This window comes from Vipera ursinii (assembly GCF_947247035.1).
Source record: "Vipera ursinii genome assembly, chromosome: 11".
NCBI classification, from domain to species: domain Eukaryota; kingdom Metazoa; phylum Chordata; class Lepidosauria; order Squamata; family Viperidae; genus Vipera; species Vipera ursinii.
Window position 1 is genome coordinate 7030803 of NC_139524.1, and position 288358 is coordinate 7319160.

Genomic DNA, 288358 nt, shown 5'->3' on the forward strand with positions numbered 1-288358 from the left:
CACGTAACAGAGTGAGTGCCTGTTACTCATCCCAGCTTCTGCCAAAGTACAAGTTCGAAAACACGTAAAAATGCAAGTAGAAAAATGGGGACCACTCCGGTGGGAAGGTAACAGCGTTCCGTTCGCCTTTGGCGTCTAGTCATGCCGGCCACATGGCCACGGAGACGTCCTCGGACAAGCGCTGGCTCTTCGGCTTTGAAACGGAGATGAGCACTGGCCCCTAGAGTTGGAAATGACTAGCACGCATGTGTGGGGGAACCTTTACCTTTACCTTAATGCTGCTATGGAGGAAAAACAAGGAATGAGACAAAAGTTTTCAGGATCCAGAACAGAATAGCCCAAAGCATAGATTTTGCTAGACAGACGTTCCCTGAGAATGGGCCCCAGCACGAGTCCAAAAGCTGGGAGGTCTAATCTCTGGTCCTGGTGATGGATCCAGATTGGATCCTGCAATATTATCCTGGGACATGTAGATTCACTTACAAAAGTTTGCATCTGTGATGAAAGCATTCCATAAATTGTCTTTCCAACTTCCTATCCAGTCGTTCTAGTATAGTCAATTCTCACATTTCTCTCTCTTGCTACCTGAACTTGGAAAGACTGACAATTGAAAACCAGGATTGTTCATGAGCAGGAACTCTTCTTTATGACGGTGTAATACAGCAATGCAGAATAAGGGAGGTGGTCTGTAAATTCTGCAGAAGCCTTATTTTGTTCTACGACTTGGAAAGTCAGCCCACAGGAAAGGTTTGCCTGGTATAAAGTAAGAAGTTCATAGCTGAGCCCTGTCCCTTATGATGCCAACAGCAACAGGGGGCAAGGGATTTAGCAGACAAGCCAACATGGTTATTGGCCATGTTTGATCTAGTGGTTAAGCCCCCCAGACTAAAAACCAGTGAATGTTTGTCCCGCCTTAGGGATGAAAGCTGCATAGATGAGTTTGGGCCAATCACCAGGAGATGGTGAATTCTAGTCCTGCCTTAGGCATAAAAACCACCTGGCTGACTTTGGCCCACTCTCCAGGAGATGGTGAGTTCTACTGCTTTAGGCATGAAAAATGGCTGGGTGACTTTGGGTCCATCCCCTGGAGATGTTAAGTTCTAGTCCTACCTTAGCTATGAAAGTCAGCTGGTTGACTTTGGGTCAATCACTGTCTTCAGCCCAACTTACCTCATACAGCTGTTGTTGTGGGGGGGGAAAATAGGTGGAGGAAGGATATGTCTGGGTTATTGATCTGAATTGAAGGAAAAACCAAAATAAATAAATAGCATCAGGCTAGTGGGGACATATCAGAACAAAGGCGGCACAAGGTGCAGAAAACCATCAGTTCCCACAATTCCCACCCAGACTTGGCACTGGTAGAACGCTCTCCAGAGGGTGAGGCCTGTTCTCTCATGGTAACAAAGACCACAATAATCTTGAGATGTTAGATTGGTTGGATGAGAGTCTCCCTGCCTTGTGTGTCTCATCTCTTTCCCCAAAGAAATGTACAAATGAAGAATGAAGCACTGGAGGAGGAGAAGAACCCATAATTATGGCAAGTTTATGATTCTCTCAGATCTTAATTCCAAACAATGAGCAGCGTGGGTGGCCTAGTGGTAAAGACTCTTGCCTTCCCCTTGAAAGGTTGGGAGTTCAATCCTAGGTAGCAGATGTTTATCTCCTAGGGGGCAAAGAAGGAATATTTGCTGCAAACTCTGTGTGGCATCAGGAAGGGCATCTGTCCAGTAAATGCTCAGCTGCATCCTGTCATCACAACTCCACCCTGAATTAAGAGATTATAGGGTCATAAAAAGGGAGTTTTTAATTTCCAAACAATGAGCATTTTTCCAATATAACCTGGTCTGGAGGATTGGGCATACCCCAGTGGCTTTTCTTTTTAAAAATGGAATGGGGAAAAAAATCCAATAAAATTAGAATTACAAGAAGACACAAAAAAAGAAAAGAAAAACAGTCTGTACAACCATAAACGTATGACCTCCATTGCACACACAAATCTAACAGGCTCGCTCCCTTGCTTTGCAGATCTACAAAGAGTTACACATTATTCAACTGGGCTTACTAAATCATTATTTTACATGACATATAAAGGATATCTCAAATATACAGATCTCAGATAGACAGATCTATTTTCCACCAGTCACATCAGTGGCTTTCCCTATTTAGCTGGCCCACTGCAATAACAGCCACAACAAACCTCTACGTAGGCCGACTCCTGGAAATGTTCCTGCCGTCAGAGATGTTATTTCTTACCTCTGCCACTTACCCACCACCCTGCTTACAGATTTCGATATCCTATCTACGGAGAGGACTGCAACAGATGCAAATGACAAAATTTGCAGGAGTCAATTAGCCCAAAGAATATAATTTGTCTCATTTGCACAGTGACACCGCGAGGCACCTGACATCATCAAAATTGTCTCCTCAAGGTTTAGCTGCGACGCACGTGGCTTCCCAATGCTAAGCCACAGCCCCCTGCTCCACCCGTTTCAAAAAGGGACATCACGATCTGTCCAAAAACTGTTCATGTGGTAAGAAATTACTAAAAGGGGCAGCGAGACGTGCTGGCTGGCATTTAGCAAATTAGCTTGCATGATAAACAGTCATGTTGGTGTGTTCAATGGAAAAGAAAAAAAAGACGTTGAGTAGAGCCGGCCTTTGGGCATAAAAAAAAAAGAAGATTTCAGAAGAGAACACTGTCAGCAGACAAATTGGGCTGATGTTTTTGTTTTTTTCTTCTTCCCTGAGATGTTACAGAAACATTAAAAAAAATAAAAATAAAAATCCGCCTCTGAGTGAAGTTACATTTCTAAAACTGCGTATTGATTATAGATTGAATTGTGCTTTGCAAAAGACAGATGCCTCTGTGCTGGCGTATTGAGCGAGCCGTGCAGTTAGGGTATGTATATCCATCTCTCAAGGACTGTGGTAAAATTCCCATCGTGTTCCCTGTATGACACTGATGTGTGAAAATTGACATGAAGATCTGAAAATTGGGACGGAGAGAGCCCAAGCATAAAATAACTTCAATTTTGAGCTCTCTTCAACTCTCCAAGGAACTGACCAACACAACACAAATGAGTAAGAGAGAGAGAGAGAGAGAGAGAGAGAGAGAGAGAGAGAGAGAGAGAGAGAGAGGGAGGGAGGGAGGGAGGGAAGGAGGGAGGGAGGGAGAGAGAGAGAGAGAGAGAGAGAGAGAGAGAGAGAGAGAGAGAGAGGGAGGGAGGGAGGGAGGGAGGGAGGGAGGGAGGGAGGGAGGGAGAGAGAGAGAGAGAGAGAGAGAGAGAGAGAGGAGGGAGGGAGGGAGGGAGGGAGGGAGGGAGGACAAAAAGAGGGGTGGGAAACCCACCAAGAAAGATAGGAGTTATTAAACAGGAAAAAAAACCTCTCTCCTCATTCACAGAGAGAAAGGATGATCAATGGATTTAGTCAGTGAGAAATTCAAGCAGAAAATTGCTCCTCTTTTTTTTTATCGGAGAGGCAGTAAGTTTAACGGGGGGAAAAAAAAAGAATTTTCTTTCTGGGTTTTCTTGAAAGCCTTAATAAATAAACAAGCGCTGGAAGGTAAGGGGTAGCAGGAGAAGGCAACCTTTTGGGACACCGATTTGAGGGCTCCCAACAGATACAAGATACATTTTAGATCATCGGGGGGAAAGCTTCCTTGCGCAGAATGATTGAGGCTCGAGAGGGGTCCTTGTTGGTTTTTTTTTGTTTGTTTTTTAAGACGAAAACCAGAAAAACCCGGGCATCAGAAAGCGTGTTGCAACACTCGTTTCAAGAGCAACTAGTTGCACTGAAGGTTATTCTGCAAAGATGGTGGGAAGTCGAATGGGATTTCATGGAGGAAGAAAAAGAGATGAGAAACCGGCAGCAGACTTCAGTGCAGTTTCAGTCAATCAGATTAGAGCTGGAAGGGACCTTGGAGGTCTTCTAGTCCAACCCCCCCCCCCAGCTCAAACAGGAAACCCTACACAATATGAAACAAGTGGCAGTCCAGTCTCTTCTTAAAAGCCTCCAGTGATGAAGCACCCATAACGTCTGAAGGCAAACCATTCCACTGGTGAATTGTTCTCACTGTTAGGAAGAGCCTTGGTGGAGCAGAGGGCTAATGCCTCCTTAAGTAACACCAGCTGCCTGCAATTAGTGCAGGTTCGAGTCCCACCAGGCTCAAGGTTGACTCAGCCTTCCATCCTTCCGAGGTAGGTAAAATGAGGACCCAGATTGTTGGGGGCAATAAGCTGACTTTGTAATAAATGCCGCTTGGGGGGTGTATGAAAGCCCTAATAAGCAGGCATATACATAGAATGAAGGCTACTGCTAAGCACATTGTGCTTTAGATTGTAAGCCGCCCTGAGTCTTCGGAGAAGGGCGGGATATAAATGGAATTAAAATAAAAAATAAAAATAAAAATAAGTTTCTCCTTAATTCCAAGTTGCTTCTCTCTTTGATTAGTTTCCATCTGTTGCTTCTTGTCCTGCCCTTCAGGGGCTTTGGAAAATAGGTTGACCCTTCTTCTTTGTGGCAGCCCCTCAAATATTGGAACACGGCTATCTTGTCACCCCTCGTCCTTCTCTTTGCTAGACTGGACATACCCAGTTCCTGCAACTGTTCTTCATATGTTTCAGTCTCCAGGCCCTTAACCATCTTAGTTGTTCTTCTCTACACGTTTTTTTCCCCAAAGTCTCAACATCTTTTTTGTAATGCAGTGACCGAAACTGGATGCAGTATTCCAGGTGTGACCTTACTAGGGTTATTAAAACATGAATTGTGTGCGTAAAAAAAATGGGGGTTGTGGCGAGTTCAGGATATAAGGGAAATTGTGCATAAGAAAATGAAAGAGTTTATAAAGCAGTACTAATACTTCATGTGATTTTGATTCTATGCCTATGTTTATCCGAGAATAAACCTATTTCTGAGGAATAGGGACAATCCTATTCCTGAGAAACCCAGGCATGTAAGATCTTCCCTTTCCTGATTTGTTATCCAGATAGATCTTCCAGATAGATACTAAAATTTCCATTGCTAAGCAAGTGAGTCACACAGCCACATCTTCTCTGATGTCCCAAATGTGACTCCCAAATGTAGAGGTTTTAGTAGAGAAATCTCAGTACTCCAGCCATGCCATCAGGGGGGAAAAAATAGTATTGCCATCTCTGAATGTATCTGGTTGTCTTCTCTTCCCATTTTTGGATTTTCAATTCAACGGTCCTTGCATTGGAGTAAGTTGAGGACAACCCTTGCTTTGTTGGAACGAGAAATAACAGTAAAACTGCCTTCCTCTTTCATTTTCTTATGTAGAGTTTCCCTTGAATCCTGAACTCACCACAACCCCCCTGTTTTTTTTTTAGAGACACAATTCATGTTTTATTGTTTCCCACATCTGCTTTTCTTCTGGGTGACTGCCTGGACCACTCACCAAGTCCATGTGGTCACCGAGAGCTCTTTGATTCCTTTTGTTGTTACATTTTCTTTTCCCTACCCCTTTTAATCTCAAACCTGGGTGAGATAAATTGAGCAATGACAATGATGAAGCTTTCAGGATGTTTGAAAGTAAACAGCTGGAAGAGGTCAGCCACAGTAGAAGTCAATAAAAGAAAAGGGAGACGTTTGAGATGGAGGAACACGGCAATTTGTAATGATGTGGAATAATCAGGTCAAATGAGGACAAGATGCCAATAGGAAGGCTTACCTCCAAAACCATTCCACTCACGGGGAAGGGGCATAGTTTTTCTCTCGTCAAGAATGTGCACCAGCAACTTTTTCATTCTTCTTCATTTCCTTATGTGGTATCAATAGAAGAGAATATTTGTAGCTCATGGTTGAACTGTGGGGTCCTTGGTGCTCTCTGAGCTTTGTGGTTTTCTTGCAGACATTCAATTTTCAAACTAGGTAACATCATCAGTGCTAGAAGGGAGTAGATAGGATAGGATAGGATAGGATAGGATAGGATAGGATAGGATAGGATAGGATAGGATAGGATAAGATAAGATAAGATAAGATAAGATAAGATAAGATAAGATAAGATAAGATAAGATAAGATAAGATAAGATAAGATAGGATAGGATAGGATAGGATAGGATAGGATAGGATAGGATAGGATAGGATAGGATAGGATAGGATAAGATAAATCTTTATTGTCATTTTTTTTACTGTGGGCACAACAGCACACATCAAAAATGAAATTTAGTTGCCCGCTCTTAAAGTGAAACACATACATGACACACACCTAAAACATACTATATAGAACATATGTATAGACCCACACCCCTACTAGTGACTTGCCCTATCAGAGTCAGTGGGAGCGTTCTTGGTGGTTCCCCGATTAGGCTGTTAAACAGGACTCCCATCAACATTGACAGGGCAAGCCGCTACTATATAAAATTAGGGCAAACTTCACTCCCTCCTAGCACTGATGATGTTACCTAGTTTGGTCATGAAACGTCTGCAAGAAAACCACCAAGGCCAGAGACCACTAAGGACCCACATTTTCCGATGGGCGAACAGTAGGAGCTGGCAGTCAATTTGAGCCTTATTGCTTTGCTCATAAGAGTAGCCAGTTGGGTTGTGCAAATATTCCAGATTCAAGGTCAAGCTGCCGACGGTTCTGTTTCATTCTCTGAAGAGGAATAAGCCATTTCTTCACTTTTCCACTGTTGGCAGAGTGGAACAGCCAGTCAAGTGGATCATACAACATAGAACCTTATTGCCCTGTACACCGCCCTGAGTCCTTTGGGAGAAGGGCGGTATACAAATTTAATAAATAAATAAATAAATAAATAAATAAAACCTTAGGACTAGAAGGGGCATTTGAGATCTTCTAGTCCAGCTCTTAAGCAAAGCAGGAGATGTTATATACAGTAGTACTGTCCTGGTCAAATGATTGTCCAGTTTATTTTTAGTCTATGTCATTTTTAGGAGTGGGGGGGGCTCTCATGGAGTCAGAATGCTGGGTTGACAATCAGTATGCCAACATTCGAAACCCATGTGCTGCTGTGTGATGTGATGAGGTTGTGAAATGGGGCAAAATTCACCCAACAAATGTCTCACTTAGCGACAGAAAATTTTGGCTCCATTATGGTTGTAAGTCGAGGACTGCCTGTATTTTCTTTCCTTTTTCTATTGCCATTTTTTCCTCACATTCCATCCTGACGCTATCAAATCATATGTCCCGCTCAGAGTCATCCTTGTTTCTTTCACTAATTCTCTTAACCTTTTAACGTAATCAAATCAGTCCTGCTTTTGTGTCTCAAAGGTGCTTTTTCAAAAGGCAACTTGGCTGTTTTTTTCCCTTGGGGAAGACGTTTCGCTTCTCATCCAAGTAGTTTCACCAGTTCAGAACTGAGGAAGCTTCTTGGATGAGAAGCAAAATGTCTTCCTGAATTAAAAAAAAAACCAAAAACAATCCAGTTGCCTTTAAAAAATGCACCTTTGAGACAGCTATGACCTGGATGACTGGGAATCTCCACAGACTATCGTGTTTTTCCATTCATTCCTTCTCCACATTTAAGGCACAAATAGGCTTAAACTACCTTTTTGGGAGTGGGGAATACACCGTTTTCTTAGCTGATACTCACCACTCACTATTCACATTCATCCTTGCACATCCAAATCTCTAAATCACATTCTTGTGTACACTGTTGTATTGTTCCCGCCCATCTGTTCACTCTATGTTTCCCCTGCATCCCATTCATTCAGATTGTTGCACATATTTTTCCCCAAACTCATTCCTGGTTCTGCCATTATCAGTATTCACTGGAGCACAATAACATGCAACTATCACCAACTAAGAATTTCTCTTTTCATAGAGATTGCATGATAAAATGGGCTCAGAATATTCAAGAAGTTATTACAATGGATACTTGGGAAAAGATCTGGGTGAGAAACGTAAAATTTACGCAAGCTCAAAATTTAAGAGAGAACTTTTATAAAATGTTTTATAGGTGGCATTTAGATCCCAAAAAGCTTGCAAGTATGTATCCGAACTACCAGCCTAAATGTTGGAGGTGTGGTGGCGAAGACGCAACGTATTTTCATATATGGTGGACCTGTAAAAAGGTTAAAGCATTTTGGATTAAAATCTGGTGGAATATGCAGAAGATATTTAAGAAAAGGATAAAGTTTTGTCCGCAATTGTTCCTATTGGGCATAATTACAGATACTACTGTTGTGGACACCAAGTTGATGCTGAACTTAATTATGGCAGCAAGACTTTTAGTAGGTCAATATTGGAAGAAGGAGGAACTGCCGACTATAGAAGAATGGACTTTAAAAGTTTCTAACCTGGCGGAAATGGCAAAGATTTCGGCGTATTTGAAAGACCAGTCGCAACCGAGATATATTGTGGAGTGGAGAAGATGGATTGATTACATCTAGAATAAATATGGGACTAAAAAGTTTCATTTAGCATTTGAATAAGTATTGATGTGATATTTATATCGCTTGTAATCATTTTATAAGAGCTAAAGTGCGATAGACCTAATAGCTTATTGTTGTTAGCATATGGTAGTTTATGATTGTTTTTTTTTACGTTTATACCTTGTATTTAGCTCTGGGAAGTCGGGGAGGGGGGGAAGGGGAGGGGGGAGGGTTGGGCTGGGTTGGGAAGGGGGGGAGGGGGTGGGGAGGGGTTGGTTTGTTAAAGATAAAATGTATTGAAAAACTTTTCAATTAAAAAAAGTTTCTGTCTTAGGCCCAGTACTCTTCAATATCTTCATAAGTGACAGGGGGGCAGAGATCTACCCCGAGGTCCCTCACTTGTGGGGTGCCTCAGGGGTTGGTTCTCTCCCCCCTCCTGTTTAACATTTATATGAAGCCGCTGGGTGAGATCATTCGTGGCTTTGGGGTGAGGTATCACCAATATGCAGATGATACCCAGTTGTTTATCTCCACCCCGAACCAACCCAGTGATGCCCTTGAGGTGATATCCCGGTGCCTGGAGGTGGTGCAGGTCTGGATGGGAAGGAACGGGCTCAGGCTGAACCCCTCCAAGACCGAGTGGCTGTGGATACCGGCATCTCGTATTGTCCAACATGTTCCATCTCTTTTGATGGGAGGGGAGGTATTGCCCCCCTCTGAAAGGGCTCACAACTTGGGTGTCCTCCTAGATTCACGGCTTAACTTCGAGGATCATCTAACTGCTGTGACCAGGGGGGCCTTCGCACAGGTTCGCCTGGTGCGCCAGTTGCGCCCCTTTTTGGACCGAGATGCCCTATGCACGGTCACCCATGCCCTTGTCACTTCTTGCCTGGATTACTGCAACACTCTCTACATGGGGCTGCCCTTGAAGTGCACTCAGAGGTTTCAGCTGGTGCAAAATGCGGCCGCGCGGGTGCTTATGGGAGTTTCTCGCTACTTCCATGTTACACCACTCCTGCACGAGCTGCACTGGCTTCTGGTTGTCCTCAGGGTACGATTCAAAGTGCTGGTAATCACTTTTAAAGCCCTACATGGCTTTAGGCCCGGGGTACTTGCGAGACCACCTGCTGCCATTATCAACCTCCCATCGCCCGGTTCGCTCCCACAGAGTTGGCCTCCTCAGGGTGCCGTCAGGTAAGCAATGCCAGCTGGCGACTCCCAGGGGGAGAGCCTTCTCTGTGGGGGCACCGACCCTCTGGAACGAACTGCCCTCGGAGCTGCGGATGGCCCCTGACCTTCGGTCCTTCCGCCGTGACCTGAAGACATGGATGTTTCAACAACATCTATATGAATCCGCTGGGTGAGATCATTCGTGGTTTTGGAGTTGGGTATCATCAATATGCTGATGATACCCAACTTTTTATTTCGACCCCAAACCACCCCAGTGATGCCCTCGCTGTGATGTCCCGTTGCCTGGAGGCGGTTCGGGTCTGGATGGGGAGGAACAGACTTCAGCTCAACCCTGACAAGACTGAGTGGCTGTACATTCCGTCTCCCCGGGACACTTGGGATGTTCCATCTCTTTCTATGGGGGGTGAGCTTTTACCCCCTGTGGATAGGGCTCGCAACTTGGGAGTCCTCCTAGATTCACGACTCACTTTGGAGGATCACATAGTGGCCGTGACTAGGGGGGCTTTTGCCCAGGTTCGCCTGGTGCGCCAGTTGCGGCCCTATCTGGACCGGGAGGCCTTATGTACGGTTACTCATGCGCTCGTGACCTCTCGCCTAGACTACTGTAATGCTCTCTACATGGGACTTCCCTTGAAGACTACTCGGAGGCTCCAACTGGTACAGAATGCGGCCGCGAGAGTTGTCTTGGGAGTTTCCCGGTACTCCCATGTTACACCTTTGCTCCGTGAGCTACATTGGTTACCGGTTGTCTTCCGGGTAAGGTTCAAGGTTTTGGTTATGATCTTTAAGTCCCTACATGGCATGGGTCCGCGATACCTCGAGGACCACCTGCTGCCGGCGTCGACTCCCCTCCGCCCTGTGCACGCCCACAGAGAGGGCCTCCTCAGGGTGCCTCCTGTCAAGGAGTGTCGACTGGTGGCCCCCAGGGGGAGGGCCTTCTCTGTGGGTGCCCCGGCTTTGTGGAACCAACTGCCGGTGGAGCTCCGGACGACATCAGACCTCCGATCCTTCCGTCGCGGGTTGAAGACCCATTTATTTGAACTAGCGGGTCTAGCCTGATGGGGGTACATGGGTTTTTATTGGCTTGTTTTATTTTTGTTTTAACTTGGGCATTGATTTAATTGTTTTTTAATGTTTGTAATGTTTATATTGTTATTTATATTTATGCCCTGTAAACCGCCCTGAGTCCCTTTGGGAGAAGGGCGGTATATAAATCTCAATAAATTAAATTAAATTAATTAAATTAAATTGGGTCTGGACTGACTGTAGTTTTAAATTTGGTTTTATTGGGTCTATTGTTATGCATTTACTTCATTGTTTAATTCTTTTTTAAATTTTGTATTTTATGTTTTTAACTTTTATTGTTGTGAGCCACCCTGAGTCCTCAGGGAGAAGGGCGGCGTATAAATTTAATTTAAAAAAAAAAAGAAAAAAGATGAGGGAGTTGAAGGGGAACTCATCAAATTTGCAGATGACACCAAAATGACAGGAGTAGCCAACACTGCAGAAGACAAACTCAGGATCTTGACAAACTTGAACAATGGGCCCTATCCAAAAAAAATGAGTTTCAATGTAGAGAAAAGCAAAGTTTACATTTAGGCAGGGGGGAAAACAAAGGTGTAAGTACAGATTGGGCAAGACCTGGCTTAAAACAGTAACTCTGACAGTGACCTTGGAGTCCTAGTGAATGATCACTTGACTATGAGCCAGCAGTGTGCAGCAGCAACCAAAAAAGTTAATACAATCCTGGGTTGTATAAACAGAGGCATAGAATCAAGATCATGCGAAGTATTAGTACCGCTTATAAAACCCTAGTAAGACCACACCTGGAATACTGCAAACAATTTTGGTCACTGTACTACAAAAAAGATGTTGAGACCTTGGAAAAAGTTCAGAGAAGAGCAACTAAGATGATCCAAGGCCTGGAGACTAAAACATTTGAAGAGCGGCTGCAGGACTTGAGTTTGGCTAGTTTAAAGAAAATAAGAAATAGGGGAGACATGATAGCAGTATTCCAGTATTTGAGGGGCTGCCAGAAAGAAGAGGGGGGTCACGTTATTCACTAAAGCACCAGAGGGAAGGACAAGAAACAATGGATGCAAACTAATCAAAGAGAGAAGCAACCTGGAATTAAGGAGAAACTTCCTGACAGTGAAGACAATCAACCAGTGGAACAGCTTGCCTCCAGAAATCGTGGGTGCTCCATCACTGGAGGTTTTTAAGAAGAAACTAGACAGGCACTCGTCTGAGATGGTATAGATTCTCCTGCTTGAGCAGGGTGTGTGTGGACTATATGACCTCCAAGGTACCTTCCAACATCATCATCATCATCACCATATTATTACTTTGGACTGCCCCTGACCTTCGCTCGTTTCGCCGGGACTTAAAAACCTGGTTGTTTGAACTGTCTGGCCTGGACTGAGGGATTTTAAATTAAATTAATTTTAAATTTAAATTTTAACTTTATCTTAATCTTGTGGGCTTGTATTAATTTAATTCTATTTTATTCTTCCTTTTTTGTATTGTTTTAACTTGCCCTGTGAACTGCCCTGAACTGCCATAAATTCAACTAATAAAAATTATTATTATTATTATTATTATTATTATTATTATTATTATTATTATTATTATTATTATTTGCAAGAAACATATGTTAGAACAATTAAGAATCCTATGTGATCTTGGACAGTCTCCAGTATCAGGAAAGGCGAACCCTTTACAGGGAAACATTCTGAATGTGGAACTAAGGTAGAACATAGAGTAATGGGATTGGAAGGGAATTTGGAGGTCTTCTCGTTGAACCCCCTGCTTGAGCAGAAAACCTATACCATTCTGAACAAATGGCTGTCCAGTCTGTCCTTGCTATGATATGACAATAGGCTAGATGTGACAACGTTCTTCCAATAGTACTAAATGTCTCGGAAGTCCTATTCTGTCTCCATTAGTAACCAGTGCCCTATCCCAAGGAAAGAGCCACATGGGGGGGATATGAAGAATAGGCCTCATAAACAAGTTCCGTCCATTTCCTACATCCTGTTATAAATTGTAATCTGCAGTGCGAGTGTACTATATACATGTCATTAATCTTTCCTGCAACATTTCAGGCATTTGATCTGATTGCATTTAAATGCCTTTGAAAGTAATTACTGGATCCCGCCTAGCAGGTTTTTAAAAGAAATAATCATAATGAATGAACGTCCAGAATATATGATTGCCTCCCTCGCTTAGGACTTGTACAAGAGAGAAAGGGGATCTCCTTTGTGCTGAGAACATGTTGGCTTGGCACGGCCAGATATGCAGCTGAGTTTCCATTCTTCCAGGTTTTTTCCCATCACACACAGACACTCAAAGGTATCTTTCTTTGGTACATACAAAACTTTGGGTTGATGGGAAGGTGTGGGACAGCTTACCAGGATATTAATTCACTCTTTGCCTTCTTTGGGAAGAAAATCAGCTCAAAAACAGATATGAAAAATCTGGGAAAAGGTTCTTGAGCACCCTGAGAATAAAGAAGAAAAGATGACATACTGGAGAGAGAGAGAGAGAGAGAGAGAGAGAGAGAGAGAGAGAGAGAGAGAGAGAGAGAGAGAGAGAGAGAGAGAGAGAGAGAGAGAGAGAGAGAGAGAGAGAGAGAGAGAGAGAGAGAGAGAGAAGATATCTATCTATCTGGAGAGGGAGGGAGGGAGAGATGACAGAGTAGATAGCAAATAGCTGATATATGTGATAGAAATAGATGATTGGTGGATAAATAGACAGATAGAATGAAGGAAGGAAGGAAGGAAGGAAGGAAGGAAGAAAGAAAGAAAGAAAGAAAGAAAGAAAGAAAGAAAGAAAGAAAGAAAGAAAGAAAGAAAGAAAGAAAGAAAGAAAGAAAGAAAAAGGACAGATGAGAGATGATAGGATAGATGGATAGATAGATAGATAGATAGATAGAGAGAGAGAGAGAGAGAGAGAGAGAGATAGGTAGATAGATAGATAGATAGATAGATAGATAGATAGATAGATAGACAGACAGACAGACAGACAGACAGACAGACAGACAGACAGACAGACAGACAGACAGACAGAACACAGAGACAGGGAGGAGAGGGGAGAATGGAGAGGGGAGAGAGAGAGAGAGAACGAGAGATATTTTCAGGGGAATAAAATGACTGTCCTTAAGGAAGTTATTTATTGGAACTTGATATGACAGTGCAAGAAAATTTACTTCTGGATATTATATTACCTTTCTGAAGCTGAATTTTCAGTTTACCTCAATGCCTTGCATTATAAAACACACACAATCAAACACCATTCAAATGAACTAGAGAACCCATTTTCACAATCTCATCAGAACTCACTAGTTAGCTTCTGATTGGCATGTAGTCTGATGAAAAGGTACCCACAGTTTTAATTCCATTATTGTTATTAATAATAACTTGATTATAATTATAATCACTTCCCCAAGAAAGCACCCAGGACAGTGTACAAAAAAGCAATAAACCAGTTAAATAATCAACAATAAAGCCAAGCATTCTAAAACAAATCAATAAAAGAATACTGCTAGATTTTTAAAGATAATGATAAACAAAACTTTGAAAATTTTAAAATGGTATGATTGAGCAAAAAAAAGAAAAAGGAAGAAAAACTAGAGAGGCATAACAACCACACAGTTTGGGAATATATCTAAATGCATTTGTAATTATCCATTTTGTCATCGTGCAGTTGTACAGTTCAGAATTGTAACTGTAATTTACAATATTTCTGTCCACAAAGATAGTCTAGACAGAGGCATTTGATTCAGAATTACCTAGTTAATTTAACATGGAGACAAGATGCAAGCAAAACAGTCTTTAACTAAAACATTCTTTGCAATACCTTGCTGCTCCACTAATTATTCAGCCAACATTATCTTACATTTTTGTATATCATTGATTTAAGGAAAGAGAGGGATTTCCCCCCCCCCTTTGCTACAGCATCTAAATCCTAATCTTAAAAACTCAGCTAATGTCCTGCACTGGACCATTTTAAGTCCTGCAGAAAATGCACAATAAACTCTACTCGGAAGCAAGAATTAATCAATTAAACAATTTGGATCAGCTTGCCATGAAATATGGAAAACTCAATTTTTTCCATTAAAATGGGGTAGGGAAATGTTTTTGCTAGCATCTTATCAAGTAGTAGGCAACCCATTAATCCTTCCTGGTGCAAGGGAGGTGCCGATCTGCAAATTACAGGTAGTTCTTGCCTTAACAACCATTTGTTTAGCGACTGTTCAAAGTTACAACAGCACGGAAAAAAGGAACATGTCCATTTTTTTTCACACTTACAACCGTGGCAGCATCCCCATAGTCACATGATCAAAATTCAGATGCTTGGGAACTGACTCGTATTTATGACAGTTGCAGTTTCTTGGGATCATGTGATCCCCTTTTGTGACCCTCTGACAAGCAAAGTCAATGGGGGAAAGCCAGATTCACTTCATAACCATGTCACTAAACGTAACAACTTCATTGATTCACTTAACAACTGTGGCAGGAAGGGTCATAAATTGGGACAAAACTCACTTCACAAGTGTCTTGCTTGGCAACATAAAATTTGGAGCTGAATTGTGGTCCCAAACTGAGGGCTCTGTATATCTTCCTGCATGTCTTCTCAGTCCTTGCAAACCATTTTTTCCCAATGCATGATTCTAGCACGTTATTATTTATGCGCAGGTTCGCTTAACAACGGTGGCAGAAAAGGTGGCAAAATGGGGCAAAATTCACTTAAGAAATGACTGACTTAGCAACAGAAATGTTGGGCTCGATTGTGTGGTCGCAAAGTCAAGGACTACCTGCATTTTGTATGACCTAGGAGAATACCTTCCACTAAAAATGGAGCTGGGAAGATCTTGCCAAAGTCCGTGCATCCCCTTCTGCCACCATTGAAAACGTGAGGGGTCCGAGAGATTTTCAAAGTTCTTTGGCCCAGAAGACGGTAGCAACCTTTGTAGACTTATTCTTCCCTTTCTCCAGAAATGGTCAGCTTCCATCTTCCTTGAAACAGGAAACCAACTTGGGAGAAAGGGAACGAGGCAGCTTTAATAAAAGTGAGGGAGGGGGAATGAAAGAAAGGAGAGGGGGGGGAAAGGTGTCTCGGTTGTCTCAGCAGCTGATCAACAAAGGAGCAGTCGCAAGCTGTAACCTCTGGAAGCTGCAGCCTGGAACATGACACACGTCAGGCTATGATAAATGGTGCGGTACGCGTGCAATTTCAAGCGCAATGCCCTTGAGATGTGCGGGACCCCAATTGCAAATGTTATTGTTAAATTAAACCTTAAAGGAAGAATTGGAAAGAGGAGGCTTGGCATAGATATATAAAGAAATGGACGGAGGTGGGAGGGAGGAGAGAGAGAGACAGAGACAGAGACAGAGAAAAGGCCGAGAAGGAAGACAGAATATAAAATATAGGGAGGGAAAGTAAATATTTTTCGAAGGTTTCTCTTCTCGTCAGTCACTTCGCTAATTAAATTGAAAATCTTTGGAGCACCTGAAGAACTGGCACCAAGGTTTTATGTACTGGCATGCAGATATACTTTGAGATAGATAAATAGATGATGGTAGGCAGGCAGGCAGGTAGGTAGGTAGGTAGACAGATAGATACTGTAGGTAGGTAGGTAGGTAGGTGGGTGGGTGGGTGGATGGATAGATAGATAGATAGATAGATAGATAGATAGATAGATAGATAGATAGATAGATAGATAGATAGATAGATAGATAGATGATGGATGGAGAAAGAGAGATGATATAGATCAGACATGTCAAACACAAGGCCCGGGGGCCAGATCCGGCCCGCGAAGTGGTTTCATGCGGCCCGTGAAGCCATCCTGGAAACAGTGAGGGAATGGCCCCCAATGCCTTGGCCCTGGCCCAGAGACCCTCCTCCTGCCAGAGACCCTCAGATCTGTCCCACTCCTGCCCAGGCCCCCATAGGCACCCTTGATGCCAACGATGTAGAGCTGGCCACGCCCACCCAGTAGGCCATACGCACTCTAGCCACGCCCACCCAGTAGGCCACGCCCACCCAGACCATACCCACCCAGTAGGCCACGCCCACCCTGACCACACCCACCCGCCCCCCTGAGGGCAACTGCGATGCTGATGTGGCCCTCAATGAAATTGAGTTTGACACCCCTGCTCTAGATGGCTAATTCTAGATTGACAAGGTTCTTCCCAGTTTTATTTTAAGAAGAGTCTTCTAGAGGAAGAAATAAAAAAGTAGTATGTTGCTTTGCTTTGCTTCGTTTTGTTTTGTTGTTGTTGTTGTTTTTTACTGTGTTTTCCTTCCAGGCAACCAAAATCAGAGGCAGGAGAGAAAGAGAGAAATAACTTATTACTTACGTGGAAGAGGTGCAACATGCACATCTCAACTTTTTCAAGGAGACAGAGGAATCTCTGTAAGCACGATTTACCCCCCCCCCCAAAAAAAAAAAACCATTCTGTTTTACTGTTGAAGCTGTGTATTTCCTTTTTTGGCTTTCCACAAAAGCATTTTTTTTTAAAAAAAAGATTTTAAAGTTGATAAAAATGGAATACCTTTAGAAGCTATGATGGTTTGTTTGCCTGTTTGTTGATTGCCATTTCTTGAAATCTTGAGGAAATTTCCATTTATCTTCTTAATGCATTCAAGCGAACGAAAATGGAAGCTAAATACCTTTTTTTTTCTTTTTTCTTGTCATGTAACCTAACTGCCCTCTACTGGAAAATGGCAAAAGTAGCTGTAAGGTTGCAGATCAATAAAACAAGGATGCAAGGAGATATTTTGCTGCTTTTTTTAAAAAAATCTACTGGGGTCAGCGTGCTTGCAGTAAAAGGTAAGTCATAATGGCACGCAAGCACCACTGTCTACAATCAACATGACATGTTATCCTTTGGCAAAGCAGCCACCGTTCTCTCATTCATTCTTCAGACTGTAACTTGCCCCCCCCCCCAAGTCTATTTTTAACTATGCTTAGGAAAGCAGGACTATCTCCAGCCAAAAGAGAAATATATTACTCTGGAAGTAATCAGTTTTATGGTGGCATTTAAGGACTAAAAGCAGCTGAGCTCCATTCGCAAACAAACTGGCTAATCAACAGCAGCCATTAATGCACAGTTTTGGGGAATTTTAACAGCAGAAAGTAGTTGCATTCTTGTGCTTATTTTTAAAGAAGGGACTAAAATAGTCTTAGTTGATGAAGTCCAACAAATAATGGGAAATAGTACTTTAGGGAGTCAGCAGTTGGAGGCCTTGGGCCAAACCCTGCAAACTAAGAACGCCTCTTTCCACTGGTTACCTCTTTTATAAGTCTAGTCCAGTATTTCCCAACCTCAGTGACGTGCAGATGTCTGGACTTCAACTCCCAGAATTCCTCAGCGGGCATGCTGGCTGGGGAATTCTGGGAGTTGGAGTTCACACATCTTCCAGTTGCCGAGCTTGAGAAGCCACTAGACTAGAAGGCAAGAATGGGGATCAGGTGCTGCCCTATTGTTGTTTTAGTGCAGGAGTCTCCAAACTTGGCCCTTTTAGAAGAGCCTTGGTGGAGCAGTGGGCTAATGCCTCCTTAAGTAACACCGGCTGCCTGCAATTAGTGCAGGTTCGCATCCCACCAGGCTCAAGGTTGACTCAGCCTTCCATCCTTCCGAGGTAGGTAAAATGAGGACCCAGATTGTTGGGGGCAATTAAGCTGACTTTGTAATAATGCCGCTTGGGGTGTGTGTGAAAGCCCTAATAAGCAGGCATATACATAGAATGAAGGCTACTGATAAGCTTGTAAGCTGCCCTGAGTCTTCGGAGAAGGGCGGGATATAAATGGAATTAAAATAAAAAAATAAAAATAAATTATGATAAGTCATAAAAGGGCCATGTTTGAAGACCCCTGCTTTAGTGTGACTCTTCTGCAAAAGTTGACCTGTGTAGAATGCACCTTTGTCATCCAAAAATACTGAATGATCCTAGTATGAACTCCAGCTATCAATTGCAACCTGTCTGGAATTTGGTAGTAATCTTAATTTTGCAAAGCAGGAACTGATCGGTGGGTAGCTTTCCACTCAGTGATGTCACAAACTGTGACAAACGAATTGCATTCGTGGTCAACCTTCCTTCTTAACTTTTGTTCTTCTGTAAGCGAATTGCCTCTATTGAGTTGCTGGAAATATCCTTGCTGAATGTAATTCTAAACTCTCAAGAGGAACCAGTGGGCATTTCTGAATTAGGGATTTCATGAATGAGCCCAACAAAACACTGTAAACCTGGTTGACCCAACTGATGGCTGTGTCTCACAAAATGCACTGAATGACAGGGTAACTAATTAGATAGGGGTTGACACAACATGCAAAGTTCCTAAAAATTAATTCGCATTAACCCAAACTTAAGCAGCATGTCATTTGATTGTGTTTTGGGGCATTTACCTGATCTTGGTTAAGCTTGCTGTATGAACACAAGCATAGGGTTACTCTTCAACCTATCTTGATGGCAAGATGATTTTTCCACATTAGTAATATACATCTGCATACAGCTAATTGAGAACAGCAAAATTGGATACCATAAAATGAGTCAAGATAACAACAACAACAACAACAACAACAACAACAACAACAACAACAATAATAATAATAATAATAATAATAATAATAATAATAATAATAATAATAAAAAGTTGAAGGTACTTTAGAGGTCATCTAGTCCAACCCACTGCTCAGGCAGGAAACCCTATACCATTTCGGACAAATGGCTGTCCAGTCTCTTCTTAAAAACTTCCAGTGTTGGAGCATTCACCACCTCTGGAGGCAGGTTGTTCCACTGGTTAATTGTTCTAGCTGTCAGGAAGTTTCTCCTTAGTTCTAGGTTGCTTCTCTCCTTGACTAGTTTCCATCTGTTGCTTCTTGTCCTGCTTTCAGGTGCTTTGGAGAATAGGTTGACCCCATCTTCTTGGGGGCAGCACCTGAGATATTGGAACGCTGCTATCATGTCCCCCCTCGTCCTTCTCTTCACTAAACTAGACATACCCAATTCCAGCAGCCGTTCCTTATATGTTTTAGTCTCCAGTCCCCTAATCATCTTTGTTGCTCTTCTCTGTACTCTTTCAAGAGACTCAACATCTTTTTTACATCGTGGTGACCAAAACTGGATGCAGTATTCCAAGTGTGGCCTTACCAAGGCATTGTAAAATGGTATTAATACTTCATGTGATATTGATCATCAAAACATCAAAACTCTGGGCAGCTCACCTTTGGGATAACCATGACCTGGATGACTGAGAATCTCCATAATCATCAAAACAAATGGATCTTGTTTTGGAGCCATGGTGGCATAGTGGTTAGAATGCAGTATTGCAGGCTACTTCTGCCGGCTGCCAGCAGTTTGGCAGTTCGATTCTCACAGGCTCAAGGTTGGCTCAGCCTTCCATCCTTCTGAGGCTGGTAAAATGAGGACCCAGATTGTTGGGAGCAAAAGGCTAACTCTGTAAACCGCTTAGAGAGGGCTATAGATCACTGTGAAGCGGTATATAAGTCTAAGTGCTATTGCTATTGCTACTGCTAACTTCCACAAGAGTCAGTTCCATTTTCTTCCATACATAGCAGTAGCAATTTAAAAAAAAACAGTAATGAACTTAGGGCACATTTGGTTTGGATGTAAGGAACATGGCAATCTTTTAAAAAAAAACAGGCAAAGGAATCTGGTTCAGCTAAGTGATTGCATGAATGCTACCTGAAAATTCTATTCAGAGTAAGCAAAGTATGACAGGAAGGTCTAAATCTATGTTGCACGTAGGCAGGACTGTTCAATATAAATGGGATGATTAGGTGTTGTTTTTTTTATTTGGTTGGGGTCTCGTGGAATGTGAATTCAGACCAATTTGGGCAGCTTTTGGTTCAGTGCATTGTGCAAACCCACGCTTGTTGGTTAAACACGTTGTACGAAGAAAGCTTTGGGCCAGTCATTACCTCGCAACCTGATCATCCCTATAGAATTATTTTTGCATGGATAAACGTGGAGGAAGGAGTTTCTGCGTGTGCCGCCTTGTTAAAAACAAGTTGTTGAAACCGGCGCGCTCTTTTGGTTTCTTGTTAAATTCCCGTTGACACAAATCTCCTTAATACCCGTTCACACAAAATTACCTTCCCGTTGGAGTATTCTGCTTAAAATATATAAATGGACCTGACAGATGAGCAAGCAATGAAAACAGAATGCAGCACCATGACAATAGCAGCCACAAGGCAATATGCATTCGGAAACAATAATAGATACGATGCATAGGTCCTCACATTAATTGCAAAGGACAAAAATTGAACGTAATTTATTAATGGAGGCTGAAGGCACATTAATAAACTCACTCGGCTCAAACAGCTCACAGAAGAAGAAAAAAAAGAATAAGTCAGATTCATTGGTAGCATTTAGCGTTTTTTGTGTAATTTATGAAGCCTTAGATAAGACTGGCTTACAATGCCCACTGATGTAATGAAGAATAAATCTGGAATAAGCAAATATCTGTCCTCTACATGTCTCTTGATGGGACGCTCCGAATCATAAATGGAAGAAATTGTTTTTATCCTGGTTTTATCACTTGTTGTGTGCCTCCTAGAATCAGGATATGAGACAGATGGGAAGGAAGGAAAGCTGAAAAAATAAACTTTAATAATTTCTAAAACATGCCGAAGCTAGGTAGATATGGCAGTGTTGGTGAATACTGTACGTTGATCTAAAGATACAACAGTTAGATTATATGACACTGGGAGGCAGTGCATGTACATTTCAGTGATATGCCATACAATTGAAGAATCCTCAATAGTAAGTAACTACAGTAATGATGTCAACGCTGCTAACATCGGACGTTTTTGCATTGACAACAGATGGAAATGTGGTCATTTTCTTCTTTTCACTTTTAAGAGTTAGATGATGCTGGGGAATGGGTGTGTGTGTGTGAATGAGAGTCCAGCTAGACATAGCAACACTGAACCTAGCGTGAGAATCAAGGTTGTTGAAATCAGAGATGATGAAGAATTGGTGGGCTGGAGAGCTGGAGAGGAAGCCTGCGCTTCAAGCTAATTGGGGAATGTGATTTATGACTGTAAATTGGAGGAGGGAATTGTCTTTGGATACTATGTGCCCCAGGGGAGGGGAATTCAGTTTTGGGCTTTGATTATGTTAGTGCCGATGCTATGATGCTACTCAGATAAAGATTCTTTAAGGTAAACAATGCCTCCATGAAGGGGATCCTTAAATTGATACAAACAGTGTAATAACCTCCCACACATTGCTGTCTGCCACATATATTGGTTAAGGTGGGAATTATAGGAACTGAAGCCCAAAACATGTGGACAAGCTTGAAGTTGAGAACGCTTAGTTTATTGGTGTTCGTCCAACATGGTTTACATATTTACTGATTTGACCCTAAGCCTCTAAGACGGGGTGTCAAACTCAATTTCATTGAGGGCCGCATCAGCATTGTGGTTGCCCTCAGGGGGCTGGGTGGGTATGGCCTGGGTGGGCGTGGCCTACTGGGTGGGCGTGGCTAGAGTGCGTATGGCCTACTGGGTGGGCATGGCCAGCTCTACATTGTTCGCATCAAGGGTGCCTATGGGGGCCTGGGCAGGAGTGGGACAGATCTGAGGGTCTCTGGCAGGAGGAGGGTCTCTGGGCCAGGGCCAAGGCAGTGGGGGCCATTCCCTCACTCTTTCCAGGATGGCTTCGCGGGCCGCATGAAACCACTTCGCGGGCTGGATCCGGCCCCCGGGCCTTGTGTTTGACATGTCTGCTCTAAGATTTACAGCACAAAACAAAGACTAAACCAATAAACAAGCAGGGATCACAAAGCAATTGACTAGGGTTATATATTTAATTCTGTTTAGCTATTTTGCGTAGCTTGCATGAATGTGTTTGGGATAAAAAGGTGGTTTTATTATGCTTGCAGAGGGCAAGTCAAAGTGTCCAAAACGGATTGATGCTGTCTTTACCATTATCTACCTGTAGTGAGAGTGCAACTAAGATTGGCAGATGGATCTACCGTCTATGTGTTCTCTATTTTACTAAATATTGATTGATTGATTGATTGATTGATTGATTGATTGATCGATCGATTGATCGATCGATTGATCTATCGATCAAAGTTAGGGTGCATGGCAGGGAGCAATACCTATAAACTTATCTGGTGATACTAATAGTATAAGGAGTGTTACACTGTAAAAGTGAGAAAAGGAAATAGTAAACAGTGTGAATTAACAAAGAAAATGAAAGCAATAAAGACAGATGTATGTCTTTGAAACTAAGAAAAGGGGAAGAACATACTTCAGTATGAATGAAAGAAACTTGATCTTAAGGATGAAAGTTGATGGATGCATGTAGGAAATGAATGAATGAATGAATGAATGAATGAATGAATGAATGAATGAATGAATGAATGAAAGGGCTAAAGTGTCTTAAAGTATGCATTGGTATCATCTAAGTTAAGGGTCCTTGGTCCTCTCTGAGCTTGGTTGTTCTCTTGCAGACATTTCACTACCAAACTAGGTAACATCAACATGAGCACTGATGGAATGAAACTCTGAAAGGTTGAAGAGTTGGAGCATGATGGCTCAGTGGTTAAAGACATTGGAGAGCTTACAACCTGAGTTCAAGACCTGAGTGCCATGTGATGGGGTGAGCTCCCGTCCTTGTCCACCTATTATAGCAGTTCAAAAGCATGCAAATGAGAATAGAATGGAATATGGAATATGGAATATAGAAATAGAATAGAATAAAGTTATGAAAGAATAGAATAGAATAGAATAGAATAGAATAGAATAGAATAGAATAGAATAGAATAGAATAGAATAGAATAGAATAGAATAGAATAGGAATAGAATAGAATAGAATAGAATAGGAATAGAATAGAGTAGAATAGAATAGAATAGAATAGAATAGAATAGAATAGAATAGAATAGAATAGAATAGAATAGAATTAGAATAGAATAGAATAGAATAGAATAGAATAGAATAGAATAGAATAGAATAGAATAGAATAGAATAGAATAGAATAGAATAGAACAGAACAGAATAGAATAGAATAGAATAGAATAGAATAGAATAGAATAACAGAGTTGGAAGGGACCTTGGAGGTCATCTAGTCCAACCCCCTGCTCAAGCAGGAAACCTATCCCATTTTAGACAAATGGGTTGTCCAGTCTCTTCTTAAAAACTTCCAGTGTTGGAGCATTCACAACTTCTGGAAGCAAGTTGTTCCACTGGTTAATTGTTCTAACTAACTAAGAGTAGATAAATAGGTACCACTTTGATGGGAAGATAGCAGCGTTCCTTGCACCTTTGGTGTATAGCCATGCTGGCCTCTTGACCACATAAAATGTCTTTGGACAACCCTGGCTCTCTCGGCCAAGAAATGGAGATGAGCACCGTGCCCTAGAGTTGGACATGGTTGACAGGGAAACCTTTTCTTTTTCCTTTTTACACCAAAAAGTAGAACTGGGAAAATAAAAAAAAAACATCTATACTGTATATTACACAGGATGTGTAGACCAGATTTTTGCTGTTCAGCAGGTCATTTTGAAATGAGTGAATGTGAAAAATAAAGTTTATATTGTGTGTGGGTATGTATGTTTTTGTTTGGCTTTGTTTTGGAGAGAAAATAATAGCGACTATATGATAAAGTGAGTTCAATTATAAAATGTTTTTGGTAACAATTTATCAGTTGCAAATGCTTTTTATGTTGCTTTGGTTAAAAAAAATGAATCAATGAAGTTCAGGTTTGGTTGCTGAATTCAGTAACATCATGGGAAACATAAATGAAAATAAATGCAGTGCCTAGTAAATGGTTCAACTTTGACCTAGGAACAAGAGAAGGATGGGTGAGATGCCCTTGGTTATTTAATATAGTTATTGGCAAATGTACAAGGAATGCTTTGGCTGATTGTATAGAAGTGTTTGTTCAAGGCATGAATACACAGGCATGTTTCCTTCCTCACAATATCTTATTTTTGATGTCTGTGAATCTATGAAATGATATTACCTGATGTGGACATCCCTTGAACATTATTTTCTGATAGTGTTAAAAGTTCTGGCTTGGTTCCACTTATAATGGAAATTCTGTGGCTTTTTGAGAACTTCAAGCACTTATATATATTTGGAAATTATTGGGACATGAATTGAAATTCTGTTGTGGTTTCCTTGAGACATTGATACTTTGGAATAATCCTCATTTTAAATAGGAGGAAAATTCCTTCCTTCCTTCGAGGCAGAACTGAAGAAGCTTCGTGGATGAGAAGCAAAATGTCTTCAAGGAAAAACAAAGAAAGCCCATTTGCCTCTTGAAAAAGCACCTTTGGGATTTCCTGTTAGAAATGAGACACTAACACTAATAAATAATGACACAATAAAAACCTACAACAGAAGTATAATTTACCAAAGTTATGTGAATACATTTAAAACACTTAAGATCTTTGCTTGACTGGATGCTTTAGAGGTCTCTGGAATCCCAGACATTTAATATATTTGCTTTTTTTTAATAGTGGTAAACTTATATAATTCAATATTATTAATAGTTTAAAATAAATTTGGATGATAGGAGACATTAGAAAATCCTATTAAAATTCAGTGGGCTCAGGTTTTTTAGAAATATCAAGTAATTTATGTTGTCTTGCTTTTTCTTTCCTTGTATTTAATTCCTTTGTCTTAATATTTCTTATACCTCTTCTGGGATCTGCATAACATTGCTTAGCATGATGTATTTGTAGGTACATAAAGATTAAAACTAAGTAAGATTGGCATTTTGTTGAAGGTAGCAATTAGGTCTTTAAGTGTTCTGGCTAGTCAAAGAGTCATTTTTACAAACATAGTTTTACTATGATTTTACTGAACTCCTTTTCTGACTTCAGTTAAGAGTACCAAATATTTACCTACCATGTCATCTATAAAGATATAATACCAAAAACTTTCCTCCAGATTTGTCCTCTGAAAATAGGAACGGGTAAATCTGAAACAGGAAATTTTTGAGGTTTGGGTGGTTCCTTACGTAGTCTTACAGTCTCCAGTTCTCCTTGGTCAGTGGAAGATCTTGACTCCTGTAGCCCATTTGTCAACAGGTGTCATGGTCTCTGGCACATGATGCAATCTTGGTTATCGCGGGCAAAAAATAATTTAATATGGCATTTGATTTGCTTGTTCTCTCTCTTGCTTGTTGTTAGTGTGAATAAACACTTTTGGTCTGGCTCCACCTTAGTGGCCTGTCTGACTGGGGATGACTGTCTAATTCTTTGAGGTATGCAGACCCTCAATTTCAAGATGGTCCTCATGGGAAACTACTACTACTACTACTACTACTACTACTACTTCTCCTCCTCCTCCTCCTCCTCCACCACCTCGTCCTCCTCCTCGTCCTCGTCCTCCTCCTCCTCCTCCTCCTCCTCTTCTTCTTCTTCTTCTTCTTCTTCTTCTTCTTCTTCTTCTTCTTCTTCTTCTTCTTCTTCTTCTTCTTCTTCTTCTTCTTCTTCTTCTTCTTCTCCTCCTCCTCCTCCTCCTCCTCCTCCTCCTCCTCTTCTTCTCCTCTTCCTCTTCTTCTTCTTCTTCTCCTCCTCTTCCCTTCTTCTTCTTCTTCTCCTCCTCCTCCTTTTCTTCTCTTCTCCTCCTCCTCCTCTTCCCCATGAAGATATTTTTTATCAGCTTCCAACCCACCATGGGAAACGATCTGGCTCACAATTTCAAATGGATCAGTCAGTGTGTCACGGGTGAACCAACCACACCCCCCCTCTCTTTGCTTGCTTATCCAGGTTTTCAGCTTCACCTGGGACTTGTAAGCCAGTTCATTCTCTGCATCGCTGCCTCTCACGACCATGCAGGGCTTCAAAGTAGGACAGAGGGTTTCAAGGGGACGGCACAAAAAACTGTTCCAAACACAGTGCCTACGAAGGAAAGGAGTGCCTTTGATTTACTGAGCACGCCTGAGAAGCTGCCCCAGGTTTGATGCCTGGGTCTCCTGGAGAGAACGGTCTGGCCTGCTACAGCAGCCTCCAACCTCCTGGTCAAAGGCCAAGCACACGTAGACCGAAAGAATGCCTTTTTCCCTGTTTTTGCCAGAGCAAATCTACCGAGTTGTGACAGCTGGAAGCAAAGAAATCAATAACATGTAAAGGTGGTTTTTCTTTCTTGCCCTTCATTTTTTTTAAAACAACTGTAACCATCATTTCTGGGGTTCCCCCCCCCGAAATAACATCAGGACTCCTATGTTCTCCCCACCACCACCATCACATCTGATCCCACTCCCCCCACCACCACACAATTCATCTTAGTCTAACTCTGTCTTCAAAATGTATGGATGGTTATCATATACCGGTGCCCTTCCTCCAAACTGAAAAGCAAATAAAACCGAAAGATTTGCAATTGCAATTGCTCACATCTACTCCTTCTACCCATTATTTGTCTTTCCCTCCATATCTTCTTCTTTCTTTCTTTTTTCTTTCTCCCCAAATTGGCCCTGGGCGATGATAACACCTCCTAGCCTAGTTAAGACCTGCCTTGACTTGCTTGCAGCTCTTTTCATGGATGATGCAGATTATTATAAACATCACAGCTAAGGAGTGATGCAACAACCATAGCATATTTAGACACAAAATCATCACATTCATGCTACATGACCTTCCTAATGGGCCAGGGTCTCACTTATTTTGGCAGTGTCACACGGGGGGCGGGGGGGGACTCACTGAAGGTAGCAGTTATGTTTGGAAGAGTTAGCGATAAAAGGAAACCCGGCCGTTAAAGAATATGTGGCTGGATACCATCAAAGCTGACACCAACCAGAGTATAGAACAACTTACAAAAGTAGCGCAAAATCAGAAGATGTGGACCCATAGAATCACCAAGTGTCAGACATACCTGAATGTATAACATCGTCAAATAATGAGGGCCAAGGTATCACCAGACAGCCCAAGAGATTCAAGAGTTGAGACATACATCAACAGTTTCCCCAAGGCCAAGAAAGTAGCCCAATTTCAGTAGACTATAATAATAATAATAATAATAATAATAATAATAATAATAATAATAATAATAATAATAATAATAATAATAATAATAATAATAATAAGTTGGAAGGGACCTTGGAGGTCATCTAGTCCAACCCCCTGCTCAGGCAGGAAACCCTATACCATTTCAGACAAATGGCTGGCCAGTCTCTTCTTAAAAACTTCCAGTGTTGGAGCATTCAACACTTCTGGAGGCAGGTTGTTCCACTAGTTAGTTGTTCTAACTGTCAGGAAGTTTCTCCTTAGTTCTAGGTTGCTTCTCTCCTTGACTAGTTTCCATCCATTGCTTCTTGTCCTGCTTTCAGGTGCTCTGGAGAATAGCTTGACTCCCTCTTCTTTGTGGCAGCCCCTGAGATATTGGAACACTGCTATCATGTAACCCCTCACCCTTCTCTTCGTTAAACTACACATACCCAATTCCAGCAACCGTTCCCTATATGTTTTAGCCTCCAGTCCCCCAATCATCTTTGTTGCTCTTCTCTGTACTCTTTCTAGAGTCTCGACATCTTTTTTACATTGTGGTGACCAAAGCTGGATGCAGTATTCCAGGTGTGGCCTTACCAAGGCATTGTAAAGTGGTATTAGTACTTCACGTGATCTTGATTCTATCCCTCTGTTAATGTAGCCTAGCACTGTGTTGGCTTTTTTGGCAATCTAAAAATAGGATCTCACTGACTTCTGAGGTCTCCTTGGGATAACTATCGTGGAAGATTGAACCAAAGCTCCCAGATCATTTGGACTCTAAATTCTGGCAATGTTAGGCCTCCTTTCCTTCTCAACTTTTCTACTACCTTCTCCTATTGCTGCTTTATGATCATACTACTTCATTGTTTGTAGTGAGAGCTTATGCACGGAGTCAAATTCCTTGTGTGTCTAATCATACTTGGCCAATAAAGTATCCTATCCTATCCTATCCTATCCTATCCTATCCTATCCTATCCTATCCTATCCTATCCTATCCTATCCTATCCTATCCTATCCTCCTATTCTATTATCCTATTCTATTATCCTATCCTATCCTATCCTATTGTCCTATCCTGTCCTATTATATCCTATCCTCCTATTCTATTATCCTAACCTATCCTATCCTATTGTCCTATCCTATCCTATCCTATCCTGTCCTATCCCTATGATTAATTAATTTAATTTTAATTTTATTATATTTATATACCGCCCTTTCCCGAAGGACTCAGGGCGGTTTACAGGGTATTTAAAATGAAGCAATACAAAATACAAAAGCTAAAAAACAATTTAAAAAGATTAAATTATCCCTTAAAATAAAAACCCCAGTTAAAAATTCTCAGCCTGGGCCGGAGAGCTCAAAGAGCCAGGTCTTCAGGTCCCGGCGGAATGACCGAAGGTCAGGGGCAGTCCTAAGCTCCACGGGCAGCTGGTTCCAGAGGGCAGGCGCACCCACAGAGAAGGCCCTCCCCCTGGGTGTTATCCGCCGGCAGTCTTTTACCGGCGGCACCCTGAGAAGACCCTCCCTGTGTGAGCGCACTGGACGAAGGGAACATGATGCCAGCAGCAGGTATTCCCTCAAATATCCCGGACCCAAGCCAGGATGATATTAAATGTTTTCAATTTGTGACCTTGTGTCCGCGGGAGGCCACCGTTCCCCAGACAGTCGGGTGTGAGTCTCTCTTTTTGAGATGCGGCCCTGGTGCGCAGTTGGGCTTGCTGCTGGTGTACCTTTCGCCTAGTCACGCAGCAGCAGCCCTGCCTGAGCTGCTTGATGTCCTCTCGGGGCTGGTGGTTGAGTTCCCGAAACTTATAGTTTTGGGGGACTTTAACCTACCATCGCTGGGAGGATCATCTGAGTTAGCTCGGGAGTTCATGGCCTCCATGACGGCCATGGACCTGACGCAAGTAATTACGGGACCGACTCATGAAGGAGGCCACACCCTTGACCTTGTTTTCTTGTCTGGACGGTGGTTAGATGATCTTGGTGGGGGCTCTCCAATTATTATGCCCCTGTCATGGACCGATCATCATCTCCTGCGGCTGGTCTTCCGTTTTGCCACCCCCCGCCGTGGGGGTTTGGAACCACTCAAATGGTACCGCCCCAGACGCTTAATGGATCCCCAAAGGTTCCAGGCGGCGCTGGGGTCCCCACCTGCCTCCCTCACTCACAGCTCGGCCGAGGCCCTAGTGGAGGCCTGGGAAAGGACGGCCACTGAGGCTCTTGACCGAGTTGTACCCTTGCGGCCCCTGACCCGGCGCAGATCCCGTCGGGCTCCATGGTTCTCTGCGGAGCTCCGGGAGATGAAGCGTCGGAGACGGGGCCTAGAGAGCGGTTGGAGGTCCAGCCAATCCGAACCCGACCGATTGCGACTAAGAGCCTATATTAGGTCTTATCTCGCTGCAATTAGGGAGGCGAGGTCTAACCACTTCGCCACCCTTATTGCGTCCGCAGATAATCGCCCGGCCGCCCTGTTTAGGGTGACTCACTCCCTCCTAAATCAGGAGGTGAGGGAGGATCCCTTGCAGGGACGTGCCGAGGAGTTTAACCAACATCTGTCGGACAAAATCGCTCGGATTCGGACCGGTTTGGACTCTGACTGGGCAGAGTCTGACGATCAGGACACGGGTGGTCTTGTCGATATCATCTGGGAGGAGTTTGATTCTGTAACTCCGGAGGAAGTGGACAGGATCATGGGGAGGCTGAGCACCACCACATGTTTACTGGACCCGTGCCCTTCCTGGCTGGTTTATGCAGCCCGGGAGAGGACACGCAGCTGGTTCCAGGCAGTTATATCGGCCTCTTTGAGTGAGGGTATCTTCCCCGCCGTCTTGAAGGAGGCGGTGGTGAGGCCTCTCCTCAAGAAGCCTGCCCTGGACCCGGCTGTATTGAACAACTTTCGTCCTGTCTCCAACCTTCGCTTTCTTGCGAAGGTTGTTGAGAGTGTGGTGGCGCATCAGCTCCCTTTGGTCCTGGATGAAGCGGATTATCTAGACCCGTACCAATCGGGTTTCAGGCCCAGGTACAGCACGGAGACGGCATTGGTCGCGCTGGTGAATGATCTCTGGAGGGCTCGGGACAGGGGGCATTCCTCTGTCCTAGTCCTATTAGACCTCTCGGCGGCTTTCGATACCATCGACCATGGTATCTTGCTGCGGCGTCTCAGGGGATTGGGAGTGGGAGGCACAGTTTTACAGTGGTTCTCCTCCTATCTCTTGGGACGTTCGCAGTCGGTGTTGGCAGGGGGGCAGAGGTCGACCGCGAGGTCTCTCATTTGTGGAGTTCCTCAGGGGTCGGTCCTCTCGCCTCTCCTGTTCAACATCTACATGAAGCCGCTGGGTGAGATCATTCGTGGCTTTGGAGTTGGGTACCATCAGTACGCTGATGATACCCAACTTTTCTTTTCGACCCCAAACCACCCCAGTGATGCCCTCAACGTGATGTCCCGTTGCCTGGAGGCGGTTCGGGTCTGGATGGGGAGGAACAGACTCCAGCTCAACCCCGACAAGACTGAGTGGCTTTGCATACCTTCGTCCCGGGTTTATTCGGACATTCCACCTCTAGTTATGGGGGGTGAACTATTACCCCCCGTAGATAGGGCTCGCAACTTGGGGGTCCTCCTAGATTCACGGCTCACTTTGGAAGACCATATAGGAGCCGTGACTAGGGGGGCCTTCGCACAGGTTCGCCTGGTGCGTCAGTTGCGGCCCTATCTTAGCCGGGACGATTTATGCACGGTCACTCATGCGCTCGTGTCCTCTCGTCTGGACTATTGCAACGCTCTCTACATGGGGCTGCCCTTGAGGACTACTCGGAAGCTCCAACTGGTACAGAATGCGGCCGCGAGAGTGGTGTTGGGAGTCTCCCGATACTCCCACGTTACGCCTCTGCTCCGTGAGCTGCATTGGTTGCCAGTTGTCTTCCGGGTGAGATTCAAGGTACTGGTAACGGTATTTAAAGCACTCCATGGCATGGGGCCGGAGTACCTCAGGGAACATCTGCTGCCGGCATCAAGCTCCCTGCGCCCTGTGCGTTCCCACAGAGAGGGCCTCCTCAGGGTGCCACCGATCAGAGAATGTCGATTGGTGGCCCCCAGGGGGAGATCCTTCTCTGTGGGCGCTCCGGAGCTGTGGAATCAGCTACCGGTTGAGCTCCGGATGGCGCCCGATCTTCGCTCCTTTCGTCGCGATCTTAAGACATTTCTGTTTGTACAAGCCGGCCTAGCCTGAGGGGGAGTGTTGGGGTTATTTTATTTTTGTTTTTTTAACTTTTCTGGGGGTTTTTAGTGTTGTATTTATACTGTTTTAATTAGGGCAATTTGTTTAATCTTTTTTAATGTTTGTATTCACTATTTTATTCTGCCCTGTGAACCGCCCTGAGTCCTCAGGGAGAAGGGCGGTATATAAATGTTATTAAATTAAATTAAATTAAATTGTCAGAGCTTCCACTGGGACGATTTTGGCATTCTGCTCCTAAGATACCCATGAAACATAGCCATGAACAAAGTCTGGCCAATGTTTTATACTTCCTGAAAATATGTTAAAAAGTAATTGGGGTGGTTGCACACTCACGTAGGCAGTCCAAGAAATACTGACGTTGGGGTGCCATGTTTCTGAAGAGCCTGACAGCACTGTGCACACACGTGGAGCATTTTAAAAGTATGAAGAAGATAAATTGGTCACACTTTCCTCCTAAATCACATCCCTAAGTAGCAGTAAAATTGGAAAATATTGTTAAAGTCAGGAAATAATAGGTTTTACTTCCGTTTAGTGCCACACATTTTAAACTCAGATATCCATCCATCCATCCTTGTTTGTAGATCTAACTTAAAAGAAAGCAGTGCTGGCTTACTCCCCATCCCCTTTGATTTTATTTTTATTTTTTATTTTTTTGTGGACGGGTAGCCTGTTATCTTTGCTCCTGAGTTATCTTCTTGACCAGCATAGCAGTCATGAGATGAGTAAATTACCCAAGTGTTATTGCTTATTTTCTTATATATGATAGGTTGGACAGACCCCCTTGAGAATCACCTGGGTTTCACAAGACACAATCCCTAAGAAGTCATTCCTGGGTGAGTTATACTTCCTATTTTATTTTGCCTCTTCAGTGCCTTATATCTCCCTGATTTCTCATTTATTTCATAGACATTCCTGGCTCCACTCGCCGCTTACTTAAAAAATCTGTCTCACACGGCTTTTGTTATATCCCTGGGATTCAGCTCGCAGCTGAGGTTTTCAGCACCGAGTGAAACTTTCATGGAATAAAACCTTGCAGGAAACATCTTCTACTGTAGACCTTAATTTGAACAGCACTGGCTTTCGTTCTGCTGAAGTACCTGCTTGAATGTCGGCACCGAGTTCGGAGACATTTAGAAAAGGATACGAGTGCCTTTTCCACGTGGCATTTTCTGTCCGTGACATTTTTACATGCTGCTATTCCTGTGGCAGGCACAGAAAAGATCTAGTTGTCAACAGGGGACACCGTAATCCAACCATCCCATTCTTGATTTCTGCCAAGTGTCTCTGCAGTCCCAGGTGCAATATTTGAAAAGGACTCTGTGGCCAATGTCATCACTGATGAGAAAGGCACGCCCATATCTTGCAGACAATGGGTGAGAAAACCCATAGCTCTGCTATTCCTACAACAACAGGGAGGCATAACATTTTGGCGAGGGACAAATCCACACTTCACTTTCAAGTGTCCTGGTTTTAGCCAAAGAAATAGGAGGGGACCCTACAAAAACAAGGTATGATTTAATGTACTGCATATTTACATCTGGGGCAGTGTGGTGGCTTCAGCAGTTAAGACAGTGGACTTGTTGGCTGGAAAGCTAACAGCCTGGCTTTGAGACCCAAGCACCACACGATGGTGTGAGCTCCCGCCCTCGCCCCAGCTCCTGCAACCTAGCAGTTCAAAACCATGCAAATACAAGTAGATAAATAGGTACCACTTTGGTGGGAAGGGAACAGTGCTCTGTGATTTCACTGACCCAAAGCCTCCCATTAGCTTGCAAACATTTTGCGCATAGAGACTAGAAGCTTCTGGGCACAGTGATCTTGTGTGGCAGAGAGATTGGAGAGGAGACAGCTGAAGAGGAAATAGCTTGCTAGATCTTTGCAAGGTAAGTGACCCGGTGTGGCAGAATGGGGGGGGGAGCAATTGCATGAATTATCTCAGTGGGTCGGGGGAGGCCTTGGGAGGTCTTAAGCAGGTGTCCTGTTCCATCACTAGACCCCCCACCCCACCCTGAGATACCCCATATGCACTTAACGACCTATGCATCCAATTAGCAAACACGTGGGTGAAAGCAGGGAGTGATGGCATTCAAGGTACGCCATTCACTCCTACAAATCCTCAAATTATGAATGGAATGGGCAGACTCCATTACATTCATACCTCCGGGACTACCTGTAACAACATTTAGAGCACTCAAGGATTTTGAGCTAAGGTTAGATAACCCACCATTAGAACCGTCATGAAAAGGGCACAACAAAGAATATTCTTCCTGTGCCAACTCAGAGACCACCCAAGGAGCTGCTGATATAGTCCTACAGAGGAATTATTGCGTCTGTCATTTATACTTCTATAACTGTCTCGTTTGGTACAGCAACTGAACAGGACAGGTACAGACTTCAACAGATAGTTAGGACTGCAGAAAAAAAACAATAGCAACCAGCCTGCCTTCCATTGAGGACCTGTATACTGCGTGGGTCAGAAAGAGGGCTGAGAAAATATCTACAAACCCCTCACATCCTGAACATAAACTTCTCCTGAATTTCTCCTCACAGAACACTGCTACTGTATATAGCATTACATGCCAAAACAACTAGACACAGAGACATTTTTTTCCCATGCCACCACTCTGAATTCTTATCTAACCATGTAGTAGGAGATTATTATTATTATTATTATTATTATTATTATTATTATTATTATTATTATTATTATTATTATTATTATTCTCATCTTTCCTATTACCTTCTCCAGTTGGTATCTTATGGCTATCACTTTGTTGGTTGCATCTTATGATTTATTATTGTATCTTATGATTTATAATTTGTCTCTTTGTTGCTTGTAAGTATATGGAAAGCTTATGCACTGGAGACAAATTCCTTGTGTGTCACTTGGCCAGTAAAGAATATTCTATTCTATTCTTTAAATTCTGCCTGAGAACTTGAAAGAGAGAGAGAGAGAGAAAAAAACAGCCTTCTTCCCCAATGGAAATGAATGAACGTTGAATTTTGAACACTTGATGAGTGGGTCAAACAATGTGTGCTGAATGGCTTCATATAATAGATACTTCTTCTTCAAAGGCTGCCCAACTGTTTGCCCATTGTTCCAACAACTGAACATTTTTGCTTTCTCTCATTAAACAATCAATAATGTAGCTGACAGCAAGAGGCATGTAGCCATAGAAATTGGCTTGCTTTAGCACTGTATTACTTAACACTGAATAAATAGAAGCACTTTGTCTGAGTTGCAATCTTGAACCACTGAGGGAGAAGGGAAGGCAACAGGAAGAAGAATGAGATATTCATGTAGCCATTTCCTACCCAGCGCGGTGTTATATAGCTTCACACATTTATCCAAACATACAGACATATCGGCTCTTCTGCAACACGATGTGATTGCTAAATCAGAGCAAGTTTTCTTTGGGTTACCTAATGATCTGCTGAAACTCAACTTGCAGTTTCAATAGATTTTCTTCCCCTGAGAAATAGGATCCAGTTTTAATACAAAGAACATAGAATCACAAAGCTGGAAGGGACCTCTAAGTTCTAGTAGTCCAACCTCCTGCAGGTGTGAGAAGTCCTTGGTGCTCTCTGAGCTTGGTTGCAAGCTTTTGAACTGCTAGGTGGATAGATGCTGGGGCAAGTCATGCGACCTTCCTCTGTTACTAAGAGCTTGGGTTTTGAATCTGGGCTGTCAGCATTTCAGCTAACGATAACCTAAAATGCTAATGCTATTGTATTACCAGTAGATTCTCTATATAAGTAGATTCTATATGGCCATCCTGCTCCTAAAGTTAACACACGAGGGGGACATGATAGCAGTGTTCCAATATCTCAGGGGCTGCCACAAGGAAGAGGCAGTCAAGCTATTCTCCAAAGTGCCCAAAGGCAGGACAAGAAGCAACAGATGGAAACTCATCAAGGAGAGAAGCAACCTAGAACTAAGGGGAAATTTTCTGACACTTAGAACAATTAACCAGTGGAACAACCTGCCTCCAGAAGCTGTGAATGCTCCAACACTGGAAGTTTTTAAGAAGAGACTGGCCAACCATTTGTCTGAAATGGTATAGGGTTTCCTGCCTTAGCAGGGGGTTGGACAAGATGACCTCCAAGGTCCCTTCCAACTACTACTTCTTCTTCTTCTTCTTCTTCTTCTTCTTCTTCTTCTTCTTCTTCTTCTTCTTCTTCTTCTTCTTCTTCTTCTTCTTCTTCTTCTTCTTCTTCTTCTTTTTCTTCTTCTTCTTCTTCTTCTTGGTATTATTATTATTATTATTATTATTATTATTATTATTATTATTATTATTATTATTATTATTATTATTATTATTATTAATGTCTGTGATGGACCACTGACAACCTCAGGAAGTAAGCTACCCCATTGATTAATTGCTCTCACTGTCAGAAAATTCCTCCTTACTTACTGTCCTTCCAATTCTGATAGACTAGACATACGTAGCTCCCTCAACATACAATTTAGCCTCCAGGCCCTTTATCATCTTTGTTGCTCCTCTCTGCACATTTTCCAGGTCTCAACATCTTTTTTTTTCATATTATGGTTACCAGAACTAGATGCGTTATTCCAAGTGTGGTTTCACTAGTGTGGTAGTGTGAGGGAGATGGGCAGATAAGGAGTATGCAAAATAAATAAATAAAGCAGTAATATCATTTATCTGTATGCTATTCCTTCGTTGATGCAGCCCAGGACTGCATTGGCACTGAAAAGGTGACTTATGACCTATGAACTTTGCAGTCATGTGGTCAAAATTTGGTTACGTGGCAAACTGGCTCATACTTATGACGGCGATGCAGTGTCCCGGGGTCACGCGATTCCCCTTTTGCGACCTTCTGACGAGCAAAGTCAATGGGGAAGCCAGATTCACTCAACAACTGTGTTGCTAACTTAACAGCTGCAGTGGTTTGCTTAACACGTGTGGCAAGAAAGGTCACAAAATGGGACAAAATTAACAACTATCTCATTTAGCAACAGAAATTTTGGGCTCAGCTGTGGTTGTTAAGTCGAGGACCACCTGTGATCCAAATCAAAATTGTCCCTTTGCTTACTGTGAGAACTAGACCTTGGATAGATTGAGCTTAAGGAAGGCATAATAACTTTGTACCTTCAAAGAGTCTAATGACACTTCAGCCCACACAGACAGCTTTAATAATATCCCTGCTAATGGAAATGTAAAATATTCAAGGTTTTTCCTGCGCAGACGTCAACCCTGCCGAAGGTTTAATTATATAATTGAATATATTCCCACGTTAGATCAGTGATGTTTGGTGCATGCAAAAGGGGGGAGGGGGAGCGCAAGAAGGAAGGAACATCACCTAGCAACCATTTCTAACAAATGGCAAGAGGGGGGGGAAATAAAGAGATTATATGCTACATCACTCCACAGAGTCAAAATTGATAGCAAATTGTGTTTGCCCTTTCATCTGGGGTGGAAAATCCATTGTGTGGAGGCAGAAAGTAAGTGGGGGAAAAAATTCAGCTCAGAAAGGAATGTCTTTGTGATCTTCTTCTTCTTTTTTTTACCCTTCCCCAAAGAGAATATGAAAGAGACGGGCAATTGCGGTCGGCAAAAATGACATCTTACCCTCCAGAGAAAAGCAGGAAGGCAAAAATTGGAGGTAGTGTTCATTTAATAGCCTTTGGCATTTGCTCAGGAACAGGAGAAAGGACTGCAGAAGGACATTAATGGAAGGGCCAGGAAGGTCTGCAGTGAGCAGGTCAGAAAAGTCAAGATGGCGACCAAAAGCAGACAACTCAGACATAAAAAGGAGCAGGGCTTTGATGTCCCGGTTGCGGCCTCCACCTTGATTTTAATTTTGATACATAGAAACCTAGCAGCCAGCCCTGGGGAGAAGCTCAACTTGGCTTCAGATCCAGTCTGAAAGACCATCTTCAGAATAATGAAATCAGCACTCTGGGGCAGGTACAAGATGCCCTATAAAATAGGGGGCAGGCTCAGTCACCATGCCAGAAAAGTATCATGCTTGCATCCTCTGCTGTGATGGAATGTTGCCCAGATTCCCAGGAGGGAGGGGCTGCATTCCAGAGGAGCAAGAGACAAAGCAGTTTAGAGAGTTTGTGTGAGAGAAAGAGGGTGAAGACAGCTCCGCCTTAATAGCTCCCAGAGTATAGGTTTTATGGTGTAAGTTATCTACTTCAGTTCGGCAAGATTCTGTCTGTAGGTCAGGAGCAATAAAAGAATCTGCTTGGAAGAATCTCAATGTGTCTTTCTAGGGCAGGGCTTTTCAACCAGTGGTACAGGTACCACCTGTGGTACATTGGCACCTGGCAGGTGGCATGCGACCATCCTAGAAAAGTTATAGCGGGGGAGGGGAATGAGCTGAACCGGGGGCAGCACCGCACAAGCCTGAGCGAGAGATGGCTGGAGCTGTAGGGCTGTCAGGGCTGAGCGGAAGCACCAGGATCAGCGCTTCTTCGGGGCTGTCAGGGCTCAGTGGAGCTCAGCGCTGATCCTGGTGCTTCTGCTGAGCCCAGAAGAGGCGCCAATCAGCTGGAATGTTGCAGCATCTCCAGGGTCTTGTGATTTACATTCAGATGCTTGGCAACTGATTCATATTTATGAGGGTCATGTGAAGTGACCAGAACCTGCTGCAACCACCCAGCAGATGGGGGGAATAAAAACCAAACACCCACCCCACCCCCGCTGCCAATCCTCAACAGAAATGCTCACAACAATGGAAACCTCAGACAGGAGGTAGAGTGCCGCCAGCTGGGCAGGCAGGTGTCTTGCTCAACTGTGGCACTTTTTTCAGTGCCATTGTAACTTCGAACAGTCAGTAAGCAACCTGTTGTAAGTTGAGGACTACCTGTACTTCATCACTTTTGTCCTTTTTTTTTGGTCATCAAGTTTTTGACACCTTGCTAGGCGACTGATGGTACTTGGATGTTGCCATATTCTAAAAGTGGTAGAATGGGTGAAAAGGTTGAAAAGCTCTGTTCTAGGGTTTCAGAACCTCACATCTGCATGCTGGCATCACAGCTCTTTTTGTCAACATCCTTGTTATGACTACCAATATCCATTATGGGAACCATTTTGCAAATAGGGAGGCCTCTCAGGGCTGCCACGCCAGGGAAAAGTCCTGCGTGTTGTCAAATTTCCAAAAAGTAAGTATACTATTGGAACCCATTGCTAGTTTTGTACAGATTCCCTATTTTACTTCTGAATGTATTACGAAGTAGTGTTGTGATTCAGGGTCAGCCTGTGGGTTCGGCAGTTGGGTTGGACAATTCAGAGGAGGAGGAGGAGGAGGGTTTTGGAGAGCCTGCAGAGGACAGTTCTGAGGCTTCACAGAGCTCTCAGCCAGGCCCCTCTCATCTGGTTACTACGCAGACCCAGCTGTGTGAGCCTGACAGCGTGGATGAAGATGACCCACAGCTGGCCCTGTTCAAGGACGCCCAACGCAGGAGGCAGTCAATCAGGAGTAAACAGAGGAAGGCAATGGGGCACCTCAGAAGGAGACAGAGAGAAGCCATGCCTTGAACTGTTTAAAAGGGGAATGTGTGGGAGGGCTGGTTTGCTGAAGGCAACTGTTTGAATAGCTCCTGTTTTGTGGTTCGTGTTTTGTTCAGTTTGCTCTGTTTTGTGTCAATAAATTTGGCAGGCTTAGTTCCAGCCTTTTGCCTTTGTAAAGAGGTTGTCCCTGCCTTTTCTGCAGGGCCGGTAGTAGGCTGGAACAGAACAAGTAGCTCACTTGATGATGCCAGTGGTGGAAGATGCAAGAGCGTCTGCACTTAGTTTAAACTCGTTTGCCCTCAATTTCCAATCTCATCAAGGGAAACACTCATTTAAGCTCAAATGGTCAAAATGAGGCAAAATTGAACCACAGTTTGATGTTTAAGAAACTGTCCAGATAGTCCTCAACCTACCACTGCAACTGAGCCCAAAGTTTCTGTTGTTAAGGGAGACGCTTGTTAAGAGAGTTTGCCCCACTTTACAGCCTTTCTTGCCACAGTTGTTAAGTGAATCCCTGCAGTTTTCAAGTAAGAAACCCGGTTGTTAAGTGAATCGGGCTTCCCCATTGACTTTGCTTGTCAGAAGGCTGCAAAAAAAAAGGTTACATGACCCCGGGACTAGGTGCCAAGCGTTTGAATTTTGATCACATGACCATGGGGATGCTGTGACGGTCCTAATTGTAAAAAAAATGGTCATAAGTCACATTTTTCTGTGCTCTTGCAACTTTGAATGGTCACCAAATGAACTGTCGCAAGTCAAGGACTACCTGTTTTTGAAACTAACTCTGGAGTTAATACCGCAGTGAGCTAAAACCAGGAAATGGATGCTTTTAATCTTTACTTTGCTGGACCAGAGAAAAACAAGGAGAGAAAAGTGAAGACCGTCATCCTTTTCCAGGCAGCATTAAACGACAATTTTGATATTACATACAAAGCCAAGCCATTCCTAAGGAACCTCCTGCAGGCTCTCCAACTTACTTGACGCTTCGGATGTCCCCTGTCAAATGCAGACCAGAGATAAAGGGGCACATCGGCTGAAATTCCCAATTCTTGCATTAAATGTAGCGGCAGCCGGGATTTTCAATCTGCAAAAGGCAAATATTTGTCACATAAGCTGTAAGGTTAGGGTTTTATCTCGTTATGCATTTAAAAAGCGATTCTTCCTCTTCCCTGTCAAAAATTATCTCCTCTCCACACTGCCCACATGTTCATAATAATCAATGCAGCAGGCTGCTGTACCTTCATCATTTTGGAAAGCTTGTGTTTATCACCAGTTTCCACTCCACCAAATAGTTTTGACCTGAGGTTACAATGTGGGCCTTGAGAGATGCAAGACAGGTTAAGTGCGAGACAGGCAAACATATCATTACGGGCACCTCACCTTGCTTTGAAGATACTCAAATCTTCCAGAAGGATTTTCAGCACATTCCTTTTATGGCCCAGCACTAAGGCTGGGCTTCAGCTGCTCCTTCATTTAAGCTAAGATCTTCAACTTATTTTGATCCAGCTGGGGGAAGATTAGCATCTTGTGTGAATGCAACCACCGATAACTTCTTGAGATGCTTGACTACTCCCTCTTCACAGAGTGTCTGATACTGGAGTATGAACTCCCTACCTGGATGAAACCAAATTTCATCGTGTACACCTGATGTGAAAACAGCCACAAGGGAATATGTTAAAAAAACCCGAATCCTTTCTGCGTATGCCCTGGCAATCACTTTCACTTTCATTCATTTTTTCTAATGAATGAAAGTGAAACTTGCTTAAGAAACATGTTTCACAGGAGAAGAGAATGTTGGTGTAGTCTTCTTGCACTTATTAACAAGGTTAGCAAGTGGTGCTTGTGTAAACGTGCAAATGGGCTGTCTTGCTTTCAACAATTGCTTTTAGAATGTAGAATCATAGTGTTAGATGTTTTTGTGCCAGCCATGGCAGTTCCCCAAATAGGTCATCAGATGAGAGCAAAGAGGCTTCTTTGCTCCCACTGGTGGGTCAGGGGCCCCCGCCCCTGCAGCCCCATTGGCGAGAGTGTTTTATGGTTAGGGAGGGGCTGAGACCCCCCCATAAATACCTCTGCTCAGGGGCTGCTCTTGGTTCTTTCTTTCTCTCTTGCATGCTTTCTCTCTCTATCATACAGGCATGGATGCCTCCATGCCATATAGCTCTTTCTATATAATCTATCAATGAATAAAGCTTCATAATGATTGCATCTCTGCATCCTGCCTCTTTTACTTGGAAGCACCTTAACGATCCATCGATCTCTCGTGAGGTCATCTATCACATAGGGCTGGAAGGGACCTTGGAGGTCTTCTAGTCTTCAAGTCAAACCCCCTGCTCATCCCAGTCAAATGGTTCTTCAATCTGTTTTGAAAGCCTCCAGTGATGGAGCACCCAACTCTGGGAGGCAAGTTAATCCGTGGATTAATTGTTCTCACAGTCATGAAATTTCCCCTTACTTCTAGACTGGATCTCTCTTTAACAAGCTTCCACTCATTACTTCTTCTCCTGCCTTCTTCTGGTGCAGTCAATAAGTCAACCCCCCCCTTCTCTGAGAGCCCCTCAAAGTACTGGAAGACACCTATCTTGTCCCCACTAGTCTTTCTCTTTGATGGGCCAGACATACCTAGTTCCCTCAACCGTTCATCATCTAATTTATCCTCCAGACCCCTTATCTTCATCATTGCTCTTTCCCAGGAATCTCCAGCCTCTGTGGTTTCCCACATTTCTACTAATTCCGAGGGAATATATCAGGAAGAGTATTTTTGGACTGGAAACACGTCTCAAGGAGAACAACACCTACGATGGCTTCCTCCTCCAGTTCTAATCACAAAAGAAACTTAGACATTTATAAAATAGGAGTACTTATAATTTTTATTGCTTTACTTGCTGTATTTATTATCTATCGTTTCCCTAGGAGCTCTAGGAGACTTCAGGGTTTTCTCACTGCCTAGCACTCTGTGAAGAAGAATTAACTGAGAATGGATGACTGGCTCAAAGCCATCCAGGAAATCTCCATATTTGAAGGCAGTCATTGAACCTGGGTTTCCTCACACCTAGTCTAACTCTGCTTTGGAAGTTAGCTGTAGATTTGCACCCAAAACTATTTTTTCTTCTTCTTTTTATGACCCTTTAATCCTTTGTTTTGGGATGGTGTCAGGGCAACTGAGTGGAGCTGAGATTTACTGGCCGGATGCCCTTCCTGATGCCTACATGGAGTTCACAGCAGATATTTTCTCTTTGCGCGCTGATGTAGAAAGATCTGCCTTTGCCTAGGATTGAACTCTCAACCTTCCAAGTGGTAGGGGAGCATCTGCACCTCTAGGCGATCGCACCGCTCCACACCCAAAACTAAACTTTAATTGAAATTTAAAAAAAAAAATCAGGAGATCCACAGTAGCTTAAGTCCAGCAGATGAGTTTAAGTCACTCTGTTTGTCAATAGAAATACATATAAATGCTTTAAAAGAAAAATCCATAAAGCTGACGGGTGAAAAATAAATGGACTTGGAGGAACGGGTGGAAGCTCCCTCGGTGGATTTAATCCAAAACTACGCTGGATGTTGCATTTGTGGAATAAGTGTGTTTTGGCAAGAGACACCTGGAACGGCCCTTCTTCTTGCTTCGTCTGTGTGATTCCAGAGAGCAGAAATGGAATTACTTTCTGCTGGCAGGACATTCTGATCTTAAATGGTTCTGAAGTCGATTTTGCTCAACGCCGCCGTATCCCCTGTTAAAAATAGAACCATCAGCACCTAATGGTTTCTTTTCTTCTTTCTGATCTCTCCCGCTTCACACTGTCTCTTAGTTCATCGGCAGAACCAATGAACGGTGCTCCTTCCATTAGAATGAGCAAGAAGAATTTGTCTCTTAATTTGATTGTTGCCTGCAATTTTCAGAGCCACGGGAAGGGAGATTTTTATGGATGGAGATGTACCTTGCAGCATGAAGGGAAAAAAGGAGAGGTTAGCCCCGAATAGGATGGGTTACAGTGGGCTAAATTAAAGCAGGTATCATCTTTGCAATCAGAAGTGAAAAAGCCAAGACTTTGGCTTTTTAAACATTTCTGCAGGACTTGGAGTCAACTGTATATCAGAAAGATGCCTGACGGGGTTTGATATTATCCATGTTTAGAGGCAGTTGAATTAAGAATGCTGCCTAAGAGGAGACCCTGGTTATTTCAGTCTCTGACATTCCTGCCTGTTGTACATTGCATTAACACCTTCATGTCGGAGGGGGGCTTGTAGATTAATATCAGATGCCACCTCCCTCCCTGCTCATCCTACTCCCTCTCTCCCTTCCCACCTTTTAGCTATCGTATTTTGGTTTTTTTATCTTTTGTATTTCATAGACTTTTAGCGTTCTATTTCAATTTCATTTTGATGTATGCCGATTGGTGTACATTCGAAGTGACGATAAAGTTGTTGCTGTTGTTGTTTGTTGTTGTCGTTTGTTGTTGTTGTTGTTGTTGTTGTTGTTGTTATTTGAGCTCTCGGGCCCAGGCTGAGGAGACATTCATTTTAATTGGGGTTTTTAATAGTACAGGGTTGATTTAATATTTTTTAAATTGGGTTTTAACTTTTGTATGGTTATTTTTAACTCCCTGTAAACCGCCCTGAGTCCTCAGGGAAAGGGCAGTATATAAATGCAATAAAATAAATAAATAAATAAATAAATAAATATTAGTAGTAGTATGCCGATTGGTGTACATTCAAAGTGACAATAAAGTTATCATCATTATTATTTAGTTTTATTTTTAATATTGTAAGCCGCCCAGAGTTACCCTGTGGTAAGGTGGACAGCCAATACACTTCATAAATAAATAAATAAAATTAATTAAATAATAGAAGAAACCTACGCCCCAAGAACATTGCAAGCAATATCCAAATGAGTATTGCACGTTATAAATAAAAAAGAAGAAAAAAGGACTTGTCTTCATCAGTACAACATGAGCTCTGTGGAATCATGCTTAAATCTCTCTCTCTCTCTCTCTCTCTCCCATATGTGTGTGTGTGTGTGTGTGTGTGTGTGTGTACACACGCACACACACACACACACACACAAAGGTTTTCATGGCTCAGCTTATTTGATAAGACTTTAAGACAGCACTTTTCCCATCATTCCTGCACTGGGTAGGGGGTTGGAGGGTCCCTTTTAGCTATATGATTCCACCAAGAAGCCACCAAGAACCAACATATTAAGAACGTGCAACCTTCTTTAAAGCCCCATTTCCACTCTTCTCAAACCTCAAGTTCTCTCTCTCTCTCTCTCTCTCTCTCTCTCTCTCTCTCTCTCTCTCTCTCTCTCTCTCTCTCTCCTTCCCTCCCTCTCCCTCCCCTCTCTCTCTAGGAAATCATTTATTTGGGGAGCACAATTTTGTATTTTAGGCAGCAGTGTCCACAGGGAGGAGGTTGGAAAACATCCAGGTGATAGCCACAATCATGGGATTAAAGCCCCACCAGTGTTTTTGGTATGCATCATTGTAAAATATGTATGGATTGCATAGTGGTGGCTTTTACCTGGACTTTTTTTGAGCATCTGTCCTGCAGACACCTCTGATTTGGGGTGAAAGAGATAAAATGAGTATATTAAACACAGGGCCACAGTCACTGCAAGTAGTTCTTAACTTACGACCGGCTTAGCAGCCCTTTGAAGTCATGATAACCCCCCCCTGTCCCCCCCAAAAGGTCCTTACAACCGAATGCTGAAGTTCTAATGGCTGTCATCCCACAGACCTGTGACTGCATTTAGGGCATTCAGCAACTGGCTGGCATTTATGGCTATTTGAAGTGTTCCATGTGATTTATGACATTTTTACCAAAAACTGGCATTTATTTCCAGTTTTCAGGCAAATCCCTTCCCCCCCCTTGCCCCATAGCAGTCAGTGGGATCACTTAGAGACTATTGCATTTTCTTAATGAGTGCAGATTAACAGCCACATGGTGATTTGCTTAATGACTGCTGTAAGAAAAGAAATGATTCACAAGAAATGATTTAAAATTGATGAATCTAAAGAAAGAGGGGAAATATTTCAATGTTTTCCTCTGTGTGGGAACCAATGGCAAATTGGCAGAATTTAAAGATCATTAATGCTAAGATTCATCTGCACATATCCAGACCAGTGGTACACATATTTTCCCCAAAATAAGACCAGGTCTTATATTACTTTTTGCTCCAAAAGACACATTAGGGCTTATTTTTCAGTTAGGTCTTATTTTCGGGGAAATACGGGTACTAAATGTGTCCATCTGGCTGACGATCTTTGTTGTTGTTAGCTGCGAAGTCGTGTCCAACCCATCACAACCCTATGGACAACGTTCCTCCAGGCCTTCCTGTCCTCTACCATCTTCTGGAGTCCCTTTAAGCTCACGCCTACTGCTTCAGTGACTCCATCCAGCCACCTCATTCTCTGTCGTCCCCTTCTTCTATCTTTCCCAGCATTAGGCTCTTCTCCAGTGAGTCCTTCCTTCTCATTAGGTGGCCAAAGTATTTGAGTTTCCACTTCAGGATCTGGCCTTCTAAAGAGCAGCCAGGGTTGATCTCCTCTAGGACTGACCGGTTTGATCACCTTGCAGTCCAAGGGACTCACAGGAGTCTTCTCCAGCACCATAGTTCAAAGGCCTCAATTCTTTGGCGCTCAGCCTTTCTTATGGTCCAACTTTCACTACCATACATTGCAACTGGGAAGACCATAGCCTTGACTATACGCACTTTTGTTGACAGGGTGTGACGATCTTAAGTGGGGTTTATTTTGGGGGTGGGGCTTACATCACAAGCATCCTGAAAAATCATGCTAGGGCTTATTTTCCATTTCTTATTTTGGGGGAAACTGGGTAGATAGCAGGAATAAGTTGGGGCCATTTTCTAATCATCTGGATTTTTGCATCCCAGAGCTAGATGAAAGTTTCTTCCAATCTCCAACAAGCCCTTATGGTTAAGGTGATGAGTCTATCTTCACAATCACAGTAATAAATTATGGGCCAATCGAAAGAGAATATTTGTAGTCAGAGTTGAAATGAGGGGGTCTCTGGTGCTCTCTGAGCTTGGTGGTTTTCTTGCAGACGTTTCATCACCCAACTAGGTGACATCATGAGTGCTAGGACACAGCCAAGCTCATGGAGCACCAAGGACCGCTCAAATCAGGGGCGTTCTTGGGTTGCGTTGCTGATGCAGATGACCAGGTAATTCCGTTCCTGAAACGTCCACTTAATTTACTTATTTTTAAAAGATCACAAATATTTTTTAAAAAAAAAACATCACAAGGTCACAGCCCCATCTAACATTTTGAACACCCCAGTGCACATTTGTGCCTGCAGTTGCACATCCTGTGGAAAGCCATGGCACAGCTCAGTCAAAAGAGACAGCCAATCTTGCTAGAAAACTAACCAACTCCTAAAAGGCAAAAAAACAAAACACAACACCCCCCCCAAAAACCCCAGTATATTACATGGGTCATTCTTTGTCATAAACATAAATCAATTTCTGGTCCTTTAGTCATGCTACACAAAATAGTAAGAAAAGCAAAAAGCCCAGAGCTGTCAGTTCACACAATTTTCTATTTTTTTTTTTTTGCTTCAGCTATGCAAAATCTGTTGTGTCAGGAGAATTTTCCTAAAACAGCTCCCTGCTCCAGCTCTTAAAATTAATCTCTGGCTTTGGGTATGCGTGTGGATGTGTGTGGATGTCTGCGCACTTTTTGTTTGTTTGTGTGTGTCACTTCTGTTCTTGGCTTTAAAAGGGATCTAGGATTCTCCTTTGACTGCCAGAGACAGATGCTGTTAGCTTCTCTATCTGTGTGTCTGCTGCTTTAAAATTAGTATCCCTGTTTCTGCTTTAAGACCGAAATGATAGATTGTGACGTGAGTTTTGCCTCATTTTACGACTTTTCTTGCCAGAGTTGCTAAGTGAATCACTCCAGCTCTTCAGTTAATAACACACTTCTGATGTGAATCCAGCTTCCCAATTGACTTTCTTTGTCAGAAGATCACAAATATGATCCCATGACGGTGGGACACTGCAACCATCATTAATATGAGCCAGTCGCCAAACATCTAAATTTTGATCATGTGACCATCGGGATGCTGCAATGGCCACTTTTTTCAGTGCTGTTGTAACTTTGAACCGTCACTAAAGGAAGTGTCATATGTCAAGGAGTACCTGTAGGAGCAACAAAATCTTCCCACACATTTCAATTTAACATGAAGTATCTGGATTACTTCTAGGTAAAGGTAAAGGTTCCCACGCACATATGTGCTAGTCGTTTCCGACTCTAGGGGCCGGTGCTCATCTCCGTTTCAAAGCCGAAGAGCCAGCACTTGTCCGAGGACGTCTCCGTGGTCATGTGGCCGGCATGACTAGACGCCAAAGGCGCACGGAACGCTGTTACCTTCCCACTGTAGTGGTCCCTGTTTTTCTACTTGCAATTTACGTGCTTTCGAACTGCTAGGTTGGCAGAAGCTGGGACGAGTAACAGGCTCTCACTCTGTTATGCGGCACTTGGGATTCGACCCGCCAAACTGCCGACCTTCTGATCGACAACCTCAACGTCCTAACCCACTGAGCCACCACGTCCCTTGGATTACTTCTACATGACCCCAAAATACATACCTGGATACCAATATTGATGCTAATAAAATATCTCCATTAAGGGGTTTTTCCCTAGCTGCTTTTCACTGCAAATCTGAAGAGAGGCATGGCTGCTCCTTCTACTTTTGTTTTTCTTTGTTTTGTTTTGCCATGAAGTTATTGTGAAGCGCTTCATGCAGGTTACAAGTACTGGGCGATGGCAGAACATAACACTCTTCCCTTATCTGTGCTGCTTTCCAGATGTAAGTTACTGAATGAAAAACTGGGGTGTGAAATTTGGAGCAGTCGTCCGTATGAAACGTGCCTATGACTTGAAGCAGGGTAAAGAGTCTCTTAGGGTGACTTGGGTTTGGCTAGTCCAGGGGTGGGCAACTTTGGCTCTTTTATGACTCATGGACTCCCAGAATTCCTCATCCAGCCATGCTGAGGAGAAAGGGAGAGGTTTCCATGCTGAGCCATGCTGGCTCAGGAATTCTGGGAATTGAAGTCTATGATTCATAAAAGAGCCAAGGTTGCCTACTCCTGGGCTAGTCTAAAGAAAAGAAGAAATAGGGAAGACATGATAGCAGTGTTCCAGTATCCAAGGGGCTGCCACAAGGCAGAGGGGGCCAGGTTGTTCACCAAAGCACCAGAAGACAGGACGAGAAGCAATGGTTGGAAACTGATCAAAGAGAGAAGCAACCTGGAATTAAGGAGAAACTTCCTGACAGTGAGGACAATTAGCCAGTGGAACAGTTTGGCACCAGAAATCGTGGGTGCTCCATCACTGGAGATTTTTAAGAAGAGACTAGACAGTCACTTGTCTGAGATGGTGTAGGTTCTCCTGCTTGAGCAGGGAGCTTGAATAGAAGATCTCCAAGGTCCCTTCCAGCTTCTATTTTATTCTATTCTATTGTAGTCTAGTCTAGTCTAGTCTATGTAGTTTTTTTTAGCAATAAGAATAAACCAGTTTGACTTCCTCCAAGATGTTTTTTTAACCTCCCCAATCTAGCATGGAGCTCTGAGATTTTTTTATCCCATCCAAGCAGTCAACTGACCAAGCCAGTTACTGAGTTCATTGTGTGATGTGATGATGATGATGATGATGATGATAGATGATGATGATATTTCAAATTGGCAAGAAGCTTAATAAAAGCCAAAATAGGAGGGCCATGTGATAACATCATCTGAACATCAAGAACTTCAGGAAGTGTTAGGCTAGCCATCCCTTGAAAGGGCACTATGTTATTAGAGAACTAAGTGATCCTCAACTTATTACCACACATTTCTGTTGCTAAGTGAGACATTTGTTCAGTGAGCTTTTCCACATTCTACGACTTTTCTTGCCACAGTTGTTAAGGGAGTCACTGCAGTTGTTCATGAGTCACAGGTTGTTAAGTGAATCTGGCTTCCCCATTGACTTTGCCTGTCAGAAGGTCACAAAAGGGGGATCACATGACCCCGGGACATGTCATAAATATGAGTCAGTTGCCAAGCATCTGAATTTTGATCATGTGACCCTGGGGAGGCTGCCACAATCTTGTTGTTTTTGTTAGCTGTGAAGTCGTGTCCGACCCATCGCGACCCCACGGACAACGTTCCTCCAGGCCTTCCTGTCCTCTGCCATCTTCTGGAGTCCATTGAAGCTCATGCCTACTGCTTCAGGGACTCCATCCAGCCACCTCATTCTCTGTCGTCCCTTTCTTCTCTTGCCCTCAACCTTTCCCAGCATGAGGCTCTTCTCTAGCGAGTCCTTCCTTCTCATTAGGTGGCCAAAATATTTGAGTTTCAGCTTCAGGATCTGGCCTTCTAAAGAGCAGTCAGGGTTGATCTCCTCTAGGACTGACCGGTTTGATCGCCTTGCAGTCCAAGGGACCCGCAGGAGTCACAATCTTAAGTGTGAAAAATGGTCATGTCTCTTTTTTTCAGTGCCATTGTAACTTTGAACGGTCCCTAAATGAACTGTTGTAAGTCAAGGACTCCATGTATCTTGACTTTATGGATGATTCTCAATCATCCAGATCACGGTTGTCCCAATGGTGCTTTTCTGAAAGGCAACTGGACTTTCCTGGTTAGAAACTAAGAAAGTCCAGTTGCCTTTTGGAAAAAAAAGCACCTTTAGGATATCTTGACTTTCCTTAATGCAATTACAGATCCCTTCCAACTCTGGAAGAAGCAACCCATTGCAGAACATTTATTCTCAGATGCAGCTGAAGAGAGAAATAGTTGAGAGATATGTCTATTTTTTTTAAAGGAAAGTGATAAAGGAGCAAAGAACTATTACCTCATGTCTGGTATTGTCAACAAATTCACAGCAGCTTTCAAAATTCTTTGGGAAATTGCATCCTTGCTGAGGGATCTGTAAAATGCAAGGAGATTAAAAAAAAAATGTGGACAGCTGCCCGGATCAGTTCTGAAATTATTCTGTCTCCGTTAATTGCATTCTTCTAAGTGGTTTGTTTCAACTGACATTATACAGCCAATTGGTCTGAGAGCTTCTCTAAAGCTATTAGATGCATTTTGATGGTGCTGCAGGTTATTTACTAACATTTTAACTGCTCAGGGTGAAGGCTTCATCAACGCAAGAAGCCATAAACAAAGCATTGCTTGCTGCTTTTATTAATTTGCACTTTGGAACCAAGAGATAAACTGAAACTATTGTAGTTCAGTACATGCCTTTCCCCAGCTGTTCCTAATGCAGTTCTTTAATCAATTAATTTGAAAAAGTCCACAGCAAAATCTGTCTATTAGGGAAAAAAATGGCTTTCATGCTAGGCACGCACGGACAGCAAGCTATGCAAAATTCCAAATATTGCAAGAAATCTGCATGGAAACATAGATATTTTTTTAAGTATAAACCTTCAAGCTAACTGGAACAGAATAAATCTAAGGCATGAAAAATGACCGATTCATCCTGCTATGGTTTGGCCATGGAGCCAAGCAGCTCCACAAAGTATATGGGAAAAGGTTTGAATTAACTGGTTAAACTTTGGCTACTTTATTTAGATTGCATTTTAAGGATGCAACAGTTGTGTTAGGGTTATACATATGTAGATATTCTATATATACCCGCACATATTTGTAAAAGCCTGATGATGCAATAATAATAATAATAATAATAATAATAATAATAATAATAATAATAATAATAATAATAACAACAACAACATCAACAACAACAACAACATAGAATCAAAGGAAGGAGGTTTGCATTTCCCCCCCCCCCACTGAGTACTGTAGCACCAGCAATTACGGTAATTGCAAAAGCTAAAAGCAGTCGGGCAGATATTTACAGTTGCAGCCAGGAACATATATATGGGAAACATCTGGGAATCTGTTCCAGAAACAGAATAATCATTCAGGATGGAATGAAGTGAGGGTACAAGGCAGACAGCTTGGTCTCCCGCCCTGTCTTAAGCCAACTTACATTAAACAACTGAGAGATGAAAAGTAATCATGTTGGGAAACTCTTCTGTTCCATAAGGAATGGACATCTGAAAGTTTACTTTTATTAAAGGAGAGAGGAAGAAATGGTGGTGGGGGGGCGGGAAGAGATATTAACCAGCTGCTGAAAGTTCCTACTATCAGTAGTCAGGCAGCTTCTTCCAAAGTAGCCCTTGACTTACAACTGTTTGTTCAGTGACCATTCAAAGTTACAACGGAACTGAAAAATGTGGCTTATGGCCAGTTTTCACGTTTATGGCCATTGCTACATCCCCAGGGCCACAGGATCAAAATTCAGAAGCTTGACAACTGTCATGTGTTTATGACAGTTATATTACTCACAGGTCATGTGATCACCATTTGTAAGCTTCCCATCTGGATTCCCACAAGTAAAATTAATGGGGTGGGGGGCAGAGTCACCAAATGACCACATGATTCACTTAACAACAGTGGCAAAAAAGGTTGTTATATATATATATATACACACATACATACATACATACATACATACATACATACATACATCCGGTTGCCCTCCGGGTGAAATTCAAGGTGCTGGTTATTACCTATAAAGCCCTACATGGCCTGGGTCCAGGCTATTTGAGGGAACACCTGCTGCCGGCATCAAACGCCCTTCGCCCAGTGCGCTTCCACAGGGAGGGTCTGCTCAGGGTTCCGCCGGTGAGAGATTGCCGGCGGGTGACACCCAGGGATAGGGCCTTCTCAGTGGGAGCGCCTGCCCTCTGGAACCAGCTGCCGGTAGAGCTGAGAACTGCCCCCGACCTCCGATCATTCCGCCGGGGCCTGAAGACCTGGCTCTTTGAGCTCTCGGGCCCAGGCTGAGGAGAAATTTTTAATTGGGGTTTTAAGTGTACAGGGTCAATTTAATATTTTTTAATTTGGTTTTTAACTTTTGTATGGTGGATTTTTTAATTCCCTGTAAACCGCCCTGAGTCCTCAGGGAATAGGGCGGTATATAAATGTAAATAAATAAATAAATAAATAAATAAATAAATAAATAAATAAATAAATAAATACATATATATATATACATGAGAAAGCAAGAACCTAATGCTCTGCTAAAAATACCATTGCAATTTCTCAGATGCTTTACTTCTCCCACCAAAGAAGCTCCTGTTCTTCTATCTTATTCTTGAGGTATTTATCTCTGGAAGAAACAGAGGCTGCAGAGATTAATCCAGGGATTAATACCGAATCAAATCAAGCAATAAACAATACCCCGATCAAGGAACTGTCAACTCAGACAAACAATCAAATAATAAACAACAGCTTAATCGAGGAACTACCAAGAAGAAAATAATGCTTCCATCAACACTGACAGGACAAGTATCAAAAAGTGGAGCTAACCCCAGTCCCTTCTAGCACTGAAGATGTTACCTAGTTGGGTAATGAAACGTCTGAAAGAAAACAACCAAGCTCAGAGAGTACCAAGGACATCACAGTCCCCCTCCCCCCTCCTCCTCCCCTTCTCTTTCTCCTTCTTTTCCTCCTTATCTCTGCAAACATCACCGCCTTCCAGGACTAATGATGTTACCTAGTTGGGTAATGAAACGTCTGAAAGAAAACAACCAAGCTCAGAGAGTACCAAGGACTCCACAGAGGGTATCTTTTCTTTGATCCACCAACGTCCTGTTTCTTTTCCTGCTATAACCCTACTTTTAGAATAATCTTCATAGAGAAGAGCATATTCGGACTTCAGGGCACCAAGGAACTCTCCCCCCCCCCAATGCTTCATTTATACAATTCTAGAACATTCTTTCCAATCTTTCGAACAGCCCTCTTAAGACTTGCGATCAACTCTTCCAGCATGGACCTTGGTCTCCCAACTGGCCTTCTAACTCAGAAGGGTTTACATACTTCTGCTTCATCTGCAGAAAATCATTGTCGATAGGAGCCAGGCCAGGAAGAGATTAGAGATCCTGATGCATTAGTAATCGTTTCATTTGTTTTGTTTTTTTTTTTGGTCCAATTCCGAGCCTCTTTGAACTCTTCCATTCCAAAACTCAGTGCATGAAGTAAAAGCCTGAGACGCCTACAGGCCCGTGTTCTTGCGGGAGGAATTCAGAAAGACTACAAGCCGGAGAAGAGGGAGAAGAGAAAAGCAGAAGAATCCAGGAAGAAAAAAATTAGTCAATAGGGAGAGAAAGCTTCGGAGGGTTATTTTTAAAAGGAATGTCCATCAACGACACAAACCCTAAGCGGGCATTGATGGGCCTGGCTGTAATGTGTGCAGCCACCACCTCTGCTCGGCCAGGCGAACGTGTCATGTCCTTTTAACATCACCAGCCTCTGGCCGAATTTCGACCCTGTAAAATACATCCTTCCTAATAGGATCATCCATAAGAACTGGCAAAGGGGGTAGGTGGGGGGGGGGAGGCACGGGTGGGGGGACCTGCAGGAGAGAGGCAACATTGCTCTTAAAAACCCAGAAGGAGTTGAGGGAGGGAAAATATTTATCTGGGCTCTTCCATTTGTTTTAATTCTGGACTCTCTCTCTCTTTACATTTGTGTGGGTGTGAGTGTGAGGAGGGAGGAAATATGCACAGAGGTACAGAGAGAGAGAGAGAGAGAGAGAGGGAGAGAGAGAGAGAGAGAGAGAGAGAGAGAGAGAGAGAGAGAGAGAGAGAGAAAGAGAGAGAGAGAGAAAGAGAGAGAGAGAGAGAGAGAAAGAGAGAGAGAGAGAGAGAGAGAGAGAGAGAGAGAGAGAGAAAGAGAAAGAAAAGAGAGAGAGAGAGAGAGAAAGAGAGAGGGAGAAAGAGAGAGAGAGAAAGAGAGAGAGAGAGAGAGAGAGAGAAAGAGAAAGAGAAAGAAAAGAGAGAGAGAGAGAGAAAGAGAGAGAGAGAGAGAGAGAGAAAGAGAAAGAGAAAGAAAAGAGAGAGAGAGGGAGGGAGGGGGGAGAGAGAGAGAGAGAGAGAGGGAGAGAGGGAGAGAGAGAGAGAGAGAGAGAGAGAGAGAGAGGGAGAGAGAGAGAGAGAGAGAGAGAGAGAGAGAGAGAGAGAGAGAGAGAGAGAGAGAGAGAGAGAGACTTGGACTTTGAATGCAGTGTGCCCTTAATCTTCTTTTATGCTTCCTTATACAGAATACAGAATAACAGAGTTGGAAGGAACATTGGAGGCCTTTTACTCTAACCTTCTGCTCAGGCAGGAGACCTTATATCATTTCAGACAAGTGGCTGTCCAATCTCTTCTTAAAAACTTCCAGTGATGGAGCACCCACAACTTCTGGTGGCAAGCTGTTCCACTGATTAATTGTTCTCACTGATTGGACATTTCTTCTCAGATCTAGCTTGGTTCTCTCTTTAATGATCTTCCACCCATTACTTTTTGTCCTGTCCTCAGGTACTTTGGAGAACAGCTGGTTTTAGAGCCAGTTACAACATTTCTCAACTTTCCTCCATCTTAAACACACAAACAGAGAGAGACAGGGAGGGGGGTGGGGGAGAGAGAGAGAGAGAGAGAGAGAGATATTCCTGATTTGCATATTGATAGCTACAGAACCTAATAACAGGTTTCCAAATTAAGGACGAGTGATTCCTAAGATAGAAAGCAGGACTAAAGTAAGAAATCAACATTGCAACAGACAAGGTGTTTTGTAAAAAGGCAATGCTGAGGATTTCAAAGCACGTTTTTGGTTGCTTAACTCTTGGGCTTCTAAATGTCCCATCACATTTAGGAGGGACACACAGGCTCTAGAGAAGGGAACTGAGCATAAGGTGAAAACATGTGCTGTCTAGAGCAGGGGTCCCCAACTCCCGGGCTGTGGGCCAGCCAGGACAGGGCAATGGCATGCCAGCAACGGGTCCAACACAAACAAGCAAAGCCCCATCCGCGAGATGCAGGCGGCACACAAAACCACGCACCCTCCAGTCCACGGAAAAACCTTTCTCCACGGAACCGGCCCCTGGTGCCCAAAAGGTTGGGGACCTCTGGTCTAGAGGATATTCATGACCTAAGAAGAAGGCTGGGATTTTTTACACCAAGGGGCTCATTTCTGATCTTGAGCTATCGCCAGCCTTCTATTGATGCTCAATGGGTAGAGGCAACAGAAGCAGTTCCCCGTTTGTTCTCCCTATCTATGTGATACCTATGATCAGGGCTTTTTTTGTCATAGAGCAGACATGTCAAACACAAGGCCCGGGGGCCGGATCCAGCCCGCGAAGTGGTTTCATGCGGCCCGCGAAGCCATCCTGGAAAGAGTGAGGGAACGGCCCCCACTGCCTTGGCCCTGGCCCAGAGACCCTCCTTCTGCCAGAGACCCCCAGATCTGTCCCACTCCTGCCCAGGCCCCCATAGGCACCCTGGATGCCAACGATGTAGAGCTGGCCACGCCCACCCAGCAGGCCATACGCACTCTAGCCACGCCCACCCAGTAGGCCATACGCACTCTAGCCACGCCCACCCAGTAGGCCACGCACACCCAGGCCACACCCACCCGGCCCCTTGAGGGCAACCGCAATGCTGATGCAGCCCTCCATGAAATTGAGTTTGACACCCCTGTCATAGAACGCCCAGAACGGAATTCCGGCACCTTTTTTGGATGGAACCTTGTAGGATAGGCAAGCTGGGTTGTATGACATGTGTGAGTTCCGGCACCTTTTTCTTTTACAAAAAAAGCACTGCCTATGATGTAAGCATTTCCAGCTTGTACAAACTATATGAATGGGTAGTTTATCAGATTGTGGACCTATCAGGTTCTACAAATTTGGAATTCTTCATTAAACAAAATTCTGCACGCTTTGTTAGTTAACCCTCTTTGAAGTGGTCAGAGGTTTTAGGAAGGAAATTTCAAGAGCATCAGCTTTATTTTAATTAGGGCCAGGCACAAATATTATCCCGCAATTTGTTTTAATAGAAGTGCATGCTTTTACTTCCTTCAGTTTCCTGGGGGGGGGGAAGATTGCTTTTGAATTTTCTTGCAAATAAAGAGATTTCCTTGAAAATCTCATGGGAAAGACATTATGAGGTGCCATAAACCATAAACCTCCTGTAATGTGATGCAATATGAGGTTGTGGTTATGTTCTTGTTTCTATATAAAAATGAGTGTGTAACAAATGAGCAACTTTTGGTCAGATATAGAGCTGAGTTGGGTCCCTAAAGAATTCCTAAAAAGTGGGTGGAGACCTGATTTTTAAAAAAAAAGTGAAAAGGGTCAAGGCTAATGCTCCAAGTGACTTAATTTATTTTAAATTTAAATAAAGTTAAGATTTAATTAAACACAGTTGTGTTTGCTCCCAATTGATTAAATTAAATTAATTAAACGCAATCGTATTTACTCCCTATGGATTTAATGGGTTTTTAAAATCCTTCCGTCACATTAAATAATACAACTGAGCAGCCTGTTTTAAAGGAGGTTTGGGGTCCTCAGAGAAGGAACTGGGTAGGGGAGGGGGTTGTCGCTTTTTTGCCCCAGGTTGGCCAATACAGTGAGCATCCTCAGGGGCAATCATTTGGGTGCAACGTTGCAATGCGAGCACAAAAGGGGCAGCGTTTGCCAGTGCAAACTGTGCAATGAATGATTGATCCATTTGGCCTATCAATAGTTAAGGGATAGCCCTTGTGCGGAAAGATGGTGGTGGATATCCACTGCTGGATGAAGGCCTCTTCCGCATGTTTCCAACCTATACAAATCCCGAGCATCCTTTCGCCTATTGCAGAGGTCCCCAACCTTTTGGGCACCAGGGACTGGTTCCGTGGAGAGAGGATTTTTTCCGTGGACCGAAGGGTGCGTGGTTTTGTATGCTGCCTGCATCCCGCAGATGGGGCTTTGCTTGTATGTGCGAACCGGTTGCTGGCATGCTGCGGCCAGGTACCGGTCCACGGACCGGGGGTTGGGGACCCCTGCTCTAGACAGCACATATTTTCACCTTATGCTCAGTTCCCTTCTCTAGAACCTGTGTGTCCCTCCTAAATGTGATGGGACAGAAAGGAAGCCCAAGAGTTAAACAACCAAAAATGTGCTTTGAAGTTCTCAGCATTGCCTTTTTATTTATTTTTTACAAAACACCTTTTCTGTTGCAATTTTGATTTCTTTCTTTAGTTCTGCTTTCTGCCTATTGGGCCCACCATACTTGCTGGTGATTGATCCATCTTGATTTAGGTCTCTTCTGTGGACGCTTTTGATCAATTGGATCCATCCTATGACCATCCTGTTTCCACCTGCCATCTGTTCTTCTTGCTTATGGGACCAGCCCAATTTCATTTCAATTCTTTTACTCTCTGGATAATATCATAGACTTTTGTTTATGTTCTAATCCAGGGGTCCTCAAACTTGGACCCTTTAAGATTTGTGGACAAATTCTGGGGGTGAAGTCCACAAGTCTTAAAGTGGCCAAGTTTGAGGACCCCTGCTCTAATACCATGTGCAGGTCTTTCTATCTTGTCTTGTAATGCCGAGCATGTATCTTTCCATGGCTCTTTGCGGCACTTGTAGCTTTTGTGTCGATTGTGAGGTTAGTGTCCCATGTCTCGCAGGCATATGTTAGAGCAGGTAGTTCACACTGATTGAAAAATTTTCTCTTCGGGCACAGGGGGAGGTTGCTCTTGAAAATGACGCTTAGCTTGCCGAATGCCTGCCAACCACATTTATGTATGCACACACATTTGCAGTTCACACAGTCTTCACATGTTGTGGTCTATTAATTAATCTCCTCTAAACACACACATTCACGGCTGTCATTTTGAAGGCATTTCCATTCAGAGAGGAACTTTTTTGTCACCTCTGGTCTGACAAATGTACGCTTCCGCAAAGCTTAACAGTTCCTAATTAACTCTATATCCATTTGCTAATTATTTCACTTTGGGTTTTATCTTGCCTCACCACCAAGACCTAAAACAGCCTTCAAAAATCCATTGGGGCCACATCTGCTTGTTTAGATTTCAAACCAACAAAGATACCATGGCGAGAGATAAGTAAATGCATGGCTTTTTTTCTCATAGAACGCTCAGAATGGAGTTCCGGCACCGTTTTTGGATGGAACCTTGCAGGATAGGCAAGGCGGGTTGTATGACATGTGTGAGTTCTGGCACCTTTTTCTTTTACAAAAAAAGCACTGAGTAAATGTACCCTCAAATGTCGACCCTTCCCAACATTTCATAGGCACCTTTTCTTTATTTTTCTTTATTTCAGTGCCTCTTCTGTCCAACAATGGCTAAGTATCCTGGAGTATTAGGAGCTGTGACCCAAGTCACCAATATGGTAGAACTGTGGCCCAGATACTAAAAAAGAGGGTCGAGTCTCAACAGTTAAAGATAATGTCACGGATTCTACCCTGAATAGAGCATTGACTGTCAGGCATGAAGAACAAAGACCACACATTAAGTTCCAACTAAGCTGGTGTATTGCTCATGCCTATAGACAAGAATCTAGTCAACTAATGGTCAGCACTAAATTGGTGCTAAAGCAGCGTCAGTGGAATGACAATGTAGGGACTCTAGGCTGATTCCTCTCTTGACTCTGCCCCCCAGGCTCTGCCTGTCGTTCTACCCCAACACAAAGACCCCTAAGCCCCCTGCCATGAGTTCAGACGCAATACCCAGAACCTCACTGAAGACACTGAATTGGGCAGGGATGCGAATGACTGAAATGGGGATGACTTAAACCACATTGAGAAGTGGATGATAGAAGCAACGTCAGTTAATATGGATTCTCCAAAGCCCCCGAAGGCAGGACAAGAAGCAAAGGATGGAAACTAACCAAGGAGAGAAGCAACCTGGAACCAACCAGAAACTTCCTGACAGAACAATTAACCAGTGGAACAATCTGCCTCTAGAAGCTGTGAATGCTCCAACACTGGACATTTTTTAAGAAGACACTGGACAGCCATTTGTCTGAAATGGTATAGTGTTTCCTGCCTGAGCAGGGGGTTGGACTAGATGACCTCCAAGGTACCTTCCAACTTTACGATTATGATTATGATTAATATATATGGTTATTTATTGAGCCCATGTTATTTCAGCTGTTCTTGGCGATATGCAGTTTTCCTTCTGGCATTTACTTCTACTTGTTCATTTAATGAAGAGAAGCAACTTGGGCCGTTTCCTTAAAAGGAAAATAAAACTTTAAAATTTAAAGATTAAAATAGAGAGGAGTATGTGAGACAAGGGTGATTTCCTTGCATTTGAATAGCCTGCCTTCCAGTGTAAAATCATCTTTCATACAGCCTGTAGCTTCTTTACCTTTAATGCTATAGTAGCAGAAGGAAAGATTACCGGATGAGAAACACAAATGAAAAGATAAAGTGGAGTTTACTCTTTCACTTATAACTGTTCTTGGCATGTTACCTGAGTCTGAGCAACTTTAAAACTTTTGAGAAGAAAAAGGTCACCAAGACAAACTTAATTAATATGTTGGGCTACTTCTCACACTTTGCTCTGTTCTTTTCTTTTGCAAACAAACAAACAAACCGACAAATCATTTCCCTTCTCGTGTCTACATTCAACCATTCATTCTAAAAGAGAGTCAAAGATCTAAATATATATTAATTAAAACTCTGGAGGCTGCCAGCACAGAGATACAATTATCCCAAACTGATGCTATTACAGGCTCTGGTAGCTTCATTTAAATTCCTGAATAAAACATGAAATATATTTAATGAGAAATGAATATAGTTGTCAGGAGGGAATAGCTGTAATGGTATTTCTAGTCAAAGATGGAAATGATGAAGATGTAATATGATAGGGGTATGTATTAAGCAGGAAAACCATTTCGTTTCAGACCTAGAACAAAATGATCGTATTCTGAAAGTTCGGCCAAATTGGTTCAGGTCAGCCAATGTTTAAAAAAAACTGAAAGCCACAAAGATTTCGGTTGTTTCGGGTTTTGGACAAAGAAAAATCTGGTGGAGTTGAGTAGATCAAGACTGGTGACCATCATCAATCTCCTATCTTCCCTCCACTGTCTCTCCTTTTTTCCATATTATCTGAATAGGGATGTCTGCAGGGAAGTGTCCGAAAAGTCAAGCTGGCACCCAGAACCATGAGATCAATGCCGCAAAGTCATTTTTCATGTGTGTGGCAAGGAAGGGAAGATGCTTACAAAAAAAGATAATTATCAGAATCAATCAGAATAGAGCTGGAAGGGACCTTGGAGGTCTTCTAGTCCAGCCCCCTCCTCAGACAGGAGATCCTATATTAATTCAGACAAGTGGCTTTTCCAGTCTCTCCTTAAAAATCTCTAGTGATGAAGCACCCACAACTTCTGAAGGCCAGATGTTCCACTGGTTGATTGTCCTCACTGTTAGGAAGTTTCTCCTTAATTCCAGGTTGCTTCTCTCTTTGGTCAGTTTCCAACCATTGTTTCTCGCCCTTCCCTCTGGTGCTCTGGTGAACAACCTGGCCCCCTCTTCTTTGTGGCAGCCTCTCAAATGCTGGAATACTGCTATCACGTTCCCCCCTTAGTCCTTCTTTTCTCTAGACTAGCCATTCCCAATTATAAGCAGCTTGGTTGTGTCAGGGTTCTCTGGAAAACTGTCAGGTCCAGGAGTCCAGAGAGAAGAAACAGTTATAAATGATCCAAAGATTTGGCTCACATGTTAAAGTTGCAGAAGAAAATTCTTGAAGTTTTGGATGAGGTTTTTCTTCAGTTACAAGCTACAATGACAGCAGGCAGCCATCTTACCTAAATCTGCTAGGGAACAGTTTTCCCAGATGGTGCTTAACTGAGAGTCTCTGCTCTCTGGGACTGGACTGGGACGGTTCATATTTTGAGGAGAGGAAAGGAGAGGAGAGGAAGAGAGGAGAGGAGGTATGGAAGGAAGGAAGGAAGGAAGGAAGGAAGGAAGGAAGGAAGGGAGGGAGGGAGGGAGGGAGGGAGAGGGAGGGAGGGAGGGAGGAAGATAAGCCACTGACACCACCAGGTAGCAGGGTGCTCTGTCAGGATTGGCAGGGCATCCTTTGGCGGGAAATCCGGACATTGGGATTGGTTCGAAGTATACCTGGCTAGGTATATAAAAGGGGCAGTTGCCTTTTGTTAGGGCAAGTCTGTGCTATAGCAATAAAGAGTACTATGCTGAACCCTGTTGTCCTGAGTCGTCCATCTTGGCCATGCGGTCCAGAACTCATGATCTAACAGTTTCTGAAACTATAGTTCAATTCTGAGAAAGAAGGAACTGTGAGAAAGCAGCTCAAAATAACCCCACCTTAATTTTGTTTCTTATTAGATGAAGTTAGACTGACCGGCTTTCTGTCATTATAGGCTTAGATCAATCAAAAGCTTTCCTGACACCGCTGCTGCTCCTGTTTCTCCACCTTGCTTATCTCGAAAGGCTGACAACAACAAAACATCCCCATCCTAGTCTTCAGAAGGACTCCGTAGCACTTTGGATTTGAAAGGGAAATGTGTTTTAGAGGCATTGGGATCTATCTACAGCTTCTTAAAACAGCCGCATCTTTTCCACACAGCCAATCACCTCCATAGCCGTGTGTTCTCCTTTGCTTTGCGAGCAGCGCAGGCAAGTTCTATATGTCTCTCTTTGCCTCACAAACTCCAGACTCCCATATTTGCAACGCTGTAAGAGAAAGAAGAGAAAGAGAGTGGTTTTCCCTTTGGCAACATCTTCTGCTCTTCTCCAAAACCATCCTGAGATGGGTTCTGTCCCAAGCACATCTCTGTTGCTCCTTCCCTCCCCAAAGCTGGAGTCAATGTGGCTGGCTCCACTGCCGGCATCTGCGCTACCCTAATGACAGCTTCCGTCTGCCAGTACCACCTTGGAGACCAGCAAAAAGAGTGGGGAGATTAAAAATTAAAGACCTGAGCTAAAGTTTGGCTGCTACCTCTTTGGTTTTAGACGGCAGCAAAATTCTTGACAGGTGGTGACTAAGCAAGACGTGGCCTCCGAGACACATTTCTCTTGATTTTTATTTTTTAATTAACTTTTATTCCCAGTATTTTATCCCTTTCTCCTACTGTTTTTTTTTTTAAATTCACCTCATGCTTTGCAAAAAGCATTATCGCGTTCTTTCCCAAATCTGTCAGGTTTTGCAAAGCCCAAGGACATTGGGTACGTAAAGATGGCGGTTGTTTTTATTATGCAGACTTTAAATTTAGCCATTTTTTTTCTAAATAGCAATAACACTTAGACTTATACATACTACTTCACAGTGCTTTACTTCCCTTTCTAAGCAGTTTACAGAGTCAGCATATTGCCCCCTCCCCCCAATGATCTGGGTCTTCATTTTACCAAGCTCAGAAGGATGAAAGGCTGAGTCAACCTTGAACCGGTCAGGATCAAACTCAATCAGCAGAATTAGCCTGCAGTACTGCATTCTAACCACTGCGCCACCACGGGTCAAATGGTCTCCACTCTTCAGATGTATTAGTTCCCTCTTATTTGAATCACCTAAATCTATGGGGACGTGATATTGTTGTCTGGATAAGACTGAGGTAAGCAGTGGGGAATTGCTTGTAGAACTTTTTTTTCTTCTCATTTTTTTTTCCTTTTCCAACACCAGGGTTCCCCAAAATCATGTTGCCCAAATTCTCTATTCTACATTGATTAACTTCCCAAGCTTTGAAATTGGGGGTTCTTGCATATCTAAGCCAGTTCAGGTTGGTTCTGGTCAACAGAAGCTCACAGAACAGATTTTTAAAAGAAGAATTGTATTAACTAAGCCTTGCCAGGACTCTGTGTTTGCAGAAAACATTAGCAAAACTTGCCATATATAGCTGAATATGGAAGTTAGCTCAATCTCAAGTGGTGGGGAGTTCCACCTTCTGGACATCACCAGCAAATAAGGACCTACTAGTTGGTGATGTCCAGAGGGTGGAAATCCCCACTACCTGAAATTGAGCTAGCTTCCATATCCAGCTATACATGGCAAGTTTTGATACTGTTGCCTGCAAACACAGACTCCGGCCAGGGTTTTATTATCTTACCTTTCACAGCTCATTTACTACAGAAGCAGATGGGGCAAGTCCAGTCTTGGTATGTGGAGAGCTTTGACATGCTAGAGAGCCAATTTAGTGTAATACTCTAGTTAAGAAATGAGGGACCGAGTTCTAGTTGTCCCTTAGGTATGAAAGCTCTGGGTGACTTGGGGTCATTCATTCTCTGTTATTTTGAGTTGGACAGAATAAGGATGGGATTTAATAACGATGATGATAGTACCAATTGGAATAGGTACCTTGGGTGCAATCCCAAAATAACTGAAGCCCCACTTTAACCCCATGGGCATTGACAACATCGTCCTCAGTCAATTGCAAAAGGCAGCATTACTTGGAACAGCCTACATCCCGTGACAATACCATAAATGTCATCAAACAATAATTGCCAAAGGCTGCCCAAATAAAAGAAAAAACAGGAAAGAACAATAATGATAAAGAGAGGATTTTTTTTCTCCCTAATAATGCTGTTTGTTGCCCACCATGGTTTAAAATTGTTCTTTTAGCAAAGATTCTGTCTGTGTTTTGATTTTCTTAAAAAAAGTTCCAAACAAAAATATATTTTTTTATGTTGCTTCTTAATTACTTAATTATTTTTCATGGCAAATTATAAGAGTTGCTCTTCTCTTTCATGGCTTAAAGCTAACACTTTGCAATGTATAAGAGCCTTGGTGGAGCAGTGGGCTAATGCCTCCTTAAGTAACACCAGCTGCCTGCAATTAGTGCAGGTTCGAGTCCCACCAGGCTCAAGGTTGACTCAGCCTTTCATCCTTCCGAGGTAGGTAAAATGAGGACCCAGATTGTTGGGGGCAATTAAGCTGACTTTGTAATAATGCCGCTTGGGGGTGTGTGTGAAAGCCCTAATAAGCAGGCATATACATAGAATGAAGGCTACTGCTAAGCACATTGATTTGTGCTTCTTAGATTGTAAGCCGCCCTGAGTCTTCGGAGAAGGGTGGGATATAAATGGGATTGATAAATATCTCCTTCAAGTCCAGCCAAACTCCCAATGACTTCATGGACATTCCCATCTAGTTCTCTTGACAATATTATGGAAATGTTGTTTTCCTACTTTTTCTGGGACTGTCTAAGAATTACTGCCCTGATCTCTCCTGCCCAAACACTACTTAATTCCTGCTCAGTTTAGATTTGCGAGTTCATTAAACCATTAAAGATATGTACAGTCAGTCTGCTAGTCCATAAGGATCCAGGAAGCTGTTATTTGTCAAAAGACAAACAGGGAATTGGGGATATAGTGCATCAGTGATGCCCAACCTGATGCCATTAGAATTAGCCTTAAATGGCTAGAGAACTTTTTTTCTCCCATTTGGCAACCCAGAGTCACAGAGAATAGAGCAGCTTCAAGAGAAATTTAAACAAATGTTCAAGAATTCTTGAGGGGGATAAAGAAGAGAAGAGAAGGAGGGAGGGAGGGAGGGAGGAGAAAGAGGAGAAGGAGAAAAAGCAGAAGGTGACAGGGAAGAGACAATAGGAAGGAGATAGAAGAAAAGGGGAAGGGGAAATGAAGGAATAAAGGAGAAGAAGGATGATGGAGGAGGAGAAAAAAGAGAAGGAAGGAGATGGAATAGGAGGAGGAGGAGGAGGACATGCCTTTCACATTTCAAAAAATCTTGAAAAATTGCAAATCATGCTTTCAATATGTTAAAATATTATTAATATTTTTTAATTAGTGGAGACTAGGAAGCTTGGATATTTTCTATACAACTGGAAGTATTAAAAAAAATCCTTGCCCGCCCCCCAAAAATAATCCTTTAGCAAAGCCTTCTAGGATAAGAATTGGAGGGTCTGAGGATTCCTCCCCCTCCTCCCCAACTTCATATGCAATACGTCTGGTTTTTTGGGGTTTTTTTTGTCACAGGCAGCTTTTGGAGAACCTGTGCCAAACAAAACGCGCCACCTCCATTTTTGCTTGCTAACGAGGGCCGTCGCTCTTTTCGAGACAGTTGGCATGATGTTTCCGAACCATTTTCTGCAAGGATTCAGCAGCCCTTTAAATTTTAAACAGCCCATTCTCCCAGCTGTGTTAAGTGGCACACCCGGGAAGTAAAGTGGTTTTAAATTTGCTAGTACGCACAGCCCTGTGGCGTTAATGTCATTTGTCAGCAGAGCAGGGGCTTCCAGCACAAAAGCTCACAGATGCAGGGTTTAATTACAAAAAATTAATTTTCAGCCGGGCGTATCACTACATACCTGACAACACAACGGCCTCTTTCCCGGTGCATGTGCCTTGCAAGTGCGGCATGACGAAAACATGAGAAACATCCCCTGCATTGGCCGCTCAGTAAAAGACTAATTCAGTTCAATGAAATTAGAAATCAAAGGCATGAAATCAACCCAGTTCTAGGGCACAAATTTCTATCCCATTTCACTTTTCCCAAGTTTGGACGTGATCAAATGCCAACCCTTCTGGGATCTGAAGTTTTGATTCCAAGAAAAAGAAGAAGAAGAAGAATTGGAGAAGATAACACAATGCAAAGGCCCTGCAACTAAAAATAGAATGACTGTGGCAGAAGAAAGCAAAGGTAGTACCAATAGTAATAAGCACCTTGGGTGTAATCCCAAAACAATTGGTGCATCACTTGAACATAATCGGCATTGCCAAATTCACAAACAGTCAATTGCAAAAGGCAGCTTTACTTGAAACAGCTTACATCCTGCAACGATTCCTTTAACATTATCAAACATCCACATCTGCTTATCCCAGGTCTTTGGGAAGGACTTAATAGGTGGACAAAAATGCCAGATGCAGTCTGAACATCTGGCTAACAACAACAACAACAACAACAACAACATAACACCCCAGATTGCAACATAACACCCCGGACTTAGCAATTGTCGATAAGAAAGACAAAAAAGTCTGGATAGTGGACATGGCAGTGCCTGGAGACAGCATAATAGACGAGAAAGAACTGGAGAAGATAACAAAATACAAAGACCTACAAATAGAAATAGAAAGACTGTGGCAAAGGCAAGCAAGGGTAGCACCAATAGTAATAGGCGCCTTGGGTGCAATCCCAAAACAACTGGAGCACCACTTGAACACCATTGGCACTGACAAATTCGCCATTAGTCAATGGCAAAAGGCGGCTTTACTAGGAACTGCTTCCATCCTGCGACAATATCTGTAATACCATCAAACATCCACAACTGCCTATCCCAGGTCCTTGGTAAGGAGTCGATAGGTAGACCAAAATGCCAAATCCAGTCTGAACATCTGGCTGACTGTGTGATGATCAATAATAATAATAATAATAATAATAATAATAATAATAATAATAATAACAACAACAACAACAACAACAACAATAACAATAAACTGGAACACTATTTGAACACCACTGGCACTGACAAAATTACCATCAGTCAATTGCAAAAGGCAGCTTTACTTAGAACAGTAATATCGCTCTGATAATACCTTTAATACCATCAAATGTCCACATTTGAATATCCCGGGTCCTTGGGAAGGACTCAATAGGTGGATAAAAATGCCAAATCCAGTCTAAAACATCTGGCTAACCATCGTAGTGTAACTTGTACATTTTGTCTTGCTTTGCATTGGTATTGTTTCTTGGCATAACTTAGGACACTCTTCAGTAGAGTCTGCTCTCAAAATAAAGTTCCAATTTCTGCCAGACAGTAATATTGCTGAATTAAAGCAAATATATGTGTTGCAGGATAATGTCGCAGGATCCAATCTGTGCCAGTCACTGTTGTCAATCAACAGGAGTGGTTCTTAGGTTCTTATCAGGTTCTTAGGAGCTGAAGGCAGCACAAGGAAACAACAGCCAAGCACTTAATCGCTGGCCGTCAACACCCCACCCAACCAATAAGAAGCCACATCCAACCAGGCACTACCATGTTTCCCCACAAGTTAGACCCAGCCTGATAGTAAGCCCTAGCTTGATTTTGGGGGGTGGATCTAATATAAGCCCTACTCCAAAACTAAGTCCTAGTTTTGGGGTGAGGCACACCCCTAAAAATCAAGCTAGGGTGGGGGTAGGGAGCTGAAGCTGCCCCACACACCCCACACCCACTTACCTTACTTGGTAGGACCACCGCAGCCAAGCTCCCCAAGCCCTGACACCTATCCCGCTGCTGCTTGACTTCTGCAGCCGCTTGGTGCCACTTGTGTCCGGACACCATGTGGCGCATTGTGCCATTGCCGCTCCTCCTGGCAGGACGGCGCATGGCACTTGGGGCCGCTTCCGCTGTTCACACGTTTCAGGCTGCTTCCGCTGCTTGTGCAGTGCTTCCGGCCACTTCTGTTGCTCATGGCAGGAGGCACATGGCACTTCAGGCCATTTCCGCTGCAGAAATGGCCCAAAGATCCACGCAGCATCCGCCCAAAGCGCGCAAGAAACAGAAGCAGCCCAAAGCGCCATGCGGTGTCCTGCCAGGAGGAGTGGCAACAGCACAATGTGCCACATGGCCTCTGGCTGCAGCAAGTGGCCACAGAAGAAGTCAAGCAGCGACGCAACAGGTGTTGGGGCATGGGACGCCTGGCTGTGGTAGTCCTAAGGTAACACATTTTCCAAAATTAAGACCTAGTGCCTCTTTTGGAGGCAAAAAAAAAAAGACCGGGTCTTAATTTGGGGGGAAACACGGTACATTACATAAATATTTTATTATTTATTTATTTATTTATTTATTTATTTATTTATTTATTTATTTTATTTTATTTTATTTTATTTTATTTTATTTCTATACTGCCCTTCTCCCGAAGGACTCAGGGCGATGTACAGGGCAATAAAAATACAATAAAAATACAATATACAAAAGTTAAAAATAAGATTAAATAGAACTAGCCCATTACAATAAATAATTAAAAATACTAAATAAAATACCCCAAACCCATTAGACCAGGCCGGCTTGTTCAAATAGGTGAGTTTTCAGATCACGGCGGAAAGAGCGAAGGTCAGGAGCCATCCGGAGCTCAACCGGTAATTGATTCCAAAGGGCTGGCACGCCCACAGAGAATGCTCTCCCCCTGACGCATAGAATAGCCCAAAGCACACATTTTGGTGAGAGAGAATTTTCCTGAGGATGGGCTCCAGCACACGTCTAAACACCTGGAAGATTAAACCGCTCGTCCTCGTGACCGACCCAGATTGGATTCTGCAGTAAAATTACCTGTTCAGGTTATTCCAGGAGGTCTTCAAACCTGGCCCTTTTATGTCTTGTGGACTTCAACTCCCAGCGTGCCTGGCTGAGGAATTCTGGGAGTTGAAGTCCACAAGTCATAAAAGGGCCAATTTTGAAGACCCCTGGGTTATTTTATGGGTTCTCATTCCTTTTGATAAAAGAGCATTTGTTTTCTAGGACTGTGCCACAATTCAGATTGTGAAAAGGTGGAACAGAGCACATAGCACCTGCTAGCATTTCCTTAACTGAAACGTGTCTTTTCTATGGGCCGGTGCAAGACAAGGAAAAAGAGGTCACTGCTTTGGCCAAATGGTCCTACATGAGAGTCCCAAGGGACCTCTTGCCTTTTGGCATCTGGACAGCTGCATCCTTCTTCCAGAGAACAGGATTTTTCATGATTGAAGGATGATACTTACTTACTTACTGCAATCTGCCAAGATTCATTGGATTTATTATCTATCTTTCTATCTATTCATCCATGCCTCCATATCAATAGAAGACCTAATGGAAATAAAAAGGGCTTTTTTCTTTGATAATAATAAAGCCTGAATGGCTTCTTTGGGTGAAATGACTTCTGGAAAGTTCTAATAGTTGCTCTCTTTCCCCTTAGCTACTCAGCCCCCCCTTTCATTGTTGACCCCAAGGAAACAAGGGAGATCCCTTATGAACTGGCTTAGGTTGCTATGGTGACAGTTCAGAAAGGATTCAAGCATCAGTTTTGAGAGGATGTACAAGAGAAGGCCAGGAATAAATCCCTCCACCCTTGTCAGAATTTCAGAACAGCTGTAACAACATTTGAGAATCCAAGCAACTATTTGAAGGGAAAAAAACATACTACAAACAGCAATATTGTTCAGCGCTAAATGCTAGCAGATGCACACATGTGAAACATGCAAGCATGTATAGAAGTGGGTGCAAACCCTTGAGTGCTTTGATATACAGGAGGACAGGAAATATTAATTTCCTGTTGTGCTTTATTTTCTAAAATTAGTATTGACGCAAAAAGGGTTAGGGTGAATTAACTCTGGGGAGAGAGCAAAAGACATAAGCGGTACAAACCTCCAAAGTTAATTTTCATCCATGCATTCTGCCCTGTATTAATTCATTAATTCATTTAATTTCTATCATCTATCTTTAAGGTAGCAGACACTATATTCCTTTCTCAAACTTTTTCCCACAAGCACATTGCAGGCAGGAGTATCTGCAAAGGGTGTGTGTCATAATGTACAAGAGAGTGTATTGTGATCGAATCCCTGCTCCTTTTGTAAACCATGCAATGTTGATGCATGTATACAAAATGGGTGCAGTTTGAATAAGGACACCATCCTTGCCATCTTTCAGATTGCAAAGCCTTTTTAGTTAACCATGACCTGCCATTGGACTGGGAGACAGTGACAAGCTCAATCAATGTAGAGCAGGGGTCTTCAAACTTGGCCCTTTTATGACTTGTAGACTTCAACTCCCAGAATTCCTCAGCCAGGCATGCTGGCTGAGGAATTCTGGGAGTTGAAGTCCACAAATCATAAAAGGGCCAAGTTTGAAGACCACTGATGTAGAGAGTAAGTAACATGACCTTGACAGAGATTGGCAGAAGCTGTAAGCATCTGCTATTGAGCTTACTATTTACTTACTTACTTATTTTCTACTATAAGCAGAGACATAGAATCTAAATCACATGAAGTATTATTAGCACTTTATAAAACCCTAGTGAGACCACACCTGCAATACTGCATCCAGTTTTGGTCACTACATTACAAAAAAGATGTTGAGACTTTGGAAAAAGTGCAGAGAAGAGCAACTAAGATGATTAAGGGCCCAGAAGCTTAAAAAAAATATGAAGAACATTTGTAGGAATTGTGTGTATCTAGTTTAATGAAAAGAAGGACTAGGGGTGAAAGAAACAATGGATGGAAACTAATCAAGGAGAGAAGCAACCTGGAATTAAGGAGAAACTTCCTAACAGTGAGAACAATTAACTAGTGGGATAGCTTGCCTTCAGAGGTTGTGGATGCTTCATCAATGGAGATTTTTAAAAAGTGACCAGACAGCCACTTGTCTAAAATGGTATAGGGTCTCCTGCTTGAGCAGAGGTTGGACTAGAACAGGGGTCCCCAATCCCCAGTCCGTGAATTGGCACTGGTCCACATCATGCCAGCAACAGGGCTGCACAAAGCAAAGCTAAGCAATTTCTACCCGATGCAGGCAGCATGCAAAACCACGCTTCCCCCAGTCCACGGGGAAAACAAATATCTCTCCATGGAACTGATCCCTGGTGCCCAAAAGATTGTAGGCGGCTGGACTAGAAGACCTCCAAGGTTCCCTTCCAGTTCTATTCTATTCTAGTAAAAAGGGCTAAATGTCCTTTTTGGAGATTCTCAATCATCCAGGTTGTCCCAATAAGTGCTTTTCCAAAATGCAACTGGACTGTCTTGGTTTTATCTTGGAAAACATTTTGCTTCTCATCCAAGATGCTTCTTCAGTTCATTTCTCCAGATCTAAAGAAGCTTCTTGGATGAGAAACATTTTCAAAGAAAAAAACAAACAAACAAGAAGGTCCAGTTTGGGACAAAAGGGGCTGAAGCATTTTTAAAGTGCAGAGAAGCTTCTGCAGAGTAGTAGTCAATAACATTCAGAAGTGACAGATTCACTGGAGCACAGGGAAGGGGAGAAGGTGCAACACCCAGTAAGATTTGCAAGATTCTGTCATTATAGCTGATATAGGTTGCTTCAGCTTTCCTGCAAAGTTGATTTCCTGGTCTGGTTTATCTATTAGGGGTTATTGAATTTCCATAGGTGAGAGTGGACTGGAACTTGGGGTCCTGCTTCTAATCCAATCCCTTGACTGTGATCAAAAGACTATCTCTATTGATCATGAAAAGAACAAAGACTTCTGTATTAGCCAAACAGGTAGATCAGGGAAATGGGTTCATCCTAAGCAGATGTTTACTGTGCTGTAATTTTGGTATTCCATATCTTTCTTCTATAAACTGCTTTAATTTTCAGAATAAATAACAGAATAACAGAGTTGAAAAGGACCCTGGAGGTCTTCTAGTCCAACCCCCTGCTTAAGCAGGCAGCCCTGTACCATTTCAGACAAATGGCTGTCCAGTCTCTTCTTAAAAACCTCCAGTGTTGGAGCACCCACAACTTCTGGAGGCAAGTCGTTCCACTGATTAATTGTTCTATAGTAACTGTCAGAAAAATTCTCCTTAGTTCCAGGTTGGGTCTCTCCTCCATTACTTTCCATCCATTGTTTCTTGTCCTGCCTTAATTGAAAAGGAATAGGAAGCGATTTGCAGAAAAAGATGATTAAAAAGTGCTCAAGTCCATGCTGTGTTTATAGCAGGTTGGCAAGCATTTCTAATTAAATGATCTTGTCTGAGCAGGCAATAACTGGCTGGTGGGAGAAAGCAATTGTATCAAATCTCTCTTTTATTTCCTGACAGTTAGAAGAATGAATCAGTGGAACAACCTGCCTCCAGAAGTTGTGAATGCTGCAACACTGGAAGTTTTTAAGAAGAGACTGGACAACCATTGGTCTGAAATGGCATAGGGCAGTGATGGCGAACCTTTTAGAGACCGAGTGCCCAAACTGCAACTCAACACCCACTAATGTATCATCGCTTGCCAGGTGCGCGTGGCCCATTGGGTGGGTGTGGCCCATTGGGTGGGCGTGGCCCATTGGGTGGGCGTGGCTGCGGTGGTAATGGCACACTGGGTGGGATTAAAATGTTCAATCAATCAATTCCAACTTTGCGAGATCTTTTTTTTTCCCCGCGAGAAGTTGAAATTGATTGATTGATGGAACCTTTTTTTTCACACGGCAGTGGAGGCCTAAAGCGAAAAGGTTTTATAAAACCCAACTGAAGGCCTAGGACTTGGGCGACAGCGCACGTGCGAGGGCTCTGCGTGCCACCAGTGGCACGCATGCCATAGGTTCGCCACCATGGGTATAGGGTTTCCTGCCTGAACAGGGGGTTGGACTAGAAGGCCTCCAAGGTCCCTTGTTGTTGTTGTTGTTGTTATTTATTGAAATGACCCGCCCATATTTAAAATTGAGCTGTAAGTGAGTCTTGGGCCACCAGGAGAAGATTTGTCTGGATCAGAGAAACACTGTGACTTCTCAAACCCAGCATTATGTCACCTACCTATTATAAGTTAAATAACTAGGAGCATCCTTGGATCTCTTTTATTTTCCGAATTATACTCTTTGGAACTACAATTATAGCTGTGCTGAGAGATTATATTTCAGAATAACGGACTTAGAAGGGACCTTGGAGATCTTCTAGTACAACCCTCCCTGCTCAGACAGGAAACCCTATACCATTTCAGACAAATGGCTGTCTAATCTCTTCTTCAAACCCTCCAGTGACCGAGCACTCACAACTTCTGAAGGCAAGCCGTTCCACTGATTAATTCTTCTAACTGTCAGGAAATTACTTCTTATTTCTAGGTTGGGTCTCTCCTTGAATAGTTTCCATCCATTGTTTCTTGTTCTGCCTTAAAGTGCAGTTCTGCCTTTGTGGGTATGTCCTTTCAAAGACATCATTTTAACATTTCATTCTGCAGGAACCCATTTTCAATATTGCGGACTTCAAATTGCCTAAACTGGCCCTAGCTAGACATGGGCAAAATTGGACTTCAGCATGGAAAGGAAATGCACAACTATTGTTCTACTGTTCTTTCACATGTGGGTTTGTGGGTTTCACTGGACACATCTGCCAGCTGTGCAATAACGTTGCTCGCTTTTGTTTTTAATACTGCTTGGATTCTGAAATGTTCTTTCATTGGAGTGGCATTATTCTTTTTCCCTTCTGAGTGTTCCACAACGGATTTGGATTTATCTATCACCATGCAATTCCACCAAGCAAATCTCTAGACTTTATTTTTAGTTGGTATTTTATTTTTTCTTGTAGGGAAAGTGAAGTGTAAGCAAAAACATCACAGCATTGTCACAGACAATATTCTCCCACATTGCTCTGGCTAACCCTTGACTTACAGTCTCGTTCTCAGACAGGAACACAATCAGTGAATGTGGAAGTTTAGTTTGAAAGAGAAGAAAGATGGAAAACAAATGCTTCAAGCCTTAATCCACTTATTTCAATTTTTCCCAAGAAATTGTAGCAGCCTTTAAACATGAACCAAACATCCAGCTACACACCCTCTGATGACTTCACCAAATCACGGCCACAATCTGTCGCTTTCATCCAGGCTTCCTAAAAAGTTTGTCCAACCTTGTTCCGCCTATTCCATCAAATTCCTTTTAAGGTTGGGGGGGGGGTTTAAAAAAATTCTTATGGTGTCCCAAAGGCAACTGGACTTTCTTTGAAGTTGTTGTTTTTTAAAAAAAAAAACTGAAGAAGCTTCTTGGATGAAAAGTTTTCAAAGGAAAAACAGCAAGGAAGTCCAGTTGCCTTTCGGAAAAAAGCACCTTTGGGACAATCATGATCTGGATGATTGAGAATCTCCATAGACATTTCTCAAAGAAGTAAAGAATATAGAACTAGTAGACAACAGAGTATTAAAGCCCTGTGTTTGCAAACTTTTGCTCCCAGGTCATAAGTGTTAATGGGATTGGAAGGTAAAATTAGTAATCCCCTGAATGGAAACAATGATCTTTATTATATTTGATGCCCATTACATTTGCATGACAATGCAGTCCGTTCTAATATTTATCTCGGCGCTGCTTTGTATTTTGGCTTGGCACTGAGGCCAGATGTGGCCCTTATACATGGAAGCAATATAGATCTGTAGCCTTTTAAACCCAGAAGCCTGCTTAAGAAATCTACCCGGCTATATGTTCCTATGACCCATTGGCTGACAAAAAATTGAAATATCAAATATAAGGTGGTTTTAATTCTTTGTTCGTTCATCATCAAATATTGTAGGAATTCACTCACCAACCAGATCGTTCTGAGCTGACTAAGGGGAAAACTTTTGATTCCAGTTTGCCTCTGTGTGTACAGCTTCACTAAAAACCCATTAGATTTTTATTCTCCTCAATCTCTAAAACCTCATTGGTTTGCAGTCTCTAAGACCCCAGAGGCCTTTGTCAAAGATAATTTAAAATTCCTGTAAAAGCGGTCCCCACGTTCTGCCTTTTGAATGCTGAAATAACCAGTTCCAAGGCAGATCTCCACAGAGGAAAGAAAAGGTGTCAGAACTTGGCTAGTAAATAAATGTTACTGCGTGAAAACTCGGGAGAAATGCAACTCCTCTTTTGTGAAGGCCCTACCTGGGTAACTTGAAGGGGAGAATTGGTGACAGACACATTAAAACACCATTAGACTGTGAAATGGAACATAGTGTGAAAATAGATTTAACCTTCACAGCCTATTGATCTCTACTCTGTGCGGTGCCTAACTTCTTGGACAACTGTTTTATAATAGGGTTTTACTCATTTTCCCATTGCTGTTCTGACTTCCTCGGAGGAGTATGTTGGTTCTAAAAGATCCTGACAGCTAAGGCCAGAAACAGGGAGGAGCGGTGAGGAGAAAGAAGAAGAAACAGGAGAATTAAAGTGTGTGTATGTGTGTGTTTTCTCTCCAGCGGGAAAGCTGAAACCGGTGACCGTCCTTATCCAAAGCAAATGAACAGCTGAGATGGAATGGATGCCAAACATCCAGACATTTCCAGTGTGTTTCCTTCATTCCTTACAAAGCAAATGTTTTGTCTCAAGATGACTTCCCTACACCTATTCCAGCTAAACCAAAGTAAGAACAAATCCAGAGTTCCATTGAATTTCCAATTAAATTGATTTCCTGTTAAAATCGGTGCAATCTAAGTTAGTTGTGACCAGTTTTATGAGTTGAGTCAAGACTCTCTGAATGAAATGTGCAAGTGTAATTCCCAAAATGTAAACATGGAGACTAGAAATTAAAGGAACAGTGATCCAAACATCGCTGGAGAATACTAAGTTAAAATAGAATAGAATAGAATAGAAGAATAGAATAGAATAGAATAGAATAGAATAGAATAGAATAGAATAGAATAGAATAGAATAGAATAGAATAGAATAGAATAGAATAGAATAGAATAGAATAGAATAGAATAGAATAGAATAATAGAGTTGGAAGGGACCTTGGAGGTCTTCTAGTCCAACCCCCTGCTCAGGCAGGAAACCCTATACCATTTCAGACAAATGGCTGTCCAGTCTCTTCTTAAAAACTTCCAGTGTTGGAGCATTCACCACTTCTGGAGGCAGGTTGTTCCACTGAGTAATTGTTCTGTCAGGAAATTTCTGTAGTTCTAGGTTGCTTCTCTCCTTGATTAGTTTCCATCCATTGTTTCTTGTCCTGCCTTTGGTGCTTTGGAGGATAGCTTGACTCCCTCTTCCTTGTGGCAGCCTCTTAGATATTGGAAGGTTGCTATCATGTCACCCCTCATCCTTCTCTTCATTAAAGTAGACATACCCAATTCCATCAACTGTTCTTTATAAGTTTTAGCTTCCCCCTTTAAGGTAAGGTGTTAGTGTATTTTATGTATGAGTAATCTACGAAGGCAGTGTTTCTCAATCATGGCAGCTTGAAGATGTAGAGTAACAGAATAACAGAGTGGGAAGGGATCTTGGAGGTCTTCTAGTCCAACCCCCTGCTCAAGCAGGAGGCGCTATACCATTTCAGACAAATGGTTGTCCAGTCTCGTCTAGAAACCTCCAGTGATGGAGCACCCACGGGTTCTGGAGGCAATTCCACTGGTTAATTGTTCTCACTGTCAGGAAATTTCTCCTCATTCCTAGATTGGTTCTTTCCTTGATTAGTTTCCATCCATTGCTTCTTCTTCTGCCTTTGGGTGTTTTGGAGAATACAACTGTGTTATCACAAAAAGGGATATCTTATTTGCAAAAGCTAAATTTACAGCTGAACTACAATCAGGTAGGCAATCCTGCCAAGGAGGAGAAACATTTGAACTGCATTCATACATGGTACAGATGACTTGGACACAAAAGTCCTGACATTATAAAGAAATGAACTGAGAATGACTATCCGAGTGGAATTAAAAAAAGAAATCAAGCCACAAGAGGTTTCAATCAGGAGATCCAGCAGAAACTGCTAAGCTTGTAAGCCGCCCTGAGTCTTCGGAGAAGGGCGGGATATAAATGGAATTAAAATAAATGGAATTAAAATAAATAAATAAAAAACAATAAAGCAGGGGTCTTCAAACTTTTATGACAAACTTTTATGACATGTGGATTTCAACTCCCACAATTCCTCAGCCAGCATGCCTGGCTGAGGAACTGTGGGTGTTGAAGTCCACAAGACCCCTGCAATGAAGGCATTCCAGCCAAACCTCTCTCCTATGTTGCATTAAAATCCGGAGACGAGGAGGAGAACCACAAAGAGGCTGCAGCCGCTACCCTGGTTCCCCAGTCCAGTTGGAACCAGAGCCAGAGCCTCAGCAGCTCCACTGCCAGCCCTTTAGAGAGCCAAGGCTGGCACAGCACCAGCAGCACCAGCAGCTCTGTGGACAGCCAGGACAGCAAGAAAAAAAAAAGATGGACAAGAAGAAGCACAAGAAGCAAATTTATAGAACTGAGATCTGAAAGGGGACTAATCTCAGGACTAGTTGTTGAGTGGGGGTGTTGGAATACATGTTGGAATGTATTTTGTATCGTAGCAACTACAGAAGTATTCAGCCAGCAGATGGCAGTGTTTGTAAGTTTACTAGGTATAATCTATGATATATAGTTTGTGGTCTGTTTGTTCCGAGGAGTTTCCTATGACAGTTACATGGTTAAGCAGCAAGGGTCTCTGGCAGGAGGAGGGTCTCTGGGCCAGGGCCAAGGCAGTGGGGGCCGTTCCCTCACTGTTTCCAGGATGGCTTCTTGGGCCACATGAAACCACTTCGCGGGCCGGATCCGGCCCCCGGGCCTTGTGTTTGACATGTCTGTTCTAGTCCAACCCCTTGCTCAAGCAGGAGACCCTAGACCATTCGGGACAAGTGGCTATCCAGTCCCTTCTTAAAAGCCTCCAATGATGGAGCAGCCACAACTTCTGGAGGCAAACCATTCCAAATATTAACCAAAGGTTAGGGGTTCCTATGACAAACCAACCCCATAATCAAAATTAAACCCCTCGAAGGAACAGAGCTTTTCAAATTTCATTCGCATTTGAAAGTCTTCTTCTTTCAAAGCCATTGATCAATCCGCTTCTCTTTAATGAAATGAAGAAACAAAAGGGGAAAACCCACAGGAGAATTTTTCTGCTTTACCCGCAGATCCTATTTCGCTCAAATGGTTGATTAGAGCCAAACCCACTTGTGATCTGGATTCAAGCCAGTGAGCAGAGGGAATGGAATAAAAAGGAGGACGTGTGAGATTATCTTTGGGAACCCGGATTTCTAAGATTGTCACTTTCAAGAGATCAAAACAGTGCTGGCTACTTGTGCGTTATTATTTGATCCCTTCCTTTCCTCCTCACCCGTTAGGCCTTGCAAGAAAATGCCCATTATTCAGGATTCCACTGGCAAAAAAATAGCCACCAACAATTAAAGAGAGATGTTTTTTCCCCCCTTTGGAAATAGATAAACAATTAAATATGTATTGAAAATGGAATGAGGGGGAGGAGAGAGAGAGACAGGAAAAAAAGAGAGAGACAGAGAAATAATTCTTAATTAATTCTGGTGCCCTGCTCAACCTCAGTCTATTTGTAATCCTACCGGGAACACCTTTATTGATCTGGGGGACACTGCTGTGGATTCTTGCTGCTTATCTCAGCATAAAAAGAGGCACTCGTGATGAGCAGTGATTTAATTACATGACAATCACCGTTAACAATGCATGGCGAATACCCAAACATATGCACAGAAAGACTGGCAATGATAAATGCCAGACGGTGGTGTTGACTTTCAGTAAAGTCATCCATTGCCCGGAATAGGAGAAGGCTTGCGATTTTACCTTCACCGCGTGTCTTGGGCCTTCTTCTTTTGCTGCAGGCAGCCTTAGCTTTCCTTTGGATGCAGCTTGGCCCTCGGAGAAAGGTCATAGAAAAAGCCTAATGGATGGATTGATAGATGGTGATGGTGAAGGTTCGTTCTCTGAGCTTGTGGGATGGTTCCCGAATGCTTCGTTACCAAGCTAGGCAAAATCTTCAGCGGAGTTTAGGGGATGTCAGTCTCAGCGTTCTTCTGTTTAATCCACAATCTCTGCCAGGGGTCCTCAAACTTGGCCACTTTAAGACTTGGGGACTTCAACTCCCAGAATTCCTCAAGTTGAAGTCCCCAAGTCTTAAAGTGGCCAAGTTTGAGGACCCCTGATCTATGGGTTGATAGATTGTGAGGTTGTCCATGGAGATGCTCAATCATCCGGGTCCTGATTGTCCCAAAGGTGCTTTTTCCAAAAGGCAACTAGACTTTCTTGTTTTTTCCCCCCTTTGAAAATGTTTCTCTTCTCCAAGAAGCTTCTTCAGTTCTTCAGATATGTCAGCGGACCTCAGTCTATTTTCCTTTTCCTTCCTGAAGATTGCCAAAGGGACAAGGGGAGCTTCATTTAAATGGATCTACGTGTGTTTAAAAGGACACAACCACGCAGGAAAATGAGTTGAATCCAAGGGGGGGAGCAAAACAGGCAGTACTTTCCAGGAAGGCTGAGGCTGCCCTGGGTGGGTGGAGGGATAGGATGGGAGCAAACTGAAACAGCTTCTTGCAGCTGTTGCCGTTATGTCCGCAAAATATTAGTAACCTGAAAGTAAATCAAATGGAGAGGAGACCTGACAAAAAAGGGAAAGAATGACCAGAAAGGGAAGGAAAGGGAAGGTCTAATATGAAAAACAGATTCAAGATGAAGAGAAGCCTACAGTGAAAGAATGAGCTCAAAGTCGCACTAAGCATGTCTTAGTTCAATCTGAGAAAGATATCCGGCTTTTGCATCTTCCCAGTGTGAGCCCTTGGGAAGATTCAGGAGTGAGATTTTGCCCAACCTCATCTTCTCCCACTTCCCATTTTTGAGCACCGAACAAAAGTCTCTTATTTCCTGAAAACAAATTCTTTCGTGATTGCACACCAGGGATTCTTTGTCTGCTTGTCACTACTAACACAGCTTTAAATTGATTTTCAAGGCCCCAACACACAAAACAGCCAACTCACTTTTAAAACAAGGGCACTCCCGTTCACATAAGAACATTGCTCCTCTAAGTTCACCTTTAAAGCACCAGATAGAGGCATGCTCATCCATGACCCAATCTTTATGTCTTTAGTCAAAATTAGGGGATTGTAAACTGTACCATAAAGATCATTTCATGGAACTGTGTGGATTGCTACCCTCTTCCCTGCTGCAAAGTTGGACTATGTATGTATGTATGTATGTATGTATGTATGTACTGTATGTATGTATACCGTGTTTCCTTGAAAATAAGATCTAACCGGAAAATAAGCCCTAGCATGATTTTTCAGGATGCTCATAAGCCCCACCCCCAAAATAACCCCCAATTAAGATCGTCAGCCAGACAGATGCATTTAGTACCATATTTCCCCCCAAAATAAGACCTAGCTGGAAAATAAGCACTAATGCGTCTTTTGGAGCAAAAATTAATATAAGACCCAGTCTTATTTTCGGGGAAACACTGGTATGTACAGGTCCTCCTCCACTTAACAATCACAATTGAAGCCCAAATTTTCACTGCTAGATGAGAGAGCCGCTAAATGAGTTTTCTCCTATTTTACAACCTTTCTTGCCACACTTGTTAGGGGAATCATTGCAATTGATCAGCAACATGACGGTTAAGCGGAACGGACTTCTCATTGACTCTGCTTGTCAGGTGGTCAACAAAAAGTGATCACATGACCCCAGACATTGCAATCATCATAAATAGATGCCAGTTGCCAGGATCTCCAAATTTGGTCACGTGACCACAGAGATGCTGCAACGGTTGTGTGAAAACGGGCCTTCATTATTTCAGCTATAAAGTTAATCTCTCAAAGCCAGGATTGCATGATATGTAGACCTCCAGCAACTTGGCCAACATGGACAATAATACAGGACATTGACTGCAAAATCTGTGAGCTGCAGCCTAACAATCTGCACTTAACCAGATCTGGGAAAAGTAAAAGTCACTCTGCGTTATCTCACTCTGGACCATCTAAATGATCTGTCTTCACATTGGTCTCAATGGGTTGAGGTCTTTCAACTATGCAACACTTTTGCCAAAGGACACTCTGTGCTGAGCACCAGTGGTCCTGAATAGGGCCACTGAGAAGAATGAGGAAAGCAACTGGCTTCTAAATCTTTCCCAAGGATCCCACTAAAGATAACTATTTCTCTATTCCCGTTTGTAGCATAGTTTCCATCTAATTAAATATCAGGAGTGATGGGATAGATATGGAAGCCACTGATTCCCAACAGAGACCTTCCATTTTTCAAAGAAATATTTCTACTCCACCAGCCAAGGGCCTTTTAGAAGCTCACATCAAAGGGACTTCCATTCCTGCCTTCCTGTCTTTGGGGTTACTTTTTTTCAAAATATAATAATCCCCTTGGAAGTGAAGCTTATCTGCAAACTGAGCCTTAGACTAGGTACAATTTCTCTCTGATCTACAGGCTGTAGAGGGCATTTGCAAGGCATGCAATGACTAAATCCTAAACAGAGAGAAGAGGTCAGGACAAAACTATGATCAATCTCATGTCATTTATCTTCAGAGTTAGGTGAAATTAACAATAACTAAGTGTAGTCTTCTCCAGCAATGCATTTAATAATATATGTTTTCCTTCTTCTACAAGGCAAGCATAAAATACCAAGAGCCTTCTGAAGACTCAGGTTCAACATATCTGTAACTGAAGGCTCACCAACTTTGGACCTCTAGAATTTTTTTTATAATATTTTAACTGTTTCATTAATGCCCTAAGCAATTCTGCCTGACCCAAGGCTAGAAATAATGGGAGTTGTCAGTTGTCAGTCAACAGTATGGTTGGGAATCACTACCCAACACTCATTTATAATGATGTTCAATCGCAAAGTTGTGTCCGACTCTTCATGGCCCCGTGGATCGTAGCACGCCAGGCCCCCACTGTCATCCACTGTCTCTGAGTCTGCTCAAATTCATTACCACTGCATCGATGACACTATCTAACCATCTGTCAGTGGAAAGCTGGACCATAAGAAAGGCTGAGCGCCAAATAATTGAAGCCTTTGAACTATGGTGCTGGAGAAGACTCCTGCGAGTCCCTTGGACTGCAAGGTGATCAAACCAGTCAGTCCTAGAGGAGATCAACCCTGACTGCTCTTTAGAAGGCCAGATCCTGAAGCTAAAACTCAAATACTTTGGCCACCTAATGAGAAGGAAGGACTCACTGGAGAAGAGCCTAATGCTGGGAAAGATTGAGGGCAAGAGAAGAAGGGGACGACAGAGAATGAGGTGGCTGGATGGAGTCACTGAAGCAGTAGGCGTGAGCTTAAAAGGACTCCAGAAGATGGTAGAGGACAGGAAGGCCTGGAGGAACATTGTCCATAGGGTCGTGATGGGTCAGACACGACTTCGCAACTAACAACAACAACAAACCATCTGTACTGGCACAGTGGCTAAAGTGCAGGATTGCAGGCTAACTCTGCCCACCACCAGCAGTTCAATCCTGACTGGCTCAAGGTTGACTCAGGCTTCCATCCTTCCAAGGTCAGTAAAAACCAGGAGCCAGATAGTTGGAGGCAATATTCTGATTCTGTAAAATGCTTAAAGAGGGCTGTAAAACGCTGTGAAGCGGTATAGAAGTCTAACGGCTATTGCTATTGCCATCTCATCCTCCGCCATCCCCTTCTCCCTTTCCCTTCCATCTTTCCCAACATCAGGGTCTTCTCCAAGCAACCCTCTCTTCTCATTTGGTGGCCAAAATATTTGATCTCCAGCTTCAGGATCTGTCCTTCCAAAGAATAGCCAGGATCGCTTTCCTTTAGGATCGACCGATTTGATCTGCTTGCAGTTCAAGGGAACCCTCAAAAAAGTCTTCTCCAACATTTCAAGACTGTTTCTCTAACATCATTTATAGTGATAATCCCTAAACATTAGTTAGAAGGGCCTGAGACTGAAAGTAGTGGATTCGACAACCAGTTTCTTTGTCCCATCTGAATATGCCAGTTTTTTAAAAATGTTTGCTTTAAACTGCACAAGACAGATTAGATCTCATTAACCCCTGTGCTTGCTCTCAACCCATGTAAACAATACAGCAAACTCAGTCCAGATTGCACAATTTAAATACAACAGCTTCTTTTAAAAATACATAAAAACAAAGGTGTCGTTCCATTTTTGCCATGTGTCTAGATAGTTATAAAAGTACTTTTATATATGCGTGATCAACGTATTGTGAGATTAAGACCTCCACTGAGGATGAGAAGGCAGAGAACCCAACAAGATGGAGCTCTAGAAGGAAATCCAAACAGCGCAAGAGCAGAGATCAGTGGGAGATTCAAATGACACAATATAGTTAAATGATGACTTGAAGGAAGTCTATTGCCAGCAATAGTCTTCTTCTAAGCACAATCACTCTGGCATCTGGCAGCAACTGTGGGGGAAGGAAGGAAGGAAGGAAGGAAGGAAGGAAGGAAGGAAGGAAGGAAGGAAGGAAGGAAGGGAGGGAGGGAGGGAGGGAGGGAGGGAAGGGAAGGAGGGAAGGGAAGGGAAGGGAAGGGAAGGGAAGGGAAGGGAAAGAAGAGAGATGTTGATCATTCCTCTGCAGTTCTGAGAATTTTTAAACTGAACAGTGCTTTGAAACAGCAAACAGGTTTCAACGATCTCTTAATCTGCAGTTCAGAATCATCTACAGCCCAGGCATGTCAAACTCGCAATGTCACGTGACGTCGCGTGACGTAGCGGGACTTTCCCCCCCATTGCCGGCAATGGGGTGGGCGCGGTTTCAGCATGATGCATCCAGCCCACGGGCCGGCAGTTTGACATGCCTCATCTACGCCAAGCAATGAAACCACTTGATGTGTTTCTGTCAGGTAGAAAAAGCCCAGAATGAAAAAAAAAGGGGGGGGGCTTTCTGTGATGCAAAAGGAAAAAAAAAACCATCCATTACCACTTCATCACTTCTCATCTTGAAAGGATTCTGACTTCTTAAGAGCAAATTGGCACGGTGGAGGGGGCAAGAGTCCTTCCCGGTATAGAAAAAAAATAAAGTCTTCCCTGTGATTTTTTTTTTACTCTGGGTTCCATGCTAAAAAATTCCATTCAAGCTATGAAAAGTTCTAGTTCTTTACTTCCACTGATCAACTGATATGCAAAACAAAAACAGTAAAAAAAAAGAGGCACTTTTCTATTATACAAAAGATGACAAGAGTCAACCTGGTTTCGACTCCGCAATCCGTGCTGAGAGTCATTCTGGCTTTCGTAGTTTGAACTGTTATGTCGGGGACAAATCGGCATGCAAAAATGGGAAATTAAAAATGGCTTTTCCGTGGTCTGATGGAATTTTTTTTAAAAAAAAGAAACAAAAAACCACCATCTCATCTGACTTTGGCTCTCCAATCTGCGCTGAACGCCATTCTGGATTTGAACAGTCCTGTTTCTGGTCTTCCAGGGACAAATCAGCCAGGTCAAGCTTGCTACGGATGACTTTGATTTGTGTGTGTGTGTGTGTTTGTTTGAAGTCCAAATATGACTTCCAGACAAGCTGGATGGAGTGAACGCAGCACTGATCAGGTCTGCAAGGGCGAAGAGGAGGGGGGCGCAGAGAGGCAGCCCATGCATGCAGCGTTCCCGGAAGGGGCACCTTGCATTCCGAGCTTCGTATCCTACTAGGCGCTCCTTTTCTTCCTAATGGGACTGGAGTTGCTGTATGGTTTCAATTCAGCCTGTTGCACCTGTAAAAACAAACAGATGCCACATTGGAGAAAGGTAAGCCCAAGTCACTCCGCTGTGTTGTTAATGGCTCCCCAGAGAGGAATCAAAGAAAAACTAAGGAAGGTTCAACAGTCATGAGTCATCTTCTAAACACAGGAACATGGGGGATTAATTGCAGGAAGGATTAGAAGAGTCACAGATCATTTCTAGAACACCAAAATATTAAAAACAGATTTTTTTTCCCTTTCTGGTCCTAATGAAATGTGCCAGAATTTGGGTGGGGAGAAGCTTCCACTTTTTGAACTTTTTTTTTGTGTGTGTCTGTGTGTGTGTGTCTGTGTGTGTCTGTGTGTGTCTGTGTATATATGTATATATATATATATATATATATATATATATATATATATATATATATATATATATATATATATATATATATATATATATATATATATATATATATATACACACACACACACACACACACACACTGCAAAATGCGCAAATCAAGTGGAAGCTTCTCCCCACCCAAATTCTGGCACATTTCATTAGGACCAGAAAGGGAAAAAAAATCTGTTTTTAATATTTTGGTGTTCTAGAAATGATCTGTGACTCTTCTAATCCTTCCTGCAATTAATCCCCCATGTTCCTGTGTTTAGAAGATGACTCATGACTGTATATATATATATATATATATATATATATATATATATATATATATATATATATATATATATATATATATATATATATATAATGTTTGTGTGTGTGTGTGTGTGTGTGTGTACATATATATGGACGCAGTGGCTCAGTGGGTTAGGATGCTGAGCTTGTCGATAAGAAGGTCAGCAGTTTGGCGGGTCGAATCCCAAGTGCCGCATAACAGAGTGAGCGCCTGTTACGCGTCCCAGCTTCTGCCAACCTAGCAGTTCAAAAGCACGTAAAAATGCAAGTAGAAAAATAGGGACCACTCCGGTGGGAAGGTAACAGCGTTCCGTGCGCCTTTGGCATCTAGTCATGCCGGCCACATGACCATATTTGGACTTCTCTTTTAAAGAGTTGGATGAAGGAACCAGATTTCCCTGCTGGACACTCAAAGGCACTTTTCTCTTCAAAAAGCAACTGGATCATTTTTACTTGGAGAAGGAAGAAGAAGTTTCACTTCTCATCCAAGAAGCTTCGTCAGTTCTGACGGCGGGGGGGGGGGGGGTTGAGAAGCAAAGCTTTATCAGAACTGATGAGGCTTCTTGGATGAGAAGTGAAACTTCTTCTTTCTCGAGGAAAAAAAACGGTCCAGTTGTCTTTTGGGGAAAAAAGGTACCTTCGAGACAACTATGGCCTGGATGACTGAGAATATCCACAGGCATCTTGCTAGGCACCATTTCTTGAAGTTCAGGAAGAGGTCAAGATGCCCAGGTTTGTAAATCAGATAGAAGACATCCAAAGTTTGTTAAAACCTAGGAAAAACTCTGGGGTTTAAACTCTTTTTTTTTCCCTTCAATCAACTGACTTAGAGTTGGAATCAATCATGTCTGTTATATATTTCATGACACTTTAAAGCAGGGGTCTTCAAACTCGGCCCTTTTATGACTCATGGACTTCAACTCCCAGAATTCCTCAGCCAGCGTGCCTGGCTGAAGAATTCTGGGAGTTGAAGTCCATGAGTCATAAAAGGGCTGAGTTTGAAGCCCCTTGGTTTAAATCTACTGGAACCAAACTAATATGTTCATCTTTATGTATCTGATGAAGTAGTTTGGGGTATATGAACGCCACCCAAAAATGTCTCACCTTTCAACAGTCGCTAGGCACTGCTATTCCTTTGACAGACATACTTGGGCAGTTTGAGTTTATTCAAACTGAAAATCATTTTTGTCCTTTGTAACCCCATTGCTTTTAAAATCAACGGTGCCAAGCAAAGCTTTTCTATTTTATTCTATTTACAACAGGATTCTTAAGCATAAACAACCATCCTGGAATGCAAATGGGCCTTGTTGAGTCATTCTGTGAAACATATTAATAACCTCGCCTGCTGCAACTCATTTTTACCTGGCTTTTTACTGCCCTAGCTATTTTTAACCCATCCCCCTTCTTCGACCTCTCTGTATTTCAGAGGCAGGGAGCTTGTTATCGATGCAGCTCAAAAGTCCAAGTCTTTGTCAAACACCTTTGCTCAAGTCAAAATAAAGAATAACAAAGAGATGATCCAACGCAAGATTTTTTTTTTAAATTTTATTTACCCAGGATTTATACGGCCCCTCTTATAGAACTTGTACAGGCAATTTGCCGAAAATTATATATATTTAACCTCTGCAGGGTTTCTTATTTATTAATTCAATCTCATTCACATTCCCATGTGAAAAAGATAGGACTTTAGCAGGCATTTAAAATGCACGATGGAAAGTGTTTCCTGAGTATTGGGGCGCAAGTTAACATAAGAGCCACAGGTCCTGTTATAATGTCCAAATCGGTGTAACAATGTTAAGAATTTATATATGGCAAAAACTTCTTTTTCCCCCCCTCTCCCCTCTGAATGCAAATTTTCTTCCTCTCCTCTCCTTTTATTTTCAGAGATAGCAACATTTAGATGTGTATTTGCGCCCACAATTCAATGAACCGGATGCTGATATTTTAATCATTTTTGGAAATCTAGAAGTCAAGCGAGCCACGTGTTACTGACAGTGCAAGCCGCATTCAGTAAACCATGTGATCTGATTCACACTAAGCCATGCACAACACGGTTAACAAATCCCAAATCACCATTGGCTTTGACCACAACTTTGGTTGGAAAGGTATAACACTGCTGAGTGAATAAAAGAATAAGAACAGGTGAGCCAGAAACAAAATCAGCCAAGGATAGTGGGTGCTCCATCACTGGAGGTTTTCAAGAAGAGATTAGACAGCCCTTGGTCCAGAAACGTATAGGACAGTGATGGTGAACCTTTTAGTGACCGAGTGCCCAAACTGCAACCCAAAACCCACTTATGGATCATCGGGTGCCGGTTGGGTGTGGCCCATTGGGTGGGCGTGGCTGCGGTGGTAACGGCAGACTGGGTGGGACTAAAAAGTTCAATCAATCAATTCCAACTTTGCAAGATCTTTTTTTTTTCCTGTGAGAAGTTGAAATTGATTGATTGATTGAACCTTTTTTTTTTTTGCACACGGCGGCGGAGGCCTAAAGCGAAAAGGTTTTATAAAACCCAGCTGAAGGTCCAGGACTGGGCCGATGGCGTGCGTGCCCACAGAGAGGGCTCTGCGTGCCACCTGTGACACCCGTGCCATAGGTTCGCCACCACTGGTATAGGATCTCCTGCTTAGGCAGAGGGGGTTAGACTAGAAGACCTCCAAGGTTCCTTCCAAGACTATTATTCTATGTTCTATAGCTTAGCATTATGTGCAAATCCATCTGCTATGTCACTTCATCACAGGAGAGAGGTGGGACATACATGCAAAAGAAAAATAACACTGATACGTCAAAGGCTTTGCAAGATGTACCTTAAGGATGTTAAATCTGCACTGAAATTTTTGCATGATTGTCTTTTTGCAATGCCAACACCCAAACTAAGAAAACCATACCCTTGTTCAAGCATGTCAGAAGTTCCTCTTCTCCTTTACCACTAAACGCCTTTTAAGGTCACTGTGAGTAAGAGAAATCATTTCTAGCAAACCTCATAAAAACAATATCATACAAAACCTAAATAGAAGATCAGCTTATCTTTCAATATAAATATTCACAGAAAGTGCCATTGCAAATCCTGAGTCCTCCAGACAGCAAAGCAAAGCAGATTTGAAGAAAAGAAAGAGTGAAAATGCATTTATGTTTTATGGTTTTGCAATCTGGGAATTGGATATTTCTGGTCAAAAAGTAATGACTGAAGAAGTATCTTCAAACTTGAAAAAAGATATAAATATCATAAAGAAGGAACTATGCAAAACCAAGAAACACCAAGAAATTCTTAGATGGCATCTATCTCCATTTTGTTACCCATCAATAGAATAGAATAGAATAGAATAGAATAGAATAGAATAGAATAGAATAGAATAGAATAGAATAGAATAGAATAGAATAGAATAGAATAGAATAGAATAGAATAGAATAGAATAGAATAGAATAGAGGTCTTGGAGGTCTTCTAGTCCAACCCCCTGCTTTGTCAGGAAACCCTATACCATTTCAGACAAATATTTGTCCAGTCTCTTCTTAAAAACTTCCAGTGTTGGAGTATTCACACATTCTGGAGGCAAGTTGTTCCACTGATTAAAAAAATCTTTAAAAGCTTAAAAATCTTGTTGACTCATTCAGGTTGCAGTCTTTGCCTTCTGGCCCAAAACAGACTTCAGTGTGTGTGTGTGTGTGTGTGTGTCTTTCTTTTGTTTTGTTTTTATTTATATCCCACCTCTATTATTTTTACAAATAACTCAAGGTGGCAACACACCTTCTTCCTTCCAGTTTCCCCACAAGAACGCTGTGAAATGAGTTGGACTGAGAGAGAAGGACTGGCTGAAGGTCACCCAGCTGGCTTCCATGCCAAAGGCTAGAACTCCTGCTTTCTAGCATGGTGCCTAAGGCACAACCTCAAGCTTTCTAGCACTGTACCTTAACCACTAGACCAGGGGTAGCCAACTTTGGCTCTTTTATGACTCGTGGACTTCAACTCCCAGAATTCCTGAGCCAGCATGGCTCAGCTTGGAAACCTCTCCCTTTCGCCTCAGGATAGCCAGCTCAGGAATTCTGGGAGTTGAAGTCCACGAGTCATCAAAGAGCCAAGGTTGCCTACCCCTGCACTAGACCAAATTGGCTTTCTGGTTAAGTGTTAATATCTCCCTCTCCCTCTCTCTCTTTCTCTCTCTCCTTCCCTCTCCCTCTCTTCCTCCCTCCCCTCTTTCTCACACATAACCCCTAATAAATGCTAATAAATGACTGACACAAAGTGAATCATATTAAAATCAGAACAATCTTTGCTGTGGACTGTAAAGCTGTGCAAATTTTGTCAAGGTTACTTTACCCAGCTTTTCTTTTTTTTCTTTTTTGGGTGGGGAAACCCCCCCCCCCCAAAAAAAGAGAGAGAGAACTCCGTTGGAGACTCAGATGGCCCTTTTTTCCTGTGCCTGCCCTCCTTCTTCTCACCCCTCCTGGCTAATGATCCCGACCGATGCTTGTGCACTGCTAGCCAAAACGGCCCTCCAGCGTCACACCTGCTGCTCTTTGGCCTCAGCTCCACTCCTCTCTGCTGGAGACCCCATCCCATACTTACCCTCTGAACATCAGATGGGACTCTGGAGAGGAAGTCTAGCAACTCATTATTGTCAATGGCGTAAGGATTCCTTAGCTTCTTTGTAAATTTATGTATGCCTAGGAGAAAAAAAAAAGACAGAAGGGAAAAGGGGTTTTTAACAAGCGGGGCGGGGAGGGGAGCAGAAAAATACACACACACAGAGAGAGACACAGACACACAAACGCACCCACCCCACAGCATGGAGCTGCCTGACATGCTCGGACAGGAAAGTGGGCGAGTGGCTGAACGAGTTTTTGCAAGGAAAAAAAAAAAGAATGAGTGTGAAAACACACAGCAGCCAGACACATGTTGCTCTCACGTGGAATCAGGCCCGAGCATTTCTTCCTTGAAGAAACCAGTGGGAGGTTTATTACAAAAGTCAGCCAGCCGTTCACCTCAGGAATGAAAAATCCCATTGTTCACACAAGAAGGAGTGGAGAAGTGAGAGCTGCCAGTGGCAAGATGGCTAGCAAACTTCTGAAGGGCCGGAGAACTTGTCCGAACAAGATCTGGGGACTCTTTAAGTTGTCTCCTACACGAGTGTCCTCTTTAGGCTGATAATCACTGTGCTTCCTTCATTAGATGGAATTTTCATTTGGATTTTATTTTGTTCAAGCTGCTCTTCGTCTTCTTGGAGTTCAACTCCTAGCACAACCCATTAGAAGCTGTGTGTGATTCTCAAGACCCAAAGAAACTATTTATCTCTGAACTAGAGGTGTGCCATGTTTAGCACCATCCCATCTTGCCATATCCTAAAGATGGTTTCCCATGTTTGCCCGCAGCTTATGCAGCCCAGTTCCCCACGGGCCGTGGACCAATATCGGGCCACAGCCCGGGGATTGGGGACCCTTGTTCTACCTATCTCTCTATCCATCTCAATACAATAACAGAGTTGGAAGGGACCTTGGAGGTCTTCTAGTCCAGCCCCCTACCCCTGATTACAGAAGTAGCCTGCTCTTGTATCCATCCACTGCACGGAGACTCCATTATTAAAGCCCAAGAACTTACTTGCTCTGCAATCTCTAAATCGCAAAGGCCCAGAACTGGCCCCACTATTGTACAGATAGTCTCGACTTACAACATAGTTTGGAGGAGAATTTCTATCGCTAAGCAAGGCGGTTCAGTGAGTTGTGTGCCTGGTTTGATGACCATTTTGGCCACAGTTGTTAAGTCAATCATTAACGGATTCACGCAGTCGGTAAACGAATATAGCTTCCACCCATTGACTTAGCTGGGAAGGCCACAAAGGGCAATTGTGTGATCCCAGGAACACTGCAGTTGTTGTAAATACATTCTAATTACCAAGTGCTCAAATGGAAACATAGTTTCCAACTATCTTCATAGTTGGAAACTATGAAGATAGTTTGTGGGGATGCTACAACAGTTGTAAGTGCAAGGACCAGTCAAAAGTCACTTTTTCTCAGCGCTGTTGTAACTCTGAATGGGGTAAGACAAATGATGGTTAAAGTTGAGGACTGCCGGTATTTCTTCACAGACTGTTATATATAAATGCATAGCACAATCGATCCAAGGAAACTGCATGAAGAAAAGACTTACCCCATATTAAAACGATGTACCGCAACGGTATGTAATACAGCACAATCATTGCTATTGTGAGCACTAAGCAAGCCAACGCAGAGAGGAAAGGAACAGTCCAGTTGAACATACTGAAACCAACATGGAGAAAGATACCAGAGAAGTCTTTAGTGTTTTCAAGTACTTATAATAATCATACCTTGCTAATCCAATAGTGTGACCGACATCTTGCAGAATGGTATCTTGTATGTAGAAGGAGAAAGCTAGAGTTGTCTAGGAATTACTGATTACAATGAAATGCACAAGAGTCATTGTTAAGGTAACTTGAGCATTCAAAACTTACTATCTTCATTTTTTTCAGGGGTTGACAAATTTGGAGATATCTTTTCATTTACAGGTGCAAAGATGCTGGTCCTTCTGAAAATTCACCCCACTTATAATGTGACTTTGGCCATCTTTAATGTTAAGTAGGGACGCGGTGGCTCAGTGGGTTAGGACGCTGAGCTTGTCGATCAGAAGGTCGGCAGTTTGGCAGGTTGAATCCTGAGTGCCGAGTAACAGAGTGAGCGCCTGTTACTCGTCCCAGCTTCTGCCAACCTAGCAGTTTGAAAGCACGTAAAAATGCAAGTAGATAAATAGGGACCACTACGGTGGGAAGGTAACAGCGTTCTGTGCGCCTTTGGCATCTAGTCATACCGGACACATGACCACGGAGTCGTCCTCGGACAAATGCTGGCTCTTCGGCTTTGAAATGGAGATGGGCACCGGCCCCTAAAGTTGGAAACGACTAGCACGCATGTGCGGGGGAACCTTTACCTTTACCTTTACCTTTAATGTTAAGTACTTTCCTTGATTTTTTTTCCCTTGAAAACGTTTTGCTTCTCATTCAAGAAGCTTCTTCAGTTTCAGTGAACTGAAGAAGCTTCTTAGATGAGCTGTGAAATGTTTTCAAGGGGAAAAAACCCCAAGGAAAGTCCAGTTGCCTTTTGGGAAAGCACCTTTGGGACAACCATGACCTGGGTGATTGAGAATCTCTGCAGACATGGTTGCAGATAGTTGGGAATCCAATGGTACCATCATGCTCCTTGAAAAACAGTGAGAAGTCTTATCAGCTGCCTTCCATGTAGATCAATTTTGATGGTTAATTGGGCATTAGGGAGATAGAAAGCTTTGTTTTCTTCCCCTCCAAGGTCAGCCTTAAAAAAAAACCTAGTGGAAATCAGTGGAAACATAGTTTCCAACTATCTTCATATCTAAAGGGTGCAAATGAGATCAAAGGAGATCACATCAATTCTGCTCCAGACTAGTCAAACACACGCGGTCAAAGAGTTGGGTATCTCTGCTTCCAATTCTTGACCCATCCCTACATGTTATGAATTGCTTTGCTCTCCAGACAGGCTGTGTGAATTGCACCCAGTCTCTGGGGGTCAAGCAGACACCCCCTTGGCTCTTGATCAGAAGTAGATCAGCTCCGTCTTTCTGCCCTTTACAAGACACTAAGGAACAACTCAGTTGGGTCATGAAGAATGCTTTCTCTTAACTGATGAGGGTTTTTATTTTATTTTATTTTATTTTATTTTATTTTAAAAAGGAATAGAGGAAATAATGCATCGCTCAGCTTCAATGGAGACCTTTCCATTTAAATTAGAGTGATGGTGAACCCAGGCCAATAAATAGATGAAATGTATTTTTAAATCCTTGGCGTCTGATAGAAGCAAGCTATTAAAAAGGTTCCTTGATATACCAAGGGTTATGCTGATGGAAATGCTTATGTAAACCATTGTGACACTTGTTCAAACTACTCCAGTGGACCTCGCCTCCTCCTCCTCCTCCTTCATCCACAGTAACATTACAACTGGGATACAATTGGATTCCTGAGAGATTAGGCAGGGCAACCATATTAATGTCCCACTGGGATCTTAAGGGATCATTGTCACAGAAGTGAATGCCAGAAGGAAGTCACCCAACATTCAAAATCTTACTGCCATCCAGCTGCACATAGAACAGTGCTCTCTTCAGACTCAAAAGCCATTCTTTGGTATTCCCAGCCAGCTGGGACAGATGTGGCACAATCACAACACATCAGCTTCCAGTATTTTTAGACCCCACGCGGCTGCAATTTGAGGGAGTTGGAACAGTTGACAAGGCTCCTTTTGTGAGCATATGGGAAGGTTAGGAAGAGGGAGATGAAAACAGGGTCACACGGTTATGCCAGAAAACACTGCCCTTTGCTTCACGGGGCTTAGTCTCTACAGGCTGTGGGGCCAGAACAGAGCTGAAATTTTCAGATGAAATGAAGCAAGGGCAGCAGACCTGTCCAAGGTAGGAATAGATTAAAGGTAAAGGTTGCCCCGCACATGCGTGCTAGTCGTTTCCAACTCTAGGGGCCGGTGCTCATCTCCCTTTCAAAGCCGAAGAGCCAGCGCTTGTCCGAGGACGTCTCCGTGGTCATGTGGCCGGCATGACTAGACGCCAAAGGCGCACGGAACGCTGTTACCTTCCCACCGGAGCGGTCCCTATTTTTCTACTTGCATTTTTACGTGCTTTCGAACTGCTAGGTTGGCAGAAGCTGGGATGAGTAAAAGGCGCTCACTCTGCTACTCGGCACTCAGGATTCGACCCGCCAAACTGCCGACCTTCTGATCGACAAGCTCAGCGTCCTAACCCACTGAGCCACCGCGTCCCTTCAAGGAATAGATTAGATAACCTTTATTGTCATTTTTTTCCCCTGTGGGCACAACGGCACACATTAAAAATGAAATTTAGTTGCTTCCTCTCAAATGGCAGACTGCTTGGCGATTGGTGTAAAAGGATGGGGGAGAAACGAGGGGGGATATAAGTACAATCAATTAAAAAGGATTTTTTTTAGCGGCAAAGAAGAGGAATTTAAATAGAATTCATGATTTATTTATTTTTTTTGTTTAGTTGCTAAATCATGTCCGACTTTTTGTGACCCCATGGATCATAGCACGCCAGATCCTCCTGTCCTCCACTGTCTCCCAGAGTTTGCCCACATTCTTGTTCATTGCGTTGACGGCCCTATCTAACCGTCTCATCCTCTGCCGTCCCCATCTCCTTCTGCCTTCCATCTTTCCCAACAACAGGGTCCCCTCCAAGGAGTCCTCTTTTCTCATTTGGTGGCCAAAATATCTGAGCTTCAGCTTCACTATCTGTTCCTCCTAGGAACAGTCAGGGCTGATTTCCTTTAGGATCGACTGATTTGATCACAGATGATAAGTGGCTGGAGAAGACAGGAATTTTAATTTCTTAGACGCTTTTGGAAATTGTTTTTTTTTAATGTTTATTTCGGCATTATGCAGCCAAGAACTCTTAGGCACTTGGACAAAGAGCTGGAATCTTCAACCCAGCAGAAGATCTAATGTCTCAGATGATCCAGATTGTTTTGAAATCATCTCCTGAAGCCATTGAAATTAAATTGCGGGAATGAATTGTACAGGTTAAGTATGTGTGATGTGGCATCCCTGCTCTGAGAAAAACAGCTTCGTTCCATTTGACACATGGGGAAACATGACTTTTCATTCCATGAAGAGAAATTCACTTGGGTGAATCTTGGAGTTTTAATGCAGATTTCAAAATTCCCAGAGATTTCCTTCCTTCCTTCCTTCCTTCCTTCCTTCCTTCCTTCCTTCCTTCCTTCCTTCACTTCCTTCCTTCCTCCCTCCCCTTTCCCTTCCCTTCCCTTCCTTTTTTCCCCCACTCTTTCTTTCCTTTCCCTTCCCTTCAATTCAGACTTGACTCCTGGCAAGTGCAGATTTCTAGGTAGCATTTTCAGAAGTGACTTGCCTTCTTCTTAGGGCGGAGAAGGAGAGTGACTGGCCCAAGGTCATCAAGCTGGCTTCATACTTAATATGGAACTAGAATTCCAGATTTTCCTGGTTTTTACCCCAGTGCTTTTATTTTATTTTATTTTATTTATTTTAATTCCATTTACCGGTATATCCCGCCCTTCTCCGAAGACTCAGGGCGGCTTACAAGCTTAGCAGTAGCCTTCATTCTATGTATATGCCTGCTTATTAGGGCTTTCACACTAAACCACTAAACCAAATTGGCTCCCCATAAATTTCCAGCCATAATTAAACGTGTAAGAAATTCAGATAGAATAATTCTGTAATGATAGGTTATCACCACTGGATTACATTCAAGTGAAGGAAACAACCTTTAATCCATTCTGTATTGGCTTTTAGAAATTTCCAGTTAAAGAGGTTCCCCCCCCCCCCCAATTGTTTCCAGCCCTGGTGTTCAAGAGGTTTTTCTGAGCATGGGAACAAAACTTCGACTTACTTTTTTATCCTCTCTGCAAAAGATGCTATTTCCTCCAAAAGTGTTTGGACTGTTATAACAATGTCTTGGACCATGTGAATTCTTTCTATTAAACCCTTTTTTTCAGACTCCTACAAGGAGAGAGAAAAGAGAAGAAAAAGAAAGAATTTTTTATTTATTTATTTCCTTTTTTTAAAAGTAGCCTAGACAATAGAAGGCTATAAGAGAGGTTATCAGAAGTGACAGCATTCAGGATAGTTACATTTCAGATCCATATGTCTGCTTATTGCTGTATTGTAGTTTGGAAAACAGTCGTGTTTTCTCCAAATTACTAAACCTTTTTTTTTTAAAAGACTTACAACCAGCAAACAAACAACCAGATGCATTTCTTGTTCAAGCATTCTGTGGACATTTCACTCAAACCAGCCAGAATTTTTTTTTAAAAAAAAAACAAAACCAAACCCAGGGCTGCTTAAGGAAAGAAGGAGAAGACAAGAGAAAAAAGCAAAAAGAAATAGACAGAAGCACAAAAGTTATATTACTTAGAGCTAGCACAGCACCCATCACTAACTGTAATTGTTACATTTCTTGCCAACCACACCACTAATGCAATTTTTTTTTCCTCCGTGAACTATATATACATTCAGACAATGTAGGAAAAGGGGCTATATCTCTTTTTATACGTGAAGATCCCAAAACACAAGATGTTACCATGCATCCCAGCTCTGTTGCTGGCAGGAAAGCATTTCCACCAATAATAATAATAATAATAATAATAATAATAATAATAATAATAATAATAATAATAATAATAATAATAATAATAATAATAATAATAAACCTTTATTGTCAAAGTACAACATGTGTACATTGAGATTAGCTGAGCCTCCCCCTGTGCTCTCTCCCCCCAACACACAGTGACAACAAACCCTCCATCCCACCACACTATGTGATTATGTCCTATTTAAAAGCCTAAGAGCCCACGGATAAAAGCTATTTTTCAGCCTGTTGGTACGTCTGGCTATATTCCTATATCTCCTACCGGATGGTAGTAGAGTAAAGAGATACCGTCCAGGGTGTGAGTCATCCCTGAGAATCTTCCTCACTCTTCCAAGGCAACGAGCCCTGGCGATGTCATCCAGTGGTGTCAGGGAACAGCCCACAATGTCTTGTGCTGTGCTCACCACCCTCTGTAATACTTTCCTATCCGCGGCTGTTGATGGTGATGATGATGGACATTAGTGATGGAGTGGGACTATTATGTAAAGTAGAAGTAGTCCTTGACTTACGACAGTTCATTTAGTGACTGTTCACTAAATGGAAAATAGGTGCTGTCTTCTCAGGGTTTTAAACCCTAAGTCCAACTCAGGGTTCAAAGCAAAATGTTGGAGGTAACACTCGGTCTTACCCAGTGCTTTTTTTGTAAAAGAAAAAGGTGCCGGAACTCACACATGTCATACAACCCACCTTGCCTACCCTACAAGGTTCCATCCAGAAAAGGCGCCGGAACTCCGTTCTGAGCGTTCTATGAGAAAAAAAGCCCTGGTCTTACCTAACTAGTGGCTGGTTCCCAAGACCACCCAAAGCCCAGGACAGAGGCATGACTATTCTATGCAAAAGCAACAAACTGCTTCTAGAATCTCCGTTGAAGTACTCAATCGAAGTGCCTTCAAACCAAATGACCCCATTAAAGCTTTGCACCCCAATTATGATGATGAGGTTTTTATTTTAACCACATAAGTATGGAAATAAAGCACCTTATTGGATTGGCAAAATGAAAAACCCTGATAAACACAATGAACGTTAGTTATATGACTATATAAAACACACAAGAGTCTTTCTCAGCTGCTTCACCTTGGACTCTGGTTTTTAAAATCTTGCTTTTATTTGCAAACAAGCACGCACTTAGGAACATTTTAAAAGCATATGGGGCTTTTCTTCAATAAAGCCCCCATTTCAATCTCTCTGTTAAAATCTTTTTTTTCCAAAAGTGTACCCAGCTCACTTAGCTTTAATCCTTCTACATCATTCCAAACTGTGCTTCAAACTCCTCAAACCTTTTTATCCACAATGGTTGTAAAAGATGCCTTTATTTTCTTCCGTGTAAAATGGGTGGGGGTGGGGGGGAAGGGGGGGCATGCATTTCTGCTGTCACCTCATATATCTCTATGTGAGAACCAGGAACTAAAGGGTGGGTCGCATATCTTCTGATCTGGGTCATGTGGCCAAAAGACAGATGAAGGATCTAGAATGGAGCAGCTGGCAACATTACAACTCACAACCCACATCCTTCCCTCCCTTAGGGATGTTTTGAGAGAAATTTTCTGGATTCCTTTTTCTCTGCTATCTGTTGGCCAATTTCTCCCTCAACCCGAAACGTTGGTCCCAATCTTCACGTTTTTGGAAAGTTCTCCTGCTGGAAGAGAGTTCTTCCTTCTGCCCTTTCTTTACGACATTCTTTTGAGTTGGAAAGCATTTTTTTTTAAAAAAGTGCAACACTCAACCAGAGCTAAACTGTGGTTGGACAGTTTATGCCTTGGGCATCAGTCTTCCAGCCCATAAAGTGTGCACCAAGTCTTCACATGTAGTCAGTTCATTTGTTTTTAGCATCTTAGATTACATTAACACAAGAAGAGGAATCTTATCAATATTAAGAGCCCTGGTGGTACAGTGGTTAGAATGCAGCATTGCAGGCTAACTCTGTCCACAGTCTGGAGTTCGATCCTAATGGCCTCAAGGCTGACTCAATTTTCCATCCTTCCGAGGTCGGTAAAATGAGGACCCAGATTGTTGGGGGCAAGGTGCCGACTCTGTAAACTGCTCAAAGAGGGCTGTAAGCACTATGGAGTGATATATAAGTCTAAGTGTTATTGCTATTGCTAATTTATTAATTATCATACCTTTATTATTTTTTTATACAGATAGTCCTTAACTTAAGATCACTATTGGGGTCAGAATCTCTATTATTAAGCAAGATGGTTATTAAATCAGTTTAACCTGATTTTTGTTACTTTTGTCACAATTATTATTCAAGTCATTGCACTTGTTAAGCAAATCATAAGTCATTAAGTGAATCCAGTTTCCTCCATTTGGATTTTGCTTGTTGGATGCCAGCTAAGAAGGCTGCAAATGGTGATCTCTTGACACCAGGATGCTGCAAATGCCATAAATACGTACCAATTCCTATAAGTGCCCACATTTTGATGACTATGGAGATGCTACAACAGTTATTAAAGTGCAAGGACTAGTTGTAAGTCACTTTTTTAAGTGTCACTGTAACTTAGAATAGTCGCTAAGTGAATAACTGTAGGTCAAGAACTACCTGTAAATAACTCAAGGTGGCAAACATACCTAATGTTCCTTCCTCCTCTTTTCCCTACACCAAAGTCAACTGAGCTGACTTTTGTGTCTAAGGCAGGACTAGAACTCACCGTTGCCCAGGTTCTGTTCTTCACAATGTTTTGTCAAAAATAAGCAATATCTTGTTCTCTATTTATCAGTGAAGATAGAATAAACTCAGGTTTCCCCCCTATGAATTTTGCACTCAAGACATTCATGGAGATGGCCAGCAGGTCTCAAAAGATGCTTGAACTTCCCTTTCTGCTCATGTTTCTTTCCAACACCCCACGCCCATCCCCATAGTACGAAAAAAGCATGAGGTCAAGCACTAGTCAGACTTGTCAACCTGTAGTGTTCCTCAGGACAACATAATTACGATCAGTCAGAATAGACCTGGAAGGGACCTTGGAAGTCTTCTAGTCCAACGCCCTGCTGATGGCAAGTCGTTCCTCTGATTAATTGTTCTCACTGTCAGGAAAGTTCTAGGTTGCTCCTGCCCTTAATTAATTCAGAATAACAGAGTTGGAAGAGACCTTGGAGCAAGGGACCCTAAACCATTTCAGACAAGTGGCTGTCCAGTCTCTTCTTTAAAGCCTCCAGTGATGGAGCTCCCACAACTTCTGAGGGAAGCCATTCCACTGGTTGATTGTTCTCACTGTTAGGAAGTTTCTCCTTAGTTCTAGGTTGCTTCTCTCCTTGATTAGTTTCCACCCATGTTTTCTTCTCTTGCCTTCTGGTGCTTTGGCAAAAAGGTTGACTCCTTCTTCTTTGTGAAAGCCTCTCAAATACTGGAATACTGCTATCATGTCACCCCCTACTCTTTCTTTCTCTCTAGATTAAAGGTAAAGGTAAAGGTTCCCCCGCACATGCGTGCTAGTCGTTTCCAACTCTAGGGGCCGGTGCTCATCTCCGTTTCAAAGCCGAAGAGCCAGCGCTTGTCCGAGGACGTCTCTGTGGTCATGTGGCCGGCGTGACTAGACACCAAAGGCGCACGGAACGCTGTTTAGATTTGCCATAGTGAATTCCTGCAACTGTTCTTCATGCATTTTGGCCTCCAGGCCTTGAAGGTTCCTAAGTCCCAGTGTGCTGCTTCCAAGCATGAATGGCTGAGGCCGATTCAAAATCGAGAGGACTGCATGCAATGTTTTTCCTAGTTCGATCTAACTCCTGACCAACTCTTAGCAGCAGTGAAATAAACACATGCAAGCGAGATCTTTCAAAGCAAGCCTGTTCTTGCAGCATGGAACTGTGAAGAACGTTATGTGGCAGCTGGATAGCTATCCTGCTGGCTTTGTTTACACATCTCAGATTGCACTACAAAAATGTGGCAATCACACAATTTAGCCACACAATATTACATCTTCTCTCGTGAGCTGGCTGGACTGCTTGGGACCGAGAGATCGAATTAAGTGGGAATCAGGGATTTGTTGTGACGTCCAAAGAGTCACAAGGACATTGCTTCATAGACAAATGTCTACATGTCTTACCACCAAGATAGGAACAGTCTGTAGCTGTAAAGGGCAGGGCCTTTTCTATAACACAACTCAACTGCAGAATACTTTCCCAAGGAAACACAAAGTCCCTGATCCATTCTTAACAAGTTCTAGAAGGACAGAACTATTCTTTTCTGTCTTTAATGAATATAATGTTTGCTTTAAATAGAACCTCACCTTGGTTTTATTCACTGTTATGATTTGTTACCATTACTGTATTAATATTGTAAAGTAATGTAACTTTTCATTCTGATTCATTAGGGCAATAGCTGTAGCCTCCATGTCTTCCTGTTCACGTACAGCGAAAACTCTGTACCTTTCCATTTTTTTTCTTTTTTACTCTTTTATTTAATGGTTCATAAAAGTACTATTTAAAAAGGAAACAAAATACAACCTTGCAAACAATTATGCAACTAAGAATTTATTAAATGATACTTGTGTTACTCAATATATTCCCCGCATCTTCTGAACAGAGAAAGAATTTACTTAGCTTAAACAAGGCCACAAAAGGGCAAGTTCAACCTTGCAAGGAAAAGAGCTTTTTAAAATAAAAAATTGTTGAACAGAATAAGAATTTTTACTCTTTTGTCACAACATAATCAGCCTGCATTTGGAAAATGAGCTCCATTGGACATGGTCCAAGTGAGGCTGAAATATTCAAACACTTAACATTTGTCACGCCGTCCTGAATAAAGAGGTTGTTGAGGATTTATTCCAAAGAAGGCTATATTTTGTAACATACCAAGTAGTCCTGCTACTGTCTTGGCCAATCTGACCTTTGGGATAGGAGGTGACAAGCTCCTTTGAAGAATTAACCATGGGGAGATCAGTAGAGAATCATATTGAACATTTAAGGAAACCCCCTAAAAATGGGCAAGGCTATTTTTTGGGGGGGGAGGGGGTGCTTGTTTTCTGGGAGGGAATGTAAGTAGGACTTTTATGTCTTTCCCTTCACATAACAGAATGAAGCCCGCTGTAGGAGGAGTGGCAGAACCTGGGGTTGGACTGAAAGGGGGAATCAGCCTAGAATCATTACATACCCACAAGCAAAATAAATCCAACCTTACCCCTTGAGTGCCATTGGCCCTTATCTGACTCTAACTAGGTATCCACATTAGTTGAGAAGATTCCTGTTTATAGGCTTTTAGCAATAGAGCAATTTAATTGAACCTTCATGCATGGACCTTCATCTTTCACACATGACACCTACACCCAACAGGGCACATTTGGTTTTTCTTGCCTAAATGTAGAACCTTACTTTTTTTCACCATTGAATTTCATTTGGTTAGATAGCGCCCAGTGTTCAGATCTGGACAGACTTGAACGCTGGGCACTATATAACAAAATGAAATTTAATGGTGAAAAAAGTACGGTTCTACATTTAGGCAAGAAAAACCAAATGTACACGTATAGTATAGGGGGTACCTTGCTCAATAGTAGTAACTGTGAGAGGGATCTCGGAGTCCTAGTGGACAATCACTTAAACATGAGCCAGCAGTCTGCTGCAGCTCCCAAAAAAGCCAAGAGAGTGCTAGGCTGCATTAACAGAGGGATAGAATCAAGATCACGTGAAGTACTAATACCGCTTTACAATGCCTTGGTAAGGCCACACTTGGAATATTGCATCCAGTTTTGGTCACCACGATGTAAAAAAGATGTTGGGACTCTAGAAAGAGTACAGAGAAGAGCAACAAAGATGATTAGGTCACTGGAGGCTCAAACATATGAACAATGATTGCTGGAATTGGGTATGTCTAGTTTAATGAAGAGAAGGGTAAGGGGTGACATGATAGCAGTGTTCCAATATCTCAGGGGCTGCCCCAAAGAAGAGGGAGTCAAGCTGTTCTCCAAAGCGCCCGAAAGGAGGACAAGAAGCAACGGATGGAAACTAGTCAAGGAAAGAAGCAACCTAGAACTAAGGAGAAACTTCCCGACAGTTAGAACAATTAACCAGTGGAACAACCTGCCTCCAGAAGTGGTGAATGCTCCAACACTGGAAGTTTTTAAGAACAGACTGGATAGCCATTTGTCTGAAATGGTATAGGGTTTCCCGCCTGAGCAGGGGGTTGGACTAGATGACCTCCAAGGTCCCTTCCAACTTTACTATTATGGTTATTATGATTATGATTACATTGAGGAGGCTCTAAAGCCTACCTTAAGGGAGAGTTGTCCACTCTTGCTCTACATATATGGGGAAAACGTCTTTTCACAATAATGTCAGAAATGTAATTGGGCATCCAAGAACTGAACGAAAAGCTAAGAAACAAATGGGGTTTTCTCATTAAATAAGCCTATTTCAGTACACGGTCAAATCCCAGGAAAACCCGCGGCATGGCCTTCTTTAATGACAAAATAAGCTTTTTCAGAAAAGAAAAAAAAGATATCCTTTTCAAACTTTCCCTTGGTACACAATAAAACGAAACCTGTGTTACTCTGGAAGCAGGGGAGGGAAAAGTGATATTTTAGATGTCTTACCAGTTCATGGAAGAAGACAGACTTTGTGGTTATAAGGCCATCACTAAGGAGAAACCTTTAATGGAGCTCGCTTGGGAAACCAACCATTATTATATTCCATCATAGTTGGTCTTTGGAAAAGGGGTGAGGGGGTGGGGTGGAGAGTTAAAAAAAAAAAGAAGTATCCAGCAGCACAACTTTTTTTTAGTTTAAAGTTCGATTGTTCATACGGAAAGGAATTAATTGGGTTCCTCTGTTTTTTAATTAACTGCCTAAGGGTTTCTACACTGTAAACAGTTAGTCTCCAAAGACATGTTACAATTCCCAGAAGCTCCCTCTGTTATGGTCAAGAAAGGTCTCTGTATATTTTGACAAGAACACAAGCAGGAACTTGATAGAAACCATGTTCCTCTGGGTTACATCCCAGCCAACTGCTATCCCTAAAAGTTGCTGCATTGTGTGGGAGAGGAGAATGGACTTGATTACATAAAAAAGCCTGCTTTTACACATTTTACTGCCCTGATACAAAAAAAAAAGCAATATATGCCCCAAATACATGTGTGTTATCGCCGGGGTGGGGGTTATTTTATTATTTTTATTTCTTTTACATTGTGCTTTTATGTCTTGTAAGCCGCCTTGAGTTGCCATGTACGAGTAGGCGGCGATATAATAATAATGATAATAATAATAAGTTGGAAGGGAGCTTGGAGATCATCTAGTCCAACCCCCTGCTCAGGCAGGAAACCCTATACCATTTCAGGCAAATTTATAAATTTATAAATTTTATAAATGAATGAATGAATGAATTGCATAATTGGTTTTCCAAAACACCTTCTTTTCTTATGTACGGGAATCAGTCTACTTAGAGTAATGTTCCTGGTATATATGCATGTATATATGCATGTATGTATGTATGTATGCTGTAGAATCTTTATCTCCAGTTTAATTTACCAGATTTCATTATTCCCTCTTACCTTGTCATCCTCATCCTCGTCCTCTTCTACAATAATGTAGTCCTTTAAAATCAAAAAGGAAGAAAAATATTAGACCATTTGAGAAAGTCAACACAATGTATAAGCACTTCTTTTGAAAAATATACGCTTTTTAGGCAAAAAGGAAAGAGAGAGAGAAAGCAAAACATACTATTCATATACTCTTCAAAACTAATCTTTACATATGCCCAGTGTTGTATGGAATTCAGAGGCCTCAAAATTCAATGAATGAATTCATGGCATCATGACATTGAACAATTAACATTTCACATAGCGTGAAATGGTCAATTAAACATAAAAGCTAATAATACGTAGCCAACATTTCTAAATAATCAACATGTCAGAACTAGCAATAAAATGTTAAATCAAATAGAGTTCTTCAGAGTTTCTTTTTAACTCAGTTATTGTTGTCTATTATAGTCTCCCAAAACAAAGACTAGATTTTGCATGTATCCACCTAAACTTTAAAGTCGGATCAATCCAAGAAGAATCAAAAATTACATACCTACCTACCTTGAAAATTCCCATGCAAGGAACAGAAATTAAGCAAAGCACAGAAAAAGGGAAGTAACAGTAAGCAAAATATATCAGAGGCTGGAGATTGGAAAAAAGAAAGGAACTAATAACTAAATTTAATTTGTATCACATCTATTTACTAACCCTCCCCAAATTCTACCCTTCTTGTTTCCAGCATGTCCATACACTAATTTGTACATGGTTTTTTATTTGTTAAACGTTTGCCACTGTCTTCCTGAAGATCTCTTATGAACCCCATTCAGCCATCACTTTCACACTCTTCCTCTTTCTCTCAATTCACTCATTCTTCTTTCATTTATTGGTTTTCAGATTCAGCCCTTATTCTTTCTCTCTGTAGGGCAATATGTTCTTAACATCATTCATATCAGTGATTCCTTTTTGGATTCCATCCACATCAATCCAGCACCCATTCATTCTCCTCTTTCCTCTTGCTTTATCCACACACACAAAAGTATGCCACTACCACCATATCTGACTGAAGTTTCAGTTTCTTTTGGCACACCCAACTCTCATTTCCATATAGCAAAGTGAGCAGTGGGGAGTGAAGAGATCGGAACTCATTGCTTCACACCGCAATGAACAAGGACATGCATTCAATTTCGCTTCTATTAAGATTGTTGGACGAGCAGGCAGAAAAACAGCCAGGGCAATGATTGAAGCCTGGGAAACAGGCCCCTTGTCAGTCAACAGGAGTGCTGATTTACCACCAGCTTATCAGGTACTTGGGAGGGCTTGGCAGCCCAAGGAAACAGCCAATAGCCAGCCATCAGCACATTAATCAACCAATAGGAAGCCACACCCAACCACATAAATACAACACACAGAACAGCCCGAAGCACACATTTTGGTAGATAGAGGTTCCCTGAGGATGGACTCCAGCATGAGCCCAAAAGCTCGGAAGACTGAACCTTTGGTCCTGGTGACCGACCCAGATTGGATCCTGCAATATTTGCCCACCATAACGGTTTCTCTAACTTTCTACCAGTATTTGCTCATCTAAAAAATTCTACCACAGTATATAAAGAGAGATTCATATTGGAATATTATACCTTTAAGTATGCTCTCCATGTAGTTGGAAAGATGGAAATTGTATTTTATTTCGTAGACAACCTCTAGCCAGCATAAAATGCCACAGAGTACAGCCCTAATTGAGCTTGTCCCTATGATTGTAAGTCATTCCAACTGTTAAGTGGGTCACTGGGTGACTGCACTGGTTTTACAACCTATTTTGTGTGAGTCATTACACAAACTCTGCAGTTATTAAGTGACTTCACTGCCTGCAATGGGCAGTTCTTCCTAGAAATCAGAAGTAAACATTTGTTTCTGACAAAGAAAAAAAAAGTCCTAAATTTTGGTCACAGGAAGGGACCATGAAGTCCAAAATACCCTTTTTGGAGTCACGTGCTTCTAAAAAGTAAAACAACTAAGAATTCTTTTTCCCGGTCTTCCCCGTGTTTTGCACAAAACTGCTTGCCCCAGAAAGGAACCGTGTGATAGGTATGTCCGCAATGCCAATTAAAAATTGCTAATTTATTTTTTTCCTTCAACAACCATCTTTTTCTTTAACTTTCAAGGATGCGAAGGCTTTAAAAAAACAAAACAACCCCCCCCCCCCGAAAAACAGCAGCACCAACTAGCCCTCATCCAAGAAAACATGTTAACAAAACATGTGAGGTCTAATTGTTCGGAAGGCCAGGAGGTTTTGAGAGAGCCTATTTTATGTTATTTTAATTCATTGCCAAGTTTCTTTACTGGTAAGAGGTTTTTGTTCGTCATCTGACAAATGAACCAGTTGGAATGTCAAGGCTGAGTTTCTGAACACAGCCGTGGTTTTTTTTTTTCTTCTCCTCCTATTGTTGCTTATTTCAATGATTGTTCCCTCCCTTTAGGACCATTACGAAAACATTAGGAGGCAGAAAACACATTAGCGCACACGTAATCAATCTTAAGAATCAGATACAAAATTCTATACAGCGTTATCATGCCAATTGTTAAAAGAGAGGGTTAAAAAAGAGAGTGAGGTAGTGAGGTTATGAAGAAATGTCAGGGCAGCTTGAATCTCGGTGTTTTTTGTGTGTTTTTTTTAATACAGGCAACATATAAAAATATTCTTTTGGGTTAGTTGAATGCTAGTATGTGAATAGGCTGATTTTTTTTAAAAAAAAAAGCCTTATGTGCTTTAATAAAGGGACACAAATATAGCAGAATGAAAGATATCCACCAAAGCAAAATTAAAAACAGTGTTGTTGAAAAATTACAACAAAGAAGGTGGGAGCCCAGGAACTTGAAAGGGAAAATTAATCTAGGACCGGGCTGTATAAAGCAAAATATTAAGTTGTCTTGGCAACAAAAAGAAATGCAGCTAAAAGGTAAAATGTCAACATATGGCGTGGTATGGGTCTTATGGGTCATCCCAAGTGAGACAAAATGTAAAGGAGCAATGGTTGCAAACTCTCTGATTTGGTCCCATGAGGATGTAAGACAGAAAATACTTCAGTTCTGTCCTCTGCTATTCGGGGCATCTCCATGTTCTCCTCAACTAGTCGTCTTCCCTCTTCTAGTGGGGATCAAGAAGAAATAATTGAAAATGTCAAACATTTTGGCCAATTGTCTATGGAGATTCTCAGTCATCCTGCTCATGGTTGTCCCAAAGGTGCTTTTTCAAAAGGCAATTTTTGAAGAGGTTTTTTTTTTTTTTCCCTTGAAGAGGTTTCCCTTTTCATCCAAGAAGCTTCTTAGATGAGAAGTGAAACGTCTTCAAGGAAAAACACAGTCCAGTTGCCTTCCGAAAAAGCGCCTTTGGAACATTTCAGCCAATTTAATTTTTAAGTTTTTAAATTTTAATCCCATTTATATCCTGCCCTTCTCCGAAGACTCAGGGTGGCTTACAATTTAAGCACAAACCAATGTGCTTAGCAATAGCCTTCGTTCTATGTAGATGCCTGCTTATTAGGGCTTTCACACACACACCCCAAGCGGAATTATTACAAAGTCAGCTTAATTGCCCCCAACAATCTGGGTCCTCATTTTACCTACCTGGGAAGGATGGAAGGCTGAGTCAACCTTGAGCCTGGTGGGACTCGAACCTGCACTAATTGCAGGCAGCTGGTGTTACTTAGGGAGGCATTAGCCCACTGCTCCACCAAGGCTCCACCAATTGTTTAGAGGGCCACAATAGAGGACCAGACAAAGTCCCATGGCAATTGGCATGTGTGGCTATTCCCCCTTTAGGTCCCACTACACTGCCTCACCATAGTGGTGGTGGTGGTGGTGGTGACAGTACTGGGATTCCTGAGCAGGATGAGCCAAGAATACCAGGAGTGAATGCCAAGAGTCCACATTCCATAAGGATCATCAAGCCATGAAGTTCATCACCGTTGTCCAACCTGAAGCAATCTCAAGACGTTTTTGTTTGTACAAGCTGGCCTAGCCTGATGGGGATTGGTGGGTTTTTTTATTTTTTGTATTCTTAATTTTATATTTTATCTTGGGGTTTTATAATTGAATAGTAATTGTTTTAAACTTGGGCAATTATTTAATCTCTTTTTAATGTTTGTATTTTGTATTCTACTTTTGCCCTGTGAACCGCCCTGAGTCCTCAGGGAGAAGGGCGGTATAGAAATATTATTAAATTAAATTAAATTAAATTACTTGTATCAGGCAGCAGAGATATAAGGAAATGCTAGAAGCAGATGATCGCTTTAGTGAGGGGAAAGAAAACCTTGCATACTGCACGAAAGAATGCAGAGGTAAGCCACTTTTGTTTTGACCAGGAAAACCTCATGCATTGGTAGGATGAAGTGACTGAATGGAGAGGCTCCTACAAAGACGAGGGGCTCAAACTATTTCCAAAGCACCAAAAGGCAAGATGAGAAACAATGGGTGGAGATTAACTAAGGAGAGAAACAATCTAGAACTAAGGAGAGAGCAATCAACCAATGGAACACCTTGCCTTCAGAAGTTATAGGTGCTCCATCACTGGAGGCTTTTTTTTTAAAAAAAAGACTGGATAACCATTTATCTGAAATGGTATAGTGCAGAGGTAGGCAACCTCAGCTCTTTTATGACTTATGGACTTCAACTCCCAGAATTCCTGAGTCAGCATAGCTGACTCAGGAATTCTGGGAGTTGAAGCCCATGAGTCATAAAAGAGCCGAGGTTGCCTACCCCTGGTATAGTGTCTCCTGCTGAAGCAAGGGAGTTGGACTAGAAGACCCCCAAGGGTCCCTTCCAACTCTATTATTCTATGTTCTATTCTACGTTCTAGAGAACTGGATGATGGACACTTAAGGTCCAATGATGTTCAACATATTATGAGGGAAAACTAAGAATCTTTCAGAGTGCTAATGGTGTAATTGAAATAGCTAAAGTCTTCTGTCTCTGTAACGGCCAATGCTACTATGTAGGAAAAGGAATCCAAAGCCGCAAAGACAGAATTACAGTCGGAAGGTGGAATATACAAAGCACAAAAGTGGGACAGCTCAACACAGTAAGAAGATGAAACGAATCGACCACACATTGACATTTTAAGCATCAGTGAGTTGAAATGGACCGGAATTGGACAATTTCAGTCAGAGGATCGTACTGTTCCTTAGTCAGCGCATGAAAAACAAAGAAGGAATGGCACCGTTGCCATAGAAGGAGACAGCAAAATAGAACTCGAGTATAATGCAGTTAATGACGATTACTTATTGGACAGCACAGGGGAACAACCTGCCTCCAGAAGCGGTGAATGCTCCAACACTGGAAGCTTTTAAGAAGAGACTGGACAGCCATTTTTCTGAAATGGTACAGGGTTTCCTGCCTGAGCAGGGGGTTGGACTAGATGACTTCCAAGATCCAACTTTATTATTATTACTATCATTAGTAGTATTATTAGTATTAGTATTAATTGGGAAGCCAGGTTCACTTAATAACTTGCTAACTTAGAAATTTTGGGCTCAACCGTGATCATTAGTTAAGTGTAGTTGGATTGTATGGCCAAAGAAACAGAAATAAAGCAGGAGAACGAGATCAATTTCTGCTAATCCAATTATATTTTTTAGGGCTACTACAACCACCAGAACGCCTATAGACATGAACATTACTAAACACAGCACACAGAACTCATATTATGACCATATTATTGGTACCAGGAAAAGGAAGTTGTAAGAATTCGGTTGTAAGGAAGACTTCAGAAAAAATATAATAGACAAAGGTGGCCACAGGCTGACTGTGAAAGAGATCATAAACTGTTCATGTGTAAGTTCCAGGTTAAGCTAAAAGGGAAGAAGAAAGCCAGACAGTTTTCGGAAATATGGACCTGAGAATATATCCCCCATTAGGAATCTTTTTTTCAAGTCCTAAACCTCATTGATAGGGAACCAGAGGAACTGTGAAACAAAATGAAATCTTTATAAAGGTCACCAAAATCAAGAAAAAGTTGCTATGGGTGAATGTGAAAAGAGACGGGCAGCCAAAGATGAAAAAAACAGAAGAAAACAAACGATGTCAGAACAGACAGTGGAAATTGCCAAGAACAGAAGAGAAGTCCAGGCCAAGAATGACAAAGATCACAAAAAGGAACTCAACAAAGAATGTCAGAGAGCTGTTAGAGGAGATGAGAAGCAACAGGGCAACATCTGTAAAGACATGGAAGCAGACATGGGAAAAAGAAGAACAGCTTTCCAAAGGAACTCAGACAGAGTTTGAGTTCCAACTTTGAATTTGTTTCCTAAAAGTTGCCAGTGTATGGAGGGGAGCTGGTACAAATACGATCAATCAAAGATGGAAGAGATCTACTGAACTGCAAGAGGGTCAACATCCAAAATATTTTGGAAAACATTCTCTATTTGCGAAAATTTCTAGGAAAAGAAGGTGAAGTTGTATCAACCATCAAGAGATGGAAACTAGTCAAGGAGAAAACCAACCTAGAACTAAACAGAAATTTCCTGACAATGAGAACAATTAATCAGTGGTTTGGCTTGCCTCCAGAGGTTGTGGGTGCTCCATCACTGGAGGTTTTTAAGAAGAGATTGGACATCCATTTCTCTGAAATGGTATAGGCTTTCGTGCCTGAGCAGGTTGTTGGTCTAGAAAATCTTCAAGGTCTTTTTCAACTCTGTTAATCTGTTATTCAACCCTCCTACTCATTACCAGATCAGAAAGCCTCGGGAACTGAAGATATATAGCATGCAACAACAACAACAACAGCAACGAAAAGAAGAAGCACTCGGTGGAGTAGGTTGGAATGAATGAGGTTCTACCATCTGAAACGGAGAAACTACTTGAAGGATCTCTCCATGAAATACTCTAAGCCTTATAGTACAATGACTACTGTTCTTGCTTCAATTCTTTCTTATGGATGCAGGGAGTCCTTGACTTACAACAGCTCATTTAGTGACCATTCAAATTTACAACAGCACTGGATAAAGTGACCTTTGATGGCTTTTCACCCTTACGACCATTGCGGCATCCCCATGGTCAGGTGGTCAAAATTCGGACACTTGGCAACTGATTCGTATTTATGATGGTCGCAGTGTCCAGGAGTCATCTTTTGCCACCTTCTGACAAACAAAGTCAATGGGGAAGCCAGATTCACTTAACAACTGCGGCATGAGAGGCCATAAAATGGGGCAAAACCCACTTAACAACTGTCTTGCTTTAACAAGAGGAACTTTGGACTCACGTGAGGTCATGAATCAAGGAATACCTTTATTAGGATTTGGAACTTGCCTTCACGAGAGAGAACTTTGCAAAAACACAGCAGGAGCAGCGAACAAGAGGATTCTCTGCCTAAAGAATAATCAATAGCAACATCCATCATCTATTTAGCTGTTTTTCACAACATCTGGGATTTTAGTGAGCCACTGAAGGGTCGCCGGAGGGGAAGTGATGAAGAGCAATAGTTTGGAACTCTGTATCCTCAGCCTAGATCGAATTTGCTAGACTTTTATACCCTTTCTGTGAAAATCTTCTTCTTGCATTTAATGGCTAGTTTGTTCCCAAATCCCCTCTACTTTGAAAAGCTCTCATTTTCCAGATGCAATAAAAAAAACTAAAAAAAACCATGCTAAATGTGGACTTGGGATTTAGTTAGGATCACCTGGCCTCTTATCATTTGTCATTGTTCTCAGCATGCCCGAAAAAATTGGTTAAGTAAAAATAAAATTTGTCATATCTCTGGGGAGACAGGAGAAGAAACCCATTAGAGACTCACAACCAAAGCAGCAATATTAATATTATCAGTTTTACAACAGCAATAAAATGGGGTTTTTTAAATGGCTCCAATTTGCTTCAAGATGCTGTTTCTTAATTCTGTTGCAGCGCGTGCTTCCTTCCAAAATTTATTTATTTATTTATTTATTTGTTTGTTTTTATAAACCGCCCTTCTCCCGAGGGACTCGGGGCGGTGTACAGAGTAAGGTAGGTATACAGATTGAACAATAGTGAAAAAAAAACAATAGTAAAAAACAAACTGGGACCCCAATTAGAGCTATCAGGCCAGGCCGGACTGCTGGAACAGGTAAGTTTTTAAGTCGCGCCGGAAGGTGCGGAGGTCGGGGGCCATACGGATGGGGGATAGGGGGTTCCAAAGCTGCCGACAAATTTTAATTTTAAGACAGAAATAGGAGAAAATGATTAAATATCAAGAAGCAATCATATAGACCAGTGCTTCCCAAACCCTGGGTAAAAGTGGTTGTTTTTTTTTTCTTTAGATACCAACACACAAACCCATTACCCAATCACAACAGGGATGCTTAAATTGATTTAAAGTGTTTTGGATAAAAACAACTTCCTGACAAAGGGTAATGAAGTAAAAAAAATTGTGAAGCATTGATATAGATTGTTGTTTGCGAGAACATGAGCAAGTGGTTAGACAAGGAGACCTGAGCTCATTGGTAGCCTCACACTGCAATGAACAAGGACATTCATTCAATTTCACAACTATTATGATTGTTAGCTGAGCAGGTACAAAAATAGCGAGAGAAATGATTGAAGCCTGGGAAACGGGCACCTTGTCAGCTGATTTACCACCAACTTATCAGATACTTAGGAGATGAGGGTGCAGTGGCACAGGAAACAACAACTTAATAGCTAGCCATCAACATCCTAATTAACAACTGAAAGCTGCATCCAGCCAGGCACCATATAAATACAACACATAGAACAGGCCAGTGCACACTCTGGAGAGTGAGGTTCTCTGATGATGGGCCCCAAAGCTTGGAAGAATAAAGCTTTGGTCCCGGTGAATGACTCAGATTGATCCTATAACATTATCCTGGGAAAGTTATACTTCCTTCACTTGTGAGATTGCTGTTTGCTGCTCAGAGTTGGAGGAACTCATAAGTCCAGGAAATAAATAAATTCTTATCCTAACCTCACCCACTTTTTGGAGAATCAACAAGCACGCTTAGTGCTGATTTTCCCGGGCAATTACAGGATTCCCAGGCTGTGTTTCATGGAGCAATAAAATGAAGGTTATCAACTGGGATTTACCAACCATGCCAGCATGCTCCTCAAAGGATGAGAGTGTTGTTGGTCTAGGAAAGGTTATCCTTGTCTGATTCCCATTCTCCTGCATTGCACAAATGAAGTCCCAGATGGATCTGAAAAATAACACACACACACACCACACCTACCTGGGGGTCTTGTATGATTAAGGCTTTATCAGGACTGCTCAGGGAGATGTTGTACACAAAAAGCATCAACAACGCTAAGGGCACCATGTAGGGCTCAAAATGCCACACTGTGGTCACAAACACCTGGCGAAACAAGAGTAGGCAGGTTAGTTACATTATTAGCATGAAGTTCCACCAAGGACAGAATATAATGTTAAAGGAAAGCAAGAAAGATAGGAGAAGAAAGCTTTCAAGACTTTACATCTGAAAATAATGCTTGTAGCTTTGCGTCTCTGCTGACCTCTGATTCCTGACTGCCCAGCCTCCTGAGGTTTGCATTCGTGTCAGATGCATCAGCCTAGAATGCTTTTATATTTCTTGGTCTGAGTGTAATCTGCAAGGACTGTTTGCATCCCTTTCTCCTTTTAAATCTTACATGCATATCAACAATGAAAGCGGATAAATCTATAAAAAGTTTAAAGCGTCTCCAAACACACACACACACACACACACACAAAATGTAACAGGGCAGGAAAAAAAAGTAACCTCCTGCAGAAACCTTTTTTTTTCCCCTAAAGGAACATCTCCAATCCTATTGTTCAAATCATGAAGGAGTTCTTGAGAATGTTTTCCCCCTTCACCAGCCCAAATGGCGAAGAGGCTGGAGATCCAGAATCTGATGGGTGACTTGCATGCAACCTTCAACTACCCTTTGGATGGTTTTGAGAAGATGCTTGGAGCAGGTGTGTTGAAAACCACAAGTGTAGTTATCTGTGTTGAGATGGGAAGCAAATGAAAACGGCTGTGTAATTCCTAAAGGAGACACTGCACCTGGAAAAAAAGAATGAGGCAGGAAGGGGCTCCATAAACTCACCCCTTCCTGAGGGTGCCTCCCCAAATGCCCATTAAAGGACCATTCAACCCTGCCTATCCTCATTTGCCCATCTCATCAACATCTGCCCCTGAGCCCAAACGGAGAGTCCTAAGTTTAGTCAAATTTCTATTATTATTATTTTTAAATAGAAAACAGATGTCCCATTTCAAATTCACCTGAGATGGAAAAGTTCCGTAGGGAGGGAATCTAGCCAGGGAAACATCACCGGCTCAGCTGAGAAAGCAGGGACAATGGCATGTACCAGCAACACAAATCACATTTCTAAATTAGAACTGGTGCTATTTTGGCAAAGGCTGTAAAAAGTTGGCAATAGTGGGGAATATCTGTAGCTCGGATGTAGGATAAGGGTGAAGGTTCATTCTCCGAGCTTGTGGCTTGCTTTACGAATTTTTTTGTTACCAGTCACATCTTCGGCAGAGTTTAGTCCACTGAAGACGTTATCTAGCCTGGTAATGAAACGTTCAGAAACCAACCCACAAGCTCAGAGAACAAACCTTCGCTCTGTAAAAAAAAGTACTTGAGGATGGCAAAGGGGGTTACCGCGAGCAAAGCACCCGTTTTCCGAATGCCAAAATCCTTGCGTACGTTCAAGGCGCCCCCAGACCCTGATGGCCTGGGATGTTTCATGTGTAAATATTTCTCTTTGGTGGCTGGGTTTCAACAGCCGAGATTAAACGAGCATGTGGTAAAGTCACCCTTGAGTAAAGTTCAGTTCCTAACTACATGGCTGGATGGCAAGAGCAAGAAAATGACACAACGATTCTCTTGGCAAACCTACAGGAGCAGTTTTCCACCGCTTCCTAATGGGGATCCAGCCAAGGATTAACCAAGATTCTGCTTCATTTGCTCAAGTTCAGGCAACACCAGAGAGCAGCTATCACCCCTTTGATACATGTGCACGGCCGCTTCGATAGAAATTCTCACTTTCACTGTGGACATTGTGTTTACCATCCTTTCAGGCTGATGGCTGAGCAGAGATTGACATTTTATTTTATTTTTGCCAAAGACCAAACATTTCCCTAGACATCTGTTTTAAGGAGTGCCTAAGAAGCAGAGCTGAAGTCCAAAGTAGCAACTGCTATTCCAGAAGATTCTGGGCAATTGACAAACTCCACACAAAAGTAGTAAAACAAGTTTAAAAAAAGACAAAAGTCACATAAACAGGCAGCCCTGACTAAAACACTCAAGTCTTCTTGGGGGCCAGCAGGCAAAAGAATGCAACCTGAATGAGTAAACAAGATTTTTAAACTTTTAAAGATTTTTTTTAAAATCAGGGGAACAACTTGCCTCCAGAAGTTGTGAATGCTGCAACACTGGAAGTTTTTAAGAAGAGACTGGAGAGCCATTTGTCTGAAATGGTATAGGGCAGGGGTCGGCAACCTCGGCTCTTTTATGACTCGTGGACTTCAACTCCCAGAATTCCTGAGCCAGCATAGCTGGCTCAGGAATTCTGGGAGTTGAAGTCCACGAGTCATAAAAGAGCCGAGGTTGCCTACCCCTGGTATAGGGTTTCCTGCCTGAGCAGGGGGTTGGACTAGATGACCTCCAAGGTCCCTTCCAGCTCTATTCTGATTGACTGACTGATTGATTGATCAAATATAAAACCACCATATTAACCACAGAGCTTTGGAGAGAAATAATCTGAACTAGTCCGAAGCATCAGAGTCTTAAGAGCAACTAAAATGGGCTACAATCACCTCTGTTCCAGAAAAGAGACTGAATGTAAACTGAAAGAATACCGTGTCCAGTTCTGGTCACCACAATACAAAAAAAGATGCTGAGACCCTGTAAAGCAGACATGTCAAACACAAGGCCCGGGGGCCAGATCCGGCCCGCGAAGTGGTTTCATGTGGCCCGTGAAGCCATCCTGGAAAGAGTGAGGGAACGGCCCCCACTGCCTTGGCCCTGGCCCAGAGACCCTCCTCCTGCCAGAGACCCCCAGATCTGTCCCACTCCTGCCCAGGCCCCCATAGGCACCCTTGATGCGAACGATGGAGAGCTGGCCATGCCCGCCCAGTAGGCCATACCCACTCTAGCCACGCCCACCCAGTAGGCCACGCCCACCCTGGCCACACCCACCCGGCCCCCTGAGGGCAACCGCAATGCTGATGTGGCCCTCAATGAAATTGAGTTTGACACCCCTGCTTGTAAAGACTGCTGAGAAAAGCAGCAAATACGATAAGGGGACAGGAGATTGAATGACACAATGAATGACGGAGGGAAACAGATAGGCCTACTGAAGAGAAGGATTAGAGGGCAGATGATGTCTTTCAGCACTCAAAGAGTTGTCACAGAGAAGAAGGGCTGGACTTATTCTCCAAAGCACCTGAGGGCAGGACAAGAAGTAACAGGTGGAGGCTTGTTGTTGTTGTTAGCTGCGAAGTCGTGTCCGACCCATCGCCACCCCATGGGCAACGTTCCTCCAGGCCTTCCTGTCCTCTACCATCTTCTGGAGTCCATTTAAGCTCACGCCTCCTGCTTCAGTGACTCCATCCAGCCACCTCATTCTCTGTTGTCCCCTTCTTCTCTTGCCCTCAACCTTTCCCAGCATGAGGCTCTTCTCCAGTGAGTCCTTCCTTCTCATTAGGTGGCCAAAGTATTTGAGTTTTAGCTTCAGGATCTGGCCTTCTAAAGAGCAGTCAGGGTTGATCTCCTCTAGGACTGACCGGTTTGATCGCCTTGCAGTCCAAGGGACTTGCAGGAGTCTTCTCCAGCACCATAGTTCAAAGGCCTCAATTCTTTGGCGCTCAGCCTTTCTTATGGTCCAACTTTCACAGCCATACATTGCAACTGGGAAGACCATAGTCTTGACTATACGCACTTTTGTTGGCAGGGTGATGTCTCTGCTTTTTAGCGTGCTGTCTAGATTTGCCATGGCTTTCCTCCCGAGGAGCAAGCGTCTTTTAATTTCTTGGCTACAGTCTTGTTAAGGCTTGTTAAGAGAGGTTCAACTCAGAAATAAGGAGAAATTTCCTGAACAATTAAATCAGTGGGATGGCTTGCCTCTTGGAGTTGTGGGTGCACCGTCGCTGGAGATTTTCAAAAATAGACTGGACAGCCATTTGCCTGGAATTGGGATAAGGCCTCCTGCCTTGAGCAGGGGTTGGACTAGATGACCTCCAAGGTCCCTTCCAGCCCTGAGAGCCTATGAAATGACTTCCTAGCATTCATTCCCAGTGGATCTCTTCCAGAGTCAATTAGTTAGGAAAACTCCTTGATCCAAATGCTTTTCCTAAAGGACTGATTTTTTTTCCCCCAACTACATGCACAATCCTTCCATTCCTGAATGGCTATTTCGACGTAAAATGGCTTGTCTGCCGCTACCCTTTTTCCTACCCTGGAGTCATTCTAAGCATGGATCATTTCCAACCCCCCCGCTTCGTTTCTGCTCAGGTCTGAGCCAAGTTCAACTGCTCTTCTGCTGCTGCCATAGAAGAAAATCACTCTTTTATTGTACAACACCACATAAAATATAAAGGGTCACAGTCAGAAAGGGGGGTAGGGGGGATGAGCTTTGCATATGTGCCACTAACCCAAATCCACAGGAGATTTAAACACAGTTACCGTTTTTATTGAACCATAATGCCTGCGTTACAGAACCACACTCAAATAATCAGATGGCATTTTAAATATATCTCCGTTTCTAAATTAACGGGAAGGGGTAGAGAACAAGGAGAGCCCGTAATATTGCCAGCAGCATGACTACGCAATAAAACTGTCCCGAATCCCACAGGTCATTCACTTTCCAAGCACAAAACCATCTGAAAAAGGCCAGGGAAGAAAGGAATTTAAAGCAGCCATTTGTGCTTAAAAAAAAAATCACCACACACATTAAAACCAAATGAGTACTTAAGGCACGTGTCATGGAGTTTTGAGACTAGGTCAGGGGTAGGCAACCTTGGCTCGGGAATTCTGGGAGTTGAAGTCCACGAGTCATAAAAGAGCCAAGGTTGCCTACCCCTGGACTAGGTGATAGGTTCAAACCAACATTAATGCTTTGCCTAATGTTTGAAATCCAAAGTTAAACCTTACTGTCCCAAGAACCTGCTGGCTGAGGAATTCTGGGAGTTGAAATCCAGAAGTCATAAAAAGGGCCAAGTTTGAAGACCCCCCTGATATACAGGCTTAGCATTTGCCTGACACAAGCTCATATCAGGTTATAGGGTAGGGTGAGAGTAACAGTGAGCAAAGCTGTCGTTCTGCAGGGTAAAAATATTACACATCCATCATTCAATGCAAGCAGGTAAGCCCATTCCAGGGGTCTTCAAACTTGGCCCTTTTATGACATGTGGACTTCAACTCCCAGAATTCCACAACACTGCCTGACATTTCAGGATCATGGATGGCACTGAACTGCTGCAGTCTCTCAAGATTTGGTGATCTCAGAAGATGGAGGGTTATTTAATCTTGCAAGATTGGGAAGGAGGGAACCCTAGCATTCCTTCAAAGCAGCTGTAGCCCCCGGAGTCTAAATAGACTACTATAATAATTATAATAATAATAAAGTTGGAAGGGACCTTGAAGGTCATCTAGCCCAACCCCCTGCTCAGGCAGGAAACCCTATACCATTTCAGACAAATGGCTGTCCAGTCTATTCTTAAAAACTTCCAATGTTGGAGCATTCACCACTTCTGGAGGCAGGTTGTTCCACTGGTTAATTGTTTTCACTGTCAGGAAGTTTCTCCTTAGTTCTAGGTTGCTTCTCTCCTTGGTTAGTTTCCATCCGTTGCTTCTTGTCCTGCCTTCGGGCGCTTTGGAGAATAGCTTGACTCCCTCTTCTTTGGGGTAGCCCCTAAGATATTGGAACACTGCTATCATGTCCCCCCTCGTCCTTCTCTTCAATAAACTAGACATACCCAATTCCAGCAATCGTTCTTTATATTTTTTAGCCTCCAGTCCCCTAATCATCTTTGCTGCTCTTCTCTGCACTCTTTCCAGAGTCTCAACATCTTTTTTACATCGTGGTGACCAAAACTGGATGCAGTATTCCAGGTGTGGCCTTACCAAGGCATTGTAAAGTGCAGCCTAGCACTTGATTCTATCCCTCTGTTAATGCAGCCTAGCACTGTGTTGGCTTTTTTGGCAGCTGCAGCACACGGCTGGCTCATATAGAAGTGATTGTCCACTAGGACATCCATCTCAAAGTTGCTACTATTGATTTCTTGGGGTAATACATAGGCACATACAGTAAACAGGTTTCTCTCCCATAAAGTCACACTCTCTAAGAAAGATTCTTCCAAGCTAATTCAAAAAAAAAAGTTTACTGCAGCTCACCCCTTTCTGGCTGTTTCAAATATTCCATGCTAAAGAACAGATCTAACTGCAAGTTGAATTTAAGGGCAGGCAAGAGAGAGAGAGAGAACCATCTCGAATGTTTTAGTAATTAAATAAATGTGCATAATGAACCATATGCCCAAGAGGGGCCTCTTTTTCATGCAGGCCAGATTTTTGCTTGAATTTTTAATTTTTATATACAGATGAAAAACTGGGCATGATGGAACAGCCCGGTGAGGTAACACGCCAGCCAGCCGTGTGGCACAGGAAGAAGAAGAAGCTGTCAGAATGAGGTTGAACAGAACGTCTGGGTATCTGTGGGTCTAGGTTTCATGGCTTACAGACAACCACCAGAAAAATTCTTGCAACCTTCCCTCCTTTGGGAAACTGTTTTAGACATCTGTTCAAAGTTTCCATAGCTTTTTCGGCCCAACACCAAGAGGAGGAGGAGGAGGAGGAGGAGGAGAGGAGGAGGAGGAGGAGAGGAGGAGGAGGACAGGAGGAGGAGAAGAAGAGAAGAGGAGGAGGAGGAGGAGGAGGAAGAGGAGAAGAAGAAGAAGAAGAAGAAGAAGAAGAAGAAGAAGAAGAAGAAGAAGAAGAAGAGAAGAAGAAGAAGAAGAAGAAGAAGAAGAAGAAGAAGAAGAGGAGGAGGAGGAGGAGGAGGAAGAGGAGGAGGAGGAGGAGGAGGAGGAGGAGGAGGAGAAGAAGAAGAAGAAGAAGAAGAAGAAGAAGAAGAAGAAGAAGAAGAAGAAGAAGAAGAAGAAGAAGAAGAAGAAGAAGAAAAAGAAGAGGAGGAGGAGGAGGAGGAGGAGGAGGAGGAGGAGGAGGAGGAGGAGAAGAAGATGTGGAGGAGGAGGAGGAGGAGGAGGAGGAGGAGGAGGAGGAGGAGGAGGAGGAGGAGAGGAGGAGGAGGAGGAGAGGAGGAGGAGGAGGAGAAGAGGAGGAGGAGGAGGAACAACCACAACAACAACATCAACAAGAACAACAACAACAAAAAGAAGAAGAACAACAACATAATGGCCAGTTCCTTGGAACAAATCAAGGATTCTTCTGCTCTTTGTGGGACCTTGTGAGTTGGCCTCACTGTTCCAGTTTGCCTTTGAAGCTTAAGCCAAAACACTGTGCAAAGATAAACCCAATGATTAACTGATGACTTTTTCTGAGCTTCAGTAATAATTTACATTCTCATTTCCGGGCCTATCCTTTTGCTAGAATAACATGGTCTAGACAGCCAAGCTTTCAAAATGCCTATCTCAATAACCCCCTTGAAATGGGAAAAAAAAATAAATTAGAATATTGTTACTTCACACCTGCTTAATAAGGAAAGGAAACACAGTTGGAAAAAGGGAGAAACTTCTGAGGTCATGTTAGTTTGCCCCCTTAGGGGAGATAAATCTCTCAATTTCAATTTCCATGAAATTTCTCCTTGTTCCGAACGTGTTAATTTCAGCTCCTCGCTTTCCCTTTTTTCCTAGAAACTGTCAAACTCGGTTCATCAAATTCAGGGTTGAAAGTTTAAACCAAAACATTTGCACTCCTTTTTTCCAAACATATGCACACATCTTTGCAATTTTGTTTAACATGTTCAGTTAAGCAAGAAAAAGTGAATTCCTCTAATTTCACATTTTGGAACCAGCATACAAACAAAATCTGAGAATTCTGAACAGTCCAATTGGGGATGATGGAGCTGTAATCCAGTGCTCCTGAACTGCAAAGCAAAAAAAAAAGAGAGAGAGAGAACTAGCTAGACTCAAAGATATTGAAATATTGCTTGATAAATTGGTAAAATTAAGTCTTAACACCCTGCTCCCAAATCAGGTTTGCCTGTAACATATTTTCCGTAAGCATCTCTTTTCCCCCTTTTGAATTACACAAGTGGCCAATATGATAATGAAACACTTTGGCAGAATTTTGATCTTTTTGGATATGATGACAATTAGCACCACCAAGCAGCCTTCATTTCATAATGCATTTTTGGCCTAAAGGAAGGCCTGATGTTATTTTTAAAAGTTTCTTATTTTGGAAAGAAAGCATATACAGAGTGCAGGCAGTCCTTGACGTACAACCGCTTGTTTAGTGACCGTTCAAAGTTACAAGGGCGCTGGAAAAAGTGTCTTATGACCGTTTGTCACACTTACGACCATTGCAGCATCCCATGGTCACATGATCAAAATTCAGACACTTGGCAACTGACTCGTAGTTATGACGGTCGCAGTGTCGCGGGGTCATGGGTTCCCCTTTTGCGACCTTCTCATGAGCAAAGTCAATGGGGAAGCCAGATTCATTTAACAACCAGGTTACTAACTTATCAACTGCAGTGATTCATGTAACGACTGTAGCAAGAAAAGTCGTCAAATGGGGCAAAACTCACTTAACAAACATCTCACTTAACAACAGAAATTTTGGGCTCAAATGTGGTCATAAGCTGAGGATTACCTGTATAGAATAATACTTAGAAAGGACCTGGAAATCTTTTAGTCCAACCGTGCATGTATATATTTATTTATTTATTTATTTATTTATTTATTAATGGGACTTATATCCCGCCCTATCTCCCGAGGGACTCAGGGCGGCTAACAACAACAAAACTTAAAGGTCTCTGTACAGTAAATTAAAATTAAAAATTGAAATAAATTAAAATAAATTAAAATTAGAGTTAAAAAATTAAAAAACATAATTAAAATCCCTGTCAGTCCAGGTCAGCCAGGTGGAATAGGAGTGTTTTGAGGCCGCGGCGAAAGGACTGGAGATCTTGGGCATCCGAAGCTCAGGGGGGAGCTGGTTCCATAGGGCTGGTGTGTGTGACATGATTATGCAATTGCTGTTTAGCATATTTGTATACAGTCCTATTTAGTTGTTTTATTTAGAAACAACGGATGGAAACTAATCAAGGAGAGAAACAACCTGGAATTAAGGAGAAACTTCCTAACAGTGAGGACAAAAAACCAGTGGAATGGCTTCCTTCAGACGTTGTAGGTACTCCGACACTGGAAGTTTTTAAGAAGTGACCAGACAGCCACTTGTCTAAAATGGTAGAGTGTCTCCTGCTTGAGCATGGGGTTGGACTAGAAGACCTCCAAGGTCCCTTCCGGCTTTATTCTGATTGATTGAAGTCTTGAGGACATTTAAAAACTAAATTACTCGTATGGCTCAAACTCTTTTGTGGGCTGCCATAAAAACCAAATAAATAAATTGCCCTCGGGAAAAAAAAATACCTAGCCATCTCATCTCAAATCAAGCTATTGTTTTTCCTTTTCTTGACAACATGGTGGAGCAAATATTGGACATGGAATTTTGGGCATATAAAGAATTCATTCTGCTGCTGAGCAAGAAAAAGTACAAAAGCCCTTTTGCTGAAATGCCGAATAAAAATTACAGCGCAATCTCAAGCAGCATTGATATTATTTTTCGGGAATACTGGACGTGCATTTATTTTTTCATCTCTAGGAAAAACTGATGAAAGCATTAGGCTAGTAATTGGGAGATCGTGAGTTCTATTCCTGCCTTAGGCCCAAAGCCTGCTAGCTGAACTTGGGTTTTCTCTCAACCCTGGGAAGAAGGCAATGGCAAACCATTTCCAAAATCTTGCCAAGAAAATGGCTGGGACTTATCCAGGCAGTCACCAAGACTCAATTCTCTCTCTCTCTCTCTCTCTCTCTCTCTGTGTGTGTGTGTGTGTGTGTGTGTGTCTGTGTCTGCCTTCCATTATTAAATTCAGATTCAGTACTATGATAAAGATTCACCACTAACCCCTGGACCTACCTGATCAGTAGGAAGCTACTCACCACCCCCTGTGTCTGTTAGCAGCAAGATTCCAACAAATTACACAATTGTGCAAAGAATAGGGGTACACGGTGAGAAAGCTAAGGAACTCATTAAAATAGCAGCATCGACTGAGAAAGCGAAGTGCAGAGCAAAGAACTTAGTCTTTCCTTTACTAGAGTGAGTCTGAATCCAGCCACTGGCTACCTTGAAGCTCACCGAATCTAAAAGGCAACGAATAGGTTCCACTACCAGTAGAAATCCTGAATTTTACCTGGTAGGAACGGTCTGGTTATGCAATTCTTTTTCCAAGTACAAGAGCTTGGTACCACACACTATTAAACCTTGCATTCTTGAATGGTTTCATCAGTACGGTAGATTTGTACTAATGTAACAATGACAACTGAATATTGCAAATAAATCCATCCTTTTTCCTGCACTTGGGCAGGAAGGACCAGATGCGTAGGTATCCGGTTCAATAGTAATATCCATGAGAAGGATCTGGGTGTCCTAGTGGCCCACCACTTAACTTTGAATTTTGGAGGTACCAAAAAAGCCAGCACAACCCTAGACTCCATCAACAGAAGGATAACATCAAGCTTGTTGGGATAGTAGCGCTCAATACAATACTAGTACGTCCACATTTGGAGTAAGTAAAGGTAAAGGTAAAGTTTCCCCTGCACGTGTGTGCTAGTCGTTTCCGACTCTAGAGGCCGGTGCTCATCTCCGTTTCAAAGCCGAAGAGCCAGCGCTTGTCCGAGGACGTCTCCATGGTCATGTGGCCAGCATGACTAGACGCCAAAGGTGCACGGAACGCTGTTACCTTCCCACCGGAGTGGTCCCTATTTTTCTACTTGCATTTTTACGTGCTTTTGAACTGCTAGGTTGGCAGAAGCTGGGACGAGTAACAGGCGCCCACTCTGCTACACGGCACTCGGGATTCGACCCGCCAAACTGCCGACCTTCTGATCGACAAGCTCAGCGTCCTAACCCATTTGGAGTATTGCATCCAATTCTGGTCACCACAATTTAAAAAAAAAAGATGCTGAGGCTCTAGAAAGGGTGCAGAGAAGAGCCACAAAAATGACAAGGGGTCTGGAAACTAAATCCTATGAAGAACAGTTAAAGGAACTAGGCATGTTTAGCTTAACGAAAAGAAAATTGAGGAGTAATTATAGCAATCACATCAGCCACAGGGAAGAGGGCATCAATTTAGGCACTATAGTACTTGAAGGTGGGACACGAAGCAATGAAGATCGTTAGAAGGACATCCAACCTGGAAATAAGGAGAAATTTTGCGACAGTGAGAGATATCAAACAGCGGAACAGCTTCCTTCAAGGGAGCTGCAGATACTTCCTTGCTGGAGATTTTCAAGAAAAAAGATTTAACAAACATTTGTTGAAGATGTTATGCAGATGCCAGCCTTGAGCAGAAGGTTGGACTAGATTACCTCCAAGTCCCTTCCAGCCCTACGATGCTATGATTGTCCTTTCTGTATTCAGATGTTTGTCTTATTTATGCTGCCTGCCCTTCTTTCTTGCTTAATGCTACTGTAATCCCTCCAGTATTCTTTACTGGGATTCTTCCCCCCCCCCCCAATCAATTTTCAGCAGGCTGGGAAAGTGATGAAGTTGGGTTAAGATGTTGCATCTACAACATTTAAAGGAGAAAGGAAGAATAATGCTACTGCCACCAGGATGGAGGACTTGCGGAATGAAGAGGTTTTTCTAACTCTCATAGTTCATTAATACATGCCAATTCCTCCGCTAGAAGTTATCGCAAAAGCAACAGAAGTTAACTCCTAATGAGTTTATGCTGTTCCAACCTTCTGTTCTTCTCTTTACGTCCAGGGCACTCAACCAACAGGAATCGTTCCTTATGTATCCACAAAGTAGGTGACCTCTCAACCTGCTAGAATCTGGATCACTTTTAGAAAATTGACGGAGGGGGAGGCGAAATTACGTTTTGTGTCCCTGGCACGGCACTCAGGGCTCTGTGGATATTCCACTCCAGCATCATTTCATGGTTATTTTCTATGGATTGTAGCCAGAAGGTAAAATTTTGATGTTTTAGGTTTTCTAATGTATTAGACTCTATTTTCCTCAGAACACACTCGGCTGGAGAAAATTACAGGAAAAGAAGGGAGAATTAGCACTCTCTCTTGTCTTGATAAGAGCAGATGTGAGCAGGGGAATTCCATTTCTTCCTGTCCTCTCCTTTGATTCCAAACTTCCTGCATTTTTATTTAATAAAGGCAATAACAGCCGCAGTGAAAATATCCAGCCTTTATTTTGTACGGTTAAGGTGGCTCCTGCCTCTTATTTTATCCCCCCCTCTAACAACTCAGCTAAGTGGGTTGGGCTAATAATAAGACAAATAATAATGCTAACAACCATTTGGAATAAGTGAGCTGAGCAAGGGATGGTATAAGCCAGATGAAAGGAAAGGAAAAGGAAGGGTGGGAAACCAAACGAAGTTTCTACCATTCTTGATTGTACATTGCCACCTACAGGAATCTCTCTCTCTCTCTCTCTCTCTCTTTTTGGAAATAGGAGATTTAATCTGCCACTGTTGATCTAACTATCTTCTTTCACAAGGCCTCACGTAGGCAATTCCAGGTGGGAGGTGCCTAACGTCCCACCGGATTCCGAACTGAGCATTCCGTATCTCCCAGTTTGTGAGTTAAAACAAAGGAAATGTTCAAGCTTTTCAATGGACTTTACATCGCAATTTTCCCCAGGCTGAGGGAGCTTATGAAAGGAAAGGCATACGAGGTCACCCAAAGGAAAAGCAAATTCACAGGGAAAATAAAGCTTATCATCTTAGGGAACTATCTGCAGCTCAGGGGACCATGGTAATAAGGACCACAAGCAAGCATCCCAGTTGCAGAGACTTATTCTCTCCATTCTATAAAGTTAACTTTGCTTTTGTGTACCAGAACAGATACCTGGTACACTGCTATTTTATGAATGCAAGCCCTTCTCAGTTTCTGACGGTACAGGTAGTCCTCGACTTATGGCCACAACTGAGCCCCAAATTTCTGTTGTTAAATGAGACATCTGTTAAGGGAGTTTTGCCCCGTCTTAAGACTTTCCTTGCCACAATTTCTAAGTTGAATCACTGCAGTTGATAAGTTAGTAACCCGGTTGTTAAGTGAATCTGGCTTCCCCCATTGACTTTGCTTGTCAGAAGGTCACAAAAGAGGATCCCATGACCTTGGGACACAGTGAGAGTCGTAACTATGAACCAATTGCCGAGCATCTGAATTTTGATCTCATGGGGATGCTGCAAAGGTCGTAACTTTTTTTTCAGTGCCGTTGTAACTTTGAACAGTCATTAAATGAACTGTTGTAAGTCGAGAACTACTTGGAATTGAGTCTGGAATAAGCCACTGTAGTCATAACTGGGGTCATCGCATGACCAGATTTGAAGTCACAACTGTTTTTTTTTTTAACAATGATCATTAAGTGGATGCTACAATTGTTAAACTAATGTGGCAGGTGTTAAACAAGCCCATTTTCCACAATGGTTGGGCTTGGGATTGTTGTTGGCTTGTTGTTGTTTTTTTGTAAACATTTAAATTTTCACACATCATGGTCATGTGACTGAGGAACACTGCAAATAGCTCTAAGATGGTCTGTTTGTGATCAGGTGACCACAGGGTGGTGTGTTGTAACTCTGAAAACTGGTCATAAGTAGTTCTGGGAAAGTCTGTCCTAACTTTGAATTGTGATTAAAGGACCGGTCATATGTGAAGGACCACCTGTATAAAGAAACATCTTCCATGAAGCTTGCTGATGAACTGGGCCAAAAAAATACAATATTCTACTGCAATATTATAATTTCAGTTTGGCTAGCCCAGGGGTAGGCAACCTCGGCTCTTTTATGACTCATGGACTTCAACTCCCAGAATTCCTGAGTCAGCTGACTCAGGAATTCTGGGAGTTGAAGTCCATGAGTCATAAAAGAGCCGAGGTTGCCTACCCCTGGGCTAGACTGAAAAGTCAAAAACATCCTGGAAGAGCACTGATGATGTTACCTAGTTTGATAACAAAATGCCTGCAAGAAAACCAGCAAGCTCTGAGAATACATACCCCATCCCAGAAGACCCCAAGGACAATACGGATATCATAGGACAAAGTCGGAAGTCATTCCTTGTCTACTTTTCTTTCTGTTCTTTCCTTTTTCTTTCTTGCATTTTTCCTTTTTCTCTTACCTGAGCCTTTTCTTTTTAAAAAAATAAAAACATTTTTCTCTATCTTTTAACTTTGTATTTTTTAAAAAAATAATAATAAGAGAGATGTACATAGTGTGTGTGAATGGATGCATGGATGATAGCTGTAGATGATAGACAGATGACAGACAGACGCCGTGTTTCCCCAAAAATAAACCCTAGCATGATTTTTCAGGATGCTCATAATATAAACCCCACCCCAAAATAAGCCCCACTTAAGATCGTCAGTCAGACGGATGCATTTAGTACAGTATTTCCCCCGACAATAAGACCTAACTGGAAAATAAGCCCTAATGTGTCTTTTAGAGCAAAAATTAATATAGGGCCCAGTCTTATTTTCAGGGAAAGATAGATAGATAGATAGATGGATGGAGAGAGAGAGAGAGAGAGAGAGAGAGAGAGAGAGAGAGAGAGAGAGAGAGAGAAAGAGATCGGATAGATGGATGGATAGGATAGGATAGGATAGGATAGGATAGGATAGGATAGGATAGGATAGGATAGGATAGGATAGGATAGGATAGGATAGGATAGGATAGGATAGGATAGGATAGGATAGATAATAAATGGATCAGGGAGGGAGAGGTGGATGGATGCATGGATGTTGCATGGACAGACAGGGATGGACTGATGCACAGACAGGAATCCAGTTTAATAATGGTGTTGCCAATGTGAGTCTGCAGAGCACAGAGAATTGTGATTCTCCATGATTTGTGGTACAACATAAGCTCTCCTTCCATTAACATCAGCTGGCAGCTGCGTGCAAGTATTGAAAAAACAAACAAAACCAGAGGCAGCTTTGAAAAGACAAGGATGCCAGTAATCACAGCAGAATCTACTTGGAATTCAGAAGGAATCCAACGATTAAGAGGTTAGCAGGCAAAACTGAGCCACGGAGTGATGAATGGACCAGAAGAGGGAATTTCTCTCTCCAGAAAGGATCAGATCAGGCAGCTAAAATTATTAGCCTAGTTCTCTGGTAACTGTCACCTGAGGTGGGTCTAATTATAGGTTACTCTTGACAGCAGGCCCATTTTGTATGGGAGTAAAACAGGACCCCTCACTTGCCAAGCCCGGGCAGAAAAGAAGAGAGAAGTGCAGGAGAGTAGCCAGAAAGACTTGTAAATATGACAGCGTGAACATAAAAATGATAACGCTCTGCAGTTTCAGAAATAAGATACAAATACAAGTGGACAAGTTAGCTGGAAACATCAGCAGAGAGAGTGTAATTTTCTGATAGGGCAAGACAGAGCAAGCAGTTTCAATTGCTTTCCCATCTGCTCGACTCAAGGTTGTCGTACGATTATTATTTCCATAAGGACAACGGTTGCATAATTTATGAAAGAGATAACGGGACCAAAAAAAGGGAGGATACACATGTTACTCAAGAGGGCACAAAGGTTAGACTGATGGATTCTTTTTTTAAAAAAAAACAGGATTAGTCTCTCTTTCCATGACAGAGGTAGTTCTCAAATTATGACGAGAATTGGGACCAGAATTTCCATTGCTAAGGAGGGTGGCTGCTTAAGTGTGTGGCATCTGATTTTGAATCCTTTTCTGCCGTGATTGTTAAACGAATCTAGCTTCTCCCCCTGACTCTCTGGAAAGGCTGCAAATGGCAATCAGATGACCCCGGGATACTGCAACCATTAAAAATACATGTTAGTTGGCCAAGCACTTGAATTTTGATCATGTGAGTGCAGAGATGCTGCAGCAGTCATAAATATATTTTTCAGCACCGCTGTAACTTCAGTCACTGAACAAATGGCTGTAAAATTCAGGGCTACCTGTAGCATTAAGATGCAAGAACCTAAGAAGGATCCTGAAGCGGATTAGGCCCAGGCCCCATCAGAAACTTCACACAAGTCTGGAGATGATTCATTAGAGATAAAACCAGTGGTGGGATTCAGCCAGTTAGTACCAGTTCAGCAGAACCAGTAGCTAATGTTTCGCTGCCCAGGCCCAGACTGGACTTCCAGAAGCAGCACCCACAGAGAAGAACCGGTTGTTCACCTATTTGAATCCCACCACTGGATAAAACCACACTTGGAATCCAGCATCCAGTTTTGGTCCCCACAATATAAAAAGGATGTACAGACCCTAGAAAGAATGCAGAGAAGAGCAATGAAGATGATCAGGGGACTGGAGGCTAAAACATATGAAGAACGGTTGAGGGAATTGGGTTTGTCGAGTTTAATGAAAAGGTAGGGGTGAGATGGTAGCAGTGTTCCAATATCTCAGGGGCTGCCCCAAAGAAGAGGGAGTCAAGCGCCTGACTCCAAAGCGCCTGAAGGCAGGACAAGAAGCAATGGGTGGAAACTAATCAAGGAGAAAAGCAACCTAGAACTAAGGAGAAATTTCCTAACAGTGAGGACAATTAACCAGTAGAATGGCTTCCCTCCAGAAGTTGTGGGTTCTAAAGAAAAGACTGAAAATGTATAGAGTTTCCTGACTGAGCAGGGGGTTGGACTAGAAGACCTTGAAGGTCCCTTCTAACTCTGTTATTCTGTTTCTGTTATTCTATTAAATGTTCTAGTGGATCCTGCACTGAGCAGGTGATTGGAGTGAAAAGGTCTCCAATGTCTCAACCACTTCTCTGATTCTACCAACACAATCTTTCTTTCATGTAGCAGTCAGGACTAAACTCCCTTTGTTAGTACCATTGTTGGTAACCATCACAATATCTTGGAGACTTCCTTGGATAACTAAAACCATCTGAAGACTAAGCAGATTCCAACATTACTGCTCATGGTGGGCTACTTTGAAACTGAATCAAGAAGAACCTCTACAAAATGTCCTTCAAGCCAAGCTTGACCACTGGTGACCTCATGGATGTGACGATGGAATTCCCTTGCAAACAATGCAGAAATGCTTTGAGATGTTCATTCAGCTACCTAATCTACCTTATAGGAGTGAGACTTCCTGAAAGTCTTCCATACAAGACTTGTTTAGGGCGCCCACCAAAATCTTAGCTTTTCAAGATCAGCTTGGTGCTACCACCTCAATTCTTAAAGTCTTCTCATGCAAGGCAGCCCTATCTAGGCATGTAAGCATAATTATTATTACATTAGTAATATTATTATTAGTTAATAGTTATAATTACTATATTAATTGCATGCAATTCATAAGTTCAAAGACTTCAACAAGAATTGTTTGTAGTGGACCACTCTAACGATGAACTAAGAAGGATGGAAAAGCCACCATTCCAAAATACATCCTTCAAAATCCAAGATTTTGGTGGCTTCAGAGACATCTCCATGTAGTGTTCTTGTCAACCAAAGAGAACTGATTTGGCCCTGCCTTCCTCCAGGAAGCCCTCCTCTGAACATCCAATGCCTTCTTCTTAACTTTCCAGTCTGGCCCTGGTAGTCTGCCATCACAGAAATAACTAGGTCCTCTTAGCAAAGCCCCGCAAGAAAGCATACAATCTAAACCATTTATCTTCAGTCATACTACTGAAGGAGATAAGTATCTCTCCGGCCAAGAGGTGGAGAAGTGAGGGACCTGCCCTGATTTTTTTTACGGTTCATGGGATTATTGCAAAAACTCATGGAAAGTAATTAGTTCATGCCTTCCGCTCCACAAGTTTCTAGAAAGCAAAGTCAGAGATGAAACTGAGGGGGGGAGGGAGGAGAAGGGGAAGGGGAGATGAGGGAGATGGCCATGGAAAGCACACAACCGTCCTTCTGTGGGAGTCTGAAGACCTGGCTCTGCCAGTTGGCTTGGGGACCAAAGGAAGAGTTCCCCCACTGGAGATGGCTGCTGGATTGATGGCAGACTCTATCTCCCCCACCCCCTGCTCTCCATCCATCCATCTTATTGTGATCATACTGATGTACTCTCCTTGTTTTGTCACTGCTTATTACATTCTTCTACTATTTTACTTCTGCTTTGTTTATATTCTTTTTAACGTTGTAAGCCACATGGGGCAGCCCCGTGACAAGATAGGTGGCAAATAAATTCACAAATAAATAAAAATGAATAAGCCACAAAAGAAGGGATGGGTGAAAAGGAGTCATGGTGGCACAGTGGTTAAAGGCCAATGTTGCAGGCAAACTCTGCCCACAGACTGGAGTTCGATACTAACCGGGCTCGAGGTTGACTTCACAGTGCTTTACAGCCCTCTCTAAGCAGTTTACAGAGGTTAGTAAAATGAGGACCCAGATAGTTAGGAGCCATAGGCTGACTCTGTAAACCACTTAGAGAGGACTGTAAAGCACTAAGTCTATTGCTATTGCCCTTCCTTCCTTCCTTCCTTCCTTCCTTCCTTCCTTCCTTCCTTCCTTCCTCCCTCCCTTCTTTCCTTCCTTCCTTCCTTCCTTCCTTCCTTCCTTCCTCCCTCCCTCCCTCCCTCCCTCCCTCCTTCCCTTCCCTTCCATGGTGCACAGTGGTTAGAATTCAATAATGCAGGCTAACTCTGCCCACTGCCAGCAGTTCGATCCTGACTGGCTTCCAAAGTCGGTAAAATGAGGACCCAGATTCTTGGGGGCAACGCGCTGACTCTGTAAACTGCTTAGAGAGCGCTGCAAAGCACTGTGAAGCGGTATATAAGTCGAAGTGCTATTGCTGTGGCTATGGATATTGCTAAAAATGGTGATTGTGAAAAGAGGTTGGCCAGATGTGATTGCGAAAAGAGGATGGTGCTGTCTATTTATAGTTCTGACCGCATCAAACACAAGTGTTCACTCAATTCTGCCTTTTTTGCAAATCCCCACATATTCATAGAATCATAGGGCTGGGAAGGGACCTTGGAATTAGGCAGAAGAAGAGGAGAAGTGTGCCTTTATTTCTCCAGGAGCTTCAATTCCTACCTACAATGTTCCTTGAAAAACATTCTGATGGGCTTTTCCAAGAAGTTAAGGAAGGGGGTTAGTTGGACATGTTCTTTAATTTCCCTCAGATTACTTAATTGCATTAAGAAAAACTGTAATTTCATTGAATGACATAATTACCATTAAATCACTACGAACTCTTGATAGCAGGGATAATTATTTCAGGGGTGGGGGGAAATTAGGCAGAATGGAGCACAATTCCTCACAACAGCCATTCAATGTTTAAAACCAACCTTTTAAATTGCAGAGAGGGTGGAAGGGAGGGAAACGTAATGGTAGAGACTGGCTCTGTAACACAGCCTTAAACTTCCTCGGATGAGATCCTCCAGACATTGCAAAAATGTTTTTTTTAAGTCATCAGTAAGTTTGGCCTTAAAAAGGTAGCTTGATTATATTTGATTATATTGATTATATTTGCTTATGGCTTATATTATATGTACTGATCATGTTACCTAGTTTGGCAATGAAACGTCTGCAAGAAAGCTCAGGGAGCACCAAGGACTCCATAGACCTCTTCCTTGTCTGCACACCCCACTGCCTTCTAACACTGATAATGTTACCTAGCGTGGCAATGAAACGTCTGCAAGAAAACAACCAAGCTCAGACAGCACCAAGGACTCCGTAGTCCTTCTCCTCTTCCTCTCTGCACACCCCACTGCCTTCTAACACTGATGATGTTACCCAGTTTGGCAATGAAACGTCTGCAAGAAAACAACCAAGCTCAGAGAGCGCCAAGAACCCCATGGTTTATACAAGCTGTCCTCAATTTACAACCATTCGTTCACGGACTGTTCAAAGTTACAGCCGCACTGAAAAAAAAGTGACTTACAACTGGGAGTCACAACCATCGCAGCACCCCACCCAGTCACATGATCAGCAATCAGGTGAATGGCTATTAGCATATATTTATAAAGGTTGCAGGATCCCGGGGTCATTTGCCTCCTTCCCAACCAGCTTCTGACAAGGGGAGAAAAGGCAGAATTTGCTTAATGACCATGTGATTCACTTAGCTCAGGGGTAGGCAACCTCGGCTCTTTTATGACTCATGGACTTCAACTCCCAGAATTCCTGAGCCAGCTATGCTGGCTCAGGAATTCTGGGAGTTGAAGTCCATGAGTCATAAAAGAGCCGAGGTTGCCTACCCCTGACTTAGCTGCAGTGATTTGCAAAAAGGTCGTAAAGCGGGCATGACTTACTTGGCAACTGCTTTGCTTAACTACGGAAATTCTGGCCCCAACTGTGGTCGTAAGTTGAGAACTACCCGTAAGATGTCTTCTTCCCTATGATGGCCTAACTACAGAATAAATCCAGTCATCAAGTGTGTGTCAATATTAGTTAACTAAAGGATTAAATATCACCTTTGCAATTTCTTTTCTTCTTTTTTCAAAAAGTGTCTTCTGTAAAAGAACTTTCTAATTTTGCATTTTATCCCCTGGAAATTTCTTTCCAGATTTTTTTTTTAAAAATGGAATTTCTCATTTATTTGGCTCTGAGAAGAGACAGAGAGTACGCTAAGCATCAATTCTGTAGCAACTCATTCCCTCTCTCTATACTTTCCATGACTAACCCCAATCCTCCATGCAAAAAAGCTCCCTTGGGTTTCTTTCTGAAAAGACCCCTCTGGTCATTACTGGTAGTGTGGCCAGCGCCTGGGTCTTCTGTACAATGCACACACCTGGTCAGTGCACCTATGACAACATCCCCCAAATTCTCTCCTACCTAGAAAGAAATGTGGAAGCGTATTTGCCCTGCAACTCATCAGAATGAGAATTGCTAAGGCTAAAATGAGTTAAGGATGATTAGGGGACCAGAGGCTAAAACATATGAAGAAATGTTGCAGGAATTGGATATGCTTAGTTTAATGAAGAGAAGGGTGAGGGGTGACATGATAGCAGTGTTCCAATATCTCAGGGACCGCCACAAAGAAGAGGGAGTCAAGCTATTCTCCAAAGCACCCGAAGGCGGGACAAGAAGCAATGGATGGAAACTCATCAAGGAGAGAAGCAACCTAGAACTGAGGAGGAATTTCCTGAGAATTAGAACAATTAACCAGTGGAACAGCCTGCCTCCAGAAGTTGTGAAGAGAAGAGACTGGAAGAACATCTCCAAGGCTGGGTAGGGGTAGGGGCCGTCAACATAAATGTAACAAGAGGCCCCTGATTTTGTTTTTATCAAAATTTTTTACGGGGTTGGGGAGGGGGGTGGGTGATAGGGGTTGTTTGGTTTTGGGGGGCGGCCAATCAACCATAGTTCAGGCCAGACTTGGGTCTGACCGCGCGGGGGGAGAACGAGGGGTCGTTGTCTCCGGGGCTCATGAGCGGGTCGTGGGATTACCAATTCCCACGACGGGGAATGGCAGCAGGCGGATAGACAGGGGGCCATATCGTTACCGGGAGCGCCGTCTCCGCTATTTGCAAGCGGTGGGGCGCTCCGACCCTCTGCTTCTTTCCCGAGGTTCCGGGAGCGAGGATGTGCAGCCTCCTGAGCTCCGGCTGGTGTACCTGAATGCCAGGTCCGTGGTCAACAAAGCTCCCCTTATTAGGGATTTAGTTGAGGGTGAGCATGCGGACCTGGCTTGCATCACGGAGACTTGGTTGGGGCCAGAGGGTGGGGTCCCTTTGGTTGATCTTTGCCCACCAGGCTTCCGGGTGCTACACCAGCCTCGAGCTCAGGGTAGGGGTGGGGGAGTGGCGGTGATCGTTAGGGAGACCTTATGTCCGCGGGAGACCACCGTTCCTCAGATAGTCGGGTGTGAGTCTCTCTTTATGAGATTTGGCTCTGGGGCGCAGTTGGGCTTGCTGCTCGTGTACATTTCGCCTAGTCGCGTAGCGGCAGCCCTGCCCGAGCTGCTCGATGTCCTCTCAGGGTTGGTGGTTGAGTTCCCCAAACTTATAGTTTTGGGAGACGTCAACCTACCATCCCTGGGAGGTTCATCTGAGCTTGCTCGGGAGTTCATGGCTTCCATGACGGCCATGGACCTGACGCAGGTAATTTCTGAGCCAACTCATGAGGGAGGCCACACCCTTGACCTGATTTTCTTATCTGGACGGTGGTTGGATGATCTTGGTGGGGGCTTTCCACTTACTATGCCCCTGTCATGGACCGATCATCACCTCCTGCGGCTGGTCTTCCATTTTGCCACCCCTCGCCGTGGAGGTACGGAGCCAACTAGATGGTACCGCCCCAGACGCCTAATGGATCCTGAGAGATTCCAAGCGGCGCTGGGGTCTCCACCTGCCTCCATTGCTCACAGCTCGGCGGATGCCTTAGTGGAAGCCTGGGAAAGGGCAGCCACTGAGGCACTCGACCGGGTTGTACCCTTGCGGCCCCTGACCCGGCGCAGATCCCAGCGAGCTCCATGGTTCTCCGCGGAGCTCCGGGAGATGAAGCGGCGGAAACGGGGCCTAGAGAGCTGCTGGAGGTCCAGCCGATCTGAACCCGACCGATTGCGGTTAAGAACCTATATTAGGTCTTATCTCGCTGCGATGAGGGAGGCGAGGTGTAATTACTTCTCTACCCTCATCGCGTCCGCAGACAATCGCCCGGCCGCCTTGTTTAGGGTGACTCGCTCCCTTCTTAATCAGGAGGTGAGGGAGGATCCCTTGCAGGGTCGTGCCGAGGAGTTTGGTCAACATCTGTTGGATAAAATCGCTCGGATTCGGACCGGTTTGGACTCCAGCTGGGCAGAGTCTGACGATCAGGACACGGGCGGTCTTGTCAATGTTATCTGGGAGGAGTTCGATTCTGTGACCCCTGATGAAGTGGACAGGATTATGGGGAAGCTGAGTTCCACCACATGCTTATTGGACCCGTGCCCTTCTTGGCTGGTTTACGCAGCTAGGGAGAGGACACGAGGCTGGCTCCAGGCGGTTATATCTGCTTCTTTGAGTGAGGGTTATTTCCCCACCGTCTTGAAGGAGGCGGTGGTGAGACCTCTCCTCAAGAAGCCTGCCTTGGACCCAGCTGTATTGAACAACTTCCGTCCAGTCTCCAACCTTCGCTTTCTTGCGAAGGTTGTTGAGAGTGTGGTGGCGCATCAGCTCCCTCTGGTCCTGGATGAAGCGGATTATCTGGACCCTTACCAATCGGGTTTCAGGCCCGGGCACAGCACGGAGACGGCATTGGTCGCTCTGGTGAATGATCTCTGGAGGGCTCGGGATAGGGGGTATTCCTCTGTCCTAGTCCTATTAGACCTCTCGGCGGCTTTTGATACCATCGACCATGGTATCCTGCTGCAGCGTCTCAGGGGATTGGGAGTGGGAGGCACGGTTTTTCAGTGGTTCTCCTCCTATCTCCTGGGACGCTCGCAGTCGGTGTTGGCAGGGGGGCAGAGGTCGACCCCTAGGACTCTCGCTTGTGGAGTTCCTCAGGGGTCGGTCCTCTCGCCTCTCCTGTTCAACATCTATATGAAGCCGCTGGGTGAGATCATTCGTGGTTTTGGAGTTGGGTATCATCAATATGCTGATGATACCCAACTTTTTATTTCGACCCCAAACCACCCCAGTGATGCCCTCGCTGTGATGTCCCGTTGCCTGGAGGCGGTTCGGGTCTGGATGGGGAGGAACAGACTTCAACTCAACCCTGACAAGACTGAGTGGCTGTACATTCCGGCTTCCCGAGACACCTGGGATGTTCCACCTCTTTCTATGGGGGGTGAGCTTTTACCCCCTGTGGATAGGGCTCGCAACTTGGGAGTCCTCCTAGATTCACGACTCACTTTGGAGGATCACATAGTGGCCGTGACTAGGGGGGCTTTTGCCCAGGTTCGCCTGGTGCGCCAGTTGCGGCCCTATCTGGATCGGGAGGCCTTGTGTACGGTCACTCATGCGCTCGTGACCTCTCGCCTAGACTACTGTAACGCTCTCTACATGGGACTTCCCTTGAAGACTACTCGGAGGCTCCAACTGGTACAGAATGCGGCCGCGAGAGTTGTCTTGGGAGTTTCCCGGTACTCCCATGTTACACCTTTGCTCCGTGAGCTGCATTGGTTGCCAGTTGTCTTCCGGGTAAGGTTCAAGGTTTTGGTTATGATCTTTAAGTCCCTACATGGCATGGGTCCGCGATACCTCGAGGACCACCTGCTGCCGGCGTCGACTCCCCTCCGCCCTGTGCGCGCCCACAGAGAGGGCCTCCTCAGGGTGCCTCCTGTCAAGGAATGTCGACTGGTGGCCCCCAGGGGGAGGGCCTTCTCTGTGGGTGCTCCGGCGTTATGGAATCAACTGCCGGTCGAGCTCCGGATGGCATCAGACCTCCGATCCTTCCGTCGCGGGTTGAAGACCCATTTATTTGAACTAGCGGGTCTGGCCTGATGGGGGTACTTGGGTTTTTTATTGGTTTGTTTTAGTATTCTGGTTTTAACTTGGGCATTAATTTAATTATTTTTTAATGTTTGTATTGGTGTTTATATTTATGCCCTGTGAACCGCCCTGAGTCCCTTTGGGAGAAGGGCGGTATAAAAATCTCAATAAATTAAATTAAATTAAATTCCAAGTCTGTTATTCTGAAATATAATCTCTCGGCACAGCTATAACTGTAGTTCCAAAGAGTATACTTGGGAAAATAAGAGAGATCCAAGGATGCTCCTATTTATTTAGCCTGTAGTAGGTAGGAGACATAATGCTGGGTTTGAGAACTCACACTGTTTCTGTGGTCCATTCAAGTCATGGTGGCCCAAGGCTCACTCAGAGCTCAGTTTAAAGATGGGCAGCTCATTTCAATAATAATAATAATAATAATAATAATAATAATAATAATAATAATAATAATAATAATAATAATAATAATAATAATTGAGTTGGAAGGGACCATTCTAGTCCAACCCCCTGCTCAGGCAGGAAACCCTATACCATTTCAGACAAAGGGTTGTCCAGTCTCTTCTTAAAAACTTCCAGTGTTGCAGCATTCATAACTTCTGGAGGCAGGTTAATCCCCTGGTTAATTGTTCTAACTGTCATGAAATAAAAGAGAGATTTGATACAATTGCTTTCTCCCATCAGCCAGTTATTGCCTGCTTGGACAAGATGATTTAATTAGAAATGCTTGCCAACCTGCTATAAACACAGCATGGATTTGAACACTTTTTAATCATCTTTTTCTGCAAATCGCTTCCTATTCCTTTTCAAGCTTCTAAATATTTTTCCCCCTACTTTAAGCTTTGAAAACATAGGGGGGGGACTGCTTTGGAACTGAAAGTTCTCCAGGCATTTGCCTCTCCTGACACTTTGTGTTAGAAGCTCTAAAATCTTCCGGTGGAGATATTTTTTAAAGAAAATAATATTAAATACACCATTCTTTATTTTTTTTTAAAAAAAAACTTACACAGTTTGCTGTATTTTCAATGCAATCAATCTAAACTCCTTCCCTGCCCGTGCCAGGAAAAGAATTTCGAAAATAATTTTCATTTCTGGGATTGTTTTCAGCAAGCAATAAATTATTCATTTAGCAAGGAGAAATATTTTTGGCAAAAAAGTGGTATGTGTGGGCACACAGATACACACGCGCAAACATATTTGGGCATTACCCCAAATCATAACATGGTTTGGGGGGGGGGGTTGGGGGGAGGGGAAAGAATTCAGCTTCAGATCAAAGGACAGAAACTTTTTCTGGTGCCTCCTTCTTCAGGTCTTTGCATCATATTGTTCTGTACCAGCCTGCTACCGGCCCTGCAGATAAGGCAGGGACAACACCTTTACAAGAAGGCAAGAGGCTGGAACTAAGCCTGCCAAATTTATTAACGTAAAACAGCAAACAGAGCAAAGAGAGCAAACACGAACCATGAAACAGGAGCTATTCAAACGGCTGCCTTCAGCAAACCAGCCTTCCCACGCATTCCCCTTTTATACAGTTCAGGGTGTGGCTTCTCTCTGCCTCCTTCCGAGGTGCCCCATTGCCTTCCTCTGTTTACTCCTGATTGACTGCCTCCTGCGTCGGGCGTCCTTGAACAGGGCCAGCTGTGGGTCATCTTCATCCACGCTGTCAGGCTCACACAGCTGGGTCTCCGTGGTGACCAAGTGGGAGGGGCCTGGCTGAGGGATCTCATCAGCAAGATCTTCAACCCCCTCAGCAAGCTCTCCAACACCCCCCTCCTCCTCCTCTGAATCATCCGACCCAACTGCCGAACCCACAGGCTGACCCTGAATCACAACACATATAAATCTTCTCTCAAGACATATTACCCCTCCCTCCTCCAAAAGCAGCAGTTCAGTAGTTATCTAATTACAAAGGCCTCTTAAGAAACACACGCATTTAATTAGGTGTGTGAATTAATCCCACTCACCACAAAAGCTATCAAGCTTCTTAGGGGAGATTCCCAGTGAAAGCAACTTCGGAGGAACTGTATCGTGTTCCAGATTCCCATGGAGATTCTTTTCACCCGGTCCACGTTTCTTGATAAAATCTGTGGGCAGCCAAAGGGAAGAAAATAAGGGAGAGGATGAACAAGGGAAAAATGAGGTTTTAGGACAGACTGGACAACAAACAAACCCCCTGCCAAACAGAGTATTGTATTTATATTTGTTGTGTCTATGTATTGTTGTTGTTGGGTGCAAAGTCGTGTCAGACCCATCGTGACCCCATGGACAACGTTCCTCCAGGCCTTCCTGTCCTCTGCCATCTTCTGGAGTCAATTAAGCTCACACCTACTGTACTGCTTCAGTGACTCCATCCAGCCACCTCATTCTCTGTTGTCCCCTTCTTCCCTTGCCCTCCACCTTTCCCGGCATGAGGCTCTTCTCCAGTGAGTCCTTCCTTCTCATTAGGTGGCCAAAGTATTTGAGTTTCAACTTCAGGATCTGGCCTTCTAAAGAGCAGTCAGGGTTGATCTCCTCTAGGACTGACCGGTTTGATCGCCTTGCAGTCCAAGGGACTCGCAGGAGTCTTCTCCAGCACCATAGTTCAAAGGCTTCAATTCTTTGGCGCTCAGCCTTTCTTATGGTCCAACTTTCACAGCCATACATTGCAACTGGGAAGTCTATGTATACAAATGACTTTTTACAAGTTTTAAGTTATTTTTATTGTTATATGGGTGTGTTATACCAGGCTTGGAACACACTGACAATTCTCTTTGCTCTACAATGGATCATTCTTAAAAAGCTAGAAAGCAATATGATGGGGGGGGAGGGTGTTTAATTGAAACAAGGCTTTTTCCCAATTAAAGAACCCAATGAGTTCTTACATTCAACCCTGAATCCAACATTTCCAATTCACCACAAGCTTCTACAGGGATGGGCAGGTGACGTCATGTAGGTCCAGATGTTGCCATGGCAATAATGCAAATGATGTGATTTGGATGATATCATAGCTCATATAACATCCTCTAATATTTATGGAGATTCTCAATCATGCAGATCACAGTTGTCCCAAAGACGCTTTTTCCAAAAGGCAACTGATTTTCTTGGGGTTTTTTTTCCTTGAAAATGTTTCGCTTCTCATCCAAGAAGCTTCTTCAGTTCTTCTTCAGTTCAGAACTGAAAAAAGCATTTTGGATTAGAAGCAAAACGTTTTCAAGGGAGAGAAAAAACCGCAAGGAAGTCCAGTTGCATTTTGGAAAAGCATCTTTGGGACATTCTCTGATATCAGTGTGGTTTTTAATAGAGAACAATATTTCTAAGTCATCTCCTTGTACTGTATGTTCAGCATCTAATAGCATGTAACAACTATCTTGAGAACTTTAATCTCTTTCATCTTGTAGCACAGACAGAGGTGGCAATTTCCAGAGAATGAACAAACAGGATTATGGAATTCTGGGGTCAACAGGATTTCCTCTAGCAGCTCCAAGACATACCTTCTTGGAAAACTTGCGGTTGTCTTCCACAAATCTCCTCTCACGTGGAAAAAAGGTTCTAAGGCTTGCTCTTATCTGAAATAAAGCAGCAACAGCTACACAACATCAGTATTCAGAGTTCCATTGAGCATTCGTTTAGAGTACAAAGAAGAGCAACAAAGATGATTAGGGGGCTGGAGGCTAAAACATATAAGGAACGGTTGCTGGAATTGGGAATGTCTAGTTTAATGAAGAGAAGGATGAGGGGTGACATGATGGCATTACTCCAATATCTCAGGGGCTACCACATAGAAGAGGGAGTCAAGCTATTCTCCAAAGCACCTGAAGGCAGGACAAGAAGCAATTGGTGGAAACTAACCAAAGAGAGAAGCAACCTAGAACTAAGGAGAAACTTCCTGACAGTGAGAACAATTAATGAGTGGAACAACCTGCCTCCAGAAGCTGTGAATGCTCCAACACTGGAAGTTTTTAAGAAGAGACTGGACAGCCGTTTGTCTGAAATGGTATAGGGTTTCCTGCCTGAGCAGGGGGTTGGACTATATGACCTCCAAGGTCCCTTCCAACTCTGTTATTCTAGTTTCTAGTTTCCATTCAAGCTTCAGCCCACAGCAGTGACAAACGTACACCAGGATATATTTTGTTAATATTCCTTTTATCTAAAATGTCCACTCCAATTGAAACCTTCCTTTTTAAGCTCTTCTTCAGTCTTGGAGAAAAGGTCATCCAGAAATATGTCCACATTCATAAAGAGATAATTCAGGATGAACCTTAGTTTATGGAAACCCAATTCTGATCTCTCCCACAATCAGCAGAGAGAAATGTTGACTTCTACTTTTCAGGAACCCATTTATTTATTTCAGTTTATTAACCACCCAACTCCACTGGACTCCAGGGAGTGGAATACAGTGGAATTGTACGTCTGATCTCTAAACCAAAGTTAACCTTTACAATAGTTTGCTGAAACAAGTCAGTGTCAAAAGTGATGGGTTCGTGTACTATTGAAAGACACAATTCAACCACTCGGACAGTCTCTAGAGCATTGCCATCCCCAAAACTGACAACCACCATTCTTTGCTGGCTGAGAGTTATGGACTTTGACATCCCGTTTATAGGGTGCCAAGGTGGGGAAGGCTTATCATTCATCCCTTCTCCTCTAAAGATTATAGACTTACAGGATTAAACAGGACCTCTATCTCCAAGTGGACCATGCCTTTAGATGGAAGCTCCAAATCTTTATTCTTTAGCACATAGCAACTTTGTTGTCCATTTTTAATCTGTAGGCAACAAATAAAGAAAAAAAAATGTCAATATATATATAAGCTCAATAAAGCTGCTATTTATATAGCACAACTAAAGAGAGCAGAACAGAGCAAGAACGATGATTAGGGGAGCAGAAGCTAAAAGGTATGAAGAACGTTGTGGGAATTGAGTATATCTAGTATAATGAAAAGGACTAGGAGTGACATGACAGCAATATTCCAATATCTGAGGGACTGCCACAAAGAACCTCTTCTTATTTTCAACTTATTTTCCAAAGCACAAAAAAGCAAGACAAGAAACAATGGATGGAAACTAAGCAAAGAGAGAACCAACCTAGAAATAAGGAGAAATTTCCTGACGGGGAGAACAATTAATCAGTGGAACTCCTTGCCTCCAGAAGTTGTGGGTGCTCCATCACTGGAGGTTTTTAAGAAGAGACTGGGCACCATTTGTCTGAAATGGTCATGGGTTTCCTGCCTGAGCAGGGGGTTGGACCAGAAGACCCCCAACGTCCCTTCCAACTCTGTTATTCTGTTCTGATCTATTCTGTTCTAAAATCAAGTCAAGCTTGGCTCCGAAGTTTGTTTTCAAACTGCAAGCAAAACTGAAGTCCACACACACATACAAGCTGTCCTGCAAGAGGCAAGTTCATTATTTTCCCTACAATGAAAGGAATATATCAGCCTCAAGCCTAAATCTGTATTCTTTGTTCCAGCAACTTTCCAACTTTGCTTGCTTCTTCAAAGTTTAGAGCAGGGCTCTCCAACCCCAGGCCACACCCGCCAAAACGGCAGGCGAGTCCACAAGGCTTCATTTGTGGAATAGATGTGGGATTTAGGTTGTGCATGCAAAACCATTCCCCCACCACCAAAAACCCTGAAGCCGCTGCAGCCACCAGCCCACAGAACCAAAAAGATTGGGGACCCCTGCATTAGAGGAACCTTGTGGTCTGTTGTTCAAGGGCCACATCTACGTTTCTGTGGCACATTAAGGGCCACACTTCAGACTTGGGGTGGAACTAGGGCCCATTTTTAGATGGGGGGTGAGAGTTCAAAGGGGTGGAATAGCGCTCTGTACATCTGCAAAGCAATGCCCCAAATTTTGTCCCTCATCACCTTCCAAAATGCAAAACAGAGCCACCTTTTCAAATTAGACCATGCCAGGCTGCTTTTCAGGTCACAAAATTGTGGATTAAAGCAAACCAGACAGCATAAAAAAACAAGGGAAAAGAAAAACAACAACAATGATGTTATATTTTTTTAAAAAACTATAGTCAAGTGGAAATGAACAAATAAGTATGTATGTATGTATGTATGTATGTATGTATGTGTGACAGACAGACAGACAGACAGACAGACAGACAGACAGACAGACAGACAGATAGATAGATAGATAGATAGATAGATAAAGGTAAAGGTTCCCCCACACATGCGTGCTAGTTGTCTCCAACTCTAGGGGCCGGTGCTCATCTCCGTTTCAAAGCCGAAGAGCCAGCGCTTGTCCGAGGACGTCTCCATGGTCATGTGGCCAGCATGACTAGACGCCAAAGGCGCATGGAACGCTGTTACCTTCCCACCGGAGTGGTCCCTATTTTTCTACTTGCGTTTTTACGTGCTTTCGAACTGCTAGGTTGGCAGAAGCTGGGACGAGTAACAGGCGCTCACTCTGTTACGCGGCACTCGGGATTCGACCCGCCAAACGTCCGACCTTCTGATCGACAAGCTCAGTGTCCTAATCCACTGAGCCACCGCATCCCTTATATACATATACATACATATATATACATACATACATACATATATATGTGTGTGTGTATGTGTGTGTGTATGTATACCCACACACACATATATATATACAGTACACACACACACACATACACACACACACACACATATACATACATACATACTGGGTGGGGAACCTTGCCTGGGAAACTCAATTAACCCTGTAGGAAATCATCAGCCGCCATCAGTTACAATTTTAAATGGCTCTTTTCTTCCAGATACCATAAAAACAATGCCTTCCCCAATACAGATAGTCCTCCACTTACAACAGTTCATTTAATGACCATTCAAAGTTGGAGCAGCATTGAAAAAAGTGACTTATGACTGTTTTTCAAACTTACGACCATTTTAGCATATCCATGGTCACATGATCCAAATTCAGATGCTTGGTAACTGAGCCATATTTATGACGTTTATGCAGGGTCCCAGGGTCACGTGGTCCCCTTTTGCGACCTTCTGACAAGCAAAGTCAATGGGGAAGCCGGATTCACTTAACAACTGGGTTACTAAACAAATCTGCAGTGATTCACTTAACAAAAGGTTCACTCAGCAACAGACATTTTGGGCTCAATTGTGGCCGTAAGTCGAGGACTACCTGTCATCCCCGAAGCACATCAGCTACCCCAAATCCAGGAGCCTTCAGTTCCACACACACACACACACCATGATTATCCCCAAGTATGTTGAATCTACAGAATCATAACTGGAAAAAATATTCACACATACTCAGAGAAACGAAATAAACACAAATAACAAAAAACAAATGGATTCCTATAAATAGTTTGGTGGTGCCTTGAATATAAAATATATTTCCTAGGCTCTAATTTGTTTGTTGGCTTCTGTTGTGCTAAATGGGAGCTTGTTGTTTTTTTTAAAAAAAAAACAATTTTGAACCATTTGGCTCATCAAGAAAGGTGGCTTTGGCTTTGAAAAAATACGGGAGGAAAATATACATTATACACGCTACAATAAGGATTGATTACACATTTGGTTTCTCCTCTGTCTCGCTCCCCTCCCAACTCCAGGCCCTGCTTTTAGGATGAGAAATAACTTGATTCAAAATAATGTAACATGAAAGCTGTCAAGGAATGGGGGGGAAAGAATCATCTTTGGCAGAACAAAACACCCAAAGATGATTTTGAAATTGCAGCTGCATTTTAAGATGCTTTCACAAAAGCCTGGTTAAGATTTAAGAAAGGAGGTCACTATATTCAATAGCACACAGTCCATGTGTAATGACTATCCCGGTTTATACACTTCCATGAAAGCTAAAAAACGACATGGGCAATTCAGTTCATTATCAAGGAAGGTATGTTTTCATTTATTCATTCATTCATTCACTCATTCATTCATTCATTCTATAGCCAGTCATCTCAATCTGGGCAGCCTACATTTCAAATTGTCTGTCTGTCTGTTTGCCTGCATATCTGTCTGTCTGTCTGTCTGTCTGTCTGTCTGTCTGTCTGTCTGTCTGTCTATCTATCTATCTATCTATCTATCTATCTATCTATCTATCATATATCTATCCCTCTATCTATGGTATGTATCTCTATATATTTGAAGTATTTGTTATACGTATGTATGTATGTATGTATGTATGTATGTATGTATGTATGTATGTATTATAAAACATCCGGATTAAATACACACAGTAGTAGGATACCAGACCTCATTTTGTGATGGTTTGAAGTTACAAAACATCACTGAAAAACGAGACCTATGACCGTTTTTCACACTTATGACTATTGTAGCATCTCCATTGTCACATGATCAAAATTCAGAGTTTGCACCACCAAATATACCAGTCCATGTTGGTCTTTCAAAATAATACGAGGCTGAACTATGCTTTATTCTCCCTTCAATTCTTTTTTAACTTTTGTATCTCTGTATTTTTATATGTTTGCCCTGTTCACCGCCCTGAGTCCTTTGGGAGAAGGGCGGTATACAAATAAAATTATTATTATTATTATTATTATTATTATTATTATTATTATTATTATTATTATTATTATTATTATTATTATTATTATTATTCAAGAGATGTAGATTTTCCCCCCTCTCTTTCAAAGGGAGTCAGTTAGGAAGAGGAGGGGGCCAAACCTCCCACTGCTTCCACTTTCTTTTCACTTCAATGATTATACAACCAGACACCTTTGCTGACCTCTGGCTAGCCAGAGTCAATGCAAATAAACCAAGATGGCAACCTCTGTGTTAGAGCAGAGCAGCAGGTTATAAATCAAATAAATAAGAGGGTGCACAAACAGTCACTGTTGTGAACTAATAATAATAATAATAATAAAAAACACATTGGCATAATTTAATCGATCTGGGTTCTTTCAGGCTTTATTCGGTTTGGCCAACAGGTTTCAGAGAAGCCTTCTTCTTCAGAAATGTGCTCCTCACATTTAGAGATGGCAAAAGGTGAAATACAAGACTGAGTGGAAGGAAAGAATTTCCTTCCAGCCGTGCTGACTCAGGAATTCTGGGAACTGAAGTCCACAAGTCATAAAAAGAGCCAAGGTTGCCTACCACTGGTCTAGAGCAAGAATTGAAAAGAAGCCCAGAAGAAGACAAAGGAAAACCATTTCTATATTGTCATCAACAAAATTACATAGTTGTTAGGGGGCGCAATGGCTCAGCGATTAAAAGGCTGAACTTGTTGAGCTGTAAAGCAGACGTTCAGGTTCGAGACCCGAGCACCGTGCAACGGAGTGAGCTCCCGCTCCTTGCCTCAGCTCCTGCCCACCTAGTAGTTCAAAAACATGCGAATGCAAGTAGATCAATAGGTACCACTTTGGTGGGAAGGTAACAGCAGTCAGTCATGCTGGCCACATGACCACGGAAATGTCTTCAGACAACACTGGCTGCCTCGGCTAAGAAACTGAGAGGAGCACGATCTAGAATCGGACACGACTGGACAGGGGAAACATTTACCTCTATTGATAGTCCTCATCCTATAGCCACAACTGAGCCCCAAATTTCTGTTCTTAAGTGAGACATTTATTAAGTGAGCTTAGTCCAAGGGTAGGAAACCTTGGCTCTTTTATGACTGGTGGACTTCAACTCTCAGAATTCCTGAGCCAGCCATGCTGAGGGGAAAGGGAGAAGTATCCAAGCTGAGCCAAACTGGCTCAGGAATTTTGGGAGTTGAAGTCCATGAGTCACAAAAGGGCCAAGGTGGCCTACCCCTGGCCTAGGCCTAGGCTGCTTTACGACTGGTGGACTTCAACTCCCAGAATTCCTGAGCCAGCCATGCTGAGGGGAAAGGGAGAGGTATCCAAGCTGAGCCAAGCTGGCTCAGGAATTCTGGGAGTTGAAGTCCACGAGTCACAAAAGAGCCAAGGTTGCCTACCCCTGGCTTAGTCCCATTTTATGACCTTGCCACAGTTGCAGTTGTTAAGTTGGTCACACAGTTGTTAAGCGAATCCGGCTTCCCCATTGAATTTGCTTGTCAAAAGGTCACAAAAATATAATCACATGACCCCAGGACACTGCAACCGTCATAAATATGAGTCAGTTGCCAAGAGTTGCCAAGATCCAAGAATTTGGATGACATGACCACAGGGATGCTGCAAGGGTCATAAGGTCACTTGCAATGAAGCTGAAACACACTGGAATATCCAGAGGTAAGAAATATTACCTTAATCTCAGCTCTACTAACCTTGGTACCCTTCAGATATCCCAAAGTTCTCCAGGTAGCATGGAAACTACATACTTGAAGGATGCTCAGATTACAGAAAGCTGTTCTAGTCTCTCCAATACGACAAATTAGAAGCTTGAGCAATCCTACAAGGATGTTTAAATGACTGAATACACACACACACACACACACACACACACACACACACACACACACACACACATATATGCAAACCCGAATATCTGGAAAAATCTAATATTCTTCATGTAAAGACTTCCAAACTGAATGTGTAAATGAAGATTCAATCAACCAGGCCAAAAGTATCTAAAAAGGTTAAATCAACTGGACCAAACTTTATTCCAAACTGAACAGACTCTTATCCTCACTAAACAGTCCTGCAAAATATCAGAGTTCGGGCTAGACATTCTCCAGCCTCATGGATAGATTTGCTCAGCCATTTGTACGAAACATGCCAGGTGAAATGAAATGTGTGTGAATTCAGCACTACTAAGGACTACTAATGCTGAATCTATTAAGCATGAACCCCGTTGACCGCTGGAGAATTTTAATGAAACGGGAAAACGTTGGGAGTTCCGATACAGAACAGGGCAGTAAGGAGATCAAGCTCTTAAGAGGGGAATGGCCATTGCTCTCCTCTTCCAAGAAAAACGACTTGGCAACTTTCCTCCCTTTTTACACACACACACACACACACACACACACAAACCCACACAAGCATTTATTTACAGAAGTACATCTGGCTTCAATGCAGATGCAGCCTTTGCGGTTGAAAGCATGGCACACAACGGTTCCAGCAGAACTCAGGATTTTCCACCGCAGGGTAAGATGGGGGGAGAGCTAACAGCTGCAAGGAATCATCGAACATTCTCATATCTGAGCAGAAATTCATCACTTGGCCAACCCAGGAAATTGCTGTCCAAATGTTGTGTACAAGTTCTCTCCTCCCTGCCCTACCACGTTCTGGAGCTGTTTCCCGCTCCCCACCCCCCGCCCCGATTTCCTTCTGTGAGTTATCAGCCACAAGGAAATCTTTACGATGGTTAATGCAGATATCGCAGAAGTTGAATTTTTCAAATTACTTCCTTCAATGTTAAGTAAAACAGACGGGGGTAGAGGAAGAGGAGAGAGAGAGATAACTTGCTCTTGAGAAAGAACTCAAAAATGAGCATTCGGTTGCGGATTCCGTGTGGATTCCAGGATTGGCCAAGTAGCTCTAAGTTTACCAGTTTAGAGAAAAAAACTTTATTCCATGGAGCGCGGCCTCCGCAAATTATGGGATTATAGTCGTAACTAAATTTATACTTGCTAGGCACAATGCAGTTTTTCAGTTTGAATTAAGCTTACTGGGTCAGAGAGATACAAGAAAGTAATATCAAGTCTCTCATGTTTTGAAAGTATGTTATCCAACTGGCAACAGTTCAGCTTTCTCTTTTAATCTAGTAATTACTGCTGTGGTAGCACAATCTCTACCCAAACTTTGAGCAGCTTTCCTTTCCTTTCCTTTCCTTTCCTTTCCTTTCCTTTCCTTTCCTTTCCTTTCCTTTCCTTTCCTTTCCTTTCTTTTCCAGTCCAGTCCATTTCCTCCTCCTTTTCCTTCCTCCCTCTCTCCCTTCCTCCCTCTCTCCTTTCCTTTCCTTCCTCTTTCCTCTCTTTCAATCTCTCCTTCCTTCCTTTCCTTTCCTTTCCTTTCCTTTCCTTTGAGCTTGTCGATCAGATGGTTGGCAGTTTGGAGGTTGAATCCCGAGTGCCGCGTAGCAGAGTGAGCGCCTGTTACTCGTCCCAGCTTCTGCCAACCTAGCAGTTCGAAAGCACGTAAAAATGCAAGTAGAAAAATAGGGACCACTCCGGTGGGAAGGTAACAGCGTTCCGTGCGCCTTTGGCGTCTAGTCATGCCGGCCACATGACCACGGAGACGTCCTCGGACAAGCGCTGGCTCTTCGGCTTTGAAACGGAGATGAGCACCGGCCCCTAGAGTCAGAAACGACTAGCATGCTTGTGTGGGGGAACCTTTACCTTTTACCATTTCCTTCCTCTTTTCCTTCCTCCCTCTCTCTTTCCTCCTTTCCTTTCCTTTCCTTTCCTTTCCTTCCTCTTTCCTCTTTTTCAATCTCTCCTTCCTTCCTTCCTTCCTTCCTTCCTTCCTTCCTCCTTTCCTTTCTTTTCAAGTCCAGTCTATTTCCTTCCTCTTTTCCTTCCTTCCTCTTTTCCTTTCTCCCACTCTCCTTTCCTTTCCTTTCCTTCCTCTTTCCTCTCTTTCAATCTCTCCTTCCTTCCTTCCTTCCTTCCTTCCTTCCTTCCTTCCCTTTCCTTTCCTTTCCTTTCCTTTCCTTTCCTTTCATGCTCATATGTGATATGAAGCTCTGTCATATAATGATGCAATTATATTATTTCCATATTGCATCCAGATAATCTGATTTAGTTACATATGGAGAGAAAAAAAACTGTCCATTCAGAATGAAGGGCTGTGCCTAACACACTGAGATTGTCACCAGAATAGATGTATGGTGGACAAAGCATGAAATTCACAAAAAGAAAACCTACAAGCTACTTTGGGTGCCTTTATCTATTGGATTAGTTATCTCCAGCATAAAGAAAACCACCAAAGCAGTTCACCATCTTCCCACTCTCTGTAATACAAAAGTAAACTTCATTCCTTTCTTTTCACAAACCACTTTTTCCCAATCCAGCTCCAAATGCAATAGAACAACAAACTCAGATATGGTAGGACTGCCTTTAACTACGTATGCTAAAAAATCTACAGAACGCAGTCCTAAAACATCTGGATCTACGCTGTAGCTCTCAGCTCCATCCCGGCAACACGAGGAAAGCCTTTTTCTCCCTCTTGTTTCAACAACCATTTGAGCACATTGTTCACTGGGGATGTGCAAAACACACCGATTCCAGATCGTTCCGCTTGCAGATTGGTGAGTTTTGCACATTGCTAGTGTTTGCTTCATTTGCTAGGACCCACCAAAGCACAAATAAAGGAAGATGAGAATTGGAGCTAGTCTCAGGCAACCATCTGGCCGCCCTTGAAATATTAATTTATTTACTTATTGTATTTCTAACCCATCCACTACCCAGATTTCTCACAGCCGATTACAAAGTGACTAGAATCATCAAAAGGTTTCGAAAGCATCGGAAAACAAAGAAAGATAAAAAGATTAAAGCAATGCAAACCAATGGAAAACGATCCAATAGCCCGAGAAGGAAAATAAGCTGAAGTCTAATTTTTCAATGTAAAAAAAGAAAAAAGTCCAATCTTTTACCATTTATACACTACTGTGATTCTCCTCCTACAATATTCAAGTATAGAACAGGAACTAAACATTAAGTTCAGTTCAACTATTAAATTGCCTAAGCAGGAGAGGAGTGTTTTAGTTTAATGCTAGGAAGAGAAACAAGGGACACGGTGGCTCAGTGGGTTAGGACGCTGAGCTTGTCGATCAGAAGGTCGGCAGTTTGGCGGGTCGAATCCCGAGTGCCGTGTAACAGAGTGAGCACCTGTTACTCGTCCCAGCTTCTGCCAACCTAGCAGTTCGAAAGCACGTAAAAAGGCAAGTAGAAAAATAGGGACCACCACGTTGGGAAGGTAATGGCGTTCCGTGCGCCTTTGGTGTCTAGTCATGCCGGCCACATGACCACGGAGACATCCTCGGACAAGCGCTGGCTCTTCGGCTTTGAAACGGAGATGAGCATTGGCCCCTAGAGTCGGAAACGACTAGCACGCATGTGCGGGGGAACCTTTACCTTTTACATAGGAAGAGAAATTATTTTTAATCTGTCTTTTCGACTTACTGTAATTCTCTCTTTTTGTTTTGCTTTTTAAATTATGTTAGCCACCTGGAGTATTCCGCAGAGTAGAAAAGCATCTACTAAGTAAGCAAAGCAATACAGATTGTCCTCGACTTGCGACTGTAATGGGTATCAGAATTTCAGCTGCTAAGCAACGTGGTTCTTAAACAAGTCACACGAACTTTGCAAACTTTTTGGTGCCGTCATTAAGCGAATCACACAAGAGTAAAGAAGATCCAGTCTGCCATTTTGCTAAGCCGCTAAAGTTTGATAACAAATGGGAGGGAGGGGGGAGGTGCTGCAATAGTTGCAACTATGAGGACAAGTTTTGTGTTGTTTTTTTCCAGTGCCATCCTAACTTTCTACAATTGCAGACCGAATGGTCATAAGTCAAGGGCTGCCTGCAATTAAATAAATGCCATCCTAAATTATGCATTCAGGGCCCAGTTCTCTAGTCACCTCTACGTTCCCTGCAGAGGTTCATCAAGCAGAAGGTATTCCTTGAGGTAATCTAGCCTCAAGCTCTTTCAGGTTCACGTGAATTATTAGATCACGTGAATTATTAGCACCACTTTACAAAGTTATTAGTAAGACCATACTTAGAATACTGCATCCAGTTTTGGTCACCACATTATAAAAAAAAGAGGTAGAGACTCTGGAAAGAGTGTAGAAAAGAGCAGCAAAGAGGGTTAGAGGGCTGGAGACTAAAACATACGAACAACAGTTGCAGGAATTGTCGAGTCTAGTGAAAAGAAGGACCAGGGAATGACACCACAGCAGTATCCAATATTTATTTTATTTTTTTATTTAAATTCCATTTATATCCCGCCCTTCTCCGAAGACTCAGGGCGGCTTACAATCTAAAGCACAATGTGCTTAGCAATAGCCTTCATTCTACGTATATGCCTGCTTATTAGGGCTTTCCCCCCCCCCCAAGCAGCATTATTACAAAGTCAGCTTAATTGCCCCCAACAATCTGGGATGGAAACTAATCAAAGAGAGAAGCAAAGAACTATGGAGAAAGTTCTTAATGGTGAGAGCAATCAACCAGTGGAACAGCTTGCCTTCAGAAGTTGTGAGTGCTCCATCACTGGCGGCTTTTAAGAAGAGACTGGACAGCCATTTGTCTGAAATGGCATGAGTTCTCCGGCTTGAGCAGGGGGCTGGACTGGAAGACCTCCAAGGTCCCTTCCCGCTCTATTCTATTCCAAGAGACCGGACAGCCATTTTTCTGAAATGGTGTAGCGTCTCCTGCTTGAGCAGAAAGTTGGCCTAGAAGACCTCCAAGGTCCCTTCCAACGGTTATTCTGTTAAACCAAGTCTTTCAATTGAGCCCTAGAAACACCCCACAGTATTATTTGTTCTTAACACACGGGCTAGGCAAGAGAGAGAATTAACATTCTCCTTCCCTTTCTCCACTTTATACAGCCACATGGACGTCTCCCTCCCTCTCGTAGCCCCGTTTGGGGGAAAATCTGAGTGGCTCTTGACAAACGTCTATAAAATCAAGAGGAAAGGGGAGGAAATTGAGATCTAACATATCCCTGTCTAACTCACACAGCCGGCTGCCTCACACACAAGCCATTTGGCAAACACAAGCTCTCCAGGAGACCAGCTGCTCACGCTGTTCCCGTCCAGCGGCATCAGGGATACGAGGATTTGGGGAGAAATTAACAGAGTCATCAAAAATTGAATAAAAGATGTTAAGGAGTTGTTCCTTCCCTGTAAACATCAAACGGTTCGGCGCACGAGGCGAGCTTTGATAACCATTCCAAAAGAAAAAGAAAAGGGAGGAAAAAAAGTCAAGCAAACATTGGAGAGCTCCAGATACGAAAGAACAGGATCAAAAAGAGCATTATATCTATATATGCTTTAAAAAGAGAGAGAGAGAGAGAGAGAGAGATTAAGCCAAGATATTTGGGGAAAGGATTGGCCAGCCTTGAAGAACACAATCTGAAGCTTCCTGTATTCATGGCTGGGGGGGTGGGTGGGGGGAAATACAGCAGCATGTTTTAGACGTACAAAGCACCTCCAAATGTATCTTGAGAGGCAGCTGTTTCTGACCATAGTAAGATTTGAACAACATCTACCTGCTAGTGCTATGGGATATCTCCTAATTTTAAAAGTGTGAGTTACTCTTCAAAAGAAATCCCGCGCAGCCTGCCTTAAAAACTGTTTCAAAGGACAGTCCAAAGGGAAAAAAAGAAACCGAAGTGGGGAAGAGCAGAATACAGATGTGCAAAGAGCCTAATAAGTTTGAAGTGGCTCACAGGTCAAGAGCAGCGTTGCCGTAAAGCTGCACGTTTTCAGATTCCTTTGAAAGCGACTTCTCTCCAATTAAAAATAGAAAGTTTGAAAGCGATGTGAAAAGCTATGAAAGTCGAGAAAAGGAATGGTAACTTTCCTTCAGACCACCTTGGGCAGCGGCTGATACGGTTTAATGAAAGAGGAGGACTTGATAAAACTCTCTGGCAAAAGAGACCGCAAGCGTTTTTCCTTGCTTTAAAAAAATAAAATAAAATCAGAAGTAGCCTTAAGTAGAAAATGGGAGAAGAAATTGCCAACTCTGGTTTATCAGGGAGCCTTCAGACTGGCTCTTTGGGGTCCAAATCTGGAAGCTGAGCTAGGACAATCAGAGCTTATTATTTTATTTTATTTTTGTTGGCTTGAAACATTTTGCTGCTGCTTATCCAAGTAGCTTCTTAGAACATAGAACACAGAATACAGAACAACATAGCTGGAAGGGACCTTGGAGGTCATCTAGAACTAAGGAGAAATTTCCTTTTTTATTATTATTTAGTTTTATTCATTTATAACAAAAACATGTGAAAATACCAAAGCAAAATAGTAGGGGACAACATCAGAGAAAGAGAGGGAAAGGTGTGAAGAAAGAGAGGGGAAGAAACAAAAGGCATTGACTTCCGACTCTCTCTCTTAAAATCAATATTAAAATCAAATCTCAAGATGTTTCTAGTAGTATGCACTAGCCATTCCTCTACGGGCAAATCAGTCTAATCGGTAAAACCTAAAATCATAATATCTTTTTTTTCCCCACCTCGAGCAGAAAGGAGACATTTCCTAACGGGGAAAACCAGTGGAAAGGCTTGCCTTTAGAAGTTGTGGATGCTCCATCAACGGAGGTTTTTTTAAGAAGAGACGGGACAGCCATGTGTCGGAAGTGGTATTGGGACTCCTGCTTGGGCAGCGGGTTGGACTAGAAGACCTCCAAGGTCCCTCCCAACTCTGTTATTCTGTATTCTGTGTTCTTCACTGGGATAGTACTCTGGAACAGCTTTGCAGCTGTGTGAAACTATGCAACCACGAGAAGGACAATAGGGTTCTAATAAGATGCAATCATAGGGACACGGTGGCTCAGTGGGTTAGGACGCTGAGCTTGTCGATCAGAAGGTCGGCAGTTTGGCGGGTCAAATCCCGAGTGCCGCGTAACAGAGTGAGCGCCTGTTACTCATCCCAGCTTCTGCCAACCTAGCAGTTCGAAAGCACGTAAAAATGCAAGTAGAAAAATAGGGACTGCTACGGTGGGAAGGTAACAGCGTTCTGTGCGCCTTTGGCGTCTAGTCATGCTGACCACATGACCACGGAGATGTCCTCGGACAAGCGCTGGCTCTTCAGCTTTGAAACGGAGATGAGCACCGGCCCCTAGATTTGGAAACGACTAGCACACATGTGGGGGGGAACCTTTACCTTTACCTTTAAGATGCAATCACAGAAAGCAAAGCAAACATCCCATCCAAAGCCTAACCAAAGAGCCCAAATGACCCAGATTTGACTCACAGAACACCATGCATTTGAATGGCCTCCAGTTCCCTCGTAATGCTACATCTACTCTGAATCTAAACTTGACAACCAATACTGAAAGTGCCTAGAAAAAAAAAAGCTCTGCTAATTAAGGCTTACTCAAAGTACCCAGGAGGAAAGAGCGTGCATGGTTTGCACGCCTGTTCACACACCCAACAGTGAAGTATGCAAAGAGAGTAAATGAACAAGATACAGAAATATATATATATTTTTCTAAAGGAAATCCAGCTGCTTAGTGAATTGAATCAAACCTGGGCCGGTATTCCTGTCTTCCTCGAACACACAGAGAACATGATTGAAAGCGAATCCTAAGCACAACGTACAGAATTATCACAATGCCGACATCGAGACAGGGCCATTTTTCTTTCTGTCTACATTGTTGCAGGAGGATAAGAAGGCAGCCGTGTCCCACGGAGGCCATTAAGGCTGAGATGAAGCAGGCGGCCAAAGGGGAGAGAAAAATAACTTACAGACAGTAAAGGGATGGCAACTTTTCCAAGAAAGTCAGGAGGTTTATCTCCATCTTCGTCAAACACCATGACTTCCAGGACTTCGTGAATGTCTTTAACAGGGCTGGAAAGAGAGCGGGACAGAATTAAGGAATTTACACTCGTTCCGTCCGCCACAAGAAGCAACCTAAGAATATGCATTTGGCCATTATGCTTGCCATCGCTTTGAGGTGTTAGAACCTGTATGTAGAGCAGATGCAATTACTCTACACACCAGTTTAACACCTCAAATTGCATCCCCCTCCTTCCCACAGATCCAATCAAATCAGTTTTATTTCTGCAAATCGCAGGAATGAAGGCAGCCTGGGCGATCCTCTAGCAACTCATCTCCCTGATGGCTGTTCACTCCAGCAAGAATCTCGAACTTGTTCTGCCTGTTAGGACTATAACAGTGGTGGCGAACCTTTTTGAGACAAGAGTGCCCAAACTGCAAACCGAAACCCACTTATGCATCGCCAGGTGCTGGGCGCGTGGCCATCGAGTGGGCATGGCCACCGAGCAGAGGCCTTTTGCAGGCCTCCGGAGCCCGGATCGGGCGGCTTGTGCATCGCAAAATCACCCCGCAGTCATGGATGAGAGCTCCAGAGGCTTTGAAAAGGCCTCTGCTGCCCAGATCGGCCATGGCGGGGGGGCACAAAATCACTCTGGAGGCTTACCTGGACTCTTGCTGGTAGCTGTCTCCACCATCCAGCCTGGATCCACCTGGCCCCAGCTCTTGCAGCTGTTCCCTGACTCTCAGTGCAGAGAGGAAGAGCGCAGGAACATGTGGAGAGGGGGCAGGGAGCAGCTTGGCCCTGCTTCCCTCTGTGGCGATGGCCCGTGCCCTAAGGGATGGCTCCGCGTGCTGCCTGTGGCACGCGTGCCATAGGTTCACCACCCCTGGACTATAATGTTGCCTTTCAGATATGTTAGGGCTACAATTCGCTTGCCAGAGGAGGGGTGAACTCTGAAAATCATAGTCCCAGCACGCATGGAAGATAATTTTTACAGAAAGCTGTGTGACCATAAACCCTGTGGTGATCTACCCAATACTGGGTTTAGCGCTTTAAATGAAGCTGTCCATTTTACTTGAGATGATCTGCACCACTCCCACGTTGCTAATGTCTGATGAGTTCCACCACTGCTTACAGCCTCTCAACTTTGGGGGTTCATGCTGTTCCTTGCAAACCTTCTCCTCTGGATCTTCTTTCAAGAGGGACGCTTACTACTTAAGTAAATACTTTTAATTCTCCCCAATAACTTGAGCATTCTTTTTTCCAACATTTCTACCAAGAGAGACAAGCATGCACTTGCATAGATCATGGAATCAATGGGTTGGAAGAATGGCCATTTAGCCATCAGATTCTGCCTCTTCTCAGTGGATCGTGTTGTCCTCCGAAAGAAAATGCTAGCAGCAAATAGCCAACAGGTCACTGAGAATGTACTACCTCTCTAGATAATTCTACCACCTTCTCTGCTAACCGTTTCCCTGACTACCTTACTAATTGCTCACATTTATATTATCTGGGTTCGAAGCTGAGTGTGCAAAGAAGCATCTTGAAGTAATTAACCCAGTTTAGCTTAAGAATAATTAAGAATACAGCTATTAAGATGATAAACATTAACAAATTCTAGACCGATATAGGAGAATTTTTGTAGCTGAGGATTGAAATGGGGGGGGTCTTTGGTGCTCTCTGAGTTTAGTTGTTTTCTAGCAGACATTTCGTTACCCAAACTAGGTAACACCATACCTAGTTTAAATATAATATAAAGCATTGTTTTTTTTGTTTTAAAGTGCAGGAACTCTACAGAAGGTCTGTCCTAGGCCACAGGTCTGCAACCCATGGCTCCGGAGCCGCATGCGGCTCTTTCAGCCGTCTCCTGCAGCTCCCAGTCCTCTGCCATGTGCAGTCCAAAAAAAAAAAAAAGTAGGACCAAAAAAGTTCAACCAATCAATTCAAATATGCAGGGTAGGTGCATATCTCGCCTTGGCTCCACTCTTCAGTCAAACCGTTCTGCGCATGTACGCGCATGTGCACACATTTTTTGCGGCTCCCAGTTTTTCCTTTTGTGAGGGAACCGGTTCTGAGTGGCTCTTTCACTGTTCCAGGTTGCTGACCCCCGTCCTAGGCTCAATAATACAATTTGGTATATTTGGTTTATACTTTGAAAGCACCTACACGTCCCCCACCTCCTTTCCCAAAATTGGTTCCCACTAGGTGGGCTACTTCTCCTGGCAAGTCTTACAAAATATTCCGGGCATCCCTAGTATCGGGTGTTTCTTGTTGCAAATCCACTTACAAAGTAAAGACTTGATTCCATTCTGGGTTGAGGTTTTTGTAAACGGTGTAACTCTGAAGTCTGCTGTTCCCTAATTCCAGGACACAGAAGGGATCACTTTTGCCTACAGAAACAAACCCAAAACAAACCAGAACTTGATCAATGAAAAGAAGCTTGCCAATATTCTGCTTGACTTCTTGATAGACCCCCCCCCCCACTCTTTGTTTCAGACCCTCCTTTGTGGAATTGCATTTATGTGAGATTCAAGTCACGCTGAACAAAGCGAAAGGGGGAAAAAACCCGAATATATACCTGAAAAATCTGCAGCTAACAGATCAACAGCTTTTAAAAGTTTGACTTGTAAAAAACCAATATCCTTCATGTTTTGGAAAGAGTTCCTTAAGCTCTGAAAAGAAAGTCGTTGTTAGAAAAATAATGTTCTCCACATTTTTATTTTACATTTAATGTGTCCCTTTTTAAGAGCACATTTTTCTCAAGTCCAAAGAAGCAGTTAATTAAATAGGCCTCATGTTCAGTTCTTCTACTTCTCTTTTACTTTTTTGTAACACACTAGTTGCCTAGATAAGAAACTGTCTGATTTCCTACTAGCACATAGTACTGCTAAATACTTATAACTATGTTTAAATATAATATACTGTCTCCAAAAATTGCAAATCATAATGGGAGATGTACATATATGTATATATGCATGTATACGTGTTTGCATATACTTTTTATTTATGTGTGTGTCTTGATGGATGGATGGATGGATGGATGGATGGATGGATGGATAGATAGATAGATAGATAGATAGATAGATAGATAGATAGATAGATAGATAGATAGATAGAGACAGACAGACAACAGAGAAGTTGAATGAGTGGGTAATGGATGGATGATGGATGGACAGACAAGTGGAATGAAAGAATGGATGGAAGGATGATGGATCGATAAATGGATTGACAGACAGATAGGTTGAGCGGATGGATGATAGATAGATGGATGGATAGACGCATGGAAGTTAGAGAAGTTGACTGGATGAGGATGGATGGACGGGCAGAAGATAGATAGATAGATAGATAGATAGATAGATAGATAGATAGATAGATAGATAGATAGATAGATAGATAGATAAATGGATGGATGGATGGATGGATGGATGGATGGATGGATGGATGGACGGATGGACGGATGGACGGATAGACGGATAGACGGATAGACGGATAGACAGACAGACAGACAGACGAACAGACAGACAGACAGACAGACAGATAGATAGATAGATAGATAGATAGATAGATAGATAGATAGATAGATAGATAGATAGATAGATACACAGACAGACAGACAGGCAGACAGACAGAAAGGATAGATGATGGATAGACCGATAACAGAATAAGAGAGTTGGAAAGGACCTTGTAGCTCAAGCAGGAGACCCTATACCATTTCAGACAAATGACTGTCCAGCATCTTCTTAAAAACGTCCAGTGATGAAGCACCCACAACTTCTAAGGGCAATCTGTTCCAGTAGTTGATTGTTCTCACTGTCAGAAAATTTCTCCTTATTTCTAGGTTGAATCTCTCCTTGATCAGTTTCCATCCTTTGTTCCTTGTCTGGCCTTCAGGTGCTTTGGAAAATAGGTTGACCCCCTCCTCTCTGTGACAGCCCCTCAAATATTGGAAGACTGCTATCATGTCTCCCCTGGTCCTTCTCTTTACTAGTCTAGCCATACTCAGGTGATGGATGGATGGATGGATGGATGGATGGATGGATGGATGGATGGATAGAAAGAAAGATGTGTGTGTGAGAGAGAAAGAGAGGGAGAGAAAGAGAGGGAGAGAGAGGGAGAGGGGGAATAACAGGCTAATCCTAACTCTATATGTACTGGAATAGAGTTTATAGACCTGCCCTTTGGCTGAAAGCAATATTTTGTGTTCAATGAACTCTGTGCTCCTTTGGCTTTCATTTTCACCCCCCTTTACTCCGAAAATGTGTAAGGTTCAAATTTTGAGTCAGTCAAAATTTTGAGCAAGGTTCAAATTTTTGTTACTATATAACTAGTGGCAGCGACCCAGCAGTGCTAGCCCACTACCTTCTTTCTATGTAGGTCTAGCCCCCCCAGCACAAGGATTCCCAGGAATTTCCCATCTACCTTTGGTGCTGCTAGGTTCCTGAGAACGTTCGAGATCAGCTTTGCATTTGGATTGGCAAAAAGTGGCTGCCAGGTGCCCCTTTTGTACACACAGAAAAGATAAGGCCTTGATCACAACGCAATTGTGCGATTGTGCAACTGACTCTGCCTCTATGGATATCCCTGCTTAAGGAGAAAAGGGGGGAGGGGAAATATAACCATCCAGACTCACATAACGCTGGAAAATCTGCTTTCTTTCATTGGGGTCTCCCAAGGGGCACACACACAAATCAGAGATAGACACCCCTGAGCAAGGTGCAATGGAGATCACCATCACCAAGAAACCAGGCTGCTTCTCCAGAGGCAGTTCCAAGCGGTTGGCTTGTTTGTCGGAGAGTCCACCAACATCGACTCTGCATCTAAACCGTTGGAAGGCAAAAGAAAACACAATCACTTCCTACCTGCCATCACTTAGAGCAGGGGTCTTCACAAGGTGGCTCTTTTATGACTTGTGGACTTCAACAGCGGGAGGTCCTTCTCTGTGGGCGCCCCGGATTTATGGAACCGTTTGCCGGTTGAGCTCTGGATGGCGCCCGACCTTCGCTCCTTCCAACGCGATCTAAAGACTTATTTGTTCGAACAAGCCGGCCTGGCCTGATGGGGGATGGGTTTGGATTTTATTGTTGTTTTAAATGTATTTTAACCTATTGTTATAACTTGGGCATCTCGTTTAATTCTTTCTTAACTTTTGTATTTTTGTACTTTTATATGTTTGCCCTGTTCACCGCCCTGAGTCCTTCGGGAGAAGGGCGGTATACAAATAAAATAATAATTATTATTATTATAAAAGGGCCAGGTTTGAAGACCCCTGAATTAGAGTCATCCCTCTGTGCAAAGTGCTGAGTGCCCTACAGTGTTCAACCTCAGACAGAGGGCTGAGAATTTATAAGGTGCCCTGAAACCCTTCAAAAGGCAGCTACAACTTTCCCACTTCCCATTTCAAAGGACTCAACTCATCTTCCTTCCTGCCCAAAAATTACTAGTTCCTTTAATGCCTGTGGAGATTCTCAATCATCCGGGTCATGGTTGTCTCAAAGGTGTGGGTTTTTTTTCCAAAAGGCAACTGGACTTTCTTGATTTTGTTTTCTTAAAAAAAACGTTTTGCTTCTCGTCCAAGAAACATCTTCGGTTCTGAAGAACTGAACAGAAGAAGCTTCTCGGATGAGGAGTGAAATGTTTTCAAGGGGAAAAAAAAGAAAGTCCAGTTGCCTTCTGGAAGAGCAACAAAGATGGTCAGGGGACTGGAGGCTAAAACATATAAGGAACGGTTGCTGGAATTGGGTATGTCTACTTTAATGAACTTCTGCCAACCTAGCAGTTCGAAAGCACGTAAAAATGCAAGTAGAAGAATAGGGACCACTACGTTGGGAAGGTAACAGCGTTCCGTGCGCCTTTGGCGTCTAGTCATGCCGGCCACATGACCACGGAGACGTCCTTGGACAAGCGCTGGCTCTTCGGCTTTGACGGAGATGAGCACCGGCCCCTAGAGTCAGAAACGACTAGCACGCATGTGCGGGGGAACCTTTACCTTTACCTTAGTTTAATGAAGAGAAGGACGGTGGGGGGGGGGGGACATGATAGCAGTCTTCCAATATCTCAGTAGCTGCCCCAAAGAAGAGGCAGTCAAGCTATTCTCCAAAGCCCCTGAAAGCAGGACAAGAAGCAATGGATGGAAACTAGTCAAGGAGAGAAGCAACCTAAAACTAAGGAGAAACTTCCTGACTGTTAGAACAATTAGCCAGTGGAACAACCTGCCCCCAGAAGCGGTGAATGCTCCAACACTGGAAGTTTTTAAGAAGAGACTGGACAGCCATTTGTCTGAAATGGTATAGGATTTCCTGCCTGAGCAGGGGGTTGGACCAGAAGACCTCCGAGGTTCCTTCCAACTTTATTTATTATTATTATTATTATTATTATTATTATTATTATTATTATTATTATTATTATTATTATCATTATCATTATTATCATCATCATCATCTTTGGGATAGTTCCTTCAATCTATGTACCCAAAACATTTATTGGAGAAAGACGCACTCCTGAATAAACTGTAAGTGTTCCAGAAAGTGGTGGTCAGGAAGAGCTAGAGACATTTAAAGACACGAGTTCCTAATCAGGAACATTGTAAAAATAAAATTGGGGAAATTTCCCATGCAAAGAACAATATTTTCTTGTATTAAGAACAAATAACCAATCAAGAGAAATGACATTCAATATTACATCTATTGCATATGCAGTTTATCTGCATATAAACTTTCAAGAAACATTTTGTCTGAAAATGGATGCGTTGTGTTTAAATAGTCTCTTTAAAAACATTTAAAAACGGATGGGCCTTAACAGCGATGCAGTTGATCAAGGGGGACCTTATTTTAGAAATGGGGCAGCACCCCCAGAAGAAGGTCTAAATGGGTCGCCACCGATCTCAGTTTTCATGATGATGCACTCCAGAGAATTGCTTCCAGAAAGCAGCATTTGCCATTTTAGTGGGGGGAAAACCTGTGCATTTCTTTTTAAAGATAGCAGCAAAAAAACATAGAAGTCTTCAAAAGTGGATGAAAGGAAGGGAAGGGAGGAAGGGGGAAAAAATCCTTCCTCAGATTTGTAGCAGTCAGAAGACCAGTGGTGTGAGCATTCAAAGCTCATTTATTTGGAAGCAAATGGAGCACAACTTCCAAGAAACTCTGCAGATTTCAGCTCTTATAAAAGATAAATACTTGCAGCTTCAGATCCCTGCTGGGTAGTCACAGGAGTCAAGTTTCTGGATGGTGAGAGAGAAATTGGAACAGATTTTGACAGCTGAAGGCCTGTTGAAAGGCTTTTATTTAAAGCAGGAACCTGTTAAGGTGTTGCCTAATTAGAAGGAGAAGGAGGAGAAACAGGAGGAACATCTCCTGGGGGCTTCGGCTTGGGAAATGGAACATGCATTAGTCCCAGATAGATCCTAGAGCCTTGAACACTTGGTGTCCATCTGCCAAGATCTACAAAAAAAAAATTCCATTTCTAAATAGCTGGCTTTGGAGAAGAAAGCAAGGTGGTACGAAACCCAGAGGTTTTTCAGCAATCTCCTTGAAAAATCTTCTGAATGCTTCATTTTTAATAGGCTTTGGCCAAAAGCACCTCAATGTAAGAATCATTTCTTCGTGGCCAACCACGAGCATTCCATCTTCCTCTCTTGAAACCCTGACACTCAACTGCATGGTCCATTAGAGACACACAAAATATATCAGAAATGTACTAACTCAACTTGGTGCAACGTTGCTGCTTACACAGCTGGTAATTTAAAGTAAACACGGTGAAGAAGGAATGAACGAGCTAAAGTGTGCATGAGGAACTGGTACAGGATTACAAGATTCTCTTAGGTGGATATGAAAGTAAGACGTTGGTTGTGACACTTGAACGTTACACCGCAGTGCACAAGGACAGTGGGGGGGAAAAAGCAGTAAGGATGGGAGGGCTAAAAATATACGCTGTTTTGGATAAATGCTTGTTCAGTTGGCGCTTGTTCTTACTGTTTATAATAAGATAAAAATGAAATAAGATGATTATTATTGTTTATCATAAGACTGTTATCTTAAGCTCCTCAGAAAATTGCCTTGACAATTTCATCTGAGCAGACAGCAATCACTTCCAAAGTTCCTATGTTATGGAACTTCCTGCCCAATCTTAATGATAGAATAACACAACTGGAAGGGACCTTGGAGGTCTTCTAGTCCAACCGCCTGCTCGAGCAGCAGACACTGTACCATTCTGGACAAATGGCTGTCCAGTCTCTTCTTAAAAACCTCCAGTGATGGAACACCCACAACATCTGGAGGCAAGCTGTTCCACTGATTAATTGTTCTTACGGACGGGAAATTTCTTCTTATTTCTAGGTTGGCTCTTCCTTGATTACTTTCCATCTGTTACTTTCTGCCCTGCCCTCAGGTGCTTTGGAGAATAGGTTGACACACACACACACACACACACACACACACACACACCTCTGTGAGAGCCCCTCAAATACTGGAACACTGCTATCATGTCACCCCTAGTCCTTCTCTTCATTAGACTACCCAGTTCCTACAACCTTTCATCATATGCTTTAGCCTCCATTCACCTAATCATCTTGGTTGCTCTTCTCTCCATTGTTTTTAGGATCTCAACATCTTTTTTGGGATCAGGGTGACCAAACTGGACACCGTATTTGAAGAGTGGCCGTACCAGTGCAGAGTAAGGCATTAAACCTCACTAGGACACAGGTCTTCCAATGAGAGATGGAGACTAGGTTAGAAATAGCTAAGAGTGGTGAAAGACCTACCATAGAGGCTTTCAAAACTATTCTTCGAAGCTTTCGCTTGCTCTCTCTGTTCTACAGCTCCAGTGAAGTACAATATCCCCGATTCCATTCATACCGTTTACTTATGAGTCTCACCACCTAATTACTTGAGCTTTTTTTTTTATTTACTTGATTGCACAGCTTAGCTAAGGAACCATAACTATAGTCTACATTGGTGGCTAAACAATTCCAAGGCATGGATCCATGGAAAGCATTATCAAGATATGGTCATATTTAAACCCCCGACTAATTGAATTGAACTGATTCAGAAAGAAGGAGGAGGAGGAGGAGGAGGAGGAAGGGGAGAAGGACTTTGCTAAGAGCCAAACCCATCTTGAGTTTAATGTACAATCAAGCTGTTTAATTACTTGGGAGTCTAATTGTTTGCACGGTGATTATTTCTCCCTGCCTAAGCAACAGAGCCATCCTTTCCCTTTCCTTACCATCGGGTGAGGATCCAATAGAAGGCGAGCGAAGCCAGCAGCAGCTGTTCAAAATGAGGACCAGAGCGCACCATAAACCCGCCATGGTCATGCTTTCAAAACGGTTTCCCCGTGGCGAGAGACTCCCGCCCCGGTTCTAACTGTTTGCAACTATTTAACACCAGAATTGCTGCAACCATATTGTGTTTTGCACAGACCTCTCTCTGCTGGTAATAAGTCAGCCCTATAGAAGGGGAGGAGTGGGAAGCGGCAAAAATCTCATAAAGCTTAAGGAGGCAATCCGTTCAGGAACCCGGAGGAGACATCACGGAGAAGTCAAAGGGGGAGTCGTTCATTCGTGGTGCGAGTAGTCCCTTGCAAAGAAGAAGGGGGGGAGGGGCGCTGAGGAGTTTGTGGCACCACCGTCCTCATTGTTCCTGCACCACTGAGAAAAGTCTCGTGCTCAGAATTGTTGCATTTGTTATCGCTTCTCTCTTAGCATTTCCTGCCAATTGAATTTCAGTAAAATTCTAATGGGCAGTGACAGAAGTTAAAAAGCCTTTTGATCTTCTCTCCCCCTCCTTTTAGCACCTCACTGGTTCCCTGGGGAGGTGGGGGGTCGGCAGGAACCCTCCCAAGATAAAAGGAGACACCAGAGGTGGACTCTACAAATCTGAGGACAATCTTCCTTTTTGGATTTCACAGGCACCTCAGCCATCAAAGCCCAGGGCAGGAACATCCCAATTTGCACATCTATCCTGGAAGGACACACAGCTAAAGCTAAAGCCAGCATGTACACAAACCACACCTCCGAGTTCACACCAAGGACAGGTCCCCCCCCCCATAAAACCAACTCTCTGGGCCCCATTTTTCTCTGCAGCTACTCCTGAAATCTCTTTGTTCTTGGGAATAAAAGGAATCTCCTTTATCACAGTACGTCTGCATTTCATTTTTTAATTTCTTCTTGCACCACTCCGGATCATGGGACCCCCAGATTATTCCTCTAGCAGCAGATTGTGATATCCCCCCGCACATATTTTGTGGTAGGGTTGTTGAAGGATTTGCAAGAATACCCTTCTATCATTCTATCTCCAGGAGTTTTCAGCATGCATGGCTTCCCACGTTAACCCTCAAAGATTCTTAGATAGGGAACACCTAGGGTGGATTCTTCTCACAGCAACTACCAAAGAGAATGAAAAAAAAATCCTGCCTTTAATAAACTGTTGAAAGAATTTCTCCCCCTGTAAAGGAAATTGGACAAGTTGTCCACCAATTTGCTGTGTCCACTTGTGAAGAATATGAAAGACCCTTTTCTTTCCAGTTCTAATTCAGTCTAACCTTTATTGGTCTGAGTTGCTTCAAACATTTGGACTACAAGGATGTTTGTCTGCAAAAATTGGTTCTGCCAGTAGGATTGATCAACACTGCTATCTCAACCCAGTTGTGGAACTCAACGTGTCACCTCTTCTGCTAAAGAACTGCTGGAATAGAAGGAAATGGAGGTCCCATAAAAGTATCTTCCTGTTGGTTTGTTTTTCCTGGCCATGCAGAATTCAACTCTAGCATTGTTGTGATTCAGGGTCAGCCTGTGGGTTCGATAGTTGGGTCGGACGACTCAGAGGAGGAGGAGGGGGGTGTTGAAGAGCTTGCTGAGGGGGTTAAAGATCTTGCTGATGAGAGCCCTCAGCCAGGCCCCTTCCACCTGGTCACGACGGAGACCCAGCTGTGTGAGCCTGACAGCGTGGATGAAGATGACCCACAGCTGGCCCTGTTCAAGGACACCCGATGCAGGAGGCAGTCAATTAGGAGTAAACAGAGGAAGGCAATGGGGCACCTCGGAAGGAGGCAGAGAGAAGCCACGCCCTGAACTGTATAAAGGGGAATGCGTGGGAGGGCTGGTTTGCTGAAGGCAACCGCTTGATTAGTTCCTGTTTCATACCTCCTGTTTCATGGTTGGTTTCTTGTTTTGCTCTGTTTTATCTTAATAAATTTGGCAGGCTTAATTCCAGCCTCTTGCCGTTTGTAAAGGGGTTGTCCCTGCCTTTTCTGCAGGGCCAGTAGCAGGCTGGTACAGAACAAGCATCTGCTACTAGCAGAGATGGAGACACCAGTGTTGAAGAGACTGAAAAGAATCATGGAAGATCAATGACTATTTGGATAACTGGTGGCTATTTTCTCAAGCATAGAAGAATACCAAAAGTTGCTAGAGAAGACTTGTGGAAGAGGACAACCCTGGGAAGCTCTTTTGTTGGGTCTGGATTGTACCACTGCAGCTCACAGAATTATCTAGGAGTAGCTCTTCCAAAATACAGGATTCTGCATAATTAGAAACCCTGTGAGCTCGGTCCTGTTGTTGAGCTGCACAATGCTTGAATGAGATTTTGAGAAGCTTCAGTTCCCAGGTTCTTGTTGGAAAAACCCGCAACAATTAAAAGGTTACACAACAGAGAGAGCATCAGCAGAGCTATCCAGAAAGCCTCATCCCACATTGTTTTCCAAAGCTTCCCAAAATACGTTTAATAGCTAATAAAACAAGACAACTTACATTCCCAGAATTTCTTCGTGCTTTTTGTTATCTTTCCCCCAGATCTCAATTTCCAATACATCCTTTCTGTCAGAAAAGTAGTGAAAATCAAACTGTTCCCTCCACTGTGGATTTGCACTCTTACACAGGGTCTAGGAAAACATAAGAGTGATCAAGATTTATCGTTCTTGCAAAAGATGGCAGCTTTTAAAAAATGCACCCCACAAAAAAAAGGGGGGAGGCAGACTTTAAGAACAAGTATTATTATTATTATTAATAATAATTTTATTTCTCCCGAAGGACTCAGGGCGGTGAACAGGGCAGTACTTGTTAAAAGACAAAATACAAAATACAAAAATACAAAAATTAAAAGAGAATTAAACAGAATGCCCACAACTCTTACAATTAGTTAAAACACATTAAAATAGGTTAAAACACATTAATAAAACCCAACCCCATCCCATCAGGCCAGGCCAGCTTGTTCGAAGAGGTGAGTCTTTAGATCGCGCCGGAAGGAGCGGAGGTCGGGCGCCGTCCGGAGCTCAACCGGAAGATGGTTCCATAAATCCGGCGCGCCCACAGAGAAGGCCCTCCCCCTGGGGGCCACCAGTCGGCAGTATGAAAAGGGAACAGCTGTCTTCTGCAACCCAGCGGGGAAGTGGGGGGCGGGGGGACACTTTTTCATACTACATGTGGGAGAATTTAAACTTCTGACATGGAAACCAAAGGGCCACACAAACCTCCACAGCCGGGGAACCAGCAAGTTGCTGCACAAGGCAGAGAGCGCTGGGGCACAAGCTCTGCTTGTTTTCATTCCATTAAATCCAAATGTGTTTAATACAGTTAATGTAATTACCCTATGAAACACAAAGGCGTTTGGGGGCGGCTTGAAGCACGATGGGTATTATTGCCAATGGGGACTGTCTGTTTGGATTAGAAAGGCCGAAGAGGGGATAGGAACTCACAAAAGCTTATCTGTCAGTAAACAAGAGAGTTGGCAGTTCTTGGTTTTGCTTATTTTCTGATTTCAGCATTTTGTGCATGTAGGTATTCTTTCAAAGCCCAACATTCTTAGCTGGAACCATGAGGAGTTCTGGGAATTGAAACGGACTCACCTGGAAGGTGATTCAGCTGAGGTGGAGTAACATTATTCTCTACATGTAGAGAGACTCTCCAGTTTGTTACGATACATATCTCTGTATTAAATTATAGCTCAGGAAAGACTGACTTCCCTGATGGTCAGACTTGCTTCAAATCACACTAGTTGGTAGCACACACACTTATCAACCCTACTTACCTTGCTTTTGAATTTTTCCTGGCCCATTTTCAACAGAACTAAGATGTGGGTCATGCTCCCCATGGGAATATTTCTCCCTTCCAGTAAAGCCACAGTAACTGTTCCATTCCACAGCTGGTTTTTTTGCAGCGTGTCAACCAGCCTGCTGGTTCTCATGAAACTTGCCTAAAATTGGAAAAAAAAGAAAGAAAGAAATACAATTTGGGAAGCTAGAAGCAGGAATATGTCAATGAAGACCCAATCAACCAGGCCAAAGGTGTCTAAAGGTTGGGTTATGGCAACTGGATCAAACTGAAAGCAGGAGTTTACAGCCTCACCAAGAGGGACAACCAAATCGTTCTATTTGCACCCTGTGATATTTCTCCACGCGCTCACGGACAAACTGTTCCGCTCAGTTTATTTAGATATTTGAAGGGGTGGGGGGGACATTAAAAAAGGTACATTTGTTTTGTCTCTAGATTTGACGGTTCTCCAGGACGTTCCCTCAGGCGAGAGGTTTAGAGGTCATCCTCATGAGTTTGTTCTTCCTGGCTTGCCCTCAGCTGTCATTATTCTTATGATTGCACACTTGGTTGGTTTTAATCTTGTGTACACTACAGGTCACAATTGCGAGATGGGCGACGGCATAAATTGATTACGTAAATAGATACATTTTCTTTTAAAAAAATATTCTGAAGGGCTAAGTGTTCCACAGCGTCTTTCCAACATCTCAAAGCGGACCGCTGCCCCCCTCCACCAACTGAGAATCTGGTAAAAAAAATATACAGGTAGTCCTCGATTTACAACAGTTCATTTAGTGTTCGTTCAAAGTTAAAGCGTCACTGGGAAAAGTGACTTACGGCCGTTGTTTCACACTTACAACTGCTGCAACCTTCACATGCTCCTGTGACCAAAACTCAGATGCTTGGCAATTGACTCATACTTACGACGGTTGCAGCATCCCGGGGTCACGTCACCCCCTTTGGCGACCTCCTGACAAGCAAAGTCAATGGGGGGGGGGGGAAGCCGGATTCACTTAAGAGCCGTTCGACTAATTTAACAACTGCAGTGATTCACTTGTGGCAAGAAAGGTCGTAAAAATGGGGCAAGGCTCACTTAACAAGTGTTTCACTTAGCAACAGACTTAGCAACTGTGGTTGCTAAGGCTACCTGTATAACTTTTTAGCCCATTTAAAATGTATGGTTTTTAAGCTCACAGATAAAAATTCACCCAGATTTTCAATTCTTTGTGACATTAACAGGTTGGTCATCAAGTTATTTGAGGGTTCCGTGTGGTTGGAAGCAGAGAGCTAAAGGCCATTGAGTGCAGCCCTCTCGTTTTGGTCCAAGCAACTGAATGAAAGCATCCTTAATGAAGGGATGTAGAGGGACGCGGTGGCTCAGTGGGTTAGGACGCTAAGCTTGTCGATCAGAAGGTCGGCAGTTTGGCGGGTCGAATCCCGAGTGCCGTGTAACAGAGTGAGCACCTGTTACTCGTCCCAGCTTCTGCCAACCTAGCAGTTCGAAAGAACATAAAAATGCAAGTAGAAAAATAGGAACCACTACGGTGGGAAGGTAACAGCGTTCTGTGCACCTTTTGTGTCTAGTCATGCCGGCCACATGACCACGGAGACGTCTTCGGACAAGCACTGGCTCCTCGGCTTTGAAACGGAGATGAGCACCGGCCCCTAGAGTCGGAAACGACTAGCACGCATGTGCAGGGGAACCTTTACCTTTTTAAGGAAGGGCTTTACAGTCCACATCTGAACCTTCCAGGGAAGGGCTGGCCGTTGGGTATGTGCAGGCCATAAGGTCTGTTTAGGTTCTCCTACTTGAACAGAGGGTTGGACTAGAAGACCTCCAGGGTTCCTTGCAGCCCTATGATTCTATCTTTCTATCTCTTCTCTGGAGAAGTGGCTCCATTGAAGATCAGCCTCGGGTTTCAATCTTGCCTATTTGCCCTGCCTTTCTGGGGAAGGACATTCCCTCTTGTTGGACATGTTTGAGCTGAAATTCAACTTCTGTTGGCCAATAGCTTAGCCTTTTTCCCACAACCGCTGCAGAACTTTCTGCAATGATTGCAGAATAATTAGTATGCAAATTATTTTATCCTGAAATGGAATAGTTGTTGCTTTTGGACTCCCTTCACCAAACCCAACCCATTCTGAGCTTTAACACTCTCGAGATCCATGCCAGACTATCTACAAATCCCTTACTCTGGGGTCCTTGATGCTCTCTGAGCTCAGTTGTTTTCTTGAAGATATGTTATTACCCAACTAGCCAACATCATCAATGCTAGTAGGGAGTGAGGCTTCCTCTCATTGTATACACCAGTGGCTTGCCCTGTCATTGTTGCTGGAAATGGTCTTGTGGCCCCTTGATTGGGCTGTGGCTTACTCTTAGCTGGTTTGTCTGAGTTGGTCGTTCCTTGAGAGGTATGGTTTGCTTCTTGACTGTTGGTCTAATGTTAATCTTGGTGTTAATCTCTGCTCCTCTAAGTGCTGATTGCTAGTGAGGAGATGTTTTGGGTTTGTTTGAATGGTACGTAGAAGTTATTTATCTCTATGTGCCTGTTGACTGCAGATATGTCTTGAGTGCCCGGCTTCCAGGAATTCTCTAAGGCTGTGGTGGCGAACCTATGGCACACGTGCCACAGTGGCACTCAGAGCCCTCTCTGTGGGCACACACACCATCGCCCAGTCCTAAGCCTTCAGCTGGGTATTATAAAACCTTTTCGCTTTAGGCCTCCCAACGCAGTGTACAAAAAAAAAAAGGTTCAATCAATCAATTTCAACTTCTCGTGGGAAAAAAAGATCTCGCAAAGTTGGAATTGATTGAATTTTTTAGTCCCACCCAGTCTGCCATTACCACCGCAGCCACGCCCACCCAATGGGCCACACCCACCCAATGGGCCACGCCCACCCAGCACCCGACGATACACAAGTGAGTTTTAGGTTGGAGTTTGGGCACTCGGTCTCTAAAAGGCTCACCACCACTGCTCTAGGGTTTTTGCACTTGGCTTGATCTAGAAGGGAGTTTCTTGCTAAGCTCCTTTGCAACCCCTCCCATTAAGAGCATCCTTCCTTGTTTTCAGATCTTCAGTAGGCTTTTTATAAAGCCACATTAGCTATTTCGACTAGCTTTTTCTCCCCACCTTATAATTATTTGCCAACTCTGAATGAACCTTTATTATCAAAGTACAACCATGTATACATTGAGATTAGCTGAGCCTCCCTTCATGCTCCCACCCACCCCCAACTCACACTGACAACTAGCCTCCATCTTACTACACCATGTGAACTGATTGCACCACACACCGGCCTCGCAAGTCAATTCTGCATAAAGTTTATAAAAATTATTTCCCGTTCAAAAGCTTAACAGCCCACGGATAAAAGCTGTTTTTCAGCCTGTTGGTGCGGCTGGCTATACTCCTATATCTCCTACCCGATGATAGGAGAGTAAAGAGTGTGTGAGTCGTCCCTGAGAATTTTCCTCACTCTTCCAAGGCAGCGGGCCCTGGCGAGGTCATCCAGTGGTGTCAGGGGACAGCCCACAATGTCTTGTGCTGTGCTCACCACCCTCTGTAATGCCTTCCTATCGGCGGCTGTCAGACCAGCATTCCAAACCACGATACCGTACGAGAGGACGCTCTCTATAGTAGACCGGTAAAAGAGGGTCATTAGCCACTGTTCTACCCTGTTCTTCCGCAAGACCCTGAGAAAGTGAAGCCTCTGTTGGGCCTTTCTAGCCACCTGGGTTGCGTTAACTTTCCAGGTCAGATCTTTGCAGAGGTAGAGTCCCAGAAATTTAAAGGAGGAAACTCTCTCCACACAGTCCTCCCCGATGTAAAGTGGGGCAGGTTCCTCTTTTTTCCTCTGGAAGTCTAACACCATCTCTTTCGTCTTGCCGATGTTTAGGTGCAAGTTGTTGTTACTACACCATATGGATAGTTTTTGTACCTCCGCCCTGTATGCTGTCTCATCCCCACTTCAAGCTCCTTTTTGGCAGTAGCTTCTCCTGCTGGGCAATCCTGCTTATCGCTGCTCTGAGATTGAAAGCCTTCTTCTTAACAGGAGGATACTCGGAGGAGTATCTCCAAATAGAGGCCAGTCCATTTATTTATTTACAGAGCTGATAGGCCACTCCAATCTACCAACACCGGAACAGCCTACAGTCCTCCAATGTATAATTGGTTTTAAACCATATAGTCGGTGTAAAAAAATAAAACAACAACAACAATTACTACATAATGTTCTTACGGAACTGGGAATCATGAATGAAAGCATTAACAATAAAAGACTCAATCCCGTCACCCAAGAGGAAGGGACAACAAAGCAATCATCCTGATTTGATGGAACCACCAGGTTTTCAACAATTCCCTAAAAGTCAGGAGGGAAAAGTGTAATCACGCGTAGCGGGAGAGCACCGTTTCAGAAGATGGAAGCAGGAACTGAGAAGGTACATCTATGTGTCAATTCCCTAATCTTGCAGATAGATGTTACGGGGGGGGAAGAAGTGGTCACTGAGATACCCCAAAGATGAAAGGCTTAAACGTGACAAGAAATACCTTGCATTGCAGCTAGAAGCCAACTGGCAGCCAATGCAGCTGTTCATGCAGAAGCGCTGTGCAAATGCCTTGAGATGCCCCCACCATTGCTTAAGCCACTCTAACTGAAGCTTCCAAACGATCTTCAAGGGCAGCCCCTTGTAGAACATATAGCAATAGTCCAACTGAGAAAGGACTAAGAGAGATGATCAAACAAGACAAATTTGGAAGCTATACTATATGATAAACATTAAGGAATTGGTTATGTCTAGCCTATTGAAAGGGACACGGTGGCTCAGTGGGTTAAGACGCTAAGCTTGTCGATCAGAAGGTCGGCAGTTTGGCGGGTTGAATCCCGAGTGCCGCGTAACAGAGTGAGAGCCTGTTACTCGTCCCAGCTTCTGACAACCTAGCAGTTCGAAAGCACATTAAAAAAACGCAAGTAGAAAAATAGGGACCACTCCGGTGGGAAGGTAACAGCGTTCCGTGCGCCTTTGGCGTCTAGTCATGCCAGCCACATGACCACGGAGACGTCCTCGGACAAACGCTGGCTCTTTGGCTTTGAAATGGAGGTGAGCACCGGCCCCTAGAGTCGGAAACGACTAGCACGCATGTGTGGGGGAACTTTAGCTTATTGAAGAGAAGGATTAGGGGAGACATGATAGCCATCTTCCAGGACTTGAGAGATGTCACAGAGAAGAGGGGATATAACTTATTGACTCATTCTCTGAGGCAGAAGAAGTAATGGGTGGAAGCTAGTCAGAGGAAGATCTGACTAGAGGAGAACGAAAGAGAAGTTTCCCGACAGTGAGAACAATTAATCAGTGGACTAGCTTGTCTTCAGAAGTTGTGGGTGCTCCATCACTGGAGGTTTTCAGAAGAGATTGGACAACCATTTGTGCGTGATGGAATTAGGCCTCCTGCCTTGAACTAGAAGACCTCAAAGGACCCTCCCAGACTTACGATTCAATGAGTAACCATAAGTAATAACAGCTGTTCCAAAATAGGTCACCTTTGATGCACAAGATGGAGCAGGGCAAAAAGTCCTCTTGGCCACAGGAGCAGGAGGGATGAGTTTAAGAGCATCTCCAAATGTGAACCCGCTCTATCTGGGGGTGGGGGCTCTGTTCGGAGTGAATAAAGGGCATCTCCATGGAATTGACAAGCCTTCAACACAAGCCATTATTCTAAAGGGAGACTTCTTCAGCTCTCACTGTTGTCATTCAGAACATATTCAAATAGGGTTTCAGAAGCCATTCCCTTTACAGTCCCCACACATCTCTATATTTCTATAGATTTATGGAATTCCATATAACAGAAGAACAGAGTTGGAGAAGACCTTGGAGGTCTTCTAGTCCAGCCTGCTGCTCAAGCAAGAAATCCTATACCAGGGGTCTTCAAACTTGGCCCTTTTATAACTTGTGGACTTCAACTCCCAGAATTCTTCACACAGCATGCCTGGCTGAGGAATTCTGGGAATTGAAATCCACAAGTCATAAAAGGGCCAGGTTTGAAGACCCCTGCCCTATACCATTTCAGACAAATGTCCAATGTCTTCTTAAAAACCTCCAGTGTTGGAATACCCACAACTTCTAGAAGCAAGTTGTTCCACTGGTAAATTGTTCTCACACTCAATAAATTTCTCCTTAGTTCTAGCTTGGATTTCTTCTGGATTAGTTTCCATCCATTGCTACTTGTCCTGCCTTCTGGTACTTTGGAGAATAACTTGACCCCCTTCTGCCTTGTGGCAGTACCTCAAATATGGGAATAAATGTCACCCCTAGTCCTTCTTTTTATTAAACTAGACATACCCAATTCCTGCAGCACATAAAGACCACCATTTGACTTTCCTTAAACAGGGGATAAATATTCCCGGTTTTGCAAAGAAAATTTGATTTTGCTTCAGAAATAGAGCAGCGACTTTCTTTCTTTTGTGGATATTTATTTATTTATATTTATGTTCTCTCCCTCCCTCCCTCCCTCTCTTGTACACCCATTCTCATGAGCATACTTCAAAGCTCTGACAGATCTTTTTCACCCTTGCAGCAGAAAATTCTCCCCTTTCTTTTTCCCTTTCGAGGTAGGAGGGGAGGGAGGGAGAGAGAAGAAGGGGGAAAAAAAGAAATGTCAGCAAAAGGTCAAAGGTCCAAGCTTGCAATCGGCCAATTGCCTAACGGAAAAGTCTGCGTTTCCATGAAATATGTTCTAAAATAATTGCGTGGCTTGGTGGGTCCTAATTTTTTTTTCCTAAACGGATTGTTTGTCTTGGAAAGTGCTCTTCCTAATTTGTCCATAAAAACAGGCCCACTCAAAGCTCTGGGTGGGTCCATGAAAATGGAATCTAAGGCTGGTCATTAAAAAGGACCGGGAGATTGCTTCCATATGGCCAGACAGCAGGGGAGTGAAAGGGCCAAAGTCTACAGCCGGCCACATTTGGCTAGAAGCTCCTAGTCTTTCCATGGACACTCGTTGCATTACAGAAGAACATCTGGATTATGGCTTGTAATGTCCCTGGGAAATATCCACTTTCCATCAAAGGCCTTTATCTATCTCCGCTGCACTTTGAACATTTCAGCGCATAAGGCAGCCGGTTTGATGCAGCACTTGCTGCGTTTTTAGTCCAAAGCAATTCCTCCCAGTGTTTTGGAACACACAAGCTAGTCTCCCTAGGAATTTTTTATTATTATTATTTTCCCCTCCTTGTTCTGCCGGTGGAGGAAGGAGATTTTTTGAGGAGGAAGGCATAATAGACACCCCACACTTTGGATGGTGTTTTTTTTCCCTTGAAAGACTCAATGAAATACAGGAATGAAATATTCAGAGGGGAGGAAAGGGAAAAAAAAGAAGAGAAGAGAAAATGTTTGGGGTTTAAATCAAAAGCAGTTTCCCTAGCCAGAAAGTAGGCTCCAAAACACATTGTAGACAACTGCCTTTATTTATTAAGCTGAGGCAAACTCATGGAATAGCAGGCAGACTTTGGAAGGTCCCCAGATTCTATTATGAAACAAGCTGGGAAAGCAAAAAGAAAATAAGAATCTTCCCACCTCACAGGCGAGGTGGGAAGAGATAGCTAGAGAGTTGAGGTGGTGCCTCGGATTGGTGGCAGAAGAGGCAAGCAGCTGATCTCCTATTTCTGAAAATAAAAAAGGCCAGCAGTTGACCAGAACTGCCTCCATTCTAGAAGGAAGATGTAGATTTATCTATTTATTCATCTCTCTATTCATCTCTCTCTATCATCTCTCTATTTCTATTTTCTATCTCTCTATCTTATCTATCCATCTTATCTTATCTATCCATCTTATCTTATCTATCCATCTATCTTATCTTTCTCTTATCTCTCTCTCTCTCTATCCATCCATCTATCTATCTATCTATCTATCTATCTATCTATCTATCTATCTATCTATCTTATCTATGTATGTCTATCCATCTATCTATCCATCTTATCTTTCTATCTTATCTATCTCTCTATCCATCTATCTTATCTTTCTATCTTATCTATCTCTCTATCCATCTATCCATCTTATTTATGTATGTCTATCCATCCATCCATCCATCTTATCTTTCTATCTTATCTATCCATCTATCCATCTATCTTATCTATCTCTCTATCCATCTATCTTATCTATCTATGTCTATCCATCTATCCATCCATCTATCTTATCTTTATATCTTATCTGTCTATCCATCTATCTATCTTATCTATGTCTATCTATCTATCCATCTATCTATCCATCTATCTTATCTTTCTATCTTATCTACCTATCTATCTTATCTATCCATCTATCTGTCTATATTTCATATTTCTAAACTGTCCCAAAGAGGGACTCTGGATGATATAAAACATGACACAACCAACAAATAAAGCAATGTCCTTGACTTACAACAGTTCATTTAGTGACCACTTGAAGTTACAAAGGCACTGAATGGTTTTTCACACTTATGACCTCGTGGTCATGTGATTAAAATCCAGGCACTAGCAACCGGCTCATTTTTATGACCTTCTGACAAGCAAAGCCAATGGGAGGCCATGCAAGAGTAGCCAAGCTATTCATTTGACCAAGCCCTGTATAAGTGACCCTCAATAATTGGAAAACAATAAGTTCCGAACAAACTGTTGGGGTTCTGCAGGAATCGAGTTCAAATTTTGGAAGAATTTTATGCCTTCAGTGCGTCCTAATGGAACTCGCAAATAGCAAGAACTCTCGATCCAAAGTCGGGCCATCTGTTGTGCTTTGCTTAGATGTTTTCAAAACACTCCAAGGCAAAACTTGTGCTGTCTTAAGACGCTGCCACAGTGAAAGATGCACAAACGAAGACGAAGACGTCTTTCAAACGCCTGTCCTTTAAAAGATGTGACAAGGGGACAGAAAGACCTGTGAAGAGGTCAAAGCAGCATCACAGCTTCAAAGGAAAATGATTTGCGGCTCTCCTCGGATCCCTCCTCGGTCTCTCCCCTCCCTTAGCTCTGCTCATTAGGCAGGATCACCATTCTGGAGAAGCATTTTTTTCCCCATAGGAAAAAAAAATTAAGACAAATGAAAGGAGGCAGGTGAACTCTCACGCAATAGAAATTCCACAGTTGTTTAAAATGTTTCAACAGGACAATAGCCCAAAGCGGAATTCTGGAGATGGACAAATAAAAATAAGAAAGCCAGTGAGGTGGGGCAAGATGCTCCCACGGAAGTGCGGGTGCGTGCCCACATAAAACAGAGATGGGCTTTCTTTTTTTTTGCCTTGCTTCAACTCATATTCCTTTCTGGGCCAATTTATCCAATTATTTGGACACCAAGGTGGCAATCAATTTGGTTTGGCTTCTGCACACGTTGAACGGGAAGGAGAAAACACGAGAAGCCCACATCCCTAGAGCAAAAAGCCTTCAGCTTCTTGGTGCCCCTTGAGTGAGCAAAGCGTGCCCCACGCTGCAAAGGTTTCCAGCACTTACACAAAGCCAATCTGAGATCAGACGCTCTAATGAAGCTATTGGCAACTGCCTCTTGCATGCAAAATCTCCAAGGAAAACCACTGGCCCAGAAAGGGGCCAAATCTATTTCTCCTTTCCTTTCCTTCCATCTTCCACGAATTTCATAACAGAAGCAAACCTATTACCGTCTCACACACCCCAGTCAAACCTAGCTAAAACTCAGAAGGGAATGGAGAAAACTGAAAATTAATTAAATGTTTACCCACGGTCGTCAGTTTATGCAGCGATAAGAGAAAATATACATCGTTCTATGCCGCCAGAGCCACTTGACTTGAGAAACAGGCAGCTATATAAATTTGAAAAATAAATTGATAATCCAAACAGTAATAGCTGAGTCTTAACAGGTGAACAAGAACAAGAACAAAAACACATTTCTTGAGCATCGAGAGATTATATGAGAGGGGGGAAAAATTGGCTGCTAGAATAGGGAATCCCTAATTTTTTTTCAGCTGATGCACCCATTTTGATGGTTTGTGAGCATATCTAGAGCATGCAAAACATAAGACTGTTGTGGGAAGGAAAGTTACCACTTTTGGATGCAAACTGATATTCTCTTAAAATTTCAACAACACTATGTGTTCACAGTTATGATTTTCTAAAAGGATAGACACACTTCCAAACAAAATTCTAAACATCAGGCATAGACCATTTCTATTTTCTGTGAAGTCACATAAAAAGTAAGGCCATTTGGGGGAATAAAAGAAAGAATCTAGAGAGAGGGGGGGCTGCCCTTTGCAGTATTCAACATCCCTTTTTTATGTTTAAAATTATCATTTTAAAAAATATTCATTTCTAGGAATGCCAGTGTAATTTTTACCCAAGAAAATCTTAAGATAACCAAGACTTTTAAAGTAAACAGCAGACAAATCCACATTCTGGGTGAACAGGGCTTCTTATAACATTATGAGCACTGGATCTGTTTAATTCTGAGGAAGTCATCTTTAAAGCATTTTGCTTTTAAAACTTTTAAGCTAATTAAACCCATTAAAAGTTCAAGTTGTATCGAGAAAATTTTAAAAAAATAAATAAAATGGAACCAGAAGTCTTGAGGAATACCAACAAACGATGCTCGTAAGGTCATTGAATGTCTACTGCCTGGACAATCCAAGGACATTGAAATTCTTCGTCTTATTTTATGACGTATAGAGCACAGATTAATAGTGCTGTTGATATTCACATATCACGTGGATCTAAAAACAATCCATGTTTTCAATATGATATAATTCAGTTATTTAAAACAACTAATGAAATTATAAACTAGTTCCATGATGCTTGGAAATACAGTTGCATGTGAGGGGTTTTTTTTTTAAAAAAAAAAACGCTACATGCATGGGAGGGGAAAATTTTTTTTTGCAGTGGCCCTGAACATGGAGCCAATTCCTAAAACCTCATACCTGCAACCAGCGGGGGAAATACACAAGCCAGCTGTGGCTGATGGACCTTGTAGTCTAAGCTACAATGAAGACAGTGCCAAACGAAGGAAGGTTGCTCAAGTCATTGCTTTTTCCATAGCCTCTCACTACTCCCCAAACACTTTTTTTCCCCTCTACCAGCTCTCTTTTATTTTTCCTTTGTTGACTTTATGATCCATTACAGAAAGAAAAGAAAAAAATGAAGAGGAGAAAAAAAAATGGGATGAAAGAAGAAAGCAAGCAAGTGCCAGCACTGTTTCCCCAGCTCGGTGTTCCCTAACTAAAGATAGTTATTGATGTACAATGTGGGCCTTTTACTGTGGCAGCGGAATCAATAAAGAAGGAAATACTGCTTTGTCAAGAGTAGCCCAAGTAGGTTTGCTGGGAAATTCTTTTCTGACTCTCCAATGGCCATAGAAGAGATGCTTTTAAAAAATCCTTCTCTATATCCAATGATAACTTGGGCACCATGTGCTGAAACCTGCCTGCCCTCTTGTGGCAGCAACACACAACGACAAAAGCCTTTACATGGTTTGTGTTTTTTTCCTCCTTCCACAATTCTTCCTTTCTTTTTTGTAAGAATGACTAAAAGGACTTCCAAAGCGTCTTGAGCACCCAGTAATTGACCCAAATGCCTTTAAAGGTATATCTCATTGATAATAACAAAACAAAGTCCCAGCCCCAAATAATAGGTGAATATCCAAAGGAAACTCCAGAATCAAACTGGGGGTGGGGTTGGTGCTCTCTGAGCTTGGTGGGTTTTCTTGCAACCGTTTCATGACTCAATTAGGTAATGAAGTGCACTGATGATGTTCCCTAGTTGGGTCATGAAACGTCTGCAAGAAAACCACCAAGCTCAGAGAAGTACCAAGACACCCCTCAGTTCAACCCTGAGCTGCAAATGTTCTCTTCTATCAATTTGGAAACAACTGTACACACAGAGATTGAAGGAACGGAGAATTTTTATCCTTGTGATCAAGGAGTAGGGGTCAGGGAGGATCATGAGCATTGATGTATTGATTGTGATCAAATGGAATTTGATCAGAACTCCATGTCAAGCACCAGCATCTTATTGGAGCAGGAGTAGATTTGGCCCAAAGCTGGCTTTTATTTTTCTCATTTGAGGGGAGTTCAGTGGGTTAAACTGCAAAATGGATACAATATGCCTTGTAGAGATCAAGCATTTTGCAGTTAACATACCGCTGGAAACTATTTTTAAAGAGAAAGAGATAGGAATGCAACAGAAGGCTAGTGGAATTTTATATGTTGTTTTAACTGTTCAATAGAAGCCTCCCAGAAAAGAAAGAAGAAAGAAAGAAAGAAAGAAAGAAAGAAAGAAAGAAAGAAAGAAAGAAAGAAAGAAGAAAGAAAGAAAAGAGAGAGAGAGAGAGAGAGAGAGAGAGAAAGAGAAAGAAAGAAAGAAAGAAAGAAAGAAAGAAAGAAAGAAAGAAAGAAAGAAAGGAAGGAAGGAAGGAAGGAAGGAAGGAAGGAAGGAAGGAAGGAAGGAAGGAAGGAAGGGTCATCTGAATCAAAGCAAAATAAAACCAGCAACTATTTTCATTCCCACTAAAATCAGAAAACCTAAATTTAATTTAATGAACTGTGTAAGTATTTACTGAGCTCTGTTAATGCAATGAAACCCACGTTTTCTCCACCTGCCACTTCAAGCGTGTCACTTGGATGGGCAAACTTTTGAAAGGACCGATCTAAGGCTCTTTTCTCTTCCGCCTGGCAAACCTTCCCAGAGGCATCAACTTTGCCCCTCTGTATCTTCAGGGAGAAGCTAACGAAGAACCAAAAGTGAGAGACAACCTTTAGCAAAACAAAAAACAAAAAAAACCCAACACCTACTGAAATTGGAAATTCCAGTTTCTGTGTGGATTTGATCTGTGCTAAATCTTTTCCCAGCGCATTAACTCTGATGTATTATTGATAGACTGTAATCCTAAAAAAGGACAGAAATGAAGGCTGACATCCCAACATATGTTTCTCCTGCTCCCAAATCTGCCAGACTTACTGACAGATTTCAGGGTGCCTGTTTCCAATTTAGAACAACTTCACAAAGACACAATATTCTTGCTAGGGAAGGGCTGATGGAAGCTCCTCTCCTGGCAACTGTGACCATGTTTGATGCTCAAAGAGGCTTTTGGAAAGAAGACGCTCAGCAAAAGGGACCTCCATCTGCACTCAACTTACCCATCTCTGCTTTTCATTACTACAAGCAGCTGGTTGCCTTTTTCCAGCTGAAAGAAAAGCAAAATAATAACAACAACAACACAACGATGGGGGACAAAGAACACGTTACCTTTGGAACAGAGCATCTCCTTCGGTTTGGCCATCGCTGCGTCCACCATTCCCCCCCAGAGGTGCAACATGGAACATCCAAGAGAGGATCCAGAAAAAAGAGAGAGAGAGAGAGAGAGAGGGAGAGAGGATAGTGAGTAATCACAGGAGCTAAAAATTCACTTTATTCTCCCACAGTCAAGTCCCACTTCAAATATTATTGCACTGCTGCACGTATTTCAAGAATACAAGTGGGAAACAGTTCTCGGAAGGGCAATGAGGTTAGTTAGAAATCTGGAAAGAGTGGGGTCCTTGGTGCTCTCTGAGTTTGGTAGTTTTCTTGCAGATGTTTCATGACCCAACTAGGTAACATCATCAGTGCTAGAAAGCAGTGGGGTTTGGGGAATGGAGGAAGAAGAGATGGAGGAGGAGAACTGTGGGGTCCTTGGTGGTCTATGACGGTGGTTTTCTTGCAGATGTTTCATGACCCAACTAGGTAACGTCATCAATGCTAGAAGGCAATGGAGTTTGGAAAGAGGAGGAGTATACAGTCCCCGTGCTCTCTCAGCTTAGTTGTTTTCTTGGAGACCTTTCATTATCCAACTAGGTAATCTCACCAGTACAAAAAAAAAAGAGTGGGGCATGCAAGAGGAGAGAGAGGATGACAACTATGGGGTCTGTGATGCTCTTTGAGCTTGGCGGTTTTCTTGCAGACATTTCATTATCCAACTAGCTAACTTCATCAGTGCTAGAAGGGAGTGGGGTGTGTGGAGAGTAGAGGAGAAGGATTATGGGGTCCTTGGTGCTCTCTCAGCTTGGTGGTTCTGTTGCAGATGTTCACTACCAAACTAGGTAGCATCATCAGTGCTAGAAGGGAAGGAGTGTGAGGAAAGGAGCAAGGGAACAACTACGGTAGTTTTCTTGCAGATGTTTCATGACCCAGCTAGGTAACATCGTCAGTGCACTGCCATCAGTGGTGAAACCTCTGCAAGAAAACCACCAAGCTCAGAGACCACCAAGGACCCCCCCAGTTCGACCCTGAGCTGCAAATGTTCTCTTCTATCAATTGGGAAGCAACTGAACAAGCAGAGATCGAAGGAACGGAGAATTTTTATCCCTGTGGAAGTAAAGAACTGAAAATTGTATCCAACAGAAAAAGACCAAGGCCACTCGCCGGTTGTCCTATGGTGATAGCCAATAAATATGACATTTGAGTTCCACAAGGTAGAGATTCTTCAGTTTGACAAGTAGAAGCCTATCTCTAGGGCAGGGGTAGGCAACCTTGGCTCTTTTATGAGTCGTGGACTTCGACTCCCAGAATTCCTGAGCCAGCCACGCTGAGGGGAAAGGGAGAGGTTTCCAAGCTGAGCATGGCTGGCTCAGGAATTCTGGGAGTTGAAGTCCACGACTCATGAAAGAGCCAAGGTTGCCTACCTCTGCTCTAGAGGAACCATCAACTTTCACATATGAGCCCGACAAGACATTTGTCAGGAAAGTTTTCCTCCGGCTTCTGGCAACTTTTCTTGGTTCTCCGTATTTGAAGCCTATCCTGGTGAGGGAAAGCAGAAAATCTTTCACCTCGCAAGGAAAAAGGAAAAAAAATATATATCAGACTTTGAATATTCAGGTCCAGCTTTGCTTATGCTGCAACCACTTGACTTTAGCAAAAGTAAACCTTTCGCTACGAAATGGGAGTCGACGGTCTTTCTTTCCTAAAAGTCCAACTTGGGACAAGCCTGACAGTAGCTGCTATCTATGTCCTGCTCCAAAACCTTTTATGAATCACGGAAAGGGGCGACTGAAGACAGGTAATGTTCAGTAGGGGCATCTCACTGGGCTTTTTTTTTCCCCAGACCCAGATGTTTTTATTTTTTTATTTTTTTTAAAACAAACTTTTATTTGTCCAACTTTTTGAATTGGTTATGAATATGGAATATTCTGACTGTTGCTGACCTCTTTCATAGGCTGAGTTGTCGAAATCGGACTGAGTTACGTCCTCCATAAATGATAGGAGTACAATTCAGCACAGATGTGTCACTGAAGAATCGGTAATTCTCACCAATCCTTTTTACTACATCTTCCCAGCATCTGTTTCCACGCTGTTTTGGAATGTAAGAACCTTCAAAACTGCTACTCAGGGAGCTCGGTACGTTATAGTAGAAGGTAAATATTAAAAATGGCTCCCCATATCCTCCAGTAGAGCAACCCATGAGTGATGTTCAGTTCCCAATAGTCGGAATCCAACTGTAATGGCTTTCTCAAAGCTTGGGAAAAAGATGACTGCTTACAAAATATTACAAACCACGAACATCTGCACATTCTGGCTGCAGAGAGATACTAGGCTAGCTCTATGCGAGGGCTGAATGCTCCTTCGCCTTATGTCCCAAGACCGTGCTTTGGACTACATTTGATCCTCAACTTACAACCACAACGGATCCCAAAAATTTCTGTTGCTAAGTGAGACATTTGTTAAGTGAGTTTTGCCCCATTTTACAACTTTCTTGACACGGTGGTTAAGTGAAGCGCTGCAGTTAGTAACACGGTCGTTAAGCGAATCTGGCTTCCCCCCATTGACTTTGCTCGTCAGAAGGTCGCAAAAGGGGATCACGTGACCCCGCGACGCTGCAGCCATCATAAATATGAGCCAGTCGCCAAGCGTGTCAATTTCGATCCCCTGACCGTGGGGGTGCTGTGAGTGTCAAATACGGTGGTAAGTCGCTTTGTCCAGTGCAGTTGTAACTTTGAACGGTCACTAAACCAACCGTTGTAAGTCAAGGACTGCCTGCCGAAGACCTCCAAGGTCCCTTCCAATTCTGTTGTTCTGTTATTCATTCCCACTTTTAGTTCAGTGATATTGACTCTGCCCACAGCAGGAGGAAATGCCTGATGGACTTTATCTGGCGTGAGAAGCTCAGAAGAACCAGACTTAGTTGGTACTTAGAGGAAAGAACGCCAGCTAAGCCCGTAGCTTCAGGATGTATGGAGAAGCTGAAATTATGCTGTGGAAGAAAATGATAAATGGCTTCATGCTGTTGCCAAGAAAAACTATGAAAATGTGTTCATGATGCCACTGGGAGGGTGAGTTGAGATCTACCTTTGCTTCGCATGCCTCTAATGTTTGTCTTCACATCTTGACAACTACCACAGAGATAAAGCTGGATTGCTTAACAGCTATATAGTTTCCATCCATTGCTTCTTGTTTCTTGTCTTGCCTTTTGATCCTTTGGAAAATAGTTCGACACACACACACCCTCATCTTTGTAGGAGCCCCTCGATTATTGGAATAGTGCTATCATGTCTCCCCTACTCCTCCTTTTCATTCAACCAGGCATACGTGGAGCATCTCCTTAAATATCCTCTATCACTACACTTAAAGTCTTCCCTTAATGGATCCCTAATAGGTGTAGGGTGGTACCTTGATACTCAACTGCTTTGAAACGCATTGAATTTGGTACTCAGCACATTTTGACATGAAAATTTTGCCCCGGTTTTCATAGTTAGTTTGGTACTTGATGCACAAGGTAGAACTTGTCCATGTTGGCTGCCTTACGACTCACTACATTACTCCTCATGGGGAAAAAAACTGTTTGGTACTTATAATTTTTGGTACTCATTGGGCCTCCCGGAACCAATTAACAATGAGTACCGAGGTACCACTGTAGTATGAATTTGCCTGGCACAACAACACACAACCACAGATGCTGGCTCTGTGTCCGTCTCTTCCTTCCCACCAGGAAAACCAGAATGGCTATGATAGTCTTACTTACATTTCTTTTAATATCACCCGATTTCATAACAAGTCTTAAATTCAGCACAATCACTCCCATGTCGTCCTCCAAGCTGTTTGGATCTTCCAATTTTAGGATCCTCTCAATCGTCCTGGATGAAAGAAAAGGAAATTAGACTCCGATAGCAACAAGAGTCAAGGAGAAGCAGCCATTACAGGTGTCTATGGAGATCCTCAGTCATCCTCTAGTTTCATATTTATTCCCCCGAAAGGCCCTGGTTTTCTTACAGGTCCCATAATCATCTTTAGGAAGTAAAATCAATGGGGAGGAAGATTTTTGAGGAAAAATAGCTGAAATGAGGAGAAACTTCAAACAGTGAATTTATGGTCAGGTCATGGTCATGTCCCAAAGGGGCTTTTTCAAAAGGCAACTGGACTTCCTTGGTTATTTCCTTGGAAATATTTCATGTGGGCATGTTCAGGTCCATACTGCAAGAACAAGCAGTTAAATTAAATTTATTTAAATACTCACTAAGTATATTTCATTGTAATTGCAAATAAAATAAGATCCAGTTTTGCCTTGGATGGCACCCTCTGCTTCTTTTTGCAATATGGACCTGAGTATGTCTAGGGACGCGGTGGCTCAGTGGGTTAGGACGCTGAGCTTGTCGATCAGAAGGTCGGCAGTTTGGCGGGTCGAATCCCGAGTGCCGCATAACAGAGCGAGCGCCTGTTACTCGTCCCAGCTTCTGCCAACCTAGCAGTTCGAAAGCAAGTAAAAAGGCAAGTAGAAAAATAGGGACTGCTATGGTGGGAAGGCAACAGCGTTCCGTGCACCTTTGGCGTCTAGTCATGCCGGCCACATGAACACAGAGACGTCCTCGGACAAGCGCTGGCTCTTCGGCTTTGAAACGGAGATGAGCACCGGCCCCTAGAGTCGGAAACGACTAGCACGCGTGTGCGGGGGAACCTTTACCTTTACCTATGTCTATGCAGATTCTCAGTCATCCAGCTCATGGTTGTCCCAAAGGTGCTTTTTCAAACGGCACCTGGATTTTCTTGGGGTTTTTTTCTTGAAAATGTTTCGTTTCTCATCCAAGAAGCAAAACATGTTCAAGGGAAAAAACCAAGAAAGTCCAGTTGCCTTTTGATAAAGCATCTTTTGGAATAGCCTTTATATGGTTTATTTCCCCCAAACTTGAGGAGGAGAAAAAACCGAACAGATGATTATTCTTTCTCCAAGGAAAAGGAAAAAATCTTTCAACAGTGTTTACCACTTAGTAGCAACAGAAGTATCACTGATGGGAAAACTCATGAGAAGAATCCCTTCCTCAGAGGTCTCCTCAACTTACCACCACAAGGCAGTCCAGAATTTCAATCATAAGGTCACTGCAGTCATAAGCGGAGGCGCCACACGACTCACTTTTACAACCAGTTGTAAAATGAATCACCATGGTCCTTAAGCAAACCACATGGTTGTTAAGCAAATCCAGCATATCAGCTGGGCTTTTTTTGCCATTTTCTGTCAAATTGTGGTCATTGACTGCAGGATGCTGCAACTGGTCATAAACATTAAACTGGCTGTCAAGTGTCCCAAAACAATCCTGTGACCACAGCGGTTGTAAGTTATAAATAGCTTTTTTGAAGTTCATCGTAACTTTGAACAATCGTTCAAAGTCAAGGATTACCTGTATTAAGTTGGGGAGAACCTACTCACCACTAGAGAGATGAGAACGAAGAATCTTAAGACTGGGAAGATACAACAGTGAAAGACTTCCAAGCACATCCCTTGATCTTTTTGGCTGCGGTTTGTTCTCCAAACTTGTTTCAATAACATTTCTGAACGTTTCGTTACCAAACTAGGTAACATCATCAGCAAGATATTCTCCTTAGCTTACAAATGTCTTGTGTCTAAGCTAGGGAGAATAGGACAAGAACGTCTTGCTGATGATGTTACCTAGTTTGGTTAACGAAACGTTCAGAAATGATATTGAAACAAGCCTGGAGAACAAACCACAGCCAAAATCTAAAACCCGAACTACAAGTATTTTCTATTAGTTCAAAACATTCCTTGATCATAAAACAAGTGAAGGAACATGGCGCTTTACCCATTTCACCTATGTTATCTTCTCCTTTCAAACCCGCTTCCAAAACAAACCATTTTTCACCAAACGAAACAAGAATGGCTTTGACCAAAATCGACAAGGGAAAGATTACAGGCACCAATCCCTTTTTAATGATTGCTTGGTACCTTCAAATGTTCTCTACTTTTATCATGAATTATGATTGTTAATGCCTTGTAGGCAAAGAGAGATACAGTATATATAACTGAGAAAGGTAGTCCTCAACTTACAACAGTTAGTTTAGTGACCACTTGAAGTTACAACAGCATTTTAAAAAGTGACTTAAGGGCCGTTTTTCACCCTTATGACCATTGCAGCATCTCCGTGGTCACATGCTCAAAATTCAGACACTTGGCAACTGACTCATAGTTATGACGGTCGCAGTGTCCCGGGGTCATGTGATCCCCTTTTGCGACCGTCTGACAAGAAAAGTCAATGGGGAAGCCAGGTTCACTTACAACAGTGTTCCTAATTTAACAACTGCAATGATTCATTTAACAAATGCGACAAGAAAGGTCGTAAAATGGGGCAAAACTCACTTAACAGATTTCTCACTGAGCAACATAAACTTTGGGTCCAATTTTGGGCGTAAATAGAGGACTACCTGTAGAGACCTACTCGTATATACATACAGGCACATATATTAATTTCAGGAGCTAATATGAATTAAAGAAGCAAAAATTACCCAGAATATTTTACTACGAATGGTCATGCAATTAAACTAATCCATCACCTGATTATTATTTTTCTTTCTCTGTTTCCAGTTAATGTTTCAGGGGTCCTAGGGGAGATGTGATACTGGACCGAGCCCACTCAAAATAAAACTGCCTTGGTAGTATTCAGAAAAGTAGAAGCAAAAAAGCCGGTGTTTAATTTAAGAGCAAAACACTGAGAAGGACTCAAATATTCACTGAGCCATACGGAGTGCAACAGTGCCATGCACCTCAAGTGCTCTGTAATGGATAGCTGCACTTTGAAAGACAAACATAAGCGTTAGATTACCTGTTCAGTTCCAGTTTGTGAAGCATCAGAACTGCTGAACCCATAAAATCAGAAGAAGTCAGGTCTCTGTCGTAAACCTGAGGCATATGGGAGGAAAGGAGGAGGAAGGGGAAAAATGCAGATAAGGTGGGTCTGAAAATAATTTCAAGCTCGTCTTTTTTCCAGTTCAGCGTCTGCCAATGAAGCTGAACCAACTATGAATGTTTTTATTTATTTATTTTTTTTATTTTAATCCCATTTATATCCCGCCCTTCTCCGAAGACTCAGGGCGGCTTACAATCTAAGAAGCACAAATCGATGTGCTTAGCAATAGCCTTCATTCTATGTATATGCCTGCTTATTAGGGCTTTTGCCCCCCCCCCCAAAGCGGCATTATTACAAAGTCAGCTTATTGCCCCCAACAATCTGGGTCCTCATTTTTACCTACCTCGGAAGGATGGAAGGCTGAGTCAACCTTGAGCCTGGTGGGACTCGAACCTGCACTAACTGCAGGCAGCTGGTGTTACTTAAGGAGGCATTAGCCCACTGCTCCACCAAGGCTCCTTGGTATAACAAACAAGAATAAACTCTTGGTCTCTGCAATCATGGACTTGTTGTTGTTGCTGTTGTGTTGCTACCACCGATTGAACTATTTTCAAAAATATGCACCATTTTTCCACAAGCCAGTGTCTTACTTTCCCCCCCCCTGCCCCCACCTTTTCAAGTGCCACCTTTTATCTGTTACAAACAAAACGGGATTTGTACAAGTTACCAGTACAACTTATTTATTTTTACAACTGTACCTCGGGAAACTAAATGTGACTATGTTAGGATTACGTTTGTCAACGCTGTATGTTGCTTTTATTTCATCACTGATCACTTTCTGGAGCTTGGGTTCAGCTCATAGTGCACTGTTGCACCCCTGAATGAGTGTGGCTGCTCTGCCCTTGCTTTATTTTGTCCTCAGGAGGCCTTTTGAGAAGCCATGACACATGTATATGGGTAGGAGATGACCAGGCTGAGCCTGAAGGTGGGAGTCAAATACATCATTAGTTTGGAATCTCTATGCCAGTGTAAGAGACCTAAATCCAGCCTCTTTTGAATTCCCTCGACTCTTGTTGTTGTTGTTGTTGTTAGTTGCGAAGTCGTGACCGACCCATCGCGACCCTATGGACAATGTTCCTCCAGGCCTTCCTGTCCTCTACCATCTTCTGGAGTCCATCTAAGCTCACGCCTACTGCTTCAATGACTCCATCCAGCCACCTCATTCTCTGTCGTCCCCTTCTTCTATTGCCCTCAATCTTTCCCAGCATTAGGCTCTTCTCCAGTGAGTCCTTCCTTCTCATTAGGTGGCCAAAGTATTTGAGTTTTAGCTTCAGGATCTGGCCTTCTAAAGAGCAGTCAGGGTTGATCTCCTCTAGGACTGACCGGTTTGATCGCCTTGCAGTCCAAGGAACTCGCAGGAGTCTTCTCCAGCACCATAGTTCAAAGGCCTCAATTCTTTGGCGCTCAGCCTTTCTTATGGTCCAACTTTCACTGCCATACATTGCAACTGGGAAGACCATAGCCTTGACTATACGCACTTTTGTTGACAGGGTGATGTCTCTGCTTTTTAGTGTGCTGTCTAGATTTGTCATGGCTTTCCTCCCGAGGAGCAAGCGTCTTTTAAAGAGTCCCTCGACTCTTATCTGGCACCAATTGCCTTGACCGCTAGTAGCTCAGATTCTTGTGTAAAGGTAACATGAAATAAACTTCTGCTACTTTTGAACTCTATCCTGGTTCGTGACTTGTTGTACCTGACAATGTGGGGTTTGACATATGGAAAATACAGTAAGGAAATGAGCTATCCAACAGGCTTTTATGTATGGAGAGAAATTGCATGGAGTGGGTTTTTGCTTTGGAAGTCAGAAATCTGAGAGAGCTTGCAAAGTTGTGATGACATCCTTAAAGGAACTGAAGGGAGTTGTACAGTTTGCACTTCAAGCATGCCATCTGGCTGTAAACATCCCCAAAGAGAATTACCTACATTGGAAAGATTTATTTAGGTAACAGCCTTTCCTCAAACCAAAATTAAAAATGCATGGATGAATTCTCGTGGAAATCTCCCTCCTCTTGTTAACACAACAAAGTCGGCTTGGAGGGACAATATCACATATGGCAGACATGTCAAACACAAGGCCCGGGGGCCGGATCCGGCCCACAAAGTGGTTTCATGTGGCCCGCGAAGCCATCCTGGAAACAGTGAGGGAATGGCCCCTGCTGCCTTGGTCCCGGGCCCGGCCAGCCGGGAGCCAATGTACAATTTCGTGGTGGTCATCTATGCTGAAATACACTCAGTCTTAGCTCCACAAGGCCGTCTGGAAACAGCGAGGGACTGGTCCGTGCCGTGTCGGCACTGCCCCCTGGGCGCAGGCTGGGGAGGTATCACCCTTTGTGCCATACGCCCACCCTGGCCACACACACACACACACACACACACACACACACACGCAACTGCAGTGCTGATGCGGCCCTCAATGAAATTGAGTTTGACACCCCTGACATATGGCAACATTTGCTACGGTCGGATTGACGGCTTACCTTCACCCAGAGTTTCTGGTCCAAAGACTGTATTGGAAGCACCACGGTTTCATCCCAAACTGGATTCAGGTTCTTATAGACCACTTTGCTTTTATACAGGGTTTTTCCATTCAGCTTAAACTTTACATATGGATCACTCGTACCTTAATAGGAAAGCATAATGAAGACTATGTTAACATAGCCCAGAGTTGTGGAGAGTTGGGCAGTGTGCAAATTTAAACATCATCATCATCTCAGGTCCTTCAAAAGCACTGAGTAAGTAGATAAAAATGCCAAATCCAGTCTGAACATCTGTCTGACTATGCGATGAGGAGGAGGAGGACTAATTGTCAGATAACATCTAATGTTATTGCTTGACACTAATAGCAGTAAAAGTAGCAGTAGTTATCCCTAAATCACATTGGGGAGATATTTCTCCATTTTTCTAGGTGAAAAATGAAAACCCTTTTCAATAGTAAAAGACCTCCTTCACTAGATAGCCTATCAATCCAAGCTTGTAAGTGCAATTAAAATTACATTTACAGCCTACATTTCTTATCCAACAAGTGAAGTCTCTGAGTGGAGCTCAAATTCTAAGGACTTCATAGACACAGCCATGAGCTTTTCACAAAGTTTCCCTTTGGTTCCTCACAGTTTGGTCTAGTGCAGGGGTAGGCAACCTCGGCTCTTTTATGACTCGTGGACTTCAACTCCCAGAATTCCTGAGCCAGCCATGCTGAGGGGAAATGGAGAGGTTTCCAAGCTGAGCCATACTGGCTCAGGAATTCTGGGAGTTGAAGTCCACGAGTCATAAAAGAGTCAAGGTTGCCTACCCCTGGCCTAGGCCTAGGCTGCTTTATGACTTGTGGACTTCAACTCCCAGAATTCCTGAGCCAGTTACACTGAGGGAAAAGGGAGAGGTTTCAAAGCTGAGCCATGGCTGGCTCAGGAATTCTGGGAGTTGAAGTCCATGAGCCATAAAAGAGCCGAGGTTGCCTACCCCTGGTCTAGTGGTTAAGGCATCAGGCTAGAAATCGAGGGAAATTGAAAGAACATGATCTCTAATTCTGCCTTAGACATGAAAGCCGGCTGGGTGATGTTGGGACCCTCCCTCTCTCTCAGCCCAACTGTGTATGGAGACTCTCAGTCATCCATGGCTGTCCCAAAGGTGCTTTTTCAAGAGGCAACTGGACTTCCTTTGTTTTTCCTGGAAGACGTTTCGCTTCTCACCGGAGAAGCTTCTTCAAGGAAAAACAAGAGAAGTCCAGTTGCCTCTTGAAAAAACTCCTTTGGGTCTCAGCCCAACTCACCTCACAGGGTTGTGATTGTGGAGAAAATAGGAGGAGGCAGGAGTATGAGACATGTTTGTCACGGTGAGTTGCTTATACAAATAACAAAGGTGGGTAAAAATAAACAAATTGTAGATGGCCGGTGCTTATTTGGGTCCAAACTCTGCTTCTGAGATTCCCTTGTAGATCCTCATCTGATACCACTAGGTCTAACCGCAATATCTGTTCAGGGGTGCTGCCACATAAAGTAAGATAGTCTGCTGAATTAAAATAAACGTATGGAGCAATAAAAAACAACATGGCACTTTCCAACAACTGAAAAAGTTCTTTATCTCTCTCTCTCTCTCTCCCCCCCCCCCCCCCATCAACTGCGAGGATGACTTTTGTAAGTTAAGCTTCTTCAAAATGTGACACTTCCTGTACTCAACATTAGGCAATAAACCGATAAATACAGCCTAATTTTGTGGACTGTGCAGAAGAGCAAAAACCACTGAAAAGCAGCAAACAGCGGCAAACATTTCAAACAGAAAAGTTTGGGGGGGGGTTAAACAGGAGCAAGAGGAAAAGAAGCAACTGGTACCCCTTCCTTAATTTCTCTTGAATATTCTGAACATTTCTCCCCTTTCTTAAGCAAAAATAATGGAAGACAGAAATTGTACGAAATAAGGGAGCAATGGGACAGAGAGAGGATATCCAGATCCTCAGCTGAACAGAATAACAGAATTGGAAGGGACCTTGGAGGTCTTCTAGTCCAACCCCCTGCTCAAGCAGGAGACACTATACCATTTCAGACTAATGACTGCCCAATCTCTCCTTAAAAACCTCCAGTGATCAAAAATTCTGGAGGCAAGTCATTCCACTGGTTTATTTTTCTCACTGACAGGAAATCTCTCCTAGGTTCTAGGCTGCTTCTCTCCTTGATTAGTTTCCATCCGTTGCTTCCACTGATAAAGAGATTCCATTGATAAAGGGAAGACGGCCGCCATTTTAGAAGAAGCCACAAACACTAAAAAAAATAAATAAAAATCACACTACGATTGGTCTACCGCAAGGGTAGGCAACCTCGGCTCTTTTATGACTCATGGACTTCGACTCCCAGAATTCCTGAGGCAGCTGACTCAGGAATTCTGGGAGTCGAAGTCCATGAGTCATAAAAGAGGAGAGGTTGCCTACCCCTGGTCTACCGGAAAGAAGCCGCAGCAAGAAAAGCCAACGCAAAATTAAGTGGCCTCAGTGCACAACGCATGCGTTGCGTTGCGTTTGCTTGCTTGAGTAAAACAAGAGGTATCCATGCCACAAATCTCAACTTCAAAAAAGGAAAGTATGGGCCAGAGTAATCCCCCCAACATTTCTCCTCCTAAATGTCTATGAAGATTGTCAGTTATCCAGGTCACGGTTGTCCCAAAGATGCTTTTTCACGAGGCAACTGGACTTTGCTGTTTTTCTTTGAAGAGGTTTCGCTTCTCATCCAGGAAGCTTCTTCAGCTCTGACTGGAGGGTGGGGAAAATGGGAAAATTTATACTCCTTGCAGACAGCTGGTCATTTGCCTTCTTTTAGAGAGTTGTTGGAGAGGGACACGGTGGCTCAGTGGGTTAGGACGCTGAGCTTGTCGATCAGAAGGTCAGCAGTTTGGCAGGTCGAATCCCGAGTGCCGCGTAACAGACTGAGTGCCTGTTACTCGTCCCAGCTTCTGCCAACCTAGCAGTTCGAAAGCACGTAAAAAGGCAAGTAGAAAAATAGGGACCACTACGGTGGGAAGGTAACAGCGTTCCGTGCGCCTTTGGCGTCTAGTCATGCCGGCCACATGACCACCGAGACGTCCTCGGACAAGCGCTGGCTCTTCGGCTTTGAAACGGAGATGAGCACCGGCCCCTAGAGTCGGAAACGACTAGCACGCATGTGTGGGGGAACCTTTACCTTGACCTTTAGAGAGTTGTTAGTGCTACCTGGAGCCTTATCTGTGTCTTCAGGGTCACCTGAGTAGTGCAAATGGGTGTGGAGCCTTCTTGGAACTGTTGAAAGGACTGTGTGGTAGACTGGAGACAGATGATGTCTTATCCTTCTTGGATGAGAAGCAAAGCCTCTTCAAAGAAAAAACAAGAGAGTCCAGTTGCCTCCGGAAAAAGCATCTTTGGGCTTTCCCCTCCTAAACAGAGAAAAACCACATCAATAGCTAGCAATTGACCCACCTCTCCCCCGCCTCCTTCCTGTAAAACGATGATCTCCTGACCAACAGGAGCCCTTCCCTTTTCTTTTATTTTTGGGCGAGGAGGGGGAAAGGCGGAATATAATGAAAGACTCTTTTAATTAAATGAGATTGGTTCCCCGGGATCAAGTCTTCATGCCTGTCAGTTCCCTCTCCAAATAAACATCTCCAAAGCGGTCCTCGGTGGTGTCACTTACGGGGGCAAGGCATGCTGGGTAATCCCTGGGCATCTTGACAGCTCCCTAATGTTCAAACTGTTTTACGGGTGAACGGCGGTCCTTGCGTGAAAGAAAATATTAATGTCTGGAATTAATAGGAAGATGGAAGGGGCGGGGGAACGGACAGCCGGAGCCAACATGAGGGAAAGACGTGACAAGTTAGGAGAATGTTAATTGTGAGGGGGAAACAATTGAGAGAAGAGAGGCGAGCCGAGCGAGGAGGGGTGGGTGGGTGGGTGGATGGATGGATGGATGCCTTCTCCACACCCACCCTCAGCAAAGCCAACAAAACAAGCCAAACACACAAGGAAAGCTTGTCAAGAAAGTAACATCTCAACCAGGCAAATGACAGGGTGGGGAAGAGCAACAAATGGAGACAGGAGAAGAAGGAGGAGGGGGGGTCCTAAGAACGCAATGGGGGGGGAATCCCAGGGGGGTCTCTGTCAGTGTCAACTAACAGATGGGGTGAAACCTCAATCTCAGCAGCTTTACAAACAACAGAGCCGTAGGCATTGACTAAAACAGCCCTGGCTGACAAAAAGCTGCCCGTTCAGTCCTTGCAGCTCTTGACGCTGTTGTTGTTTTAAGGATCCGTTTTAACTTTCCTCCTTTAAAAAAGGAGTAAATATTTTCTCGGAACAACATCTTGCCAGCACACATAAGCCCTTGTTTTCTCGCAGGGAGTCAGGAGGGAATTAACTAAACTTTAAAAGAACCCTATCCTTCTATTTGCTTCCTAAATGGTTTATTCTCGTTTTTAAAAAAAAAAAAGAGAGAGAGAATTTTGAGGGTGGGGATAAGGCCAGAACAATTATCTGGTTTATTCCGTCCAGAGACAGGATGCTATCCTCCCAAGATAAAGAACAAGAGGAGATGAAATTCTGCTTATAGAAAAGAGAATAACAGGATTGGAAAGCCGCTTGGAGGTCATCTAGTCCAACCCCCTGCTTCTAGTCCAACAAATGGTTGTCCAATCTCATCTCATCTCAGACTCCTTTCAACTTCGGTTGCTAAAAATCACCAGCCTGCTTTCTTTTCATTCCCAGATTTATTTGATATCACAGAATAAAAAAGACGGACTCAATTCACTGGGAGAAAAAAAAAACAACCAACAACAACAGGGCTACAAATACCGAAGAAGCGAACTGAAGACGCTTCTTGGAGGAGAAGCGAAACATCTTCAAGGAAAAAAAATGAAGTCCAGTTGCCTTTTGAAAAGAAAAAAAATCAGCTTTGGGACAACCACGGCCTGGATGACTGAGACCCTCCAAAGATATTGCTACAAATATGTGCTCACCTCCGTTTCTTGGCCAAGGGAGCCAGCGTTGTCCGAAGACATCCGTGGTGCTACCTTCCCACCAAAGTGGTACCTATTTATCTGCTTGCATTTGCATGCTTTTGAACTGCTAGGTGGGCAGGGACTGAAGCAAGGAACAGGAACTCATCCCATCGCACTGTGCTCGGATATCAAACCCAGGCTGGGCTCTCGGTGTGTTTAACAGCTGAGCCATCACGGCCCTTGTATTATTACTGTTAATGCTGCCATTACTATTATAAACAAGATATCATAAAAGAGCATGCGGGGCAGGAAGATTAATGAGCACCAAGCTAACTGCCTACGCGTCGTGGTGATATCAATGCTCTCCCATGTTCTACATGGGCTGCTTCATGTTCTACATGGGCTACTCTTTGCTCCAAATAAGTTATCCCTTAAGCTAGCTGGATTGGCTACATTGTGCTCTAGATCATTTTTAAACCAATTAAAAAATTACCGGACCCTGAACTGACTGTTAAGCAAGATAGCTATTTACTTCCCTCAATTACAAGAAAAGTTCACTCATTCGTGCTCTTTATTTACTATTCTATTCCTAGAGTTCTAAAGGTGAGCAAATTTACTCAGGAGACTTAGCGAGAAACTGTCAGATGGCTTCGAACATTTAAATAAATGACAGCTACCAAGTCCATCCACCTGCTTCTTGAATTCCCCAAGAATTTTAATAGGCTAATATGTTACGTTTGCAGAAGTTGTAATGTTGATTTATTTTTCCACAACACTCGTTCTTCCGGGTGATTGATAACAATACCTACAATAAAACCGCTATTAATTTATCCAGAAAATGCATTCAGTTAAATGAGTCTGTAATTGCTCCATCCCCCCACCATTTCAACCCCTTCCCCAACCCCCCCCCCCATTATAGCAACAGCTTGGATTCCTTTTCAAAACCTGGTGTGACTTGTCTAGCATGTGGTTCTCAAAATCTGTAATAACGCACCTTCTAAAATGATAAATGACTTTGATGATGAGTCTCATGAATAAGACAAAATAATAAATAAGTCAATAAAACTAGAATTGTGGTGATTGATGGATAGTTCTATTCCAATTCTTTCTCTTATGATCTCATGTTTGATTTTATCCCTTCTGGCCATTCCAGCAGCTTTCCTCAAACATCTCATTTCCGTGGTAACTAACTTTCACTTAGGTTTTATTGCAAGGGTCCAAAGAAATTTAGACTACATACAAAAACATCAAGTTAAGTGGTTTGTTCACTTGAAGAGAAAGACTTGGGCTTCCATACCATACAAAGCAGGGCTCTTCAAACGTAGCCCTTTTATGACTTGTGGACTTCAACTCCCAGAATTCTTCAGCCAGGCATGCTGGCTGAGGAATTCTGGGAGCTGAAGTCCACAAGTTGTAAAAGGGCCACATTTGAAGACCCCTGATACAAAGCAGATCAAAGAACATGAGGCAGACCCAGAAAAAGATGGAGAGACAACATCAAAGACATAACAGCACCAGATAACAATGGTTGAGGCTACCAGAAGAGCAAAAATCAGAACTTCATATCTCCCTCAATACCCAAAGAGGAGGAGGAGGAGGAGGAGGAGGAGGAGGAGGAGGAGGAGGAGGAGGAGGAGGAGGAGGAGGAGGAGGAGGTGGTGGTGGTGGTGGTATGGGCACGGTTACATTTAACTTTCTTGAAAAACATGCTCACTTTCCCACTACAAGCTTACTACAGGCTTAGGTGTGCAAAAGCCAGAGGACTCTCAAAATTGGCTGTCCCCAAAATTTGACCCTGTCAAAAAACATGAGAACACATGGAGAACCCCAAGCATTTGTTCAGATAAAAGTTCCATGTAATTGTGCACATCTAATACTGTGTAAATAAGGATGATTGCCCTCTGCACAGAACCGAAAGCAGAAAATTCGTAAGATATTAGAAGTAGCAAACAGACCCAACCAAGAATGGATACTTTGGGATGTTTCCCCATGTAAAAAGATCTTGCAAATTTAAAACACCATCAAAACCAACAACAGCATTGCAATTCTGCAGTGGTGAATTTCATTCTCCTTGGCATAAAGGTAAATTTATTTTTTTCAAATAAATTTACTAGCTGTCACCCAGCTAGTTTGTGCCTAAAGCAGGACTAGAACTCACCGTCTCCTGGTTTCTAGCCCAAGGCCTTAAGCATGACGCCAAACAGGCCCTAAGCCCTATCCAAGTCCAATTCTGATTGATTAACTGATTGACTGACTAACTGACTGACTGACTGACTGACGTACTACTTATTTAGAAAATTTACATGGCTGCCCAATTCATTCACGGTGACTCCAGGCTGCTTAGAAAATCAGCAGTTCACACCCATAATTTGGCAGTGTAGAACTGATTTTGGTGGCTGTGTGCAGATGTACGTACCGATGCATGTCTAAGCCAACTTTCAGGGTTTTCAGCCGTTAACATGGATAAACCAACGGAGAGTTCACACACTGAGAAGGTGAGCTGGGCCTAGTCCAACACAGCAGGGCTCACAGGCAAAATAGAATGATTATTACAGGGAGGGATCCCACTGCATCCGAGATCACACAAAACGTTAGATTGGGATAAAATGGAAGTGGGTGGTTCGCGGCTGAATGTGCGGTGAGAACTCAGTCTTGGTCTTAACTTCTCACGGAAGTCACGCTGACGTATTGAGCAAGCCCAGAGTTTCTTTTTAGCTTTCTGTTTCAGCCCAGCTGAGGTTTGCTTCTGAGTTTCACGACAGACACAAAATGAGCAGGTTGGAAAGAAAGTTTTTGAGCAAAAAATGACAGGTCTTTTGGCATTTCCCCCAATGAGGAGAAGGGACAGTGCACAAATGCATCTGCAGTCAGACAGCACCAGATTCCAAAGCAACAAGATCAGAAAACCAGGTGACTGCTTGAAGGGTTAAAAAATAAATAAATGTTGAACTCTCTTTCAAGCAACAGTAAGAGAACAACAGAGTTGGAAGGGACTTGGGTGGTCTTCTAGTCCACCCCCCTCCTCAGACAAACGGTTGTCCAGTCTCCTTTTAAAAGCCTCCAGTGCTGGAGCACTCACGACTTCTGAAGGCAAGTCGTTCCACTTGTTCATTGTCCTGGCTGTCAGAAAGTTTCTCTTTAGTTCTAGGTAGGATGTTTACTTTCCATCCATTATTTCTTGTCCTGCCCTCCTTCTGCTTCGTGACAGCCCCTCAAATGCTGGAAGACTATCAAGTCACCCCTAGTCCTTCTCTTTCTTAGACTACTAGACGTACCCATTTCCTGCAACCGTTCATCGTATGTTTTAGCCCCCAGTTCCTTAATGGCGATAATGGTGATCCAGAATCCAATAAGTCATTTTTGCAACCCCAGTTATGAATCCCTCCAGTTCAGTCTAACAATGCAGCATGAGAGACCGGGAAATAATCATTCCCTTGACAAATCTAGATTTTCTTTCCTTCTCTAAAAGAGCTTCTTGCTTTTTCCCGTTTTATCTAAGACAAGACGTGGGTGAGGTTCCTATCATAACAACAAAGCCATCAACCAAGAAGACAATGATTCACAGACTTGAATAAAGCATGAAATATTCTTTCCCTGATATGGGTTATTGGGCAGGAAGGGGAGCTCCATCTCTTACTGTGCAATCCGCAACCGTCCTTGCTTCCCACGACTAAATTAATATCAAAGTAGGAAGAGATGTATAGGGGGTGTCACATCAAGAGGGTAAAAGAGAAGTAACAGAAGCAAAGGGAAGAATTCCAGAATTTCCCACCACCTCGTAGCCAGAGTTTTAGCTGAAAATGCCACCCAAGAAATGCGAAATGAATTTCAAAGCGTATTGCCAACAAAGAAGTAAAAAATAATGTTGTTTTTTTCTCGCAGGAGAAAACTTTAGGAAAAGTCAGATCAGAAAATCAGAATAATGTGCTTCTGAATACAGGAAGTCCCCAACTTATGACCACAACTGAACTGATAAGACAGTTCTTAAGTGAGTCATGCCTGATTTTTACGAGCTTTTTTTGCTACGGTTGTTAAGTGAATCACTGCAGCTGCTAAGTGAATCATTCGGCTGTTAAGCAAATCCAGCTTTCCGACACTGACTTTGCTGATCAGTAGCCAGCTGGAAAGTCACAAATGGCGATCAGGTGATCCCGAGACCCAGCAACTGCTGTGAATATAGGCCATTCGCCAGGTGCCCAAATTCTGATGACATGACCATGGGGATGCTGGCATGGTCATTAAGTGGGACCATCATTTTTTTCAGTCCTGTTGTAATTTTGAACAGGAACTTAACAGTTCTAGTTCCAAAACTTCCATTGTTGGAGCATTCACAACTTCTGGAGGCAGGTTGTTCCAACAATTGATCAGTGGAACTCCTTGCCTCCAGAAGTGGTGAATGCTCCAACACTGCAAGTTTTTCAGAAGAGACTGGACAGCCATTTGTCTGAAATGGTGTAGGGTTTCCTGCCTGAGCAGCGGGTTAGACTAGATGTCCTCCGAGGTCCCTTCCAACTTTACTACTACGGCTACTGTTGTTGTTGTTATATTAATACTAATACTAAAATTAATACTAATACTATTATTACTAATATTATTACTAATATTATTACTAATATTAATATTATTACTATTATTATTATTATTGAAGAGTTGTAACTCAAAGACTACCTGAGTAGGGGCTGACTTAAGAAGTTTGAAATTGGGAAATCAGCCACAGCAGTCTTTACAGGTTCATGTAGTGACTGTTCAAAGTTACAACAGCACTGAAAAAGTGTCTTATGACCATTTTTCACACTAACAGCCATTGTAGCATCCCTGCGGTCATGTGATCAAAATTTGAATGTTTTGCAACCGACTCGTATTTATGATGGTTATGCAGCATCCTGGGGTCACGTGATCCCCTTTTGCGACCTTCTGACAAGCAAAGTCAGTGGGGAAATCCAGATTCACTTAACAACGTTACTAACATAACTGCAGTGATTCACTTAACATCTGTGGCAAGAAAGGTCATGAAACGGGGCCGAATTCACTTAGCAATATAAATGTTGGACTCAGTTGTGGCCGTAAGTCAAGGACTGCCTGTATTTTGCTGGACAGCTTCAACAAATTACTGTTAGCCAAAAAAAAAAAAAAAGGGATGGGTTCAAACTAGACACAATTGTAAGACAGTTCAGAATCTGGACAGAACCATGGTACACGAGTCAATCTTCTCATTGTGCCATTTACTTCTCAGTACTCCAACCATACAGATAAAGAAAACTTTCCACTAATCAATGTGTGAAATGTTTGGAGATCAAACCAGGGAAATACGTATTTATCCAATTCTTCTACCGAATACATTGCAATGTTGTAAAATATCCAGAAGAGGGAGCCAAATTAAAACACAAATTAAATGTCTGTGGGTTGTTGTTTTTCTAACCATCACTAGGACTGAATGGGGAGCTTTTAAAGATCTGTTGATAAATAAGCGATGAGATATGGAATGAACAGAACGTTGATAAGTTACTAAAACTGTTTATAGATGTGATGAAGGAGGAAGTCATTTCTTTATGCATTTCTTTTTCTTTGCTACATTCTTATTTTTTCCCCTTTTCTAATTTCCCAATTTCTTCTCTTTTCCGTTTTTTTCCTTTTGTTCTTCCATTTCTTGCAGTATGTGTTAATTTTTACCTGTAATTAGCTGCAATCTTTAATCAAATTATTATTGGGGGGGGAAAAAGAAAGCCTTATAATTTTCAACCCACATTTCTATAATCTGATTGGCACACTGGACTAAGCCATCACCGGAAATGTTGGGTCCACCAACTCAGCCAATTGCGGCCTTGCTTAACAAACCCTGGTTAAAAGAAACCATGGATTAGCAGGATGGATGAAATCAGCCGCACTTCCTTTTCGCTACGATGAAATGACTCTTTTATTGACACAAAGACTGAGCCCGAATTTTTTATTGCTATTTGAAACAGTTCTTAACTGAATTTCTGCCCCATTTTACGACCTTTCTTGCTAGGGTTGTTAAATGAATCCCTGCAGTTCCTAATTTTAGTAACGTGGTTGTTGAGTGAGTCTGGCTTCCCCATTGACTTTGCTTGTCAGAAGGTCGCAAAAGGGGATCATGTGAACCCGGGACGCTGCCTAACCGTCATAAACATGAACCAGTTGCCAATCATCTGAATTTTCGATCACGTGACCCTGGGGATGTTGCAATGGGCGTAAGTGTGAAAAACGATCGTAAGTCACTTTTTTCAGTGCCGTTGTAATGTCAAAAGGTCACAACGTGAACTATTGTGAGTCGAGGACTACCTGTATTGCATCGTGACACATAATACAATAAAATCTTTTTTTTTTCTTTTTTAGAGGTATTTTTTTTTCACCAATTCAAAGAATTTGACGGGGGTGGGGGTGGGTCTTTGCTGTCTAAAGCCTTGCTAAACAACCTCTAAACCAAAGTACCACCAAAAGGAAATGGTGCGACATGACATTCTCGCTAAAATCAACTGGCCTCATCAAGAACACAGAATAATCTCAGATCTTTCATTAAGAGCAATTGCTGCCCACTTCCTACGGAAAGTTTTTTTTGTCCCTTTAGTAAGAATCTGCATCTCCACCAGCAGCGGGAAGTGGTAACCCTCCTCTGGCCTTCACAGAAGGCTAGAGCTGGTGAAGACATGAGTGAAGGCTACCAGAAAATTCAAGGAGAACAGGCTAGGCTAGATGTTATTCTGTTCTGACACTAACCTGGTTTGGTTTGGTTTGGTTTGAATTCAGAGATCTATCAAATTCAAACACCGATGGCATTTCTGTCCACCTGTTAACCCTAAGGCTCTCTGGATGTGCGAAAGTGCAACTTAAATAATTCACAGCAATTTGATAGAATAGAATAGAGCTGGAAGGGACCTTAGAGGTCTTCTAGTCCAGCCCCCAGCTCAAGTAGGAGGACCTATACCATTTCAGACAAGTGACTGTCCAGCCTCTTCTTTCTGGTGGCAAAGCTGTTCCTCTGGTTAATTGTCGTCACTGTCTGGAAGTTTCTCCTTAATTCCAGGTTGCTTCTCTCTTTGATCAGTTTCCACCCATTGTTTCTCATCCTGCCTTCTGGTGCTTTGGTGAACAACCTGGCCCCCTCTGCCTTGTGGCAGCCCCTCAGATACTGGAACTCTGCTATCATGTCTCCCCTATTTCTTCTTTTCTTTAGACTAGCCAAACCCAAGTCCCGCAGCCGTTCTTCGTATGTTTTAGTCTCCAGGCCTTGGTTCATCTTAGTTGCTCTTCTCTGAATTTTTTTCCCCAAACTCTCAACATCATTTTTGCGATATGGTGACCAAAATTGGCTGCAGTATTCCAGGTGTGGGTCTCACTAGGGTTTTATTAAAGCGGTACTAATACTTCACGTGATCTTGATTCTATTAAATCAGAGCTGAAGAAAATCTACTTGGTATGTAGCTCTCTAGCAAAACAAAAAACAAAAAAAAAAACAACTCTGGGTGGTAATCCTCAACTTACGACCACAGTTCAGCCACAAATTTATGTTGATAAGTGAGACAATTGTTAAGTGAGTTTTGCTCCATTTTACAACCTTTCTTGTCACAGGACACCGCAATCATCATAAATATGAACCAGTTGCCAAGTGTCTAAATTTCGACATGACCACAGGGACGCTGCAACAGTTGTAAGTGGGAAAAATGGTCCTCAATCACTTTTTTCAGCGCCGTTGCAATTTTGAACAGTCACTAAATGAACTGTTGTAAGTCGAGGACATCCTGTACATTGATTTTTATCGTGAGAAAAAATTAAGAGCTTGTTATACGAAACTGTGTTTATTTCTCTTCCCCCCTTCTCTTCCATTCTTCCTTCCTCCCTTCCTCCTTTTTCTTTCTTTTCTTTTCTTTCTCTTTCTTTCTTTTCTCTCTCTCCCTCTGTCATTTAGTTCTGCGTTTATTTCAAAATTCTTCCCCATTTGTGCTTGCTTCACTCTTGGCCTTGTTCTTTTAGATTTTGCTGACCATTGACCAAATAAAAATTACCAATCCTGTCAAACCCGGAAGTTCCAGAAGGTTCCCACTGGATCACAACGTGAGCCAGTAGCCAATCGCTGAACTGCAGTAGCATATTTTCTCACAGAAATCAAAAATAAGGGATAAATCTATATAAATCTAAGGGACATTTATGTGACTCACCACAGCGATCGCGGATGACCAACTTCCTGCCTTCTTTCAGGTGTATCATCAGCAGATATGCAAAGGAACTGGGTTTACTCAAACCATCACCGGCCCCCTCAAGAGTCTAGGAAAGGGTTTTGAAAAAAAGGAAATCAGCCGTCAGTTTCACTTTCCTGAAGAGCCAACATAGGTAATAAATACTCAGTCACCCTTATAGGAAATGAGTTCACAAATGCAGCAGTCAAGTCTTCATCTGGCCACTCTCAAGTCAACCGTCATCCTTCTACATTGTTTTTAAGCCAGGGGTAGGCAACCTCGGCTCTTTTATGACTCGTGGACTTCAGCTCCCAGAATTCCTGAGTCAGCTATGCTGACAGGAATTCTGGGAGTTGAAATCCACGAGTCATAAAAGAGCCGAGGTTGTCTACCCCTTGACCTAAGCCACTAAGACATTGTGGGCTGTCCCCTGACACCACTGGATGACCTCGCCAGGGCCCGCTGCCTTGGAAGAGTGAGGAAAATTCTCAGGGATGACTCACACCCTGGACGGTATCTCTTTACTCTCCTACCATCGGGTAGGAGATATAGGAGTATAGCCAGCCGTACCAACAGGCTGAAAAACAGCTTTTATCCATGGGCTGTCAGGCTTTTGAACGGGATATAATTTTATAAACTTTATGCATGATTGACTTGCGAGGAGAGTGCGTTGTGCAATTAGCTCACATGGTGTAATAAGATGGAGGGTTTGTGTCACTGTAAGTTGGGGGTGGGGGCACGAAGGGAGGCTCAGCCAATCTCAATGTATACATGGTTGTACTTTGACAATAAAGGTTCATTCATTCACTGTTGGCCTCCAAAGATGAAAATCACACCACTAAGCAGTCAGACCCTCAATATTTCATGTAGTCCTCAATGTATGGCCACGATTGAGCCCAAAACTTCTCTTGCTAAGCGAGACAGTTCTTAAGTGACCTTGGCCCCATTTTATGACCTTCACTGCAGTTATTAACATAGTGGTCAAGTGAATCTGGCATCCCCAGAAATGCCATCGGGGTTTGAATTTGATAGATCTCTGAATTCAAACCAAACCAAACCAGGTTAGTGTCGGAACAGAATGACATCTAGCCTAGCCTGTTCTCCTTGAATTTTCTGGTAGCCTTCACTCATGTCTTCACCAGCTCTAGCCTTCTATGAAGGCCAGGGGAGGGTTACCACTTCCCACTGCTGGTGGAAATGGAGATTCTTACTAAAGGGAAAAAAACTTTCCATAGGAAGTGGGCAGCAATTGCTCTTAATGAAAGATCTGAGATTATTCTGTGTTCTCGATGAGGCCAGTTGATTTTTGCTGATCAGAAAGTCACAAACCAAGGTGAAGGGAGCAAAGATCAGCTCTTTTCCCCAACGGGACTCACTTTCTCTTTTGGGAGACCAAGGAGAAACCAAATTTCAAATTTAAGTATCTTGCAAAAAAGAAATAATAATAATAATAATAATAATAATAATAATAATAATAATAATAATAATAATAATAATAATAATAATAATAATAATGTGTAAAAAGGTTCACACAGTCTTAGGCTGCATCAACAGAGGGGCAGTATCAAATCATGAGAAATGGTAATGCTGTTTTATAGTGCACTAGTGAAGCCACACTAGTATGCACCCAGTTCTCGACACTACGACACAAAAAAGGATGTTGAGACTCTAGAAAGAGTGCAGAGAAGAGCACCAAAGGAGATTAGGGGACTGGAGGCTAATGACGATGCAATGAATGACTGTTTAGCCTAATGAAGAGAAGGGGGTGACATGACAGCATCTTCCAATATTTACCTGTCACAGAGAAGAGGGGTCAACCTAGTCTCTGGGCAGGACAAGAAATAACGGATGGGGAGGAAGGTTGGACAAGAAGACCTCCAAGGTGCCTTCCAACCCTTGCTATTCTGTATTCTATAACTGCCCTGAATTAACAAAAGGGAATCTACGGTAAGCCACATGGAAAATTAGGCTCTAGGTCCCCAGTCACTACATTTACTCAATAAACTACCCTTTTCAATCACATGATTCACTACGGGCTGACCGCAAACAAGGGTTACTTATTTGTAAGATGTATTAACTATTTCGTTCCCAAGAGATAACAAGCTTTGTGCAAAAAAAATTTTTTTCTGATGTGTTACCCCACATCTGACTTCTCTTTTCTATCTTCCCCGGTCTTTGAACTGTTTTTTAATTGTACTTTCATATTGCATCACTTTAGTTTCTGAATGACTGCTTTGCTGCTATCTACGTAATTTCTATGATGTTTTCATTTTGCCTTTTCTTTGATTTTATTATATATGTGTTCATTCAGATTTTATCTCCTTACTGTGTTTTACTGTAAACTGCCCAGAGAGCTTTAGCTATTGGGCAGTTAAAGCATTTTTTTATCAATAAATAAATACCCACAACGTTTATGGATTTGACTCTACAAATTGACAATAGCCATCAGGATGTTTTATGTTACTTCCTGGAAATCACATACAATCCCCTCTTTAGAAAACTGGCAAATTAAACTCTGGGATCATGTATCAATGTCTAAAATAAGTCTGATACAAAATATAATCCAACTTGAAAATCTGTAACTCTACATATTGGCTTAGAACACATTCAAATTTGTAGGCCTCTTAACCTGCAGCTTTCACATATTAGCCTGGGTCTATCACAACTCGCCACGGCCAACTCACTGTGGCCAACTTATCGTGGCCAGTTCGCCATGGCCAACTCACCACAGGCAACTCTCCTCTGGAGAAGAGTTACACTAATATCAAAGAAATAATCCAATAGAATCATTAAAGCAGGGACAAAATTAAATGTGAGGGACAAAAATTAAAATATTTTTAAAATTATTTTAAATAATTAAATTGAATTGTTGAATTGTCCCACAATGAGATGTCCTGTGATGAGTTGGCTAGTTGTCCCGTGGCTAGTTGGCCATGGAGAGTTGGCCTATTCCGCATTAGCTTTCGCGTCTCTTGTTATATAAGGTTAGAACTTTTTAGATCAGATAGAAACTTTGGTCAATTGTTTATTTTGAGTCAAGATTCATGTGATAAAGCCTTGGTGGAGCAGTGGGCTAATGCCTCCTTAAGTAACACCAGCTGCCTGCAATTAGTGCAGGTTCGAGTCCCACCAGGCTCAAGGTTGACTCAGCCTTCCATCCTTCCGAGGTAGGTAAAATGAGGACCCAGATTGTTGGGGGCAATAAGCTGACTTTGTAATAATGCCGCTTGGGTGTGTGTGTGAAAGCCCTAATAAGCAGGCATATACATAGAATGAAGGCTACTGCTAAGCTTGTAAGCCGCCCTGAGTCTTCGGAGAAGGGCGGGATATAAATGGAATTAAAAAATAAAAAAATAAAAAAATCTTTGCTCACTGTTCAAATACTGACTGATTGTAATGCCACTTTTGGCCACTTCTACAGGCAGCACTAATCTCGTGTTACTTCAAAAAATTTCAATTAGTTTTAAAGTTTGTAAATCACTTTCTGATTCTTTTTGGCTTTCTCATTTCTCTCTCTCTTTCTTTCTGGACTGTGCTTTGAGAAGTAAATAAATACACAGAGAGTGGATTTCTGATTTCAGTGAATTTTCTGTCCCAAAGGTGCTTTTTTTCAAGAGGCAACTGGACTTCCCTGTTTTTCTTTGAAGACGTTTCGCTTCTCATCCAAGAAGCTTCTTCAGTTCTGATCGGATGGTGGGGAATGATGAACTGAAGAAGATTCTTGGATGCGAAGCGAAACGTCTTCAAAGAAAAACAGGGAAGTCCAGTTGCCTCTTGGGGAAAAAGCACCTTTGGGACAACCTGGATGACTGAGAGTCTTCATAGGTGTGAGCTGTCTGTTTTTTTCATAAGGTGTGTCTTCTACATGACGTGCCCCCACTCAGCCAAGCCGCTCGGACCTGTCCTTAAAAACACATGATGGAACTAGAAGAAATAATCAGATAATCTCCATTGCTGTCCAGCGTGGCTGTTAACAACCCTAGAAGCTGCATACATCTTCCCTGCAAAGAAATCTCTCTCCACTAAAGTATTGCCGAACTGATATTTAGAACCCTCCGATTAACCGCAATTTCACTCCGTCTCTCAGAAGAACAACAAAATTACTCACAGGTTCAGAAGTCTGAGAAGAATATGAGGCGTCAAGGCTGGACTCTCCGTACGATTGCTACAGAAAAAGAAGAAATTGTGAATTAGCGGGATTTTGCTGAGATGTCGTTGCGTTGCACTGAGGGAGGTTTCAACCAGTTTCTATCTAGGAACAGCACAGGTAGTCCTTTACTTAACGACTACAATTGGCACCATAATTCATGTTACTAAGCAAGCTGGTCAATAAGCAAGTCGTTCTACAATCTTTTTTTTTTTTGGCCTGGTTGTTAAGCAAATCACGCTATTGTTAAAGAAATCCGGCTTCCCCCATTGACTCTGCTTGTCAGAAGCCAGCTGGGAAGTTCACAAATAGTGATCACGTGATCCCAGGGCACGGTAACCGTCATAAGTACATACCGGTTGCTAAGCACCCAAATTTTGGTCACATGACCTTGAGGATGCTGCAGTGGTTTAAAGTGTGAGGGCCGGTCATAAGCCCCTTTTTCCAGTGATGTTGTAACTTCAAACGGTTGCTAAATAAAATGGTTGTAAATTGAGGACTACCCATATTGGTGAATGAAGAATTGAAAAGCAAGAAGATGGGTTTTGGGGGTGGGGGGGTTGTTTCAAATTCAGACTTTTCCAGAAAAATGCCTTCACCGACAGATTGTGTTAAGCCTTCCAAGATTATTTAGTGATGATCTGTTGACTGAACCGCAATTGACAGAGTCCCCTTATCATGTTTGCAAATCACAGTGTGGAGGTTTATTAATTTCACTCCTTTAACTTTGCATAAATACCACTTTTCTTTTTGAAAGGAAAACGTCTCCTGCCTTATCCTCTGAAGTGACACAAAGGAAGGAAAATACAAAGGGAACAAAATGTTACAAGGGGACTTAACATATGAATACTGAAATTGCTGGCTGTCAAAGTTCTGACGAAACAATTAATTTCTACAGCAATCCTCAAGCAACCCCTAGAAATTGCATTCAGTCCCTGGTAAGGATACAGAAGAGACCTTAAAATGATCCCTCTCCAAATGACATAAATTATCTTCTTGAAATGGCTGAGGCCTTGTGAGTTTGCAGAAATTTTGCAAGGTTTCTGGGGAGGCTTATTAAATCTCACAGAGTTTCAGGAATAACAGAATAACCAAGTTACAAGGGACCTTGGAGGTCTTCTACTCCAGCCCGCTGCACAAGTAGGAGATCCTATACCATTCCTGACAAATGGAGATGGAGAGAGAGGGAGAGGCAGATAGACAGATAGACAGACAAGCAAATAACCAGATCACAGGGTTGGAAGGGACCTTGGAGGTCTTCTAGTCCAACCCCCTGCTCAACCATTCCGGACAAATGGCTGTCCAATCTCTTCTTAAAAGCCTCCAGTGATGGAGCATCCACAACTTCTGGAGGCAAGCCGTTCCACCGGTTGATTGTTCTCCCTGTCCGGAGATTTGTCCTTAGTTCTAAGTTGCTTCTCTCCTTGATTAACATAATAACAGAGTTGGAAGGGACCTTGGAGGTCTTCTAGTCCAACCCTCTGCTCAGGCAAGAAACCCTATACCATTTCAGACAAATGGCTGTCCAGTCTCTTCTTAAAAACATGCAGTGATGGAGCACCAACTATTATCTGAAAGATTTCAGAGATGGGGGAAAGACTTGAACCGTCTCCATTTCTAGTCCCAAAAATAGTTCCTGATCCCTGAAAAGCAGCACGCTCAAGCTAACCCAAGAAGAAAATTGGAGGGTTTGCTTCAGCTAAATTGTGTGAGTCAACTGAAAAATAAAGATAAAAGCTTTGAAGTCATGGATGAAACATAAGAATGTCATCAGAGGTACTTAGCTCCCATATCAGCAGCTACCGCTTACTTCAAATAGCTTTCAAGTGATTTTTAAATTCAGTATTACTGGATATATTTTGCCCAGAAATAAAACCTGTATTTTGATTTGTGTGCAACAGAGCTTACCCAGTTGAGTAAACCTTAATTTTACAATTCTGTTTAATACTTAATATTAAGCCAGCGGATGTCTTTTTGAGGTGCAAATGAAAAACAGACAATCCTGCATGCTCAACTATTTTTGATAGCATCATTAAGAAAATGAGAAGGGGGCGGGGGAGAGAAAATCAGTCAAACTGAAAGCAGAAAAAAATGAAGTTGTGTATAACCAGAAGATTGCAAGTAAGGTTAAGAGATAGAGAGAGAGGGATAGAAAGAGAGAGAGAGATTAGATGCCATTTCAGTCAAGCTGAAAACAGAGAATCTAGCAAGTTAAAATTAAATTGTCTAAACAGGAAATGGCCAATAAGGTTGTAGGAATTTGACATTTAAAGAATCTATGATATTCTAAAGTTGATTCCTAAAGATGATTTAATATGTCCCTCTTTGTTGCCTTAAATATACTTCGGCTAGAATGGAAAATGTTTTCCTTGGGTGATCTCAAAAAAGCTGTGTATTATTGAAGTTGATTGTTACTTGGATGGGGAATCATCAAAAGAAGTCTTGGACTGTAGACTAGACTGAGATGTTACAAACAACAAGACAGTGCCAAAACATTTCCACCTTGTATCAAAAAGAACAGGGACATATTATGCGAAGTGACCAGCACTTAAGCTTGACTCAAAAGAGACTTTAGAGCTTTTAGAAATGAACTACATTCAATCCTGGATTATCTTTTCCAGTTCAATGGCTCTAGAACAGTGTTTATCAAGCTTGGCAATTTGAAGATATGTGGACTTCAACTCCCAGAATTCCCCAGCCAGCATGGCGCTGACTGGGAGTTCTGGGAGTTGAAGTCCACACATCTTCAACTTGCCGTGGTTGAGAAACTCTGCTTTAGACAAATTAGAACTACATCAGTTCCCCACTGATGTAAACCTTTTTGTGCATTCAAGCCAATCCCCACCCACCCCAACCCCCCCAAAAAGATTCATTTTGATTTGCCCTATTTTTAAAATTGTCCAAGGCTTGGGAAACATGCTGGAAAGAAACTATGTCAAGATTTAATCGTTTCCCCCAAAGCACATTACCTCAAGGGCATCTTCTGTAAGGTCACTGCTGAAACTATTCCTCTGCAGCAGCTCAAAAAAATCTTCGGTTGATTTCCGTCTCGCTTCCAAATCTGGTCCACAAACAACCAACTCTTCATTTTGCTGAACCCCCATTTCCAACTGGACGGTCTCCTCCTTCCTCCATTGCCATTCTTCCTCTGTCTGCCCGCTGGAAGAGTTATTAGTGGTTTGAACAAATAGCTCAGTGGCAGAAAAGCCACTTGGGAAGTAGGTGGACATGGCTTTGGCCCTTGAATAGTGTGTCTCTTCTTCGAGTTTTGTTTCCACGTTCAGCACATCAGGAACTGAGGAGCTCAGTCGGCGATCTAAAGGATGAATCTGTCTTTTCTCTATCAATTTGGCTGAGCTTTTTTTAGTCCTTCTGACGCTCAGGTTTTGCAAAAAGGGCTTCGTCCTTTGTTTCAGCGATCCCCAGACAGAAGCTTTCTCCAGATCCATTATTAAGCTGACAGACTTATATAATGCTCCTGGTTGTACGCCTCTCACCAACTTCTAAAAAACAATGGGGTTAAAAAAAGAGAGAGAGAGAGAGAGAGAGAGAGAGAGAGAGAGCAAAAGAGCAGTTATTTTCTGGAAATGCACTGATTTCGAGCAGATGCCAAAATGTCTCTGGCAGATACCTTGAACAGATCCCGATCAAAACAGATTGTGTTACGAAGTTCGCCCAATGGTGGAAAGTCAAAACAAAACAAAACAACAACAAAAAAATCTCGTAGGCGAATGTTATTCTTACTAGGAAGGAAATCAATTCTTGATTCCACACTAGTCATGAGGATAAAAATAGTGAAGGGTAAGCTATTTCAGTTGTCTCCCAGAAATTACACAATGGCAATTCCCAAAGGTTGTAAATTATTTAGAGCATGGTTAACCAGAAATTGTGCGTGGAAGAGATAGCTCAATCAGGCACACTTACAGGTGTGGAAGGGGAAAGACTTGACCCCTAGGGGGAAAACAAAAAGCTGGTGTTCCAAAGTATCACTTATTGGATTCTCTGGAATTCCCACCATCCTAAACTGGCTAAAAAACAATGAGTACATTAGTTGGACTTCCGGAAGCATGGTCATAGAACACCTAGAACCTGGGTGAGGAAAGGTGAGCTACACCTTCTAAATGATGGTCCATCTACCTGGACCACAAGAGAACTTTCCACAGGTTGGAGACACACAATACTGCCATTTTATGCCATCATCCAATTGGCTAGCTTGCCCCTATCCCCATAAACCAGAGGTAAGAGACTTTCTCATCACTTTCAAGAACTGTCTTGAGAATAAGAGGAGTTGCATGTCACTGGTGAATGTGCTTAAGGACTAGGTCAGGGGTAGGCAACCTCGGCTCCTTTATGACTCATGGACTTCAACTCCCAGAGTTGAAGCAAGGCTCAGCTTGGAAACCTCTCCCTTTCCCATCAGCATGGCTGGCTCAGGAGTTCTGGGAGTTGAAGTCCATGAGAACAATCAGTGGAATGGCTTGGCTTCAGACGCTGTGGATACTCCACCATTGGAGGATTTTAAGAAAGAGACATGGCAGCCATTTGTCCAGAAAGGTATAGGGCAGGGATAGGCAACCGTGGCTCTTTTATGACTTGTAGAGTTCTACTCCCAGAATTCCTGAGCCAACATGGGGAAACTATGGCTCCTTCATGACTTGTGGACTTCAACTCCCAGAATTCCTGAGCCAACATGGCTCAGCTTGGAAACTCTCCCTTCCCCCTCAGCATAGCTGGGTCAGGAATTCTGGGAGTTGAAGTCCACGAGTCATAAAAGAGCCGAGGTTGCCTACCCCTGGACTAGGTGTATCAACTGGGCAGAACCATTCATTCTGTCACCTGTCTCTCTTTATTACCATCCTTTCCTGTCTCTTTTCTTCACCACAAGCATCAGGTCAAGGAGGAGTTTAAACTAATGGCTTCCCACGGCCTCTTGAACTTCAGATGCAAGTCATGTAGGACCCTAAGGCAACAGACTGCAGCCCCCTTCCCATTCTGAAAGCTTTTCTGAAATGATCAAACAATCAGAAGCAACCTAGCATCGCCTTTTTCGATTAACAAATTTTATCTAAAGGCAGAAGGTCACACAGCTCAGTCCATCACAGAAGGACAAGACTCAGTATCACCCAGAGACTTGTCACAAAGAAAAGGGGTCAACCTATATCTCCAAAGCACCTAAGAGGAAGACAAGAAGTAGCAGATGGAAACTTATCAAAAAGAAAACCAACCTAGAATTAAGGAGAAATTTCCTGTCGGTGAGAACAGTTAATCAATGGAATACATTGCCCGCAGAAGTTGTGGGTGCTCCACCATTGGAAGTTTTTAAGAAGATACTGGGCAGTCATTTATCCAGAATGGCATAGGGTTTCCTGCCTGAGCAGAGAGTTAGAATCTGGTCCTCTGGGGATGGGAGAAATATTTCCACTTTTAAATCAAGCAAGGAAAGAAGATCAACCATCAGAAGACATTTCAAAGCAGGAGAAGTTTTACCACAACTTATACCTCTCAATTGCCTTCACAAATTGTTTTTGGAGGTCTTGCTTTCATTCTCTACTTTAACATTTGAAAGAGGAAAGGTGTTTTCTCTCAAGAACCAGTAAGTGGGAAAATAGCTACTTCGGACTTCATTCAATCATCGTTGGCTCTAAGCTGGGAAAGAGGCAGCTTTTACCACATCCTGGAGAAGAAAACAAAAGTGAAGCTGTCTCCGTAGACTAAAAAGATATGTTTTTAGAAGGACCTTCTCCTGTCAAGGAAAGGAAACTGATACTATTTCAAGAAAAATGCAAAACAAAAATCAGAATAAATAAGAGGTTGAGACAAAAAACAAAGAAGATGTTGAGACCTTGGGAAAAGTACAGAGAAGAGGAACAAGAAGGATTAAAGGCCTGGAGACTAAAACAGGTGAAGAACGGTTGCAGGAATTGGGTATGGGACTGCAAGGTGAGCAAACCGGTCAGTCCTAGAGGAGATCAACCCTGACTGCTCTTTAGAAGGGCAGATCCTGAAGCTAAAACTCAAATATTTTGGCCACCTAATGAGAAGGAAGGACTCACTGGAGAAGAGCCTAATGCTGGGAAAGGTGGAGGGCAAGAGAAGAAGGGGACGACAGAGAATGAGGTGGCTGGATGGAGTCACTGATGCAGTAGGTGTGAGCCTAAATGGACTCCAGAAGATGGTAGAGGACAGGAAGGCCTGGAGGAACGTTGTCCATGGGGTCGCGATGGGTCGGACACGACTTCGCAGCTAACAACAACAACTCTAGAGAAAAGAAGAACTAGGGGTAACATGATAGTATTCCAGTATTTCACAGGCTGCCCCAAAGAAGAGGGGGTCAACTTATTCTCCAAAGCACCAGAAGGCGGGACAAGAAACAACGAATGGAAACTAATCAAGGAGAGAAGCAACCTAAAATTAAGGAGAAACTTCCTAACAGTGAGAATAATTAACCAGTGGAATGGCTTGCCTTCAGAAGTTGTGGGTGCTCCAGAGGTTGTGGAGGTTTCCAGGAAGACACTAGACATCCATTTGTCTGAAATGGTATAGGGTCTCCTGCTTTAGCAGGGGGTTGTACTAGATGACCTCCAAGGTCCCTTCCACCTCTGTTCTGATTACAGATGGGGAAGGAATGTGTTTCTCTGCTTTAAGCAAAGTTTGCCTAACACTTCTTATCATAATTCAAGAACCCAAAATCTATTAGTAGCCCCACATTTCCATGACGTTAGGGGCAAGAAAGCCCTCAAACATATCGACGGGGTGGTTCTAATCTTATGGAAGCCCCTGAAATCAGATCAATGTCTTGTTCGGTTTTATGAAACCATTAAAAATTGAATAATTTAAGGGGACCTTTGATCTACAGGCTTCTATTTAAAAAAAATAGAATAGAAATAGTCACTTTTAAAGGTAGTCCTCAACTTATCACCATTTGTTTAGTGACCGTTCAAAGTTGCAACGGCACTGACAAAAATGACTTATGACCGTTTTTCACACTTATGACCATCACAGCATCCCCACAGTCACATGCATTTAGGACCGTTGTCATGTCCTGGGGTCCTCTGATTCCTCCTTGAGACCTTTCCAGCTGGCTTCGGTCAAGCAAAATCAATGGAGGGGGCCAGATTCGCTTAATGGCCGTATGGTACACTTAACAATTGCAGTGATTCGCTTAATAACCATGGTTAAATTGGAGGTGACTGTAACAACTGCCTTGCTTAGCAATGGAAATTCTGTCTCAGGCATGGGCTACGTCTATGTGAGTCAGCATTTGATTCTTATGCTGGTTAGGGACACTGAATCTCTCTCTCTTTCTCTCTCTCTCTCTCTTTGACTCTCTAACTCTTTCTCTTTCTCTCATTCTTCTCTCTTTCTCTTTCTCTCATTCTTCTCTTTCTCTATCTCTAACTTTCTCTTTAACTTTCTCTTTCTCTGACTTTCTATATTTTATCTCTTTATCTCTTTTTTCTCTAATTCTCTCTCTCTCTATATATATTCTCTATCTATCTTTCTCTATCTCTAACTTTATCTATATATATATTTTCTCTCTCTTTCTCTAATTTTTTCTAACTTTATCTCTCTCTATTTAACTATCTCTTTCTCTCTATTGCTAACGATATCTATCTATCTATCTCTATATCTATCTATTTCTGTCTTTATCATCTCTATTTCCTCCTTATTTTTAGACTGATGCTGTAAATTAATAAGCTAAACTTTTAGACGCCAGCCTCTATTTTCATTGCTTTAGGGTTGGTGGGATTTTTTAAATATGATCTGTGGTTTAATTTTTTGCTTATTTTTAGCTCATTTTAATGGTAACGGGAACATTTCCTTGTTATGATTGTCACTGCCAAAACTCTTCTGATTAAGTCAGGCAAAAAAAAAACAACCCTAGCCTGAACAAATAATCAAATATAAATTGATGAAGAACTACACGGAGACTTAATTCAAAGAACAAACCAACCAGACTTCATGAAAGAACTGTGCAGAACCTCTATTGCAAGAGTTTCTGTGTTCAATACACCATTACCATTCAATGAAAATAAGGAGGAAGGATAAAACAGCCAGCCTTGAGCCATTACAATCAAGAATAAACTAGCTTTTTGCAATATGGTAGCCTTCCATAAATGTTTCATTACAATTCCCATCAATCTGGGTTGGAGGTAACCACATTGGTGAAGGAATGTTTATATCGTGAAGCTGCAGCTCTACATGATTCGTAAGCTTTCTTCATCCTGGTGATGACTGACACATTAAGTTCCAATACAGCAAATATTTCTAATGAATGATGACTATCCTTTTTGGAAATACTGTAATCCAGTGTCAGCCAGGAGTCAGATATCTGTAAACAGGGCCTTCCTCAAGTTCCATGCCTCTAAACATTATTTTCCTGAAGCAAGCCTTCTGAACAGACATACATCAGAATTGCACCAATAATTAAGTAATTATTAAAAATTAAATAATAAGTAATAGTTAAGTAATTGTTACTTAATTTAAGGTGGAACATTACTGAAGAATTATTGAGTATCATTTGTACTTCTATCTGCCTGGTTCGGCATAGCAACCAAGCAGGACAGACTCCAACCGATAGTTAGGACTGCAGAAAAAACAATTGCAACCAGCCTGCCTTCCATTGAGGACCTGCATACTGCGTGGGTCAGAAAGAGGGCTGAGAAAATATCCACAAACCCCTCACATCCTGGGTCATGAACTGTTTCACCTCCTCCCCTCAGGATGCCACTACAGGGCACCGCATGCCAAAACAATTAGACACAGAGAGACAAAATGGCCTCAACGACTCTCAAACAGAATACAAGTGACCAGCTGTCTGCAAGGAATATAAATCCTTCCATTTCCCCACCCCGCCCCCATCCAGTCAAAACTGAAGAAGTTTCTTGGATGAGAAGCAAAATGTCTTCAAAGAAAAAATGAGGAAATACAGTTGCCTCCTGAAAAAGCAACTTTGGGACCACTTGGATGACTGAGAATCTCCATAAACCTAGTTTTTTTTCTCTTGCGCCATCGCTGTGCTGAACACCTAATTCTCACAATACTGTTTAACGTCTATGTATATTTATCCGTGTAGTGTGGCTGTATTGTCCTTCTTATTACGTTCTTTACTACCTTTTCTTATTGGGATGACGGCGGTGATGGAGATGGGTGATAATAATTCCATTGCTTGGAATGTACATTGAGAGGTTCTGCACCGGGGACAAATTCCTTGTGTGTCTAATCATGCTTGGCCAAATAAAATATTCTATTCTAAATGTAGATGGTTCTTAGACCATCTTTCATTTAGAGGCCTCCAGATAGGATAAAAGAGCCAGTCTGGTGTAGTGGTTAAGGCACCAGGCTAGAAACCAGATCATGACGTCTACCTTGCCTTAGATACAAAGCCAGCTGGTTGACCTTGGGCCTGTCACTCTTTCTCAACCCTAGATTGAAGGAGGCAAATGGCAAACCGCTTCTGAAAATGCTGCATGGAAAACTGCAGGGACTTAATGTATTGACAGGCAGTTTGGTCAGCTAGACTAGAACAGAAGCCAAGAGTCCATGACTTCCACTCCCATCTTAGGCACAAGGCCAGCTGGGTGTAAAAGAAGGAATAGCAGAAGGCGGGAGTGGAGTTAAAAGAGAGAGCAGCCTTAGAATCCCTACATAGCCACCAGCAAACTAAGCCCATCCTCCCTTGAATTCCCATGACCCTTATCTAACTCCAAGCAAGTATTAACTGTTAGTTGAGAAGATTCCCATGCAGAGGCAATAAATCAGTTTCAGCAACAAATCGGTTTAAAAAAAATAAATCAGTTTAAAAAAAAAGTCAGGTCTTTCACACCTGGCTTGGGCCAGTCTCCCTCATTCATTCATTCATTCATTCATTCATTCATTCATTCATTCATTCATTCATTCATTTAAATTTGTATGCCCTGAGGACTCAGGGCGGCTCACAACAATAAAAATTTAAAAACATAGGATGAAAAGTTTTTTAAAAAGAATTAAACAATAAATACAATAATTATGTAACAATTTTTTAAAAAACCCGATAAAAACCTAATTAAAAAACGTAGTCAGTCCAGACCCGCCCTAAGGAGGAGGCAATGGCAAGTCCGAGCAATTGCCAGGAGTTCACACTGACTGAAAGGGTACGAAACAAAAGATTAAAGTGTATTAGGCTAAATAAGACAGATTATTACAAATGTGCAACAAAGATATGCTTGAAAAGAAATAGCAACTGTGAGAAAACTAACATGTTAAAGTGGTGGGGGGGGGAGAAATCAACCTTTGCACCCGGCCAAAAAAAGTGTTCCTTTGTTTTTAATGATACTATTTCTGTTCCATTTACAAGAAATGCGATCCTTTTAAATCACACTCATCTGCATAGACCCATTCAGCGTGGAAGAATCACGCGGCATCCTCCTGAAATAGATAGCAATCGGTGCTCAGCATCCTCATGCAGAATTGCACACGTGAAGATTCGGGTTTTCAAGATGTATGTGGCAAAACGCAGCTACACTATTTCACTCGCACATTAAATGAGTTCGCTATGGCAGCAGAAGGCAGCCAGATAACCAATCCAATGTAGATCATATTTCTGTTATTAAATTACAGAGACACCAAATCTGGTCTCTGCAATAACAAAATTATCAAGTTAATACGGGGATAGACACGTTTTAATATGTATAGTCGTATCTGTTCCTTCTTAGGGCAGCTCACGATAAGTTCAACAACTGAAAAAGGCTTGAAAAACATATACTGCCACAATTATGCTAAAAAAACTAATGATTTATATATATTTTTTAAAAAGTTGAAATTAGAGATTGTAAGGCTGTGAAGAATGAAGAAATTGTCTTCTGTTCACCAAAAAAGTAGCAAAATAGAACAGGAAGTGAAGAATTTATTCTAATTTTGAATAATTTTAGCAAGGACTCAAAATTCTCTCTTCCATTGCGACCTTCCCTAACTTAAAAAGGGCAAGAGGTATCTGTGGAAAAACTCTTATTTTTTTTGTCCTGGACAGATGAACAGATCAACCTGGGAGATTTATTCCCTCCCTCCCTCTCTCCCTCTCTCTCTCTCTCTCTCTCTTTCTCTCTTTCTCTCTCCAGGTAATAAGATTTGATACAGGCCTTTAAGCCTCAGTCTACAGTTCCATGCTCAGCTTTTTCTGATTCCTCTGTGTTTAAGATGAAGGATCTAGAAACAGACGTTCTGCCAAAGAAGGATGAAGAGGAGGACATGAACAAATTGGATTACAGGTTTACTTAGATGAAATCAAGAGAACAAAGCGTAGGATTGCTATCTTCAAAATCATGCTAGATGTTGACCGTGCAAGGCAAACAATCTGCTCCATCTTTCCACGCCTCTTTTAAAATTTGGTTTGGTTACTATGGCCAAAATATAGTGGGGGTGGCAAATTTTCCCTTCTCCTTGACCGACACTCTCTCTGCACAGTTGTACAGATGTACAAAGTCAACAAAGAGACTTGCCTGCCTCCTAAAAGCAATTATGTAGAAGAGGAAGGAGATGTTCCGTCAGTAAATTGGATGATCAAAGAGAGGTGACTTGAAGCTGCTTCGTGTCATTGCCAGATGCTGTTCCTGTCAATTATCCCCTGCTCTCAAAATGTGATTTAATACATTGTTTCTCAACCTTGGTAGCTTTCAGATCTGCTAGTGTTTCCTACCAGCATGGCCATCGCTGGCTTACTAAGAGTTGAAGTCCAGCATGCGGAAGTTGCCAAGGCTGAAAAATAATTAAATGCAGGTTTAATTATCATCCTAGATAAAATCACCAGCCAGCTTCAGCCTTTTGGGGGGGGGGAATACTATTCCCCAAAGCATCTGAGGGGAGGAGAAGAAACAAAGGATGGAAATTAATCAAGGAGAGAAGCAATCTAAAACTATGGTGAAATTTCCTGACAGTGAGAACAATTAATCAGTGGAACAACCTGCCTCCAGAAGTTGTGGGTGCTCCATCACTGGAGATTTTTAAGAGAAGATTGGACAGCCATTTGTCTGGAATAGTATAGGTCAGGGGTCGTCAACCTTGGCTACTTTAAGACTTGTGGACCTCAACTCCCAGAAAACTGGCTGAGGAATTCTGGGAGTTGAAGTCCACAAGTCTTAAAGTTGCCAAGGTTGAGGACCCCTGGTATAGAGTCTCCTGCTTGAGCAGGAAGTCAGACTGGAAGATCTCCAAGGTCCGTTGCAACTCTAGAACTAAGAGAAATTTCCTTACAGTGAGGACAATTAACCAGTGGAACAGCTTCCCTCCAGAAGTTGTGGGTGCTCCATCACTGGAGGCTTTTAAGAAGAGCCTGGACAACCACTTGCCTGGAATGTTATAGGGTCTCCTGCTTGAGCAGGGGGCTGGACTAGAAGACCCCCCAGGTCCCTTCCAATCCTATGAGTCTTTCATTCTATGACTCATATGATACAATAAGCCACTCCCCCCCCCCCACAAAAGAAAAGAAAAGAAATGTGAAGGTAACAATTCTGCAAACCTACAGCATCTTATATGAATGAAAATGCAGGCTTTTAACTGACCTGAATAATTGGTGGGTTGGGGTTTTGTGGCTGTTGTTGTTTTCATTTTGGACATGGGATTAGGAAGTGGGGTGAGCTTCCTATTCTTTCCGCATCGTACCCCAGATTGAGAGTGCAAGTTGTTCCTCAAACTTCAGAAATAGGACAAAAAGCACACAATGAAACATGCAGGTAAAACTACACCTCCTGATTTTTCTCCCCCGCCCCCCCAAAGGTAGGTCTTGAATTTACTTTTGCTTACTAAGGAGAAGAGCAGGCTAGGACTTGAATCAAATATTTCTTTTCCCATTCAAGACATCTTGAATTCTCCTTTGGCCAAAGAAGTCTACTAAGCCCCACTTGCTAATTTCCTATTGCACAATACTGTGAACAATGCAAATATTTGCAAAAGCACCTTGATGCAGGATGGCACCTGAGTCATCTCAGCGCACGAGGGCTCCAGAAGAGGTAGAGGACATTCAGTGTCTTAAGCTAGAAAGGAAAGAGCTGGAAAATGACCTTCATTTATTCTCCAGAGAAGGAAATCCCTCTGGATTTCGGGGATTTTTCAAGTTCTCTTTAATGCATGAGGAAGTGTTTAAAATGATGCTGCAGGTGAGGATGGGGAAATGAGCGGTTCAAGCGGTTCAGGCTGGCCAATTCCAACAAAGTTGGCTATCCAAACCCAGTGTGTTAGTTTCACTTATTGCATTATATTGCAACACTTTCCTAATCCTTTCCACATTTTGACCACCGGCCAAAAAAGAACAAAAAGATGGAACAAATCAGATTAATAAATCAGCTTCAGGGTATCTTCCAGCAAGAAACCCCACGTGTGCCAGGATTCCTTCTGGTAGATGGGAAGTCACAGAAGGAAAGGAGGGAGGGAGGGAAGGAAGGAAGGAAGGAAGGAAGGAAGGAAGGAAGGAAGGAAGGAAGGAAGGAAGGAAGAGGGGGTGGAAGGAAGGAAGAGGGAGGGGAGAAGGAAGGATGCACATTGGGGAAGACAATTCTTTAAAACATAAGGACCCAACCCAAATCAACGAGGACTTTATTTTGAATCTTGACAGCCAGACATCCAAAAGAGAAGCCAAAGCATTAGTAAATTTGCATATACGCAAGCTACATACAAATTGTGCTCTTAATTATTCGATCACTGATATGATTCCAAAGCGTACAAAAGTGATATTGGTAAAATAAGTATTTCTAGCTTTAATAGTTGCATCTCATCAGGCTGAGGGAAAAACATGGCTGGATAAGTGATTGCCTGTCATACCTGTTGCCCAAATGTGTGTGTGTGTGTGTGTGTGTGTGTGTGTGTGTGTGTGTGTGTGTGTGTGTGTGTGTGTGTGTTAATCAATGCCAAAATCCTTATTATTCCCCCCTCTGGTTCTTTAGCTTTAAAACAACTTGGATCAGGCAGTCCTTCAAATAGAGAAATTCGACTGAACAGAGGAATGTTCTCTACAAGCTGGAAGTCAGGCTCTTATTACTGTAACCCACGTTCTCGGGTGGAGGTGCTTCTTATCAGTAAAAGTTTGTTGAAAAATAAGTGGACTTTTAGCAGTGATAGAACTAGGGTTGGCCACCAGAGATGAGCTTCAGAGCCCCAAAGCTGCCTAGATCTTGGAAAGAAAAGATGACCAACCAGGGAATTACAGATATGGAGGGAAATTTGCAAAGAAGATTTTGTCATTATCTGAATTTTGCAATGGCTGAAATGTTTCACCTAGGCATTCTTCCTTGCTCTGCATTTAAAACAAATCAATCAATCAGCATAGAGCTGGGAGGGACCTTGGAGGTCTTCTAGTCCAACTCCCTGCTCATTTAGGAGACCCTCTCCCTACTCATTTAGGAGACCCTCTCATTTAGGAGACCCTATGCCATTTCAGACAACTGGCTGTCCAGTCTCTTCTTAATTACCTTCAGTGATGGAGCACCCATAACGTCTGAAGGCAAGTTGTTCCACTGGTTAATTGTTCTTACAGTTAGGAAGTTTCTCCTTAATTCCAGATAGCTTCTCTCCTTGGTTAGTTTCCATCCGTTGTTTCTTGTTTGGCCTTCAAGTGTTTTGGACAATAAGTTGACCCCTCATCGTTGTGGCAACCTCTCAAACATTGTAATACTGCTGTCATGTCCCCACTAGTCCTTCTTCTCTAGACTAGCCATATGCAGATCCTGCAACCTTTCTTCATATGTTTTAGTCTCCAAGTCTTTAATCATTTGTTTAAGTCAAAGACAGCCTCATATATCAGATGCTGGTTCTCTTACTTCTGTATCGAGAAACAAAACCCTACAAAAAACTCCAATCCGTGCCCCAAAACCAAACTTCACACCACTGACCTCGATAAAATAAGGCTATAACAAAGGATTTTCACAATCTCCAATAATTTTTTTGCTTCTCAGATTAAGATCCACACCAGCTTTGAATTTTCTCTGTTGATCTCTACAGAAGGTCCACAATTCATCCTTCTGTGTGCATTTTTAAGAGCTAAATTGAACCCATTGCTAAATCTGCACCTTTTTTCTTCTCTGCTTTCTTCAGCTGTGAAGATCATCACACATGGGTTAAGGTTGAATCCCACTTGTCCCAAACTCCAGTAAAAAAATAATGCTTTTGCATAGAAAACATGCATTTCCTCTTTAATTATTTTTTAAACTGAGATTTTGTGTTCCCTCCACACTGGGGTTATCCACTTTGAAACTGCCCCTAGTTACCATTCATCTGCAGTCATGAGGAAGTAACGCTACCTATTTCCACACATCCTATCCCTTCTCCTTTGATGTTTCCCAAGTATATCAAATTGCACCGTGAACCATAAAAACTGGACTTTTTTTTTCTTTGCTTCCTTATATTTTCAAGGTGCAAAGAGATGATCCTAAAACCACTTCCTCCTCTTCTCCTCTGCAAACAACTTGTTGTTGTTAGTTGCGAAGTCCTGTCCGACACATCGCGACCCTATGGACAACGTTCCTCCAGGCCTTCCTGTCCTCTACCATCTTCTGGAGTCCATTTAAGCTCACGCCTACTGCTTCAGTGACTCCATCCAGCCACCTCATCAGGATCAGGACCATATGTCAAGTTGGATTTATTGCTCAAGCCTGTACACAAAAATTCAACACTAAATTGGACTTAGCACTGTTTGTGACAACGTAATGACTCTGAACTGCTAGTGCACTTAACGCCGCCCCTAGCTTTGCCTGCTCTTCCCCTACAGACTTGGACACCAGGGAAGACATGAGCCAGGATCCTCCAAATCAGAGTCAACCCATTTCACCATTACACAAAAAAATCATTTCACCATTACACAAATATTCAACACTAAATTGGACTTAGCACTCTTTGTGACAATGTAATGACTCTGAACTGCTAGTGCACTTAACGCCGCCCCTAGCTTTGCCTGCTCTTCCCCTACGGACTTGGACACTAGGGAAGACATGAGCCAGGATCCTCCAAATCAGAGTCAACCCATTTCACCATTACAATAAAAAAAAACCTAGGACACAGCCGTCACAACTCCTTTAACCTCCTTCCAGAGCCCCTGCCAAACTGGGCTGAAGATGCAACATATTTTCACATATGGTGGACATGTAAAAAGGTTAAGGCCTTTTGGATTAAAATCTGGTGGAATATACAGAAGATTTTTAAAAGAAGGATAAAGTTTTGTCCGCAATTTTTTTTGTTGGGAATAATTGTTGATGCTACAGTGGTGGACTCTAAGTTGATGCTGAATTTAATTACGGCAGCAAGACTTTTGATAGGACAATATTGGAAGAAAGAGGAGCTGCCGACCATAGAAGAATGGACTTTAAAGGTTTCCGACCTGGCAGAGATGGCGAAGATATCGGCTTATTTGAAAGATCACTCGCAAGAACGTTATATTATGGAATGGAGAAAGTGGATTGAGTTTATCCAGAATAAGTATAGGGTTAAGAAGTTTTATCTAGCATTTGAATAAGTCTTCTTTCGTGTTTTTTCTTTTCTTTTCCAATTTTCTTTTTTATATATATTTAATAATGTTAAGTTTTGTTTGTTCTTATACAAGTTAGAGGGTGATGGATTTTAGAATTTATGGTTGTTAGTATATGGTTGCTTATGATTGTTTTTATATATATATACCTTGTATTTAGCTCTGGGAAGTCCGGGGGGGGGAGGAGGGTGGGGGGGAGGTACGGGGAGGGAAGAGGGAGGGGGGAGCTGGGGAGGGGAGGGTCGGGGGGGATGGGGGTTTTTAATGGAAAATTGTATTGTAAAACTTTTCAATAAAAAAAAAAAAAAAAAAAAAAGAGCCCCTGCCAAACTGAAATTTGCTTTCTAATGGAAAGAGAAGTATATCTATTTTTCTTTCTACAGTATTAGAAAGCAAATTTAGAGTTTGGAAGGAGTTTGAAGGAGTTGTGAGAGAAGCTGTGTCTACTTCTTTTTTTACTTAAAGATATCCTTAACAATAAAGAACACCCTGGGAGGCAAAAAGAGAGACATAGAAAGAGAACCCTGCCAAGTTTTGTTTTTTTTTTATGAAAAATTGAAGTTAGGGACTGGTTGTACTTTCCCTGTAACAACTGTTTGTTTGTGCTGCATTGTGTGTAACCTCTGCCTCTTATTTGTCAGCCGAGCCTTCACAGAACAGTTGGGAGGGGAATGAAACATCGTCATAAAATGCCAACTTCCCTGCTCACGTAGATTTGCTCTTTCAAATATAGGATTGCTATTTGAGATATTTTTTACTACCCTGAGTGGTTTACAAATACCAGCATTAAGATAAACCCGTCAGTGAGGTCCATGAGCCAGAAGACATGGCACACAAGGAAGCAGTGCTGTGGAGGGAAGAGGAAAAAAAAGACTTCAAATTTTAAAAAGGATGGTTCCAGCCCAGGGGTCTGCAGTCTTGACAACTTTTAAGACTTGTGGACTTCAGCTCCCAGAATGCTGGCTGAGGAATTCTGGGAATTGAAGTCCACAAGTCTTAAAAGTTGCCAAGTTTGAAGACCCCTGCTGTAAACTAAGGATGGGTTCATAAAACCCCACTTACAGTCTTGGGCGATAAAAAGTGGTATCTTCTGTTGATCGTGCTAATCTGTGAATTCATTCCTATTGATCGTGCTAATTCGTTCATTCATTCCGGCTTGCCAAATTGTATTTCATCTGCATTTTCAATGTGTTAGTTAGAGCTTACCAACCATAAAGAACAGGATTCTGAGAATACATTAACCCAGAACCATATTAAAAAAAAACATTATGGCTCAAAGAAATGTGTGAACCCAGCCTAGGTTTTGCATAATCAAGTTAGTTAGAAGAAGCTTTAGGAGGCTTCTCTGTCATAATTTGCAAGTTCAAGCATATTTTCCTCTTCCAGTTGAAATAATCCTCTCCTGCTAAAGCAGACAACGTTAGCCAATATTTTGGAGTCAGAAAACTGTTTGCAAGCAGCCTTGCCTGATCAGAGTTGCAATTAATGTGCCTGGAACGACAAATGATTTTCACAACAGTTGACCGAATTCAGGAACTAGATGGAATTGTTTACAATTTGAACTGCCCATGATTGAAAATAATTACATAATAACGAACAATTGAAGGAAGAAACTGTGCCTTATAGTGTTTGGAAATTTCCTTTTGTCGCTTGTGAGATTTCTATCTTGTCTTATGAAGAACGGTTGCAGGAATTGGGTACGTCTAGTTTAATTAAAAGAAGGACTAGGGGTGACAGGATAGCAGTGTTCCAATATCTAAGGGGCTGCCACAAAGAAGAGGGGGGGGTCAATTTATTTTCCAAAGCACCTGAAGGCAGGACAAGAAACAATGGATGGGAACTAATCAAGGAGAGAAGCAAGAAATAAGGAGAAATTTCCGGATGCTGAGAACAATCAACTAATGGAACAACTGGCCCTCAGAAGTTGTAGATGCTCCATCACTGGAGGTTTTAAGAAGAGACTGCGCAGCCATTTGTTTCAAATGGTCTAGAACATGGGTCCCCAACCCCCAGTCTGTGGACCAGTACCAAGCTGCACCATGGCAAAAAGATGTTTGGGGTTGTGTTTGTGTGTGCATGTAACTAAATCTCTGCCAATGTCTGCAATGGTATGGAATGGAGTACTCTGTCTGGAAAGGTATAGGGCTAAACAATACTGTTTTATGCTCTTTGCCATCACAGCACTACCCCATCAGGCTTGCCTCCTAGTTGCTCATCAGCTTTTCAGTTTTAAATGCTGGGCCTGGAACTGGTCTGACCGCTGCAGAGGAGAGTGGAAATTCTATTGTTGATGATCTGGCTGTCAAAAACGTCGATGTGGTATGACTTCAAATTATTGCTAAGTTAGTTTACCGGGAACTGCCTTTGAATATGTTCTGGAAATCACTACTGTGTAGCCAAAAGATCTTTTCAGTGGGTTTTCGGACAATTGGTTTCTCTTGATAAATCAAAGCGCTGTGATGTTGCTCCACTATTTTAAGACCTTCTCTTGTAATTATGATCAACCTGTTCTTCTGGGAAGCAATTCTTTGGGTTCTCAACCGATGTGAAGTTAAGGGAATGCAAAACCAGAGGCGGATCTTCTCCAGGATGGAACATTTTGTTGCCACCACTCCCTTTGCAACCACCCAACAAATAATGTTTAATTCAGTGTGTACTTGGCCTCAGCAACTTGAAGATGTGTGGATTTCAACTCCCAGAATTTCCCAGCCAGCATGCTGACTAGGGGAATTCTGGGAATTAAAACCCACATGGCTTCATGGATGAGAAACTCTGATTTTGATTTGCATTTGGCTTTTAACTGCTGCTATGGATCCTATCAATCGTTGTCTTTACTGTATTGTTGTTGTTACTACAAACCACTAAGAGACTTGGGTAGAAGAAAAATATGTGTAACAAATAAATTGATGGCAAGTTCCTGGTTGGGAAAAAGCAAACATAGTGTTAATTTGCCCAAATAACCAGGATGTAACAGTGAGTCAATTTTTCCAATAAACTACTTTTAGGACTAGAGAGAAAGGAAAGCACAGAACTCCTATTTTCCCAACCTGATTTGGATATTTCATTGTTCCAATTATTTTCTGCTGTTTTTTTTTTTTGCGATGGATGCCACATACACAAAGCAGGAAGAGAATAGGCAACACCAATAGAAAGCTAGAAAACTGGTTTAATTGTTCTGGGCTGGCTTTGGTGGGCCATCCACAGATCCGAGTTTCTCTTTTTTCAGACCTACAGTGCTATCTTCTTGCTTTATCCTTTCCCCCACCCCTAACCTACATTTCTACCCAAAACTGCTTCAGTTCACAGACTAAGACTGTTTACAGAGGAGGTGTCCAACCTTGGCAACTTAAAATGTGTGAACTTCAACTCCCAGAGTTCCCCAGCCAGTCATTCTGAGAATTGACATCACACGTTTTAATGTTGGTAAGGTTGGAAACCCCTGGTTTAGAGTATCAGATCTATAAAAGCAGATTCCTATAACAAGCCCAACAATGTTTAGCTGAATTTCAGATTCAGACTTTCTGCAGCAATGCAACTCTTCTCCCCAACGGTGCAGGAACCTAAAGCAATGTTTCTCAACCTTGGTGATTTTAGGCACGCTGGCTGAGGAATTCTGGGAGTTGAAGTTCACACATTTTAAGTTGCCAGGGTTGAGAAACACTGGCTTAGAAGAAACAAATGGCGCAACCTTCCACCAGAGCGAGTTCTTGTGAAAACTAATTTCCTTACAAAACCATTCACCCTAGAGGCGTATCTTTATAACAAACAATTATTGCCCAACAGGCTGATTTCAAGAAAGTTCTTCTCTCCTAAATCTGGTCAACCAAAGCTGCTAGAAGTGGGTAGCTGAGGAAGAGACGACGAAAAAAATGTCTGTACCAGGTTGGAAGTTGGAAACTCCTAAAGAATTCAGAAATAAAATCTTTGACAGTCTTACCCTTGGCTTGTCTTTGCATTTGTGCATTATCTACAATGGTGAAAGTTGCCACGTCTGCATTTGCACCATGTAGTCAGCCTAGGTTAACCTTAACCATGGTGAAATCTTTTGCAGCTTAGCATGTTAATTAATTTATGATTCAGTGCATCATGCAAACCCAGGAAAAAGGAGAGGTCTTTGTGCAGAGAAGCGACTAGAGGCTAAAACATATGAAAAACAGTTGCAGGAATTGGGTTTGTCTAGCCTAGCCGCGTAGCAGAGTGAGCGCGTTACTCGTCCCAGCTTCTGCCAACCTAGCAGTTCGAAAGCACGTAAAAATGCAAGTAGAAAAATAGGGACCACTATGGTGGGAAGGTAGCAGCGTTCCGTGCGCCTTTGGCGTCTAGTCATGCCGGCCACATGACCACGGAGACGTCCTCGGACAAGCGCTGGCTCTTCGGCTTTGAAACAGAGATGAGCACCGGCCCCTAGAGTTGGAAACGACTAGCACGCATGTGCAGGGGAACCTTTACCTTTTTTTAGCCTAGCGAAAAGAAAGACTGTGGGGGGGGGACATGATAGCAGTGTTCTAATATTCGAGGAGCTGCCACAAAGAAGAGAGGGTCAACCTATTCTCCAAAGCACCTAAAGGCAGGCCAAGAAGCAATGGATGGAAAGTAATCAAGGTGAGGAGCAAACCTAGAAATCAGGGGAAATTTCCTGACAATTACAATAATTAATCAGTGGAATGGCTTGCTGAAGAACTGAAGAAGCTTCTTGGATGAGAAGCAATAGGTCTTCAAGCAAAGTCCAGTTGCTTTTTGAAAAAGCACCTTTCGCGAAGAGATTGGACAACCATTTGTCTCAAATAGTGTAGGGTTTCCTGCTTGAGCAGGGGTTTGGACTAGGAGACCTCCAAGGTCCCTTCCAACTCTGTTATTCTGTTAAGGACCCTACACTTCGACCCTGAGCTACAAATATTCTCTTTTATCGGTACCAGAAAAGATGTTAATTCAATAGCTACATGAAGGCCTATGGCAGGGGTGTCGAACTCAATTTCATTGAGGGCCGCATCAGCATTGCGGTTGCCCTCAGGGGGCTGGGTGGGTATGGCCAGGGTGGGCGTGGCCTACTGGGTGGGCGTGGCTAGAGTGCGTATGGCCTACTGGGTGGGCGTGGCCAGCTCTACATCGTTGGCATCAAGGGTGCCTATGGGGGCCTGGGCAGGAGTGGGACAGATCTGAGGGTCTCTGGCAGAAGGAGGGTCTCTGGGCCAGGGCCAAGACAGCAGGGGCTGTTCCCTCACTGTTTCCAGGATGGCTTCGCGGGCCACATGAAACCACTTCGCGGGCCGGGCCTTGTGTTTGACATGTCTGGTCTATGGTGTCATCCAGGTAATACGAAGTTTGGAATGGCACAGCACCAAGAATGTCTCTGGTTTCAGGGACGTCATGCCACCCTATTGCTCAAGAAATGTTTTTATTGCTTTAGCAATGTTATATTATATGCACAAGCCCTTGCCGCTCGGAAGAGGAACCAGCGTTCCAAACAAACCTGCAGGATCAACGGTAGAAGACAGAGGCACATCAGGTATGGCTCTTCATTGGGCAAAGGCTTATTGTCACTTAAGAACTGTGCTGGTTTGAAACCAAGCTGTCAGTGGTCACCAGGAACAATAGGGTGGTGGCATTGTCTGGATTCCTGAACCCCCCCCCAACATTTCAAACCCACCTCAAATGCTCTCAGTCTTTTTCAAGACTCTTTCAACGCTTATTCTTCCAAAAAAAAACCCACAATTGAACTCTGACTCATAGTACCTTCTAAATTTACAACAGCCTCCCTTGTGGCATTGTTTTCCAAGAGCGGACAACGAGTCCCACAGTACCCACCAGCACAGTTCTTGGGTATGAGGGCCTGGGGGAAGAACATTTAACCCCTCCAGGAACTGCAGGGATCTGAAAACATTCTTGACAGAGCCTAGAGGTTCAGAAAGGGCTCCAACCCACAAGTTGTGTTCTTTTAGGGAGGTGTCACTATCTGTGTCCCTGATCCTACTTTCACTCCTTCGTAAAGGTAAAGGTTCCCCCGCACACGCGTGCTAGTCGTTTCCAACTCTAAGGGCCGGTGCTCATCTCCGTTTCAAAGCCGAAGAGCCAGCGCTTGTCTGAGGACGTCTCCGTGGTCATGTGGCCGGCATGACTAGACGCCAACGGCGCACGGAACGCTGTTACCTTCCCACCGGAGTGGTCCCTATTTTTCTACTTGCATTTTTACGTGCTTTAGAACTGCTAGGTTGGCAGAAGCTGGGACGAGTAACAAGCGCTCACTCTGCTACGCGGCACTCGGGATTCGACCCGTCAAACTGCCGACCTTCTGATGGACAAGCTCAGCGTCCTAACCCACTGAGCCACTGCGTCCCTTACAGCCCTCGACTTACAGCCAAATGTTTATTAGAATGATTAATGTAGTCATCGTCCTGTCCAACAAAAGCTTGCCTTGTTAAAGCACCGCCTTTCCGAAGTGCAATGTTTAGCTGTGAACGATGGATCGTCAGAAAGGCTGGATGAAGAAAAATGAATTCCTCTGAACCTCAGTGCTGGAGACGTTTGCTAAAAATGTCTTGGAGGAAGAAATGACGAACAGTGGATGAAATAAATCCAGACTGCTGCTGAAAAAGCCCTGATAACTGAGCTGAAACTTAAATATTCTGGTCGAATAACGGGAAGGAAAGAAAACCCCGACGCTGGAAAAAAAATCAAAGGCAGTCAAACAGTCCTTGGCAGTGTTACGTTAGGTGTGTAGGTGAAAAGGAAGTAGGAGCATACAAGTTCATAATAGCACCTATAGTGTCCTAACAAGCAGCAGAAGCTTGACCTTGGAATGGAAAAGTTACACATCGCCAGGTATCCTGCTGGCTTACAGAGAGGCAACTGACATGTAAGCATTGTTCAAAAGGGAAAAATCTGGGGTAGGGCACAAGGTAGTTGACAAGTTAGCTCCTTGGTGGAGCAGTGGGCTAATGCCTCCTTAAGTAACACCAGCTGCCTGCAATTAGTGCAGGTTCGAGTCCCACCAGGCTCAAGGTTGACTCAGCCTTCCATCCTTCCGAGGTAGGTAAAATGAGGACCCAGATTGTTGGGGGCAATAAGCTGACTTTGTAATAATGCTGCTTGGGGTGTGTGTGAAAGCCCTAACAAGCAGGCATATACATAGAATGAAGGCTATTGCTAAGCACATTGGTTTGTGCTTCTTAGATTGTAAGCCGCCCTGAGTCTTCGGAGAAGGGTGGGATATAAATGGGATTAAAAAAAAAAGTTAGTAAACAGCTGGTGTTATTTAAGTTTGTATTTAATTTGGATATTACTCAACTCCAGCTCTGGGCAATTTGCAAATAATGTAAGATAAAAGGCAATTCAATCCCAAACAAAGTGAAATCTGGGTTGAATATAAAACCACACCCAAGAGCCTCATCTGTCCAAGCCCAGGACCTGGGGAGAACAGCCAGGCCTTTAAGACTTTTTAAAAGGTGGGGATCTCCCTCCCCAGTCTCCCCAAAATAGAGAAGTTCTTAGGGATTGGGAGCTAAAACATACAAAGGACTGTTGCAGAAATTGGGTATGTCTAGTTCAGGGGTGGGGACACGGTGGCTCAGTGGGTTAGGACGCTGAGCTTGTCAATCAGAAGGTCAGCAGTTTGGCGGGTCGAATCCCAAGTGCCGCGTAGCAGACTGAGTGCCTGTTACTCGTCCCAGCTTCTGCCAACCTAGCAGTTCGAAAGCACATAAAAATGCAAGTAGAAAAATAGGGACCACTACGGTGGGAAGGTAACAGTGTTCCGTGCGCCTCTGGCGTCTAGTCATGCCGGCCACATGACCACAGAGACGTCCTCGGACAAGCGCTGACTCTTCGGCTTTGAAACGGAGATGAGCACTGGCCCCTAGAGTCAGAAACAACTAGCAAGCATGTGCAGGGGAACCTTTACCTTTAGTTCAGGGGTAGGCAACCTTGGCTCTTTTATCCTCAGGTGGATATCCAGCTGGCTCAGGAATTCTGGGAGTTGAAGTCCATGAGTCATAAAAGAGTCAAGGTTGCCTACCCCTGGTCTAGTTTAATGGCATGACAGCAATCTTTCCAACACTTGAGGGGCTGCCACAAAGAAGAGGGGATCATACCTTTCTCCACCTGAAGGCAGAACAAGAAGCAATTGATGGAAACCAATCAAGGAGAGAACCAATATTAGAAATAAGGATTCCTGCCTGAGCAGGGGGTTGGACTAGAAGACCTCCAAGGTCCCTCCCAAGTCTGTTATTTCATTATTTGGGAAAGTTCTAACCATGATTAAAACACATCATTGCAACAAACAACACAAATGTTCAGGTCAATTTCCAGGAAAGGAATAAATGTTTCATTCCCATCTGCGGCCCCAATCCTAGACATGATTTAGCAATGCAGTATAATTGTAACAAGGCTTTGAGACCTCTTCGGTTATCACCAATTACAGAAACAAACCACACTTTTCATTCCCAATGGCATGCGAGCCAGGGCAAGCACGTGTCCAGCCCACGAAACTGTACTTGCAACGGCCACATGTTAGAGCACTTTAGTATCTCATGCAAACATCGAAACAGCAACCACAAGGGTTGGCAGGAGCTTGCCAAATTTTAACCAATCCCAGGCCTGTGGGCTCTTCGAAATAATTGCAGGAAGAGAAAAAGAGAACAAGACAAGTTTGTGTCACCGCAGGTTTAATGTCTGCAAATCCCTTCCCCCCCCCTTCTGGCCTTTTTTAATCTCCCCTTCTGCAGCCTGCAAAGTAACAGACACACAAACAAACAAACAAATACACACACACACACACACCATGTCTGAACCAGAGCTTTCAAAGCCACAAATTAGCTGTGGGTTTTCTCCAAAGCTGCCTCGTAAATCCATCAACCTTGGCAGCCAGATGTTTGGAAAAAGGCTGGATGGATGGCTAGCTAGAGGACAGGTCAACCCAACACACTGTTGCCTGATGCAGGGATCTTGTTGTTGTTGTTAGTTGCGAAGTCGTGTCCGACCCATTGCGACCCTATGGACAACGTTCCTCCAGGCCTTCCTGTCCTCTGCCATCTTCTGTGGAGTCCATTTAAGCTCACGCCTACGGCTTCAGTGACTCCATCCAGCCACCTCATTCTCTGGCAAGGATCTTAGCAGGTCCTTATTAAGCCATCTATTGGAGGGGTCAAAGGCATCAAACCAGGATTCCACTTACAAGGAAAGTCTGTTATTCTCTATTCTCAGCATAGAGGCAGTCCTCAACTTACAACAGCTCATTTAGTGACCGTTCAAAGTTACAACGGGACTGACAAAAGTGACTTATGGCTGTTTTTCACACTTGCGGCCTGCGCAGCAGCCCCAAGCTCACATGATCAACATTCAAACACTTGGCAACTGACTCGTACTTATGACGGTCGCAGGGCCCAGGGATCGTGTGATACCCTTTTGTGACCTTCTGACGAGCAAACTCAATGGGGAAGCTAGACTCATTTACCAAGAGTATTACTAACTTAACAACTGCAATGATTCACTTAACAACGGTGGCAAGAAAGGTCGTAAAATGGGGCAAAACCAAATGTCTCACTTAACAAGAGATATTTTGGGCTCCATCGTGGTCGTCCGTCAAAGACTACGTGTATTTGGAAAAGCAACCTGTGCAAAATCTGGACATACCTTTAGAGAATTTGTGCAGGTGGACAGCAAACACCTCTCCAACTTAGACTGAGAAACTAAGCAGGATCATGACTGCTTAGGGCTTGGAAGGGAGACCACTGGGAAAGTCCAGGGTGGGCTACACTGAGAAGTGAAGATCCCAGAAGAAGACCACAGCTGAACACTTCTGCACAGCTGCAAGGAAAATTCCCCATGGATGAGCGCGTGAAGTCAAGGAGATTTTATATAACCCTTCCTCTTCGGCAAACTCAAGCCACACACGCGCACACACCCCGTACCCCATCCACAATCCAACCCACCTCAGTTACAACTGCCAACTTCCAAGGAAAGCCTGGCAAGGCCTTTTGTACTTTGAAGCCACAGAGGTTGGACTGGTTTGGCGGAAATCTGGAAGCACACAAAAGCAGCCAGCTCTTTGGCCAGAGTTGCCTTGCATTGGACAAATAAAAGGGAGAGCGCCTTCCAAGGGTTGGAGCAAACCTGGGTGTCAGCTGATGCCTGCCCACCAAGCAAGGAGGGAAAAAGTGGCAGAGCGTTTTTTAGAAACCTGCTCTAATTGAGAATTGAGTGGGATTTCTCTGTTCATCCACCGGATGGATTGGAGGGGGGGCGGGGGGGGGCTGATCAGAAGTGAAACTTAACGGCAGCTGCCAGCTTAGAGCCCCACATTTCATCCTGGCTAGGGATGACAGGGAGCACTAAAATGGGAAAGGCTAGATGACCTCAGGGGTTGAGTTTCCTTCCCAGGAGTCTTTGGGGTTGTCCTTTCTTGGGGGGTCAGGGGGGAAGACAGCATCCATTAGAGCAGAGGTCCCCAACCTTTTGGGCACCAGGGACCGGTTCCGTGGAGAAAGGTTTTTTCACCGACCGGGGAGAGCATACTTTTGTGTGCTGCCCGCATCCCACGGATGGGGCTTTGCTTGTTGGTGTGGACCGTTTGCTGGCATGCCACGGACCGGTCCCGGTCCACGGAATGAGGGTTGTGGACCCCTGCTTTAGAGTCTTGCTCTGGGGCTCAACCTCTGCAGCAAGGCCACCAAATCAAGCCCATCTTCCTTGAAAACGAGAAAAGGGGGGCTTCTCAGCCCTTCCCCCCACAGCCACACAATCCCCGAAGGTCACACCTTGCAGGCAGGCCTGACCCAGATAGATCCGCTGCCTTGGGGGTGTCCACCATCCAACTTCAACCCTTTCCCCTCACTTTTCCCACCCTGCTTGCCAAACCGGGCATCCCTCGGCTTTTAGCCAACATTCACCCCCCTCCCTATAACCCGCTTCCCTCATCCACAACCTGGCTTGGCACCACATAATGTCTGAATGGTAAACTCAGCCCTTCAGCGCCGTCAAGAGAGCAGCAGCTTCTCCCCCTTCCCAGTAGGGCAAACTCATCTGCCGGGCAAAAGCAGAGGCGCGCTGGCCAGGTCTGTAACGCAGCTGGTTGGAATGGGTTGTCAGAATCCAGCCAGAGACTCTTCCAGGAAGAGGGGGGCTTCTCACAGCCTGGTCTATATGCCCTCGACCCCCTTTTGCCCATCTCCCGAGGGGTTCCTGAAGTCTTACCCCATCCTCCCTCTCTCCTTCCCTCCCCATCCCAGCCCCCCACACACATACACAAAGGCATCTCCAGCCTTAGCTGGCTACAATGAGTCGTGAGAACCCAGCCAGAGACTCTTCAGGGCAAAGGAGGGGGGGGGGCTTCTCGGAGCAGAATCCAAACACCCTCGACCCTCTTTGCCCACCTCTCAAAGGGTCCCTCGAGTCTTAGTCCCTGGTCCCCATCCCAGGATCTCCAGCCTTAACAGCCACGAGTGTCGGCTGTCTGCAAGGGGTCGTGAGAACCCGCCCAGAGACTCCCTCCGGGCAAAGGGGGCCGGGTCCATATGCCCTCGCCCCCATTTGCCCACTTCCCCAGGGCTCCCTAATGCCTAACCCCCTCCTCCCTCCCCATCCCAGCCCCCCCCCCACGCGCGCGTCTCCAGCCTCACCTGCCGGAGCCCAGCCACGAGCGTTAGCTGGCTACCCGAGTCGTGAGAACCCGGCTGGGTCGTGAGAACCCAGCCAGAGACTCTTCCGGGCAAAGGTGCTTTGGCGTGCGCTCGCCCCCAATCTGCCCACCTCCCGAGGGGTCCCTAAAGCCTCCCTCCCCCATCCCATTCCCCCCCCTCCGTCTGCGCGTCTCCAGCCTCACCTGCCGGAGCCCAGCCACGAGCGTCAGATGGCTACCCGAGTCGTGAGAACCCAGCTGGGTCATGAGAACCCAGCCAGAGACTCTTCCGGGCAACGGGGGCCGGGTCCATATGCCCTCGCCCCCATTTGCCCACTTCCCCAGGGCTCCCTAATGCCTAACCCCCTCCTCCCTCCCCATCCCAGCCCCCCCCCCAACACACGCGCGCGTCTCCAGCCTCACCTGCCGGAGCCCAGCCACGAGCGTCAGCTGGCTACCCGAGTCGTGAGAACCCAGCCAGAGTCTCTTCCGGGCAAAGGTGATGTGGCGTGCGCTCGCCCCCAATCTGCCCGCCTCCCGAGGGGTCCCTAAAGCCTCCCTCCCCCTTTCCATCCCCCCCCCCGCGCGTCTCCAGCCTTACCTGCCGGAGCCCAGCCACGAGCGTCAGCCGGGTACCCGAGTCGTGAGAACCCACCCAGAGACTCCCTCCGGGCAAAGGGAGCCGGATCCATATGCCCTCGCCCCCATTTGCCCACTTCCCCAGGGCTCCCTAATGCCTAACCCCCTCCTCCCTCCCCATCCCAGCCCCCCCCCACATGCGCGTCTCCAGCCTCACCTGCCGAAGCCCAGCCACGAGCGTCAGCTGGCTACCCGAGTCGTGAGAACCCAGCCAGAGTCTCTTCCGGGCAAAGGTGATGTGGCGTGCGCTCGCCCCCAATCTGCCCGCCTCCCGAGGGGTCCCTAAAGCCTCCCTCCCCCTTTCCATCCCCCCCCCCGCGCGTCTCCAGCCTTACCTGCCGGAGCCCAGCCACGAGCGTCAGCCGGGTACCCGAGTCGTGAGAACCCACCCAGAGACTCCCTCCGGGCAAAGGGAGCCGGATCCATATGCCCTCGCCCCCATTTGCCCACTTCCCCAGGGCTCCCTAATGCCTAACCCCCTCCTCCCTCCCCATCCCAGCCCCCCCCCCCACATGCGCGTCTCCAGCCTCACCTGCCGAAGCCCAGCCACGAGCGTCAGCTGGCTACCCGAGTCGTGAGAACCCAGCCAGAGTCTCTTCCGGGCAAAGGTGCTTTGGCGTGCGTTCGCCCCCAATCTGCCCGCCTCCCGAGGGGTCCCTAAAGCCTCCCTCCCCCATCCCGTTCCCCCCCTGCCTCCCTCCGCGCGTCTCCAGCCTCACCTGCCGCGAAGCCCGGCCACCAGTGCGGCTCGGCTCCTGAGCTTCGCCCCCGCGCGGCTCTCTTCCTCCTCCTCCTCCTCCTCCTCCTCCTTCTTCTTCTCCTGGAGCGCCGCTTCCTCCCCCGCGCCGCTTCCCCACCACCTCCGACGGGGCGGAGCGGGGAGGAGCCGAAGCCACCTCGGGGCCGCCTCCCGTGAGAAGCCCGCCCGAGGAATTCCCACGCCTGGCGCTCTGCCGCGCTTCCCGCCGGCGGGCTAGGCCACGCCCCTTGGGTTAAGCCCCGCCTCCTGAAGAATTGAAGCCCTGGGAAGAGGAAGGGGGGGGAGAGTCTCCCCCCTTCCTGCCTTCTCCCCCCCTCCCCCCCCCCGCAATCTGAGCAATCTGTGTTCGCCTTGGACCAAGCCTTGGAGGGAGTCTCTCAAAGAATCCACTTTCTTTTGGGCACAACAGCCTTGCAGGGTAGTCCGATGCTTCTCTGGCCATCTCTGGCTGGGACCGTGGGAATTGCTTCCGAACGTTCATGGAAACGAGGCAGGTTAAGGTGAGACTGCTGCCCCTGAATTCTCCTCGTTGTTGGAGGTGGTTGCTGTATGCAACAAAAATCTCGTTTTCAGGTATGTGGATTAATGTATATTGAAAGTGACAATAAAGCTGAAGTCTTGAATAGAATGGAGCTGGGAGGGACCTTGGAGGTCTTCTAGTCCAGCCCCCTGCTCAAGCAGGAGAACCTAGACCATTTCAGACAAGTGACTGTCCAGTCTCTTCTTAAAAACCTCCAGTGATGGAGTGCCCACGATTTCTGGTGGCAAGCTGTTCCACTGGTTGATTATCCTCACTGTCAGGAAGTTTCTTCTTAATTTCAGGTTGCTTCCCTGGTCAGTTTCCAACCATTGTTTCTTGTCTTGCCCTCTGGTGCTTTGGTGAATAACATGACCCCCTCTTCTTTGTGGCAGTCCCTCAAATTCTGGAATACGGCTATCTTGTCTCCCCTATTTCTTCTTTTCTTTAGACTAGCCAAAATCAAGTCCTGTAGCCATTTTTTGTATGTTTTAGTCTCCAGGCCTTGGATCATCTTAGGTGCTCTTCTCTGAAATTTTTCCAAGGTCTCAACATCTATTTTGTCATTCTATTTCTATTTCTATTCTATTTCTATACTATATCCTATAGCTTATTCTATTCTATTCTATTCTATTCTATTCTATTCTATTCTCAACACTATTCTATTCTATTCTATTCCTTTTTCTATTTTTATTTTTATTTCTATTATTTCTATTTCTATTTCTTTTCTCTATTCTATTCTATTTCTATACTATATCCTATAGCTTATTCTATTCTTTCTATTCTATTCTATTCTATTCTATTCTATTCTATTCTATTCTATTCTATTCTATTCTATTCTCAACACTATTCTATTCTATTCTATTCCTTTTTCTATTTTTATTTTTATTTCTATTATTTCTATTTCTATTTCTTTTCTCTATTCTATTCTATTTCTATACTATATCCTATAGCTTATTCTATTCTTTCTATTCTATTCTATTCTATTCTATTCTATTCTATTCTATTCTATTCTATTCTATTCTCAACACTATTCTATTCTATTCTATTCCTTTTTCTATTTTTATTTTTATTTCTATTATTTCTATTTCTATTTCTTTTCTCTATTCTATTCTATTTCTATACTATATCCTATAGCTTATTCTATTCTTTCTATTCTATTCTATTCTATTCTATTCTATTCTATTCTATTCTATTCTATTCTATTCTATTCTATTCTATTCTCAACACTATTCTATTCTATTCTATTCCTTTTTCTATTTTTATTTTTATTTCTATTATTTCTATTTCTATTTCTTTTCTCTATTCTATTCTTCTATATCCTATAGCCTATTCTATTCTATTCTATTCTATTCTATTCTATTCTATTCTATCCCATTCCATTCCATTCTATTCCTCCAATATCTATTCTATTCTATTCTATTCTATTCTATTCTATTCTATTCTATTCCATTTCCATTTCTATTCTCCCTGCTCAGGTGAGGAGAGGGGTAGTGAGTGAAAGTGAGATCAAGCAAAGGACATGGGTGCCATGAAGTCCAGCTCAACTCAAGACAACTTTCCACCAAAATTCAGCCGAAAATTTATGTGGTTAAGCAAGACACCTGTTAAGTGAATTTTGCCCCGTTTTGTGACCTTTCTTGCCACATTTGTTAAGCGAATCATTGCAGTTGTTTAATTAGTAACACGGTTGTTAAGTGAATCTGGCTTCCCCATTGACTTTGCTTGTTAGAAGCTGGCAAAAGGGGATCACGTGACCTCGGGACACTGCATAACCGTCATCAATATGAGTCAGTTATCAAGCATCCAAATGTCAATCAAGTGACCATGGGGCCGCTGGAATGGTCATAACTGTGAAAAACGGTCATAAGTCACTTTTTCCAGTGCTGTTGTAACTTTGAATGGTCACTAAACAAACTTGTAAGGCGAAGACTGCCTGTATTCAGGGAATCTGGGGGGAAAAAATCTCAGATTAAAAGAGTGTGGATGCATGGGTTAAACTAGGAACACCGTTTTCACTTGGAGGGGGTGAAAGGACGAGCAATTTCACCTGGAGAGGAAATGGTTTATTGCATCAATGATGTAAGAACCCACAGTTAAATTACAGCAGGTCAATAAAAGGGGTAGAGGAGATATTGATAAATGAATATATAAAATGTAGTAAAACACTGTGTGGTGCTTTGTTGACGAAGGTTCCTGGCTGGAAATTCTGAGAGTTCGGGACTATGAATATATAATTTTGATTTTGATTCATTTTATGACCTTTCTTGCCACATTTGTTAAGTGAAACACTGCAGTTGTTAAATTAGTAACAGGGTGAATCTGGCTTCCCCACTGACTTTGCTGGTCAGAAGGTTGCAAAAGGGGATGCTGTGACTCCGGGACGCTGCAACCATCGTAAATGCCAATCACCAAGCGTCCAAATGTTGAACTGTGATTATGGGGATGCTGCAACGGTCGTAAGTATGAAAAAGGGTCATAAGCCACTCAGAAATGGAAATCCCTCTTTGCCGAAAAAAATAATAATTTGAGCATTGCTTGGTTCAGAGCAACTTGCTTCCCTGTGGCTGGAATTGCACATTCACTTCCATGATCAGACTGATTTTTTTTTTCTTTCAACTCTGCTGTAAGAAACAAACTTTCTCTTTCAGCTGCAGATTTCCTTCCCACCCATCTTCCTTCCTTTGCTTGTTTTCTCTGATGCATTTTAGCCAAATAATCTTTGAGCGAATGCAAACATCCCATAAAGTTTAAGTCTGCTAGCTAGACTCTAGAACCGGTTTTATCAGGAACTTCTGAGTGTCGGTTGATTTGAGTTTTTAAAGGCTGTAAAAAAATCATTAACAACCATTATCCCTGTTCTAACCGAAAAGGCTCTTTAGCGTTTACGTTTTGCTAAACAACACTGTTTTATGCTCTAGGTAGGATGTAGTACAGCTAGTAGGGCTGTATTACTATTACCTGTCTCATCTTTCCTATTACCTATTTACTTAGCTTCCTAGGAATATAACTTTGTTGTTTGTATCTTATGATTTATGTTGATAGTGTTTCATGATTATAATCGTGATTTATCACTTGTTGCTTGCATGCACACTGAGAGCTTATGCACTGGAGACAAATTCCTTGTGTGTCCAATCACACTTGGCCAAAATGAATTTTGATTCTCTTCTGTTCTGTTCTGTTTCATTCCATATTCCGTTCCATATTCTATTCTATTCTATTCTATTCTATTCTATTCTATTCTATTCTATTCTATTCTATTCTATTCTATTCTATTCTATTCTATTCTGGAGTCTAACTCTTATTTATGGAATAAGATAGCAACAATAACTCCAGTTGTAACTGTTAATCAACAGATTAAATAAAACAAGAATGTATACCTTCTTAATCCTGAGGATTAGCTCTGCTGAATTTAGCAAGAAGCTTACGGTAATTGATCCTGGTAACACAGGGCTGAGATTCTTAATTTACCGAGCAGTCAGGAGAAGGACGGTGTTATGGACTGGTCCTGTTTCCCAAAATAAATCCATTTGTTCACTATTGTGACAAAATAACACAGAGGCGTTTTCTAGCCAACCACCCTAAAATTAGATACAGCGGGAGAAGGTGCGTGTAATGGGGATCAAAATTGGATCTTTGTGGATCTCGTTGGAGTTTCTGTCTGCAGTTAAAGAGGAACAACACGTCCCTGAAGCCCACGTTTATTTAAGGCTTCATTCCTTAATAGTTTGTAATTTCAGCCCCAGCAATACCTCTTCATTCTGTACCCATCACCAGTCCTGTTCTGTTGGCACTCCTGCAGGTAAAACCCACAAGCATGCCATTTTCTCAGATATACTGCTGGGGGGGGGGAAGGATCCCATGAAATTTAAGAAAACTGTGCAGAAGATTACATACCTTAGACATAAAACATACAGCAGCTCGTTTAGTGGCCATTCAAAGTTACAACAGCACTGGAAAAGCTGACTCGTGACCGTTTTCCATAGTTATGACCTTTGCAGCATCCCCATGGTCACGTGATCCAAATTCAGATGCTTTGCAATGTCCCAGGGGTCACGTGATTCCCCTCTTGCAACCTTCTGGCAAATAAAGTCAATGGGGAAGGCAGATTCACTTAACAGCCGGGTTGCCAACTTATCTGCTGCAGTGATTCGCTTAACAACTGTGGCAAGAAAGGTCAGAAAATGGGGCAAAAACTCACTTAACAAATGTCTCATTTAACAACAGAAATGTTGGGTTCAATTGTGGTCATAAGTTGAGGACTACCCGTATTCTCCTTCATCCGTACAGGTAGTCCTCAACTTACAGCAATTCATTTAGTGACCGTTCAAAGTTACAGTGGCACTGAAAAAAGTGACTTATGCCCATTTCTCACACTTACGACTGTTGCAGCTTCCCCGTGGTCACTTGATCAGAATTCAGATGCTTGGCAACTGACTTATACTTATGACTGTTGCTGTGTCCCAAGGTCACGTGATCCCCTTTTGCGACCTTCTGACAACGGGGAAGCCAGATTCACTTAACAACCGGGTTACTAGTTTAACAACTGCAGTGGTTCATTTAACAACTGCGGCAAGAAAGGTTGTAAAACAGGGCCATAACTCCCTTAAATGTCTCAGCTAACCAGAGAAATTTTGGACTCAATTGTGGTCATAAATCAAGGACTGCCTGTCTTCTCCTTCACCGGTAGTTTAGCCTTGCTTAACACAGGGAGTAACAAAAAGCAATTGGGAGAGTTCCCTAATCTCAGTTGTTGGTTTGGAATAGCCAGAAGAGGCCTTTTTCACACACTTACAAGTGTGTCTTAATAATGTTGGTGTTGTTAGCTGCGAAGTCGTGTCCGACCCATCGCGACCCTATGGACAACGTTCCTCCAGGCCTTCCTGTCCTCTACCATCTTCTGGAGTCCATTTAAGCTCACGCCTACTGCTTCAGTGACTCCATCCAGCCACCTCATTCTCTGTCGTCCCCTTCTTCTCTTGCCCTCAACCTTTCCCAGCATGAGGCTCTTCTCCAGTGAGTCTTAATAATAATCTGTCTTTTAAAAAAAACCACACACACACACAACACAACAGCAGACTATGCAATCTGAGATGGACAAATATCTCACCTCTGCCCTTAACAAAACCTCTGATTGTTGATTTATTGCATAAAGTCACACCTGAGTCTCTGTCCAGGGTTCAGGTTTTCCTAAGTGCTTGCCAATCTAATCTTTCCTTGCCCCAGCCAAGCTTCTTCTTGTTAAACTTCTTGTTATTGCCAGCAAAAATTACTCACACCCCATTAACTCCCAAAGCGATACCATCCCGCGCAGGTTGTGGCACATACAGTTCCTGACAGTGCAAGTGTGTCTCTGTGTGTGTGTGTGTGCGTGCGTGCGCGCGCTCCTCAGTTTAAATCCAAAAAAAGAAAAGCTATTCTTTCTGTCCACAAAGAAATAGAACAAACAGCAGTACCCAAATACGAGAATAATTCTGCAGCTGCCAAAAGAGGCAGAATCAAACAGGCTTGCAGAGTTTTCCTGTTATAAAGGATATTTGCTAAAGGCGGATTCTGTAGAACGAACAGAACAAACAGAAATTACTGGGGCCCAGAAGCGTGCAAAATATACGCAGCTGGATGGTCCCTTGTTTGAAACGGGAGCGGGTCTCCTGCATGAGTAGGGGGTTGGACTAGAAGACCTCCAAGGCCCCTTCCAGCTGTAGTCTGATTGATTGAAATAGAGCCGCATTACAGATCACCCTCGACTTGCTTCCGCAATTGAGCCCAAAAATTCTGTTTGCTATGTGAGAAATTAAAGAAAGGATGCAAAAAAGGGGGGGAGGGACAGAATGAAATATGAATTGCAAAAATTAAGATGTTTTTGTTATTTATTTTAAATAATTCAATAGAATTGTTAAATTGTCCCGCAGCCAGTTGTCCCACGGTGAGTTAGCCGTGGGAAGATGTCCATTCTGGTCAAGAACTACCTGTGCTGCAAACCAGACGTGACCCCTGTTGCTTCGTCAAACATTGGGTGGTTGAGATGGACCTTATTGTTAGGAACCTTGCAGAAAAGTGAGCGCCAGGCCAGTGACCTCATGAACAGGACCCAGATTGTTGGGGGCAATAAGCTGACTTTGTAATAATGCCGCTTGGGGGGGGGGACACGAAAGCCCTAATAAGCAGGCATATACATGGAATGAAGGCTACTGCTAAGCACATTTGATTTGTGCTTAGATTGTAAGCCGCCCTGAACCTTCGGAGAAGGGCGGGATATAAATGGGATTTTTAAAAAAAACATATATAAAACAATAAAAGTGTGGGAGGGGGCGGGAGGGGGGAGAGGATTCCTTTATTTGTTTATTTTATTTTTCACAGTTCACATACCACAAACTAACCAAAGAAATATAAACATTTTTTTTCAAGTATTTAACATTTGTTATATCAGTCATGCTGTAGGTATTATATATCGCCATACATAAATACATACACGTAAGTTTGGGTGCTGCTCGTCCATTTCCCCTCTCACTGTATCCACCCTCCTTCTCTCTCTTCCCTCTTCTCTACTTTCTTTCTCCCTTTCTCCTTTCTTTCCTACTTCCCTCTTCTTCCTCTCCTCTCCTCTTTCCCTCGCCACTCCTCTCCCGTTTCTCCCCACTTCTCCTCCTCTTTCCCTCCAACCTTCCTACTTCCTATACAGGCAGTCCTTGAATTAAAACAGATCACTTAGTGACTGTTGCAGCATCCCCATGGTCACATAATCAAAATTTAGACCCTTGGCAACAGGTTCATATTTATGATGATTGCAGTGTCCCAGGATCCTGTGATCCCCTTTTGTGACCTTCTGCCAAGCAAAGTCAATGGAATGGAATGGAATGGAATGGAATGGAATGGAATGGAATGGAATGGAATGGAATGGAATGGAATAGAATAGAATAGAATAGAATAGAATAGAATAGAATAGAATAGAATAGAATAGAATAGAATAGAATAGAATAGAATAGCAACAGCACTGGTGCAACGCACTACACGGCGTATGGCAGCAAGCGGCCGCAAAAGGACTCAAGCAGTGGTGCCAAAGGTGTCGGGGCATGGGAGGCCTGGCTGCAGCAGTCCCAACATAAGTGGGTGGGCCATTCCCCAAAAATAAGACCTGGTGCCTCTTTTGGAGGCAAAAAAAAATATACAAGACCCAGTCTTATTTTTGGGGAAACATGGTATATATGACACAGAGAAACATTGTAGTTTAGTTCAAATGTATACATATATATGGTGGGGTAAAAAAAGCCAAAACACAATCCTGCGAGTTTACCAGACGGATGGCATAAGTAACAAAGCTGTTGCAGAATCAGGTAGTCCTGCTATAAATAATTCGGAACCTCCTCCCAGAGGGCAGCAACAGGAACAGACCCTGAAGTGTATGTGTGTGGGCGGGGGGGGGATCTCTAACCATGCTCTGAGCTCCAAACACATACAAGCGCTTATAAGCCTTGATATATCATCCTTCTACCCTTTCAGGCCTTCAGGGGATTTTTTGGATCTCATCCAGATTGCATAACACATTTTACGGGAAGCAATTATTTTGGCAACGCTGGAGATTTAACACCCGAGCAAAGAAAGCATGCCGACTCATCGGACACAGGTTTCCTGCAGAAATCGGAGGAATTGTCTTTCCTCAGAGGTAAATGTACTATTGTAGCAAAGCGGCAATAAATTATTCTTCCCCTCTCACCCCTACGTTGTGGAATTTCCAGTGAGGTAAACATTGCTTTCCCCGGTCCAGAAAAAACATGCACTATGATGCAGACTAATGGAATTTATTTTACCACTCTTTAGATTTGTTTGCTTTATGCTAGAGGGACTTTTTCGAGAAACAAGCAAATAAGAGACACATTCTCCTCTTCCGTTAAAGAGGACGTGACCTAGCCAGGTGTAATAGCCCTGTATAAATACAGGGAGTGCTCAGCTTACGACCACAGCTGAGCCCCAGGTATCTGTTGTTAAGTGAGACATTTCTTGCCACCGTTGGAAAGTGAATCACTGCAGTTGATAAGTTGATAAATGAATCTGGCTTCCCCTTTGACCCTTGTTTGTAAAAAGATCGCAAAAGGAAATCACATGACCTTGTGACCCAGCAATGGTCATAAATATGAAACAGTTTGCTAAGCATCTCAATTATGATCACATGACTATGGGGATGCTGGGAAGGTCGTAACTATGAAAAACGGTCGTAAGTCACTATTTTCAGCGCCATTGTAACTTTAAATGGTCGCTAAACAAACCGTTGTAAGTCAAGGACTGCCTATATTCAGGGGATCTGGAAAAAAAAATATCTCAGATTAAAAGAATGTGGATGCACAGGTTAAAGGAACACTGTTTTCACCTGGAGAGGAAATGGCTTATCGGAGCAATAATGTAAGAACCCACAGTTAAATTACAGCAGGTCAATAAAATGGGTAGAGGAGATATTGATAAGTGCATATAAAATGTAGTGAATGAATGAATGAATGAATGAATGAATAAACCTTTATTGTCAAAGTACAACCATGTATACATTGAGATTGGCTGAGCCTCCCTTCGTGCCCCCACCCCCAACTCACAGTGACAACAAACCCTCCATCTTGTTACACCATGTGAGCTAATTGCACAACGCACCGGCCTCGCAAGTCAATCATACATATAGTTTATAAAATTATTTCCCGTTCAAGAGCCTAACAGCCCATGGATAAAAGCTGTTCTTCAGCCTGTTGGTACAGCTGGCTATACTCCTATATCTCCTACTCCTATACGCCTATATCTCCTACTCCTACTTTATTGTGCTTTGTAGACGAGGGTTCTCGGCTGGAAACTCTGAGAGTTGGGATGCTGAATATACGATTTTCATTTTGATGTCCAGAATCAGTGCAATCTACCTTCATCGTAGGCTTCGTCTCTTCTGCACAGTCCAGAAAAGATTACAGGCAGTCCTCAACTTACGAAAAACAACTCAGCCCAACATTTCTGTTGCTAAGTGAGGCATTCGTTAAATGAGCTTTGCCCCATTTTACAACCTTTCTGGCCACAGCTGTCTGTGAAGATTCTCAATCCGAAGATTGAAGACATTTCACTTCTCATCCAAGAAGCTTCTTCAGTGAAGAAGCTTCTTGGATGAGAAGCGAAATGTCTTCAAAGAAAAACAAAGGAAGTCCCCTGTTGCCTCTTGGAAAAGCACCTTTGGGACAACCTCGATTTGGTTGACTGAGAATCTTCGCAGACATTTAGTACCAATGCTTCTATCCCTGTTAAAGAGAAATTTTGTCCTTCAGAAATGGTTGGAGAACTTCAGCATCCATTAGAGAAATCCAGGACCTTCATCCACTCTAGTTCTTTGCTCATGAATTTGGTGGAGAATACAAAAGGCCATGAGTGTCTATTTTTAATATTTCTACCATAACGAGTAGGGTATATTTTTGGTCAGCGGGGAAAAAGAATTCCAGTCTTCTTTTACTGACAACCGGCTGGCCATTAATTTATTGTAACCGCCATCTTAAGCGATGCCTCAAGTTGTACCCAATCAATTATAGTGTCCAAATGGAGGTCAGCCTTGAGGAATGGCTGAAGAATTGCACAAGGATGGATGGATAGTCCCTTCACATGAAGGTCAGCCTTGAACCGATATAAAAATCAACCTTATCGCCTGATCCCAGTCCTTTAGTCCAAGGGATTTATGAAGAATCAAAGTAGAATTGCAAAACAGGCTGGTGGTCTTCTTCCACGAGAGAAGAAGGATAAAATGGATGGGTGGGTGGGATGGGGTGGGTGTCCCAGGCCTTCAACATTACAAGATAAGAGTGGTAATGGATCAACTATCCAGGATCCCACAAACTCCAGAAGGAATAAGACTAACAAAAGTAAAGAAAGAATGTACTTTCACAGGTGTCCTCAAGAAGAGGATCAAAAAACCCCAGGCTGCAACCTAAGGTGAGATTTCAATTGCATGTGGTTGTCATCTTGACTTTTTTGACCTTTTCTTGAGGACATCCTTGCTCACTTTACAACAGGGGTCTTCCAACTTGGCCCTTTTATGACTTATGGACTTCAGCTCACAGGCAAGCTAAAAAAGATGTTAAAAAGATGTCGAGACTCTAGAAAGTGTACAGAGAAGAGCAACAAAGATGATCAGGAGACTGGAGGCTAAAACATATAGGAAACGGTTGCTGGAATTGGGTATGTGTAGTTTAACAAAGAGAAGGACGAGGGGGGACATGATAGCAGGGTTTCAATATCCCAGGGGCTGCCACAAAGAAGAGGGAGTCAAGCTATTCTCCAAAGCACCTGAAGGCAAGACAAGAAGCATTGGATGGAAACTAGTCAAGGAGAGAAGCAACCTAGAACTAAGGAGAAACTTCCTGACAGTTAGAACAACTAACCAGTGGAACAACCTGCCTCCAGAGGTGGTGAATGCTCCAACACTGGAAGTTTTTAAGAAGAGACTGGACAGCCACTTGCGTGAAATGGTATAGTGTTTCCTGCCTGAGCAGGGGGTTGGACTAGATGACCTCCAAGATCCCTTCCAACTTATTATTATTATTATTATTATTATTATTATTATTATTATTATTATTATTATTATTATTATTATTATTATTATGCTGGCTGAGGAATTCTGGGGACTTGAAGTCCACAAAGGGCCAAGTTTGAAGACCCCTGCCTTAAAACATTCTGTTGGGTTGAAAGAAAAGAAGACCAAGAGGTGATTCATAACTAGCACAATACTCTTTTCATTAGGCGTAGCATGGCTTCTTTCAATCTGTTGACTTCTGCCAGCATTAAATGAAATTTACAAGCTGGCCTGCCCTTTAAAATGAAATGAAGTCTGCTCTGTTAAATTTCGGATGGACCAATGCAGAAGTTTAAAGCAAGTAACAGTCTTTTCTGGGAATTTTTCAGAAATGAAATTGCTTCTATTTGGGGAATCTGAGAGAACAAATTTCTTTAAATGAGCAGATGGTTGCCTTAATTTGGGAGAAAATTAGAAAAAGGACATTTGGGGGGATTTCTGTGCCTAAGCATTTTTCATTATTGTCTCGGTACAAATAAAATATATTTATTGCCTTCTTAAATAGTCATTGGAGAGGAATTGTACTGCCCAAATGCATTTTGCTTGTGATGGAAATATGATCAATACTGACTCTGGATTTATACAACTGCCTTAATCAGGTTACCCATTTGACCACTTTTAAAGGTAAAGGTAAAGGTTCCCTCGCACATGCATGCTAGTCGTTTCCAACTCTAGGGGCCGGTGCTCATCTCTGTTTCAAAGCCGAAGAGCCAGCGCTTGTCCGAGGACGTCTCCGTGGTCATGTGGCTGGCATGACTAGATGCCAAAGGCGCACGGAACGCTGTTACCTTCCCACCGGAGCGGTCCCTATTTTTCTACTTGTATTTTTTACGTGCTTTCGAACTGCTAGGTTGGCAGAAGCTGGGACGAGTAACAGGCGCTCACTCTGCTACGCGGCACTCGGGATTCGACCCACCAAACTGCTGACCTTCTGATCGATAAGCTCAGCGTCCTAAATGTTTGGAGCCACAAATAAGAACATCAGCAACCTTCAGTAAAAAAAAAATCAATCTGAGCATATTGCACATATATTTCACCTGTCCTGATTAATGCAAACAAGTCCACGCCACAGTCAAATAATAAAAACACAACTGGTTTCCAAACAGCTTCCTTTGCTTAGCAGGGTTTGGAAGCAGGAAGGAAAATTGAGAAAGCTATTTCTCCTGAAAGGAACAAGAGTTCCTAGGAATATTGAGAAATGCAGAGAGCTTCACTTTAACAGAAGAAACACTGTTCTTCTTCTCTCCGTCAGAAAAGGAGGAGAGGAACAAAAGGATAGACTGGAGGTGAAAGCATATAAAGAACGGTTGCTGGAACTGTGTATGTCTAGTTTAATGAAGAGAAGGACGAGGGGTGACATGAAAGCAGTCTTCCAATATCTCAGGGGCTGCCCCAAAGAAGAGGGAGTCAAGCTATTCTCCAAAGCATCAAAAGGCAGGACAAGAAGCAACGGATGGAAATTAATGAAGGAGAGAAGCAACCTGGAACTAAGGAGAAACCTCCTGACAGTTTAAACAATCAGTGGAACAACTCGCCTTCAGAGGTTGTGGGTATTCCAACACTAAATTTTTTAAAGAAAGAACTGGACAACCATTTGTCTGAAATGGTATAAGGTTTAGGACTAGAAGACCTCCAAGGTCCCTTCCAACTATTCTATTCCGTTCTGTTCCGTTCTGTTCTGTTCTGTTCTGTACTGTTCTGTTCTGTTCTGTTCTATTCTATTCTATTCTATTCTATTCTATTCTATTCTATTCTATTCTATTCTATTCTATTCTATTCTATTCTGTATTTCTATTCCATTCCATTCCATTCCATTCCATGATTCTATTCTATTCTATTCTATTGTTCTGTTGTTCTGTTCTGTTCTGTTCTGTTATATTCTATTCCATTCCATTCCATTCCATTCCATTCCATTCCATGATTCTATTCTATTCTATTCTATTCTATTCTATTCTATTCTATTCTATTCTATTCTATTCTATTCTATTCTATTCTATTCTATTCTATTCTATTCTATTCTATTCCTCCAATATTTATTCTATTCTACTCTATTCCATTCCATTCTTGTTCATTTATTCTATTCCATTCCATATTTTCTATTCTATTCTATTCTATTCCTGTTCTATTCTATTCTATTCTATTCCATTATTCTGTTGTTCTGTTCTGTTCTGTTCTGTTCTGTTCTGTTCTGTTCCGTTCCATTCCATTCTATTCCATTCCATGATTTTATTCTATTCTATTCTATTCTATTCTATTCTATTCTATTCTATTCTATTCTATTCTATTCTATTCCATTCTTGTTCATTTATTCTATTCCATTCCATATTTTCTATTCTATTCTATTCTATTCTATTCTATTCTATTCTATTCTATTCTATTCTATTCTATTCTATTCCATTATTCTATTCTATTCTGTTCTGTTCTGTTCTATTCTACTGTACTCTACTCCACTCTGATCTCTATTCATTTCACTATTCTATTCTATTCTATTCTATTCTATTCTATTCTATTCTATTCTATTCTATTCTATTCTATTCTATTCTATTCTATTCTATTCTATTCTATTCTATTCTATTCCATATTTAGAGCAGAGAGAAGCCCATCTGGAGCAAGAGATGTGCTATTTCGAGTGAGTAGTAGTCCATCCAGAGTAAGATATAAGGGCCGCATGGTCCTCAGATTGTCCTTGGAGGAGGATCAGCAGAAGAGCTTGGCTGTGGTTCCAGGAACCTGGTGGCATTGAAACTTTCATTGGGGAAAATCTCTAGCCGCAGCCAGGGGCTTCAAAGGCCAATTTTGCAGAAAAGCTGCAGTTGAAAAAGACCAAGGTCAAATTCAACCAACACAACAGAGTGTCTATGGAGATTCTCAGTCATCCAGGTCATGGGTGTCCCAAAAGTGTTTTTCAAAAGGCAGCTGGATTTCTTTTTTTTTTCTTTGAAAACATTTCGCTTCCCCGTCCAAGAGGCTTCTTCAATTCTGACTGAAGTTCTGACCAGTTCTTCAGTCAGAACAGAAGAGGCTTCCTGGATGAGAAGCGAAACATTTTCAAAGAAAAAAAAACAAAGTCCAGTTGTCTTTTGAAAAAGCACCTGTGGGACAAGACAATAGAGGATCAGATTTCCTTGCCAATATGCCTCCACGTCTCTGTCATCTGCTCTTTCCAGGGGTGTGACACACACAAAAAGGGTTTTTTGCCCTGTTACAGCTGCCCTCTTCATGTTTGACCACATCCTGCAAACACCCACAACTCCGCCTAAAGTAAACAGCCGCTTTCAAAGGTATCGAGCAGCTATCATCTGACACATCACGTGATTTACTGTAATTGAACAAGTGAACGCAACCAACCATTTTCAGCTTTTCCTATGTCAAAATGAGACTTTTGCTCCGATACGACCTCAGCAATATTAAATTTAGCATGGTGAGAGCATCCTGTCTGAAAGCAAAAGTTTTAATACCGTGTGGGATTCTATTCTCTGTAAACAATTGTGTATTATCGGCTTTGACCTCCGGTGGATTTTTAAGATAATCCTTGGAGCTAAAACAAAGATGGAGTGGAATTGAGCACAACTTCCTGACAGCATCCAGGTGGGCTCATTTGGCTTATGTAGAAAAGGTTTCTGACTGCTTTCTTCCAGAGTACCTTTTGACTTCTTTACTACAAGCATAGGATATCCTATAGGTCTCATTTGCATATATTAGTATATCTACAGACCTTTCTCATCCTAGACATAAACTCTTTCAACTCCTCCCCTCAGAATGCCACTATAGGGCATTGCATATCAAAACAGCTAGAACAGCGGTCCCCAACCACTGGTCCATGGACCAGTACCGGGCTGCGGCATGCCAGCAACTGGTCTGCACAAACAAGCAAAGCCCCATCCTTGGGATGCAGGCAGCACATGAAACCAGGCCCCCTCCGGTCTGCGGAAAAACCTCTCTCCACGGAACCGGTCCCTGGTGCTCGAAAGGTTGGGGACCTCCGAACTAGACACAAAAACAGTTTTTTTCCCCTGTGCCATCACAACTAAACACAAAATTCCCACCGCATTGTCTTATGTCAAAAGATATCTAATAGTGTAGTAGTACTGTGTGACTATTATCCTTCATGGATGGAAACTAATCAAGGAGAGAAGCAACCTAGAACTAAGGAGAAACTTCCTGACAGTTAGAACAATTAACCAGTGGAACAACCTGCCTCCAGAAGCTGTGAATGCTCCAACACTGGAAGTTTTTAAGAAGAGACTGGCCAGCCACTTGTCCGAATTGGTATAGGCTTTCCTGCCTGAGCAGTGGGTTGGACTAGATGACCTCCAAGGTCCCTTCTAACATTATTATTATTATTATTATTATTATTATTATTATTATTATTATTATTATTGTTGTTGTTGTTGTTGTTGTTGTTGTTGTTGTTGTTGTTGTTATTTAAAACTTTTATTCATAAAACATGAAACTCAGTCAACTGAACACTCAAATTGACTGGCACTCATGGTTGACACGGGTTGCTGCCAGCATCCTAAATATCAACCCGGTATCTCCTTAAAATGTAAGATGTTCTGAGTAGCACAGTTTTTTGTAGCTTTGCTGGAGTTATTGCAGGAAGCTGCAATTTCTTGATGTATTTTGCAAAGTTTTTGGACATAGTTCCCAGTTCCCCGATGACAATGGGTATCACTGTTGGAAGGCACTTTGAAAGTGATCAAAGAGAATTAAGGAGAAACTTCCTGACAGTGAGGACAATCAACCAGTGGAACAGCTTTGCCTCCAGAAATCGTGAGCGCTCCATCACTGGAGATTTTTAAGAAGAGACTAGACAGTCACCTGTCTGAGGTGGTCTAGGTTCTCCTGCTTGAGCAGGGGGCTGGACTAGTAGACCTCCAAGGTCCCTTTCAGCTCTATTCTATTCTATTCTTGAAGGTCTTCTAGTCCAACTCTCTGCCCAGGCAGGTGTTCCTATATCATTCCAGACAAATGGTTTTCCAATCTCTTTTTACAAACCTCCAGTGTTGGAGCAAGAATGTTGGCAGGCATCTTGATTTGTTTTACCCTGTCCCTGCAAACATATCTCGTTTGAGGGAACCCAGGCTACAAAGCCTACATTTAATCAACCTCTAGCTGTAATGAGGATGTTGCAAGTTTCCATAAGCACCGTCCACATCTCACCACAAAAGGGCAGCATTTCTTCACAAATAGATCGGATTTTCTTCAGGAGTAAAATGCTTCTCTCTGTTAAGCACAGTGGAGACAAGGAGAGGGAGGAAAACTACCACCGAGGTGCTGAAAAAATTTTTCCTCTGCTTCTAGTCTTACTTTCCTTATTTTTATCTCAAAAGAGAACAAGCATCGCAGCAGAATTACCAAAGGCTTTTGGTAAAACACGAATCCTTCCACACTTCTAAAAGGAAACATAAATGGGTAAAAGTAGTAGTACTCAAGTCAACCGCATTTGACGCATTTTCGGGACAGCATGAGGAAAATGGTTGCCATTGTCTAAACTTCCGGATGCTTTTCTGATTTTTCTAATCAAGCCAACAGCTTGTTTCCTGTAGCTCCCCTCTAGCTATCAACTAGATCTGACCTTGTTTAGCTCCGCAAGATCAGCCAAGGTCAACCAGATGCTGCCAAGTTTTGTAGGTATGTCACGTTTGCTACTCAGCTTAAGCCTCTGGTGATTTCATGGACCAATCCACGTAGATTTCTGCCTGGTGAGATAGAAACAGTTCTTCCGGAAGACTTCAAAGATTCCTGCTCTAGCTCCAGCTGTGCCATTTCTTGGGAACCGCCCTTCCCCATCTAAGGGTTAGCCAGGTCCAATCCCACTTAGCTTCCAGGATCAGCTGCATGCTATCTCCTTCTTAAGGTTAAAACCAGTGTTTCCCAACCATGGCAACTTTTAAGATCTGCGGACCTTTTTTTAAAAAAACACACACACAAAAAAAACTTAACCGCAGCAGAATATAAGCTTTCCATCCCCACCCACCATCCGGCCAGAACTGAAGAAACATCTTGGATGAGAAGGAAGAACGGCTTCCCCAAGGAAAAGACACCGTCCAGTTGCCTTTGGAAAAAGCACCTTTCAGGACAACCTGAACCCATGTTGATGCACAGGGAGCTGCAGTCCACCCATCTTAACGTTAATTCCCTGATTGAGTCATCAGGGGGCAGTGTTTCCTATAGATTCCATTGTATTGACTTATTTTCCAGTTCAGGGCAATACAGTTTCCCCTACTACAGGGTAGCTCTGGGTTTCAGAGCCGTGGTGGCGCAGTGGTTAGAATGCAGTATTGCAGGCTGCTTCTGCTGACTGCCAGCTGCCAGCAGTTCGGCAGTTTGATCCTGACCAGCTCAAGGTTATCTCAGTCTTCCATCCTTCTGAGGTTGGTGAAATGAGAAACCAGATTGTCGGGGGCAAAATGCTGACTCTGTAAATCTCTTAGAGAGGGCTGTAAAGCACTGTGAAGCGCTATATAAGTCTAGGACTAGGTGCTATTGCTATTCTATTCTGTTCTATTCTATTCTATTCTCCATTTCATTATTCTATTCTATTCTATTCTGTTCTGTTCTGTTCTATTCTATTCTATTCTATTCTCCATTTCATTATTCTATTCTATTCTATTCTATTCTATTCTATTCTATTCTATTCTATATTTCATTATTCTATTCTATATTTCATTATTCTATTCTATTCTATTCTATTCTATTCTATTCTATTCTATTCTATTCTATTCTATTCTATTCCATTTCATTATTCTATTCTATTCTATTCCATTTCATTATTCTATTCTATTCTATTCTATTCTATTCTATTCTATTCTATTCTATTCTATTCCATTCCATTCCATTCCATTCCATTGCCATGATGGTACAGTGATTAGAATGCAATATTGCAGGCGAACTCTGCCGATTGCCAGGAGTTCGATCCTGACCGGCTCAAGGTTGATCAGCCTTCCGTCCTTCCGAGGTTGGTAAAATGAGGACCCAGGTTGTTAGGGGTAAGAGGCTGACTCTGTGAACCGCTTAGAGAGGGCTGTAAAGCACTGTATAAGTCTAAGTGTTATGGCTATTGCTTTAGTGACCATTTAAAGTTACAAGGGCACTGAAGAAAGTGACTTATCTTCATTTTTCACACTGATGACCATTGCAGCATCCCCATGGTCACACGATCAGCATCCCCGTGGTCACATGATCAAAATTCAGATGCTTGGCAACTGGCAGGTATTTACGACTGATGCAGGGTTAACCACCTTACTTACCAAATGAAATTCTGCTCCCAACTGTAGCCCTATGGCGAGGACTACCCTTATTTTTAAGAAGAGGCTGGACAGCCACTTGTCTGGAACGGTACAGGGCAGGAGTAGGCAACCTGGGCTCTTTTATGACTCGTGGACTTCGACTCCCAGAATTCCTGAGCCAAGCTGGCTCAGGAATTCTGGGAGTCGAAGTCCACGAGTCATAAAAGAGCCCAGGTTGCCTACCCTTGGTATAGGGGGTTATTCTTGTTAGGAAGAACCCCTAATACAGGTGGTCCTCGATTTACAACAGTTCATTTAGCGCCTGTTCGAAGTCACAGTGTCAATGAAAAAAAGGGACTTACGACCCTTTTTCACACTTAACGACCGTTGCAGCATCCCCATGATCACGTGATCAAAATTCAGACACTTGGCAACTGGCATGCACTTATCTGGTTTTCCGGGGTCACGTGATCCCCTTTTGCAACCCTCTGACCAGCAAAGTCAATGGGGAAGCCAGTGTCACTTTATAACTGTGTTACTCACTTAACAACCGGGGCAAGAAAGATCGATCTTCAGTGTGTACTCAATTTAGATACCTGCCAATCTAGCTGAAGAGACATATTTGGTGGTCCTTTGATTGGTGGTATAAAACTCAAATACTTTGGCCACCTAATGAGAAGGAAGGACTCACTGGAGAAGAGCCTCATGCTGGGAAAGGTGGAGGGCAAGAGAAGAAGGGGACGACAGAGAATGAGGTGGCTGGACGGAGTCCCTGAAGCAGTACAGTAGGTGTGAGCTTAACAGACTCCAGAAGATGGTAGAGGACAGGAAGGCCTGGAGGAACGTTGTCCATGGGGTCGCGATGGGTCGGACACGACTTCGCAGCTAACAACAAATTTAAAACTCATTTGTAGTCCGCTGGGTTGAATTCTGAACCGGGGATGGCAAATAAAGGGGTTTTCAGAAGCATCTTGGATTCCCTATAGACAGCATTGAATAGCGTCTGAAGCATCAACAATGGTGGCCTGTTGTAGCCAGCAGGGGGAGCTACAACACAGGATTTTCACAAAGGGTCGGTTAGTTCCGGGAGGTTAGTCTTCCTTGTTGATCGTCAGTTCAACCCAAATAATCTGCAAATTATGTTGCTTAGTCAATTGATCGCTTTGGGGAGCCCGACTGGAAGTCAACACTAAAGAGCCAGAAGACCAAAAAGAAAAAGGCCCAAATAATTCACTGGAGGTCTCTTCTTGCTGCATCCAAAACTCCAATCATTTGCAAGACGACGGCTGGCATTTGTCTTCCTTTTGGTGTATTGATTTCCGCTACTTTCATTTGTGGGTGACCGATAGCGAGGGAGGTGATGTCCTTGCCCTTGCAATAATCTTTGCTAGCGGAATAAAATTGCAGGGTAAAATGTCTTAAGGAAAGGGAAGAGGGGATGAGCAAATCTTCCTTGGAATTATATTTGAATTGCACTTACAAGACTACATCCAGCTGGGTTCACCACGATACCAAAAAGATGTTGAGACTCTAGAGCAGGGGTCTTCAAACATGGCCCTTTTATAACTTGTGGACTTCAACTCCCAGAATTCCTCAGTCAGGCATGCCTGGCTGAGGGATTCTGGGAGTTGAAGTCCACAAGTCATAAAAGGGCCAAGTTTGAAGACCCCTGCTCTAGAAACAGGGCAGAGAAGAGCAACAAAGATGATTAGAGGACTGGAGGCTAAACTGCATGACAAACATTGTGGGAACTGGGTATGTTTAGCTTAACAAGGAGAGCTGACATGATAGCAGTCTTCCAGAGAAGACTATCACAGAGAAGTGGGGGTCAACCTATTCTCCAAAGCACCTGAGAGCAGGACAAGAAGCAATAAATGGAAGGTCATCAAAGAGAGAAGCAACCTGGAACTAAGGAGAAACAATGAGAATAATTAGCCGATGGAGCCCTAGAAACAGGGCAGAGAAGAGCAACAAAGATGATTAGAGGGCTGGAGGTTAAACCATGCAATGAACGGTTAAAGGAATTAGGTATGTCTCTAGCCTGATAAAAAGAGGGATAAGGGGTGACATGATAGCAGCCTTCCAATATCCGAGGGACTGTCACAGAGAGGCAAGGTCACCAAAGCACCTGAGGGCAGGACAAGAAGTAAAGCAGGGGTCTTCAAACTTGGCCCTTTTATGACTTGTGGCCTTCAACTCCCAGAATTCCGCAGCCAGCATGCCTGGCTGAGGAATTCTGGGAGTTGAAGTCCACAGGTCATAAAAGGGCCAAGTTTGAAGACCCCTGAAGTAAAGGATGGAAGATGATGAAAGAGAGGCCCATTCTAGAATTCAGGAAGAACTTCCTGGCGGTGAGGACAATTCACCAGTGGAACGAAAGTTGCCTCCTGAAGTTGTGGGTGCTCCGTTACTGGAGGTTGTCAAGAAGAGATTGGGCAGCCTTTTGTGCAAAATGGTATTGGGTCTCCTGCTTGAGCACGGGGGGTTGGACTAGAAGACCTCCAAGGTCCCTTCCCACCCTGTTATTGTATGTTCTCTGAATCTGAGCAGGATTTCTTCCCCTTATTTTGCTTATGAAAGAGGAGCAGATTGAAATGTAAGTTTTGTCCTGGCACTCCCCATTTTCTGACTGAGACCTCACCTTTTTTTTTTTAATTTGTGCCCTGCCCCTTTGGCATACTCAACCTAAAGACCAAATATGGCCCTTGGATCAAACAAAAAAAAATTGTGCATCCTCTGATTTATAAAATTCCAGACATTTGCTGACGGAAATGCTGAGAACATTATTTTACCTCATAAATTTTAGGGTGGTTTAACCCTGCAATTAAATAACGATTACAATTAAGGATAATTCAAATAAATTATTATCCAGAAGGGGAGGGGGAAAAAAACCCTTAGAATTATTAGGGAAAATCCGTCTCTCTTTAATTTCTTCAGCTGCAAAGTGCGGTAGAGGCTTTAATTAAGGAATACAGAATTAAAATAAAATTGGTTTTTGAATGAAAGATAATGAAAAGATATTGCCCCGAAGCAGTATTGGAAAAAGTGTATAAAGTGTTGTTAAAAATATGATAAGGTTAGCACTTCAAGGAGAAACAGAGAAAATGGATCATTGGAGCTGCTTTGCGGTTTGGATGGCTCTGATCAGAAAGATCTTCTTTTTCCCCTTTCCCTTCCCTTCCCTTCCCTTTCCTCTTTTTCACTTTCCCATTTCCTTTTCCTTTCCTTTCCTTTCTCTTCCCTTTCCTCTCTTTCCCTTTCTTTTCCTTTCCTTCCTTCTCTCTTCCTCTTCTTTCTTTTTTTCCTTTCCTAACCTTTCCTCTTTTTTCCCTTTCCCTTCCCTTCCCTATCCTTTCCTCTTTTTCACTTTCCTTTTCCCTCTCTTTTCCTTTCCTTTCTCTTTCATTTCCACTTTTCCCTTTCTTTTCCTTTCCTTCCTTCTCTCTTCCTCTTCTTTCTTTTTTTTCCTTTCCTAGCCTTTCCTCTTTTTTACTTTCCTTTCCCTTCCTTTTCCTTTTTTCCTTTCCTTTCTCTTCCCTTCCCTCCTTTCTCTTTCCTCTCTTTCCCTTTCTTTTCCTCTCCTTCCTTCTCTCTTCCTCTTCTTTCTTTTTTTCCTTTCCTAACCTTTCCTCTTTTTTCCCTTTCCCTTCCCTTCCCTTCCCTTTTCTCTTTTTTACTTTCCTTTTCCTTCCTTTTCCTTTCCTTTCTCTTCCCTTCCCTCCTTCCTCTTCCCTTTCCTCTTTTCCCCCCTTTCCTCTTTTCCCCTTTCTTTCCTCGCTTCTCTTCTTTCTTTCTTTTCCTTCCCTAACCTTTCCCCTTTCCCCCCTCTCCTTTCTCCTTCCCTTCCCTTCCCTCTTTCCCCCTTTCCCCTTCAGCCTGGAAGGAAAGGCAGGCTTCCCCAGGGCAGAGGGGGTCCCGCTCTGCTGCTCAGAGGCGGTGGGGTGGGGGACAGCCGCCCTATTGTCCTCCTGGGAATCCAGAGACCCCCTTTTTTTCCTATCAGGCGGGGCAGGGGGGGGCTCCTTTGAACAAGTGCCCAGGCTCTGGGAGGGGGGCAGTTTCCCCACCACCCCCTTGTTTGCTTTCCCACATCCTCTTCCCCTGCTCATGAATATTCAGAGGCGTCTGTCCTGTGGGGAGGCCGTGCAGAGAGAGCCCCCCCCCCGTCCACCCCCTGGTAAGGGTCGGAGGCTTCAGCAGGAAACAAAGCTCCGGATCAGAGCCTGTTAGCGAAGAGGGGCGGTTCTCCACCTCCTAAGATTTCCATTGACTTGGGCACTTGCAGATGCCTCCTCTAAGAAGTGGAGGTGACACCCCCCCACACACACACCTCTCTCTTTCTCATTCTCTCTCTGCAGCCCAAACCCCTCCCCTCGAGTAGCAAGCTCGTTCGGAAGAAGCCAGACATTTGCCCACCCACCCCCCCCGTTAAATGATGAGTGGTCAAATTCAGGGGAGGGGGTGCCACTTCAGCACCCCCACAGCAAGCTCAACTGGAAGATGACCCAGCTGGCAGCTCCAGGATGGCACAGCTCAGAGGGAAGCCCAAAGCTGAACGAGGACAGTCGCTGGGGTTTTCCTTTTAAATCTGCCGTTCGGGTCCTCCCCCTCTTCTCCCTCCCTCCCTCCCCCCCAATCCTCCCAGACAGGACCATCTGTGGAAAACAAACAGCCAGACTGGTCTGACTGCAGCGCCCAACTGTTTTAGAAGAAGAAGGAAAAGAAGAAGGAGGAGGAGGAGGAGTTGTTTCACTTCTCATCCAAGAAGCTTCATCAGTTGTGGCAGGATGGGGGGGAGAATGGAGGGATTAGGGGTTGGGGTTGGAAGGACCATATTTTCTGCAGTCATCTGGTTGTTAATACTCTCCCTGAGAACTCTTGAGGCCACATGGGGGTTTATCGGAGGAGGAGGAGGAGGAGGAGGAGGAGGAGGAGGAGGAGGAGGAGAAGAAGAAGAAGAAGAAGAAGAAGAAGAAGAAGAAGAAGAAGAAGAAGAAGAAGAAGAAGAAGAGGAGGAGGAGGAGGAGGAGGAGGAGGAGGAGGAGGAGTTGTTTCACTTCTCCTCCAAGAAGCTTCATCAGTTTTGGCAGAATTGGGGGGCAGAATTTAGGGATTGGGGTTGGAAGGACCATATTTTCTGCAGTCATCTGGTTGTTAATACTCTCCCTGAGAACTCTTGAGGCCACATGGGGGTTTATCGGAGGAGGAGGAGGAGGAGGAGGAGGAGGAGGAGGAGGAGGAGGAGGAGAAGAAGAAAAAGAAGAAGAAGAAGAAGAGGAGGAGGAGGAGGAGGAGGAGGAGGAGGAGGAGGAGGCTTGGTGAAGGGGCGGAAAAAGGAAAGAGGGAATTGTAGCCTGGAGGGGAAAAGAGAAACCAAGGTCCTGGGGAGGAAATCAGAAGGCAGAATGGGAAGGAGTGGTCCCCAACATCCTTCTTGTATTCTAGGTGCGATGTGGTTAATACAGGATAAAGCCAGTGGTGGGATTCAAATATGTGAACAACCAGTTCTCTGTGTGGATGCCGGTTCCGGAAGTCCATTCTGGGCCTGGGCCACAAAAAATTAGCTCCCAGTTCTACCGAACTGGCACGAACCGGCTGAATCCCACCACTGGATAAAGCAGATATCAATGTATCTTTTGATCTTGAGACTAAACTTGTGTAGATTAACGCTAGGATGGTATTTGCTTTATTTGCAGCAGCATCATGGTCGTGGCTCAAGTTCATCTTATGATCTACCAAGACATGCACATCTTTTCCAAGTTATGCTGCCCAATTTGAGTGGCTCCTACAAAGATGGGGGGGAGGGAGTCAAATTATTTTCCAAAGCACCAGAAGGCAAGACAATAAACAATGGATGGAAACCAACCAAGGAGAGAAGCAACCTGGAACTAAAGAGAAATTTCCTGACAGTGAGAACAATTAACCCGTGGAACGACTTGCCTTCAGAAGTTGTGGGTGCTCCATCACTGGAGGCTTTCAAAGAGAGAGTGGATAGTCATTTGTCTGGAATGGTACAGGGTCTCTTCCTTGAGCAGGAGGTTGGACTAGAAGACCATCAAGGTCCCTTCCAACTATGTTATTCAATGTTCAATGTGATCTTTCTCCCCACTTCCCTGTTCATGCCTGTGACTTTTCCAGCCAAAGTAGACCCAAAGAAAGGACGATGCATTCTCCCTATTTATCTTGTTGATTGTTACCTATTCCTCCAGCTTGTCAAATGTTTACACATTTCCTAACCCTTCATCCAAGTCATTTATAAAAATGGGAAACAACATAGAATAGAATAGAATAGAATAGAATAGAATAGAATAGAATAGAATAGAATAGAATAGAATAGAATAGAATAGAATAGAATAGAATAACACAAAGAATAGAATAGAATAGAATAGAATAGAATAGAATAGAATAGAATAGAATAGAATAGAATAGAATAGAATAGAATAGAATAATGAAATAGAATAGAATAGAATAGAATAGAATAGAACAGAACAGAACAGAACAGAACAGAACAGAACAGAATAGAATAGAATAGAACAGATTGTAGAATAGAATAGAATAGAATAGAATAGAACAGAACAGAACAGAACAGAACAGAACAGAACAGAACAGAACAGAACAGAATAGAATAGAATAGAACAGATTGTAGAATAGAATAGAATAGAATAGAATAGAATAGAACAGAACAGAACAGAACAGAACAGAACAGAACAGAACAGAATAGAATAGAATAGAGTAGAAGGGAACTTGGAGGTCTTCTAGTCGAGCCCCCCGCTCAAGAAGGAGAACCTATACCATCTCAAACAGGTGAATGTCCAGTCTCTTCTTTAAAATCTCCAGTGATGGAGCACCCACGATTTCTGGTGGCAAGCTGCTCCACTGGTTGATTGTCCTCACTGTCAGGAAGTTTCTCCTTAATTCCAGGTTGCTTCTCTCCTTGATCAGTTTCCAACTGTTGTTTCTTGTCCTTCCCTCTGGTGCTTTGGAGAATAGCTTGACCCCCTCTTCTTTGTGGCAGCCCCTCAAATACTGGAGTACTGCTATTATGTCATCCCTATTTCTTCTTTTCTTTAGACTGGGCAAACCCAAGTGAAGAGTTTTAATTCCCTGGTAAGAGCCAATATTTGAAATTGCAGCTCGAACTTCGCGTAGCTTATTTCAAACCAAAACACTGAATTCTTCCTGCCCTGAAATTTGTCTGGTTTCACTGTTACTTAGGTTCTGAATCTCACCAAAAGTAAGCATTTATAACTCTTTAAGATTTTATAAGACGTTATAAATTCTAAGATCTAAGATTCAGCTCTGCAAGAAGCCATTTCATCAGCACAAAGCATCTACGAGCTTTATTGGGGGTTTTCTGCCTTCAGCCTTCCTTCCTGAGTTTTATTGCTTCCACCTGCCTCTTCTCAAATCTGCTTCCAACCAGTGGCCCATCTTCCTCCAGAAGCCTTTTGATGCTCCAGCAGATTGCCTGGAAGTAATCAAAAGCGGCAGGATGTAGCCTGAGGCTTCTTCTTGAATGAGCCTCTCACAACTGCGTTTTGTTACAGGGCTGTCTGCAGGGTGTGGTCAAAGAAGCAATGAAGCTTCATCTGGTTTTTTATGTTTGTGGAAGGAAGGAAGGAAGGAAGGAAGGAAGGAAGGAAGGAAGGAAGGAAGGAAGGAAGGAAGGAAGGAGAGGCATGGAAGGGAGGGAGGAAGATTTCTGAACTTTCAACCCTTTGGATGAAACAGAAGGTGTTTCCTTCCTCCTTCCTCCAAAAACATATATGAATTTATTAAAAAGGTAAAGGTTCCCCCGCACATGCGTGCTAGTCGTTTCCGACTCTAGGGGCCGGTGCTCATCTCCGTTTCAAAGCCAAAGAGCCAGCGCTTGTCTGAGGACGTCTCCGGGGTCATGTGGCCGGCATGACTAGACGCCAAAGGCGCACGGAACGCTGTTACCTTCCCACCGTAGTGGTCCCTATTTTTCTACTTGCATTTTTTACGTGCTTTCGAACTGCTAGGTTGGCAGAAGCTGGGACGAGTAACAGGTGCTCACTCTGTTACGCGGCACTCAGGATTCGACCCGCCAAACTGCCAACCTTCTGATCGACAAGCTCAGCGTCCTAACCCGCTGAGCCACCGCGTCCCTCTATGAATTTATTAGTCAATAATAAATATGCTGGTTTTTGGCTGCTCCAATTGTTAGTGACTCCTAATGGTTTCCCTTTCACATCCATAAATCAGACCAGAGCATATGATTGCATATAACAGGAAACATCCATTAAAGGCTACAGAGATAACACATACCTATTTTAAACAAGATCAAATAAACTAACTTTATATTTCCTCCTTTTACTTTTAAAAATGTTCATCTTTAATCTTGCCTAATAGCATCCTAGAACTCAATTTCTTTTCATTCTTTCTTTGTCTCTTCTCAAAAATCCTTCAAAACGTTAACAAACCAGATTGTAAATCCAATATAGAAAAATTACCTAAGTCATTCTCTTGGTTTATTACATACGTATCCCTCTTGAATATTAAGACATCAGCTGTTTTCATTTGTATATCTGGTGTAGTATCTATTTCTGGTAACCTGCTATTTTAAAGCCCATTTGCAAATAAGTCTCAGTCTTCTCCAATAAAACCCGACCTCTTCCATAACGTCTTTTAAACAGTCTCTCCATAATGGCAGATACTACTAAAACGTCTGAATCCACTGTTCTCAAAAATCCTTCAGTACCTCCACTGTTAAATTATTTTGCTCCATTCTGTATCAGTAAATCTGATATAAGTGTTCTTTAATTGTATGATGTTTGAAGGACATGGGGAATGTCCCCAGGGTTTTCCAAAACTAAGAAAACTCTGCCTTTTGAGCTCTTATTTCCATAACATTTACAAACCTCCTAACATGTCATCTCTCCACGCAGGGATGTCCACAAGATATATTCCAAAAAGTCAAGGGTGCCATCAAAACTCTGCCTATTCCCATGACTCTGTTATCTTCCTTCCTTCAGTTCCCTGTCCTTTCCTTTACTCTTTAGAGTAAGAATACAATAGAATAGAATAGAATAGAATAGAATAGAATAGAATAGAATAGAATAGAATAGAATAGAATAGAATAGAATAGAATAGAATAGAATATAGAATGAACTAGAATAGAATAGAATAGAATAGAATAGAATAGAATAGAATAGAATAGAATAGAATAGAATAGAATAGAATAGAATAGAATAGAATGGAATGGAATGGAATGGAATGGAATGGAATGGAATGGAATGGAATGGAATGGAATGGAGTGGAGTGGAGTGGAGTGGAGTGGAGTGGAGTGGAATTGGAATTGGAATTGGAATTGGAATTGGAGTGGAGTTGGAAGGGACCTTGCAGGTCTTCTAGTCCAGCTCAAGCAGGAGAACCTATACCATCTCAGACAAGTGATTGCAACATCTCTCCAACCATAGAGAAGAATGCTGAGGTCTACTAACTAAAAAGGTAAAGGTTCCCCCGCACATGCGTGCTAGTCGTTTCCAACTCTAGGGGCCGGTGCTCATCTCCGTTTCAAAGCCGAAGAGCCAGCGCTTGTCCGAGGACGTCTCCGTGGTCATGTGGCCGGCATGACTAGACGCCAAAGGTGCACGGAACGCTGTTACCTTCCCACCCTAGTGGTGCCTATTTTTCTACTTGCATTTTTACGTGCTTTCAAACTGCTAGGTTGGCAGAAGCTGGGACGAGTAACAGGCGCTCACTCTGTTACGCGGCACTTGGGATTTGACCCACCAAACTGCCAACCTTCTGATCGACAAGCTCAACGTCCTAACCCACTGAGCCACTGTGTCTCTTGTCTACTAACTAGCCCTACTGAAATTCCTTATCAACTCATCCAATAGATTTTGGCTGTTTTTCTAATAAGGAATATCTCTCTGATGACCCATGTCCTTCATACACCCCAATTGCTTGCAGGAGAAGGAGTTACAGCCAGGAAAAACGGCTTAATCTGATGGTCCCCCACCGATATCAAGAACAGAATTCTGTTTCTTTGTCTGCAATGGTATCCCTCGTCTTGAATTCCTTTTTGGAGTTCCTTGTCTGGAATGGTATAGGGTCCACTGCTAGAGCAGGGGGCTGGACTAGAAGACCTCCAAGGTCCCTTCCAGCTCTGTAACTCTGTTTCCTACCCTCTCACGGCTGCGTCCATCACAAGTGATAGTGTTGTCACTTGTGCCACAAGATGATGCATGGGATAGGACTTGTCCCCATTCCCCCACTCCACTCTCTGGATGCTTATTCATCAGGGCAGTTGCACTTTTCAGGCTGGCATCCCAGCGGGCTAAGAGTGGGGAAAAGCAAAACAAATAAACACATGAGCCAGAACAGTCTCTTCTTGATGGACACATTGTCTCTTGAATTCTTGGGGGGGGGAGGAAAAAAAACTTGACACACAGAATTAAATTATCAGCGATGCCACTTCACCTTTAGCCACCAAGATGGGCCATTCCTGCTCACGATCCAATTTTCTCTGGAAATGCAGAGAAAAGACAGAAGGCCGCGCTGGGGAGAGCAGAGGGAGGGATGCGACAGCGTTGAAGGTCGGGACTGAATTCTTGACAGCAGATGCCTCTCTGGGTGGGTTCAATGACTCTCCGAGGCTAAAATGCACTTGGCCGATGCCATGTGTAACTTGAGACAGTGTCCTCCCAGAGGGGTCCCTTGAGTGGACTTGCTGACCTCCCTCACCAACATCAAAGCCAGGGGACGGGGGAGAGGCCGTTGCAGCTGTTCCGTGCTGGGATGCCTGCTTCCAGCCAGCAAAAGTCGACAGCCTTGGCAACAAAGCTGGGGGGAAGTGGGCGAGGCTGGGGCAGTCTCCCCTTTCTCTGAGGTTGTTTGCTATTTCTATTCTTGGTAGTCAGTTCTGTTCTGGTGGAAGGAAAGACATTTTGAGGAGGGGGGCTGGGGGAAAATATGCTCCATCTGCAGACCCTCTGCTCTTCTTTTTCTTTGCAGTCGAACCCTATGAGTCCTTGAAGGTAATTTGAGTTTTGCAAACTGTTCTATCAGATCAAAAGTTGCACGGGAGCTGGAGAAGTGGGTTTGGGTTTTGTTTGATAACTAATCAATCAGAATAGAACTGGAAGGGACCCTAGGGGTCCAACCCCCTGTTCAAGCAGGAGACCCTACACCATTCCAGACAAGAGGCTGTCCAGTCTCTTCTTAAAAACCTCCAGTGATGGAGCACCCACAACTTCTGGAGGCAGGTTGTTCCACTAGTTAATTGTCCTCACTGTTAGGAACTTTCTCCTTAATTCCAGGTTGCTTTTCTCCTTGATTAGTTTCCATCCGTTGCTTCTTGTCCTGGCCTCTTTGAAAAATAAGCTGACCCCCTCTTCTTTGTGGCTACCTCTCAAAGACTGGAATACTGCTATCATGTCACTGCTATCATGTCACCCCTAGTCCTTCTTTTATCTAGACTAGCCAAACCCAATTCCTGCAACCGTTCTCCATATGTTTTTGTCTCCAGGCCTTTAATCATCGTATTTGCTCTTCTCTGCACTTTTTCGAAGTCTCAACATCTTTTTTTGTATGTCTAGTCTAGAGAAAAGAAGGACTAGGGGTGACATGTTAGCAGCGTTCCAACGTTTGAAAGGCTGTCACAGAGAAGAGGGGGTCAGCCTATTCTCCAAAACACCAAAAATGGGCAACAACGTAGAGCCAAGTGAAGTATTATAATGCCTTGGTAAGATCACACTTGGAATACCCCATCCAGTTTTGGTCACCACGATATAAAAAAGAAGTTGAGACTCTAGAAAAAGCACAGGGAAGAACGAAAAAGATGATTGGAGACCCAGAGGCTAAAATATTTGCAGGAATTGAGTATGTCCAGTCTAGTGAAAAGGACTAGGGGTGGCATAATAGCAGTGTTCCAATATCAAGAGCCTTGGTGGAGCAGTGGGCTAATGCCTCCTTAAGTAACACCAGCTGCCTGCAATTAGTGCAGGTTCGAGTCCCACCAGGCTCAAGGTTGACTCAGCCTTCCATCCTTCCGAGGTAGGTAAAATGAGGACCCAGATTGATGGGGGCAATAATGCCACTTGGGTGGGGGGCAAAAGCCCTAATAAGCAGGCATATACATAGAATGAAGGCTATTGCTAAGCACATTGATTTGTGCTTCTTAGATTGTAAGCCACCCTGAGTCAAATGGGATTATATATATATATATATATATATATATATATATATGGATCCTTGGTTTTTCGGGTTTTTCCCCGCGTAGAATTAAAGGAATTAATTAAAGAATTAATTCTACGCGGGGAAAAACCCGAAAAACCAAGGATCCACATACAGGCACCCGCGAAAACCTCAGAAAACATATATATATATATATATATATATATATATATATATATATATATATATATATATATATATATATATATATATATGGATCCTTGGTTTTTCGGGTTTTTCCCCGCGTAGAACTAAAGGTGTGGGCGCAACGTTTCGACGGAGTCCCATCCGTCATCATCAGGCTTTAGTTTCCTGATGATGACGGATGGGAAAAAACCCGAAAAACCAAGGATCCACATACAGGCACCCGCGAAAACCTCAGAAAACATATATATATATATATATATATATATATATATATATATATATATATATATATATATATATATATATATATATATATATATATATATATATAGTCAAGCTGTTCTCCAAAATACCAGAAGGAAAGACAAGAAGCAATGAAAAATTGTGAAAGCCGTTCCTAGCGTAGGCTCCATAGCACAATTGCTGAAATATGTAGATGTCTGTTGTGCCAGACCTTGGAACAAATCTGCAACAGGGGTTAAAAGCTGAAAGAATGAAAAAGCAGCGATGTGTAATCAGCCTTTTAGAAACTGTATGTCGAGGGTGTCCTTTCAAAAAAAAAAGGACAACTTTGATTAATAGAAAAATGGAATGATTAAAGCCAGCTGGTCCATGCTTGGAGCATTATCTGCTACACTCCACTCTCTTTTCGCTGCAGGGAAGCGGAGAAAGTTTTATATAAAGAGCTTACCGTTTAAAAAAGGCAGAAGCTAAGAAGGAAGAGTGTAAAGAGGGGATTTAGTCTCTGCAGTAAGCCTTCTTTTCCTTAATCATGATTTCATGACAAAACCACCCAATGACCAGCTCATTCAGTCAGGTAAAGTGATGGGTTGGCAGTGGAAGAATGACAGCTGGCTGCTAATGTCCTGTAGAATTGAGAATTACAATGAAGAATGGGCCCAGTCTCCCAAGATACATGGGTTCTCTCTAAACCACTCAGGGAATAGGCTCACTTGTAATTTTGTAAAAAAAACCCAACAGTATTCTAGAAGGTTGAAATATATTTTAAAGTGTATTTTTTATATATTCCTGTAACATAGCAAGAATTCCCACTGTAGTGCAGCTGCTTTAAACTATGGGACTGCATCTTCCAACATTGAGCGAAATTTGTTCTTGCTGCTAAGAGCATATATCTCGTTAAATTATTATGTCCCTTTTCAATTTTTTTGTACTGTGCATGCCTTCCCAGTAAATGTGGTCCTCACTTAACAACCCCTCGTTCAGGGATCACTTGATCTTACTGTATGTTGGCACGGAAGGGGGGGGCTTACGACCGATCCTTCTATTTACAACAGTTGCTGCTTCCCCCATGGTCACACGATTGTGGCACTTGGCACCCTGCTCACAATGACGAGGCCTTGGCTTGAAAAACACAGAGAGTGTGAGGTTGAGAGAGAGCCACAATGGGAAAAAGACAAACTCTTTTCCTCTCCTCCCTTTCTGGGCTAATTACAGATAATCCTCAGCCTATGACCACAATCGAGCTCAAAATTTCTGTTGATAAGCAAGAGAGTCGCTAAGTGAATTTCGTCCCATTTTACAACCTTTATTGTAACAGCCGTTTAGTGAGTCACTGCAGTTGTTAAGTTAGTGACATGGCTGTTAAGGGATCCGTCTTTGACTCACAATCGAGCTCAAAATTTCTGTTGATCAGCAAGACAGTCGCTAAGTGAATTTCATCCCATTTTACAACCTTTATTGTAACAGCCGTTTAGTGAGTCACTGCAGTTGTTAAGTTAGTGACACGGTTCTTAAGGGAACAGTCTTTGATTTTGCTTGTCAGAAAGTTGCAAAAGGGGATGACACGATCCCAGGACACTGCAGCCGTCACAAATGCATGTGCCAGTTGCTAAGCGTCCAGATTTTGACCATGTGACCAGGGGCGTGCTGTAACAGTCATAAATATGAAAACCAGTCCTAAGGTTTTTTTTTCACTGCTGTTGTAACTTCGAACAGTCACTAAACGGATGCTTCTAAGTCGAGGACTATCTGTAGAAAGAAAAAGAGTGGAGAAAAAAATGGAAGAGCTTTGATTTAGTCTAATGCAAGGAACATAGAACATAGAATAACAGAGTTGGAAGGGTCCATGGAGGTCATCTAGTCCAACTCCTTGCACAAGCAGGAGACCCTATACCCAGAGGTCCCCAGGAACCAATGCCCTGGAGAAAGCTTTTTCCACAGACCAGAGGGTGTGTGGTTTTGTGTGCTGCTTGCATCCCGCAAATGGGGCTTTGCTTGTTTGTGCGGACCGGTTGTTGGCATGCCGTGGCCCGGTACTAGTCCACGGACCGGCGCCTGGTGACCCCTGCCCTATACCATCTCAGACAAGTGGCTGTCCAGTCTCTTCTTAAAAACCTCCAGTGATGGGGCACCCACAACTTCTGGAGGCAAGCCGCTCTATTGGTTGATTGTTCTCACCGTTAGGAAATTTCTCCTTAGTCCTAGCGCACTTCTCTCCTTGATTAGTTTCCATCCGTTTTTTCTGGTCTTGCTTTCTGGGGCTTTGGTAAATGGAAAGTTTGCAGTTTCAGAGATGCATGCACCCCTTTCCAAAAATGAGAGAGAAGGCATCTGTCGTGGGGGAGAAGACATCTTCTGCCCAGAAGCAACTGAAGTTTTTTTCAAGGCTGGCAACGGGATTGGTTCCTCCCTTCAACTGAGTATAGCTTCCATCTCAAAAAACATGGGACAAGCTGCGTCTCTCTCACAGTGCCTTTCTCTCCATTCAAGATGAATATTAACCCAAAGCTGTCCTAAAAGTTGTTGCACCCGAGTACAAGGGAGCAGTTGAACGTGCTATGAAATGTAAGGCTCAGACAGATGATGAGAAAAAGAAAATGCAAACTGTCAAGGATGGAACTTTGGCAGCTACGTGCCTCTGCGTTTCAACTTGCCTTTAGATTAAGGGGGGTGGGCAAGGGGTGTCACTTTCAAGTGGGTTAGATGGAGAAACGAAACATCTTCAGGTCAGCTGAAGACCGTGAAAGCCTGAAGCCTTGTCAAGGATACCAGAACAGGTGTAGATTTGAAACAGACGGTTCCCGTAACAAAGTGAACTTTGTTGATATGAATTACGTAAGACATTGGGAAATTACGTAAGACGTTGGCTGGGGAAATTATTGTTTAAATCCATGAACTGGTGTTGGAACCTCAAAGTTAGTTTTGCTTCAACAAAACCATACAGTATATTCAATAAACAGAAAGATTTTCAGAAACAGTAAGAACCTGGAATTTTATTTGGATTCTCGAGCTGCGTGTGGACACAAGCCTTTTGAGTAATCAGATTTTTTAGGCAAGCTCTCCATGAAGAGGCCTGTTAGGTCTGGGAGTGATTTTTGGTTGATGTAGGAGAGCAGAGCCCAACTGTGCTAGCTAAAATATGTATTTAAAAAGCAGCAATTAGGATTTTGTTTATTTCCTAATGTCCTGCTATGGTAAGATGGTGAACCACAGTGAGATGAAAGGCAGTCTTTGCGGGTTGGGTGGTTGAAAAAAATTGCTAACTTTGTTGGTGTTGTTTTTTTTTTGAAAATCACAAAGTACTCTGTTATTTCAATTAGAACATGGTCATTTAAATGCCAAGGTCGTGCAATTTGCCACAATCTCAAAAGAGCATCTCTGAATTGCAGGGGCTTTGCTGCTGGCTTAGGAACTGTCTATGTTTATATGAATGGCTTGCCTTTATAGGTCATGGTTTCTCCATCACTGGAGATTTTTAAGAAGAGATTGGATAGCCATTTGAATCTCCTGCAGGGGGTTGGACTAGAAGACCACCAAGGTCCCTTCCAATTATTCTGTTCCGTTCCGTTCCATATTCTATTCTATTCTATTCTATTCTATTCTATTCTATTCTATTCTATTCTATTCTATTCTATTCTATTCTATTCTATTTATTCCACTCCACTCCATTCCATTCTATTGTATTCCAATATCTATTCTATTCTATTCTATTCTAATATCTATTCCAATATTCTATTCTATTCTATTCTATTCTATTCTATTCTATTCTATTCTATTCTATTCTATTCTATTCTATTCTATTCCAATATTTATTCCATTCTATTCTATTCTATTTATTCCACTCCACTCCATTCCATTCCATTCCATTCCATTCCATATTTTCTATTCTATTCTATTCTATTCTATTCTATTCTATTCTATTCTATTCTATTCTATTCTATTCTATTCTATTCTATTCTATTCTATTCTATTCTATTCCAATAGCTATTCTGTTCTGTTCCGTTCCGTTCTGTTCCATTCCATTCCATGCACATCAACTTTACCTTATAAAGAGCAAGTCTTAATGTGAGCCAGTTGCCAAGCTTCTAAATTTTGATCACATGCCCGTAGGAATGGCGCAACCATTGCAACTGTAAAAAAAAAATCAGTCCTTAAAAAAAAGTCACTTTTTTCAGTGCCGTAACTTCGAACAATCTCTAAATGAATGGTTGTTAAATCAGGGACTAGCTGTAATCAAAATAAGCTGTTAACAGCTTCAGGATCCACATCTGAGCATTGTCTACATCAGCGTTTCCCAACCTTAGGAACTTGAAGATGCGTGGACTTCAACTCCCAGAATTCCCCAGCCAGCTGGCTGGGGAATTCTGGGAGTTGAAGTCCACGCATCTTCAAGTTCCTGAGGTTGGGAAACGCTGGTCTACATGTTTTGGATTCAGTTTTTAGTCGCTGCCTTGTTTTTTCTTTCTCTGCAAACATCCTGAGGATTGAGGGAAACTGCAACACCCGCTCTTTAAGCAGTAATAAGAAGTTGCCAGCTGGCAATAAATATTTATGAGAATTGACATAATGAAACGAACTTACTATATGCAAGCTCCCCAAGGACAGAAGCATTAAAGGTTCATTCTCTCTCTCTTTTTACTAGACAGAATTGTCTCAGTCTCTCTCAGTTCTGGAGCAAATTGCTTATTTTGTGATCCATTTACATGAGGGCGACTATTAATGCAGCCAGCTGCTCCTCCTTGGCAGAGCTTAGCCAAGACAGGACAAGCTTTGTATGTTTGCGAGTGTTATGTTCTTACAGTCTGGCTGGTTTTAATCTTTTTTTCTTGGATTGAACTGTGGTCAGCAAGACAGCAAGCTTTGGGATTACACTGGCATCTTCTTCAACTTCTGCCCTTGCAGAAAGAGTGAGCCAAAGCGCTGCCCTTCGCTGGGTGCCATTCGAACAGTTCTTTTGTAGCCCTTGCAAAGAAAAAAAAAACTTGCACTCCAGTGTTGGGATAAAGGATCAAACTGAGGCCATTGCGCTGTTTGGGGTGAAGAATGTGAGTTTTGCAATCCCAAATGCCAATCTGGGTCACTCCGTTTTTATTTAATGGGGCTAGGTTTAGTCAGGTTATGGCACAGAGTTAGAAGCCACCAAGGATGAACAAGGCAATGGACTGAACAGGAAAACCATGCTGGTTCTTTGCAATAACTTAATGGCTCGGGATAACTTTGGTGGCACAGTGGTTAGAATGCCGTATCGCAGGCAAACTCCGCCAACTGCCAGGAGTTCGATCCTCCGCCAACTGCCAGGAGCTGATCCTGACCAGCTCAAGATTGACTTAGCCTTCCATCCTTCTGAGGTCGGTAAAATGAGGAGCGAGATTGTTGGGGGCAAGAGGCTGGCTCTGTAAACCGCTCAGAGAGTGCTGTAAAGCACTGTGAAGCGGTATATAAGTCTAAGCGCTATTGCTATTGATTTGGACATTTTTCCAGGAGAGACCCAGTTTGGTCTAGTGGTTAAGGCACCAGGCTAGAAACCAGGAGTCTGTGACCAGGAGTCTGTGAGTTCTAGTCCCACCTTAGGCAGGCAAGCCAGCTTGCATCTTTCAGCCAGTCACCCTCTCTCAGCCCCAGAAGAGACAATGGTGCACCTTTTCTGGAAATGTAGCCTAAAAAGCTGCAGGGACAGGTCCAGGATTCTGCTAAATTCCAGTTCCCAGGATGGAAGGCAGCAATGTTGGAGAAGGTCGCAGGGATCTTCAGTGGCACAATTTCCCAAGAAGGAAGGTGTGCTGATCTAGAATCTCTTAGTACAGGGGTTCCCAACCCCCGGTCGGCGGACTGGCACCAGTCCGCAGCATGCCAACAAGTGGGCCGCACAAACAAGCACAGCTCCATCCTCGGGATGCAGGCAGTATTCAAAACCACACCCCCTCTGGTCCATGGAAAAAACCTTTCTCCATGGCACTGGTCCCTGGTGCCCAAAAGGTTGGGGACCCCTGTCTTAGTAGCATTAAAATAAGAGGTTGTAGATCAGCACACCTTCCTTCTGGGAAACTGCTAAGGCTGTTTGGTGTCCTTTCTCTTATTCTTCTGGCCATCACTCCAAGTCTTCAGAATATTCCTGCCCCAGAGTGGACTTCTGGTCTGAGAGCAACCTGGGAAAACAGTCTCCAAAACTGGGGTCTGCAGACGAGAGGCTCCTATGACAAATCGGAATATTCACACAGACCTTTTGAGACCTTGGCAATTAAATATGCAGACTTCTTGGCTAATTTTTCCGAAACTCTCCTTTCGGGGAAAGTCCTTTATTTGGAGAGGGGGTGGGCTGAGCAGTTGCAAGGAAGGTCCGTGAATGCCCCCACCCCGATTTGCAGTCAGAAAATTCTCTTTCCTCCCTCCCGGTCCCCGTTACAGAGCTTGAACCCGTTAGGGACCCGGTCTGTCTTTCAGTGACAGCTCCCCCCACTTTCCAACCACCCCCACCCCCACCGGCCCCCAAAGCCGAATCCTGCCTTTCCCTCGAAATCCCGCTTCTTGGGACCCACTGAGCTGGGATCCCCTCCGTCCTTCGCCCCAGCCAGGGCTGGATTTCCTGGCGAAACCGGAGCCTGGCGCGCAACCCCCTTCCGCGCTCCAGACTTCCAGCCGGCCCAGAGATAGAAAGAGACGGCGGGGCGGCTCCAGAGGCAACCAAAGTTTTGCCCCAACAGGGCCAGGCGACCGGCCAGCTTCCGCCTTGCGCCCCAAGTCCGGCACGTCGGAAACCACCACCACCCCCCATCTTCTCCTCCTCTTGGCTTGCTTCTCCCTCCCCCCCCCTTGGCTCTGGCCCAGTCCCCTCCCCGGCCCGGAGGGGACCCATCTGGCTGTCTCCTCCGCGGCGAGGAAGGCGGGCGGGGGGGCGGCTCTGCCGAGCGAGCGGAGCTGGAGGAGGAGGAGGAGGAGGAGGAGGAGGAGGCGCGGGCATCTCCAGCCAACTCCTCAATCGGGATTTGGGGAGTGCGTGCGCGCGCGTGTGTGTGTGTGTGCCTGCGCGCGCGTTTGTGTGTGTGCCTGCGCGCGCGTGTGTAAGGCAAGGGACCGGGCGGGCTGGCGGGAAGGGCGGGTGGGTGGGTGTGCAACTCGCGGGGTCCCTCTCGCATTCACACAAGATGGCGATGGAGGGGCGAACCAGCCCGGCCCCGGCTTGCGCGCCCGTCTGAAAGCAGACCCCCGCCGCCAAGCCAGGGTTCCGGAGACCGCCTCGCTTCTCGGCTGCCTTCTCCGCCGCCGGCTCCCATGGCGCCGCCGGGCTGGGCGCTGCTGCTGCTGCTGCTGCTGCGGACCTCGGTGCAAGGTAAGCCCCCCGAGCCCGGAGGGCCGGGCTTCTCTTGCTCCCCAAGCGGTCGCCCGCTGCCCGGGAAAGGCTCTCCTTGGAGAAGGGGCGCAGAGGAGCCGGGCCAAGCGCCCGCAGGGAGCGCGCCCAGAAAGGGCGGGCTGGCTGGCTGCGAGGTGCGGGAAGAACCGATTTGGGGGCAGGAGGGGGGGGCGCGGAGGTAGCCCAGAAAAGGGAACGGGGCCGCGGCCCTGGAAGGGGGACCGCGCGCACGGCCCGGGTGGCGGCGGCGAATCCGCGGGAGCCTGGCGGCTTTCCTTCTCGGTGATGGCTCCAAACAGGTGTGCGCGGGGAGGGAGGCGGCGGCGGCGGCCACTGGTGAGGGCGGGAGGCGGGCAGGGTGGCCGCTGCCGCCTGGCGCGGAGCAGAAGTGCCGAGGACCGCCCAGACGGCCAGCCGGTCCAGATCCGGTCCCGGTCCGGTTTGGTGGCATCCTTTGAAGGCGTTGAGAAGCGGCGTGCGCGGAGCTGGAGTTGCTAGTTCCCGCAGCGCAAACCGTGCCAAAGCGCCCCCCCCCCCAAGTACAGTTTGAAGCGGGTTAGTTAGTTAGATCTAGAAAGGGGGATCCGCGATCCATCCGACCTGGTTCCAGAAACTGCTGCGAGAGAAGAATCCCCGGGGGAGCTGCCAAGGGCCGATAGCGGAGAACAAAAATTGCAATTGGAAAAATGGCTTGGGAGGGGGGGGGGTGGAAGGAAAAGACCACAAACAAACCACTTGCTCTGTTTACAAGATGGCAGGGGATCCACATCAACTTCCCCCTTCCTCGGATTAATTCCCTGGGGTGGGTTTCTCTTCCCTGGTTAAGGAAATCCAACAGCTGCTTCCCGCAGCATTCAAATGTGCCTTCCAGATGTTGGGGGGGGGTTTGCCTCACATTATTCTTAGCAAGCAAAGACCTCAGTGGCAGCTGCAGTGACTAGATAGAAGGGCTTCCATGTGGAAAAGCAGTATACCTTTGGCTTTAGAAGGCTGCCCTGCAAAGCATGGTTCTGCAGAGAAGCACAAAAGCTCTGTCTTCCCAAATCTGTTGCCCTCTAGTTGTGTATGAACTAGTTGTGTGTGGACTACAGTTCCCATCAGCTGCGTGGTGCTGAAAGGAATTCTTATCTAAGAACATCTAGAAGACTCCTGGCTGGACAAAGTTAACCCAGTAATGTTAGCTTGATGGGTTAGCCCTAATAAGCAGGCATATACATAGAATGAAGGCTACTGCTAAGCTTGTAAGCCGCCCTGAGTCTTCGGAGAAGGGCGGGATATAAATGGAATTAAAATAAATAAATAAATAAATAAATATATGAGGGGAGCCAAGGAGACACTTGTAAAGTTCTTCCTTATAATATCGTCTCTGGAGGCTATTTGATTCTTTTCAGTCTTCAAGTACAGAAAAGGTGGACCTCATATTAACAAAGCTCTTAGCCGTGCATAACGTTTAGGACTCGTGTGACTCCCTGAGAAAGTTGTGTTGACAGATAATGCGAGATTAGAGACTTGGTGATGAAACAATAAAGGGTCTGTCCTTGGCATGAGTTGTTGAAGGATACATAGCCTTGAAGGATCTCTCTGACTTGCAGTTGCCTTGGCATCTCGCATTTAGAGGGCAAAGCTGCCTCGAATGTGTAGCTTCTAATGCAAATGAACTCATGAGAGAGACGGAAGATATACTTAGCTCGCAGGAGTCCAAAACTTAGCAAATTCAAGACTTACAGACTTCAGCTCCCAATTCTCCATGCTGAATGGGGAATTCTGAAGTTCATAAGTCTTATAGTTGGCAAGTTTGGAGACCCCTGACCAAGCCTGTTGCTTAACAGCCTAGTTGAGAGTGGCAGTTATATATATAAACCTTTATTGTCAAAGTACAACATGTGTACATTGAGATTAACTGAGCCTCCCCCCCCCTGCTCTTTCCCCCCAACACACAGTGACAACAAACCCTCCATCCTACCACACCATGTGAACCAACTACACCACACACCGGCCTCCCAAGTCAATTCTACATAAGATTATGTCCCATTTAAAAGCCTAACAGCCCACGGATAAAAGCTATTTTTCAGCCTGTTGGTACGGCTGGCTATATTCCTGTATCTCCTACTGGATGGTAGTAGAGTAAAGAGATACCGTCCAGGGTGTGACTCATCCCTGAGAATCTTCCTCACTCTTCCAAGGCAACGAGCCCTGGTGAGGTCATCCAGTGGTGTCAGGGAACAGCCCACAATGTCTTGTGCTGTGCTCACTACCCTCTGTAATACTTTCCTGTCCGCGGCTGTCAGACCAGCATACCAAACCACAATACCATACGAGAGGACGCTCTCTATGGTAGACCGGTTGCTGGTATGATGGCCTCTGGCATAGACGTGAAGCCTCCAAGGTGGATGGGTTCTGGATCTTCAGTATTCATGCTGATGGACCATCTTGCCTGGCTTGGTTTTCATTTTCATGGATTTCTCTCAAACTGTATGAAACCAACGTGTATGGTTGGGTTCACTCTGGATGTAGGTTCTGTAATTAGATTTGGGGGGAAAAGTGATCTACTGTATGTATTTGGGAAAGGATTCCTCCTTTCCCAAATACATACAGTGATGATTGTTGTTTTGAGTGGATCATTAGTTGCTCAAGCTTCAGTTTCCAGTGATCTGAATTCCTCAAAGGGCTGGGGGATCTGAATTTGGATGGCCACTCACTGGAGAATGAGGGAAACAACAACAAAAAAATAATTCTGATTCTTTTGGGGAGCTTCTCCATCGCGATCCATGCAGGAAAGGAAAGGGAGAATTGCAGGCTTTCTCCAAAATCCTTAAATTGTAGCTTTTTGATCTCCTGCTATTCTGTAGAGCTGGAAGTGATTAAATGATTGGAGTCAAATGTTTCAAAGTCAGTAGCAGTAGATTCCCAGTGATATGAGATTGCGTGCAAATATTTTTAAAAAAACCAGGTGGGAGTATTCTGTAACTGTACAGTGATGAACTGATGTTGAGCTCAACAGAGCTTTTTCAGATGGCCAAAAACTACTGGATCGACTTTTTTCAGGGCCGTTGTAACTTTGAACAGTCACTAAATAAATGGTTGTAAGTCGAGGATTACCTGCACTCAGCGTGCCTCCTGGAACCAATTAACAGTGAATACAACCTAAGAATATGGACACTTGGAAGGTTGGGGTCTGTCACACATACTTCCATTTAGGCTGCTAAAATCTACCAGATAGCTCTCTTGGGTTATCAGCTGTCTTTATGAAGATAGAGTAAACCTTGCCTCCTTCAAAGAGACATAAGAGAGCTTAGTTTGCAATGGGGAGCCCCAAGGTCCTGTCTTAGGCCCAGTGCTCTCTGACATCTTTGTAGCTGATTTAGAAGAGTGGGTTAGAAAGGGAACTAGTGAAATTTGCAGACGACACTAAGTTTGGGGAAATAGCCAACATTCAATTTCGCAGCTACTAAAATTGTTGGGTGAGCAGGCACAAAAACAGCCTGGGATGAAGTGGATGAAGCCTGGGAAACGGCCCCTTGTCAGTCAACAGGAATGCTGATTTACCACCAGTTTTTCAAGTACTTAGAAGGTGAAGGCTGGGCAGCACAAGCAAATGACAGCCAACAACTTAAAAGCCAGCCATCAACATACCTCAATCAACATCTAAAAAGCCACATACACCAGGGACCACATAAACGCCACTCACAGAACAGCACACCCTCTGCTAGAGAGAGGTTCCCTGAGGATGGGCTCCAGCACGTGTCCAAAAGCTGGGAAGACTAAACGTCTGGTCCCGGTGACCCGACCCAGATTGGATCCTGCAGCATTATCCTGGGACATGTACATTCGCCTTCATTTGTGAATAGCTAACACTGCTGAAGATCTTGACAGACTTGAACACTGGGCCTTTCCGACAAAATGCAATTGTAGTGAGAAAAGTATTACACGTAGGCAAGAAAAAAACAAATGTACTGGTACAGAATAGGTGGCACCTGCCTCAATAGCAATTACTGTGAAGAGGATCTAGGAGTTTTAGTAAACAACCACTTAAGTATCAGCCAGCATAGCTGATAGTCTTAGGCTGCTTCAACAGAGAGATAGTATCAAGATCATGTGAAGTGTTAATACCTTTGGTAAGACTACATTTGAAGTACTGCATCCCATTTTTGGTTACCATGATGTTGAAACTCTAGAAAGAATGTAGAGAAGAGCAACAAAGCTGATTAGGGAGAAACGGTTGCAGGAATTATGTATGTCTAGTCTAGTGAATGGGACGCGGTGGCTCAGTGGGTTAGGACGCTGAGCTTGTCGATCAGATAGTTGGCAGTTTGGCGGGTCGAATCCCGAGTGCCACGTAACAGAATGAGCGCCTGTTACTCATCCCAGCTTCTGTCAACCTAGCAGTTCAGAAGCACGTAAAAATGCAAGTAGAAAAATAGGGACCACTACGGTGGGAAGGTAACAGCGTTCCGTGCGCCTTTGGCGTCTAGTCATGCCGGCCACATGACCACAGAGACGTCCTCAGACAAGCACTGGCTCTTCGGCTTTGAAATGGAGATGAGCACCGGCCCCTAGAGTCGGAGACGACTAGCATGCATGTGCGGGGGAACCTTTACCTTTTTAGTCTAGTGAAGAGAAGGACTAGGCAGACATGATAGCAGTGTTCCAATATTTGAAGGGCTGTCAAAGAAAAGAGGGGGGGGGGTGTCAACCTATTCTCCAAAGCATCTGAGGGCAGGACAAGGATGGAAACTCATCCACGAAAGATTCAACCTAGAACTAAGGAGAAATTTCCTGACAGCGACAGCAATTAACGGGTGGAACGGCTTGCCTCCAGAAGTTGTGGGTGCTCCATCGTTGGAGGTTTTCAAGAAAAGATTGTAACAGTCATTTGCCTGGAATGGAGTAAAGTCTCATGCTCTGGCAGGAAGTTGGACAAAGTCCCTTCCTTTGTTATTCTGATTTCTGATTCCTTGAATAAGGAAGTTGTGTAAGCAAGTGGCTGGTCTTGTCCGGTCTGGAATCTCTGTAGGGTCAGATCAGATATGTATAATATTTGAATGGGAGATTGCTAGAGAATCCCAGGGTTGTAAGCTAGGCTGGAAAGTTGGAGAGGAGAGCGCACAGATTTAGACAACATGAAGCCATTCTCACCACCATTTCCCCCCCTCCCATATGGCCTTGTTTCTAAAGTCATTCAGAGTAGAGCTTGATTCAAGGTCTTCTTTACCATCTTATCTTTTTTTTAAGGTTGATTGATTATCAGCTGGTGTCCAGTGTAACACCATTGAACTAAGGTTTAATGTGGCTAATCGTTTACAGATCAAATGAGTCTGGCAGCATCCTCATGCAATCCCTGTGACTTGTGTCCGAGAGCAGGATGCAAATAGATAATGGTGGCTTTTGTGCACTCTTATCACTGGGTATTGTAGCGTCATTATCGTTCACTGCAGATATTGTTAGTTGGATTCACATGTGGTTGAAAGTATTAGGCACGCCCAGAAAGTGGAAATAATTCCATCCTGTTAAATGCGTTGTGCAAATGTGGCCATTGTGCACTTCAATGAAGCCTTAATTAAAAATGGGTGAGCAGGGCTTAACCAGTTTGTCCTTGTCTTCAATCCCTAAGAAATGAAATGGCACAACAACATCTGCAAGGGATTTTCTGCAGCTCCAGATGCAACCCCCCAATGTCCATTGGCAACTGAAAAACATTAATCAGTTTGGGGACTGGCATCAGCTGATACAAACCACGATGTAAAAAAGATGTTGAGACTCTGGAAAGAGTACAGAGAAGAACAACAAAGATGATTAGGGGACTGGAGGCTAAAACATATAAGGAACGGTTGCTGGAATTGGGTATGTGTAGTTTAATGAAGAGAAGGATGAGGGGGGACATGATAGCAGTGTTCCAATATCTCAGGGGCTGCCCCAAAGAAGAGGGAGTCAAGCTATTCTCCAAAGCACCCAAAGGCAGGACAAGAAGCAACAGGTGGAAACTAATCAAGGAGAGAAGCAACCTAGAACTAAGGAGAAACTTCCTTACAGTTAGAACAATTAACCAGTGGAACCACCTGCCTCCAGAAGCGGTGAATGCTCCAACACTGGAAGTTTTTAAGAAGAGACTGGACAGCCATTTGTCTGAAATGGTATAAGGTTTCCTGCCTGAGCAGGAGGTTGGACTAGATGACCTTCAAGGTCCCTTCCAACTTTACTATTATGATTATGATTATTATGAAACCTGTTTGGCCTTTTAGGTTGATCCTGTGGCTCTTGCTTGTTAGCCCGCTTTAATGGATTTGTTATTCTGGCTCAGCGATTAAAGAAGCTGAGCTTGTCAGCTGGAAAGCTTACAGCTCAGGTTCGAGCCCCAAGCACCGCGTCACGGGGTGAGCTCCTGTTCCTTGCTCCAGCTCCTGTCCACTTAGCAGTTTGAAGTCATGCAACGCGAGTGGATAAATAGGTACTGCTTCGGTGAGAAGGTAACTGTGTTCCGTGTATCTCAGTATGCAGTCATGCTGGCCACACGACCCTGCAAATGTCTTCAGACAATGCTTGGCTGCCTTGGCAAGGAAATGGAGATGAGCAGCATCCCCTGGAGTCAGCTTTCCTTTTACTTTACTCTTTTATTAGAATTAAAACCTGGGTATTTATTTATTTATTTATTTATTTAATTAGATTTTTATACCGCCCTATTCCCGAAGGACTCAGGGCGGTTTACAGGGCAGCATAAAATACAATATCAAGATAATATAAAATTAAAATAGATTAAATTAATTAAGCCCAACAATTAAAACAATATTTAAAAAGCTAAAACCCCTTCAGTCCAGGCCTGATAGATCAAAAAACCAGGTTTTCAGGTCCTGGCGAAATGAACGCAGATCGGGGGCGGTCCAAAGTTCCACCGGTAAATCACTCCAAAGGGCAGGCGCGCCCACAGAGAATGCCCTCCCTCTGGGGATCACCCGCCGGCATTCCCTGACCGGCGGCACCCTAAGAAGGCCCTCCCTATGGGAGCGCACAGGACAATGGGAAGTTGATGCCAGCAGCAGGTGCTCCCTTAGATAATCCGGACCCAAGCCATTATGTTCCCCCAAATTGGTTAGAAGTGGTCTTTCTTTGGGTAATCACACACAAATCCATTCCCCATCATGACACGGAGATTTAAATTGACTTAAAGATTGTTAAAAAGGTAAAGGTAAAGGTTCCCCCGCACATGCGTACTAGTCATTTCCAACTCTAGGAGCCGGTGCTCATCTCCGTTTCAAAGCCGAAGAGCCAGCGCTTGTCCGAGGACGTCTCCGTGGTCATGTGGCCGGCATGACTAGACGCCAAAGGCGCACGGAACGCTGTTACCTTCCCACTGTAGTGGTCCCTATTTTTCTACTTGCATTTTTACGTGCTTTCGAACTGCTAGGTTGGCAGAAGCTGGGACAAGTAACAGGCGCTCACTCTGTTACGCGGCACTCGGGATTCTACCTGCCAAACTGCCGACCATCTGATCGTTACACGTACTAAAATGGAAACCTCCCAAAATATTGCTTTTAAGATGAAAACAGATGCGGTTACCAGTGGGAATTTGTTACAACGATGTAAAGGTCATTCAGCAACAGTGGTTTTGAGGGAGTCCTCAAGTTGTGACTCTTCGTTCAGCGAGCATTCACAGCTACAGCGCTGCTGATGGAAGGGACTTGCCAGCTGTCCTTGAAACTTGATGAGACTTTCTGATAAGCTGCTTGGGTAACGAAGGAAAACATTTGAGAAGCGCAGACTTAAAGGCAGCCCGACTCCAAAGTGACTCCGAAAGGCTTACATTTTAACAGAGTACAAATAATAAAAGGACAGAAAAGACCACGTATATCTAGGCAAAATATGCATTACGTATATTGCAAAAACACAGAGAATGGGGCTCTCCCCCAAGGCATGGGAGAACAGCCAGGTGTTTTTTTTGTTGAAAAAAACACCTTCTGGAACATCCTCAAGGTGAGAATCACAGGGAAAAAGTTAACACATTTAACTTTATTAACTTTATCTAATATGTTTTACAAATGAATAAATAAAGATCAGCCCAGCTGGCAGCCTTTAAGGATAAGGTCTTGTGGGCTCATGATCCCAACCTTACACAGGTAATCCTCGACTTACAGTAATTCATTTAGTGTCCATTGAAGCCCTCTCTTTGTGAAGAAGGCTGCACGGATGTGTCCACAAGAATCATGCTCTACTCAATAAAGGCGATTTTCGTTCTATCCTTGACTGAAAAAGCTGTTTCACTGCCTTATCGCCGTGGCCTTGAGACTGGATTTCTCTTGGATCTTTCTCAAGGATCTTTGGCAAGCGTTTATTTTATTTTATTATTTTGTTTTTTGAAAGTTGCTGTGTTAGGATATTTTGTTGCAAGGAATGCAAAGTTTTGCTTTTACTGCCTTCCGTGTGTCTCTTTTAGGGGGAGTTGGGGGGGGGGCTGGGAAAAGTTTTAAAATATTCAGATGAGCCACTGGCAAAAAGCCAACTTCCCAACAGTTAGAACAATTAATCAGTGGAACGACTTGCCTCCAGAAGTTGTGGGTGCTTTAGAAGTGATTGGATAGCCGTTTGTGTGAAATGGTATAGGGATTCCTGCCTGAGCAGGGAGATGGACTAGAAGACCTCCAAGGTCCCTTCCAACTCTATTCTGTTCTAAAACTTTATCTTCTTAACTTCCACTTTTACCACTTTGAGTGTCAAGGAAGACACGAAACTCCAGTTCTTAGTCTTCTGGTGGCCTCAACCGTTGTTATTTCTTGCCGTTGTAGTAGTGTGTCTTTGACGTTGTCTCTCTTCTGGTCTGCCTCATGTTCTTTGACCTTCTCCTCTTTTTGTATATACCTGGTATGGTATGGAATACCCAGACAAGTAAAATTAAAGGTTCCCCCGCACATGCGTGCTAGTCGTTTCTGACTCTAGGGGCCGGTGCTCATCTCCGTTTCAAAGCTGAAGAGCCAGCGCTTGTCCAAGGACGTCTCCGTGGTGATGTGGCCGGCATGACTAGACGCCAAAGGCGCACGGAACGCTGTTACCTTCCCACCGTAGTGGTCCCTATTTTTCTACTTGCATTTTTACGTGCTTTCGAACTGCTAGGTTGGCAGAAGCTGGGACGAGTAACAGGCGCTCACTCTGTTACGCGGCACTCAGGATTCGACCCGCTAAACTACCGACCTTCTGATCGACAAGCTCAGCGTCCTAACCCACTGAGCCACCGCATCCCCCAGACAAGTAGAGAAATCTAATTGCAGGAAAGTGTTTGTTTCCTCCTCCTGTCCCCCCCCCCCAACCCCGTCCCCCCCGCCTCTCCTCTCTTTGTTACGGCAGAGGTAAATTTTAGAGAAGCTTAAAATTCATGGTGACAAAATCAAGTGGGCCAAGATGGCTTGTAGTAGCAAGTCACCTTCCTGTAACCCTTTTGGTAGTTGTGATCAGTTGCTTCTCCACCTTGGTTACTTCCAGATGTGGGGACTTCCAACTCCCAGAATTCTCAGTAATGCCCATGTCGACCAGGGAATTCTGGGATGTGGGCAGCAAGTTGGGAAAGATTGGTTGGGAAAATAGAATCTGTCAAACCCTTGGACAATATTACAACTGTATACTTTTCTTTTCTTTTCTTTTTCTGATCCAGAATGTCAAAGTAGATCAAATAGAAGAGCAGGTTTGCTTATCAAGTCAGCGTCTGGTTCCCCTCAAAATTCTTTTCCTCCTACTGTTTGGTTTGCAAGCCTTTTACACTGGCCCACCTTAGCACAACTTTGTAAATTGTTAACTGCTTTAGTACTTTGACCAACAAATCTCAGCTTGGTTAGAGTCTCTTTCTATTTAAAAAAAAACAAAAAAAACAAAATAAAACTCTTCCACTTCCTTGCATAAAGGCAGATCTTTAATAATTAGAGTTCAATGATTTTTAAACGATTAGCAGATTTTCTACAAGACATTTAATACATTATTGAAATCCAGCCCATAAACTCACGTTGCTGTTACATCTGTTGTTTTTGTTATATTTTTGCATGGGTGGTTTATGTAGATTTGGGTTGATGCAGGGAACTGTGAGCGTGAGAGGAAGGGATGTGGCTGTTTGAATGCACATTAGGAGCAAAGTTAGTTATGAAAATTATTTAAAGTTGCCAATCCTCATGGCTGTGGAAGGCAATCAGTTTGGCTTTAGATATTTCTACCTGTAACTGCCATTCATTTCCTAGGGACTTCATTGTCAAGTAAAAATTCAAAAAATTGCAGTAAAGTTTTAAAAGTACGTCCAGCACTCCAAAGCCCTATGATTTATGTTGGAATATTAATCCACATGAAACTAGCAAAAAGAGAAGTGCATACAGCGGCACAGAACTGTACAGTACTACCAGATCAGGACTGTAGCACTCCATTTGGCCACTAGGGGGCCACAATTGCAGAAGTTCTGTATTCTCTTTGCTGCCATCTAACTCTCACCCTATTGTTTGCAGCCCGGATTTGACAGCTCTAGTAAACAGGACTTTGGGTGGGGGAGGGGTGAATGTTTGTCCGACACAATGAACGAAACGGGGATTTCCTCCATAGTGCTGTGCTTAATAGGATTTTTTTTAATCTCTTTTTTTGGGGGGGGGGAACCAGGCTCAGTGAAAACCACAATTTTCTTGTTCACACATTTGACTTGGGCTTTATTGACTCGTGTAAAAATGTGAGTTGCAATCCATGATTTATGATCTGTGTGTCATGCAAAGGTAGGCAATAGTAATGAACTCAATAAAATCATGATTAAACTACCCAGTCACGTGATGCATAAAATCGGTCCTGATGTGCTAACCCTTTCAAGTAAAACGATAAGGCAGTTGAGAAAAGCCACAAAGTGTATTTTTTAAAAGGTTAAGCGAATCCCTGCAGGACGAGAAAATACTTGAACGAAATGCTTTTAAAAAGCTTGTCTCCTTTTTTTCCCCTTGCATTTTGCCAGATTTCTGCTGCTTCTGCTTTCCTGACTTTGAAAAAAATCTCGACATGCAGAAATGAAGCTTTCCAAATCTCTTCCTTTATACAGGTGGTCCTCAACCTATGACCACAATGGACCCCAACATTGCTGTTGCTAAGCAAAACATTTCTTAATTTTGCCCCATTTGATGACCTTTCTTGTCACAGCTGTTAAGTGAATCGCTGCAGTTGTTAAGTTGGTAACCCAGTTGTTAAGTGAATCTGGCTTCCCCATTGACTTTGTGTGTGAGAAGGCCGCAAAAGGGGATCACGTGACCCCAAGATGCTGCAAGGGTCATAAATGTGAGATAGTTACCAAGTGTCTGAATTTTGATCACGTGACCACAGGGATGCTGCAACGGTCGCAAGTATGAAAAATAGTCATAAGTCCCTTTTTTCAATACTGTTGTAACTTTGAACGGTCACTAAATGAAATGTTGTAAGTCAAGGACCACCTGTGAAGGTTTCCTTTTTTCTGCTGAAATGATACTTTCAAGGACTGGATCTGGTCTTGCTAATCTGTGGTTTGTTTAGGCATCTTTGCTGATTAAGCCCCAGTTATCTGGGTTTGCACCTATCCTTAAAGAAGAACAATGGTGAACAAAGCCCCAGTAGCTAGACTAACACAATGCAGAAAAATAAGAGCATACAAGTCACAGTGTGTATATGTGACACATACAGAATATAGAATAATAGAGTTGTAAGGGACTTTGCACCTATGGAATGGAATGGAATGGAATAGAATAGAATAGATTAGAATAGAATAGAATAGAATAGAATAGAATAGAATAGAATAGAATAGAATAGAATAGAATAGAATAGAATAGAATAGAATAGAATAGAATAGAATATAGAATGAACAAGAATAGAATAGAATAGAATAGAATAGAATAGAATATAGAATGAACAAGAATAGAATAGAATAGAATAGAATAGAATAGAATAGAATAGAATAGAATAGAATAGAATAGAATAGAATAGAATAGAATAGAGAATGAATGGAATGGAATGGAATGGAATAGAATAGAATAGAATAGAATAGAATAGAATAGAATAGAATAGAATAGAATAGAATAGAATAGAATAGAATAGAATAATGAAATGGAAAATAGAATAGAATAGAATAGAATAGAATGGAATGGAATGGAATGGAATGGAATGGAAGAGAAATACAGAATAGAATAGAATAGTAAATATGGAATAGAATAGAATAGAATAGAATAGAATAGAATAGAAGAATAGAATAGAATAGAATGGAATGGAATGGAATGGAATGGAATGGAATGGAATGGAATGGAAGAGAAATACAGAATAGAATAGAATAGTAAATATGGAATAGAATAGAATAGAATAGAATAGAATAGAATAGAATAGAATAGAATAGAATAGAATAGAATAGAATAGAATAGAATAGATGGAAGGGACCTTGGAGGTCTTCTAGTCCAGCCCCCTGCTTAGGCATGAGAGCCTACATCATTTCAGGTAAATGGTTGTCCAATCTCTTTTTGAAAGCCT

The 288358-nt window shown here is 43.2% G+C and overlaps 2 protein-coding genes across 3 annotated transcripts in view; one reads left to right on the top strand and one right to left on the bottom strand.

Annotated features, from left to right (window-relative positions):
* Nucleotides 1-82896: 82896 nt before the first annotated feature.
* On the bottom strand, nt 82897-237636 carry MCTP2 (multiple C2 and transmembrane domain containing 2). 2 transcript variants are annotated; one of them, XM_083371334.1, is made up of 23 exons: nt 237565-237636; nt 211079-211612; nt 208071-208127; nt 203945-204050; nt 190799-190941; nt 188240-188316; nt 185155-185266; nt 181410-181445; nt 168184-168348; nt 166908-167038; nt 159798-159984; nt 157746-157839; nt 157455-157557; nt 155136-155238; nt 141519-141620; nt 140347-140421; nt 138841-138960; nt 112591-112713; nt 103415-103456; nt 95176-95285; nt 90895-91004; nt 89317-89414; nt 82897-84086 (listed from the first exon to the last, which is right to left on the bottom strand). In XM_083371334.1, the coding sequence occupies exons 2-23, from the start codon at nt 211556-211558 to the stop codon at nt 84021-84023; spliced, it is 2640 nt and encodes an 879-aa protein (XP_083227460.1). In that variant the 5' UTR covers nt 211559-211612; nt 237565-237636; the 3' UTR covers nt 82897-84020. The 2 variants fall into 2 exon arrangements, with proteins under 2 accessions (XP_083227460.1, XP_083227461.1); XM_083371335.1 differs by lacking the exon at nt 237565-237636 and adding an exon at nt 220646-220748.
* Nucleotides 237637-275796: 38160 nt separating this feature from the next.
* IGDCC4 (immunoglobulin superfamily DCC subclass member 4) overlaps nt 275797-288358 on the top strand; it is a gene marked incomplete at both ends in the record, with an annotated part of 82117 nt that continues 69555 nt past the window's right edge. Inside the window, 1 exon segment of the mRNA XM_083371314.1 lies at nt 275797-275854. Coding sequence (XP_083227440.1) covers nt 275797-275854 — 58 coding nt within the window.

What these genes read in the sequence shown, in the direction of transcription:
- MCTP2 (XM_083371334.1), bottom strand. Translation starts at nt 211,558, where the DNA reads ATGGATCTGGAGAAAGCTTCTGTCTGGGGATCGCTGAAACAAAGGACG. An exon ending in ACGAGGATGAGGATGACAAG is followed by an intron (nt 95,286 to 103,414) that starts GTAAGAGGGAAT and finishes CTCTCCTTGTAG; the next exon opens with GAGTCTGAAAAAAAGGGTTT. An exon ending in TTTGCAGAGAGGATAAAAAA is followed by an intron (nt 91,005 to 95,175) that starts GTAAGTCGAAGT and finishes TGTTGGTTTCAG; the next exon opens with TATGTTCAACTGGACTGTTC.